The sequence below is a fragment of the Falco cherrug genome, chromosome 6, assembly GCF_023634085.1.
Source record: "Falco cherrug isolate bFalChe1 chromosome 6, bFalChe1.pri, whole genome shotgun sequence".
Classification (NCBI taxonomy): Eukaryota; Metazoa; Chordata; class Aves; order Falconiformes; family Falconidae; genus Falco; species Falco cherrug.
Window position 1 is genome coordinate 10,084,275 of NC_073702.1, and position 242,479 is coordinate 10,326,753.

Genomic DNA, 242,479 nt, shown 5'->3' on the forward strand with positions numbered 1-242,479 from the left:
ACATAGTAACAGAGGAACTTATTGCCATCTAGGAAGAGTAGGCAGAAAGCAATCTTTCTGAGTTCAGTTAAAATAAACAAAGACAAAATTATTCCTATATTAGTGTGCATTTCAAATATATACTGAATTTATAAATAATGTTATATCTTATTAGGTCTTTACCTAATTAATTCATTTTTGGCATAAGATTTAGGGCCAAATTTTGAGAACCAACACCATCCAAACCTTAAGTTTATGTCCAGAAGGATAATTTCTGACATCAAATATGTCTGGCATCACATGTCCTCATCTATCTTATCCCACTAAAAGTCAAAATCCTGTTATTTGTACCCACATCAATTATGTTCCTTAGTAGGTGGTGGCACATAGTCAAAACCTGGTTTTAAGACTTGTTCTAGAACTACTTTACATAAGCTGTTCCGTGAAAAAAGAAAAGAAAAAAAGGGGGTAAACAAACAAAAAGCAAGATACAGTTCAGCTACTTATCACAGTCTAGATAAAATTACCTTCATATATAATTTACTAAATCTCCAGTATTGAATAAGTTAAAGCATCTTTGTTTAATGTGTTTCAGTGCTATGAAAATTCAGATTAATGGTTAAAAATTGAATAATCTTGCATTATTTGTAACTATGGTGGAGATACGTGTTTTTGTTAATGCAGTTACAAAGGAACTTTCCTGAGCCACAAATGTACTTTATTACACAATGTGCTGGGAAATGCTTGTTTTGCCCAGACCATCCTGAGGACACTGCAAATTAGAATGAATGAAACAGCATGGTTCTTTTCAAGCTGCATCTCCATATCTCTCTTCCTGCTAATTCTGAAATCAAGAATATTCAAGACTATCTTCTGTACTATCTACTTCTCCTATTGATAAATTCCTTTCCCATACAAGCTCGTAAATCTATGATTCTGTCTCTTCCAGCAAATTATTTTTCATTTTAATGGCAATTAAAAATCAGGTGGAAAAAATATTTATTTGGCTTGGAAATTTAAATCTTTGTTTTCTTCAACAAAGCAAAAAAAGCAGCGGTTTTTATTATTTCAGGATTAATTACGAGTCTCTCTTCTCCCATTTTTTTAAACACCTAAATATTAACAATCAATGGGATAGACTGAGAAGATATTCACAGAATTGATGGAATAAACCTGGCATTTTCTTTTTTTTTCCAAGCAGCCCAAAAACAGGGCCTTTCAGTCAGAGGTGAGACTCATGTTCATACACATACCTGTTCTTTTTTATGGAATTTGAACCTTTGTATCCCAAGAGTGTGTCTTTACCAAGAGGTTTCAGGATATTTCTCATTAAAATTATTCTCAATCCCTCTTCTTGACAGCAACACTTTTAATAGAAAAGTATGATAGATATTGCCTTAGAAAGGAAGCAAGAACTATTTTACAGCTGATAGATAGCTGACTTGCAAAACTCAGTTTTCAGTCAGTGCCTCGACTAAGATGCATTTTCTGCAAGTGGAGTAACAGGAGAGACCATGAGAGATAGCATGCTTACAATTTGTGGAAAATTTTGACAAAAAGGGCTACAGAAGAATCTTTGGTTAAGAAGTGCTGGAAAGCACTGCCTGCCACTCATTTTTTCCTGATTTTTTTTTTTCCCAACCAATTGGAAAACTCCAAATCAAAAATCACAAACAGTTTTGCATTAAATTAATTTTTAATATCTTAAATAAATAAAATCACCTTAAATTATCTATATCATGGATCAGAAAGCCATCTAGATATGTCTGAAAAAGCACTGTTATTTTGACAGTTGGAGCAAAACACTTGCCAATCTGGATTTTAAGACACATATATTTCACTATCATTAAATAGCAATTTGATGCTATTGATAGCAAATTGAACAAAAATTGGTTCAGTACTGGCTCAGATATCTGAAAATATTATTGGTTTTAGTTAGTTAGCAATTGAGAAAAAAACTTGTAAGGGTTTGCAGATGTCTATCTTAGGCTCAGCTGCAATTTTTGCACTTGCTTGTTTTTCCTAACAGACCCATATTAAACCAAATGAAGACAAACAAGAAGCATTCCCACAGCTTGGTCAATACACTACACTGGCAAAAGACTGCAGTGTGGCTCCAGAGCAATTGTATAACCAACAGAGGCTACAGAAAGAATCACTTCTATTTTTCTGTTGAAGTGTTGAAGGAACCAATATGTTGACCAGCATGAATTTGCAGACAATCTTTTAATTATCAAATTGAACCCTATGTCAATCACATGATAGACTTCAGAAGACAAAATATTTGCAGCTACCAAAGGGGGACTGTGAATGCAGAATAACGCAAGGCAGAGAAGTCCCAAGCCTCCCTGTATGGTAGAATGGCACAGACAGACACATTGAAATTATTTTAGCTACTGGTCCCAAAGGAGTACAGGGGTATCCCAGTGACACTTCGTTAAATGAATAAACTACACTTCACAAGCAAATAAGATGTTTAGCATTAAGTACACCACTGCTGCGAGATAGCTGCGTTGCCTCCAGCTCCTGTTTGGTGGAAAGGTGTCAGGTGAGACTAGTTCTGGGTTACCTCTACTGGGCTCCACTGCACCACGGGCATGCCTTGAAGAGCTGAGGGACACGGCTCCCAGTGACTCTCAGTGGAGTTGCCATAGCCCACCTTTTTTTCTAGGTGGGTGTGACTTAAAGGTAAATATTTCTGCATTTGTGCCATGTTAGGTGGAACACGTGAGATATGTACACACATTTTAATAAAGAAGGCTTCCCAAAGAGCTGAAGCAAGTAGTAAAAAAGGAAAACATAAGCAATACCCATTGAAATTATTTTAGAGAATCATTCAATGTTGCACAAAAAGCAAGGCAACTCCAGACCCTAACAAGACAGCCAGCTGGCAAGCCCGCAGTATTTCCAAAGCAACAGCCAGAGCGGACTGTGGCAGCTGCCAGCTGATCAGATGTTTTAGCTGATGAGATACTATTTCCCATATATTTATATCTAACTCCACTACTATCTAAAACATACTTTCCGTTAAAAAAAATAGACCATACAATAGAAAACTGTTGTGAAGAAGAAATCTAGAGGCAAAATTATGCATTTGATGTTTCAATGGTAAAGTTACACTCCATATTCCAAGAATGTACAGAGATCTGAACCATAGTTCACCACCTCTGCCTCAAAAACTTCAAGGGATATAGTATACAAATACACTTGAACCTTCAAAGAAAAGCCCTTTACTCTACAGAAAGGCCTTACACACTATCCACACAGAGCTCTCCAGAAGTGTTTTCAGCCACTGGTCATGGGAGTCCACTTGTGCAGATCAGATTATAAATTCACAGTTAAACACTAACAGGATCAGCTCTTGGGCTTGAAACCACTTTATGAGACTGCCTGAGAGTGGACGCTTTAAGGTACAAAGTCAGGACTCCTGCAATAAAAGCAGCTCCTACCCTCCTCCCAAGCCAAAGTCCGAACTATTGCTTCCTTTAGCATGGCCAGTCACTGCTTGAAGGCAACAGCATGAATCAAATCTTGTAACTCATGGTCTAAGTATGTCGTTCTAAAATCAGGTCCTTGAGCTCTGCACTGGTTCGTGGCATGAACTTTTACAAAGGCTACAAATAGCAAATATTTTGCACACTTTGTGAACTAGTCTATTTATACCAGCTGTTGGTGTTTGCAGAAATTTAAACACTTCTGTGGCTCACTGAGCATTTATTTCTAAGCTTCCAGGAGGTATACTATGGAAAACAAAACAGAGATACTGTAGAACACCAATCCTGTCTCTCAAGGCTATGAAATTCAAATGGCCACACAAGTCTTTTGATGCTGATTCTGTTTTATGGGCTGTGATCAGGAACCAAGTAATGAAGTTAGCTAAAAGCATGTTGTCTTCAAAAAAGCATTAAATGACAGCTTGACTGGAATGTTAGATGTGAACATCTCTTTTCCAAAGCTTTCATTAAAAATCTCAGTGTTCAAAGACAACAAATTAAAAGTATTACTCAAAGTTTATTTAAAGACAAATCAGCAGATGGGCACTGAACCTCACAAGCACTTGAATGTGCAGCATAGGACAGGATCCAGGACTCTTCAGCACAGTGATCTAAAGAGGTTAAGAATATGAGGGAAAAAGTCTACATAATTGAACCAGAAGATAAATAGAATTTCCTTGAATAGCAGGTATCCCTGACAATATTGCCTTAATTAGGCCCTAAGCAAGCTCTGCCATGGACACTGCTAAGACACTTCCCTCCCAAACTTCCAACAGTCACTGGACCTCCCCTCTCCAATGCAAAGTGCAGCCTGTAAATCACACCAGCACTGTGTTAGCTGTTCCATGATGTAAACGAACAGGGATAGATGTTCAAGATCTTATGTTTTAGACAGAAGGCAGCATCACACTTAAATTGCATCCAGGGTGATTTTAGTGATCTTAATTCAAACCCCAGTTAAATCACAGAGCCACCTAATCCCAAAATCTGTTTGGTTTTTTTTTCTGTTGTACCTAATAGAATTTCTCCTGTTGCTCAGTCTGAAATTTTCACATGCAGATTTGTTTCTCTGAAGTTGAAGTCCTCAAACTTCATCTCTTTGGGGAGGGCAGTCTTCTGGAATGGTTCAAACTCTCAACTTAGTCTTTCGTCATATTTTTAATGATATTTTCAGCTCTTCAATATCTCTATGTCTACAGAATCTAAAAAGGCAAGTTCAAGAGGATTTTCTTTTTTTCAAGGTTAAGTGCAAACCAATCTCCTTATTTCTTCCCTTTCCACACCCAGGGGATGTCACCTTAAAGAAAGAGAGCAAATTACATAAGGAAGATCAAAAGCTTCTGAGATATTCCTACCTGTGTCGATTGTAAGACTCTGATCTATGTTTGCAAAGACGAATATGCTATTCTGGCTATCTGTATTGTCAGAGCCTGCTCTGGAAGAGAGAGAGAATGGGGGAAGGGTGGGGGAATAGTTCCTGCACAGCTGCTTCTCACATCACATATATCTGGAAAGACAGCAATGTATTGGAATGAGGTAAAGAGACAAACAAAATTGTTGGGGCAAATCATACTCCTTACTGGATGAAGATAAAAAAGCCCACCGGATTAATCACAAGCAGGTTCCCATCTTCCTGAAGCAAACTTGTGGCAAATGAAGAGACGGGACCTAGCTTGATGCAAGCAAGATGTCGATTTATTAGTGATTCTTTTACATTTATATACGTTTCTACCTTCTACATGTTAGACACTGATTGGTTAAATCTTAAGCGTGAACTACACAGATTGACTATCTTCTGAGACACATAATTTAAACAATAGGTACTGATTAGTCTATCTTATCTTAGCCTCAATCTTTATTCTAAGATTAGGGGTTTTCTTTCTACTCGACTTTCGTGAATAACAAAGTTCCTTATCAGCACTATCTGTTCCCTTATCTTGCTATATGTCCCTCTTTTGTCCGTAGGGTTGGCATCTCAACTGCTATGGCTCAAGAGTCTGCTGTTAACTTGTTCCTTTGTTCCCATGGCTTATGCCCTACAAGTCCTAACATGTCTCCAATCATCAGGCTAACAGTGCTCAGACTCTCGTCCTTGAGGCCTTGCCCTACACAAACTAAACAAATACATTGTCTCAGACTACAGCTAGACTGCAAAATTGCAAAGTAATGATACACAAAAAAACGATGTTAAAAGAACATTATTAACATTGCCATTCAAATGCCAGAACTCAGACTTAGGCAGTAACAGAACTGTCTGTACAGACATCGTCATTCACCTCATCTGTTCCAGGAATGTATCTTCTACAACACCATTTTGCTGCATAATCATACTCTCAGTGCAGACATACCAGATGTCACAGACAACAGTTAGACAACAGGCTCACATCCCATGCTCTTCCACTGCAAGCTCCATACCTTTCATCACAACATGGGACCTTCCTCTTGCCCTGTGACTTCACATCATGTTTCCCCAAATGCATGGATCTGAGGCAGCCTGTGTGCAGTCCACAGATGAAGTACTACAAGAGGAGTTGTGCCTGGTGGGTAATGTCCACCCAGTGCCTCACCACTGTGGTCTACTTCATGTCAAAGTGACGTGCGGAATTAGACTCTATAACTCGAAAGTTATAAAGTAGGTATGTTTATTGCGTGCAGATGCACGGGGGATTGCTCCACCACAAGCGTGCATGCCCAAAGTGACGAACCATCTCACATTTATACAATAAAACAAATGAATATTCAATTAACACCTATACATATTCGTTACCTAAACCCGCTTACTCTCACTTCATATGTTAATTAGCTTATCAGTCCTTTGCCTGGAATGTGGTGGTCTTGCAGGTTTGTAGGTGATTCATGTTCTTGTGACCATCTGATCTTCTCCAGCAAGGAGACTTAGCACTCCCTCCCTCTAGACAGCATTGGAATATCTCTCATCCTTTTCTCACTCTTTTTTAAATAGCCCCTTTGTTAGAGGAAGAAGGGTAGGTGTCTCCTCAAAACTGTAGTCGTCTCCTCAAAGCTGTGTGCTATGTGACCAGACACCACACCCATGACTAGTCACCATACCCACATTCCTTGAGCAGACATATACAATCACAATCGATGTCCATTGTCCCCATTTCACACTATTTCTCCATATCAATAGTGTCCAGATGTATCTGACTACAATGAGAGGGAAAAAAGTTGAGGCATGCATCATTTCTTCAGCTGTAGAACCTGTCTGATTTGATGTGCAGAACAGACTACACTCAGCTAATGAGCTTGCCTTTTTCCTGCACACTCTTCAAACCTTTTCTTTTTGGTCATTGTAACTATGGAAATTCAAAAATTCTCTGCCAGATTTGCCAATTTCAGTTTTCACAGACACTGCAAAAAGATTCCCCTTGACAGAACGAGAACCTTTCCTCCAAACATCTGGGAAGGCTAGAGAATTTTGAAGATATTATGTCACAATGTCACAGTGATATGGAGAAATAGTGTGAAATGGGGACAATGGACATCGACTGTGATTGTATATGTCTGCTCAAGGAATGTGGGTATGGTGACTGGTCATGGGTGTGGTGTCTGGTCACATAGGCACACAGCTCTGAGGAGACACCTACCCTTCTTCCTCTAACAAAGGGGCTATTTAAAAAGAATGAGAAAAGGATGAGAGATATTCCAATGCTATCTAGAGGGAGGGAGTGCTAAGTCTCCTTGCTGGAGAAGATCAGATGGTCACAAGAACATGAATCACCTACAAACCTGCAAGACCACCACATTCCAGGCAAAGGACTGATAAGCTAATTAACATATGAAGCGAGAATAAGGGGTTTAGGTAACGAATATGTATAGGTGTTAATTGAATATTCATTTGTTTTATTGTATAAATGTGAGATGGTTCGTCACTTTGGGCATGCACGCTTGTGGTGGAGCGATCCCCCGTGCATCTGCACGCAATAAACATACCTACTTTATAACTTTCGAGTTATAGAGTCTAATTCCGCACGTCAACAGCATGGACAAAACAAAACGCCTTTCCTCTGATTGTACAACAGTGTGCCAGGAGCAAAGGAGAGAGAATGATAAAATGAAGTGACTGAAAAAAATGGATAATTATTTAGCTGAAATTAAAAAAAAAAAAAAACAAACAAATTCAAACATACAACATGAAAGTTAGAAAAGCTACATACTCACTAAGGTATCCTGCTCAGACCAGTTTCCAGTTCCTTCTGATTGTAAGGAAATGCTGTAAAAAGTTTTATACAACTCTGCTGATATATCTTTTAACTCCTGTGTTTCTGTGGGAATTATTTATTAGGAAAAAATTGTAACATTTTGAATGTCATGTTTAACTTGGAATATAAAACTGGAAACTCTATGTCTTTCTGTGTTCAACAAATATTGGTCAGGAATGGTTTGCAAGATGTCATTCTTGGCTGTGTACAGAAGGATGGGTTCATGCTTTCCTAAGTTTTCTTTCAAAGTTAACATAACCCTTTTTATAAGTCCTGCACCTCCACACCCTTAAAACTACAAATATGGACATTCACATCATCAGTAGCCTAAAACTATCCCTTTTGCATCAGCAACATATAAAAAGAGGCAGTAAGTGCTTGTGCTAACTACAGCTAGGTTTATCAAACTGTGTCTTTCGCCTCTAGTAGTTTCAGTTACTACAAGTCATACAAAGATATCACAGAAAATAAAAATAAAAAAGTCTGAGGACTGTTGAGGCTACATTTACACTAGCAAGAGGCAGAGGTGCCACCAGAAGCAGATTTATAGGTAAAACAATTAGTGCTGAGGACCTGCTCTTAGCAACAGATACACATTTTGGGTGTTTTACTGTGAACTAGCCCTACACTGGTCCCACTGGCAGTCAGTTAGCTGTTGAAGTAAGGTATGGAGTTCCTGGAGTTCATATTCTGACTTAATTTCACCAGAAAGGAGGTAATTCCTGTCCAGTCTCTCCAGCTGAGAAACACTTCAAAAGAACACTCCTGGCCCAAACCAGGACCCTAATGTAGGCACACTTTGACAATGAGGTCTCTGAAGCTATAGTACAAGCCAAGATTGACCCTAGTAACATTAGTGTTATGAAGTAAGTGAGATCTAAATCAGGGCCCTATAACCATATTGCTGACCTTTACAGATTAATTAGCAACGTTTACATAAAGGTTTATATTTGCCTACAAGGAAAAGGAGGGAAAGCAGGCAGCTTGAGATCCAAGCAAGTAAATTAGAGATTATGCTCATCAACACTGTAAATAATTGCAAGGAATTGTACCTTAGCTGGACAAGGTAGGTAGCCTGTAGATTCATTACTGCCTTAGCTGAACTGTCCGTATATGCTGCAGAAAAAGAAAACCCACTTTACTTTTTGTTTGGGTCATGCAGGGCTAGATGCAGAGAATCTGGGTGGACTGTGTGACATGAAGAATTTACAAAATCTTGCAGGGTAGCCAGAAGCTACCAATTTCTAGATTCCCAGAAGTCCCTATTATAACTGAACTCTAAAAATTTAAAAGGAACCTGTGATGTAAACATATGTATTGTTCTAGTTATAATGCCTGGAGCACAAGTAACTTATCCAAATGAGGCATATAAATTAATTCTTCTGATGAGCAAGGGAGATTCTCCACTTATTTATCCAGTGTGGGTGAACAAACCTGTGCGTGTGTGGAAGGGTTTGGGGAGTTGTTTGTTTGATTTAATGAGTATAATTTCTGTATTGAATTTTCAAGCATACATGAAATTTCAAGCAATTATTTCTACACAGAGCCTCATGGAAGTATATCCTTGCAGGCCTTTAAAAAGAAAAGCACACGATATGATTTAAGATATTCCTTCCTCCTACTTTTCCATAGATTTAAATAAAAAAATAATCCTGTAGCAAAACATGTAACTTTAAAAACAGTATTCAGCAAATATCAAAAAAATTTACAAAGAAGATTCAGGCTCTTTCTCCGTGACCAGCTTTTCTGCCTTCCTGATTTAGCCAGCTAAGGTCAGTCCAGTAAAAAGAAATCAATGCTTGAACCAGATATCAGGCCAGATATTATTCCTTTGACACATTTCTGTCTCTGCTACAAAGGTTTGAAAGATTTTTCATGCTTCTGTTGTACCAGGGCCAGAAGATTCAAATGCAAAAAAAAAAATTACTTCATCATTCATGATAAAAATAATATGCCATCTTATTGATATTGTGTACTCCAATAATAATAAATGGAAAATTTTATGTTCTTTGTTAGGTTAAAAAGTTCCATACTTCCAATATCTGCTCCCTTTTTTCCCTGTAGACTGGCGTCAAATCAATTCTTAGCCTTTCCTTAGGATACAAATAGATGTTTCCTTAAGTCTCATGAGCGTAACCCAGTTTTCCAGATGCCAACTAATTTCTCTGGTTCTTTCCTACATATTACCCAGTTTTTCAACTCATTTTTAAGTGTAAGCTCCAAATCTGTGCTTTAAATCAGAAACTTATAACATAGATTTCAGAAATGCTGAGTATAGGTAAAATGTTGTGCTGTGAAGGCCTGTCTTCTAAGCTGCCAAACTAGAAAAGAAAATCTGTCACCACTGAAGTGAACCTGTTTATGAAAGTCAGCCAAAGCCCAAGTGAAACAGAATGGTACAAACTGTATGGTTTAAAAGCTCTCTGACAAGTTGGTCTCAAAACCACCTGTTATGATTCTAGGTCAGCATGACCCTGGTCTGAAGGATCCTACAAACAATAGGAGATGTTTAGCATGGAGGGCACTCACAGGTACTTTTGCTGTGTGTTCATAATGGTTTAAGGCTGCTTATCTGTCTTGAAACTGGTTATAAGGCACTCCTTTGTGGAAACACAGTAGATGACTGGACTTTACTGTAAGCTTTGTCGTCAATAGTTACCATACCCGTATTAAATCCTGAAACTCCTCAGCCCAGTTTGTGCTTTTATAGACCTAGTCCTTCAGAGGCATTGACAGTAGATCAGCTCAGACTGAGAATGAAGCCACAGCTTGTGACTAAATTCTGAATGGTGTGCAGACTTGGGGGTCCTGCGCTTAACAACTCCTGCCTGTTTTTCCTATCCTTTTTCTAATATTTCCTTTTCTTTGGCATACTTCTGTCTTCATTCAATAATATATTGGCTTAGTAGACCAGGAATATCTCTCTTGAAATGTCTTTTGAGGTCATGATTAGTAAAATCCTAGAAATATTACTCAACAAAACATGTGAATGACACAAATTTTTTCAGCTTTGTAATGGGGCTATTGCAGCTGTCTTCCAGCAATGAGGTTAAGTGTCATTATCATCCTCAAAACTACCTAAATCAAGTCAGTTAGGTTTTTCTTCTAGAAGTACTCACTAGTTGAAGGGAATAGAGAATTTTATCTAAACAAGACTTGTATTTCACAGCTGTTGTTGAAGCTGACGTATACTTCAAGTGCTTTAACATCCATTCTAGCTATATTAACAGGTAATGCTGGTTAACTATTACAAACTAAAAAAGTGTTTTACCACTTTACTGGCAGACTAGTCACTTTTTGTCTTTCCAGCTCAATGTAATGTATTTATATTCCAAAGAACACAGAGAGGAGTGCAGAGTTATGCACATTCCACAGAATGGGACCATTGAGAAGAGAGGTGGAATAGGTTCAAGTACAATGGCATTGGAAGACCCCAATACAACACCACTAGGATCTCACAGAGGGTCTGTGCTTTCTAGGATTACAATAAAAAGGGTTGGGATTTTTTTACTGTTTATAATTCAGATTGTTACATGTTACTAAACCCAACATATTTCCACATAAAAATGGCAGGCAAGTAGAGTCGGGAAGGACTACGTTGAGGCTTTTTGATAATTATCCATTAAACTCTCCAATTTCTCTTCTGTTTTTTCCCTCTTAACAAGAGTTACTAGACAAGTGGCTAAAAGCAAGAACTGTAACAATCAGCAGAAATATCCTTTCTCTTCTCAGTTTCCACATTTTACTCAGAAGTGTTTTCTCTTGTCTTTGGAACAACCTTTCAGCCAAAAAGCTACACAAAATCGATAGGATTATTTTCTTTGTAAGGCACCATTTCTTGTTTCATATTGAAACCTTAATAACTTTAAAGCAACTCAACCTTCCCAGGAGAGGAGAACTTGTCAGTATCTTAAATCTACTACATGAGCTCTGTGCTGTATGAACTAGACAAGAAAACTGTGATACAACATGATGCAGTATAAATCTGTATTACACAAACTTTGTTTAAGTGAAATTCTGTCAGGATACCCTGCGATAGTCAGAAAATTGGGGAAACCTCACCCAATACGAGAAAAAGATGAATGGATTGCAGTACTGTCCAGCTGGAGGCGTCTACCTGAACTTAGGCAATAAGCACAGAAGTTTTAATAATTCTTGTTAAATTAGTCTGCAGGATCTCTTCTCTATCCCAAGGGGAGATCCCATGGCTCCCCTTTTAATTCCATTTTGCTGTAACCACCATAGGCCCCACCTCATTCCAAAATCAGTCTTTTCCTACCCTGTTGCCTGACCCAGAGCTAACCTCCACTCCCCCTCCTCTCCACACCCCTACGTGTTCAGTCTCAGCCGTACGCTTTCAGATAGGGGCCTACAATGATCGCACAATCGTTAGTGCCCTTAAACTGCTTATGCCTTCTTCATGAGGTCACCCCCATGCTACACACCCTCAGCAGGGCCCTGAACCACTGTATCCTCTATTTCCAGCCAGCACAGGGTGCTGCTGCAGTGTTTCTAGCTGCAGAAACATTTCTGCAGAAAACAGAAAATCATGTGCCAGTGAGCGGTAATGGCCTGCGCTGCATGGAGGGGAAGAAACCCACCCTTGTTTAGAAGGTTCCTTTAGCCAGACCATTAAAGTGCAGCTGCACTGGCAAAGCAATGGGGGCTGAGAGTTACAGCACAAGAAGGGTTCGCGGAAGGAAAAAAGGCAAGACCAAAGTTTTGGCAAAAACCGAACAGGTTTTGTTGCCAGAGACAAATGGTGACAGCCGTCTGGTCTGCTCAGATGCTGTCCTGGAGAGCAGAGCAGGCACCAGGGACTGGGCAGGGGTCGGAGAGGCTCACGGCCAGGGCAGCCTGCGCCCCCCCAACCCAGGCCTGACCCTCAGCTCTGCGAGGGGCCATCACAGGGAAGGCGTTTGGCTCTCGGGGCAGCCCTGCCCCTTCCGTTCCGAGGAAAGGGCCTTGCAGAGACATAAGTGTTTCAAAATTTTTGGAAAAGATTGTCCTGAGGCCTGCCAGTTCCTGACACTATGCAGCCTTGGCTTTGACATATCCAAAAAGAAAATCCTGTTGGAAAGATTTGCTCAGGCAGAGGTTGTTTTGTGAGGAAGAACACAGAAGCCCCATGTTCAAGCTCTCTTCCTTCTATTATCTTTGCCTCAGGTACGCTGAGATGACATTAATCTCATCTCAAAGTTTAAAGGACTTAATTCCATATTCTTTTGTGACTGTTAAAAGAAAGAAGCAGGAGACAAATATAACTACAATGTGATGTTCAATTATTTCAATTACCACCTCCTGTCTAAATGAAGTCTGTTCTTTCAAAGACATCTGCAATTTTACACTCATTTACTCTTAAAATAACATTCATTTTAATAGTTTCATTGGAAATAATAAAATATGAACAACTGAAATAATTACTTATATACATTAAAAAGTTGCATACACGTTTAATTTATAAATTAGTTATTTACCTTGCATAATTAATCATGAGCCAAGCACAAGTCTAAACGAGTATCTCATGAATGTAACATGAGATTTTTGTTCCCTTTTTTTACACGGATCGTAAGAGTCATACTAATATAGGATTCCATTCTGGAAGCCACTTCACAAAACAAAACAAGTGGACCTTAAGTAGTTGATACTTACAAAACCCACAGTAAAATGGTATAACTTAAAATGGGAACTACCATGCTATCACTTTGGTGCTTTCTCTGGGATGGGGATGATGAGTGCTGGTGGGACTGTTTCTCTGTATGGGATTTTACTAGAGTGTGGATCAATGAAATGAAAGAACAGAGAGGTGAAAAAAGATAGAAAAACAAAGCAGAGGAGAAGTCAAGAGAGCAGAAGATTGTTGCACAGTCAGAAAAGGAGTGAAGCAACTGTGAAGCTGGCAATTGTGTTTCACGCAGGGTCCCAGGACATCCACTGCAAACAGCCTGCAAAAGAAAATATGGATAAACGCTCACAAAGGAGCAGGTCTTTGTGATGTTTTCTGCAGGAAAACTGTGTTTGTCACTCTCTATGTAAGGATTTTAATTCAGTTATGAGAAATAGTAGTGAATAAAGGCCCTACAGTTGAGAAAATACTTCAGCGTAGCAGGTGTACAGGAGCGAAGTGAGATTTACTTACAGACTACCTTGTTGCATGGTTGTGGTTACTGAACATTGTCAGAACAGAAAATGAGCTGACACAAAGTGGTACCTTTCTGAAAGATCTATTTTAAATTGTAATCATGTTTTGTGTCTCGTCCTGGGAAATTGTTTTTGTACTCAGAAAAAGCAGGTGCTATAATTTTAAGGTGAATAAACGATGAAGTAATTTAATTTCTGCTTAGACTGCCAGATTCCATTCAACCTTACCTATGAAAATCATCCTCTTTGTATCCAGAGACAAATGGAATGAAAGATGTATAATCCCAGCATGAACAATCTGCATATTAAAAATTTCATTCCCAGATTTCAGCCAGAAAAACTGCAGTGGGCATTGACAAGAAAACAGTGCAAAGAACCTTTAATTTTGTTCTTTAATCTGCTCTTTTTACTGTGCTCCACAGCACAGATTGATGCCACTGCTTTGCTGGGATCAGTGTCAAAGACACACTACTTATTTTCAGGATACTTCTGTGCAACATACTTACCGGTTTCCCAAGATATGGACATACCTAGGTACATACTGATTCTACATTATTATCTTGTAAGACTGAGTCAGGAATACAGACAATATACTTCTTTTTTTTTTTTTTTTTTTTTTTTTGCAAAAGCATATTATTTGTCCTGTTTAGGTCTAAGGATGGAGTTTGTCATTATTCTGCAGTGGGTGTGGGTGACCAGGTTTGACAGGATGAATATTAATGGAACCAGACATTGAAATTCTCTGCATAACATTGAAGAATGTTAACATTGTACTGTGTTAACATTGTACAAACACAATGACGTAATTCAGCAAATTATAACAAATCAGATCCCAGACGACTGCTTATCTCTAAATCAAAACCTCATACATTGATTTTATTCCTCATCTGTAGAAAAAAATTGCAAAAATTTGATGGTCTATATGTCCACTTAAAACTCCGTGACCCTCTGTAGGACGTGTGAAAGCAGGGACTGGACCCCTGAATACTGTCAGCATCAGCATGGGCAAAGAAATTGTACACACATAATAAACCTGATTTAAAACAGCTAGTATCTCTTACCTATTATTTCAAGAAGCTTCTGGTAAAGGGGGCAGAAAATCTTAGCCTTGGGGACTCAGTAAAGGCATATTTTCTTATTAGAATCTTGTTGAAGGAGGAGATTTAGTGCACCAGGGCCAGGATATTACCCTTTCTGATTGAGTAGTAATTAATGAATGATATAAAAAGTGGGTGGAAGCACTGCTGAAACTTAGGCTGCTCAGAGATTTTCTATCTGAATAATGAGATTGCTAGATAATAAGAGGTGCTGGCTCTGTGTTCCTCTCCATCTCAAATAATTCCAGAAGTAAATCTTATATACAACAGCTCCCACTATCTGATCCTTCAATCCTTCTCTGCCTCTGTATTTTAATCTTTGTTGTTCCCTGGTGCTCCTCCTTAGCTGTACATATCACAGTTGCTAAAACTCTTCAAGTGTAGTGTGAGAAAAACATATAGACAAATAGGTAGAGTATATGTTTAAACCTCAAACACTGCTATATTAAAAATATAATCCTTTTGTTCATTGGACATGATTTCCCTCTGCTTAATCATACATTGGCAGAAGTAGACAACGGATCCCAGAAACAAGAGAAGAATACTTTGTGTAACAATCTGTCAGATTTTTTTCCATGATTTTTTTTACACAGATATTAAAACAGTGGGAGGGAAACCTCAAATGCTTATCCCAAATCATCTTCATTCATTCTCTATAGTGACACAAAGAGTTCTCTGTATGCCCTCAAAGTCATAGACTAGAACTTAAATAATTTTATTATTTAAAAGAAACTTCCACAAATGGGAAAAGTTTATAGAAACTCATGATAGCTTTATTTTCTGCTTTTCTTTTACTTTTAACTTATAAAATATATGGCATATCCCTTTATTAGCTGCCAGCCTTTAAAATTGCACTTAAAAGCTCTACCAATGATATCTGAGCAACTATCATGCAGAACTTTCCTTTTCCTAAATTGTCCTCATGAATGAACATTAATTCTAGACATGATTATAATCCATTATGAGGTACAGCTCTGAAATCTTGAAGTACTGCAGCCCCAGTTCTGTTGATACTTTTCAACTACCAGTTCTGCTGTCACTGGAAACACTCACCTGGAATTTGCTGGCCAGTGAGGATGGACAGGAGTCATCCTTCCCCTACTGTGACATAACGACCTGGCAGTGAATACAAAGGGTCCCAGGATAAGAGAGACTGGGATATGAAGTGGTTTCCCTGGAAAATGGTCCTGTTACCTCTTTCAGAGGACAGAGCAAATAGGATGTGGGGCCAGAAAAAGGCAAGAGCTAGATAAGATATCTAAAGAGCCCAGCATTCATAGAGAGATCTCCTTTGTCATTTTTCACCCACGATCCAGTGGTGAATTTCCTGATATACCATCTCAGAACAAACCTCTTGGCTACCTACATAAACAGCAGCACAACAGCTACACGAGTAACTAATTCTTACACGAATGCATGTGCTTCCAAGGATACGTACAGTATTTGCCCTTCCCCAGAAGGACATGATGAGGTCAGAAGGCGCGGATATAGTGACAACATGAGGCTGTGACAGTGTGCTCCTGCCCTCCCCACAACCCAAGTCTGATCTTTATTTCCTGTATCCCTGCTCAAGAGATAACCACCAGGGGGTCATAATGGCTGCATCTGGTGGTGATAGCTGCATCTGACTCAAAGTGGGTTTGGGGCAGACAGATAAAAATGCAATAGCCAAGGGATAAAACAAGCAATGCACCCACCTAACCATAGTGCTGGTCAAGGTCCAACTCAAGTCAAGTTTGAAAGAAACTTCTGTACTCAGTATGCAAATAGGACTACAAGTCAATTATCTTACAGCATAAATAGTAGACAGTCCAGGGCCCACTCAGCTCTCCTGCACAGCAGCAGGCTGCATGCCAGGATCTCCCTTTGAGTAGGGATACCTTTCAAGGTTATTTTTTGAGGTTAAGAGTTTCCTTGCCAGAATAGATTCTTGGCAAGTGATTAATAGCATGCTAAACTGAAAATTTAGCTGAGTGACATGAAGGATTGATTGTGCACATTTAAATCTTTAAATATAAATATTGACCAAGTCTGGGACTAAGGCTGGATCCAGCTGCACCTAAACTCCCCTCTGAGGAGTTCAGAATACGAAGGGGTCCTTTCTGAACCTCATGACCCAACAGGAGGGTCTCTTGACAATTTAAATCAGTTAAATTGCTGTTTTATATCAATAAACATAATGCTGCTTCTGTCTTACAAGAGAAGTGCATGACTCCATCTGTGACAAAGGCTGACTATTAACATCATATTTAACAGGATATTTCTCCAGGGGCACAAAAGCTGGCCTAACATACAGCATTCACCAGCAGATGTGGAGCAAAAAGAAACGTTCCTAGGAGCTATTCTTAGAGAATACCACTAACAAAAGAAATGGCAGACAAACTGTTCAGTCCTCCCTGAGAAGAAGACTTCACATGGTCTGAGGCTTAGGCCAGAGGCCAAGAGGACTGAATGTTCATTTAGTGTGTGCATGGAATCTGATGGACTTTAGGGGACAGACAGGAGCTGGAAACATATGGCAATGGTCAGGGTGCTCCTGATGTGCTATATGGAACATCTGAGGTACATTATGAACGGGTGCCTATGGATCATCTAAGTAGAAACCTGACTCAAGATCAGGACATGACTCATGGCAGAGGGAGGCTGAGAGAGAACAAGTAATGTTTTCTGCCTTCCTTTTCACTGTGTCAACCAGGGCACCTCATGATATCCTCAAGAGCGGTGAAAGGACTAGACAATCTGGACAGTTTGGACACAGGCCCTATGACCAGTTCTGGAGCACCTGTCCTGCTGACATGATCACTACTGTCTAAATAACCATACAATGTGGAACGACTAATCACTAGTCTAATGTATTGAGCATATTATGAACATTCATAATACAAATCAAAAAACCTGATGTCATTCAGCACAACCCAAATCAGGAGCAGATAATTTAGTTTAAAAAAAACCCATATGATCTGAACACTGCTGAAAACGGACCAGCCATGTTCTGTGTAATAAATCCATTGTTCAGAGTGCCCATGCAGATTCTAGGCCTTCTGCAAGAAAAGGTAGTACTAAGTCCCACTTTCAGTTGTCTGGAGAAGTCGGAACACTAGTCAGTTCTGTAAAAAGGTAGGCACCACACCTGTGCTCTTAGAGAGCACTGACATAAAGCGTAGTCATAATTTTCATTCAAGCAGCACAGTGGTGGCACTGGCTGTCAATGTTCCCACTCAATTCTTTGGTTTTAAAGAAGAGGAGCCACGAGGTTCAGAGAGAAGGAATTCAAAACCATGTATCTGAGCGGTATTTGCATTCACCTAGCTCACTGTGTGGTTTTTTGAGACTGCCCTAAACCAACCCAAATTTCTTTATTGCTTACATAGGGAATCTAGTCACTTGTTGATGCTTCTGAACTTGAAACTTCTCTCTTAGGCACTGCAATATTTAAGAGTAACATCAGCAGGCAGAAGGGATTTTATGCATAGGTACATCTCCTCCGTACTTTGTCAACAAAGTATCAGCACTTCTTTTAATTCCAGAGGGGATCATTAGCTAAGCAACAACCAAATACTAGGAAAATGAGGCAAAAAGTATACTTCAAAGAAAAATGTACATTTTTTTGTGGCAGCTCCAGGTGCATACACATCTTCAATTCACAGGGTCTCATCTTTATTATTTTATAATCCTGTGTCAAATTGGATTTTATGAAAGTATCCAGGTTTCTGCAAATATCTGTAATGACACTGTTCCTGCCGACCTTTCTGTCAAGAGAAATGTCGACATTTTTTTAAAGATGCAATTTCTCCTCAAAGCAGCATCTCTTATTATGCCAATATAAAGCAAGAAGATTTGTGCTGCAGCTCAGTTTCCATCCCAGTAAAAGGAAAGATTTAAGGTCCTTAATAGCTAGGTGAGAAACCTGGTGAAATATATGGAATATTTCATAGCAGATGCCTCTGGAATGGCCCATCATGGTACGTTACAAGAAAAAGCATTACTTCAATCAAGAAGGGTTTCAGTTGCTTTACTAAAGATTTTTTAGCAGACAATGAAAGTTTCCTTGAGAAAGAAAAAGAAACATAAATAATACACATAAATGTGTATTATGGGCATATATTATTATGTAAATGCAAAGAATACACATAAAGTAGCTGACTTTTGACACAGCTTCATGCCTCCTAACCTAGCCCAGAACAGGAGAACAGGACCTAAGAAAGAAATGTCGTATAGTCAGAAACATCCTCCAGAAGCATTACAGAAGACTCTCCATATGTCTGTCTATTGCTGTGCAAAATAATTACGAGTGGAAGCCTAAGCAACGAAAACTTTCTGGCAATTGTACTTTCTGGTACAATTAGCTTTCTCTGGGTTTCTCTCAGTAGAAAAACGTTTTTCTGTAATGTTTTTCACAGGCACCTTTTATATAACCATCCAGTTTCCTATTTTTCTAATTTCTTTTTGTCTTCACTATTGCAGGTTTTCAGCATCTCCTCAAAGGCAAAGGAAAACTAGACTAAATTATAATTAAAGGACAATACTGAACTACTGTTCGTGGGCAGATTAGAAAAAGAAGAAGAAAACAGGAATATGTTAAAAATATTCTGCCAGTAACTTCTGTTTCCACATGAAATTTCTCAGCTAAATGCAATTGTAGATACACTTCTGAAGAGTATAAGAAAACAATATTAATATTCTACAGTATAACTATTTATAGATATTTTGTCTTTCTACCAATATTTCATTTCAGCCTTCCTTTGTGTTTACAGCAGTGAAGCCTTTGAAAGAAGCAGCTGTACGGATAGATATATGCTTTAAAAAAAATCATGCCAGCCAAGATCTCTGTTAGGTAAAAACCACACATCTGAACACAGCACTAAGTAAAAATGTTGCTTAGCTTAACACACTCTTTCTGCCTGTAAGCCAGGGAACATGCTTAGGGAAAGAATACAAGAAACAAGTGACTAAAGATTCATCTTTTCCCTAGTGGACTCCTCAGCTTCCTGAAAAGAGTATGTTGAAGGACTTCTTCAGTCAGAAGTTGTAGACAGACTATCATGTTTAACAGCTACTTCATAAATTCATCCAACTTTTTTTAAAACCTGTATAGTCTTTTGGCCTATACAGTATCCCAATGCAGTAAATATCAAAATTTAATTGTGTTTGATCAGCAGCTCATCTTTTTATTTGTTTTGAACATGATGCTTGATGGTTTTGCTGGATATCCCTTCCTGCTTATGTGAAATAAAGAGGAAGTATTCCCAGGTATTATTTTTACGAGCTGTGAGATCATAATGTTTAGTATATTCTCATATAGCGGCAATCCTGTACCTCTGACCCTTTTTTTATCCTTCATTGTTCCTTTTTCTTATGTGTCTGGGGTGAGTAGAGCTACATTCAACACATGCAGATGGAAAATACCCTCCCATGGCGAGCTCAAGGTGGCAAAATTGTGGTTTCAGCCACCCTACTAAGCAGCAATTTTCATCATTTTAACCTTCACTACAATTGAGCTTAAGTATGAATTTCACACAAAGTGCTTCAATAAGAGATTTTAAGGCACAGAAATTAACTGTATAATGAAATAATAGACACTGAAATTCAGTTCTCCCCTGACCTGCAAGTTATAGAATCACACTTATGATTTTTAGGGTTCTTGTTTTAACTGTCAATTTAAAAATAAGATTCTTGTGTTTGCTTATTTTTCAGTAAGCTCTTTTTCTAATTAATTCTGCTACGCTTCTAGTCAATCCAAGTTTATCTGAGAAATTACAGTCTGCCATAGTATTAGAATGTAATATCATAAGCACGAGAATTTGCCTTTCAAGCAACAGCAAAAGGAGAAGTTGTGTAAGTTGTATCTGGGAGGAAAGATTTCTCATTCAAATATACATTTCCTCAACAAACACAAGTGGAACACAACACAAAGTGAATTTCTTTTTCTGACAGTTTTTTTCTTGCAGTGAAAGTACTTCTTCTAATGCATAAAGATCAACTGCAAAATTGTTTTTTAATCCTAAATAGTATGTTAAATACTTGGCTTTCAATACAAATGTATAAATTCTCTGTTAAATGTCTGTACCACTTATACTGAATAATAGCTTCACTGATGAACAAATTTAACAGAACTTCAATAGCAAGTCACTGATCTAAACAAAGTAGAAGCTGTCTGATCATTTGTGAGATGAGAGTGGTATGTGCCTCTATGTTTTTCTGGACAAAGATAAACAGATTCAAGAGAGTGCCCTTAAATAATGTCATATTAAATGTGGTGTTGAGCTCCTATTATTTCCGGGCAGGTCCATTTAAGTTCAGAATGCATTAGTATCAAGCAGATAACATCACTGCTTGTACTGTGGACCCTGGCACAGAGCAGTTTACACATAAAAGGCAGAAAACCCTCCAGGTTGATCCTTTTTCATTTAGAGTTCACAATTTGTAAGCTATTCTGAGCATAAGGACTTGAAAATAAAAGTTCGACACAATGCTAGCTTAAGAAACCAGTGAGAACCTCCTCCCTTCTACTACATGTTCACCATCTAGAGAAGATAACAGTGGGATTCTGTCAATTCCCAGGTTGTAATGAGGTTACTGAGATCAATACATTAATTTCTCATTTTCAATAAGCTTCCATGCATATACATATGCCTGAAGTGTGGCTTCAGTCACCTTACTAGATAGAATTTCAATATGAGTGCCTTCTACATGCCCATGATTATCACAGTCAAGTGTATTTTATAGTTGTGTCATTTATTAATCATTTGAAAATCATTCCTTCACATCTAATACAGATTAATTATTACCAAGTAATAAAACATAAGTCCTAATGAGAAATAGGAATTCTATAATATTGTCCTGGAACTGATAATTTGTAAGATACAGCCGCCTGTATGATTTCATTTGAAAGTAGCTATTATCCCAGAAATAATTCCTCAGCAAACAGCTTCTCTGATGGCTTTGCAAAGATGGCCACAGAAAGGCTCAATCAAAAGGCATATGATGACAAATTCAACATCACTGAGAGAAATGAGAGCTAGTACTAACTGGAAGATGGCAGTCAATAGTGCTGAGCAAGTATGAAATAAAAAATAAAGTTTATTCTATGAGAGGAAGCCATAAAATTGTTTCTATAAAAACGCAACCATCACTACTAAACAAAACAGTTACTCTGAATTTAGAAAATAAAATTAAACTGGGTTTGCAGATTTTTTTTGTCTCCCTTAGGTAGTGGTTAGGTCCAGGCCATAGCAAAGTGGGGAACACTTAGTCACCATCACTGTGTGATACTGACTTCAGAAAAGGCCTTTCACTACACAGAGACTTAGCTTCTTTTTGTGCTAGAAAAGGGAAAGGGCAAAATAATTATTACAGTTATGCATATTTTCCAAACCATCTAGGGGCTGATGCAGCTATTTACCTAGGCCGAATGTTAAGTATTTTGTCTTCAGGCAATTAAAAGCATGAAGTGCAGGACCTGTTCAACTCTAGGCTGATGTACTTACCTGTATAGACAAAGGTAAGCTCCATATGCCACTAAATGCATCAAAAGTTCTGTTTGCGTTCAGTACTTGTGCAACCACAGGCAGCATACTGTGTCCAGTTCTGGTCTCCCAGGGTGCAAGAAAAACATTAACACACAAACAAGTCAAATGAGAGCCACCAGGATGGTCAGGAACAAAAGCACAAGTTGTATAAAAATGATGGAAAGAAATGGGTTTGTACAGCCTTAGGAAGAAAAGACAGAGGACAGATGTTATGGATGTCTTCTGCTATGTAATAGCAAGGTAAGAGGAAAAACAGCCAAATGCTTCTCAGAGGTTAACAGTTTTTACTGGGCCACTCCATTCTGATAATGAACACACAGCTTAGTGAAGGCTGATAAACACTCAGAAGTTGGGTGAATTTTCCAAAAGTGTGCTCTGTTCTTATATTGTGGCTACATGTGTAGATGTGGTTTACATCTGGTAAGATAGCGTGGGCCTGCATACAGTCACATGGCAATGACATGAAATGACATTAATACTAAATAAGTTGTCAGGAATTATAAGTGGGGAGGGAAATAAAATACAGCTCAGAGTCATTGTACATATTTTTTCCTACATATTATTACCAAAAACAGAGGGCTTGCTTTCAACCTAATTGTTCTGCTTTATAGATAAAGTATATCCTGTAGTCCAATGGCAAAATTTTTCAGTCCTTTAGTTACAGCTTATATCAGCCTCCTAGATCTTTATTGATTCAGCAGGAGTGCTCAAACTGTTATTTCAGTACTATGAACACAGCATGTTAGCAAAGGTTTCTGAATGCTGGTCATATATTTGGCCTGCAATACAAACACTTTCCCGTATCAGTCAAAGGAATCTGCTTATAAAATATCTACATTTTCCTTCTCTCATAAAAAAAATAAATCTTAATTGACTTTGTAGTAAGAATTATATCACTTTAAAATGTCAGCTGACAGACTTGCAAGAACTGTTATATCTTGCCACTGTTATGTTGGTTTAGCTAAGTGGAGGGAGCAACCTTTCAAACAGTTATTAACATTTCAAGAAACTCCAATCTCTCCCCGATACTTCAGTTTGTGGCAGAAGCCAATGCAGCTGAAACTCTGCAGGCCCTGAGGGATCCTTCACTTTGCCTGATGGAGCTCTTCAGTTGATGATTCGATGCAGTCAGCTTTTCCCCTAGTTTAGTCTGACACTCTGGTTCACGTCTGCTATCTTCCTATTAGGAAGTATAAGGGAAATTTTCTAACACCAAAGAGATTTGTGCTTAGTCTTCAAACACGCTCATCAGTAACAATACAACATTCAGTATTTCCCCAGCAGCTCCTTCAACATTAATAGAGCTATGCTCGGTTTAGACAAGCAAGTGTAACTCTCCTGATAGCTCCACATATACACTAAATTTGCCATTAATGACAGTGTTGCGGCATTGGTTTCTTCCTCACAGCAGCTGAGAAGTATATTAAAAATCATATTTTGAAAATCTTCCTCGAGATGTTCTAGTAAGTATGAAAAAAATTTGGCTCTTGCCATTCTCTACTAGTTCATTTTCATGCTGGAGGATGCAATACATCAGGCAAGTTCTCTGAACTGTCAAGGGCTCTGAAGTTGTAGAGGTATATAAACCTGAACATGTCATCATTTGCATTTTAAAACGTATACTTAGATTTGACTTCACGTTTGCATCCAAACCAAGGTAAAAGGGCTCCCTGCATACTTAAATTTGACATCTTTAAAATAAAGTATTGAATTGATATCATGTGTTAGGAAAAAGTTATCATAGCTCCCTTCTGAAAATACTGCAACGTGTACTGTGCATTCTTCAAACTAGTTTGCACTTTGTATGTGGGAGAAGTAATTACATTCGTATTTCATATTCAGAAAGATGAAAAACTTTTTACTTTGAAAACCATACAAATGACTTCAACATTTATTTAAATGCTGTTCAAGCTCCACAGACATAACAAAGAACTTTTCCACTCCTGCCATTTGAGAATATTATCTAATTCTACAGTTCAACTGCTGGAGCTTTTAATACATATTAATCATGAAACAAATTTATACATTTCTTCAGCAACCTTTAAGGGAAATAATGATCCTGATTCAGCTTTCACTTGCATAAGCACTAATAACTAACAAGTTATTGAATTTTAATAATTTATTTAACAAACATAAGTAAGAACACAAGGTCTGATGTAAGGAGGCAAACCTTATGTGTATATGATCTGCAGTGATAAAACAAAATTGCCTAATATAAATTCTTAGAAAAGTAGAACTACTGCATAGGTTCTGCAGGCATTCTTCAGAGTATATCCTAGCATTGTAACAAAATGGCTTGGGATGAACGAGTTAGTGCCATAAGTGTCCGACAACTCAAGCTCAAACTAAAAACCATTTTGGTGCAAGAATATTCAAATTAGAAATCTAATGATATTGTTTTTCCTTTGAGGAGAAAGGCTTCATGATTTGACTCTTTGGCAGTATATTATAACTTTTGTACTGTCTAGGAGTCACAATTGCATTCCTATGCAAGATTAAGCACATTGTCAGGACTCAATAATTAATATTAATGGTAGAATAAACTTATTAAAACAGTAGCTCAAACAATAAATTAAAGCTAGTGAAAAAGAAGGGTGGGAATGATAGCTGGTATTTTTAAATGCTGGGTCATGCTGAATATTTCTTTCCAATGTTTGTACTACTTCTCATATCTTTTAGCACACAGAGTGACAAGGACCTTGTGAAAAATAAAACACCAGCACCTGACTAGTGAACTAAAAAACTTAGATTAATCTTAAAAGCTTGCTAGGGTTAAGAATGCAGCAGAACTGGCTTTTATAAAGTTCCAGCAAGCCAGTGTTTTATATTCAACTGACCTCTGCCTATTACATCTCTTCTTGCAAATTCTTCAGAGAAAAGGTTATTCTTCACATTTTTTAAACTTAGACTGAAAAGTAGCAAGTTATTAAAAGTATGTTTTAAAAGGTGTGAGCCAACATTCAGAAAACACACCCTGTATCTCTGAAAAAATACTGGAATAGATTTCAGTTCTACAACCTTTCATTTATTTTCCCAGTTTATTAAGTGCTAAGGGGGGGCATGTGTGTTTGAAAATAATTTGTATGTCATCCAAAACTGCAAACCTGTGATCAGGTTCGAACACAGCACAAAATAAGTAGCCATAAAGTTAAATGATCTATTCTTCCAAGACAGCTGCACACTACTAAAATTTTGTCACAGCTAGACATCATAGCCTCTATGTCCCTCTCATCTATTTAATGAATTCAAATTCAGGAAAATAACAATAATTTCCGAATCATCATCTAAACCAATCTGGAATCTCATAACAATAGTCCTTGACACATCCCAGAGAAATGTCTCATCACCTCAATTTCACAACAACCAAACATAAGAAATGGTAAACAGTGACATTTCAGTGTTCGGTTACATAGCTGAGGATTTAAAAGTCTTGGCCCTGAAAAGAAAACTAGAAAAAGAAAGAACACAAGCATGAACTAGACTTGACAAATTTCTTCTTCTATGACACAGGGATATCACATAAACCCCTCAACATAATGTTATCTTTCAAACTAAAAGTTGATTATCTAATCGTGCTATTTTTAGTCATCATAGAAAGTTAGAATTTACTCTCTTAAAAAAAGTGATTTCATTAACCAAAACTCCACTTTCCATAAATAATTGCATAAAGAAATTTTACTCATATAACATTTGCTGAAAAATTATCAAAAAGGTGTTTTTAAAATGTGATTCTAAAAGCACAAAATGTGGATAAGTACTTCACCCAGCTCCCAGTTTTCCCAGACTTGGAGATGTCTTCACTTACCCTTTAATGACTAAGAAATGTATAACACAAGAAAATAAACAGCCTGAAGCCAGGAATTTTGCAAGGGGCTGGAAACAATCTCAAGAAATTATTAAAATCACATCTACTTATGTTAGAATAGAAACATCTGCATAATGAATTTTCCTTCAGTGGCATGAAAATAATAGATAATGTATGTATATAATCTCTATATATGCTATTAAGAAACTTTAATTAAAAGAAAAATATGCAGACATTTTCTAGATCTAACAGATGAGAGGTTTACCACAACATAAATTACTTCCAAGTCATATTATTGCTTAAACAATTCAACAGTTCAGACCAAAGCCTTCTTTAACAGGTAACAGGCAACGCAGGCGAGACCAGCGTCTAAGCAGTTGTTCAAAGGCTTAGCGTTTCCTATAGTTGCTTCCCTGCTACAGTGGACTGTAAAAACAGTAATTTCTTAAAGGGATAGACATCATTCAGGTGAGACATAGCTCCAGTGTGTTACATCTTTGTGAGAAACTCAACTGAAGTCAGAGTGCAGTAGACCCTTAGCTCCCCTCAAGATGTGGCTTATGAAATGTTAGAGATGCAAACATATTTAATTAAATCAACACTAATCCCCACAAAAACAGAAGGAGCTGTGGCATTTATTTCCTAGATATTTTCAGGAGAGGTTATTAACACACCATATCAATCTACAAGATGAATAACAGAAGGGAGACGGCACTGTGTTAGTGCTTCCTTGAGGTAAGGCAACAAGTCAGACCTTGGCTAAGACTATGAGTCTGATTGGCCTGGAGAACTTCAAAGAGATTCACTTTAAAACAGCACCAACAGCGTCAACAAAATCCGATGAACATATTTTACTTTGAACAAAGCTTCACACAATTACTTGTACCTATTAATTCAACAGAAGAGGCTCAAGGGTGATCCTAATGCTGTCTACAAATACCTGCTGGAAGGGTATAGAAAGGACAGAGCCAAACTCATCTCAGAAGTTAACAGTGAAGAATGAGAGACAACAGGCAAAAGCTGCAGCGAGGGAAACTCCAACAAGATATTAGAGGGAAAAAAAAATCACTATGGAGGTGGTTAAGTCCTAGAAGTTGCTCAGAGAGATTGTGGAATCTCCACCCTTGGATATATCCAAAACTTGATTGGTATAGGCCCAGTGCAACCTCCTCAGAAAGGATCTGTTTTGATGGGAACGCTGGACTGCACAACCTTCAAAGACTTCCTACAACCCACACCATTCCACAACTCTGTTCAAACATGTATCAGGGTTATAGTACTAAAGAGTTCCAAATACCACATTAGAGAACCCCATATTAAAGGTGGCACACTTCCACGTAGCAGCAATCACTGCAGGTGTGTAAAGATTTGTAAAACCGTAACAGATACTGCTCATTCGTTAAATCTTTAATTGTAGTGCGAAAAAACCAATTTACTTAAGCATCATGCTAAGTAATTCATAGCTATAGCTACAGCTATATAACATCTTTTAAGAAGTATATTTATTATATTTATACTGATTAATATATTTTAAGATCATAGTCAATCTCTAAAGTGCTACAAATGTCTAAAACAGATATACATTTTTCATTGTAAGTAGCTTAAAAGGAAAATAGTTAAACAGAGCTCCAGTGATGTCTGACAGCTCTTTCATTGCAGCCATCCCAATTAGACCAACTAGGAACATTAATATGGTTTGGACAATGATGAAAAGCTCAAAATTATATTTGCAACGGGTTCCATTTCTTTTAATGAAATTGGATGTGAATTCTACCCATATATTTAAGAAGTATTAAGCCAGTATTTTAATTCCTATCAACTAAATTACATAAACTTTCAACTTCATGATATGTAATAAAATTTCAAAACAATAAATTAAACTCTTATTGAAGCATGAGGACACATACGAAGTCACATTCTATTGAACTTGGGACATGTTACTAACAAAGGAGGTGGCCACATTTCCCAACAGTAACAAAGTAAGATGCAAGAGTTAGATGCACATTCTCAAATGTGCAGTAGTTCAAGAAATTCCTAGGCAGCATCTCCTAATTTGGGTGGTAGCAGAAGCAGAAAATAAATCAGCAATATTTAGACCAAGCTAGCAATATTTAGAAAGAGGGAGCTTTCTTCTTACTCAGTGCCGACTTACCTGTCTCCAAGCTATGGGCCACGAATGAAAGCATGACACAAAAAGAAATTAAATCAGAGTATTCTCTAATTATATTTACAACTGTAAATATAGATGCCTCTAGGCATAAATCCTGTTGAGCCCACAGGAATATTTTTCCCTGAGGTTCCTAGATCTAATTTTAGCTTTTGCTGGATATAGAGCAAGGAACACAGTTCACACACACCTAGAGGTGTCCACCATTTTTACAAAGCTAACGGTCCATCTGCCTACCTCCAGGAACAGTTAGTTATACTCTTAATATTTTTCCATCTAAGGATTGCCTTTGACCTTCCACCTTCTCTGAACTTTGCATTAACTGTTATATGAGCAGTATGGACACCTCTATCCAGATACAATAACTCTAGCCTGCTTTTCAATGAACTCAGTTCATTTAAGGCGCATTCAAGACATGAGACTTGACATTCTGTACATTTTGATCATATGCACAGGATGACCCTGTAATGGCAAGCACAAGTTCTACAATAAGCCTGCACTGCTTTACAGACTGTGTTTGTCCATGTTTCAACCTCATAACCCGTTCAAAGTAGAAGTTATTCCTATTGTCAATAAATTAAGATCATTGGTATTCTATCCGATACACTCACTTTGTCATTGCTGCCAACTGAAACCTGGTTAGCAGTCCCCAGTTCCATTGTATGAGTGCTACAGCCTAGCTCCAGATTCTCAAATGCTTCTGTCTAAACATATTGCAGAAGACCTGGTGCATTTACATCAATATACCCTACATAATTGTTCTCAGGCATATATCCCAACAACACACAGTAGCAAGAAATACACCAAGCCATACCAAAAACTCACTCCTTCCAGCTGATGAAGCTGTGCCCTTGATGAGTTGGCTTATGTAAAATACTGCTGTAGGTTGTGAGGCGCTTATCCACCCCTAAATTCTAAAACCTTCTTAGGAGTCAACCTATTTCACATCTGCCTACTGACAGCCATTTTAGTGCTGACCAAGTTGTGTTGAGCATCATTGTGGCCTCTGAAAAGGTACATAAATGTTACTGTTGGAATTTTCATCTGAAACTGACCTGAGCACCTTCTGCCACTTCATGGTTGGAGGTCTCAGGTCTGAAAGAATCCAGCGTTATGTACATGGCCTCCAGCTGCTGTTCCAGAAGGTCACAGGTCTAGCAGAGGCACTGTGTCAGGTGTGTCAGTCTTGTACAGATGTTTTGGATGCCTTTGGGCACCTCTTATGACACAACATATATATGGGTAAACTGAATCAATCCCTAGGGATTTTCTTAATCATCAGCTGAATATTTCTGACTGTGCTGGCTAGATCTCCACTGACAATGTCTTAGACACTTTACTGTGTAGAATCCTACATTCAGAAACCTCATCGTCTATGTTTTATTCTCAATCTGAATCCTTTGCTTAATTATGAAGATGGTCTTGACTGTTTGTTTAAGAAAAAGTAGAAGCCCATAAGCATAATTTATGAGGTTAAGATAGTTCTGCAGAGAATTACTACTACTTCTACTTTATTTTTATACTTTGTCCCTACATATTTGCCATTCGCTACAGTGGTGAGAGATAGACAAATCAAGAAAAATATTTGGCCTGATCCATTATGTCTATTTAGATCTTGTTTTTGTTTTTTTTTTTAAATGAAGAAAATGTTGAAATATTTAAAAAAGATATCCAAATACTGAGAGTTTTAATTTGAACATGATAATTTTGGAAATTAATTAAATTCATTCTTTTAAAAAGGAATCTTGGACATAAGCTAAAAATTTGATTTAATATACTGAGCTCTCCTTCTGTAATAAGAAATACAAAGAAACATCAAAGTCTAGAGCAGATTTCTCCACTTAAGCAATGCAGTCTGCCTTATATAACACACACACATATATAAAAAAATATATATATTATTTATAAATAGTTGTTATTTATGAGTAGTATTAGAGTAATTACCTGTATTTAAAGGAAAAGAAAGAAAAAAGAAAAAAGAGACTGGAAACTCTCAAACTAGTTCTCAGCATGATTGTCCAGGAGAGGTAAGAATTTCAGAATTCTTTCAAATTTTTCATAGCTCATAGAAATGATAGACGTTATTCAGTCACTTAAAAATTGGCTTGAAAATTAATTTTTATGCCCAGATAAAAGTACTTTCTTGAATTTTATATTCAGCAGGTGCCTCATCAGAGGAACTAGGATTTTATGAATGATTTATCTCATTTGGGGGCTACAATAGGTGCAGGATGAACAGAAAACTTGTTTCACAGGAATTTCAGACTGTGGATTACCATTTTGAATCAATCAGTATTCATGGTGTCTCTTAAGCATTAAAAATCTTTGCCATCTTAAATGTTAATGTAACATAATAATAATACTCTGCACCTATTATATCACCTTCCAGCTAGAGGCCTCAAGATAGTTATCAGGCATCTGTAAATTAAGCCTCAAAAAAATCATTGTTACATCAGATTATTTTTCTGGAAAGGAAACAGGAAAAGAATGGTTCCATGCCTTACTAAAGGTTATATAAAAAATATTATAAAGGAATGATCCCAGAACCGAAAACAGTATTCCAGGTAAGCGGAACACATTAAGCTACATGAAAAGTTGATACAAGTTCAGGATCATTTCTCTTCTACCTGGGGTATTCTCTAGCCTTGTCCTAGTTTTCACTGAGGTGTCAACAGTGATGATTAGGTCTCTGTATATGGGTGGCTCTGTATGCAGACCACAATGAGAGATACGAGAATTTCCAATTTTTTATTCTAACACTAACTACATTGCATTTATCAACCATGAATTCTGTTTACCATCTTCCTACTTGACTTCCTAATTCCCTCAGGAGTTCCCCTAAAGGTTTTTTTATAGATTCATACACAAACTTATTAGATCTGACTAATAATGGTTTCTAGTGGCCAATAGAACTCATATTTTTGTATAAATACATTGGGACAAATTCTGTTCTCATATAAGATGATATGTCTCTTCCGATGACAAAGAAACTGAACATATTTACCACTGTGTGTAACTAAACCTTTAAAATTTTTATCAGGAAAGTAGAACACCATTGTTGCCATCAATTCAACACTTCTCAGCAGAAAATAATATATTGGATAGTTTCCTTTTTTTTTTTTTACATTCATTCTTGTCTTCCAATAATGAACCATGTAGACAAACTGATAGTTCTGAGCCAGATCATAAATGCACTTTCATACTGTTTCTGCTGTCTGTGTCTATAGCTCTGTGTTTGCAAGGCTTCTAATAATTTTAGAGGGATAAGTTTGAAAAAGTGCACAAGTTGGATCAGTGCAGGTAAATTCAAACAATCTCTCTGAACGCAAAAGTAAGGTTCCTATTCCATTCTTATGTAAACAAACTTAAACCAGCCCTTTTCTACAAATAAGCTATCACTCATGCTTCAGGAAGTGCTGAAAAGTTGATAAAGATTACTTCTGAAAATCCATTTTATAAGAGAAAGAAAAACAGAAAAAGTTCAAAGGCAGGAATTTGCTTTCACTCCTCAGGTGAGAAATTTTCAAATAGATTTTTATAAGGAAGGAGAAATAGTATAAAGAAACATTACATAAATGATTTAAAAGCAACAGGAAGACCTATAAAGTATGAGATGTCCCCAGAGTCCACTGACATATTCAACATAGAGAAAATCCGGCAGGGATTTTATTTTATTTATTTTTTTTTGGCCAATGGGAGTTACATAAATCCTAGAAAGATATTAAAGTTAAGCAAGCAATGACAGGTAGTCTCTAATAGTATCAGAGTTCCATGAAATCTTTTATAACAAGTCCCACTAACCGAAGAGTCACCTCCTGATAAAACCAGAACTGATCAGCTAAAAGTTTCTCTACTAGTGCTTTTGTTCAGTTCATCAATTTTGACTTGAAGTTATCTGGTCTGGTATCGAAAAAACATCAAGAAAACTTTTTCTCCTATGCAAGAAAAGAAGTCTATACTATTATGATTCAGTCAAGCATCTGCATGCACCTTTTGAAGCTACAAGTAAGGTCAGTAACTGCACAAGTCAGCCTTCCAGTTTTGAAGTGCCTGTGGTGCTTCTCTTACTATCATAAAAGCACACTTTTTAACATGCTCATCCTCCCAACACTGCCTTGACATGTGAAAGTTTTATGGAAATGAGTTAGACTGATCAACAAATCTCCAGATCATCAAAGGCTATTAAGCCTCTAACCCCCCGGACTGCAGCCTTAGGGATCTGACCCAAGGACTTTGCTGAAGGTCACACAAGTCTGTAGATGAACACAGAATTCAATCCAGCTTTCTAAATTCCCAGAATATTATTCTAATTACAGTTCCTTGAATCCCTATGCCTTAAACAGATTGCTGAGATAATTTTCTTGTATGAGCAATACACTGATGTTTTACATATAGATACTTTCTGTCATCTCAAAACTACATACTGTTCAGTGGCAAAAATATGGGGGATGTGGACTGTTGGTTTTAAGTTGTTTCAATTAGCTTTAATACTGCGTCAGTCAGGATTATCTCAGTTACAGCCTCATTCAGGGTTTGTATCCAGATAACACTCAATTTTTTTTGGATTCTGTAAGGCAATATTTGCATATATGTGAGGTAACTTTCTGAACATCTGCTTTGCCTGCTCCTACCCTAGCCTCTCCTCTGAACACTTATTTCTTGAGTATGCTTAGCTGCAGTCTCTGATTCAGTCATTAGATGTCCCTGTGCACTGTGAAGGATTCTGTGTGAGGTGTAGTCCCTGGTAAACAACTTCGATCTCAACTAGATTGGTTCCGGGAAGTCTGCTTGTTGTAATTGTGCTTGTTACTAATCTGTTAACAGGCCTCTTTAACAAGGCCTGTTATCTACCATTTTACAGAGGTAATCCAGGTGATTACATATCCAGAAATATCAATTGGCTAATCCTAGTTAAATAGCACAGTTCCTTTTATTCAGTAGGACAGGATATTTTCAACTATGCTTTAATTCAGCCCCTTCAGTTTGTCCAGTTTAGATTGATCTTTAGTTCTCATTGGTAAAGCTGTTAGACTGCCTTGCTCATGTGCCGTGAGCACCTTTGTATCCTGCTTTCCCTCCCCACTTGAACCTGTGGGTTTGTACAGCTGGTTTTTAGTCTCTACCTATCCCCCTTGTGCAACATGCAGTCTCCTGAACTATGTAGTAGATTCTGTGGGAATGAAAACTTGCTGATTTGCTCATAAGTTTGAAGTGTCTCATTAGTTGGAATTCTGAACTCAGCAATTTTATAACCATTCTCCCTCATATTCAGTATTAGTTAAGAAGCCTTAAAAAACTAAACAATAAATCATAAAATACAACATGGGTATAAAATACTACTCACTGATTCCCTTGAGACCATAAACAACTTCAACAGGGGCACTGACTGCACAATTAAAGCAGACCAGGCTAGTTTGTATTATGTCAAAAGAATCAATATTATCTGCCGTATCAACAGGAGCAATGCATTTTTGCAGTGCACTCAACAAACAGTGGAATTTTCATTGCTGATGTTCAGTATCAAAGTATCCTCTCTGCATTTGGGGACATGAAACAAGCTTGCAAAAACTGTGGAGAAAAGGAGCTTTTCTGCCTTATCATTTGGCAAACTGAACAAATGCTGCACAATATTTTCATATTTCCCTAGCGCTTCAGTAGCTGTCATGTAAATTTCACGAAGCCCTTTTGTATTATGAAGTGGAAAATACATTCAGAAGCATCAGAATTCGCTGATATTAAATGTTTCCCCCTGTAATGAAGTCTCTGTGAGTGTAACAAAGGCAACAACTGTAGCAACATTTCTAATTATTTTCTTACAGCACTGAAATAAATGATGGCATTTTAATGGAAATTTAATCTCTGCAATTTAAAAAAGATGTGTATTCCTATTATTTCCTGTGTATTGCTTTATGTGTTAAGACATGGGCAGGACTGTGTAGGTTTCCCCACCCTCAAAAAGTGTCAGCAAAACAATTTTTAGTGAACGTTTTACTTGCTGCTCTTTTTACTATTTGTATATTCTGTATAAAATTCCATAAGTGAGCTATATATTTTTAAAGAGGTTCTGACAAAGTGCCTAAGTGCCATGATGCATAACCATTCTAAATTTGTACCAACCTTTGTAAAGGCCAGATGCATTTAAATTCTTGTGTAAAAAATAATATTAAGGTGTCTATGAAACTATAACCTGCTTTCAGAATCCAGTCACAATCCAAAACAAATCCAAATCCAGAACCCAAAACAAATAGCTAGTTTGGTTTGGTGTATTATTTATACCATGCCTTTGCCAATTATTTATCATTCTAAGATCCATCTCTAAATCGTAGCTGACAGTCCAAGACATACATTCATTATGTTGAAGCAGAAAACTATGAACATTAGCTAAGAAAAGTACGTATCCAGGCCTTCAGTCATACAAACACATGCATATGTTGCTGCACTCTGCTCACAAGTGGAATCAGTAGTTTTGGTGAAACTGCATACTTTTAGTCAATTATATACCATTTTGTAGAATTCAAGTCAAAAACATGAGGGGATCAAGTCCTTTAAGAGTACACCTGGGACACTTCGTTACAGGACTCCTCAGATTATAACTCTCCATCTGTTGTGTGTTAATAAGAATTAGAATAAAGCTAATTTAAGAGCTGCAAGGCAATGCACTTTCACTAAAAAAGCACAAATCCAGCCTACTAAGAGGGTTACGAGAAGAATCAGTAATGCAAATATAAGGTACTTATCTGATGTTGCTGGCTCTGTGCAATGTTCTGGAAGGAGAAGCTATCTTCCCACTCTGCAGAAGCCCTGCCTTCCATCTCTGCAAGTTTTCAATAGAACTGTCTGCATTCATAGAAGAAAATTAAGTCCCATTTACAGTTGCTTTTACAAAACACGTAAACTGACAGCTATTCTACAGCACACAATTCTTTGTGGAAAGTAATATAATTTAATCAGTGCAATGAAATTAAGCATGCAGCATAATACATAACAATTTACGTGACAATAACTGCTTTCCTACAGTAAAGCAAAATATAATTTGAAAACATTTCTCTTCAATTGTGAATAAAGACCCAAGTTTGAAGTAACGATGACGTATTACAGAAACCTTTCTGTTCCTTTTGGTAGGCTCTGTAACACCGAACGAGAAGTTACATATCTTTGTTTTATACTTCTCAGCCATCCTAGTGGTGGCAGCCAATAGTTTGTTTTACAGACGAGCGTTGGTTTTGCCAAGTAAATCACTTATACCTCTAGATCCAGGTATATGCAATCAGCACGCTTCCTCACAGTGAATTCCATTTTTACCCAGTCTGTTCCCATGAGACATGCAGCACGTATGGCTTCAATACAGCTTCTACAAATTCAGTAGTGAGATTTTTTTTTTTTCACCAGTTTTGTTCATTTATTTATTTTGCTGTGAAATCTGCTGGGTACGCAGCGTTTCCAAGGTGCAACAGGAAATCAATTCCAAAAGTCTTGTTAGGGGATTTCTAATATATTTAATTTTTTTTAACATGTTACTTAATCTGCAATACCTTTGTTATCAGGAATCTTTATGTTACATATGTGATAAGACTTCGTAACTGCATTAGAAAAATGAATACTGATAAGAGGCTATTACAAATTATGACAATTTGATCAGACTGTCATATTGCAGCAGAAGCTTGTTTCTAGATTCAAAAAATAACATTAAGAATGTGGAATACACTAGATCTCTTTCATAGTTGATATAGGAATATTGACAGTGATCCTATTCACAGATTTGTAAAATATTTGTAAGATTGGATCTCAGTCCATGTCTCACATCCTCTTGCCTGGTTTAGCAAAGTTCTAGGCTATTTTACGTAAAAATTACCTCTGTTTCTTGTATGTTTATACATAGCACCATATTCCATTGCTTTCCATCACTGCTATTTCTCACATTGTCATAAAAAACTGCTTCTACTGGACCTCCTGTTTCTCCCCTCTCTAATTCTTCCTCATGATCCACTTTATTTCATTGTGATATTTGCATTCCATTCTCTTTTTATTGTGTAGTTTTGTTGGGGTTTTTACACTCTCTTTCACATTATGCTTCTGGATGAAAACCTGGTCACCATGAGGGATTTTTGCTAATCACAGTGGGATTTTTTTCTAATCGCTTCTGTAACACCAAGCACTCAGTCTTTTACTCTATGCAAATTAACTTCTCTTTTCTAACCTTCATGTGTCATACTGTCTAACTTCTTTGGAGATTTTACTGACTTAGATAAGTTACACTTTTACAGCACAGAGTTTAAAAACACATGCAATGTTTCTAAAGAAGTGGCCACATATCCTAACACAGTGTTAGGCTTTGAGTGAAAGGGAATATCTCACACTTATAATCCATTCTGTGGTATAAACTTTGTCCCATTTCTGTGTTGCAGGAGTAGAACGGACAGATGTCTGACCCCAAATCCAGACTAATCCTGAAGCTACAGTCCTGAAGATATCAGTGTGAGAAACTGCCTGACTTGACAGTTGGAAAGCCTGACTATCAAGAATGTGTATTGCTCCTTGCCCTATATATCTGACCTGAAATCCTGATCTAAAAGTCAGATCAACCACAGCCATTGCACAAGCTCATTCATGAAAGCTCTTAGCGCACACACACACACAAAAATGTTACTTCTTAATAAGTATTGTTCTGTTTTAAAATCAGCTGTCTGGATTTCATTACTATTAAGAAGACACAACACCACCAGTTCAGGAATTTCAGCTTAGTGAAGTATTAGTTTGCATTGTTCTTAAAAAGGTGTTGGATTTCCCAAAACAGGTAAAAGCTTTCCAGCTAAGAACCGAGGGCCAATTTCAACACTAAGATGTGTAGACATATTTGCCTTGGATGAAAATGAGACTCAGAGAAAAATATACAGAAAGAAAAATGAGGATAAATAGGAATTTGACATTATCTTCAACATGAAAGTAGGACAGAATGTTGCTTTTACCTTGTTCTTGTAGTCTAGATAATCATATGCTTACCATTTTCCTAGGGTAAAGGAAACACCCTATAGACAAAATTCCTACAGACCAGGGCCATTTGACTTATGAACGTTTCAAAAGTATTTGAGCAAATGGCCCTCATGGATAACCCACAAATTATTTTCAGAGAAAACTTAGGTCCCAAGAAAGCAGGAGCTTCTTCACATATAATAAGCACACTTACCCATGTGGAGACTGTAAGAGAAGATGAGACAGCTGTTAAAACCCTGCATGAGCTCCCCATGAGAGATGCTACCACAGACCTTAATCTGGGATTCCGCATATTCTGTGCTTCAAATAAGGATGGCCACATTTGTTTTAAACTAGGTAATTCAGTCCTTGGGGGGGGGGGGGGGGGGGGGGAGGGAAAAAAAGTAACATGGAGCTTTGCACTGCCTGACTGCTTATTTTTTTTCCTTGCCTCACTTTCATGGGCAATGCTGAGTGTGTGCTGCTGTGGTTCCACCACTAGCTGCATGTAAACACAGATGGACTTCGGGTGTTGCTACACAAGTTACAGAAGTTCTAAAAAATGCTCATTCAAACTGAAACCAGAGGCATCTGTGGTAAACAGAAGAAACAGAGCAGTGCCATCCCTCCAAAGACACTATTTTCTTTCCTCCCAAGCTATTAAAGCTGATTGAGGAAGTAATTTGGAGCTGTGACCTGGTGCCACGTGTCCCCATGTCCTCACATGTGAAGATGGGTCAATGAAGCTTGTTTGGTTTAAGTACTAATCTATAAAATGCTCCTGGAACATTTTCATGGAAGTTGGCACCCAGGAAAGCATCTGAGCTCCAAAAAAGCTCCCCACCTGCTGAGAAGGTGGTCAGTTTCACAAGTAAGACCTTTTTGCAGAAGCAGGATCCCAAACAGATCTCAAACAGACAGCAGTAAAATAGCTGTCACTAGCACCCTCAAGGCATGGCAACAACAGCCTCTTGATAACCTTCAAATCAGAGTAGCATTTATTGTATTTGCTACCACAGTGCTTATAAAAGTGGGGCTTGTACAATACACACACAGTATCCCTACTGTACAACAGCTTCTTATCTAAACAGACAAGCAGATAACATCTAGAGCGAAGGATTAAATATACAAACAGAGCAAGAGGAGTAACAGACTGCAAATTTCATGTCAGTTCAGCTACTTTTTTTTACCTGTCCTTTGGGCAGAGTTTAATTAGCAAGGGATTAGTTGACAGAAAGACAGAGAACAGGGGATGTTAAAGCATGAAAGAGACAATGCAATGGCCAGAGGGCAGGAAGAGATGCTCACAGAAAGTGGCTGGAGTGATCTGAGCTCAAAGAGTCTGTAAGAAAGGAAGCTCAGAGGGTTGCAGAAGGTGGCTGCATGGCGCAGGGAAAAGGCATTCATAACCAGAACTGCAAAAAGCAGTTTGGTGTTTGTGGTATTAGAGGTATAGGGACAGACGCACTTTCTTGTCTTGCTTCTAACAAGTTCATTGCAAAGAGGCAGCCATAAATGGGTAATAAGGATACTCATCCAGCCCATAGTACGTCTCGCATACCTGCTACACAGAAAGCTTTGGGGTTTTAACTTCTGTGCCAAAATCTGCCTTGAGCTGGCTCCTCCAAAACCATCTGGCTGGTTGAGAGTTGCTGTGGTGCAAAAAGGTGATGCATCCCAGAGGGTGCCTCTTTTTTGCTGTTCCAGATCAGAGAGCTGAGGACCCCCAGTTCACTGCCCAGTCATTTCAGGGCTGAGGTGGGAGGTCCATGTAGCACATCCTCTGCACTGAGCAGAGCACCAAGTGTAGCTGACAACAGGGCCTGTTTTTTGGAACCTGCTTTGCCTCCAGAAAGGTCCTTGTGTTGTGACATGGGAAACTGAAGATAACAATGAAGAAAGAGGAGCTGGAATGAAAAAGACATCTGAGAAGGAGCTAAATAAACCCTTGTGTTAACACAATCTACTGTAGGGGGTAGAAAGAAGGTACAGTGCTGCTGGGTTTGGGTTGCTTGGTGGTGTTTTTTTCCTGATGAAAACATAAGCTATTCAACCTTTCTAATGATAATTCTCTTGTGAATTTTGAAGGCAGGAGCCATTAGTGGAATTCAGAGGGAAGGAAAGAGGAACTGCCAGCGGAGGGTAGTATTGCTTAAGATAAAATAAGTAGCTTCTCCCTTCTTACCTTGGAGTTGCCAACCAGGGGTAACTATAATAAACACCTTAACAATCCTCCACTCCAAAGTAATCCTCAGCTTCCAAAGTAATGCACCGTAGTGGGCTGGAAAGCAACTTCAGGCCAAGGACATGGAGAAGATGAGAAAACTGTGGAAAGAAGCAGAATGAAATCAGGAGATGGGATAAAATGAGAAGGTCAGAAAGGAGAGAAAGCAGAAATGGAGAGGATGGAAACCTGGGGAGAAGAGACCAGACAAGAGGCCAGATGGTCACCAGGGCAGAGGATTAAAAATGGTGCTTGGGTAAATAACAACTTGGTGAGGAGCGGAGCAAAAGATCAGAGAAATATTGAATATATAGTGTTCATGCTGAACTGAAGGAGAAGGAACAAAACCATTTGTGTACAGCAGATTTTCTGACCCAGTGTCCAGTTGCGTTTTGAGTATTTCCTAGAACAGAGACTTTACAACCTCTCTAGAGATCACTGTCCCAGTGTTTGACCACCCTTACATTAAAAAAAAAAAAAGTCTGTTCAAAATTAATTTCTTGTATTTCAGTTCTTGCTCATTGCCCCCTCTCATTTCACTGGGCAAGACTGAGAAGTCTGGTTCTGCTTCTTTACTCCCTCCCATCTGGTATTTAAAAATGTTAATATTCCCCCAAGCCTTCTCTTCTGAAAGCTAAACAATCCCAGCTCTATTCAGCATGCAAAGTAACACATGTATAATACATTTGGCCTTGTAAATTAGTACACTGAAACTGCAAACACTTCCAGAAATACAAATCTGCAAGGAAGAAAAATAAATGGAAGTGAGAGGCAATTAGCAACTTCATAGAAAAGCAAGGTCACAACCTTACTAAATAATATATGACAACTTCCCAAGTTGCTTAATGCTTCATGAAAGTGAAAAAGGCATTCTTAAATATGAGAACTTTACAGTTACTACTTTTGGAAACAATAAAGATATACCTGTCTTCACAGAAAAGTCAAAACATATTTAAAATTTTTCTGTTTAGAATGGACACTAAGAACTCATCTAATTGATATTACCCTTAAAGCTTATTAATACCATGATATCAAAATGAGAAAAAGCAGCTGAGCAATACAAACAAAAACTGGAACATAGTTTAAAAGAACTAGAGTAAGTATTTCCATACCCTTAGTCTGCATCAGCTGCATTTCCAAAAATGTGGCTATGAGATGCAGAATAATGCCCAATTAGCACAGAGCCATTCAGAAAGGATGTAAATAGTAATAATAAAACTTTATTTAACAGTCTAAGATAAGGTGACTAGTGACACAAGGAACAAAGCAAGATTTGGATAACGGCAACGTCACACTGTTAATGTTATACTGAATAAAACATAAAGGAGTTTACTGGTGGTAACCACAACATTGGAGTTAACTGTGTGAGATTCCATGGAAGGATCCAGCAGCAACAGCACTGGGAAAAGCAGCTTCTGCATATACACAGAATCCACTATGTAAACAATTACAAGTATGATACTGTCAGCTGGATAAAAAAAGAGATAGGAATCTATCAGAAGCATAGAACAAGCTTGTTAGATGAGAGGCCAATACTTGTAAAGTTGACATATAACCTGCTTCTCAAAGCATCTCTGACAGAAGAGGTTTTTCACAGCATTTCTCTGAGTTCAAACACTGTAGCTTTATTACTAAAATTAACTGAAGCAAAAAGACCAATAGTATAGATAACAGCAGTGTTTAAATAACTTTTATATAAGTCTCCAAGCCTTGCCAGGTCTATTTAAATGCAAGTTCCACACTACTACTTCCAATTTTCCTACATTTTGTTAAGAAAATGTTGGAATTAAATTTGGATATTTACTCTTGCTGGAACTACATTGTAGATAACTTGCCACTGTTGTTAACTAAGCCATTAACTTTGTAATGACAGTTATCATCACATACAGATCAGGAAGTTCCAGGGTATGGTCGGGTCCATAAGAGTCCTAACTGTCAGCTGCTCCTTGCTGAAAACAAAAGCAATACCCATCCTTCCTGAAAAAGGAGAGTAAGAAACGGTTAAGATCTGTTTAAAGAAATATATATGTTGTGTACCATAAAGATAATTATTTCCATACATTTGCACACATTTTTATCTTTCTGGGTGGGTTTTTAACTTCTCTCCTTCCAACAGCTTCAGTGTCACAAAACACTGGTGTACTTACTGGGATTTTTTTGCAAGACCTCTTCTTGAGATAAAAACTCTTGCCTGCCAGTCCTGTGCACAGAAAATATTGTAATTTTAAACATCTCTCATGGTAAATCTGGGAAGTAAAATACTGATGAACAAATGCAGCCATGTGCATGACAAGGAGTAATTGAAAGAAAAACTGAGAAAGAGAAAACTGAACAGCATCAGGCTAAGCAATAAAGAGTAACTATTATCTCATGCCAAATCTCTCAAAGAGGGAAAAACTAAACTAGGATAAAGATACAAGCACACCTAACAATTTAGATAGCTTCCTTTTTGCCTGCTCACTCACTACTAAACATCTTCTCCCATTACCATAAAAAGAAACTAAGCTACCAGGTATTCCTGTTTCAACACATTATAAAAGACCACATCTCTGCAGGGTTGGTTCATGTACAGAGACATATCTGATAGCTTGAATTTTTTATTGTTGATAACTACAATGTTCAACTTGATTTGCTACACTGCTGAGGACAGTTTTGTGAATAGTAAATCCATCAGTTAACTCTATCAGCTAACTCCAGAAAGATCCTTTCCGAGCATCAAGAGAAAAACAACCTGGCAAGCATGGGAAGAAACATGTTCCAGCTCATTACAGCTCCCCCTGATAGGAGCCTAAGCAGCTCCACGAATAACAGGAAGTTGTGCATTGGTGTGGAAGCAAGTACTTGATAAGCTGTTTGAGCAGATGTACTTTAGTCTTTATCTCCATTGACTGGAAGCTAATGGTCAGCTTGCTGTATTGCTGCTCACTAGAAAAAAAAAAAAAAAAAAAGTAATTTTAATCCCATTTAGATGTTTGATGAAACCAAAGAAAGATCATACCACTATCAACATGACCATAATTTGTTTATCAGTGATCATTCTGAAGCAACAGCCAGGCTGGGGTATTTTCCTTATAATTACTCAGTTAATACCATGCTTTTTTCATACCCTTATCTCCCTTATTACACTAAACAGCATCTAAATACATTAATCCTTTTACGAGTGTAGAGTATAAAGAGTTTCAGAAGAAAGCATGGATGACAGGGTGGGGTCACACAGTCATCATAGATATATCTGTAACTCATCATGTAAATGAATGTACACAATACTTTTACACATTCTAAATAATAAGGGATTCTAGGACTTCATAACTGTGTTAGTAACAGCAAAACAGCAAAGTTTTTTAAAGACCCCAGGGAACCTTGGAGGTATCTTTCAATTGCAGAAGAGGTTTCAGTTTACATTCATAAAAGGAGGCAAAGAAAGAACTGCAGTAACGTATCACCTGCTTCAATTTTGTATTCAGGCTAAAATTCCACAATGTTTGCTGCAACTGCAGCACAGAGCAGCAGGCTTCTTGTTTTGGAGCAGAGAGGCATCACAGAAAAGGGGCGAGTTTGCTGCACAATTCAGTTTGGGCAGGAGTTGTTATAATTACTGGGTAAGAGTGACTAATGGCAGGTTAGTCTGAGTTAGGGACTACAGCTCAGTGCCTAACACTAGTCATGTTGGGTCAGATCAAAGACCCAGCCAATCTACCTACATCTATAGCCAATAAATAGTTAAGGAAATAGCATAAGGAACAGGAAAGCAAAAATGTTCCAGTTCCTAACTTGCCCTTACAGTGTTTGACAATCAGTGATTAATGGACTTTGTGCAAGAGGTTGCAACTGGAACAGCGTATGTATCCCATCCCTTGATGGGCCTAATGTTCATGAATTTGACAAATTCCTTCTTACTCTCATATAAAGAAAGTAAATTTTATTAAAATGCATATATATTGGAAACTTTATTGTCCCAGCAAGCTGCAGAGACCAGAAGCATAAAAGGCAAGGGAAGAAGGTAGAAAATAGAAAATTAAATAGGGTATTTTCCTGTTCTCACATTACAAAAAAAAAAAAATAAAATAAAAAAATTCCTCAATCTTTCTGTCAGCTCTCTTTCAGGCCAAAGAGTCCTAGCCTGTCTTGTATTTCCTTATATGGAAACCATTCCATTCTTCTGACAGTCTTTGCCACCATCCCATTAACATTTCTAGTTTTAATAGGTATTATTGCTATTGCAGGACCAGAGCGTCATTAAATATGTATGCTATACTATTTTATTTAAAAAAAAAAAAAATGCTTTCCTGTCTCCTTCTTTCTTATAAACCACTAATATTCTATTTCTCCTTTTGATCACTGCTAAAGATTGAGCTATTAATCAGAAAATTATTTTTTCAAATGCTCCTTGCCAAATAGCTATTACTGAGTTAGAGCAAATAATAATCTGTTGATTGATAGCATTATTTTTTACCATGGATATATTTTATCTGCAGCTTTTTTATCCACATTCAGTAGGAGGACACAGCATCTTTTCACTATTAGAGTAAATATCAATGATTCTGAGCAATTCTGTACGATCAGCAAATTTTGTTACCTTATCATTTGCTACTTCTTCCAGCACAAAACCTAACTGTAACACCTAGCCTTTGAAATGCTTTTTTCCCCCACCCTTATTTCTCATCATTTATCAAGCTATTAATACTGAAGATTTTTCTTTTTACCCCATGACAGCTTAGCTTCTTTAAGAGCAGACCTCATGAAAATCTGTTGGCTGTCCAAGGATATTGTATCAGCCAGAACATTTTTGTTATTGTGGTTATTTCTTTTATTATAGTTTCTATCAATTTGCCTAGTACAGAATTTAGACTTGCTAAAATACAATTTTCCAGATTTGTAATGAAACCTTTCTGAAAACTCTTTCCTTTGGTATAGAGGCCCACTTACACACTCAATTGCACATTCAGCAATTCAGAACCTTAATCTCCAGGTTTCTTTTGAACTCCTGGGTCACTGATACCTGTTATTGGCTATTTCTTGCAATTCAAATTGTGCTTATTTTTCTTTTTTATTTGATTTTATTTACAGATTAAATATAAATATTGTACCAGTTCAGTAAGAAAGAGAAAACATGGTGGATGGGCAGCAACAGAGAGCAAAATACAAATACTGCCCAACTGGAAAACCTCAAAGAGCAAAAAGAAAATTTGTGTTCTTCATGACAAACTATTTAAGTCTACTACAGGACTACTGCTGATGTGTAACTTTGATAGTCAAACACAACATCTAAAAATAAAATATTGCTTTAAGATTTAGAATGATAATATGTGCAATATTTATCTACATTTTAATGCATGCGAAAGGAGGAAAAAAAGTCAGTGTTGCTTATATATATTATCTTGTTTGTTCCTACAGAGGCTTTTCTAGCTCATCCCCTCCATTTGCAGATATGGAGGCTGAGAGACAGGCAAGGCTCAATTTGGCCAAACTCAACAGCAAAAAAGGGAGCAGAAGAACCCAGGTTTTCTCACTTTTCACCAGAAGCTTAAAGCTGTGCTGGTGTGTGCTGGCTGCCAGGTACCAATTTGGTCACTATGGAAATAATAAAAACCATAGAAAGATGAGGTTATTCAAAATGTACTACTTAATTATATATTTCTCCTTCCTCAGGGTGAGACAGGTCTCTCAGGTAAACACAGCATGGAAACTGTAAGGAAAAGAGTTGGCTAGACCAGTAGGAGAAACTACTCAGGACAACTAAACCAGAAGTCAAACTTAGATGGTATAGACTATGACTCTGATGGTATAGAATCTGACTTGCCTTTTATGGGTAACACAAGTTGGCTGACACCCTGATTTACGTGGTTATGTAGGGTATCTAAAACTCAGCACTATGGATAGCAGCTTTTACATCGCCTTTATGTGACAATGTCTTCAGCCCCAGACTTGCCAACAATTTAGATCAAAACTCTTCTAAACAGACTCCTTGATGGCCTTAAACTGTCATTTTTCTGCAAGAAAAGGAAACAGCTTTAGTCATATATCAAGAGCACATCAGTGTATCATTCTAGATATGTACACTGATACACTGAGGTGACCATTAAAGGGTCTGATGTAACCCATTTACACGCACTTATCCCCAGTGAATGGGTATTTTAGCATACAGTTCTGCCCTTCCCATGTCTTGGTGGCATATTTGTAATGCACTATTGAATTTCAGTAAGATTTTTTTAATCACCTCTTTAACAATATATAATTATTGTTGACAGCAAACCAACTAGAAGAAACACTTCTAGATTAATTAACAGTGACCTATAATTAAACACCACAGTACTTAGAGATGGAGTGGTCCCTAGATAATATTGCTTTAGCTTTAATTAATGTTTATCATTCTTCTTTGCTTCCCCTGTGGCAGTTATCAAGGTTAGTTACAAAATTCCTTAATTAAATTGAAATACATATAAGGCAATGCCTTAACAGAAATCAGAAATATTAATGATTTAAGAATCATCTCAAGGTATACAGACTCCTGCTCTACAAATTTTTAGTCATAGTTTACCTATGGAGCTCAATATTTTGCTTAAGTCACACTTAGATGCTAAACAATATTGTTGTGTGTTCTAGGACTGTTCCTGTTCCTTTATCTCTGAAAGATAAGAGTATGTTTTATTAAATGTTTGTTTTCTCCACCGTGTGCAGGGCTCAAAAATACATTTTTAAATGAAAGCTTTCATAAAGGATTTCTGATTCCTGCTCAGGCTTTACTGGCAAGTCTATGCATAGTAATTAAGTAAATCTCTTTATTACACATTTTCAAAATGTAGTCTGATGCTTAAATTAGATTCCTAATGGAATTAAAGGATCACATTCCTACCACATTCCATAGGGAGTTTGGTACCTAGAGTGCTCAGAGGAAATAATCTGACTTTCGCCAACCCTGCACTTTCAGATGTAACCAGAAACAGCAGATTCCACCACCCTCAGAAAAATTCCCTACACTTCCAATTGTTGCAGACTGAGAGCTGAAGCAACTAAAAATAATATACAGGGGGGAACTTAATCTTTCAACTATAACATGCTTATAAATGTTTATAAAAGCTAAAGCTTACCTGGTTCAGACGTAGCACTTATCTGAATACGCTATATACCATATGATTATGATAGATAAGATATGTAAAGACAAATATTGGTACTGCTAAAGAACAGTCCTTATGTAATATTCAAATTTTCTCCAGTAGAAATCCTGTTCATCTCCACTGTTGCATTGCACTGTGCTGCTGGCAAGGTATTTTTAATTTTTTCTGTTAGAATAATAAAACAGTGTGCATGAAACTATATATATATATGTATATATAGCATTAAAATGAGCACTGAAAATCAGGAAAAGATTGTGAAAATCAAAAAAAGTAGCTCTTATTTGGTCCCAACTCAGTCTCTCTACTAGCTGGTCTGAGCAGCTAAAATTAGGCAATCTTGGGAAGGGAGAGAGGTTGTGACTGTTTAAATCCTAAGTAAAACTGTTTGGGTTCAGCTGAAGGCTGTTCTTGAAGTAACTTGCACTTACAGATTCTTGCTGCCAGTCTAGATACTTCCTATGTCAAAGCACAATTGCACAAAAAACTCTAAGGGGGACAGACCAAATGCCCACCTGGTAGCTTTTATAGGTGAAATGCAACAGTAAAAAATATCCTGGAAAATAAAAAATAAATATGGAACATTTACATATGCCAAATATGTAACCAGAGTAGTTACTTGGGAAACTGGAACAGAGCTGTTTGAACAGTGTTTTCACTCACTGCCAATTCTTGGCCTCGTTGTAGCTATGTGCTTGAAACAGCATTTCCCACCACTGTTTCTTATTCTCTCTCCATGCAGCACCTTCCCTCCCCCACTCCCAGTTTGGTGTCAAATTGTGCCAGCCCTGAACATGCTGCAGTTTACTGCTGACTCATCATTTCACCACTGTCACAGAACATCATCATCACTGCTCCGATAGGAACATTGCAACAGCAACCTTTCGGTATGAAAAGGGAGAGTTTTCCAAGACATACACGGTGGAAAAGCTGAGTATAATATGTTCTTTCAGAAAAAGCTGTCTTCCTCTTCAAAGGAAGTTCCTGGGGGGTTATGTTCACTGTTTGGGAAATGGCACAATTAGCTCTCCCTGTGATTTTGCCTTTGCTCACATGCTGTGCCTCTGGAATGTCCAAAGAATCAATGTTCGAAGGCAATGGGCACTAGAAGAGACTTCCGTTGTTTATCGTGGTGCTGCTGAAGTCTTCTGGGGTTGACAGATGCTGCTCCAGAAGGTTAATAAGATGAAGAAAGCTCTTCCAGCTGGACCGTAAGAGGGATTATGTCTGAGCAGCAGATAAACAGATTATTCCAGAAACAGACTCTGCTTTTTTTTAAAACTTCGTCACTCTTGTCTTACCACTCCAGTACCCCAGGCTAGAAGTGTGTGTATTTGAGGTTTTTTTCCAGCTCTTGCATTCTGGCACCTGTTGCACTCTTTGCCTAGTTGCAATTCAATGCAGTTCAAAGCTGGAGATACCTGAAAAACAGTAAGAGAGAAGACGTTTGGGGATTTCAGTTAAGAAAACAAAATCCTTCTACTTGACCTAAATATTCTTATTTCCTGCATGATTGATCTTGAAAACTGTGAATGATCAATAGACAGCATGCATTTGAAAACTGGATTAATATTTTTGATCATTTGCCTTGCTCTCCAAGTTCAGGGAAGCAGAGGTAAGTTCATACATTAAAGGTCTATATACATTGCATATGTTAAAAAAAATATTGAAAGATCGGGGTATTTTCACATTACAGAAATCTTTGTTTGCAATTTGGCATTTTGACAATTCAGCTAGAGACAGTAGTTACTAATGCTGCTAGAAAGTTGAAACAGGAAACGCTGGCAAGATTTCTTACACCTGTTTCCCAGGCTTTACAATCCCTATATGATATATGTCATTTGGTTTCTATTTATCAGCATATGTTCTGTTATGAAAAAAACTAATTTCAAGAACAATTATATGAAAGGGGTAAAATAGCTGAAAGAACATCTAATTGCTGACATTGTTAAAGATGGTCTGTCATCCTTGAAATGAAGATAAAGTAGTAAAGTATATCTTTGTATTTACTAGTCTCATTGTCAGAAACAACTTCAAAAACTGTTAGATATGCAAATTCTGGAGGAATAAACCATACTGGCAAATATACAAGAAATGGCAGTATTAGTAAGGATTACTGTAATAATAATTGTAAAATTATTTGCAAGAAAACACAAATACAGAAAACTGTGCTTAGTACAACAACTGACTATTGTTCCTTTTGAAAACATTAAAGTCACAGCAATTTTAAACCTTCATCAACAACAAAAAAGAAAAGGCAGTGACGTGATTTTTTTCCTGCTCAGTCCCACATTTAATACATTTAAAGCTTTTGGGAACATGTTTAATTTCGGGGAAAGTTTCTTGCTAACTTTTCCATCCATGCTTTGATATTTATATAACTGAATTAAAAGCCAATGCTACAACTGCTTAATGCTTTGCCATGTCAATGATATCCTATTTATGTCAGTCTCAGGCATATTAATTAAATGCAAAGAATGTAAAATGATAAAAGTCTCCTCAATGATATTTAAATATTTGTTAAAGAGACTGTATGAAACAGTCTGCTGTTAATGATACTTGGAAAGTTTTATTTACACTTTTTTCCTTTTTTGGTCTTGCTTCTCTGCACAGATTTTCTTTAAAAAAATAAAGAACACATTTTTTATATCTCACTGAAATGATGTAAAACTTCTCTAGTGGACAATTACAGTACTGAAACAACCCTTGGGGGAAAAGTAACATTAGTTACCACTGGATTTATATTCTGTTGCTCTTTGATTTTGCTTTTAATTCCATGAAAACAGTGTAATTTAATCATTAATGATATTTTGGAAATGTGGCAAAAAAAAAGAAAATGAGTGATATTCCACATATGACAAGAAGAAAAGTTATATCGAAATGCAGTGCTTTTGCATTTAAGTTGCATATCCTATGATGAAAAGAAATAGAAAGAATTCCAGGTAATTTGTGCATGCTTGATGCTATCATTACAGTCCACATTTATAATTATGAACCGAGAAAGTGATAATGTAAAAAGTGGGGTCACAGAGTTTCACCCATTGTAAATTGTGATTGTATTTTACATTTCCCATAAAAACCTCCCAGAATTTTGCTGAAGTCTATCTTGACAGAAAGGAATACAGAACTGTATATTATCTCGCTAAGAGATGTAGCAGAAGACTGGGTGTACAGAACATTTATCAACACTCAGGAAACAATGACCAATAATAAACTTCACATAGCATCTTGCTTATGTATCAGTATTGGAATTTTCTCATTGTTGATGGATTTCAGGGGAAAAAACATTTTTTCTATACATGCATGTGAATGATAATTAGAAAAAATCCTTCCCACCAGTTTTATAAACTACATGTTGTACTTGGAAATGCATAACAATATTTTTTTATTGCCATGTAGTCATGCCATATATAATATTTTAAAGCTACATTACCTCAAATATATGAATACATATCTTTAAAAACTTAATGCTTGTGTTAAGAAACTTTTTTAGCAGAGCAGGGGATGCTTCCAGCACTGTTACTTTATGACTTAGCATTAGGGTCAGATACTTACAAAAAATATGTTCAAAAGTATACAGGCTCCTAATAGTCTGAATACTTACATTAATGACTCGTTAGTGATCCTAACATAGATTATTTGAGGCTTTTATGGCTATTCAAGTTTGCAGTACATGTTAACAGTGACAGACTGGGAAATAAGAGACTAAGATAAAAAATACTTCCATCTTAAAAGAAAAAAACATGAAGCTAATTATCTTTAAATATTTGTAGGGTTAATCAGTTGAATTTTTCCCCCTTCAGGAACAAAAACATATTAAATTCAAATGCATGATTTACATCTATATTTAACAAAATGTGAGTTAACAGAAGTGGGGCTTGCTCAGCAATTTCTTTTGGTCCTTCCTCCCCATCCCTGTTTTAGGATGAAAAGAGTCCTTCTCCCAGTCATTTGGAGCCTGTCCAGGAGCACCTCAAATTCCACCTTAAACAAACAGGAAACTGTAGGGAGCAAACCAAACATTTTAAAGTGTTTATCTTTGGCCAGAATCCAGGATATTATCTCAGAACTTGAACTCAGGTCTTTGCCACTGTCCTGGCACAAACTCTCTAACAATGGGAAGGGAAAGTGAGTGGGATAAAAACTTTGTAACAGCAAAAAAAATCTACAAGTAAAATATGATAATAGATTCATTTTTAACTTGAATTGTAAACCACTGGAAACCCAGATGAACTAGCAAAATACAGAGGAGCTTTGAACTCCCAAAATTATACATTGATGCTGGGTACATCACAGTACTTTATACTGAGAATGTAAGGGAGCCAGAGACCATACAAGGCTGTTTAGTGTTATTTTTTATTCAGCAAGCAAATATCTGCTATTTACTTAGCCATTCTTTAGGACACAAAGGCTTTCTGTGTGCTCTATGAAATCATTTTAATTCATTCTGACTTACCCCTTCCCGCTCGGCTGTTCCAATTCAGTAGTAAGTGTTGCAAATCTTCATTACTATAATTGCCCTTGAAAAAAAAGAGTTAAGCAAATTTGTGCCAAAGGGAAAGGGAAGTCAAAGAACATATAGCTTCAAAGAAAGAATGAAAAAAAAAGACACCTGCTTATTGCACTAAAATTATTTTCTACTTTCATCCATAGAATAAGAATTACAAGTTAAAATTAGCCTTCCTGGTTATGCTTCTAAACAAATGAATGCTAAACCTTTCTTTTTTCCCCTTCTCAAACAAAGGTAACACTGGATTAGATTTCCTGGCTAAAAGCCAAACTTGAATGAAAATGCTAGAATATTGTCACTCAATCTTAAAGATTAATTCCAGATATAATCACACCTGTATCATAGCGATTAGTAAACTATATGTGAATGAACAGTTAGATGTGCTGGATATTTTCTCTGAAAACACCTGTGGACAAGATAATAACTATTAATAATAAAAGGTTTTCTCCCTCTACAGGACATTAATTTACAACTTTATTTGGAGTCTTAACCTGCTAGAAATCTCAGCCAATTGTGGTGTCCTAGTAGCTTCAGCAGTGCACTAAGCAACATTCATCGAATGCAGGAAACACACTGTTGTCTTCCCAGAAGGAAAAATGTGTATGCATTTTACTGCATTTTGATGCTTAAAAATATTTTAAATATATGGTTTCCCCTCTGCTTTCTTATCTCTGTTCTATTCCCAGTTCCTTTGGAATTCAAGTGAGTCTTCTGCTCATTCTTTACAATTCTTCCATTTTTATCAGGAGTTAGGTACTCTACTGTGCACATTTCATGAGCTTTGCACACCCAGCTGTGCTTCAAAAAGTTTCTTCTCCTTAGGAATGTGTGATATTGAACATCACACTTCCTAAAAAGAAATATCTATCTGTCTGCTTGTATATACATATATACTGGCATTTAGTCACTATTAACTGCTGTTTACTGGACAGATGCTTCAGAATAGTAACATATCTGGAAAATGTAAGATTAATGATCATCTGGGAGTACCCTGACACCTGCCACAGTGTAGGTGTGTTTATATACCCTTACATAATTGCACCATGCCTTATCATTTTATGCAAGCACACCAGCAGTTTTAACCTTACAATATAGCTGACAGAGTGACACTGTCATCCTCATTTCACAAAAGCACAAGGACCTGAGGTGTAACATAGAAACTGAAGCCCTGACCAGTAAGAAGTATTGCAGTCAAAGCAGGACAACAGCAGAGTTTAGCAGGCTGATTCTCAAAGCAACAGTCTAGTCACACAGACATCTGCAAATCAGTAGAACCCAGACTCACAGCTACGTAGCTAATTGTGCTGAAGCAACCATGCTTATCTTTTCAATGGTGAGGTTCTACTGGCTTTTAATTTTCTGCTTCAGTGCAGAACCAAAACTACCTTCTCATTGGCCACCGAATATTTCAGTACCTCTCTCAGACTTTATCCAATTGTATATTAACAATCTTGGTAATCCTGTTACCTGAAATACTCGTTTGAGTGGGTATGCTCCAAGTGTACCTTTCATACATATGAGTCAACATAGATCATAGAAACCCCAGCAGTTTCAGGTAGGAAGCAGTAATGCACTCATCTTTCATTTTGGGATTTTGTGGTCACAGCACAAAATGAAGACAGTTCTAATCAAGATCTTTTCCATTTCCTCTTCTCTCTCAAAACTAGGTCAATTTCATCTAGCTCAGAAGCTGGACACACTTAGAGCAAGGAATTGAACTAGGTGACCTCCAAATGTCCTCCCAATCTAACTTGGTCTATGCAGCTTGACATACAACTAAGTAAGGTTAAGTCCAAGTCACTCTTTGTCAAAATGAGATGGAGTCAATTAGCCAGAGACCACAGATTGTACTGCAGGATGAGTGCCCCTGAACTGTGAAGTAAAACTGACCACTTCAAATTACATAAGTAAAGAAATGGTACTCTGGCTTCTGTCTCCTGAAAACTTTCTCATATGCCAACCATCCCAATCATTATCATATTTAAATAGTTACCTCAGTAAGCACATTCTGCAGTGAAACTCTTTGACTCATGCTGTCAAAATTGTTGAATTGTTGAAACACATGGCAAAATATTGCTGGGACTTATTCTGTCTCACTGACTTTCTCAGAGGATGGCTGTATGTCTTGAGCGAGACTGATTAGAAAATGAATAGCAGAGGTGCTCAAGTGTTTCATCACTGCAGATCGGATGTATCCCTCCAAGAACTACTCAAACACTTAAAGCATTTTCTTGCATCCTTTGATGCAAACCATATCAAATAACAGAACAGCATTTCAGGTGAAATGCTTCTTGCCTTATTTGAGTATAATGTTAACAGTAACTAAATTCTTCATCTTCCATAAATGTTTAAAGGATCATCATCATGTATTTCTGCCAAGAAGTAGGATTTATGAAAACCCATCACCTTCCTGAATTCTTAAGAAGGAAAATCCCTTGGTACTAAAGGATTCTAATTCAAAACAAGAAAATAGTCTTTAAAAGGTTGAAAATTAAAGAACTTGCCTTTTAAGCAGGACCCTGGAGCTCCTCTCCTGTGTCATAGAGAGCTTGAGCACAGCTTGTAAACATGTGCAGGTGATGTTTTGTCATGCTGAATCCAAGGAAGAGATACAGAGATCAGATTTCTTTTGTCTCCAGTACGAAGTCCCCATTGCACAGGCAGGGCCTAGCACCTCCCTGACACCTCAGGTGATGCAGAGTCTTGCGTAACACAACGTATTAGTATGTATGTGAAAGGCTCTGTAGTGCTGTGTGTACACACCGGCTTTATGGCACTTGTGCAGGAACTTTGCTAGTGGACGTCAGTCAATTGAACACAGGGTCTTCCAAACTGGAGGCCTGGACATGGTCCCCATAGCACCCTGCCCCAGTTAGATACCCAGACCTCATTCCACAGGTAATGTTACTGTTTAGTGACATTTAAGAATGGCATTCACACAAACCAACGTACCAAACAGGAATTACCAAGTACCTCATTGTCAACATCCGTTTTGAGGAATTAAAATTAATCACTTTTAATAGAAATGCCTTAGCCTTCTTCCTCTCTTTTAGGAACACAGGCATACTGACCTGGCCACTGTTAATCATCTTCTGAAGCTGGTCATCAATGTCAGCTCCTTATCTTTCAGCAAAACTTCCCCACAACACTGGATACTAGCCCAGCTGTTCACTGGCTAAGTACACTAAATCTGAAGGAGACTGAAACTGAGTTATCTCCTGTGTCTCAGCTACCCCAATTAGCTTCCAGATAAGACCCACTAACCACCAGGATGAAACAACTGTTGGGGCTCAGTTGCCTCAGTAACTCCTCTCAAAGATCATTCACTGCATACAATGAAAATAGTTAAAGAATATGTTGGACCCAAAGATAAGTACAAGCAAGACATATCATCTTGTGTTTAAGGGCACTGAGCTCTCAGAGACAAGACCTGAGCAGATTAAATGTTAGTATTAATGTTTCTAATATTGGATTCCATACTGCCAAGGTTTTGAAGCTGTGAGCCTTCACAGTTGTGAAAACAAGCTTGGAAACGTAATGCAAACACAGTCAGATATACAGCGTCTGACAAAGCACTGGCAAAGCATCCCCAAGCATCAGCAAGAATACAAGGAAAGGGCCTCTACTTCCACATCTGCATGGGAAGATATAGGTTGTTGCATGCTTCTCTGGGAGAAGGTAGGTGCTGCTCCCAGTAGTCATATGCAAGGTCTAGGCTGCATTTGATGATAAAGCCATGCCATATTTTAATCTGTCCCTGCTCATCTAAGCCACTTCAATCCTGTCAGACCTTTCCCATGCAACTGGAACTGAGGAAATACAGCACAAAAAAGGCTGAAAAAGGACTATGAGGAGAGAACATGTCATGAGCAACCTGTCTGTCACTAGCAAGTGCCCTTAGAATTTGGGGTCCTCACTATTTCCTTGACAGGAGGAAACTGCCTTTAAGCAAAGAGTCTACAATACTGCTTCTCTTTGTACTCTATGCTCCATCTGGTGCTTACACTGATCACCCCTTTCAGAGATCTCAGGATCAACTTTCCATCACTAGTCATCCTTGCTTTTGTTACTGATTGAATTATCAACACAGGGGCGGTTGGCCCCGATGTATATTTAATTGGATCACATCATCAATTTATGTTGAATTAACTCTCTCTGATAAGCATTCCTCGTCCTATTTCAGCAGCGCCCCTTAAAATAAGCCTAGTCTTTTAATTAGTAATTATTTTATTGTGCAGGTAATGTGTCTTATTTATCAAACAAGCAGTCATCTCTATCCTAAGAACAACCACTTACTTTTGAAATTAATCTGCTTTTTCATACATCAAACCTTGTGATGATTTTAATAATGAATTATTCAGACTTCAACAGTTTTGTCCTGATGTGCCCTTGAATTTTCCTGCCTAAACCTTTAGTTACCGTATTTTAAGTTCTTTTCTTTGTATATGATGACATCTTAATTTTCTAAGGTCAAATAAAACTAAAAATTTACTTCCAAATTAACACTATAAGCAAAAGTTCCTACACAGAGATTGCCTGTACTGCTGAAAAAAACCCTAAACAATCCACACCAAAACTGGAGGCCTCCCAGAAGTAATACTATTAATATATTGATAAAGCTGTATAGAAAACATCCACTACAGTTATACAAAAAAGTTATGAATACAAGCTTCTTGCTCTTGTGTCCATAAAAGCAAATTAAAAAAAACAACTGCTGACCAATTATCTGAATGGCTTTTAACTCTTTTATTTAGAATCCAGTTAAGTAATGATGTACTTTTCCTTTTTCATCATGCAGATTACATGTTTTTACCTCTGACCTTTGAAATCTATTTCTCCTGCTTGTTTTTTTTAGTGAGGGTATAAATCTGATAATGCAGGTCTCAAGAGACACAGGGCAGAGGCCTGCCCTAATTCCGAGGATTTCAGATTTTTAATTTCAGACATGAATACCATTTATCTGCCTGAAAACAAAACCTGAAGATCAGTGGTATGTGCTTGAGACACCTGTATGGATGTCAAAGCACTTTGATTAGGTCCCGTATGAATATTATTGCTGTACCATACTTTGAAAATTGCTTTATCATATTTTGAAAATCTTTTGTTCTATTTGCCTAAGTTCAGGACTAGAGGTCAGGAACTCCACATTTTAATAATGGCTGACAGTGACTCTGTAGATCACCTTGGTAAAACTATCTCAACTTTTTTCCTCAACTATGCCACCTGGAAAATGGGGACAACAATGCAGATTCTTTCATGTGAGAATAAAGAAGAGTTAAATCTTGTTTTAAGGCACCTTGGAGATTAAGCTAAAGTACAATAAAATTTTACCAGACTTTGCACTTATCTGCCCTTCTTCCCTAGAACTGTCAAAGAAAACAAAAAATCTTAGACATACCTATTAAAGCCAAAACTGAAACAATCACCTTTGTAAAAAAATAGAGTTAAATTTAAAAAAAAAGTCAAATTGGGCAAACAATCTATTACGCTAAATCTATTAGTTGCATATGCTTGTTTCAGAAAAGAGAACAAGAACAAAAAAAATTACAAGAATTGCTTATTTTAAGAAAAGTAAAACAGCCTAATATTATTGGGGAATTTTTTTTTCATGATCAAACAATTCGTTTTTTTTTTTTTACACCTGTAAATTTTGCACCACTCCAGTTTACTCAATTACTATGTTGCATGGTAAAAAAAAAAAAGGGATCAGCTAATATACATGAGTTCAATGTCATAATAGTACAGGTCTTTTTAGATAATTTTTTCAACCCAGGACACTGAAAACAAAGCACCTAAAAAGCTGTAGATGAAGGCATATTATAGTAAAGTATATGGCTGAACCATTTGGGAGACACAGGGGAAATCATAGGTCTGAAGAATTACAAACAAATAATGTTTGTACCAGAAGACAGGTTTTCTCCCACTCACATTCAGTAAATATTAGGAAATAAGTATTGCACAATCATGTGGAGAGAGGGGCTGATACTTTCTCCAACTCAAATTTTGCTTAAGTTCAGTAAAAAAGTGATTTCAAGAACTGATGATAATAGAAGTTACTCTAGTAAGGGAAATTTACTAACCAGAAGGTATAAATGAAATTAAACCTATTACAGTAAGCATACTTAAGAACAAATCCCTCCCACAAAAAAGTGGAAATTGAAGGCAAGGGATGAAAAGAGAAAACCTGGCCTGAACAGGCTAGCAGAACAGTAATAACTGGAAGTAGATCATGTATGGTCACTTTCTCCGACCAAAAAGTCCAAACAGTGACCCTAACACAGAAAGTTTGAAATCATTACAACAATCATTTGATAAGAATCTCCTTTGTCATTCTTATGAATAGTGTAATTCTTAATTCAAGTTAATGACTTGGGGTAAATCCTGGTGAAGAAGCAAATCCTTGAAGAAAAGCCTCTGCTCTATACAAAAGCTATCAAAGAGCTTACTGACAAAATCCTTTGCCCCAGTTGGTCAGTCTGCCTGGGCAGCTGGTCTATTATAGTTAATATACCTTGTAAAAGGTAATAGATTTTTAACTGGCTATTTTCCATGTAGATTTTTGGTGTTTTCTTCTAGAGGATTTCAGGAGTCTGTTTTGAGATGTCAATAGCATTGGATCTTCTGCTCTCACCCCATACGTATATCATTCAAATAATCCAGTGTCTCTGCTGACTCAGTGTTTGGCCACTTGTGGTTTCTGATGGACCCAGAGCCATGTTTTCACAGGGGAAATTCCTTTTATGCAGTTTATGGCTCACGATCTAACATTATATGTGGGAAAATTACTTCCATTTAATTTAATTTAACATTATATGACTGCATAATCATTTTAAATTGCCTTGCAACTATTAGTTACAGGTCTACAGGCTGCTGCCTCTGGCTTGCTTTGCACAGAAATAACAATCACCTTAGTGTTTTTGTACAACACAAACTGTTGCCTTCATTGTATAACTTCCTGTCTTTCATAAAATATTCACCATAATCAAACAGTTGACTTTTCTCCGTATCAGAGTACTAGCTAACTCATAATATGTATGTCATTAGTATGATATCTACACAGTAAGCCTTGGATGTTCATTCTGAAGTTAAGAACTGAGACATACACATAGATACACAGAAATATATGTATACTGACATATATGGTAGAACTTTTCCCACTCTTTACTTCAAATACTATTCTTTTTGTAACAGCATGCTTTTCAATTACTTTTCTCTTATCATTTATCTGCCCACTGTTCTTCAAACATTTAATTAACACAGTTCAAAACTGTTGAGATAATGTGGTTTTACCTTCCTTATTTTCTCTTGATTTGCCTAAGAACATGATAGTGTTTCCTATATGCAGCATGACATTTCTTCTTTCTCCAGCAAAATGATACTTTTTTACTCTTACTTTTTTGATAGCATTACTCTCATTGAACTTGATCCTTTTGAACGCTATTTTTTCCTTTTACTCTTCTTTTACAAGTTTTTTAACCATTCTTCAAAGTAATTTTTTCAGTTGATTCATCAGCATTCAGGTATGCATATGCCATGTCTTTCCTACATTTTCTTCCTTTAGGTTGTCCAATTATCTACAAATTTTACACTTTTCTTTGAAAATGTCTTGTATTGTTTACATTTTTCTTTATTTTTCATCTGTAAAAACTGTATCAAAAGTATGAAAATGCAACCCAAAAAAAGATATTTCCAGATTAACATTAACATCTTTATTAATATGTATGTAAAATTTTGGAAGATAATATAAAAGATACTAATTGCTCCTGTCACATGATCCTGCAAAATGCTGTATTTCAGCTCATTTAAATGTGTATCTTATATGCTATTTTTATCATTAATATTTTTACGTTAAATTTAGCTGCTATGTCACATAATACTGTATCACAAATACTTAGAAAGTGGAACCGGATGTGTCCTGAATTTTTGCGTGCCTTTTAAGATGGGGGTTCCTATGCTTAAGGGTATTTTGACACCCTAGAAGCATTTCCACTTTTCATAACTGAATAGCTCCATAAGTAAAACTTAAGCCTAGACCTTCAACTCCCACTCACTGATTTCACTTTTTCCTACTGTAGCTGTTCCACTTTGCCAGGAATAGTTAAAGATCTATTGAGATACAATGCCAGAGCATTCACAACACCTATCATCCAGTGGCAAAGAAACATAATTGCAGTCTGTTCTGAATAGTTCTTCAGTTTATGAGGGAAGGATACAGAAGTGCACTGTGGAGTAAAAGAGGGAGACTGGAAACAGCTCTTTCTTTCCCCAAAGACAATCAACCTCCTGTTCAGCTTTTGAAAGAAAGTATTTCAAGGTCCAGTTCTTGGGATGGGTTCAAGACTATGAACCTGATGTGAAGGAGGATGTGCCTTAACATTCAAAGGAAAGATAAGAATGTCTTCAAAGAGCGCAGGTTCAAGGTACAACTATTTCTCATTTTACTTATCTACTAGCATAGACACCTTTTTACACTGTAAGCTGATACAGATATGCTTCACCTTCCCCAAGCTCCAGACCATTACTTATCACTGTACTGTAAATTTCCCTGCAGGGTGATATGCTTACAAATGAGATGCTGCAGCACAAAGTCAAGCACTTAAGTGTCCTTTGCAAATCTAACCCAAAGTCACTTTTGAAAACAAGATTTAGGGCTTCTGAAACTTTTACCCTGTGTGTCCTGGGATCATGTGTTGAGATGTAAGGAAATTACTTACCGCGTCTCTTGAGTTCCAGTTCCCCCAGGTGACCACAGGACATTTTTTCTCAGCACATTAATTCAGTCAGGGCATTGACACCAATATAATGTAACACAAAGAATTCTCAGGTTTATGCCCATTTTTCCATGGGCATAAATTGCTTATGCAATGTATGTTTACGTACACGCTTACTTTTTATCTTTTCCAGAAATCCCTAATAAAATAAACCGTGGTGAAGCCAAACATCTTGCAGATGCCTCAGGGACAGACAAAACAGAAAGGACAACAAAGAGGTCCAGGATATCAACTATAAGGCGAATATTTGACATGGCAAAGCACCGAACAAAGAGGTCATCCTTTTTCTCAACTGGTGTGAAAGTTTGTCCACAAGAATCAGTGAAGCAAATTTTAGCCAGTCACCAAGCTTACTATAGATTAAGAGGTAAGATGATGACTGTAGCATGTACTTCCTCCTTGAAAGTATTTCTTTAGATTGAGAAAACACAGTAATTTTCCAGAATCTTGTTCTTTAGTTCTGGGCTATTTGCTTTATGCTTTATTTTTACGTAGATAATCAAATGTTACATGTACATCAGCATGGTTCAAGACAGAGTTACCAGAACAGAATCAAACAATGGATTCAAAGGACTAATGAACTCTGTGTGATTGCATAGTGTTCCAGCATGGCAGAACGTGAAGACCAAATCATTGTTGCGCTACTGTGTAAAAATGTACCATCTTTCTCAAAAGTGCAGCAAGTACCATCATCGCTACTCAGAATTAATCCCACAAGCTCAAGACAAGTAATGGAACTACTCATTGGTCATTGCACATGTTGGTGTATCTATTTATATGAAGTCTGTGGCAGAAGTGGAACATTACAAACGGCCCTTTTGGTGTTTTTCCATGCCAGCAGCTTATGCAAAGACCTTAGTCTTATTTTTAAAAACTTTAAAATGGTTTTTCTGCCCTTTCCCAATTAACTCCTCCCCCCCTCGCCATTTCTTTACCTCCCTTGGCTTTAGAGAGCCTGGAGTTTTACCACTCTAATTTTAGGTCCCTACAGAGCACGGTGCAAATAACCCCCTGGATTTTGTATTTCCCCTCTCCCTCCTTCTGCTTCTCCCAGTGTTTTATTCTATGTTTGTTCCAATTTGTATTAGAAAAATGCATTTTATTGTGGTCTACAGCTAATTCTAAAACCTAGTCAGCACTTCTGGGATGCAAGTATCTAAGGCAACTTCTACTTTTAAAATCAACTTTGCTTATCTATTTGTCCTCTATACTGGTTTCCAACCATTACGTAACTTGGCTGCTCCTCAGCTTTCTTTCAGGGAATCATCAACTTCTTTCTGTCATGAAACCTGGAGTAGAGCTGCAAAAATTTTACTTCAGCAGCCACTTGCTATAGGCAACATGGGCAAACTACACCAATGTCTGTAGCCATTCCTATACATATATACATATTTCGTATCCATTGTGGGACTCAATTCCAACCCAATGGGTATTAGACATAATTCTGAAATATGTTAAAGAGGCTGATCCAAAAAGCCTTTCTTAAATGCTCATTAATCCTGAAAATCCCTAAAACTCACAGGTCATGTCCCAGATTAGGCTGAAAACAAGATATCCTGGGACAGTCTTGTATCATTGACTGGAACTCAAAGAATGGCAATGATGACATTTTCATTTAAAAACTGATGATGCCAATACTAGAACCTTTTTGGAGATCAGCACATCAGCTGGGATATTGGGCTCTGCGAGTCTTGTAGTACAAGCAGGTTTACACTTGCATCTCTTTCCCAGCAGAGTGTCCTACACTCACAAAACTCCCTGAGTAGGTGTCATCCTGTTCTTCAATTGAAGCTGGAGCACTTCTCAAAAAGTAAGCAAGAAAACAACTGCAGCTGAATAATTTGTACACTCATTCAGAAAAAGGTACTTCTGCTCCCTTGAATAGTTGCACATTTTCCATTACTATGTCCTTCATTAAAACCAAAATAACCTTTCTTTCTAGGAAAGATCAGAACCCAACACTTCTGCCTTCCCACCTCAGCATGCTAATTTACCTGCTGAAAGTGATAAATGAAAAAAAAAAAAAAGTTAGAAGTGAAAACGTGTGGATGCAAACATTATCCTTGAAGTTGTAGCCATAGTATAAACCTCCATGAAAAGATAATTTGGTAGTCATACTGGAGTCTTACAGCCTGTGCCTACCTGTGGGACGATCTTGCCTTCATTTTGTTTTGTAGGCGTACCTTTAGGTCCATTCTTTTCCATATCTACAGTCTAGATCACTTCCAACTCTCCATTTTCCATGACACATTTAGCATTGTAGCAACACTGTGAATCATATCTGTCCTCTAGAGAATTTTACTGCTTCGTAAGAAAAATTACACAATTTTTATTATTTTTTTTTACAGATATATACAGACATATACATGTATATATTCTGTAATTTCAGGAACGAGCACACAGCACAAAGCAGCTCAGATACAGGAGCTCAGTCAGTTGCTATTGGATAACCTGAGCCTACTATGACTCCATACCAACTCTGAAATAACACACCATAGTTTAAGTCACCTCATGTGGGGCAAACTGGGAGCATGCATGGAATCAGCTATGCTGCTTCCTCAACTGGCCATGTGTCATGTTTATCTAAACCCTGGTAAACGGACTATTTTTCATCAGATAATAAGTCTTTATTCAGTCATTACTGCTCAGAAAAACATGCTAGAGAATTGTGAAAGATGATAGAAAGTAGCCTTAACTGCTAGCTCATAAAGATTAAACCTCTTCAAAAGACAGCCTGTTCCTTTTTATTAATCTGACCACATCTGTTCCACATGCAGTTGCTCTATTGGGAGGACAGGTTGTTCCCGAGGTATTACTAAGGTGCTCTTACACAGCTAGGTGAGTGCATACCTACAGCAAGTTTAGAGCATACCCAGAGAGACAGATTGCACCAATATTTTATATAAATGCAGATAATTATCTCCCTCTAAGTCAAAGCAGGTATCAAGTACTGAAAATACACGTCCCATCTCACAGTAATGAACTTTGCAAAGTAAAATGCTAAAGGCAACAGCTTTTAAATTGCTAGCAAGTTTTTGTTAAAAATGTTTTTTCTAGTTTGTTTGAAAATCCCCTTCTCTAAAAGCATTTAACTTTATACAACATTTTGAAGTGTGTGCCTTTATTTTGAATGAGTGTACTTTATATTTTCAGAAAGACAAACCTACAGTTGGCTTTGTTGACTCCAACAATACCAGCGGAATCAACAAGTAGTGACAGAGACAGTCACCAATGAATGGGAAGGTATAGCGACAGACGAGATAAACAGAACTGGCTTTGTTGAAAACACATTAGTTCTAGCAGCCACCGAGCCATGTTGGTTATCCTACACAACTGAGTTCAAAGACTCTGCAGAGGACAACCTGTGTGGTGGGTTGACCCTGGCTGGATGCCAGGTGCCCACAAAAGCTGCTCTGTCACTCCCCCTGCTCAGCCAGACAGGGGAGAGAATTTATAACAAAAGGCTCATGGGTTGAGATGAGGACAAGGAAATCACTCACTAGTTAACATCACAGGCAAAGCAGACTTGACTGGGGGGGGGGGGGGGGGGGGGGGGGGGGGGAGAATAATTTATTACCAATCAAATCAGAGTAGGGTAATGAGAAATAAAACCAAATCTTAAAACACCTTCCCCCCACCTCTTCCTTCTTCCCAGGCTTAAATTTACTCAGGATTTTCTCTGCCTCCTCCCCCACAGAGACACAGGGGTACAGGGAATGGGTGTTGCGGTCAGTTCATCACATTGTCTCTGCCTCTCCTTCCCCCTCAGGGGCAGGGTCCTCACACTCTGCCCCAGCTCTAGCGTGGGGTCCCTCCCATGGGGACAGTCCTTCATGAACTGCTCCAGTGCGAGTCCTTCCCACAGGCTGCAGTTCTTCACAAACTGCTCCAGCATGAGTCCCTACCATGGGGTGCCATCCTTCAGGACAGAGTGCTCCAGCCTGGGTCCCCCATGGGGTCACAAGCCCTGCCAGCAACCCTGCTCCAGCCTGGGCTCCACTCTCCATGCGGCCACAGGTCCTGCCAGGACCCTGCTCCAGCACAGGCTTCCCACAGGGTCACAGCCTCCTTTGGGCACAGCTGTTCTGGCACAGGGTCCTCCATGGGCTGCAGGTGGATACCTGCTCCACTGTGGGCATCCATGGGCTACAGGGGGACAGCCTGCATCACTGTGATCTTCACCACAGGCTGGAGGGGAATATCTGCTCTGGCACTTGGAACACCTTCTCCCCCTTCCTCTTCACTGACCTTGGTATTTACATAGTTGTTTCTCGCACACAGTCTTACTCCTCTCTCTTCTCCAGCTGCAGTTGCTGCTGCACAGGGGGTTTTTTTTGTCCCCTTCTTAAATATGTTATCACAAAAGTGCTACCACCATCAATGATGGGCTCAGCCTTGGCCACCAGTGGGTCCATCTTGGAACCAACTGGCATTGGCTCTATGGGATGTGGGGGAAGTTCTCATCAACTTATCACAGAAGCTACCCCTGTAGCACCACTGTTACCAAAACTTTGCCACACAAACCCAAAGCACTAAGTGGACATTTCTGCAGTTAAGCAGGAATGTACATACAGAACAGCACTTCCCGGCTGGCTCTGTGCTAGCTCGAGGATCTCTTTGGACCACTCAGTCATTTTAAACGTGACTCAGGTGCAGCCAGAATTCATTCCATGTTTAGTGTGAGGCTGTGCAAAGCAGGTTAAGTGAAACCCAAGTGTTTTGGGTGTGGGGAAAGGCTGCTATCTTAACAGAAATCCAAAGGCATGTTAGTATACTTAGGCAGTCAGTAGCTGTTTGGAGGAGGACATAGTTTATCCTCCAAAGTCTCTTAGAAATGGTTTCAACCTCAAAAAAAAAAAGAGGACACGTCAGCAAGATGTTGGTAAAAATGCACTCAGAAGTGTAGCCCCACCTGGCCATCTGCAATTCTCAAAAATGCACATCTGCAGACATATTTAAGACCTGTGTTATCAGGATCATAAAGAGAAATTAAACTCTATAAAGTATTTCTGAGCAGTTACTTTATAACCTAGCTGCTGCTGCTCCTTTTTCCCCTCCCTCACATACTCGTACATGTCCTGATCCTCACTCACAGTGCTAGAGAGAAACATCCTTGCAGCAAGAACTTCTACAAGTTTTCCCAGAAATGGCTGACAGAGTTCTGACTGCTAGAAAACAGATCAAAAAGCTGGACACCACACCCAAATATGCATTCTAATGTATTTCGTAACATACTAAAGCTGAACTTCACATATTTCCTGCATAAAGAGCAAACAGAATATGTAAAAGTATTAGTCTCCATTATTATATTATGCATTTTACATAATCTCATGTAAAGTCAGTTTGCATCCAGTAAGTGAAGCTTCCTTAGAGCCACTCCTGAATACTGCCTTTTCAAAATCTCCCTCACTGTCTTATTCTCTTTTTGTTCACTTTAATTCCCCTAAATGATGCAGAACACTACAGTTCTCTCTGCAGCCACAGTACCTGTTAATCTTGTCTGATGTAGCCTGGCATTTAACTGGGTGATTCATCACCATGGAAGAGGTATTTAACATTGAACAAATGATTGTATACAGTTGTGCAGAGAGGAAGGAAATCATGTTCTTTCTAAAGGAATTTTGCCTATACTAAGTAATTCAATTATTCCAGTGGTGCTTAAAGAAACCCAAAAGCAGGTACCTGCTGCAGAATATCCTTAAGATTTTAAAAAGACTGATTTCATTGAAAATTTGAAATATAATCAAACCAGTCTGCTGCATTTAAAAAGTATTTTTCCATTAAAATATTTTTGTATATATGTGGGCAACATCAAAATTTTGAATATGTTCTGTTTATCTTGCTTTATGCATAGTGAACCATACTAATGTACAAAACCTTTGTATACAGTTAAAATTATCATTATGCAAATATGACTGCTAGATATTTTTTTTCTCTGCCTCCCTGTTTGCTCTTACTATAACATCCAGTATGTATCTTTGTCTGTATGTGCTTTTGAGGTGAAGGAAGTGTGCTTTGTGTTTTCTCCTTATTCATGATGATGTTGATGTCAGGACAAATTAATCTCTCTTTTAAAATGAGAGAAATTAGCAGTCCTTAAAGACAGTTAATCCTTTAGCACAAAGATAAATGACTGTCAACTCAAAAATACCTAAAAGATGTAAGAATCTAAAAACACCTAGAAGCTGGATTTGTTTATTAAGGCCAGTAAAATGTTGAAATCCCAAGTCACTTTAAAAAGGCTTTCAAGTTTACTTGTTGGTACAAAGCATCCATCCCCAGCCCCCTTCTTCTTACTCAGTCTGCCAGGAAGCTGTGTGGGAAGCCTTTCGTATTTTTCTGGATCGGATTCCTGATACTTCTGAATATCAGAACTGGGTAACTGCCTGCCAGAGGGAAACCTTCTGCATATTCGACATTGGCAAAAATTTCAGCAATTCTCAAGAGCACCTGGAAATAATCCAACGGGTAAGGATTACTGACATTTGCTTAGAAAAACTGAGGGAGACTTCCAAGTCCCTCCCCATCTGCTTATGTAAGGGCAAAGTATTGCTCAGGAAGAGGAGGGGGCATGTGTTAGAAGGAAAACATAAAAGCACAGTAAATGAAAGAGCTAACAGGCTTCTGCTCAATGGTTGGATACACCCACTAGTAAAATGCTGTTTTTCTTAATCTTTTCGCAGCGAGTAAAACATAGAACCTTCCAGGAAAGGTAAGTAGCACAAGTAGATCCTTGCCACTTGATGTTACTGCCTTTTTTTCAGAAAGATATGTGTAGATGTGCATGTATGTGAACAGATAAACAGATAGAACTGTGGTGTATTTGGTGTGTGCTGTGAGAGTTGTGTATACTGTAGGTCATGGTACACAGTAATTGAATCACAAATAATGAAGGTGGCCAGATTTTGCCCATTCACTTTGAGGCACCACAGAATGCCTTCTTAGATTAATGTGAGCATAAAACCCTGACAGAGCCACGGCTTTGTGTTATACTGGTGTTGACTGGAACTGTGACACAAGATCACCCACAATTACTATAATTCTCAACAGACAAGTGAGAGAGCTTAACAAAAGTTGATCTGGGAGGCTACATTAGGCAAAAATATGAAAACTCTTTGCCTTCACTTTAGCTTTCCCCTGTATTTTTAGTTAACACTATCATGATATGTAATGTGATGGTTTATTCCATAAACTCTTGGGGAAAAAATATGCTCCTGGCAATGCTCAGAAGTCTGAGAATGGCAGGACTAAATTACAATACTGAACTCTGTCTCTCTGCACATAAATAATACAGTACAGCCAGACAAATCACCATCCACAGTTTCTCTGATTGATGTATTATTTTTTTCCTTCGATTTTTTTTAGATTTTCATCTGTAGCAAATAATCTTTTCCATTCCTAAAGTATACTGTCTCATGATCACAGAGGGCGTACGTATCTGTGTTCATTATGACATGGGAACTTTGAGTGTTCTTCTTTCTCAGAAATGTATTTAATAATGTAGGGCCTAATTAAACTCCCCTGGAAGTCCAAAGTGAAGTCTTTTTACTCAGTCTAGTGCAAACAGCAGCAGCAAGGCAGTAAGTCAAGTGACTGATCTCAGAGTTCTTATGCTCTTTGTGAACAGTACAGTTCTCCCTAATCACAATTCAGAAGGTGAAGTAAATTCTATGAAATTACTTGTATTTTAGCTGGAAATACAAGCAGTCACGATTATGCATTGCTGGGCTTCATCTTTACTACTGTGTGGTTTGGGAAACATTTTGTATCTTCTGTAGATGCCATGTAGAGAGATCAGGCTGCAGTTTAAGACACAACACATAATTAGTTAACATTGTGAAAACTTCTCAAATATACTTTAGTTCTCACCACACAAGACATGCAGAGGATGTGGTAAATCAGAGGTTGTTCATGTTCTATATTTATGTTATTAAATATTTAGGTTGGTCCTGTATAGAAATGCCACCCAGTCATCTTTTCTGTCTATGCTATAAGTTTCATGTTGTCTCACTTAACACCACACTGCAAATGTGCAGTGCTCTTACTTCTTTCACTCATATCAGTTTTCACAAGCACTTCACCTGCATGCACTGCCTTTAATAATAGAATTCCTCAGATTTTCTGTTGAAATACCTATCCTCATTTATTTCCACAGTTGGGCTTTCTATTTTATACTGTTTGTCTCCACACTCTACTCGGAATCTGAAAGAACTGAAATTATTCATCCCAGTTTCAGAAAAGAAAATTTTCAAGTTGTCACTTAGAAGAGTCTTACCTAAGAATCTAAATGTTTCCAAAAGCTACAAATGAATAAGAATTTGGTTTCAGAGCAGAAATTATTCTGTAGATTTAACTGCAGGAATCTGTAACATATTTATTATAAAATGTACCTATAGATACATACGACTTCTGTTTTTTGGGCAAGCTAACAGTTGCAGTTACAAAATTTATTCATCAGCACATGACTGTAAAACAACAGAAAATAATATCGACAATACAAAAACAAATCCTGTGAGGCAAGGCAGACAATCTGTACATCACACCCACAATATTTTTATTTGAGTTTTCAGCTGTCTGCCACAGGCCCCATGGTTGGCATTAACCCATGAATATTACATCCAGATCCAAACATAAACATTGCTATAATTCATAATAATCTTGATCCAGGAACCTGATTTGAAACTTTCATTTGTTGGAAGTGCCCTTACAACATTATAATGCAGGCTGACAACTGAAAAATAAGCCTACCCATCCTCTCCTCACAGCAGACTATATGAAATACCCTTGGAACCATAAAACATTCATTGGGTCTAAAATCAGAAGCAGCCTAAAGCCCTCATCTTAACAGGATAGGCTATAGCAAAGGAGACAATAGTTGGTTTAACAACGTACAAGAAGTCTTGCTTCCATTTTAGTCAGTGGTCAACCATTCATAGACTTTGAAATGAGAAAAAGCAGACCTGCGCACCGATTAAATTGCTGTGACTCCATCACTTTGATTGCTTGGAGAAAATCAGTAATAAAACCTCATGAGCAGACACTTGACAGGATTGGTAGTCCTTGGTAGAAGAATGTATCAAATCAGTATTTTTGTTCATTGTAAGAGCAAATACCATATTGAAGGAGAGGAAGGGAAATACATAAACTGTTGAATATAAAATACCATCTACTGTTCCATTGCCTGCTTAACTAGCTTATCAAATATTCCATTAGATGTAAATTCTCTCATTTAAAGTACACTTAATATAGGGGACATTTCTACTTTTTTTTTTTTTTTTTTAACACCTTTGACATTGCCGGTACAACATGCTGATCCTTAAATCACTCATTTCTATTTGATTGATAGGAAAGATGAAATATCGACAGAGAAAACAGGTGGAAAAAAGCTGGAAGATGTTCCTTCCGTTTCTGCAGGTAACCAAATCTGCTTGCTGTGCACCTACCCGTTAAATAGAATTGCTAAAACCATAGATCTTAGAAGGCTGTAATTTAATGAATGCAGTAGAAGCATGACAAGTTTAGTGAAGTACAATGAAAATGCTTTAGCAAAATAACCTAAGAAGTATTTTTTTATTTCTTTACAGCATGTCTGCTACTCAAGTATAGTATTCTAGTTTGTTTTGGTCTTTAAATACATTTTCCTAATTTCACCTGTAGATAGTAGCACTAATCTTGCTTCAGTTATGAAACATTCAGTGTCAGCTGCTGCATTGTGTTAGCCAAAATAAGCAGATGGATTAAAATAATTACTTTAGCCATAAATTCACAGCAATGCTAGACATTTGAGAAGATTATTTTGTTTAGACCTTCTAACACTGTTGTGTACTACAGTTCTTTAAAATTATGCTAGAAATTTATGCAGTAATAAAAATCTTTAAAAATGAGCTTTTTTGTTCAAGGAGGAAACACCTTGCACACATACCTTTATGAGGGCCAAATATGACAGAACCTTATTGATAGCGACTTCCAGCATGGTAATTTTACCTCTAGCTAGAAAACTCTGTCAAAGCCTCTTGTTACTTTACACTGAGCCCTAAAGGTGGCTACCATTGAGACAAAGATCTGAATTAGCAACATCAAGCTTAGACATTTGATGATATATAATGCAATATGACAGGAAATTATCTAATATTCTTATTTAATTCACCCAGTTTCATTGATGCATAGTCAGTGCCATCTTTGCCTTCAGTCACACACATGGATGCTACTGATGTTTTGAGCTGGAAAGGCCATCTATTGCATATAAAAGCAGCAGCTTTACCCATGCCATAAATTGTTGGTGTGCAAACCTGTTCTTGCCTGATTTTACTTTAAACCCTCGCAGGTTCCCCTGGCACATCCCTCTCTCCATATGCACCAGTACCTAATGGCACGCTGCTCAACGAAATTGTTAACGACACGAAGACTCCTGTAAAGGTGAGGGCCACCTGTTTTGCTATCCCATTTTTTTCACCCACATGTTCTTTTGGAGCTCAGCCAGCAGAAAAGAAGGGGAAACCTTATAAACACTTAGTGGTTATAAACCACAAGCTGTCCACTCTGTTACTGCTAGCAGGACTGAAGTTTCATTAGCATCTGTCCTGTACTGGAATAGTGCGTGATGTTTCTTGCAAACATGTTAGAAAGTATAAAACCATGCCAACCAGCTTTTAGGCAAAGCCTTCACTCCTCTGAGAGGTCCATTGCCTGTTTTGCACTACTTTGTAACCTTGTTCTTCATTAAATAATGTAAAAACGCATACCTTCTGAGCTTTCCACACAGGTGATAGGACCAGACCTTCTTGCCAGCAGCCAGACAGGGGAACCCCACAGATGTCCCCTCAGAGCAGCCGTGCAGCATGGCAGCAGGGGCAGCCCCTCCCCTGCAGGTTCACAGCAGCTGCTGCAGGTTGCCCCTGAGGTGGGGGCAGGAGGGAGGAGGGTCTGTTACGTTCCCTGCCCGGGCTTGTTGTGCCTGGGGGTGGCAAGGTGGGAGTTCTCATCTTGATCCAGCTGTGTGGCTTCAGGGAACCTTCTGGAACCTCCCTTTGGAGGGAGACCAAGGCCTCACAAGGGCCCAGGGTGAACCCGACTGCTGAGGAGCCCCAGGTGGGAGCTGGTGCCTTGCATTTCCCCTCTACTTTACTCTGAGATTTTTTTTTTTCAGTTTCTGAAAAGTTTGCCCTTCTAGAGCAGCTCCTGAAAAAGCCAGTCTGGCTGATTTTTTTGTTGTTTGTGCATGCTGGCTGTAGGAAGAGGCTTATGCAGTGTCCTCCCCACTTCAGTGAACTTAAGGTCTCGGTGCCGCTGCTGCCAAGAATTTGAGGGCAGAAATGCCAGCTGAAGCCTCGGCCATCACACCCCTGGCAAACCACTACTGTTCTCTGCAAGCTTCTCAGCTCCAGCCCAGGAATTGCACCTGAGGGATCCCAGATGAATGCTATTTTTACTATTATGTAATGTAATTATTACATCCTCAGGATTTGAGAAAGCAAAATAATCTGAATAGTCTTAACAGTGTATTTCCTATCTGTATCATAGCTGCTGGAGTGAAAAAGCAGATAAAATATGAGGTAAAAAGTGGTTTGGAAATCACTTATTTGTGATGTTGGAGATGTACCAGGAGACTGGCATTAACCACTTCCTCTGTTATAGGTCTCCTCGTTCCTTCTCGACCCAGTCCTTAGTGACCAGCTCCCTAAGGGCTGGCTCCTCAAAAGTCGTAGGGCAGCTATGCATAAAGTGCGTATTCCTTAATCTTCTGTTTATGGGTTAGAGCATTACAGAATGCTCTTTCTCTAGCTGATGAGCCATATTTTTATATACAACACAAAACATATGTTCCTCTAAAAGTGAGGCATCCTAAGTAATGACTTAGCAGAGCTGAGTTATGCAGAATCAATGGGTGCAGAAAGTGTTCCCTGAGTTTGCTCATTCTTTATTATATTAAAGTATTTTCTGTATTACTGACACACCGTAATTGCACATATTTCTTGTTCTGCTTTTTCTTGGAAGTTAGCAAACCTAGGTGTTATGTATGTGATAGATGCCTCTAGCAGCCTCGTGACAACCCACCTGGCAGCAGAAGTGGAAATCCCAGGCTGATGAGGTTGCTGCTCTTTTAGGACAGTCTTTTCTTGATCATTACCTTGTTCTTCTGTTTGTTTATCAAAGATAGAAAAATCCTGGCTGACAGTAGAATCATCTTTGAGCGAATAAAAATATTAAAAACTGTTTAAAGAATACAGAATATGTAAGTATTGCTAATAAGTATAAACATGCAATGTATGTGCAGTACTTGCAGTAAAGAAAAACTTGTTCTGTGTTCCAAAATCTTTGTATTTTTAACAGACAAACTTTACAGAACCCTGAAAAGTTTTATTCAGAAAAAAAACAAAGCCTTTTTTGTGTAATAAAACACATTGGCAGTGGAATGTAGGCATTGTATGTGTTAACGTTAGTAACAAGATTTTTGAAGAAGGACTGAGAGATTGGCAGAAGGCAGGAGTTTCCTGGGTGTCTTCTATGCATCACCTCTTCAGGTACTTGTGTTCCAAGACTTGAAATTTGAAGTCTAGGTCTGCTTGTGAATAAGGGACGAGAGATACATTCTGATCTTAAAATTAGCAAATGTGTAATTTTGTATCTAGGATGAATTAGGAAATCTTTCTGAATGCACCCATACTGGCTATCCTGCTCGTGGCCAGCACGCTGTACCCTACAAATGAATTGGCTTTTGGAGTTTAGTATTATTAAAGGAAAAAATTATTAAGCATAGACCAAAACTGCAAATAGTGTTAGGAAACAGCAAACGAAAAGTGCTTTTAATAGCAGTGAAGTCCACTGTACAGGAAAGGTGTTACACAGGTAGGGCTAATCCTACTTTATTATCAGGAAAAACCAAATGTGAATGTCTGAACACAAAACAGTAACAGAGCATCTGGCACTCTGCTCTGGTTGACCATGGGTTTATTGAGGGTAGAATACCAATTAGCCTTTACCATTTACCTGCCACTCTGCTTCATGTCACACACTTTCCTCCAAAATGGCAACTAAAGCTATAAGACTTTAATGATAATGGAAATAAGAAGACTTGGTATCACTCTGTGCAAGAAATGGTTTGATTCTCTTCATTTATATCAAAGGCAATTCTCAAGTCACAGTAATAGAAACTTGTTTGCAAGGCAGAAGAATTAAGTCAACAGATGTGGCTAGGAACCCTTGACTTATGTAGGGCATGGTTCAGAATGGTATTTTGGGGGTGAGTTTAAAAGGCAACCGTTCTACCTACTAAATATTGAAATGTGGGGGGGAAATCACTTAGTTTTGGTTCTCCCCTTTTTTCACTCTCCTTTTCTTTTCCAGGAGCTGGGAACAAACACAGTCCCAGAATTGCCTGTGGAGCAAATGGTAGAATTCAGTGTCACTCTCACTGATCAGGAGTACACACCTGAACTTAGTGATCCCAACTCCCCACAGTACCAACAACTAGCTGCCAAATTTCAGCTACAGGTAAGGAGGCTGAGTGAATATTGGCTTTGTACCTTGGGTGAGATTCATACTATGAAAATACCTTCACCATGAAACAGAAAGAGATAATTCTGATTGTCTCAAGACCTTCAGTTTTCCTTCATGTATAGTCAGCTTTTCCCTTCATTTAGGCCACGTCAGCAGTAGAGCCTCAGACAACTGATGAGCAGAATAACTTTGGGAATATAATTCGGGCTTAATCAGGAATTCAGGGACAGTACTTTGTCGTAATTTAATTTCTGTAATAAATCTAATGAGAAATGTAATATAAATGTTAATAGTCATTAGCTACTGTTGTCTGAACTATTCTTGAAAGGACTTACAGTCATTTTTTTGTGCATTACCATAGTCTCTGTAAGAACTGGAACATCTGCAGTGTTTTCATATAATCAATAATATTAACTGAATGTTCAGCTATCAATTTAATAGATAGCTGTTAATGACTTGAGGTTCCCAAAAGATTCTCTTAGCAATAAAGCTTCTCATCAGTTTCATGATCATTCCTTAGTGCAAGCTGTTTCACTATCCTGGTTCAGTTTCGGATATGCACAGAAAAATGGTGAAGGATGTGTTGGCAGAGCTAATAAAAAGTGGCTTCTCTGGAGAATTCCAGTATTATTCTTAAACTGAACTGCCTGCAGACTTTGTTTATTACACATGTAATGATGTAATTCAGCGATCTGACTTCTAAGTTATTTCATCAGTTGGATGGGGAGAAATGCAAAGTTTCTTGATTGCTATTTTCCATTTTCACCAAGTTTTATCTGTTGCTTTAATGAATCCGAAGCTGTTCTTGACATGCAGTGTTGAATAGAAAATTATTTGTAGTGCAGTACCATGAAAAAAAGCTGATGTGCTTTCCTCCAAAGACAGATGATGGAGGAGGCAGAGGGTAATCTTGATACAAGACAGTTTAACAAGTGCACTCAGAAGGTGAGAGTGAGGAGGTTAGATTCAGAATTAAACCTCTGTCCAGATACAGGAGCTCCTGTACAAATTCCAGAGAAGCCTTTGCAAAGGTTAAGGCTGTGGAGTTCCAAGTTCAGTTTGTAATTCATTCCAGGACATGGTAAGAGAGCAGTTACAGCAGGCATTACACTGCAAATATTCAGAAGTACATCTGTATACCACAACATACATTTAAAATCACATGAGAAATGGAATGCAGATTCAGATGCTCACACTACTCAGTAAATTGAGATTCATTTGGTGAAAGTAGGAAACAGAAAGCTACATACATGCATACAGTGAAAAGAAAGCATCAGCTTCGTTATGATATAAAGCAAACCAAGAAAAGACTGAACAGAGCCCATGCCAACAGTCAGCTGGCATAGCATGGCTAAAGGGGGATTCAGTTACCTAAACTTGGATATCTGGTGCCATTTTAGGTGTCCCAGGTTATCCAAAAATCTGCAAGGGCCTCTCAAATATGAGAGTTGTACTCTTCAGAAGCAGCAACTGAGCAGATGACAACCATAAGGCATCTAAAATTACAGTGTTTGCCCAAGTTTAGGAAAATAAATTGCATCCTCATGATTTAGGCCCTTAGTGTCTGTTACTTCCAGTGAGCATTAGTCACATGGATGACATTTAGAATCTCCCCACAGTCTAATTGCTACTTCTGCACTACTTTTGCTAAGTTAGACCAAGCTTAAAATGATTTAGTTCAGTTCCTTTCCTACTGTCCTCCTGTGAGAAATGAGCAAGAGGAGTGTAGATGGCAGGCCATTTCCTGCTCTAGACATTATCTTCTTTTGTGCTTGCTCTGATGGAAAAGACATCTAGGCTTATACAGTGTGTCTGATACCTGATATTGTGATAACATGCTGATCTTCTGCTACTCTTCTTCACTTGACCTACATTAGAGATGCAGAGAAAGCTGTGAGTCTGATCACCCATTCCCTGCCGGTTCTGACAAACTCTCATACACGAATGAATCAGTTTCAAATTTATGCTGTATTTGTACAGAATGATATAGCTAAGGAAGAGGAAAGATTGCCACATTAGTTTATATACTTTTTCAGTGATATGCTGAATTAAAAGGACCTGATTCCTCAAAAGGCTCTTTCACTTCTTTTCATGTGCTAAAATCCCTCAACTCCACAGGCTGTGCTTGCAGATGAAAGATGATGTGTTGCCTGGTACTTAACAGGACCAGGAAGTGAATCAGAAAGGAACTATGGAACTGTGTGCCTAAAAAAAAAATCCCTTTCCTCTGACATAGTAGATGTACAGAAAATATTTTATTTCACATAGCTATATAAATGTTGCTAATTGTGAAAGACTAAAATATCAGTCAGCTGGATCTCAAAACACTCTTAATTCTTGAGTTAATGGTAAAACCACTTATCCTAAAGTCTATACAGAGGCTTCACCTTTTCTGTTCATTTTTAATTCTTCATACTGTCTCTTCTTTTCAAAACCATGAAATTCTACATTTGTTTACATTAGAATTAAAAATATATGAAGTTGTTTTATTTGTACAAGATAGTTAAAACTGTTTATAAATTATTTGTCAAATAATCTAACTCCATCTGCATCTGATTAATATTTCTAAAAAACTAGCGATTTACAGTTAAGGTGACTTGTATCAAAAAATTATTCATGGACCAAAACTGCTGAAAGTGAGAAAATCATTTAATTTGTGTTGTTTGATTCACTCATGAACTAGATTATCACTGATTTACATAATTACATTACTAAAAAAAGCTGTACTTTGTACTTCATTTTCCCTATTAACAGGTAATAAAGACAGCATATGCAAACCAAATATTGTGTTTAAGTTGAGCAATGATGATACCACAAAGAGGACTGTTTTCTAAAGCTGTTTCTGAAATATGAAAAGTATTGTTTAGGTAGTCAACCTGTGCTTTCCTTTTAGCTGTAGAACTTGCACTGAATTAATGATTTTATGGTTTTCTATAGATGCAAAAAATATTTGAGAAACTTCCAGGATTCAAAGAAATCCACGTATTAGGATTTAAGTAAGTAAGAAAATGGGGCTAATTTTTCTGCTGGCTACTAGAATTCTCCTTTCTTTCCCTCCAACACGAAGAGACCTATAGAATAGTGGGGTGTTTATCACTATATACAGGAAATAGTTTTCTGGGAGCAACAGAGACAGTATGGAGAGAAGTGCAAACACACCCCACGTGAGACTATGAGGTTTTGAATTACTAAGCAGAAGTAGCTTTGATTCCCTGAGGGGTCAAGTAATCAATAAATCCTTTGAAATTGTTTGCTAGCAACATTGTATTAAGGACTTACTTAAATGACAAGGTGAAGAGAGTTAGGAGTATGATTATTTAGGTGGCTACTTTTCTGTGTGTGGATCCTGTGCCCTTCATTGATCTATGAATTAGATCTAAGTGAAGGTGCCTTGGCAAGAGAAGGTTGCAGGAGGCTACATGTTCACATATATAAAATTTAGCCAGTAGGTGTTTCCCAGGTGTTCCAAACAATTAAAAATATTTCATTTTTTTCTACAAATTTGTGTTCTGTCTTGCCATTTTTTTTCAGTTTAGCTTCTTTGTATGCTTACTACTAATGCAAGCTACTGCGTGTCTTTTCAATGGAGAATCTGCAGGGGAAGGAGAGGGATCAAAATCTGAGTATTTGATATGTTTTTTCTTCTGTAGATAAGAGCACATTATGTAAAGAATCAAGGGGAAAGCTAATTATTAATAGTAAGAAATAATATAAATTTGAAAGGGAATAAAGAGCAGGAAAAAAGACATAAATTCATGTGGGTGTTCATTGCCACCATAAAGATACAGATTAGCAATGACAGTGCTCAGATTGCACCATTTGTAGTGGGAAATAGGAAAGCAAATATTTCAAACTATCAAGGTAAAGTAAAATTTCTGTTTCCCCGCTCAGATCATGGAGATTCCCATTGTTTGGAAGGGAAAAAGTGAAATGATGGAGAGTAGGCTGTCATTTCCACACAGAGATAAAAATTATACATTACACACGGAAGATAAGATAAATTGGTAAAAGGTGTTTTTGATGTATAACTGACTGATTTACTAGTATTCATGAATCTTTGTTTTTCTTTCTTTTGCAATCCTTTATCACACCCTTTCTTCTGTGATGAAATGAAGACAGAAGAAGGAGAAAGATGGGTAATTTGTAATTTATAATTAAGATTAATCATTTTATAGACTATTAGGTGTAGATAGATACATCAATAAATGTTCTTTATCTTGATGTGACAAAGTGAATTGATTTGTGTTCTGCCTAAGTGTAAAATCTGAGATATAAAGCAACAGGGACAGCTTTTACCTTATCCTGAAAGGTTCATGTAATCAACTATTGTCAGGATCTCTCTGAAGAAAAGAAAATTGTTTGACCTAAGAAAATTCACATCCAGACGACTAAAGTTCTCTATTAGTCATAAACTGAAAGTGAAGAAAGAATAGGGGAACTTCATATTTAAAGTTTCATTTTTGATCTGCTGTTTCCTAACTGTATTCCCGTATACACATTATCTTCAATTATTATGTATTTGTTTTGTTTTGTTATCTCCATTATCAGGCCAGATAGAGCGGCAAAGAGACCAGTTACTAGCCTGATTAAATGCAGGGAGCTTTTGACTGGTAATACAAACAGCTACAGAGTCTGTTGTTGCTTAAAAGTGTTGCTGGGGAATAATTTGTCTAGCATTTCCCAGAATTTCTCTTTTACTTGTAGTTTAAAAGGAAGAACTGTCTAACGCTTTTCCTGAATTCTTGCAATGTCATATAAATGTAAATCTGTAGCACACACCAGATAAAGTGAAATTCCTCTCTCTCCAGTTATTTGATGTTATAAAAAGCAACATAGAGGAGTACAAATATTTTACAATGTACTCTATTTTTCATTTTAACTAGGTGAATTTAGCATCTATGAAAAATATTGTATTCATAATGGTGAAAATTCGAGATTTCTCTTAAACGAGTACATCTAGGGAGAACCTATACACATTCATTTGGACTTGGAAAAGATACCCATTATGAAAAGTTATTTGCTTGCCATATTAACTAACTTTCATGCTATTCTTCAAAAAAGAGCAAAAAATTGCACCAGATGTGATATAATTTTTGTTTATCCTTAGTTTTATGAAATGTCTAATCCTTTTTCATTGGTTTCTGCATAATTAATAGGTGGTTATGGCTTCTAGTAACACTCCTGAAGGACTATTTGAACGAATAGTCAACAACTTCAAACTATATTACCAGTTCTACAGGTCTCTGAGTAGTCAGATTAAACTGAATTATTTTAGACCATTTTAATAATTTTCTTCAATATTAGAATTTTTATTAAAAATTTTGCATAGAGAAAAAAAGGTTTAGGTATAGCAAAAGTGACAGTCTCATTAGAAAGAAGTATATCTGCATTATTTTTACAGAAGTTAATAAGTTGTGGTTGCATATATTTTTGTTTGTTTGTAAAATCAGTCCTCAGCCAGTAACTAATTTTGCTGCACGGGGCATTTTTGCATCTTCCCTTTGCAGATCAAGCAGCACTATAGCACGATATGTGGTAAACTTTGAGAGAGATGGCTCAGAAACCAAAAGCACACCAGATGACATTTCAACTATTGGATCTAATAAGGTTGAAAATGAGAAAATTCCACTTTCTCCAAAGGAAGAGAGGGAAATATCAGGAACTAAACTCACAGTAACAGACCTTCAGCAACTTGTTGCCATAGCACTCCATGAAGACCAGTCTCTGCCAATGGACCTCGGAACACTTCAGTTTACTGATGGTCAGTGGGCAGGCCAGTGCCAGGCACAGGTCTGAACCTTGCCCTTTCAAACTGATGCAATTTCAGTAAGGTCTCCTTTGCCTCTCTAACAGATCGTTTTCATTTGATGTGTCCCATTCTCCAAAGTGTTGCATAGCACCCAAAGGATGCGCAGATCTGAGTTAAATTTTATAGCTATACAGCCTAACTGCCAGTCATGTTGGAGGATCTATTTTCCTTGGTTCTTTGTTTAGAAAAGCTGGATATTTTGCACGTTAAGACAAATAAGGGGGGTGGGGAGAAGACTATGAATATTCACTGTATCTTTTTAATTCCCCAGTATGGACAGTCTCATTTCTCTAATATGACAAAAAGTGAGGGCTTCCTTTAACATAAATTTAGCTTTCTGAAAGCTGTGTCGATTGTAAGCAAGCCATCTAAGCTCATAGTGATATCAGAGAGTGGACACCTTAAAAAGCATTTGATCCCATCTAAAATTGGTGGTGTGAAACACACTGTAGAGGTGCATTTTGCTCTCTGAAACACAGAGGGAGTGTAGATGACAAGCTAGGTGTGAAGACCTCCAGCAGAAGGCTGAAGGGCTGCAGCCTGTTCAGTAAACCACCTGATAAATATCCCCTTCTAGTCCATCAATGATCTTTTCAAAGCTAGAATAGCCCTGGTTTTGGGGAAGTAAGTTAAAAAGGGGGAAAATAACTTAGAATATTTTTTCTTTTATATATTTACCAAAACAATCTTAAAACACACAAAGTACTTTAGCTGCAGTGTTTCATTTTCGAATAGCAACATTTTGTTTCAAAAAAAATACATTTAGATGAACTAATACTCTCTGTAAGAATAAAAGGACATATTTTAATGTAGATTAAAGTCCCAAGAAAAAGTTTCATTGATATAGAATAGAATAACAATAATTGTTGTAATCAACTTTTTCCAACTATTTATTTTTAATAACCAGTTTTAGAAAAACAGTTTGCATGCAGATATATTTAAAAAGCTCCTCTGAGGGGCTGAAGGGAGCATCTGGGCACCAAAGTCAAAATTCTCAAAAGTAACAATGGTGTGGACTCTGGGTAAACACAATATAATGAGTCATCACAGCCCATGCAAATTTAACTGAGTGGTTCATACTTCAGCTGGTTATAAGCGTTCATCCATTGTTCAGCTGTCTGCAGACCTATCCCATTTATACTAAATAAAAGGGACAAAGAATAATGCATATAAAATTCCTGTTTTCCTCACAATTGCTGGTTTAGATAGAAATGTATGCCTTTCTTCTTAACATGGTTTTTTTTTAAAGTTGGGGTTTTTTGGTGGAGAATAGCTTTAATACTGGTTTTTACTGAGTTTATGAGCTTTGAGCAGTTTTCAGTGTGCCACTGCTGAAATATTGTGTGCTCTCTCTTTTTTCTTTTTTTCCCTACCAGAATCTATTATACCACCTAGTGATTTTGATAATGATATCCAGGCCATGGTAACTATTCCTCTGGAAGGCCCTGATTTGGTAAGTCTGTACTGGTTGTTACATTTATTTATTTATTTCTCCATAAGAAATAAAATTAAGCAGTGTTAAGGTGTACATAGATATACAGACAAAGGCTCTTACGCTAAAATACATAACTGCCTTTTATAAATGCTGTAAGGATTAATTTTGTACTGTTATACGGCAACAGAGATACTGTTCAGAGCATTTACAGGTTAATGCTGCTGCTTGATTACCTTTTCCAGTTTTAATTACAAAGTAAACAATGCCTTACCAATTCAGTAGTACTTTTCAATGTCAGAAGGAGAGCTATTGACAGGGATAGTTAAATTCATCTTTCTTTGACCATTTTTAAAATTACAGGCAATATGATTAGGATCACATGCACATGCCAAACATTTTATATGTCCCATGACTTCATGCTGAGTAAGCTGTTTGCAAGCTCCCGTGACTAAGGATTATTGGCCTTTTTAGCAATGACAGTTAAACATAATAATGAAAGCTGCTTTTAAAAAACTTTTTCAGGACTCCGTGAGTGTGGAACTCCCATTAGGTTACCCCAGCGCAGCAACAGTGGACCAAACCAGAGACATTTTGATCAATGAATTTACAACTGGAATTCCTGTGCTAAGTGGAGAGGTCAGTGCCCCTGAAGAGTTTAATAATTTTGTTTCATCTGAACCTGTGTTCCCTACCAAACCCTCCAGAGAACAATTTCAGGTCAAATCTCCTCCAGACGCAGAAGATATCACAACTGACCACCAAAGTTTCACAGTGCCTTTCAGTGCTCTGGGTAGCACTAGCAGTCCTCCAGAATCAGAGGATTCCTATTTGCCTCCTCCAGCAGATGATTCTGCTAGCAATGACTTAATCACCGATGGCTATGAGTCTCCAGTGGAGCAGGCTACCACATCAGCAGCTGATACCACAGGTAGCTTTACTCCACCTAATCTCCTGCAAGCCAGAGATGAGAACAGTGAAGCTGAAGAGAAGAAAGAACTGCCTGATATAACAGAAACACCTTTCAAGGAAGCTGACCAAGATAGTCTGTCTGGACAAGGTAAGACACAAAAGATTTTTCCGTAGGAGAATAGGAAAGATCCAGTTGTTATTACACACACATACAGCCATGTGTACAGTAAGCATTCCTTTCAGTTGTGACAGAAATTTTTCTGGACCATCAAAGGTGCAAAATTTACATTTCTAATGCCCAATTCAGGAAAATCCTGATGCACCTGACTTCAAGGTCGTCAAAGAAAAAAAAAATCCTACCCAACAACAAATGCCTAAGGATAAGGCATGCTTTGTACAGGGTATTACAGTAAAAATTCAAAGGGGCAAGCAAAAAAAAAAAGGAAATCCCAAGTAAACACAAAAAAAAATCAGTATTTAAAACATGGAAGGTAAATTACTTTGGGTTCTACAGATAGATATGGGTGATAGCAGCAAGAGTATCATGAAATAATTTATTGCAAGCAAAAAATACCATGGCTAAAGAATTTTACATATCTACAGGTCTGATGAATGTAAAAAAGTTTTTTTAAATTCCTGTTTCCTATTTTGTTTATTCAGTTTTATCCATACAGTAGGGTTTTTTAGAGGCATCCAGATAAATAAGAAAAAACACTTATATCAAAAATGTATGTACATACATATGTCTGGGTGTAGAAAAGTCTGTATAATTTAACCTTTAAAATGAAAAATACATGATAGTCATGTTTCCCACGGTTATCAGGAAAGTGTTGACTCTGCAGATGAAAAAACTTCAGACAAAGATAAGGTTAGCTTTGAGGCACAGGCAAATTACGCTTTCCCCTAGAACAGCAAAATGCCTCCATCACCTCCATCGGGGGCTTGGAAAGCCATTCTAGATGCTGTGGAGAACTATAATGCACAGGTAACTGGATTCTCTGGGGCAGCAGCCTCCACTGGCAAAGCAGCAAGAGTCATGGTTCCAGCTATTGCTCTTCATCTGTCCCAGTTTGTCTGCTCCCTCTCCTGATCCCTGGCTTGGCCTCACCATCTCAACATTAGGTCAGTAAACTTTAATTTTACTTACATTTCTAAGAGGCCTGTGCTAGCTGTGTAAGATGCTAGGGTTGCTACAAACACATGCAAGGAATTGGTTCTTGAATGAATCTTCAGATGTGCTTTGTCTCAGATTTTTGACTGACCATCTCAACAGAAATGTAGAGGGCAGGTAAGGACTTCATCGAAGTTGGCAGGATTCTCTGAAGTCCCCACATAGTCTCTAAGCAATACTAAAAAATCTGCAGAGAAAAACAAATTCAGGGCAAAATTCCCACAGTATGCACTAGCTTGCACAAGCATACTCAGTGTTTCTGGATCCCCAAGAACATCATCCTCAAAGCTCATAAGTTTGCTCCCTGCTGCAGGAAAGTCCCCTGCTCCTGTAGGAGGCTCTATTCTGTCCCTGTTCTGCCAGCTCCCTCCTTGCTCAGTCCTTGGCCTTTCATGTCCCACCCTGCACTCCAGAAACCTCTTGGAGTGATCGTAACAAACCCTCCTCCCCCTTTCAGGATGTTCTTCCTGACCGAGCATGCCCAGAAACAGCGAGGCGGCAGGGCCCATTCATCCCTCCTGCCCAGCCACATCCCGTAAGGCAAACAGGCAACGTTCACATAGCTGATCGGAAACACCCCGCTACATGGGGATACACCCTTCATAATGAGCCCACAGAGCAAAAATGTGAGAGGGGGGAAGTGCCTATGTACTGTGTATAGTCTATAGCATTCTTCTTTCTGAATCCAGTAAATAACAAGATAATTTTCAAGAATAAAGAACGTAAAAGCGGCCACTTGGGATCATGCACTAATCTGCTCCAGACAGACAGCAAAGAGCATAACATGGTCAAGTTGTTGCACCTGGTAGTTTATGTACTGAATAAGAACTTCCCATCCTGTAGTCTGGCCTTTATACGCAGGGTTCTGAAGTGAAAGACAAATACCTTATGACTTAGATTAGAAAATCACTTCTCATAAGAATCAATTTTCAAATGTTCCTGAAAAGAAAGTTTATGTTGAAAAGTGTTAAACACAACTATTTTCAAATGCATGCTGAGAGGTCTTATAGTGCTACTGATAAAAGCACAGCATACCTTTAAATAACAGTACAGCATACCTTTAAATAACATTCATTATAACTGTGGTAAAGTATTACATTTGCAGGGGAAAAAACGAGTCATATGCATTTTTCATTCTCATTGGGTTAGAGATTTGGTGTCATTAAAACCGCATAAAGCCACATATTTTGCAGCTTGCTAAATAGCTGAAAAACTTTGTAGCCTAACAGCTTCAAATGATTGAAGAGAAGCAGCAGAGGGTATTTGGCTCACCAGAAATGCAGAGCAACTTAGGCTGAAAATACTAGTTTCATTCTAAAATTGTAAAGAATTTGTTTATTACAATTTATTACAGTTAGTGCTTGACTTTTTCACTGGGTGGGAGAGATACAGGAGATGGACCTCTCTGGCTCCAGGGTTCAAGCTTGCTTGATTGTTCCACAGTGACAGTGTAGGACCACAGTTCATTTGACTCGCACACAGACTTCAATACCTCAGTTCAAAATGGGGATTAGATTCTGTGTTTCTAAGTGATCCTCAGAGACAATATATTGCATATTTAAATGAATTTCAATGTCATCAGGACCAAGGGAAACTTTAGGAAGGATAATACAAACGGAAAGTTCACCACCTACTGACACAGATTTCTTCAACAATTTTTTCTCGTATAATTTGAGATTTGGTCAAAAAATACATAAAGGTTTTTCATCTTCCTAAAGCCATTATTGCCTGTGCTCACAGAGCATGGAATAGTTTGCTTAAAGAGATGAAGACCTTCTGTAAATGCAGTTTTGATCCTGTAAGCATGTGATACTGACCCTTTAAACACTACTTTAAGAAATTATTTGTTGCATGTTTGGGTTGGAACCTGTCAATCTGTAAAACAGAATTAAATATATAGAGCTGTAAAAAAGAACTTCCACCCAAATAAGGACCACTATCTTGTTCCTCCTTGTTGAACACAAGCTATGTTTAAAATAAGCACTACAATATAAGAATTCCATCATTATCTCTGCAGCTGAGTAGCAGAAGAAAAATAATTGTTCCCTGCCCAAAAAGAAGGGATGCTGTAGTTATTATATTTGCTTAAAATCTTATGGTACACAAAACATACTGCATGGATAACAGAAAAGAGATGTTAAAAATCTATTTACTGAGTTCTTAAATGAGTAAATAGTATATACTCTTTAACGCTTTTTCTATTTCTATAGGTTTTTTTCAGTTCTGGCAGTACTGTGTATAGCATCCCCTGTATTATTTTCTTTCCCTAGATTTTGCATATTTCATAGGAACTTACAGAATTTGATCTGGAAATTCAGGACTTAACAGCATTTACAACAGAGATTTTATTAAAGTCAACAGTGTTGGTAATATTAATTTTAATGCAGCAAGTAGAATTCCTCACTAACAGGTACAGAATTATTCACGCTTTGTGCCTGGCTGCATTTCATAGCTGCATTTCTTAGCAAGATTTAAAAAACAACAACAAACCTTTGAACTGTTGCTGGTGTGAAACAGCAGAAACTACTTGGTGTTGTGTAATGTTGGACAGAGGGTTAGGGTCTAAACAGCTGCCTGCAGTTCTGCTACATAAATTTCCATCCATTTCCTCACCCTACAGTTCAGAAGATGAAGCTAATTTTTCTTCACTGCATGTTTAGGACCTTAAATTTACTCTTTTTTACCACAAAAGGAAGAGCTGGCTACCAGAAATAAAATAGTACGAGATTCTTTTCGGTATCCCCGTCAGCTATATGCTTCACAGATGGACTTTATTGCATTGATTATCAAATGTGTGCAACTGCAGGCTGAACATTACTACAGACTTCTGAACATTGAACACCAGTAACCTACACCGACTACTTTAATTGCGCCTACCTGAGGTCACTAAGAAAAGCAATAAAAAAATTCTTTCACAGCTCCCAAAAAGATAATCAGACTCAGCCTCACACATACAAACGTACACAAACATCTGCATACAACATCTAGGGAAAGCAGAATGAAAACAGGTGATGGGCAAAGAATCAAACTAGTGAGAGGTGTCGTTTTAGGCTGTGTGGGATGGGATTTGTCAGGCTTGAGCAGCCAGTGGGAGGAATGAGCCAGGACCAGGTGTGAAGCTTCTTTCAGACAGTATTGTGCTTATTGCGGACAGTAATGTTGTGCATGGGCAGTAAAGAGCAGGGCAGTGATGATTAGGCAGTTGTGCTTGCCAAATGGTGATAGTAGTTACTCCACCCCCTGAAGTAGCCCAAAACTACTAGGAAGATGCTAAGTACTGTCTTTAAAGTAAGCTTAACATTTGAATTTCAAATTCTGTTTTGAGATTTTGCAATAGAATTAAGAAAAAAAAAAAAAAAAAAAGAAAAAAAAATCCTGGTATAAATGTCCAGACCTCTCACTGAAAAGTTCTGAAATGGCTGGATCACATGTTGTGGTTTAAACATTTGACTGCTCAAAAAGGTTTTGCTGTGGCACTCTCAAATTTTAGGCTGTTTTGATTTCCCATTTTCAACCAGTGCAAAAACCTTGCTTTTTTTTCTGTTGTCTGAGATTATACCTGTTCACACACCTGTTCACAAAGCATTCCTCTTTCTTCTTGGTATTTTTTTCCCCCTCCGGAGTTAATTCATCAATATATCTTCTGTATGGTTAAATTTCTTCTGCCGTTCATTGCAGTCTTCCTGTGGCTCTATCTAAAACAATATGACCATTCAGAAAGGAAGCCTCTTGTGCAACAAATTAGACAGATTGTTATTTCAAAAAATGAGAAAATTTCAGTAATAAACCAAATACAAATGTATAAGCAGATAAAAGAGTTCACGAAGGATGTAACAATAATGCTATGTCTTTACTTCCTAAACAGTAAGAATTTAAATTTGTATTTGTTTTAATTGTAGCTACTAGCAAGTTATGCAATCTAGGTAAATGCTTATCCCAAAATCTTGACCATCATGGAGGAAGCATTATTTCTGGAGAAGTTATTCCAGAAGCACAGAACAAAACCTAGCAATAGAATACTTCAGCTATTGTTGTACTACCTCTGAGCCTCACCAGCCTGGATCTCAAGAAAAGCTCTGAGAGAAGGCAACTCTGTAGGGTGTATCACGGGTTTTTTTCTGCAAGAAAAAAACACTGATGAAGAGTAGATGGTGGTCACATCTCTGTGTGGGTAACTGATAAAATCCTCATTAATTTCCATAATTGCTTTCATGTTCACACAGCCTTGTTGTGAATGGTACCCTGTAATATCTTCCTCCTGCCCAACAAGGTTGTTGTGCACTCTCAATCACTAAGATTTCTAAACAATATCTAGAAAACCTTGGTTTTCTGCATGTTTGGGGATTCTTTCTGCCTCTGGTTCATCCCCAGCTGCCTAAGCACAATCTATGTTTAGCATAGCTTTCTATTTGGCATAACTGGCATCGCCATGGAAAAGAAAACCGTTATGTCTTGCAAGAATCGCTGTGGAAGTTCCCAGGATCGGAATTCACCCATTCTCTGTGCCACAAATGCTCACCAGTTTTTTCACGTCAACAGTTATACAGGGTAAGCACTCTCCTATTTCCTTGCATGTTTTTATGTTTTTATGTTTTCTTTGACCATAAACTGACAGGATTTTCTCAACTTTCTCCCCCATCAGCTTCTATCTGTGCCCTTTCATTTGTTGCTTGCTGCTTCAGATGTACAACGAATGCTTTTCATGGACATGCTACTCCAGACTGATGTTTGGAGAAATGAACAGGTAAGTCTAGCTATGTCCTTTTCTCAAGAATTATGCAATATTGATTGGCCTAAAATTTATCTGTTCACTGATGAGGCTGAATGCAGAAGTTTCAGCAGGCCCGTATTAGGACACGTCAGATTTAAGAAAAAGTTCATACGATGTTCACTGTGATAAAATTAGTTCTGCATACACAGAGTACTACAGGTATCGTGAAGAGTTCTAAATGTATTAGAGTAAGTGATTAGCATATGGCCAAAATTTGATAGCCTGCTCTGCTCAGTGCTGGGAACAGCAGGAGCAATCTGGGTAGAAAAAACCCTGCATCGCTTCTTCAAAACATACTTAAAAATGCTAAAATGAAATTACTAATACAAGCAAAAAGTATGAGAGAGAGTACTCTCTATCATCCCAATTTAACACGTCACTTGTTTAAATTATTAAGCTATCCAATCAGTTCAGTTCAGTTTTATTTTAAGGTTAAGCTTTGCTTCCTTCAAATATGATTTCTTATTCACACATCCTCAAATATGCAATATAAATGCACATTAACCAAAACAAGCGAAACTTTACTTTATATCCAATTGGTAGTTCCAATGACCCATTGAAATTACTGTGTGAGGTACAGAAAACAATTTATATTTCTGCTAAGAAAATTTGCTTATCCAGAGGCAAATCATCTGGGCCACTTGTATAATGAAAAAATGTAACACCTCATTCTCTAGCTATACAGCTAGTAGGACGATATACCTCAGTGTTCTGCCACTTGTTCACTCATACTTTTTACTCTTAAGTCTCTCCCCCAGACACAATTGCTGTCCCATTGTTTACACCTATTGTGTGCACACCTATTATATGTTCATAGTCTACATACACACATGGGGTTTCTTTTTCACACAGTCACCACTGTACATTGCTAGTCACCTCCATTGCTCCTGCAGCTAATTCTCATGTACCTCACATGTGCCATTTTAGACTCTCAAAGCTAAATATACTTCAGTACCTGTTTCCTAAATGCTATAACTTCTCTTATTATTAATGTTCCCCTGATGACTGACCCCTTCTATGTTCAGTGCTATTTCACTCCAAAGTAATCCTCTCCCTCCCTCCAAATTCACAATAATACTGCTGACTTAAAATCACTCCGCTAGTCAAAACTTAATATTTTAATTGGTTGCCGGTAACCCTCTACTACGAGTGAGATGTAACATGTAATACACACTTTCATACATTTCAGTCTCAGATCCCATCTTGTCTTGAAACCAAATCTTCCTGCCTGTGTGCAGAGACAAGATCTAAAGCTGAAAAATGGGGAAGTTTTCTTACCTGCTGCCCAGGAAGACAGCAGCAGCCACAAGGGCTATAGACACTCAGGGGAGAGAAGTGAAGGAGTACTTGTCATATGATAACATTCAAAACCTGACAAGCCTACAACCCGCCCATAATTCTTCATCTTTCTTACTGTGCATGAAGGAGCTCTCCCTCTAGGAGGGACACATAGCTGTTGCTGCATGTGGTCTAACTGCACTTTGCTCCAGAAAATTAATTTTCTTTGAAAAACTTCTTCCAGGAAGCTTACAGTCTTCAGATAGAAATACAGTAGTTCAAATCCTCTAATAAAACCGGAATATAAAAAGGCAGAAATAAGTTCAGAATTTGAAGAGCCAGTATCACAAATAACTTTAATATGTTAATGCCCTGAATAAAAGCTTTTAAAATCATGTGACCAATGCAGTAGTAAAATAAGAAAAATACTTTAAGACAAATAATACAGCCTTCTAGGCTGGGGGTGTAAGAATACCCTTTGCCAGGTCATAAATGAATGAAACTAATGAAGTTTACATGTCAGGTAGTCCAGTTGGAACAAATGTCAGGTAAAGTGGCACCCCTGAGACTGACATACCCTAAAAAATGCATTTCCCTCACTTGTTAAAATCCTTGATCTTGCTAGAAATGCTGGCTTCAAGAAGTAATGTGTTATGATCAAATGGTACTAAAATTTTGATTTTCTAAAATTACAGTCCTCTCTTTGGAAGATTCAGTATCCTTCCAGTGTAAGAAAGTCCATCTCAGCTCAGCCTGGAATTTTTAATATCCCCTTATTCTCTGCATTAGACTATTACAAGCAAATTGTAACTTGAGTGCTGTGAATTGCATCTCTGGATGGAGTTTTATATATTTACCTACAGGGAGAGCTTGATCTTCCAACTTTGATTCTTTCGGCCATACCTGAGATGCCTTCCATGGATGGCACTGATGCCAATACCAATTTAAGCTTCAGTTTGAAAGATGTCATAGTAATTAAAACTAGCAAACATAAATACATGAAAATCGTAAATGGAGACAAATTTTCAAGAATGTTTATACTAAATTTAATGTGTTTGTGAAAATCTAGAATAAGCAAAACTCCTGCCAGGATAGATCTCATATATATGCACATAGCAATTTACAAAAAAAGAAAGAAAAAAAATACGTTCTGACTTCTGTTTGAAGATAACATGCATTTTTTTCCAATAAGTTCTTAACATCGCTTTCTAAATGCAACTTTATAGAAAGGTATGTAGAAGAAAGTACTAAACACAATTTCAAGCAATGATACCTTGGTGTAAATCAGGAGGCAGAAGTTTTAATTTTGTTCTATAGAATGGTACAATCATTATGTGCACCAGTAAGAACATGATTAAACTAAACCTCAGTGCAAAATAATTTGTTTCTCCTTCATTTTATTGTGTTTACATGTTTAGGTTTCTTTTTCATTCTTCCTCAGTTGGTGGAGGTTTTGTTGGCTTTTTTTTTTTTTTAATTGAAGTATTGTAGTGTACAATACTTGTAGAATAGTGGTGTCAATAACAGATAACTGAGTTTACAGTCAAAATTTTATATATGACCAAACATTTATTTAATAATCATCTTTATTGCTGTGCAATTTGGAATGATGTGCTTTCAGGCAGAGTGGGAGGAGGAAGGTATTGTTGGCATAACAAAACCCATCAAGGGTTGTCTGAGAAAACATCTTCATACCTGAAGATTTCAGTTCCTAAGCTGTACCTTTCAATGAAACTTGCCATTGTTTTATTTTTCTAGAAGTCAGAAGGGCTGAAGTTGGAAAAATACTGCAGCAATAATATATTTCAGTCCTTTCCCCTGAACATATATGTAGTCCAAAGCAGTGGCAAAACCTGACTAAACTTGTCTTAGGTTAAGATAAGCCCAAATTTCCATTTTTATTCCTATTAAATAACTTATTCCCCATTTCAGAATGAGACGCTGACACTCTACAGTGAAACAATAAAAATCAAAATTATGCTGAGCAGTTCTTGAAAGCATCAGGCCCAAAATCATTATTAATATCACTAAAACTGAGATGTATTCTTCCAGTGCAATATGGTTTAAAAAAAAAAAAATGGAGTGATTTGCTCCATTTCAAAGCTGTGAGAAAAAACAGATTACCTACATTCAAAGCACAACAGTTAGAGTAACAAAACACTCCTCATTCTGTGACTTCCATTCCATTAATTTCATGGTTTTCATATACAAGTAACTATATAGTATGAAAAAAAAATTATATTCAATGTTTTCATTTTTATTGTTAAAGTGCTTAACTAATGACAAGATTTTAAGAGTGTCATGGATTTTAACTTTCTAATTCCATGTTTTTCTTTCTGTTTTTAGGTCCTTGGGTCAACACATTACTTGAATTTATATCACGTGACCTCTCTTTTGTTTTTACCATTTTGCAAACTAATAAACTTCAATACCACGAAACTGTCTGATGGTCCTATCACCAACGAAAATTTGATCTTTTTTTTTTTCTATCACACAGTTGATAAAAATAGAGGAAGTGGGCAGGGAATGGGGAGTACTTTCAATTCTGAAAGATAGGTGTTGTAACCTGACACATTTTGGTCCTAATAATTCTGAAGAATAAATCAAAAGTAGTATTCCAGGTTCTCCATCTGGGGTGCTACAAAACTGTTACAGTGGCATGCAAGAGTATTTGCAACATTTAGATGGATGCTTCTTTATGTTTCTAGGTGTTTGTAAAGCTTTAGGTTATTTTCACACAGATTTCATTATTTTAAACTCATTAAATATTTTTTTCCAATTTAATTGTAGAACAGTTAACAACAGCAATAAGAACGGCTAATCCTCCTGAAGCTATGGTTTTAAGTGAGACGTTTCTTATTCAGCTTTGATTCCATTCCTTTGCAGACTTTATTCATGTTTGTAAATTCACTGCTGCTCAGTTTTGCTTCTTTTATTTAATTCACTGAATGGAATACCAATCAAGTCCAGACTTCTCAGGTTAGCATGGTTATTTGTTTAAGATCTGTTTTAATATGACTTTACTATGGTAGCAAATAGTGCAGAACTTTAATACAAAATAGCTTACAATAAATGATAGTCACAGCAGCCTCTGGCATTTTTAACACATTTTCATTGTAAATGTACTTACTAATTCCATTACTTCACAAAAGTATTCTAATCTCAGTTGAATCATTTCTTTAGCAAGGACTTTAATTAGAAAACTGACTTTTAGAGCGCTTGAGCACTAGCATGTTATTTTATCTAGCAATCTGAGTAGCAGAAGAGTTAAAGGTCCTGTAAATGGTAAAAGTGACTTGTCAAGTTAGAGAAATAACCTACCACTGACCTACTGTCTATACAAGGTATCTAATTATACACCTCTTTGTATAGTATTCTTATGAAATGGAGGAATACTGCCTCAACATCCAACTTTGTAATCCCTTAATTATGAGTGTGAATACTCTTAACTGCCTAAAGCAATTATTATGGAAATACTGCCTTTTCTTCTGCTGTAGTCAGAAGAGGGCTGAGGCAAATGGATGTTTCTGCATCTTTTCTGAGTCTTAACTTAGGCAGAACAAACACCATAACCAGGTGCAGCAGATGTTGAAGTCAGCGGAGGGATTGTAGCGGCGTGATGGTTCAGACCCAAGTTTAACGGATTGTCATGGACTGCTCTCCAGTCTCTTCCACAGATACTTCCACTGCAGTTTCAGTGCAAAATGAAGTCAAGCACTGCTACACAGAGCTTTGGGGATGCTTTAAACACTATCTGTTTCTGTGCTGTTCAAAGTACTTTTGTGTTTCTAAAATGCTTAATCCTCTAGAACTGCTGAAAAATGAGAATGTCAAAGACAGTCATTAAACAGTGAAGTCTCTCGGTATATGAATTTGACACAGGTCTATAAAGTAAGCTTGCCCAATTAATTTTATATCTATAGCTGTATTTCTACCTGCTGTACTTAAATGACTACTTTGAAGCTGGAAAAGTTTTTTTTTAAATCGTTAAATGTATTTATTGCATTATTTCAAAGTTTTAAAGATATAGTCTTATTCAAAAACTATGCCAAAAGCTTTAACGAGAGACCCATTAGCAGAGAGCTAACTGAATTCCTTAATAAAACAGAAAATGGTTATCTAAATTACTGTTTTTCAGCCATGCCTTGGCCAATGCATGTGAAAATTATAATCAAAGAACAAATTAATTTCTAATTGCACAAGAAACTGGTATGTCAGTGGACTCTTACAGGTACAGTGACTAAACATGAAATTGCTCAAGGCAGATGTGACTCCTTTTTGCTACTGACTGATTTCCATGAAGACTAAGGGAGCTTGCATTTCCCAAAGAGCATCAGATCAATGAAAATATTAACCCTCAGACATCCCATAAAGGAAATTCCTTCTCTGTATTGAAAACTTTGTGTGAGTTGAGTAAGACCAGCTAATTTACATCAGTGAAAAGTTTATGGGCAGAGAGACTGTTGTGAGCTGCACCATTCTGCTTCTCCCGCACAGAAGTAGCTGCATCGAGGGAAAAGTTGCAGGGAGCAAAAGTAGTCAGGTCTTGGCTTTATTCTTAATGATTTACTCTTAATCTTTATGCATCTTTGAGGAAAAGTGAAGAATTCTTTGCTTTTTACATCTTCATTCATTGCAGAAGTATATAGTTCTACTGACCTCCAAAAAAAGGAATCATGGTACAGATCCCAAAGTGAGATGGGGGCCATGTCATAACTCTGGGAGCAAACATCCCAAATCAAACACACAATCTGTTGCCCCAGTCAAAGTACTCAGCTAAGGATGAGAGACAGTAAAACAGAGTTGTCCAGGTTGTCTAGTTACCAAGTAGAAGGCAGGCTTTATTGCTAGTGTGCCGAGCCAACTAAAGAAGTAAATGGAAGATTCTTTCATAATGAACATAGGCAAGATTAGGAAGCTGTAGTTGCTCAACACCCTGAATTCTGCAGTGTTTTAGCTTTTCAGATCTTGATTTTGCAAATTTTATGTTTTCCTCTTAGCTTTCCATATCAGGTAGATCTGGATTTTTCTGAGAATAATGAGAGAAGATTATAATTACTAAGTAGTATTTTATTAGGATAGAAAATACTCCTCTTGTGACACCATGTCAGAATGACATTTATATGCATCTTTGGTGGAGACAACATGACGATGAGGCACAGTTGCAAGGTATGAAAATTTTGAGAATAAACTGAAGGCTTCTTCTATAAGTTACACAGAGTACTACATAGTAGTGGAGCTAGAGCTGCAGCTATCAGGCTGTTCTGTGAAAAATGTTTCAGTGAGGATGCTAAGGAAAAAAGGTCAAGAGATACAAGAATTTTTAGGACTGGAGTTGGAGAAGAGATGGGGTTCAACTGAGGTTCACTGGAGAAGGAGTTCTGTTGGTTTCACTGGACACAGAACCCGACTTCTGGAGAATTCATATACACAGACAGAATGACATAGATTGTGCTGGCTCTTCTGGCTTAGCCTTACAGTTAAAAAGACAAACTTAATCAGTAATTATGTGCTGCAAGACATTTGTTGTGACACGTTAGGTTAATGATCCTCTTCTCTTAATTCTTTTAATCCTCATCTTACTTGTGCCCTAGTTAAAATGAAAGATCTCGAACGCAAATTTGGCACTTTATCTATTTGTTTATATACAATAGTCCTGCATCCAGGGATTTTGTTGTATTTCAGGCACCAACAAAATGTGTAAATTTGAATCCAGCTACTTGCTGTACCAGTCTGGTATTTATATCAGCAAAGCTGCCCATAAGGAGATTCTGACCCTGCATTATGGACCACTCTCTTAATTGCACACTTTTTCCTTCATTAGTTACTTTCTTCAGTCAGCATGCATGCAAATATATTCATAAACATTGTAATACTGTAACTTCTGTATACAGAACAATACCCATCAGTGGACTTGGAAAGTTTGTCTGTTGTCAATAGGAAATGTCAGTGCTTATTAAGCTCATGAATGCAATGAAATGCTGGGACCTCTTAATGCATAACCTTCTGGGCCTGCTTATTAATGCAAACCCACTAGAAAAATGTCTCATGAGAATTTGACCTTTCCCAAACAATAAATCCTTATTCATGGTCAATTAGGAGGGTTTCCCTCACTTAAAAAAAATATAAGAGGACCAACTAATTATATACCTAAAATAAAGTTGTTGAAATGGCAGTTGATTTTTTTCTGATAAGTCAAACCTTTCTATTTCACTCCCTCAGCTGGGAATAAATGCCTGCATGCAGCACACTTATTACAAAGATTTAATATAGCAATGTGCCCAGGAAATTGCCTCTTAATTTCGTGTTTACACATCTTTGCCAACAGCAGTTTAATTTTAGATATAAAACTCTCCTCAGTACAATATTTTCCTGCCTTATCCATGTAATACAAAAAAACATCTGCAGAGTTCAGTGAACATCTTTGTGGGAGGGTAAGTGGTAGCTGAGTTAGAGCTGAGTTTTTTATTGCTTTCAACATTTTTTAATTCCATGCCATTGTTTAACCTTCAATATGGTTACTCTGGGGGTATATTTGCATTCAGCGTCTTATTTTGTGCTCTGTGGATTTCCTACACCTGAATGATAGTGTTGTAGACCAAACTGTATGCTGAAACTAAATATGCTGAGATTAAGAATGTCTAAACTGTTGGTGTTTGTAGCATTAGAGGTTTCATAAAGTAATTGTCTATGTTTCTTCTAGTATTCTGCTCTAAAATTCTCATCTACAAGGCAAACTGTGTGAATTTTTACAAAATTGCTTTATGATGAACCAGTTTAAGCATATTTTATGTTCCATTTCAAAATTGTATGTGTGTATATATATATATATATATATATATGCACATATAGAATCATAGAACAGTTTGGGCTGGAAGGGACTTTTAAAGGTCATCAAGTCCAACCCCCCAGCAATAAGCAGGGACATCTTCAACTAGATCAAGTTGCTCAGAGCTCCATTCAGCCTGACCTTGAATGTTTCCGGGGACTGGGCTTCTACAACCTCTCTGGGCAACCTACTCCAGTGTTTTATTACCCTCATCATTTCTTCTTTATATCTAGTCTGAAAACCAATATATATTGGGCTTATATACAAACCCAATGTTTTAAATGCAGAGGGGTTGGGTTTTTTTCATTCCATTGATCAGCAGGTTGAGGGAAGTGATTCTCCCCCTCTACTCTGCTCTCCTGAGACCCCACCTGGAGTACTGCATCCAGCTTTGGAGCCCTCAACATAAGAAGGACATGGACCTGTTGGAGCGAGTCTAGAGGAGGGCCATGAAGATGATCAGAGGGCCAAAGCAGCTCTCCTATGAAGACAGGCTGAGAGAGTTGGCATTGTTCTGCCTGGAGAAAGAAGGCTCCAGGGAGACCTAATAGCAGCCTTCCAGTACCTCACGGGGGCCTACAAGGAAGCTGGAGAGGGACTTTTTACGAGGGCATGTAGTGACAGGACAAGGGGGAATGGCTTTAAACTGAAAAGGGTAGATGTAGGTTTAGATTTGATATGAGGAAGAAATTCTTTACTATGAGGGTGGTGAGGCACTGGCGCAGGCTGCCCAGAGAAGCTGTGGATGCCCCATCCCTGGGAGTGCTCAGGGCCAGGCTGGATGGGGCTTGGAGCAACCTGGCCTAGTGGAAGGTGTCCCTGCCCATGATGGGGAAGTTGGAACTAGATGATCTTTAAAGGTCCCTTCCAACCCAAACCATTCTATGATTCTATGAAATGTCTAGGTCTTCTTTGCTTCATCCATAGTTTTTAACTCCTTAGGATTGTTTTTATCAAATTCTCACATAAACAGTGGGAAAGCTTGGCAAAACAAGTTGCAAATCATTTTGCTGCTGATTTCAACATGTCACTCGTGTAGGCAAGTCTTGCAGCAGTAACGTGACATGTGTTAGTGCAACCAACAGAAGGAGTCAGTAACCCCTGGTTTTGGGACTGGTGCTGTGCTTCGCAAGCACTCGGCAGCCTTGAGGTGAGCCCATTTACTTCCACCTTGCAGGGGACTAACACCACCTCTGCAGTCAGTCACTGTCTGCCTAAGCTGGAGAGACAGTGGCTGGTAAGAACTGGCAGCTTATGAAAATAGATGTTACGTGCACAGAGACCATCTTGGTATGCCCTCAAGGCATTTTAAGTGACTGCTTGTAATAAGAGAATGCCAGAAGACCTTTGTAGTGCACGTATAGACTATATATACAGACACAGCTATATGCCAAATGCATAAAGTATATGGTTATTCTGCTTCGAACTTGCTGCAATTTCAAAGTCATTTCAGTGCTTCTTTCTCCTGTAGTTATCTCTTTCTAAAATCTAATCTGCCTAACAAATACCATCACGATCATATGCTAGAGTGTATGTCGTCATGCTGAGAGAAGGTTGGTTTGTGGAGCTGCAGGTTCATCCCATGAGTAGATCATCCTGCATTAATGCCTCAGGCACTAATGCTAAGAAATCTGTTCTGAGTTCCCTTAACTAATAAGTGACTCTCACTCCTTATCAGCGTAACAAGTAACAGCAAGAGCTTTGTAAACAGAGAACGTCACCAGGCTCTTTTTTTATAATCTCTCCATATCCTTGATTACACAAGAAACACAAGGACATGACAAGAGAAAAGCATCTCAAGTTCTCAACAAAGTATTAGGGCATCAAGCTGTGGTGCAGCATTTGGTGTGACGAGCGGTGTGCACAACCCCAGGTTCCATAGCAGCAGTCTGCTATTCTTTTTTGGCTGCACTCTAGGACTGGAGGGACTAGGACTGTAGCCCTTGTATAATACTGCCAGCAGTGCAAATTACATACCAACACATAAATACCAACAAATAAAAGGACAACTGTGCTACTTTAAATAGGAATTTGCTGCACCCACTTTGTGGTCCTGTTCTGCTTCCAGACCACCCCAGTTTGGCCTTGCAGTAAAGGATAATGCAGCAGCACTTGGTCTTTTCCTGCATCCCATCCAACACAGATGCTTCATATTAGCAGTGTACTTCAGTCTTTTCCAGAATTACCAGCGCTCTAAGCTCACTTGTTATTTTGTACACTTTGGTTATGGACAGCCACCAGGGAGAGTGGGAGGGAGGTGGGAGGAGCTCAGCATGTGAAAGGCAAGGAACTATTTTATAATCTGGCAGAAAGCTTTTCCCCTAAGGGCCATAGGACTGGGCAATCCCGATCCTCAGAGTAAAGCTAAATATCCTGATCTCTGTTGCTCAGGTTTTATGCTACACAGTTCAATTGATTTCAATGAGTTCACTAATAAATATTAGATTAGATCTCAACCCTAAACATCAAACCTCAAATAGGTGAAATACAGTCTCTTACCAAGTGGGAATTTTTGTCATGTAAATAATTCTGGTTTCCAAATATTCTGCCAGTTAAAATGAGGCACTCGGGGAAGACATTTTCATGCATGCAGATGAAGGCAACAAAATTGACTATAAAAATCTGCCTTATCCAATACAGGAAAGGGATACTAAATATTGACAGAGATGAGTGATCTTCAATAACATACCGTCAGCCAGCTAGAGTTAAGGGCAAAACAGGCACGTGCTGTGGCATGTCCCTGCTCTGCAGTTGCCTCCCCTAAAACGTGGTCTCTGGAAAACCTTGGCAGCACCCAGCCCCTAGTGATTTGTTCCAATATGTCAAAGTATTACAAAATGTCCATAATCATCAGCTGTCCAAGACAATTTAGGAACTGTCTTTGATGGCTGTTCTACTTAAAACTGCAAGATAACAGAGGAATCCTGCAAGAACATGTAACAGTAACTAATAACCTGGTCTTCAAAAGAGGGGGAGCATCCTGCAAGGTAATTGCCTTACAAACTTGCAGTATTTTGTCCATCCAGAAAGTAGCAAATGTGGAAGGTGCCCTTTCCCTGATTACCCTTGTCAGAGTAGTCCATACCTTGTTTCTCGAATGCTTTTTCGTGCATAGCTATGAGAACATGCACTGCTGCTGTGATAAACTCTGCTCTAGCAAGAATTTGCCTGACATTTCTCAGCACCTTGCTGAAATACAATTTAACATGTTACTCAATACCTGTTAAAAAAAGTCTTAAAATGCATTGTGCTTTCAGACGGCTTTATTTGTAACAGAATAACATGCACTAGGGATTGATGTAGTGACTGCATAAATAAGCAGATGCAGTAATGATCTTTCAGCATATCCAGGTTATGTTTGGAAATTATTTCTAGAAGTTCACTTCCCTGAAGAACAGACCAAAAAAAAAAAATCTAGTGCTTCCCTTAGCCAAGGCATGCAAAACACTTGTAAGGAACGAAAAACCTTTGAACCGAGAATGAGAGGGATGCTCCAGTAACACCATGTTACTGGTATCCCAGAGTAAAATTCACTGATCCTTCTTCACCAGAGCCAGAACCACACCGCCCTTCTGGCAGTGTCAAACCATGACACAATGGAAAGTGTTTCCCTTTTTCAGAAAACTTTAATAGTCCTTAGTCCAATACTTGAGCACCTCAGAGAAATCACAGAAATCACTGGACCTCAATAATGCTACAAAGAACTAAGAGGTTGATTTAAGTAGCAGAAATTATGACAGGAGGAAACCAGGCATCTTACATAAATTTGCTATGTTCTGAAGTCAACAGAATGATAATAGGTACTTCAAAAGATCCAGCATATGTTTGGATGGTTTTCTTCAAGTGAGATAAATGTCTCTCTTGACTAAAAAGGGAACAAAGATGGCTGGCTTAAAGGATGCATCTCGCTTTTAAATGCCTCCTAGAAGTGAGAGCAATACTACCCAAAGGCATATTCCTAAGGCTTCTAAGAAGATTGAAGCAGAACCAAAAAGTAAAACTAGCTCTCTCACAGCCTGCTCCAATAATTTAAACACTGCTTGGTCTATTATGTGTTTTATTACTCTTGATACTATTTAGTATTTTATATCTTATTTTTTAATATTATAATATTCATTATTTTTATATTATTAACTTATTTTATTAGCATGCATTTTATTTATCTCTTTACACTACTATCACTGAATCATCATATCTGTACTACAACATACATAATTAAACAAATACTAAAGGGGGGGAGGAATATATGTAGCAGCTCTTAACATAAGTCTATGCAAAGTGGTAACCAGATGGAAGAAGATTTTTTTCAAGCATCTAATTCTAGTAAAACCACATACGTGCCTTAGAAGAATTCTTCGCTAGTTTAAGAAGTGTGGCCCCAAGAATGGGGCTATATAGAAAATAATCCACATTAGATCAAGGCATTGTATCTGCAGAGGGGAAGCACACAGCTAGTACATGCCGTTAAATTAACAGTGTCAAGAAAATAGCTATCTCTTATTAAGATTGTCCTTGTTGAAAAATGTACATTTGTTCCACAAACCAGCAATACAATAAGCAGAAGATTGGGCTGCATACATTTAGAAGCAAGGAAACAGAAAGGGACGCAAAGACCATTCACGGGCAACTCCTATGCCATGGACAGAATAGTTGCCACCTTCTTCAGTCCATGTTACGCCCAATGCAAAACTGCGCTCTGCTTTAGGACTTTCCTTGGCCACTGGGAGGAAATTAGTGCGTAGGGAATAGAAGAGTTCATTAGTTGGAGAAAAACTTCTTTCCTATCGGCTGATAAGTGGTTTTGCTTGCAGGGGGCATGTCCCACATGAAGGACCCACATATGTATATCACTGGAAAAGGACAAAGTTGTCAGTTTGGGTAGATGTCTGTTCCTTGGAGGCCATCACTTGCTGTGAAGGCATGGTGCTCAGGTAGCTGCAAGCCAAATTCAGAGTCTCATTCATCATGCTTTAGATTTGGATTTCAGTTACAGCTATCACACAGCCTAGACATGTGCCAAGCCCCAGTGGGGACCTCATAAAAGTTCAGCATCTGGATCGAATGGCTGCTTCAGGTGCAACAGATGATTTCTTAAGGCTTGAATTTGCTTTCACTTGGTGCAGTTATCTTTGGAGTAAATTGACGGTTTGCATCTGAAGAGGCTGTACTGTTTTTTGTAACCACATTTTAGGATTACCAGCAAATAATAGCTGTAACCTCTCACAAAGGGGAACAGAATGACTCTAGCTTACAACTGATCTGAACAGACAGCTTAAAGCTGCAATCTACTCTTTCAGTCAATACAAACTGACATTGTGATTATGTGCCTTCAAAACGAGAATGCACTTTGGAATGGCTCAGGAAATATTTACCAAGTGTAACTCTTATATAAACACAGCACCCACAGAAATCTCGTCACTCAAACATGTGGATGAGGTGGTTGATTCCAGTACTTCTTTGGTGATGGAAATAATATTTTCAAGTTTAGATAGTGTTAAATCTTGTTTTTAAAGATGTTTCAGTGGAAATACAACAAGAATATTGTTTCCATGCTTGATGTTTGTTATGCTTGCTTTTCAAAATAGCTATTTGTTTTACCCCTGTTTTTCTGCAGCAATTAAGATCATGGATGAACCAGAATCATCAGGCGATGACATTTTGGTTACAGAAAGCACTTACGAAACATTGCCTTTCTTTATTGGTTCGAGCAATCTCTCTACCACACCGCCTGAAGATGTTATTACAGATATGCTACCGTCAGCACCAATGCCTGCAGCAACCAGCCCATCCTACAGCCACACTGAGATCATCAAGCAGTCCCTTGAGGTACTGGATTCCTCAGTGCCTGCATCTGAGAGCGTTCCTCCCGATGGCGCTGAGACAGGAGTGCAGGACATTGCTGCCGAGTTAGACCACGTTGTGATGAGCACAGCAGCGCTAGATGAAGTGGAGCACGGCAGCGGTTATATCTCTGAGCCTGCAGAAGCCACCCCAGCTCCTACGCCGAAGTATGTAACTACCAGCTCCATGACAACCGCGGCCAAAGGCAAAGAGCTAGTGGTTTTCTTCAGCCTGAGGGTAACCAACATGCACTTTTCAGATGACCTCTTCAACAGGAGCTCGCTGGAATACAAAGCACTAGAACAACAGTTCATGCAATTGGTGGGTGAAAAATCAACATGAACACCACATGCAATAATCAGGCACAGTTTAAAGAAATACACTGAAGAGCGCGGTATTTTAACAATATCAGACCCTACTACAATTCAGTCTAATAAGTTGTATTTTTAAAGGATCCATAAGCCTGGCATGCTCTCGGGGTACGAAGAAAGAGTTTATGAAGCCAGTGATGGGAGTTTTTACTTATTCAAGAGACTCCAGATATACACCTGGCATGTAGTTTATTTGCCTTTTTCTTAGATTCACGTCAACAGTATAGCAGTGCTGAATACATCCGAGGCTTGTGTCTACATGCTAGATTTAAAATTAGGCCTTTTAAACTATATAATAGCTTAGCAAGGGGAATGTGATTAGATATGGATTTTCTCTACGGGTACAATAGGGCAGCAGGTCAGCTCAGTAACATGCCGATTATGCTATGCTCTAACCTGCCTGGATTGAACATTTGAAAATAATTAAAGTTGGCTCTTGAGTAAGGTGATTTTTTTCTCTTCCAGATGAATAAACTCCCCAGCTGCTGTGCATTTCATTACAGGGAAAATTGCTGCCCATCCATCTCAATACATTATACAGAAATATGCAAGAGTCCAGAAGAAGATAGTGCTAAACAGAAAAATGAATTTGGTGGTGGAGTTTAACAATTGTATTAAATTCAAAGACATAAGTGTGTGGTGTGTGTACTTGATAATGAAAAGTGACTATAAGAGAAATCAATAGCAGGTAGACATTGACAGTAAGTTAAAATAAAGGCAAATTTGTGTTTTTCAGCTACTTCCATACCTCCAGTCCAACCTTACAGGTTTTAAGCACCTGGAAATACTTAACTTCAGGAACGGAAGTGTGATTGTGAATAGCAAAATGAAATTTGCCAGGACAGTGCCATACAATATCACAGAAGCAGTACACTGCGTTTTGGAAGATTTTTGTGATGCTGCAGCTCAACGCCTCAATTTAGAGATTGACAGCTATTCCCTGGATATTGAGCCAGGTAAGATTGCATTACTAGTGTATGTGCAAAATCAAAACCAAGCAGATAATCTTTTCCAGATTGCTACAGCTTCAGAAGTATTGCTGTTTTGGAAATAACTATATTAGCAATAGCCTCCCAATGAGCAGAAGTAATAAGAAAAAAAAAGATCATAGAATCATAGAATTGTTTAGGTTAGAAAAGACCTTTAAGATCATCAAGTCCAACTGTTAACCCAGCACTGCTAAGTCCACCACTAAACCATGTCACTAAGCACCACATCTACACGTCTTTCAAATACCTCCAGGGATGGTGACTCAACCACCTCCCTGGGCAGCCTGTCCCAATGTTTGAGAACCCTTTCAGGGCAGAAATTTTTCCTAATGTCCAATGTTGCAAATTACGTTGCAGACATATTTTCACACTATAATGAAATGCTGGGTGGAAGTGTTGGTCTGTGCATGTACACCTACTGCTTTTCAGAGACGAATATAGTGAACTTAAAACTCATTCTAGAATAAGGGCTGAACAAAGACAGGTGTAAAGAATGCTCATGTGCCGTTTACAGGAGTGACTTAGGCAAATTGTGCACCCAAGTACGTAAATATAGTTTCTGATAATTTTTGCAATGCTGTAAGCAAACCATAGTTTAGAGCTTCATTAAATCTTTTTTTAAAGGGCTACAGATTTCAGGACTGAAGGAGGCAATTTCTAGGAATAATTTGATTCTACAGCTACTCACTGACCACAGCATGGCTATATGTAGCACTCCATAGATTTGTAATTACAGAATCCTTTCTGGATTAATACCTTTCAAATAAACCTTTGTCTGTTAAACAGTAAAAAGACAGTAATACATCTGGATGGTATTGTAACATCAGAAGCTTAGAGTTTTCAAAATCTACACTGTTTTATAAAATTGAAGCCTAGATCTATTTTCAGGTTCTGGTAACTGTTTCAGAGCCAAATTTAATTTCATTGGCATGGAGAAGAACAATACTGATTTGGTTCAGCTGCCTTTTTATGTACATAACTGACAATTCCAGAACAAAAATCCATTTGCAATTTATGCAGGCAGTTCCTATTCTGTTCTCATTTCACATACCTTCTCGTGGCCACTAAAAGCAGAGATAGTGGGTGGTCAAGAAAGTTAACAAAATCGCAGTGTTCAAACTATCAAATACTGACATGAAATACTGATATTTTGCTGAATAAAGTATTAAATGAGTTCCCTGGAAAGAGTGAACTTTGGACCACTATACCTTGTCTGCTTTGCTAGTAAATTTTTGATAAATAAAAATTAAAATGGTAAAGTTGCTAAAACGCAAACACAGAAAAATTTAAAAATCTTTCATTGTCATCCATATCAGCTGCTTTACTGATGTGGTATTTCAACATTAATTCAAGAAAACAGTGTCACAATGAGTTTGTTAATGGGGCTGTTCTTTCAAGGCTTATGAGCAGTAATAAAATGTCAAAATAGAAGAAATTATGTTTAGAAAGCCAGTGTATTCCCAAGCAGTTGTTTCAAAGCCCGACGGTCTTTTCACTTGAGGGAAAAAAACCACAACAATAAAAAACCACAACAAACCAAAAAAAACCAAAAAAAAAAACCCCACAACAAACCAAAAAACAACAAAAGAACCCCAATCTGTTTAGAAAATTAAGATAATTAAGCAAATTTCTATTCGTTGTGAAAGTAAGAGCCATCTAGTGGTAATGATGTTATACCAAATTGAAACACTGATGGGAACTGACAGTCCAAAATATATACCAAGGTTCAGCAGCTGCAAAGGGTTGACTGCATTGATCATAAGTAATACCATAAAGAATAACATGGCAGGCTTTTAAAAATACCTGCTTGCATTATTTTTGTAATCTAAACAAAGTGAAAATACAGCAAAGATGACAAAGTATGGCAGGTAATTAGCCCAACACTTTAAGGAAAGTGAGACCACATTGTGCAAACTTACAAAAAATGACACTAACACAGCAAAATATTCATGCCAAGCTCTGCTTGTCAAACAGAAATGTGCCAAGACCTTCTAGCTTCTGAAAACTGCACACAACCCTGGGTAATGCTTAGACGGAGCCTGTCTCTCCTAACTAGTGACGTACGGAATTAAACTCTCTAACTCAAAAGTTATAAAGTAGGTATGTTTATTGCGCGCAGATGCACGGAGGATCCCTCCACCACAAGCGCGCATGTCCGAAGTGACGAACCATCTCATATTTATACAATAAAACAAATGAATGTTCAACTGACGCCTATACATATTCGTTACCTAAACCGCTTACTCTCGCTTCTTATGTTAATTAGCTTATCAGTCCTTTGCCTGGAATGTGGTGGTCTTGCAGGTTTGCAGCTAATTCATGTCCTTGTCGACCATCCGGTTTTCTTTAGCGAGGAGATTTAGTGCTCCCTCTAGATAACACTGGAATGTTTCTCATCCTTTTTTATAAATAGCCCCTTTGTTAGAGGAAGAAGAGTAGGTATTTCCTTAAAGCTGTATGGTTACGTGACCAGACACCACACCCATGACCAGTCACCATACCTACATTCCTTGAGCAGACACATACAATCACAATCGATGTTTATTCTCCCTATTTCACACTATTTCTTCATATCACTAGCAGTATCAGTCTTTCTTTCCACGGATAGAAAGGTAAACTGTGACCATCAAAACTGGGGAGAGACTTGCAGGAGAACATGCAGTTAATGCAGCTGTTACTGTTTTAATCAAGTACTCAATCATACAAACTCCTTTATTAACGGTTTTTCCTTTGGAAGCGTTCTGGTTTTGCTTGGAGTGCAATTCTGTGTGGGGTAAGAAAAGAATCAGTAAGAATCCCCTTTTGATTTGCCAGCTCATTTTGTTTCGTTAGAGACTAAACTTTGTAATTCCTAATCAGTCGTATCAATGACTAGGGCAAAGTACTTGGAATATATATATATATATAATTTTACAGATAACCAAAGGTTTGCCTGACAATAAAGTTACTTGTATTTTATTGTATTACTTTGATGCCCAGTTGTTAGAGTTTACATGTACATATATTTGCAGCCCAGGAGCAAAGTATATCCCAACATCTTTATGCTGGGCTTTACCACGCAGTGCGCAGGAAAATGACAAGGTCGGTGGTGCAGCCCTCCCCCTCCTCATCCCATCAGCCCAAGCTGGGCTGAGCACCACGTTAAAATGACTCCTGGGTCTTTTTTTCACATTTCTAGTAAGAAGCAGAGAATGGGAAAAGAGTGGACTTGTGTGACAGCTGAACTCAGGACTTCAAGCTCTCTCTGATTTGAGCCTTCCTGCCAACATCAGCGGGCTTATTTCCCCTTAATCTCAGAGGCATCCCTTATGAATATCTAAAAAAAAAAAAAAAAAAATTAAAAAAAAACCCCAGCAAGTTTTCCCAAGGCTAACACATCACCTAAAAAAAAAAAAAAAAAAAAAGACCTGCAAGCACATATTTTCTCTAGATCATGCCAGTATTTCTGGGCTGCAGTCTTCATAGTACTGTGCAATATTCAATAATCTAACTCCCTACCCTTGTCATGTCCTCAATTATGTGTTTAAGATCATTACAGCTGAAACGATTTCTTACACATACATAAGACTGTAACAGTATCCATGAGTATAAAACTAGCACTTACAGTAAAAAAAGGGACAACAATATCCAAATGTGAAAATTCTTGTCAGTGAGATGAAAGTAAAATCACAACTTAATAGTGATGAGGCAGACAAATGTAGAAGTAAATATAAGCTCGCATGCTTGCTGTGTTATCTCCAGAAAGAAGGACCCGTGTCTTTTCATGCTAGATGACATCCTCCTATTAAACGCACAAATAGCAGGCTAGTAAATGTGAATTGTTTTCTCTAGCTGACACAAAGCCTGCCAAGTTACTTTCGGTAATGCATGAATTAACGATTTACGCATCGTTTACAGCCGATCAGGCAGACCAATGCAAATTCATGGCATGTGATGAGTTTTCCGAGTGCATAATGAACGAGTGGACAAAAGAGGCTGACTGCCTTTGTAAACCTGGTTATGCAAGCCGAGACGGATCACCCTGTCGGAGCCTGTGTGAGTCTGAACCACATCTTTGCGTCAATGGTGGGAAATGCGAGTTAGTTCCAGGAAGAGGAGCTGTCTGCAGGTAAATAAATGGTGCTTAAGATGAATGCTGCTAACAGACCCCTGATATGCCTATTGCATGAACAAGTAGGGCTGAGTATATTCTTTTCAACAGCATAAACTATGCTAACAAGCCAAGACCTCAATATTCAGACACTTTAATCTACATTGCAATACCCTTCTTTAGTATAAATAGTCTCACTGTGGATAAATCCATTTCTGCCTGTTAGTACACACAGAGCATCATGATCTATTTATTTTTTAGAGACGCTTTAGAAATTTATTAGAAATTCAGCATCATTGGCAGAGATGACACGTACAAAACCATGCGCTCTTTTCAGATTTCCAAATACATTTTGGAGAAATGAAAAAACACATTCACAGTTTTACCGTGGGTTACATAGTAGTATTTTAAGAAATTGCATTTTTCTAAGATTATTAAAAAGGAAATCTATATTCTTATAAACATACCTATGAGCACTATTCTGATTCTCGACCACCCAACAAAGCACATGAAGGCTGAAGCTGCTTTCAGGGCTTTCTGGGAAAGACTTGAAGATTAGCAGCTCCTCCTAACTGCAAACACACTCCGTAAGGATTTTTACATGAAATTATGTTAAGCACATATTCAGAACTACCACAGTACTGGAACATATTAATTCGCTTTTAAAAGTATCAAATTTCACCTCATGGTAAGACTTGACTACCCAGAGCACTGTGAAACTGTATACTAGACTGGCACATGGTACTTGACCAGCCACGTGTACAAGCAGCAGACAAGTTATAATTTTTGCTCTTAGTATTACTTGCTCTTAGTTTATTCACCCCTAATACTGACATTACAACGTTAACAATATGTCCTTTAGTGTACTTCGGACTGATGTCAAAAAATAAGACTACTGAGGAAAATTACTCATATGATAATTTCACTGTAACAACATAACTGCTGTTACTCATTTTCTGCAGCGGGCATCGCAGAAATGATAACGCAAGATTATATTGAATTCACCACAGGTACTGCTAAATTTCTGACTTGCAAAGCCATAGCAGTGCAGCTGCGGTATTTTGTATTGGAAATCAGCCTGCGAGCTAAGGAGGTCGGTCCTCTTCGAAACTTTACTGAAGTAGAAAAGGGTATAGCCTACTCGAAGACCAAAGCATGAGGGAAAAAAACACCTCTCTCTTTCAGAAAAGCTCTGAGTTGATGTACAGTTACCACCAAACCATAATTTGGAATGATAAAAGTATTAAAAATAATAAATGAAACTCTGAATTATAGCAAGGTACGAACAAGCTTACCACAAGTCTCAGACTGACAGTGTGTGCAAACTTGCAGAGTCTGCAGAGAGAAAATGATGCCCTATTATTTGCTTCAGTCAAGCGCTCCTTTTGCTTGTGAATTTACTCAGAACCACGCTAGTTTTTCCACTGACTGGAACCCTGGTGTTCTTATGTAGAATAGGGCCATCTTCTCCTTTGTTTAAACTGAGCTATTTGTAGTAGAATTCTTATTTCAAACCTCACTACTCAGACTGAAATCACCAATGAACAGAACATCGGCTTCAAAGAAGTATTTAGATATTTCTCTAAAACACACCTGAACTTGTAAGGTTCTAAGCCATAAATATTATTTCGTCTTCACCCGTGGGGCTAGAAATTTGCCAGACATGTTCCAAATGCATCATGTCCTTAAAATCTGGAGGTTGGCAAAGAAAATATCGGTGTCTTTTTATATAACATTCACTCTCACGAATCTAAGAATATTATCTTTCCTCTATTATCAATCACGTTTTTTCATACATAACAATTAATTGTATTGGGAGTACTGTCCTTATATTTAATTGCAGATTTTCCTTTGAGGTACTCTATATTTTCTGCCTTCAAGTTCTGTACATTATCCTCTTCTTCTCCCTATTTTAGATGCCCGGTACGTAGACACGAGCTTTACCAAGGACAGCGCTGTGCAAAATTTGCTCCAGAACCCATACAACCCTTCATTTTTAAACCTCTCCTACTTGGCTTACTAAGCCTTGTTTTTCTTTTCATCATTTTAATTTTTAAGTTAAGAAGAAAAAGCAAAAGAAACTCTAATCTGCAGTAAGCTGCTCACAATCTTTTTCTTCACATTTCAAAATATTCCTTTTTTTCTTTTGCAATTTAAAAACTTACCTAAACAAAAATGTTCTGCATTGTAGAAGTGCTACTCTCAACAGCTGCAGTTCAGAAAATGCTGTAAGGATTAACCCTGTTTTTGAACATGATGAACCGATAACTAGCTTTTGTCAAACGGCTTGCAGTGTAAGTGCTTGTGTCAGTTCCACAGAGATCATTGATCACGAAGCATTACACGAACTTGAAAACACAATTCAGCATGGAGGTAAAATGCATGGAAATCCTTTTTTTACCCCTCAACATACAGCCCCACCTCACATAACAGGTCCATCTTCATGTATTAATCCTACAACTAAATCACATTTGATTCCAACCACTTGCTTGGCTATTTCAGAACTAAAAATACTAATTAATTTATTTGCTTTCCACATTTACTGCTGTGTAGGTTTCATAAACAGGACTGTTAGAACTGCTTTTCTTACAGCTCTCTTGCATGGCTTTGGTGGTCCCTCCTATCCGAGTGCCTTTTGTGCTTTAGTGAAATAATTAATCTGGTGTTTTGATTTCTTTTTTAAATGTTGTAGGTCACCAGACCAGTTCACAAAGCCAAGACTGACAAGTTAGTCTCCGAAATTAATTTCCAGCATCAGCCAGACAAAACCAAGGTTTGTGACTACTTTCGAGAACTTTAAATGATGTTTGCAATTAGTATTTTACACCCATCTTAAAGAAATGTGTCTGTGGGTAATTGTAGAGCAATAAACAATAACTTCCATTGCAGCTGATCTACTTAAAATTACTACTTACAAAAACACTAAATATTTTATGAACGGAATAAAATGGCACATCTGTGGGAGAAAACCAGGCCTGCATCATCTAGACTCTACTTGAATTGTCAAAAGTATATTGTCAGAGCTTTTCTCAAAATCTAGTCAAGGGAATAAATTTAGTGAGAAGTGAGGCAACCACAAATGGGTTTAAGAAAAGCTAGGTGGTTTGGGCCACTTTTAACCATTCCTTAAGTTTAAAATGAGCCCTAGTGTTGAACACATTTTTAATCATTTGGAAAAAGTCGACAGAGGAAGAAAAACGTACGTAGAACAAACACAGCTTTTGTTAGCTGAAACTAAGAGCACCACTTCCATAACACAAGGTGGAAAACACCTTACAGGCTAGGATTTTTAACACAGAATATGGCATCTGAACTGAATTTTCAGAAGGGGGTGGATACTGAGGATTCTTATGCCAAATTGAAAATTCCAGTCTTTCAATTCCGATTTGCAATGTGTAATGGCAGCAGTGACAGCTTTTTAGGACATATTATCTCCAGTAGTTACAGGTCTTATTTCTAAAGGCATATATGAAAATAAGCATAAAATTCCAGTAGAAGCCAAAATAACCTTTGGTTTCCTTGGAAGCATGAAAAATGTCTCCAGTTTAGTTTAGGGTCACTACACGGAAAATGATTGCAAAATCAGAAGGGTTTCCTTTGGTTGGGGTTTTACCCAATTAGTCATCCAGGTACTAACAAACAACATTTCATGTTCAGGAGAAGAACTTGCTCTTCCTTCTGAGTTCAGTAGAAAACACAAGTTATTGCAGGCAGCTGAAAACCCCAGCTGCCTCTCTACATGGTCAGGTCTCTGGGAACTTGGTGTGCCTTGGTCCACAAGTAGTGCAATACGAGTGACAAAATGACTGGGGCAGTCACCTTTCTGTGGGCTACGGCAGAATGCAACAATGAGCTGGAGTTTACGCATTCAAGCCCATCAGCTCATTCAGACTGAGGCACAAGGCCAACAAGTCCACATTCAGTTGGCCTACCGCGCTTGACAGTCAAACATGCCCGAGTTTCCAAAATGATGCGACGCTCTGCTGCCCACCTCCCCCACACAGGTGCTCTCTGTGGCTTTGAGATGAAAGCTGAAGACACAACCTCATTCAAAACGCAACTTTTGTAACACCTGCTGCCCCTGTTAGTGACCGCGCTGACTGTTCCCTCTTCTGTGAAAAAGGTGCTGAGAAATAAAGCACACAGCTTGACGTAAGACCCTCACAGCTGAAAAGCAACCTGTGAAATCCGTTATTTTTCAGTTGATCTAATGGATGCTAACCTATAAACATCATTTATTTGTGCTAGTACATGGCATGGCTGAGTGGGCTTCTTTTTCAAGATGTTATCTGGCAAAATTCAGTAATGGATCTAACCCTTGGGTGGGGGTGGGGTGGGGTGGGGGTGCAGGGAACGGATCTCCTCTAAAGATTCTTCACAAACTTTTCTAATCTTTCAAAAGAACTGTACTGCAACAAATACCACAGAAAATTGGTTTTAACAAATTTAGATAAAACAGTACAGCAGGGGTCTTCAAACTTTTTAACCAGAGGGCCGGCACGGATGAAGTGGCAGCAGGCCATCTGCGGCTGCTTGGTTTCCCCCCCAACCCCCCACGGGGGGGGTCTGTAAATACCGGGGGCCGGACTGAGGACCCTGGGGGGCCATACCCGGCCCATGTGCCGTAGTTTGAGGACCCCTGCCTTACAGAATCCAGAAATATTTGACACAAAATAGCCCAGAAACATTGGAAACGTAGCACTGGGTAAGAGGATGGTAGAATAATTTGTTTCATAAAGCTGAATGTAATTGGTATGGACAAAGACTGCTACATTTGATGTAATTCGAATGAAGCCTAAAAGTCATTATCAAATATTCCCAAGATATATGTAAAATGCATCATTCTTTGCTCATCAAAACCAGTAACTAACACACAGCATGATCCTCTGAAAAACTGACTCTCAACCACCAAGCAAGATAACTGACATTAAATCTGAAGCAAAAAACGAAACTGCCATTTGTTTCATCCTCACGTCAGTCACTCGGATCATCAAGCAAACAGTATTTTGGATTAAACCAACAGAACAATACAAGCTAGCCTGTTAGATCTCCTCCACCAATATCAGAGATTTAGTGCTTCATTACCAGGATCACAGAGGAAAGAACACCTAAAATACCACACAGAGATGGAAGTGGTGTGCTCTTAGTTTGAGAATGCCAGGCGTCGGGTTTTATACGTTCACAAGTTCGCATGGCACAGCTGCCACGCTTAGACTTAAAACTATGCATAGAAGCTGAACATCCCAAAGATCATTTTATCCCAGGTCTGCTGTGTGACGCTTGTAGATACTTTAGATATGACTTCTTTTCTAGCACACCGCACTGTAATTATTTTAGTCAAAAACATGGTCTTCAGATTATGATGGTATCAGCGGTACTTGCTTGTTATTTCACACGGAAGCACAGCACTGTTACACCACGAAGGAAAAATAATAACTTTACTCTGAACTCAGTAACTTAGTATGTAAAAAATAACTTCAGGATTAACTCAGTTCTTCTTACAATGACCTGGACATTATCTCAACAGATTTTAGTGAGGCCTTGCCTATTAGCAGTAGATAAATAATGCATTTTCAAATTCACAAAAGCTATTCAAATGTCTTATGAGAGTTTCTCTTACAGGTACTCAAAAAAGGAGGTCTTCATTATCCAAGACTGGACTTCAGGTTGATGATGCATATGGAAAATATTCAAGGATTTCTAAGGATATAACATTTCAGCTTTAAAAACAGTACACATTAAAAAAAAAATGTTTTATTAAATAAGAACAAGCTGACCATATCTAAAGTTTGCCTAGTAAGAAGTCACCAGTGTTAAGATGCTTGCATTAAGCATCCAGTGCTTACACACCTGAACTGTATTTTTATTTAAGGGCTGAGTGCTAGAAATAGATTTTGCTGACAAGTGACTTTTTTCCAATATTGTATGTCACAACCATTCCGATAAAAATGTCAGGGAAACTTTATCACATTCCTCTACCTTTTTATGAACCTTCCTTACACACACTCCTGTGACTGGCAGACACGGAAATAAGACCTGTCATTGACCAAAGGCCACATTAAAAGCATTTGGGAACGTTTTCATTCTCTCCCTGCAATGCTCACATTGCAAACCACACAGAAGCTGGGATTATTTTTTTTTAACCGTTTCTATGAACATCAGATTCCTATTTTTCTGCTAGCAAACACATTATGTACACATATGTACACATACACTTCACTGCTTAACTTCTGGTTAAACTGCCAGGTTATCCCAAAACTTCAGACCTTTTGCTGAGGCACAATACCTGCAGTTTCATCTTTTTAGAACATGAGATTTAGGTTCACGAGCACCCCCCGAGGCAAGCAGGTTACAGTCTTGCCCGTAAGTGCGTACACTTTAAACTCAACATACACACAAACAATTTTTAGAGGTTATTATTAGTGTTTGTAGAAGAAATCTAAGCAGACAATGGGTGGCCATTAAGTATTTAATAGGCTTAAGAGTTCATGCCCTATGGATCCACAATCCTGATTCAGGTATGAGCATTACTTTACCTTGAACATCTTTTTCTTGAGTATATCTCCATCTATATGCTGCACCTGTGTATCATATCCAGGCACTGTTTGTTGCTCGGTGCATATCGCAAGTTGTACTTACAGCTCAAACTGAGCTTCTGCAACATTCACGACTACGCTGGACGACAGCTCCTCATTCAGATGTGAAACTCTCATGTATTCAGGACAGTAGCTGGTTTTAGTGACAATTCTTTTTACTTTGTACCACACAGTTACCACAGCGAAGACCGAACTTTAGTTTACCTTATTACGTACACTCAAAAGAACTGTTTATGAATTCCAAACAATTAACTGCACAGATTTGCCTGCAGAACCACCAAAACTGGTGATTGTGTACAAATGAAGGCAATGCACCAAGAATACAAGGTTGAGTTTTTACAGCTGAAAAAGTATTTTTACTTAATTTAACTAGGAAAAAAAAATATAAAAAAGAAACCTAAGATGTGGTTTTATAACACTTCAGAATAAAACTCTACTTTAAAAGTACTTCTTGCAGGGCACCAGAAGTCACCCCTGCCAACAAATGTTAGCTTTTCACTATTGCTCATGTAAGTTAAGAATGCATTAAGAATGCTGACAGCATTCATTTTTTCCATTACAAATGTATTTTTGTATGTGTTTAGTACATTTCAATTCATGCTAGTTATCAATAATCAGATTAAAAAATAAGTGATTTTAAAATGTGTATTTTAATAATGATTATTCATTATTGTATTTATCACTCTCAACTATTAATTACCAAATATATTTGCTGGACGTAAGCCTTTTGTATTTCAATAAAATATAATAAAAATATTTACTTGAAAATTTCACAGAGAATTGAGCTGGTATTTAATCTCACACTAAAACACATCATGTTATCTTAAAACTGATGTAAAGCTACAGCTGGAGATGAAAGCCATAAGGAAAGTGAAACAAAATTGCATCTCCTAGATATCAAAGTCTGAATTATTTCACTCTTCTTAAATTAAAAAAAAACAACAAACAAAACCACCAACCCAACAGTCTGATTTGTCCCTTAAGACAGGAAAGTTTGATAACACTTTTTATAAAAAAACAAAACAAACAAACAAAAACCCCATAACTAAAAGTGACACCACATCTCCACCCCAAACAAAGCTTTTCCTGCAGCCCACAAACCTGAAGCATCAGGAGTGGTTTCACTAGTCACCAAGTGTTATATCTAAAATGGAAAAGATGCAAACAGTACACAGCACAGCAAACGATAAATACATTGGAAGTGATAGCACTATAGGTTAAAAAATAGTAATAAAAAGATACTTGTTTCAACAAATACTGAGAAATGACGTATGAGACATAAATGGTAACAAAATCAGGATTTTTTTAATATCAGGATGTTATTTTAGAGGAACACTTACCTTAGAAAATAAAGACCAAGCCTCTACTAAAGTAGCTTTAAGCACCATAAACATCTGATAGAAAAGCACCAGACAGTTGCAGCACAGAACTCCTTTTATCCTTCTCATAACTTAATTTACCCTTACTTATTATGCTTTAAATCTTTAAAGACAAAATGGTAATGAGATACAACTGAGATTTCAACATGGAATGTATTTATTTTTTAAAATTTTCAGTACAGTATTAGGAGGTAATTTAAATACTTTAAATAAAGAATGTAGAGAAAAACCCAAAGGATGCAACTAAGTAAAGAAAAACAATCTTATCAGTGGATGAAAGACAAGTATTTAATGACTTTGTTATATTCGAAGTAGCATTCTCTAGAAAATTCATATTCCTGGGTCACCTAGTCAGGAATGTAGCCTAGCACGGTGATTCTCTTCCTCTCCTTTGTTTTGTGGAGTGTTTCATGCAGAAGAATTCAACTATAACGGACAGCTTCACTGAGAGGCAGGAACATTTTTTTTTTTTTTAAATCAAACACACAGAACCAAGCCAACATGCTTACCTCATCATTTTGCTTCCAAAAACAATTGAAATTTTCCTCTATAACCATAGATCAGAAGGGCATTAAGCAATACCGCAATCCTACAGATCAATCCCCTCTTCTCCTTTTTTATTTTATCTCCAAATCCACCAACAGTATAATTATCTGACACGGTAGATGGGACTACAGAAACAATTGGCAAGCAGCTGAACATTGTCTGACATGTCAAAAAAAAAAAAAAATCTGAAATGACTTGAGAATTAATTTTGTGCACAAAAAGATCAGTAAAAGTAAAAGCAGATGCTGCTTTTGCTGAAAAGAATTTTTAAAAAGACAAAAAAGCAAGCCTGCTACTGTGCAAACGGACATATCCTGATGTTTTGAATGCATCTTCTGCTTGCCTCAGGCATACCACTGGAGCAACGCAGAGAGGTGGGAACATCTCATTTGAGAACATCCAGCCACCAGTTCCTCTTCCACTATTTCAAAGTCAATTTTATTTTCCCGACAGGTCATATTTTTCAGTAATTTAGTTAACAAGCATTCTCATACACCCCATTCTGAAAAATAAATTTTCTTTCTGATGCCAGGCCAGGACATCCTGGCATAATCAAAGGGACAGACTGGAAAAAAATCAGTTAATTTTTAGTTCCCCACAAGTACGTTTACACATACATACACAAAAAAAGTTAAGCATGTATATGTGTATATACATATACACATACACTTAAGTATTGAGGTTCTTTGCTTACCATGTTCAGTCTCAGATGACCTCTTTTATATTACCCCCCCCTCTCTCTCTCTCTCTAAACTGAGACAGAATGTGTTAAGTCAAGAAGCTAAATCCAGATAGTAATAAATACAGGGTAGGGCGTCTCAGCCCTATCAGTTCAGTGATTTTTGTTCCTTGTATTGCATGAATGACCATAGCTTCTTGCAGTGCCAAGTTTCTAGAGGCTGGAAGTTCTGAAACTTTGGTTCCAATTCATTCACCACTGTACAGGTTTGCACCAAACTTGCTAGCCAGCAGTCTGATCCACCGCTTTTGCCTTCCAGCCAAAAATTACTGCTTCAGTGAAGGATTTGGGTAAAAAGAAAACATTTTCTCATTCGCAATCACATGATGAAAAAGTAAGAGTAGGTACACAGTGGAAGCTGAGATTCCCTGATGCAGTGGACTCATATGGAGTTAATGTGTTAACCAAATATCTCCACATGTATTACAGTAAGGAGTGCATTTATAAGAAGCAAACTGTGGCATGCAGCCGCAACCCAAGGTCAGCAAAGGTGTATGCATCAGGAGCTCTCTCTTTCTGTAGCCTTCTTGCTACAGAGCCGTATCCCTTGAAAGTTCAATTAAGTGTATCTATGCATTTAAAAAAATAAAGCTTCCGAGAGGTTTCAAACTGAGTAAACAGTGAAGAAATTATTTTATAGCTTAAGCAAACTTTATCAATTCATAGAGCAAGGCTTCACTTTGAAATCAGGTTCAGTAAGTAGTTAGATATCAAGCTACTTGTATTTCAAAATCCTATTAGAGAGATAATAAATAATCAAGTTTACTTTGTTGATATAATGGCCAGCACAGTGAAACTGTGTTCACATAAGTGAACAAGATGCATCCTAAAACTGCGAGAATTTAATAGTTCCCACCCACAAAACCTCCCAAAAGAAACTGCTTAATATGGGAACAGTTATAAGCTATGAAACTTGATAGAGGTGATTAAGGTAAAGCTCAGTGTCTGAATCACTACCATATTCCAGTATACTAAAAATTGTAGCTATTTCATCAGCACATAGTATTAGGATGATGCATTATATTACTGGACCAAGTTTTTACACGGTCTAACAAAAGGTACAGAACTTATGCATCTTTTTACAATTAAAATAAACAGGATATCTGAGGCTCAAGCCTCAATATTCAGTGAAGTTATACCACCACCAAAAAGCTGAACACATTTCCCTTATGCTATCCTTAATCTTACATGCCTCCAGATACAAGTCTTGGACAATTTTGCATAATATACTGAAATTACACTAGCTGGATAAACAAATTGTCCAAACATTCCTAATGGAAACCTGGTCAGAACAATAAAGGTCTAAAGGAAATTTATACTTAAAGAGAAAAAGAAACTAAGGGAGAAGTGGTATAAGCCCTAATGAGCAGTACATTCTTTGAGTACCTCCAGTATTACACGGTATTGACATACATGAATGCTCTTCTCTGAATGTACAGAAAACCCCTTCTCTTAAACCAAGACAGAGAATGCATTAAATAGGACTTTATGGGTCTCAAGTTTAGGAGGATTTCCCATCAGTTTCTGAAAAAGTCAGTACAGACACTAACCAGCCTTCAAATCAGGACATAAAAATGTCTCAGATTATATAAAAGTATACTCCAACTTCTCCGAAACAGAAGTCAAAGCTAAGGCCTCACAATTCCAGTTATTAGTAACAGCATACCCTCTTTACTAGGGTCACCACTAGAAGCCAACTATTCAGTGTTTTAAAGAGGGGACATTATAAAAAGGTGGTTGCAATACAGTTCTTTGTAATATGTACCCAAGTACAGACAAATTGCTTAGAAGAGTTATAACAGAAACTGATAAGGAAAACGCAACATATAAACAAAATGCAACAAACTACACTGAAGTTTCTTCAAGGTCCTCATACCTAGTGAAGGCCACTACACAAATTAAACATCATAAAGTACAAATTAACAAACCACATGATTAATAAAATCTGTTCACTTTATATTAAACATCTCTAATACGATTCTAGAATGTGTACGTCCTCTGTTGCGCAGAGGAACTCTTCCCTTTGTATCATGGGCAAGGGTTCTCATCTCAAACGCTACGGTGCAAAATGACCATTTATTTCAACAGGTTCTGCAGCATGGCTGTAGCGTACGTAGGACGAGCCTGTCTGCTTTCAATTGCATTTTGAAGATACTGGATACCTCCACAGCGCTCCCAAATTTCTTCAAACTGTCTCGGCAAAATTTCAGCACCTCGCTTTCGAGTTAAACCAGTCTCTTCAAGATTAAGCTCACACATATCCATATCATCCTTACCTGGAACGGCAAAGGGAAAAAGAAAAAGCTCTTACATCATCAAAGGTCCCATTAACAAAGATTAGATCTTTGTTAATTATATTTCCTCTGTCAAGCTCTAGTTTGTTAATACACCAGAGTTTACTGGGAAATCAGTCCTCAGACACAGATTATTTTTGGGTTTGGGTTTTTTTTTTTTTTTTTGTGTTACATACAGAGCAGAAAAGCACTATCAGAATAAAGTAGTATCAGATGTTGCAACTGACAAAATTGTCCTTAAAAATGGAGCAAAAAGGAACAGAAAGGATCCGCATCTTGATACAGTCTCCTTAAATCCACTACGGGATGACAACCTGCATTTGTTTTACACACACTTTCAGTTTTACAGTGAACTGCTGTTATTATTTAATTTGTTTAAATGTAGCAAAGCAACTAAGAACTCAAGACTTGATCAAGTAGCCAGTATTCTTAATCTCTCGACCTCCCATGCTAAACAATGTTTCCCAAATGGGACTGACACAGAGAATCTAATGAAACGATGAGTGCAGCTCACACACTGTATTTTAATCATATTTTTTAAACGCAATCCACTGAATGTGGTATACATGGTAGCAATGCTATTTTTAGCTATGGGCTTTGACACCGAACAGGCAAGCTGTATAAGGAATTCTATTAAAAATAATCAGCAGAACACAAATGAACTTTTGATGCTAGTAAAGCATCACTACGAAGCTAAACAAATTGGTTATGGCCTTTTCTGCAGTCCCCAAGCTAAAAATAAAAACTTGAAACACAGAACTGTAAACAGCATTTCTCCAGTGTTTTCTCCCCCTTTTGTTATACTCCAGTAAAGGACACATCTCATTACCAGATAAATCTCTACCTATCCATTGCCACGTTTAGTTTTTATTTTAAATGTTTAAGATTAAAAAGCTATTCTCCCATACTAGGCAGCATAAACATGGTAAAAGCATCAGTTTGCTATTAGCACTTTACTATGGAACGACAGTATATTGTGTGTGCAAATTGTTTTGATACAAACTGCTGTAATTTTTCAAAGCTAACTAAAACCTAATACAATGACGACTAGAACTATTCCAGATAAATTGTGACTTTTTATCTTCACGCTGTTTTGAGTTCGGTGAATCATCTGAGGACACTCAGTGATAAAACTATTTACATTTGGATTCCCACTCTGTCTATTATTTCCTACATTAAAGTACATGTACAAGTAAAACACGCGACCAGTTATATTTCCAACTGATATTCTGTAACATTTGGCCACCATCAACAGCCGTCCCAAATCCTCAAATTCTGCCCAGACAAGAACTGCTGGTGAAAACAAGACAATGCAACTTGGGAAATTTGTATCATTACCCTCTTTTTCTGAAGTTAGTTATCAACTCTGACCCTTTTCAACACTTGAATTTTGCTGTCAATACCAACCTGCTACAAGGAGAATGGGTGCCTTGTCAGGATGAAGTTCCATTTGTCGAGCAATCCATGGCCCATCAAAATGCGCATACCACCAACCCTTCTTCTTGTTCTGGGGATCTTTGTACTGGTCCGCAGGACGGATGAAGGGAATGCGGAAGTAGCGCTGCTGCCTGTTCATTTCAATCTCTTGTTGCCTGGCTGGTAGCTGGGCTGTCGAATTCTGTTGAGCTAACACACAGGGAAAAAAAAAAGCAAACAAAACAAGTAGAAAACAAGAAAGATGTATTACGACTTGCTTGATAGTAGCGAAGGAAAAAAAAAAAAGGAAAAAACCAAACCAACCAAACACCGCCCCCCAAAAAAACCCAAACCAGACCCCCCAAAACCAGAGATTCTCTCTGAATACAAGGTCATCTGAAGTCCAAAAAACCTGAAAAGTACTCCCATCTCATAAAATATGCATTCTTTTAATCACTACAGCTACAACACTGGTGAGGAAAGGCTCACATTAACTATTGTATCTATAGGTTACTCTATAGGTTGCTCAGTGGCATCAGGTACATTTAGACAAAACAGAGTAAGTAAAATAACACATTCTGCTTTAAAATCAGTATTTAGGTAAAACTTCCCCATATAAAATTGCTTATCAACAGAAACATTAATCAGCAACTGCCCTAGTTCAGTCCATCTCTTTGTAAAACAAGGTCACAGTGTCACAGCACAAAGAAGCATTTTCAGTTACAAAAATGCAAAGCACCACTTGAAGATTTTTGATAGTCAACACAGAAGTGTGTATAATACTGTTAGAAATGAATAATTTGTTAATAGAAACATTGACAACAAATTGCTTATTACAAACTGCCACCACACATAACTTTCTGCCTAGATTTGTGTGTACTGAACTCCAGCATTAGAACTAGTCTCTGGCTGCTTTCTTTTTAAAAACAATTTTTCAAAGAAATTTTTTATGTCAGACCATCAAGATCAACAGACCGAACTCTAGAGGAGACAAGAGTTATACGAAATCTTAAAGCTTCCTATATATATATATTAGTATACATTTCTTGTGCAGTTCTGGAGTCCCTCAGAGTCCCACACATTTCAGACTTGGGAGAGAAACTTTCTTTTGAATAAAAGCATATACTCTCTATGTTAACTCGTCAACTGACCAGCCTTCTTAATTTTATGTATACACTGTAATAATCAGTTTAGAATAGTAAATACTCTTATAAGCAAGATCTTTTCCTTTAATAACTGCCTCCTGTAAAATTACAGATCCTATTTTAGTGGTTTACAATATCACTGTTACATATATCCTGTTTAAGAAATTCTGATTGTGAATCTATGTCACCTCTACAAAAGAAAATCAGTATTAACAGTTCCATGTTTCAGCATAAATGGAATAAACAAAAATGTATTCCTTTTTCTTTTCCCATTGTCTATTAAGCAGCAAAGCTAATTTAGAGCTAAAATTTGATTAAATAAAAAATTACAATCTCTTCTAATTATGTATTTGTTATGAACAAGACTAATAGACTAGCAACTGCACCTTGAAACTCATTTCACTTAGATTCAAGCAAAAATAATTTTTCTAAATGTGAAGAGCAGAACCTTAAAAAAAAAAAAACATACTATACAAATCATATCCCCTATTTTATTTCCATGTCTACATAAACAAAGAGGAGAAAAACAAGAGATTTTAATAGGTGAATGCCACTTTTATACACCAACTCTGATAAAGCATGTATTTTACAAGGAGATATAGTTCACAGTTTATAAGAGATTAATTCTATTTTCTGCAAATTGTTTGAACATCTATCACAGCAGACCAGTGCTTTAGCATCATCTAACACTTTTTTTGCACAGAGTGGTAACTGCTAAGGCTTATGTCTACACCTATGCATAGCTCAATCCAAGAGGAAATCTACAGGACAGAAATGCTAAGCAGCCAGTATAGCCTCTACTTTTCAGTGCTATAGAATTGTAGTTCTTTATTCAAAAGAAACCATCACCTGAATGTTAGTCTGTGTGCTAGGAAAATAGTTGTTATATTAAGTTGATTCCAGAGTTTTGCTACAACAAAAAGCCATGTGCAGACAGTAAAAAATATCAGAGCAAGCACAGTATTTCTTGGGGGCCTGGGGAGGGGAGGGGGGGGGGGGGGGAAATAGGGATTATACCTTCAAATAACCTACATAAAAAGGTTATTTCATTCTCCCTTCCCATGACTGCTCAAATGGATAAGAAGGATCTCATGAAGATCAGCAGTAAAGTACGTTCATATATTACTAGAGTAACATATAATTACCATCAGCTGAATAACGTTGCCAAATTGTAAAATAGAATTTTTTTGAACAATTAAATTATATGTACAGGTGTAGCAAAACACTGGATTAATTAATGTTAGTACAGATCTCTCAAGTGTTCCTATTCTTCAAAGTTAGCTTAAATAATCATCTCCCCACTTACTTGAGTTGCTCAAAAATGGTGCAAAATCTGTGAACAAATATTACATGTTGAACAAAACATAAAATTGCTGATCCTTTATAAGTTATAGTTTCATTACCTCAACATTTTTCATCAATGCTGAAGACAGACAAATGGAAATTCTAGTTAAAAAATAAACACAGATGTTGAGCTAAATATTTCTATTCATTTTCTGCTCACTGACATATATAAAATGTCTCCTCAAGTTTCATAAATCTCCAAATACTTCTATCTTCAGGATTTAATTTTGAAATCGATTACTTCAATGATTTGTGATACCTGTTATAAAGCCTTGGTTGCACACATGCTAAGCACAGACTGCCATAACAAATCTCCTATCTAATTAACATAGTACTTTTTAATTTTTGACATTTCTGTTAAGGAAAATTTTTCCAGACCTCTATTAATACCGAATCTGCCTATTCCAATAATAATACACAAACCAGTGGTTGGCTTCTATACTGAATGTATAAATTTAATTAAAGGATGCCTGTAAAATTACACTACATCAGTGAAAAGGTGGAAAGATAAAACTACATAATTTGAAGCACACATCCACTGACATCTGAAAGACTTTTAGCTTAAACATCTAAGAAATCAGAGTTCCTTCTTACTGCCTTCTCAGATCATAGTAATATATAGATGTGAAATGCCCATATAGCATAATTATTTGCAATAGGAAGAACTACTTCCCGCATTCATGAGAGTTCCTGACGGTCACTATCAGTGACTTTCTCTGAACAGCAACATTCTAACTTCTCTTCGGAAACATGAAGCCATGTTTCAAGAAAAAATAAAAAATGCAATGAAAAACACTGAAAGGAATGCTGTAAACGTCTATCTAAATGTGAGGAGAACATGAATATTCCAAGCTTTATTTGCACAAATCCAAATATTTCTCTGCTCTTTGATACTTTCCATCAGCAATGCTATGCATGAATATTTATTTTACCCATTTAGCTTCAGACAGAACTTGCAAGCTCAAGTTCAAAGCAAAATACCACTTTGCAGAAGTGCTTCAAATGCCTTTTCCTGCTATTTCAGTCATAAGCTTTCTTAGAGCACTTAAAACTGCATTACTAGGTATGGACACAAGGACCCCTTCTTTGATAACATCTCTTCCAGGGGCTGAGATTTCACCTACCATATACCTGTACCAAACGTCCCTGAAAAACTCACAATTCTCAGGTAATGCTATAAGCAACACATAACTCAGGAAATGAACCAAGGGGAAGGAGACACCTTTGTATAAGGACTAACACTGAGAATAAGAAGGGCATCCATATCCCCCATTGCTCAGGACAGTGCTCCAATCCCAGGCTAATGGGACTTTGGGGAGAGCACCTTCTTGACATCTTCTCTTTCCTTTGCCTCTCCCATTACCTGTGTGCCCAGGAACACAAAAATCACAGAACCAGAAGACTGCACGAAAGATCTGACTTTATTGTACCATTTGCTGTGATCCTGTTAATTTCGTAGATTCCTTTTATAACAGATGATCACTGGACTTTTGGGGTGGAGTGGCACGAAAATAGTAATAACAAACTCTGCAAGTATCACTCCAGAAACTGGGCACCTGATTTTCAGGTCTGCCGGTGATAAACATGTGGTAACTCCTACACCTTCCTGTTGAATTTAAAAGGCAGTCACTTTCATTAGTGCGCTGTTTGATGATAAACATCCATGTGTGAAATCAGAATGACACTCTAGAAAGAAAGCAGGGACTATGCAAAGTTTATCATCCCATAATAAAAAACTGCAGTATCAAGACCCATAAATTTTTTATAAAAAGAATGTAACCTGAAGTCTACAAGGCTTACAGTGATGTAAATGGGAAAATTATTAGCACATTTCAAAAGGATCTAAATCTATGTCTATATATCTATATCTTACAAAAGAATAAACCCTTATCACCAACGCTTTTTGTTTTGTCTGGCCCCAAATGTAACAGGGAATTATGTAACAGAGCATAATTCCTTCCAATCTTGTTTTTCATAGTACCAAAAAAAAATCACAGGCAATTCCTCATAGCTGGACTATTTGAAAATGGCCACAAGTGGTGTTCCCCTGGGCCCAGGATTGGGGCCAGTTCTGTTTAATCTCTTTTATCAATGGTATGGACGAGGAGACTGAGTGTATCTTCAGTAAGTTTGCAGATGACAGCAAATTGGGGGGGAGTGTTGATCTGCTTGAGGGCAGGAAGGCTCTGCAGGGGGGTCTGGACGGGCTGGATCAATGGGCCAAGGCCAGTTGCATGAGGTTCAGCAAGGCTCAGGGCCGGGTCCTGCACCTGGGTCACCACAACCCCACACAGCGCTACAGGCTTGGGGAAGAGCGGCTGGAAAGCTGCCTGGTGGGAAAGGACCTGGGGGTGCTGGTCAACAGCCGGCTGAACATGAGCCATCGGTGTGCCCAGGTGGCCAGGAGGGCAACAGCATCCTGGCTTGTATCAGCAACAGTGTGGCCAGCAGGACCAGGGCAGTGACTGTCCCCCTGTACTGGGCACTGGTGGGGCCCCACCTCGAATCCTGGGTTCAGGTTTGGGCCCCTCACTGCAAGACAGACACTGAGGTGCTGGAGCGTGTCCAGAGAAGGGCAGCGGAGCTGGGGAAGGGTCTGGAGCACAAGTTCTATGGGGAGCAGCTGAGGGAACTGGGGGTGTTTAGTCTCGAGAAAAGGAGGCTCAGGGGGGACCTTTATCGCTCTCTACAGCTGCCTGAGAGGAGGCTGTGGGCAGGTGGGGGTTGGTCTCTTCTCCCAGATAACAAGTGACAGGACAAGAGGAAACAGCCTCCAGTTGCACCAGGAGAAGTTTAGATTGGATATTAGGAAAAAATTCTGCCCAGCAAGGGTGGTCAAGCATTGGGACAGGCTGCCCAGGGAGGTGGTGGAATCACCATCCCTGGAGGTATTTGAAAGACGTGTGGATGTGGTGCTTAGTGACATGGTTTAGTGATGGCCTTGTCAGTGCTAAGGTAACGGTTGGACTCGATGATCTTAAAGGTCTTTTCCAACCTAAATGATTCTATGATTCTTACTATTTTTAGAATTTCTATGCTAACCTTACATATAACTCTCTGTTCTGAATTTTCACGATCTCAGAAAGCAACATTTGTAATTATGAGGTCAGAACTGGTATGAACAACCTCAAAAATGAAGTCTCAAAAGTCTCAAAATGCAAACCACGGTTTCTAAAATGAAAAATTAAATTCCTTATTCTTAAGTAGCACAGCAATGAATACTTAGCAAAAATGCCAGCAACTGCATCAGCAAATCGAGAACTACTTTTAACAGATGTGAGCTGGTATGAGAAAAAGTTTCAGGGAAAGCTATTCAGCTGTAGAAGTATTCTACTTTCTCAAAGTATTTGCCAGTTCCAATCCTTTCAAAATATTTACCTTAAATCAATATAAAAATACTCTAGAAACCCAAGAATTTCTTTCAACCTAGCAATGCCAACATTCATTCTAGAAATGTTTTCTTTAGAATACTGTCACCAAAATTATTAGAAACACAAAATTATCTCTCCTCACCATAGTCTGTGACTGATTTGGGAGCACGCTGTTCTGTTTCTGCATTGCGTTTCTTGTTCTTGGATTTCCAAGCATGATATACCTTTAGCCTCCTGTGAAACTCTTCTCTGCAAGCTGCCAACAGTTCGATATCTGTCACAAAAAGAAGGAAGACATGAACAAAAAGTCAGAAGAAGTATTTATGCAATGCTTTTCTATATTGACAGGTAAATAACTGTAGATCACATTGTAATACTAATATGTTATAACAAACCCTCGTTCTTTGCAGCAACAGGACCTGTATTTTATGGCCCAGAAAGACTCTCAGAGTGCTATATATCCTTTTCTCCCTTAGTGAGAGTAGTCCCCAAAGCAGCTGTTCTACTGTGAGATTTGGATCAGTGAAATGTTACAAACAAAACATTCAATTCACTAAATTTGGCTGTTAACAGTATCACAAGCCAAGCAGTAAAGAAACAGATCAAGTTTCACTGCTGAACTTTATTTCTGCAATTTAAAAAAGGAAAATCAGCAATTTGACTGCTCAGACCTGGGGTCTTTTTTCCACTTTCATAAATATATTTTAATTTTGCTGAATTTCATGATACTAAGAGACTGAATGATTGCATGGCTTCTTCATTAGCCACCTAAGAGAATCCAAACTGGTTTCACTAGGAACGAACACATATTATCACCATGTATTACTGCAACACCTATTCAGCTGAAAACATTGCTCCAGTCTTGCATATATAAAAACAAAAGAGGAGCTAACTTTGGGTTTTAAATACAAATAGAGAGAATGGGTTTATTTCTAATTCCTACATCCAGGGAGACATTTTGAGTTATCTTAAATCAGAAATTAACCAACTGCTTTCAATCAGAAGCAGGAAGAAACAGTAAAATTTAATAAAGGAATAATTCTTATCTATCTTCATAATATTGGGGAAGAGTAATTCATGTCCCATCTGTGAGCTTGCCAGTGAAATGACACATTTTGAAATTAAAGAATAATCTGAACATCTAAGACAGAAAATATTTCACACTGTGCTTTACATGACATATTTGTTTTTTTGTGATTTTTGTGGTAACAAGAAGTGATAACAAAATAGTTCTTAGAACAAGCAAATTCTAGGTAAAGCATTATAACTATTATTCGCTTTGTGGAAATTCATAATTCTGAGACATTAAATTCATGTAAAATAAAAATATGTATTTAATGGCACAAGCAGTTTAACATCATAAATATATAATCAGTAAAGCAGGTAATAAAGGAAATTCTGTTTCCTCAGTAGGGAAATAGCTTAGTTTGCTGTTCTTTTGGGGGTAATAGAACTTTTAAAAATTTATTTGACATTCATTCAAACCTGAATATATGAATGAGCAGGGTTTTATCTTTGTCAGAGAAAGAAAGGAACACCTTTCATACAACAACAACTTGACTGCTTTCTCAAATCAGAACCCCCCCACCCCAAAAAAAAACCCCAAACAACTTACCACAGGATGTATTGATTGTATCACGAAGCTCTGCATATTTCCACTTACTGAGATCATGCTTCTTAGTACCAGCAGCAGCTTTTGTGGCTTGAACTGAAGGACCCCTACAATTATTAAAAAAACCAGATGTATTTTTTCAAGTATGAAACAGGAATTGCTAAAACAGGAGGAACAGACCACGTGATCCACACTGCAGTACGTTTATTACAATGAAAAGCAGCAGCAGAGGGACTGAATTCAAAGATAAAGTGCCATATTATTTTCCACATGTTCAAATGATTAAGAGAAAACGGAAGTATCATTTATGTTCAAAATCATATAATAATCTGATTGCTTGCCTAGAGAGTAAAAGGAATTGTCATTAATTATTAGCACTTATTTGTGAAAAGACACATATTCCATTTATGTGTACATCACCCCACAATGATGTACATTTTTCTTAGTACTAGTCAAGATGCAGAATACAGGCAACAACGAGTGGCCACACACATTTTTAGTTCCATTAGAAAAACAGGTGTAGAAAAATATTTCTGAAGTAGACAAGTAGAAGGAAGAAAAGGTGTTTCCTGCGCTGTTTAAAACTGGATTAGGACAAAAACCTCGCACCAAGATTAGAAAAAATATTCCATGTCTTTGACAAAAGTCTAATATAAGAGAAATCAAACTAATTCTCTACTATTTCTATAGTAGCTGTCTGAGAACAGCCATACTTATTTTTGGGGGGTGAGGTTGGAACCATCAAAAGATGCCAAGGATAAAAGGACCACTCTCAGAAGAAAGGCTGACCAGTATAAAAACACTTATCCAGAAACAGTGTTTTTCAAAGGCAAAAGGTATTTGTCGTGTAGGTAGTGTATGCAATAAGGTCAACAGTAAATGCAGTTGATATATTATTACTAAAATCTCCATCGTCTTTAACCATATGTGTAAGGTTACCCATGAAACAAACATTAAATATGTATGTATAATGATAAACCTGAAAAAAATTTTTTTTTTTCTTAACAGTGGTATGGATAAGAAGTGGAAGAACTCTCCCCATGGAACAGTAAACTTCCCATGGATTATTTGGATATAAACGAAGTTCAAAACAGTCCAACATTTAGTGACAAACAGAATACCTTTTAAACACTAAGGAAATCAAGACCACACACATGCTTCTAACCAACCTCTGCTAAAGCTGAGGACTAAGAACATGAGGCAAACTGAATTATCTTTCAGGATCTGAGAGGATTTGTTCAGAAGAAACTAGATCTTTAACGGGGTAGCAAAATACTTGATACAATATGTGATACTGAAAATCAACAAGAAAAAAAACCAGAAGAGACCAGGCCTTTTCATTTAAAGCCCGTTTGTGCAGCAATATCTTTGTGGAACTGTTACATTATTACAGTATTTATAATCCAGTTAATATTATTTTAAAGTTTGTTTTTCCATAAAGGTCTCATGTGGTACTATAAAGTTTGATATTGTTTATTCTCCCTTTTTATTTAATAGGTTATAAATAAATTTTCTGTGAAAAATCTCTCTATGTAGATATAGCAGTTTTAAAACCAAGGTAACAAATGCCATTTAAATTTCATAGAATAAAACAATCTGTTTAACCAAATGTTCTTAATAGCAACTGAATCATCTCTTCAAATGTAATTAAAACTACAGAATCTTACTGTTTATTGCACCATCGTCTTAATTATGCCTATGTATGCTACTAATCTGAGTCAACACACAGCTTCCAGTTATGGTATGTGAGAACTCTGACATAAAAAATTACCTCTTTGACTTTTAATCAGTACATAGCTGAAGGACAAGAACCCTTCTGCACCCTCACCACTACTCACTAAGTGTAAAACAAATTATTAGACAGTCTCCTTCAAAATATGTATTTTAATATTTTGTTATCACTGGCATACCTGTAGGTCATTAAAGGATTGCTGCTAAATGTAATTTCCGCTGCCTGGTGTCTAACCTTTTTGAACCTAATTTGACAAATCCTAAGGATTTTCCTTATTTAGCAACGCTGCCCACCACTCTAAGAGTTTGCTCCATAATTTAGAGCAGCAGAACTAGGCTGTAAGATCTCTGGTTAAACTAGTAATCTTTAAGAATGCTAATCCAATTGAACGGCTTAGTCTTTCCATTACAGTACTACTCTGCACTCTGCAGATCACTCTTGTTTTCTACATGACTTTAAGCATAACAGTCTGGCAGTGAGAAGAGCATGATACATGACAGTCAGTCTTCAACACTCAATCTGACAAAATTATGTGTCATAAACAGTATTTTCAGACCTAAAAAAAAAATAAAAATCAGTCTTCAGTGAAGTTTCCAGTACATGGAAAGTTAAAAAAAATAAATAAATAGTTAAACAAGCATACAGTAAGTACTGCATTTTGAATTCAACCAAAACACAAACCCTCTGATTTTGCCCCAAAGTTTTGTGACTTTTTTTCACATTAAGTATTGGCCGTTGTCACTGGAACTGTGTCAATATATGCAATACAATCTAGCCATCGAAATTCACATGCTAACTTCACTACACACAACATTGTTTATTCCTAGTCTTAAAATACCACTGCAAGAAATACATTTAGTTAACAGCTGTACTCCCAATTATCAATGCTACAACTACAAAACTCATCAATCATGAGAGACCAATCATCTTCAGACTATATATACACAGTATAGCAGCTTATGTAACAACAGATTCACTTTTAAAAGCTCTCTAAACAATTTTGCTTCTTAGTAGGCTTCAGAAAATGAATGTCAAAAGGTTATTTCTGTCCTAAGTTGCACAATACACTTTCTAATTACTCACTGATATGTAGGACATTGTTACAATTTCTTTCCACAGAGTATTAGTATTCTAACACAAGTTAGTATGAGACTGTTCCAGCAGAACTGTATTCAGATCTAGACCTGCATTCACCTTTTCTCCTGCATTGTGCATAAAAATTTGCATTAGCATTCAAGAAATCTCAGAAGGGGATGTTGTTTAGTTGTCTTAAGAGGGGGTTTAATATGCTTTTAACATGGTAATTTTCAAAATTGCTTTTATTTGAACTAGAATATCTTCTTACTATAAGTGCTAACAGTTATCATTAAATAACATCATTAACTTTGTGTTGAATCTATAGAAGTACTCCTACAAAAGATGTGGAGCCTAGTTTTCTATTATCATTTTAAGAAAGGTGAAAAGAGAAGAGCACTGGAGGAACATTACCAAAATTACATAAAACACCAGGGTACATGAACTATTTAATTTTTTTAGAACCAATTAAAATAGCAGAAAAATAATTGCTGACAAAAGATGTTGATTAAGGAAATTTATCTGAAAGAAATAATTTACTTGTTTGCTTAGCACTTAAAAAACCCACCAAACTTGATTCTATGATTTTTTATTCCGTAACACTTCAATCCATTTAATGTGCGATTTTATAAAATAATTAGTTTGGTGTTGTCTTCTCACCTACCTAGACAATATTTCTGACATTTCTGTGGCCATTTGTTCCCTATAAGAAAATTGATAAATAAGCATAAACCAAACATATGAATATAAAAACAACCTTTACAACTCTGAAAGTCTCTTGCCAACCAAACAGAAGCTAATTAAAAGTGCACCAAAAAGTGGCTACTTATTTAAATATTTTCCATTCTAATATATATATATACACAAACAGAGCTTTGATTCTTTTAAGAGCAATAAATCACACAGGGCAGTGAAAAACAGATGATGATATGTGAAAAAATTTACACTATATAATCATCTCTAAATAGATCTTATTAGGTATATTAGATTATTAACTTTTTTATTAGAAGCAAAGTAGTGGATATAAGGTATTGCAAACTGATTTAAATTTTACAGATGCACACTAATAAAATTATTATGGGGTATTAGTAAATATCAGGACTATCAATCTCCTTTGAATTAATTAGTATTGCTTTTTTTTCTATTAGAGCATTCAAATAGAAAAAAAATGCCATACGCAGTCATTTGCAGCTTTGTTCCATTGGCTCTGCAAATAGAAGACATTTATGTTAGACAGACTACTTCCTAGTTACCTTTCACAATGTGAAGTGGGAAAAGGTGGGTCATAGTATTTACATCTTATTTACTATCTTATGATTATTTTTTTTATTAACAGAGAAAGAGGATTATATTGACCTTTTTTCCTCACCTTTCTCATTCAATCATGACTGTTAAATTATTTTTTTAAAAATAAGTTAAATTAAGATAATCTGGAAAATATGTACAAGCTAAAACTTCCCCCACCCCTTCTACCCTCCCACCCCACCTTTCAAAATCAAAGATTTTGAGACATGCTACTGATAATTTAATGTCTGGATAAGCATATCAGAAGAAATAACAGCAATCCTTATGTAGCTACTCTGGGAACAGAACAGATAGCTTCTTCTTGCAAGTTCTGAAAAGACACTAACTGCCATAATGAAAATCCACATAATACACACCATAGCATTAAATACGCTACAAATTAGAACTTACTTGGATTGTTCCAGCACAATGCACAGAAGAGAGATACAACAACTTCACTGAAGCTAGCTTATTTTGTTGCTATATGCTATACTATATTTCAATAAGCCACATAAATAAAAACCAGCTACCTATTATTTAACTATTTTTTAACTTAAGCACTAAGCCCTTCTGTTAAGGGATTCACTGCACCTAGGAGTAAATTATTACACATGATTTCACATGGGTGAGTAATAAAATTGCATGAAGCTAGGAGAAGTCCAGCATACTCAGCCCAGAATAAGCACCAATTAAAATGCTGGATCTACTGGCAGAACAAACAACTTCTCTTTTTCAAAAGGAGTCAATGAGTATATTTTTCAAAGAAACTACTAATACTTACGAACCTTTAAATATCTATGAAAACTAATGGTGGATGCAGCAAGGTATTGAGAAGGAAAGAAATAAAGTATTTTCAACATACAACACTACACAAGGAACCAATGAGCAAAATACAAGAGTTCCTTCAAAGCAGCACATAAAAATCACCTTCTTCTTACTATTCTCACTGCACAGGTAGTACAGCACAATGGAAAATACCCTTTTATTCATGCCAACATATAAGCATGAAATGATTCTTTACAAAATTGTGTGAACATACTGTAGATCCAGTATACTCCATGAATTCAGCATGGAGTGATACATGCTTTATCTTACTACAGCAGAATTTAATAGAAAATGGAAAGACACATATGTAAGTCATAGTGATTTCAGTGCATCATACGGTAATACGCAAGTCTCTAATCCAGAAGACGGAAGAACTTAAGTTCCTTAGACTCTAGCAAAATTTTAATTGCTATCAGTTAAAATAACTCTTGAGAATTTAGGTTTAAACCATTAAATTACATGTTTTGTTCAAACCAATAAATATTTTTCATTTCAGAAAATTCCCACAGTTTCTACCTTTAAGCCTATTCCCGCAGTTATGTGGAAATCTACCCTTGGATTTCAGTAGAAGATACTGGGGTCTGGGAAACGTTTTGGTTTGTTTTTAAACAAACCAAAACAAAATCAAATCAAAGAGGCAATTAAAAGCATTTTCTTCAATTTTTGGACATACTTAAAACTCTTTGAAGTAACTGCAGAAACGGAATGAAAAAGATCTGCTAATGAGCTGAAAAGAGATCTCACAGAAGCAGAAAAAACCATTGCTTTTTTCTAGATTTATACATTATCTTGTTGAAGAAAGTATTTACATTGTGAACTTAACTTGTTCAGACCATTCTGCACTTTCCAATCACTCAGAAAAGAGTCTTCATTCTCCTACTGCTAACTACACAGCAGAGAGAAACCGGCAGCCGGTTAGTTCATCATCCATTCTGGGACTAGACAAGAAATACAAATACCAGGGTCACCCATGAGCAGTAGGAAACACTGTGGGAATTAGAGCTTCACTGTCAGAAAAGCTGAATCCTCTGAGTCTTTCTTGTCTATTGCCTCAATTCTTTCATAATTAAGAGAAGTCTGCCAGGTTGCAACAGTAGAGTGACTTTGTGTTTACCTTCAAAGTACTGCACTAAAATCCAAACAAGGGAAGCATGAAAATCTCCAGAATGATGTCTGTGACGTACTTGGACATTCAACTAAGCGTGTTAAAGTCTTACCTAAGACAATATGACAGCTATTGTGTACTGAGAACCAAACCACAATAATTTTACTGGAAGTGTCTAAAAATCAGTATTGTACATGAAAAGTAAATCACCCAGCTATCTCACATAGGCATAGAGTTATTAAAAAAAAAAAAAAAAAAGAGTATACATCTATATAACATTTGAGTAGCAAAGAGCACAGCTGGGGAGCTTGAAATTTCATGGAAACACTTGGGATGTTTTACACCCCTTCTTTCAACAAGAACAAACTGAGTAGACTAGCACTAATGATGTGATCATGTTCATAGGTCCCTTTACACAATTTGACCAATAAGTACCATTTTTACTGGAACTTCTAAGTTGCTTCTAAGGTGTCATCCTTCACACACAAAGAATTCTTGTTTTGCATGCAGTGTGGATCTGTATACCAAAAGCCACGCACTTCTTGAGACACATCAAAAAATTAACATAGAACAAAACACTTAGACAACATACAAACTTCAAACCCATTTATGTTAAATATATTCATTCCACTTTAAAAAACTTGCCAGTCAGGACACAGAAATAACTACTATTTCTGCATTCAAAGAGGGCTTCTTGTTAAAAAAAACCCAAAACATATACAAATTCACACTATACTACTGGAACCATCAAGTACCTGAAAGGATATATTTCATTACTACCTACCAGTGAAGAAATTCCATTCACTACTCCAAATGAGTCATAAAAATAATAATTTGCATTGGTTGTCATCCTTGCCAGAGCTCAAAAAAAGAAAAAGAACCGTAGCTGTATTCACAGGCACCTATTAAACTACTGACGTAGCAAGATGCAAAATGGAGAAAGTCTTTAAGCAAAAGTAGTCTATTTCTAAACAAATTTCATGAGTTAATTTGAAAAATTTTACTTATAAGATCATTTAATTAATACAAAAATACATTAAAAAAATCAACAAATGCATAGTCTTCTCAAAGGGATAAGTACAGTATGACGGGGGTGGGGGGGTAGCAGGGGTGGTAAGGAGCAGGGGAGGCAGGGAGCAGGGGAAGAGATATGTAATTATTTAGCCCCATACCTGCGCAATCCTAAATCAAGTTGAGCCTCATCACTGATGAGTTCTGCCTCACTCTGGGCAATTCTCATTGCAAGTTCATGATCACGACGTTCCTGTTCAAGCACTGCCTGGTGCTGGGTTTCCTCTTCTCGTTCTCTAGCTAGCTGAGCCTCAATTTCAGCCTGTTTTATAAAAACACACCTTTAACCTTATCCAATCAAACCCAAAACGCTATGTAAGGTAATTATTAGAAAGATATGCCAAGTAGTATATTTATAGCTTTCAAAACATGCAAAATTTACAGAACTGAAAAAGTTAACAGCCTTAGTATTTAGGTTGACCCACGAAAAGCAAAAAAGCTACAGACTGCATCTTGGTTTTCATATAGTCATCAAATCATTATTGTCCACCACTTGTATTACTTTTTCAAATTGAAGCACCAATCAATTATTCCTTATTTAAACAGCACATGAAGCTTTTTGTAGCTATTAAGAAAATTAAGACTTCAAAAGTTTTTAGAATTACTAAAAAAACTCAAGATGATACAGAGCGATATGTTTACTACTCCATAGCACTAACAATACTCCCTTGATATTCTGCACTTGGCATTATAGGACTTTGCAACAGGCATTGTTTGCATCTAGGTCCATGGTTCATTTCAAAAAGGGATCAAGACAAACAGTGAAATCCTCTGTGTACTTGACCTGGCTTTGAATTTAAGCAAATGGTAAAATTCTGACTTACTGAAATGCAGAAGCAATCCAGATATACTGCCTCTGCAGAGCAAAACTGTAATTCCGGTTTACCATCATTATTTAACACAGGGTTACTTCTACACAGAGTAAGCAAAACACAACCATCCAATTCATACTCTGTAAGTCATACATGCCAAGTCTTAGCACCTTTCTTGGTGCCCAAACGTCAACAAAGGAGACAAAGTCATTCCCACTCATCATTGTGAATTTGCACCACTAAAGCAATGCAGTAACACCAGAGATTTTATCATACGAATCCCATTGTAGATTAGCTGATAGTAGCAACCACCAGCAGGAGAGATAATGAGTAATTAACTGTATGTAGAAGAAAGCAATACCCTACTGGATTACGTATCTTCTTTGTATCCAAACACAGTGTTTTAAAGTGTAAATTACATTCTGCATTGCAGATATTCACATCTCAGAAACAAAGAAACATAAAGACAGACAATCCCTAGAGATGCTCATAGTGCTGGCAGACGGTGTTGTTAAACCTTCTGGCAACAGGCCATCTTGCTTCCTCAGTGGACAAAGCTGAATTCATTTAAACTGTCCCTGAATGGAAACTTATTCTACAAATTTCTCACAAAACTAGGCACATCTGCAACGGTCTCCAAGCAATGATTTAGAGCCTAATCAAACAGCAGCTTACTCTTTTTACGTTTAACTTCTACAAGCTGGTAGTGCTTATTATTCTGATACAGGTGACAGACTCAGTAACACAGGAAAGATCCATTTTTTCATCAAAGTTAGGCTATAATTTCTCTGTTCATTTCAATGACTTGTTTATCAAGAATGAGGATGAGGTAGATAGAAAGAGTATGCAGATGCAAGGAGGATAAGCAGTGCTAGGCTAACGCCAGGGATAACAAGATACAGCAGAAAAATACTGCTTCTGCTTAGTCATGGAGAGGGCTTAAAATAGTCTTTAAACAACAATGACCACAGCCCTACGCTTGCTACAACTGCCGTACAGAGAAGCTTTTTCTCTCTGAAACTGCTCCCCCAGGTCACACACGTAATCTCCAAGACAAGAGAAAAACAAGGGTGCAGGGGCCAAACACAACTCAGAGTGAGAGTTCATGATGGGATCAGTAAGAAGTGTCAGAAATCAAGGGGGAGGGGTGGAGGAGAAGTGTTTACACTGCATGTATTTATTCTACATGAATGTAGCCGAATGAGCTACTAGAGACAGTCCTGTACCCTCTCATTATTACCAATATTCTGAAAGTGTTTACAGTTAAATGGTACGTAACACAGCCAGATGTCCAGATGTGACTGCTAGTAAACGTGTACCAAACTTGACTGACATAGAACATCTGCAAAAATTTCAAAGGCTAAACTAGGATCCTCCACTGTTGTGTGTTTTTAAATTTAAAATAACTTTTAAAAACAAATGCACCTCTACTCGTAAGACCTGAACTTGCATGTGTACTAGAAATGATGATCTGCCTTGGGAAGCCCTAATCATGATTTTCACCTTTACATTTACTACTAAAGCAACACTACTGAATGACTCTGAGACACAATTTTTAAAATAAAGCCATTAGACTCAGTAAAGAACCTAAGCTGTGAAAACAATTTAAAAAAATAAAACCAAAACAAAACAAGCTAAAACACTGACCTGAATATGCTTTTCTTCCTCTTCCCTCCTTTTCCTCTCTTCCTCTTCCTGTTTTCTTTTTGCCTCAATCTCAGATTTCCTATTAGAAAAGAGGAAGAGGGAATGAAAGCACGTTATTACGATGCGAACGAACAAGAGATAGGAAAGCATCTTCCATAAAACTGAACGGTAATCCAGAAGTCAGTACAGTCCTGATGACAGGACACTACATGTAAAGTCAAGAAACTTTGCAAGTTAATCTCTATTTCCAGCTGCATCACGTCATTTCTTCCATACTCTATTCTGACTACACTTACCTTAAACCACTGGGAAAGGGAATGTTTTAACACTGCATAGCACACCAGGAGTACGATCCAAGTGACCCTCTTTAAGCACAGGAGTATTAAAAATGACCTCACTAAAGCACCATTCCTATTTTCTTCTCATTCTATAACCAGCAACTTATTCAAGACTCACAGACGTCTTTCCTTTTCTTCCTTCCTTCGTTGTTTTTCCTCCTCTTCACGTCTCTTTCTTTCTTTTTCCATTTCCTCCTGGATGCGTCGCAGCCTCTCTGCTTCCTCCTCTTGTTGTTTCTTCTTTTGCAGTGCACTCAGAAGCTGCTCTGAGCTTCTAACTAGAGCATCATACTCTTTCTGTATCTGCTCCCTAGTCATTACAGTGGTCTGCAAAATGAATAATAACAGAGGATTATACTCCTTTACATTTGTACTTCATTTTTTAAAAATGTATATTGAAAAATATTAAGTGAAATGAGAGTGTCGAGCAGTATAATTAAAATATATATACACTTCAGGGTAGGGGAGCTTAAGCACATCTTTCCCTTTCTTCCTAAAGTCCTGGGGATCCACTACTCTCTTATAAAACCATACAAAGTAATCTCCACTTTACCACTGAAATGAAACACGACTTCTCTTTAAAACATGCCTTCATTTTTTAAACCTTGCAGTTTTAAGCAACAGAAAGTAATTGTTACCACACTAAGATAAAAACTAAAGGTCTCCTATGTGCATTTTGTGTGGTGTTCCCAGCTGCTACAGTGGTTATTTACAGCTCTGCCTTTTATGCCATAGCACAGAGTAGTTTTTCTTACTACGTGTGCTAGCACTCAGAAAAATTATTGAACTGTGCCGTGACTTTTTTTGGAAAAGATAGTAGTAGCAAATAACAGTTTGAAAATATTTCAAACACTACCCTTTGATACATATGATTTCAAACCTCGTTGATAGCTACAATTTAATTTCACTTCACAATTCACACTGATGTATAACTAATAAAATTGTGATATGGGGAGCTTGCTGATCTTTTCTGAGGGTGTATCATGATGATAATCAAATTATCTTTTTTTTATTAGAAAAGAACTGTAAGTTGATAGGTTAACTCTAGCATCTTTTCAGCTGTGATTTTAAAAAGAAAAATCTTAATGAAGTACACTAAGAAAGTTATAATATAGCATGAAAGAAAAATTCAATACAATGATTTTTTTCTAACATTAATAAATCCCAGAGTGTTTTCATTTTGTCTGTGTAGTTTTGTGGTAAGAAAACTGAGAACTGTAGACCTTGAGGCATAATGAGCAATCTGAATTATCTTTCCTACCAAGTCTGAAAAAAACTTGTAATTAAAATATAAATCTCTTCACTTTGTGATAAATGCTTGTATGTTTCAGCCCTGATTAATTTAAAACATTGCTAACATGCATTATTCCAATAATAAAAGCAACAAGCAAATTATTGACATTTGTCTCAAAATATCAACATGCATTTTTGCTTTAAATTATCCAGTGCTGATTTTGAAACACATATATTATTTTGAAAATAATACCAAAGTCTAGACATATGCAACCCAGTTTCAAGGTTCACTTTAGTTACATTACCAAATAATTTTAAACAGGATTTACCCAGTGCCTCTGAAAATTAAGACCTCTGTATCAAAATGTCTTTTATAGAGAGAAAAATAAGTTTTTTAAATGTAATGAAAAACTATTATCTCTGGTTATTATTATACCTTAATTTTGGTCATTGATGCATCAATAGAATACTCCAGCTCCTTGACCTGCTTGCTTGTCTCTGCCTTCCCCTCCTTCAGAGCACTTACTACTTCATTAAATTTATCAAGTCTCTTCTTCAGTGTACGCACTTTTATCAGGCCATCAATGCTGTGAAGGTAAGACAGTTTATTTGTATAGTGAGATGTTTTTACAAGGCGATATTTTTAAAACCACCGCTAACCACACACATTAAAGAGGTAGATAGGGGAGACAAGTTATGCCTTCTGGTAGAACTCATCCTCTTTTCTTGTAATTCAAACATTATCACATGAAGTGCCTAAGCAATAGAGCCTTTTGCAAACAATAATTAAAACTGTTTAGCAGACACTGACTCAAAATAGAAAAATATGGTTTTATTTTGAGGATTAACATGGGGTGGTGGTTTTTTCTTTTCAGTAACAAAACATGCTGACGTTGCACCGGTAATGTAAAAATCTACTAGATTACTGTAATGTAAAATGTACTGGAGGATTCTGACTGGAGTAGATAAAGGTTGAGTTGTGCCGCTTACTCAAAGAGCAATAATGGGACTGAATCAGATAAAGCTCAACTATACAGCAGGGAATCCAGTCATTAAGCCCCGTAGGGGAAAAAAAAGTCTGGGGAAAAGAAGAGTTTAGGAAAACCTGGGACAGTCTTCCTAGAAAGAAACTCAACTGAGATTCAGGAAAACAACATACAAAAGGCAGAAACTAAATCCAATCATTACAGATGAGTACAGAACAGCTTAAAAATACAGGGACATTGTCAGAAATGCCAAGGTACAAAATGAAACATAACTATCAAAGGATGTAAAAGAAAACATTTTATAAGAACCCCACTATTAAAGAACAGAGAGTTGGATCTCTAACAAAGAGCAAAAAGGTGTCAGCAGAGCTTCATGACTGAAGAGTTTTTTCCATCAGTATTCCATGTAGTCAGATTAAAGCTAATGGAATGACATAATTTCATGAGGAGACAAGATAGACAGAACACACAATTATTTTTAAGATAAAAAAGAAAGGGGGCCTATAAGGGAAGGTGTGAATGGGTAAAGGACAAAATTAATGAGCTTAAATTTCATATAGAGGGACTTAACTAAGGATTTCTAATAACTAGATGATCACTGAAGGATTTTATGAACAAAGAGCTAAACAAACATATCTTAGGAAAGGCTCAGATTTAGTCTATTCATCCTTGGGAAAGAGAGGAAGAACGTGGCAACTATTAAGTCTCTTTCAGTCATACTTAGCATCATTCTATGACTTCAGATACATTTAGTTAAGTGTAGTAAATCTCTTTACATTCACAAGAAAATAATATTAAAAATCCATTTTCTTCACCCAAGGAATATCCCCTTACCGTGGTTTGTGCTTTCTCTTGCAAAGCCACATACGAACAGTCTTTTGTATTTTAATGCAGGCACTGGCTCGATATTTTATCTTATTTTTCACTGTAAATAGACAGAAGATACTGAGTCTCAATGGTTTATACCATTTAACGCAACTCATACTACTCACACACTTGATGGCTCAAAACTCTATGTAGACTACATGTGCCTAACAGCAAGGTCTACACTAGGACCGTAACACTTAACACACGGCAGACAACAGAATTCACAGTCCTGAGCCAAGCACAGAGGTTTCCACCCGAAACAAACAGGAAGGATTAAGCATGTGCACACTGGCACACATGCACACCCCCCCTCCAGATCCGCAGACATCAGTAAGCTCAGTGAAAAGCCACTGGACCTAGCAAGCAGGAAACGCTCAACCTCTAAGTCCTGTGCTGAAGGGTAATCAAGTATCCAGTATCTGCTAAAGATAATAAAGTAGCTGCAACTTTGCTGAGCATTTCTTTGCAATGTTGAAATGAAAGAACAGAAAACAAAACCTCCAGCTGCGGCTGTTCTAACAGTCTTCATCTAGATTGGGACCCAGAGGCAAATTAAACAGAGAATAATGTCAAGGCACAGGCACAAGGATGTGTGCCAAGTTGCTCAGAATGCAAGAATGTATTTTTATCTGTCAACTAGAGAAAGCATAGATACCTAAGGCTCCACGCTAGTTTTAGTCATCAGCCGAGCACGTGGCTCGTGAACATAGTGATACTTAACTACAGGACGGAGGTGATCACAAAGACGTACTCTACTTTTTGTGTATCTATTTCAGCGTTATTCTGGGGATAAAATGAGCTTCCAATTTTCCATAAAACACTAAAAAAAAAGTAAGGCACATCAAACCAGCATATTATTTTCCTGGGTTTCTACTTTTTGAACACAGGACTTTCTGTCCTATCTTTCCGAAAAAACAGACCGACCAGCACAAATTTCTAGGTCAAACCCATTATTTTACTTTTACAATTTCCAATATCCGAAACCTATATAAGAATTCACAACTTGCATTTGCCCCAGTGCAAACAGCAACAAATAGTATCCAATCAGTGGCAGATGTCACGACTGTGCTGGCCCAAATGCACAGCCATAAGGCATGAAGCCTTTGTGATCTTCTTTCCCATCTTAATGTATACTTTCCACCCTCTGTGTTATTATTAGATCCCTGACATCCTGCATCAGATCTTTCCCAATCTCCCAGACATCTTTACTGAAGCAGCCCACAAGCACCAATGTCTATTCCACACGACCACATTCCTACTTTGCACAGTAAACTGGACAGGCCAAGCAATTAGAAACTGCCTATCAATAGTGATAGGCACTTCTTTGCTGATCAGCAGTAATTGCTGAGGCGGAGATGTTTGCCCTGTAATTCACGTTAGTGCTTTCAAAAATGCAGTTTCTGCCCAGAGATGACAACCACTTGCAGGGACTTTCCAGAACTAAATGACTCCACGTTGTCAGCTAGAAGTTGAACTACTGTTCCTTCCTACTGATGTAGAAGTGTCTCCCATGCAAGATCTGTGATAGCTAATTATTTTTGTACAAGTGTTTACCCAGGCTTCAGCAAGCACCCAAGTAGACAGGACGCAGGAGACATACAACTGGTGGGTGGTGGCCTTATATCCCACTTTGAAAAACCTCTGCTTTAAGTGCCTCTCTTGCCAATCTTGAAATCAATTACTCAGACTTTAGTATGTAACCGTGTGCTATACATCTTCTTGGCTACATTTCAAGGCGATAATAATTGCTTTACTATATTTTTAACAAATATTTTGATTTAATAAAACATAAAATACATACATTTAATCACAGAGAGAGAACACCATTGAACTTTTTTCCAGCGACTGCAGATAAGCCAGCGATTCACTCGTTTAACTAGCTCTGCTAAGTGATCCGGATCAGACTTCATTATCTGATCAAACTCTGCAAACTAAACAATAATGAAAAAAAGTTTTACAAGAAAGGAGAACGGGGAGGGTTAAACATTATTATTATTCAAGAGCATGTTGAGTTAAAAGGTAAAATATTTTTGATGTAAACTGTGTCATCATATCAGCTTTCAATTAATTCAAGTGAGCAAGTATGTCTGGCATCACTTTATTCTTTAATAACAGCAGTGACTACTAGGTTTTTCTGTTTGTTTAACTGCTGTGCAACACTTATCATTTACAATAATTTAACTATTTGTTAATTACTAAAAGTATTTATTGCCAAAATTAAAAAAAAATTGTTTCTCTATATCTTGAACACTTACTCTAGCCTTCCACAACTTCAAGACACTTCTAATTCTGTATCTGGGAAAAAATAAAGCCCTGAAAGCACTTCTCAATTTCTAAACTTTGTACAAGTGTACAACTAAGGCAACTTTTTCTGAAAATCCTGCACTTCTACTTTTCAGTAATTGTTACAGTTAAGAACATATTTCTGGGACTACAGTAATTCCCCTTTCTAGTCACAACAGCTCCCTACTTCATCTCCTTTCTCTGCACAGCAGCAGCAATACTCAGAATCGCAGAAAGAGATTTCAGCTATAAACAGATTTCATTAGAAAAGTTTTTTTTTCTTTACCCTGACTCGCTCTTTTTAATAGTCAACATAAGTCATAACTGACTGGTAGAACATCTTGGAATACAAACACTACATCAGGAATATATTAGCAACAAGCATATACAGCTTGCATTAGCAACAAGACTGTGAAGTCAATTATATCAGTATTAAAACTGATTTTTTTTCATAGAAAAGGAACAGCATTTACAAAAAGCCCTGAGCAATAAGTTGGCCACGCTTTTAGCAATGTGTTGAACAACGTTACCTTTGGAGGTCCCTTCCAACTGAAATTATTCTAAGATTCACATTCATAAACTCCAAAAGAAACATTACCTTGCCAGGTCTAAAAAACACCTTGGTTAGCCCAAATTTGTAATCATTTTCATTCAGTCCCAAAGCTTTAAATAGTGCCTGAAACACAGAAAACAGTTAAGATTACATTCTGTCTTGTTAAAAAAAAAAAAAGTTCAGAAAGTCCCCACAGCACATTTTATGTCCAGGACGATATAGCATAAGAATTTATTTCTTACCTTGCAAAAGAGCCTAGGATCCAGTCGAGCCAGTTTTTCAGGCAAGTATTTCTTGTACATATTATATAGTTCATGAAATGAAGCTCGTGAAGGGAAACCACCTTGCATCAAATCCAGAACTGACACCATTCCTAAATTCATAGGAACACAAGGACAAAAGCTGGTATCAGTAAAATGCAAATGAAGCAGTGATTTTTATGAGACATTGTTCAGAGACTAAACCATAAAGTTCAGCTGGGTCTTGATCCAGCCTGTAACGTTTCTTGATCATGGGGTCATTCACAAAAAGTTAATACTAAACAGGTGAGAAGACCCCACACAATTCTGTCCCTATTTCAGAGACAAGGAACATCCAATTGTGCAGCGGATTTTTTCCCTAATACTTCTTCTAAGTGTTTTCTTCTTTTTAGCAGACTTGGCATTTTCCTTTTTAATGAAAAAAAAAAGCCAGTAATGCCTAACCAGGCTTTTATTTTTCTCATGTCAGTATTTGTGAGGTGAGATGCAGATGCAACATCAGATTCATACACGGTGCCAGAACATTTTGTGTATACATTTTCAATACAAGGCATCAGATGCTAAGATGAAATTTGATGTCCCAAACAGTGTTACTACATTTTGGCTGCAACTAGAACATGAGTAAAGCACAGACACAAAGTCAGTAAAAGGTATGAATCACTTCAAGCAGCCCAGGCCATGCCAGTTTTTGCCTGCTGCTTTACATAACCCTATCAACAGATTTTTTTATGTTTTTAAGTTAGCCCTTAACTTGTGGTTACTGTCTTTAAACTTCACCTTTTCCATATTTGCTTTCAATGACAATTTTTTTTTGTTTACATTAAGTCTTTCTTTTTGAAAAAAAGATTTTATAGCATTACATCTTGCTCTTTTATCATTAAATGCTGTAACTTTGTTCTACTACATTAAGCTTCATTTACTGTTGTTAAAGTAAACACACGGAAAAGTGAGCTTGTAAGACTACTGTAAAACAGCAATTGTTGAAGCTTGGAAATTAATTTGCTATTTTTTTCCTCTCTGACACATCAAATGCTGTTAAACTGAAGAAATCTGCTGATAATGCTGTTAATGGCAGAAAAGGACCTGAGAGTGTTGGTTGATGGCTGGCTGAACATGAGCCATCGGTGTGCCCAGGTGGCCAGGAGGGCAACAGCATCCTGGCTTGTATCAGCAACAGTGTGGCCAGCAGGACCAGGGCAGTGACTGTCCCCCTGTACTGGGCACTGGTGGGGCCCCACCTCGAATCCTGGGTTCAGGTTTGGGCCCCTCACTGCCAGACAGACACTGAGGTGCTGGAGCGTGTCCAGAGAAGGGCAACGGAGCTGGGGAAGGGTCTGGAGCACAAGTTCTATGGGGAGCAGCTGAGGGAGCTGGGGGTGTTTAGTCTCGAGAAAAGGAGGCTCAGGGGGGACCTTTATCGCTCTCTACAGCTGCCTGAGAGGAGGCTGTGGGCAGGTGGGGGTTGGTCTCTTCTCCCAGATAACAAGTGACAGGACAAGAGGAAACAGCCTCCAGTTGCACCAGGAGAAGTTTAGATTGGATATTAGGAAAAAATTCTGCCCAGCAAGGGTGGTCAAGCGTTGGGACAGGCTGCCCAGGGAGGTGGTGGAATCACCATCCCTGGAGGTATTTAAAAAAACACACACAGATGTGGTGCTTGGTGACATGGTTTAGTGATGGACTTGGTAGTCCTGGGTTAACGGTTGGACTGGATGGTCTCAAAGGCCTTCTCCAATCTAAATGGTGCTATGCTTCTAATCGCTGAAAACTGGTAAGCTTTTGTGACAGTAACAGGAGATGCTAAACACATGGGCTTGTCAAAACATCAACTGCAGAACATGGAAATATCTTTGACTTAAAAAGAGGAAAAAAATCAAGCACAAGCTACTGAAAGTACAAAAATACAGAAGAGGGAAAAAAATACTGAAGTACTTTGATGAACAAATGCCCTATGAAGAACGACAATACCAGCAGTGATTCCCAGACAAGCAGATCCCTCTGCTCTTCAGTGAGGCATAAGCAGAACTGCAAATATTTACTCTTTAAAAATAAAGCTGTAAAATTGGAAAGTGCCTAGTATTTCAAGAATAATGAAAATGCAGCATTGCAATCTGTAGTATACAAAGCAACAGGAAAGACTACACTGAAGTGTCCCTGTTCAAAGTCCTGCTGCAAATCAAATTAACAGCGGTATAAAGAAATCTAAAAAAGTAAACCAATATGATTCAATTCTTATTATAGTATCTATAAAATTAAATAAAACAGGTGCGTTTCAATTATTAGATATCTCAGCTAATACTGACTGCCTCTAAGTGCACACAGGCGTTTCTAACGCTTCAACTGCCACAGTAATCTAAAAGCATTCTATTGTTCTGACCTGAACTGCTGCCCCTTATTAACACTGTGGGCAATGCAAAGAGATGGGATTCAGCTCCAGGTCAGGAAATATAAATCTATGTGCCAATTTATGGCTATATATGCTCCTGGTCTCTGAACTTTCATAATCAATTGGAAAAACAGTTGATGGAAATTACACCAACTCTTCCTGCAAGGAAGAGACCTTACGGCTGTTCAGATGAATTATTTCTAGGGTTCTATGGACTAAAATGAGACCTAAGTTACTAAGAATCTAAATAATTGTTCACACGGCATAAATAAGGTACCTTCTAGAAAGCAACCATTCAAGTAAGGAAATATTGCTTGCATCACACATATTTCAAACTTAAATCAATCTATAATGCCCAAAGTGATAAACAGAGAGAAAAATATCAGAGGTATACATTACCTGAACACTGGAGCTGAGAGAGGATCTGTCCTCCTTCAAAATGGTGATTTGTCATCTTTAAATTAGGCTTGATACAGCGAATAAAGCTAGACCCCTATTACCAAAACAAGAAGTTAGCAGAATCTACACATTTCTAAACCTCCTGAAGCAACAGTTAATAATTTAAGTATTATGGGGTAGGTAGGGTGGGGGAGGGGAAGATACAAAGTAACACTATTCTAAAAGAGAAATGCCAATGTTCTTTTTCTCTCATGCATCAGTTCTGCACTCTAGCCTTGATGTAACAGATCTCAGTGCTCAAGCTATTAATTGGATGGTCAATTTTTGAGTTTTCACTCAACTGTTCTTAACATTACTATGACCTAATTATGATTTAGCAATCTAGATTCTACTACCCTCATTATCTTCTACAGTCAAATCACCTAAATGCCTCAGTCCTCCAGAGTTCACATCAGTGGACATGCTACCAGCCTCCTGACATTGGAATCATCCCAGATGAACCTGACTTTCCTTTCTTCTCATTTTTACTTTTTACAGTTTCTTTCGGCTCACTGCTTCATTCTCCCTTCCTCCATGTTATTCCGGTCTGCTCCTCTCTCATCACCATGTGTACTATCTCTACAATTTTCACCACTGCTTTCTCTGATCATTTCACATTCATCAAGGATGACGTTTTTGCAAAACAGCATCCAATTATTCAGATTTTCCTACGACAGGTGGCTGCTAATGATAGCCTACCTTATAAACTAAAACAAACTGAGCCTGAGAAAACATAGTATTACTCCTTGTTTGCAGTGTTTTCTCTCTTTTTCTATCTCTCAGCTCAGAGTCAGAGAGCACTTGCCAAGTGAGCTCTATATTAACAACACATCCTCAGTTGTGGCTTAGCTAAACTCAGTACAGCAAGCCTGGCCACATACTTTTTCCTTGGACTGGATCTCTGTTCCTGAGTGTTCTGTGTGAAAGCGATCATCTTTCTTTCAGACCAGCCTCATGAGTACAGTAAAATCTTAATGTTGGATATACCCCAGCAGCTGTCCCATTTGTTTCCCATGTTTTTCCCCCTTTTTCTTTTTTGGACAGAGAATAACCTCACATCTAGAACTGGTTAGAACATGTGGTCAGGAGAAACAAGAATGTGCTCTTACAAGTCCAAGTTCTAAAACATGGGTATGTTAAACCACACAGAGCATTCCACAAACTATCAAATTACATCAGCTACATTAGCAAATACCCATTAGGGGAATCATTCTTTGACCATCTGTGCGTTTACAGCCTATCACAAAAATGAAATGAAACATTTAATTTCTAACGGCATTACAGAATCTGAAAACAGTAACCAATAATAAATTATCATTTGCAGAAGACCTAGAGATGTTATTTAGAAGTAAGGCAGATGATAAATGATAAACAGTGAATGGAAGGAAGTAAAAGTGACAAAAAATGAGATCACAGCCCAGACAAATTTCATATTGTTTACTCAAATTATGTAAATTTCATTCTACAACTTTTTTAAAGGTGGTGGTTTTGTAGTGCAATAATCGTCACCTGCACAGCAAGACATCTCAAAAGTGCCATGTAACTGCAAACTCTAAAGCAATTACTTATCACAGTTATTGTAAGCCATATTGTTGAGATAATTGATTATGACTTACGTCAGAAAATTATGAACCTGCATCTGTATATATACTTACAGTACTGTGAAGCTTCTCAAGAAGCAAATTTAACTGAGTCTGTAAAAGAAAACAGGTATTTCAAGAGTCTTACCATGACAACTACAGAAATACACACACAGAATAGTGTACAGCATCACTGCATGCATGTTTGTTGTTAGTAAATCAGATGAATTGATAAATCAAACGTTCACGACTTTTAATAGACAAAAATCATGCAATTGTGCATGAATGGTCCTGAGGAAATTACTTGTGTTTAATTGCACAACCATACTGTATAGACTAGTTAGTTACTACAACATAGTTATAAAAAAAAAGTGCAAGCCTATTGGGAAAATACAGGAAATAATGGCTATGTGGTAAAATTATAAAGAAAACGAGACTGATCAGCAGTAATTAAAAAAAAAAATACACTGCAAATTTGCAAAAGCCCAAATTTAATTTAGAACAAGCATATATTTGTACATCAAATAATTAACACAGAACACACATATGCTCAGGGTTTTCTTGTTTTTTTAAAGCTAAGTCAGTGTTTAGGTGAATGAACCTACACGAACTATTTTTAATTCCAAACTTCCAAATTTTTAATTCTCTGTTGATGACAATTGACTATAATTTTAAAATCACATTTACTGAGGCTGCATTTAAACATACTGTGATGAGAAAAGACCACAGTCCTATGATTATCTTGGGCAAGTCTACAGGATCACCAGAGACTTAAGGCTATCAGGGAAAACAAGTCACCGTTGCTACTGAATGTAATTGGTAGGGACTTCAAAATATTTCAGAACCACATCAGGAAAACAGCTATACTTCTACTTTATAGATGCATCTGTTTTACCACATAGATTACTGCTGTGCCAGCCCTTCTAGCATACTAGCAAGCTTTAAGTATACAGACTGACGACAAAATTCTGTATGTCTAGCATATTCTTCCTTTTCTGTACTAGAACCAAAATTGAAAATTTCTGACTTCTGACTAATGTTTGTTTGTTTGTTTGTTTTTAACCAGATCTTTCAATTACCTAGAATCTAAGAAATGAGATTTGTACGGGTGATGTGCGTCACCTACAGCCACCAGTCATCCTTCCGGTGAATAAAACTGGTTTGTTTTTTTTTAACTTATCATGGACATGGTTAGAAAGAGAGAAGGAGTGCCACAAGAGGCATGACAAACACTAATAACCTCCTGCTCGGTTCTCACTTACACATACTCTTCATATCTCTACTTGAATATAATCATCATGGTTTTTTAAGTTAGGAATACTTAATTTTGGAAGGGACAGCGTAATTTCCATCAACAAAATACATTTCTGCTAGAGGGAAAATACCCCTTCCTTATACTCTGTGATTTGACAAGAAATAAGCCAGAGCCATTCTCAGGTAAATTTTGCTAATGAAATGACCATATGAATAGAACATAATGCTAAAACTACTGCTCTTTGAATTATGACAATTGAATCCATCATTACCACAGTAAGGTAAAATCATCCCAGAGATTCTGCATAGATCTGATGACCTAATTAATCATTATTTCCTCAACTGATTTACGTGAATTAGTTTTAATTAGTTATAAGGAAGGGAATTGTGAAAGATTTCATAAAGAGAAGTCCTGCGACATCATCTAATAAATTGATGTAATTACAAGAATTTGAGACTGACATACTGACACACTAAGAATTCTTACTCTTAAAGAGATGAATTTCTACTAAGATAACAGAACTTATTTTGATGTCATCTGAAGTGAAATTTTCAAGGCTATTAGTGTTCATCAGCAGCACATGTTGTGTCTGGGAAGGTAACACTAAATGAATTACTGGAAGTAACACATACATTCAAAATGCCATGAAACTCAAAAACATTGAAAGAATTATAGATTGATGGGCCAGATCCAAAGAGGATGTTAGTCATGTTCTAGGTGCAGAGGTGAACACCAAAGTCCAAAAGGCAATCCAAAAAGTTCCCTTTCAATTGCTGCTTAACTTAAAAAAATGCCTCCTTTTTTACTTCAGCCCTCCTTGAACAATGGTATCATTCACATGTCCGTATCTACTGGATGTGGGGTGCTAAATCCAAGAGGAATTGAAAACCCAGATGTAAGAATGTGGAAACTATCTCAAAGATCCCACAGACGCTTTCATTTTGAAAATGTAGCTATAAAAAACAATGGATCATTGCTTCACCTACAACAGACTCATGGTTGCAGGGTTTGCTCAGGAGATGGCTTATCTGTATGCATTTCCATTTTTCAGTCTGCCTTCTGATCATGCATTTTATATTAAACCAATTGCTACAGTTTAATTCTACAAATACTATACAATAAGGAAGAGGAGGAAATAAACATCACAGTAAAACTCAGAGCAGGCTGCCCAATTCCCAGTAAAACACCAAAGCCACTACCTTACAAGTCAGGCTCTGTCTCCTGCTTTTCCTGGCCCTGTGAAAATTTTGATTCTGGCTACATAACAAACCATCTCCAGAAGGGTGTAAGAGGAATTCCCTTTGTCAGACTGAACAATAACTTCACACTACAGGAAATACAGTAGATATAAACCACTGAATACTCTATAGACCTAAAGCAGAATACTGTTGCTACACAAAAAAGCAAGTGCTGCTACCATATCCTTCCCATTCTTCAGCCCCTGCATTTTTAGAGAACTGTTCTAAACACTAGCCACAAGACAGAATTACGCAAGAAGGAATTTATCTTGCAATCACAATTCAGCACTTAACCTTGACATGGAGCAGAAATGGTCTTCTGCTACTGGAAGTGCTCCACTCTACAAGAACGTTTTTGGATTGTTTAAAATACCTGCTTTTCCCAGGGACTGTGTAAGGAGTGTAGCCAGGAACATGATGTGGGGTTTTAGGTGCGCTAGGTAAGGCAGCGTACCAAAAATGTTGCAGCACTTGACTTGAAGGCATGCAAATCCTTCATTGGATCTGGCCCAGATGTGTAGAGAAGAGCTCTTGCTGAAATTGCAGCAGCTCTACCAACAATAAATCCATGAGATTGAAAAATTTACCTGCAGCCCACGGTTGTGTCTGCTTTTCATCTCTTAATTCCCCTACAGTTCTCTTTCTAGCCATCCTGAGCTGGAATAGTCCAGCTCAAATAAAACTGCTGAATGAGAAAAGGATGCAGAAAACATTTGGAGAAGACAAGGTTTGAAGGTCAGCTTTACAACAAGCAGAAGAAAGGAGAAAATGAGGAGAAGCATCAGATTCCGGTATTGAGAAAGGAAACATTCAGCACATTGAACATCTTTCTGTGAAAGCCATGACTCTATATTTTAGAAGAGGAAAGCCAGTGGTTAGGTTAGGTTTTGAATTTTGAGAATGTCAAACTGTAGCCAACTGATACATCTTCTAGAATGCACAATAAAGATAGGAGGGAGGAACACCTTTGTTACATTTAGAACCCCTTAAAGTCCACAGAATCCAAATTTAGATCTCAAGACTTTAAAACTTTTGAATAAAGTCTTCCATGTGGCTTTGCAAAATTCTGACTTAAAAATTACTCCATAATCTCTGTAAGGACTATTATGAAACATCTTTTTGACAGAAACACATAGCATGTAGCTTGAATATAGTGGTTTCTTATAATTCAACAGAAAAAAATGTCTATTTAACATTTTCTTTGTCTGAATCTCAAGTTACCACTAATTCTCCCAACCTTTAGGTTCTGCTTATTTCAGGTAACTTGAAAGTGGCTCATACTACAACAAGATACGATACTTTGCTATATTATGTTACCTTGAATTTGTTTCCCACACTGATGAAGCTAAGTTTCCCAGCTTTTTGTTTGGGATCCTTGTTGTTGTTACTGTTGGATTCAAACAGCTGTCGAACAAACTTGTCCTTGGATTCACATATAAGAGACTCAAGGGACATGTGCAAAGCATCATTGTTTTTTTCCACAAATTGCATCTGAAAAGACAACCCAAGAAATAGCAGCACATTTATTTCACTACCCCACTTACTTAAGTCTTAAAGAAAATTAAAGAAAACAAAGTTACATACTTAATTCAAAAAACAGCAAGAACATGTGGGGTAAATATTCATACATTATTCCAAGCAATTTTTCAATTGGACACATGAAACACTAATGACAGAGAGAAAAGATACTCTCAGATTTGAAGGATGTTGTTGGAATCATGAAACCCAAGGTAAGGGTTAGCGCCTTTTAAAAGATAGCTGTGTTTTTGTCAATCATTTCTTTCCATTTCCAGTACTCAGCACATCATCACTTGTTTGTTCTGAGAAGCTTAATACTTTCATGGCTCGTAATATCAGTTAAGATCTGTTGTGAAATAGGAATTAACATGCACACGAACTGGTGCATCTACAGAGTTTGGAAAATTAAATGAAAAAGTTATTTCAGTAGCACTATGACTATTCAAGGACAGTTGATTTAATAAAGATACTGTCCTGCTTTCTATAAACTTACCTCTCTGTTTTATTTAAATTTGCTCGTTAACTTCTAGAAGTTACGAACAATACATTACACTGGAATTCAGAGATCAAGACACCAGTATCCAATTTCACACTAAAAAAATTCTCAATGGCTGTTGGTGCAACTATAATAGTGAGTTTGATATTTATGAGGACAGTAGGCCAAGACTAATTGGAAGAAAATACAAATTTTCAAGATATCCCACAAAAGGATTTAACGGTGATGACAATCAAAGGACAAACACAGGCCTGCAAAATTCCCTTGGGCTTATGAAAACAAAAGACTGGAATATGAATGCAGTCGGATGAGCATCCTCACCACAAACCAGATTGTGAGAAGTGCCACAAGTGGCAGTGAGAAAGAGAAACAAGTAACAGGTGAGGTACAAGGCAGCTATAGTCTAAAAATTCTAAGGCCCAAGTAAGTCCCTCCCTGAAGGAGCGAATAAATCAAGTGAAGCATATTAGGATAGCACCTGGACCAAAGGCACCTCATATTTGACCTAGCTCTGACAGCAGAGCTTATGTGCTCATATCTGGCTCCTCTGGTCCTGCAGACACTCTAAATTATTATTAACATACCACGATGAGGTACACAGTTAAATATAAGAGCACTTGGAACAAATGTGTTCCGCTTTTATTTGTTATTTTCATATTGACTCACTGAGTGACCTCAGAAAATCAGGTAGGCAACACACACTTCAGTTTTCTTATTTGTAAAATGACCTACAGCGTGTGCTTACTTCAAAACAGCACAACAATCATTATCATTCTTGGAGTATTTTAAAGTAAGAACGAACAAGCCTTTGAAGTACACATTTTCAAATTACAAAAAAACATCTTTGGCAATAGCTTCCCTCTTACACACAGGAGTTACAGACCAGAAAAGCAAAGCATTATGGATCTTCTGTTTATCCTATACTCTTTTTTTTACTAAAAAATTAGGTTTTAGATATTGGCTTCAGGTGTTTCAATGGTTTTGTATGTTGAACGTCAAAAAAGCAGAAGAATCTGGAATGTATTTTGACGGTACAAATTTCAGGTATTTTATATTCTTGCATGAGTGATTCTATTTCCAGTAGAAATAGAAAACAAGAAGTATAAACTGTGATTTTTATTATACCATAAACAGTGATTGCATACAAAGATAAGCATGCTTCCAAAAAGCTACCCTTTACAATACTTTTACAACACGTAGTGTATTCCTCTCCCCAAGACACAAACGTCTGTTGATGCAAGATTTGCAGTAGATCATGAATCAATATATTTAATATTGACACCGTTACCTATAGATTTATAACAAAGTCTTACACAAAATACATCACCAAAACAGTCTGTAATCTGAGAAGTTAAAAGAAACCGTCAATTCTGTCAAACACTCACAAAATCAGTTTTAAAGCTAAGACATACCAACTTTTGAATTTCTCTTTTGATGAAAGGAAATTTTGTTATTTAACCTATATGCACTGAAAAATACAAAAGTACTACAAAGCATAACATAAATAGTTGCGTAAGTAAAATTACCGTCTCATAGCACACTGCTCCTGCAAAGTGTCGGATAATAAAGCCTTCATCATCTCTGATATTTCTGTGAACAGCCAATTTAGATTTTCTAGGAATCTGGAATTAAAAAGTTGAATTACAAACAAGGATTACACTGGAGAGTGAGAAAAAGTTTACTCTTACATCACTACCATGATTCTGCCAGGAGCACTAAGTTTTGAAAATGACATTTCCTGCAGTACAATTGTGATGACCACTACCATTTCCATTCAAATTCGGATATTCCAAAAACTTAATTTCAATCTCATTTGCACTCTTAAGTACCTCACATTCAAAATAAATGTCACCAGGACTGCTAACACCAGCTAGCTGATTTTCTTTTTGCCTTTAATCAGTAATTTCTATACCATTCATTCCACAGCTGATAAATAGCCTTGTCATATAAGTAGGATTAGACAGTAGGATTAGACATTAAAATATGGTTTTAGAAGGTCTATTTTAAAAGGCAACTACCCAGTTGGTGGTACACATACTGGCAAAAATGTTTCACTGCACAGCAGTCCAGTTAAACAATATTAAGTGGAAATGTAATGAAAGGTAAATTAATGACAATGTTATTTGGCTCCCTTTGCTTGTGTTTTTTCAGCAAGTAATTTTTTTTTTTTTTTTGCATTTCAACAGAAGTCATGTACATAAATTGCAATAATTTGCATTAATCTTCCAGAGAGTGCTGTACGTTAAAGAATTAACAACAAGAAGATCTTCCTTGTGCATTCCCTATTTTCATCTCTGAAGTGCTAGCTAGACACTCCATGAGTCAAATATTCTCCAAAGCAAGCAGCGTTTGGAAGGAATAACAAAATAACTCATCTGATACGAAATAGTCTAAATTAAAATGTGGTTTTATTTCCTTTTCGTGCATTACATGTTAACAAACTTCAAAAGTAAGTGAAGAATATGGCTTTAGTTTCAGCAGGATATTAGAATTCCTAGAAGACTTAAGCCTTCAGTGAACTTTTCAACAAACCTAATAACCAAACTTGTCCTTAACAAAAGAATATGGATTGTGCAGACTGGTGTGGTATGTGATTTCTTAGGAAAGGTTTTCATTAAACTGAAGTGTTACTATCAACTGTTCCAAGAACTGTTTTATTAAAACAAGACAGACAGCAGAAATAAACCTACAGACAGCCTGAAATGGTCCTTGTGTTTTTGGTGCACAACTGAAGTAAAATGCTGATCACTTGGTTGGGGAAGACGATTTTCTTCATCCAAAATATCCAGTACACCTATTAATTTTGCTTCAATCAGATCTGTTAATAAAACAAAATATATGTACAAAAATTGAATACCTAAACTCTTATCAGAACTGAACATTACAAGTTTAAAATGCTACTGATCCGATTCTGTACAAATGTTATGTTAGGGAAAGCTGTTAACACAAAATTTAAAAAGTCATTGCAAATTAACTCTACATGTCCGAATTGTTGATTTAATCAATATCCTACACATACCAAGTTCTAACTGTAACACAATGAACACAGGGGAAAAAAGATCAGACAGAGTTTGTTTGATTTTCACTCTGGGTCTTATGTTGGATTTAGTCATCTAATTCCCAAAAGGTGCCTAAATGTTTCGGTGGTATGACCATCAGTCTTTACAGGATAACCGCTTATACTGTTGCGGGGTTTTTTAAGCTTCTCATCTGTGCTTCACCACATGTCAAAACTAAAAACATGAAAAGGTAAATACTTCAATTTACAACAGGATCCAGGGAGAAAAATGAAATGCATTTGTTTTAAGAAAGGCAGATCAGACTTGAGCGTACAGAGGTGGTTTCACAACATTTTACAAGCGTATTGCCTTGACCTTCCACATACATATACAAAAGCCCTTGTAAGCTGACACAGAAATGCATGCTCTTGAAACTATTAGACGCAAGAATTATGCGGCTTTTAAAAGTTTTTTATATTATCTACACAACTGTTCTTATAAGAGGAATTTTTACTACCCACTTTCTTACTGTGGAAAGGCAGAAGAAATTACTATTGCTTGTACTACAGCCATGTCTATGAACTTACCATACCTTGTACAGTATGAGGCTACATCTAAAGCATAAAGACAGCCCCAATGCAAAGAATTTACGCTTATAAAATCTGAACAAGCTATTTAGCTACAGAGATGACTACCATTCCATCAAAACATTCTAACATACTAATGACTGCTTCTAAGATTCTTCCACAGTGTTTAAAAATTGTCCACGTCAACATAATATCCTTCTCTTTTGTGACAGTTAATATTTCTGCATGTTCACTGCTGTCACAGGACTGGCTCAACACCTTAAACAAAATCGTATTTTGACAGAAACCAACATTATTTTTCTCATTCACTTCAAAAGGCAGCAGAAAATCCCCCTTTCCTCTGACTATGCAATAATAGGAAAAAAAAGGTTTAACTAAGCTAGAATTGATTAACTTATATAAGAATAACTCGTCCAATGAAGACATATGTCAAATCTGTGGTGGGGTGTGATATGTTGGTTGGAATAGTAAACGGGGACTGCTACTAACAGTCTTAGGTAAGCTGCCCAAACCTTTCCTATGGCAGGAAAAGGCAACAACTTGGCAATCTCTACAACTCGACCCATTTTCCCACTATCAGACAGACAGAGACCTTTTCCATGAAACCCTTTTTGATTCTGATGTATGTTTCAAACAAAATTAAAAAAAACACCCCCCCCCCCCCCCCATGCATTAGGAGGGAAGCAACCCTTTTTATATAAACATGGCAGTCCCTAAACTACAACAACATTTTTGGGAACAGACTCGGGCTCACATACGCATTTTAAACCACCATTAAAGAGAGAAGGTTTGTATTCATAGAAGTCACTTATTTCTTGTTTCTGTGCTTTTGCTCTCTCCTCCAAATACCTTCCTGCTGCTTTTTCACAAGTAGCCAAAGGCTTGCTTGTAAAAAGTTGTCTTTAATTAAGTCAGTTAGTGACTGTACAGTCTTCTCTGACAAAGTGAACACTTCTTCAGCAGAGCGACAGAAACTCAGAAGAACCAGACGTTTTGCAACAGATGTTGAATTTTGATGTCACTCTGGATCCTCTGCTCAGTCAGGACTGACTAGTTACCACAAGTAAATTACTGTAACTGCAAAAGCAAGATGAACTTTGGTTCACAACACACCAGTCTGGAGAATACAAGCTGAATGCAGAGGCGGGGGGGGGGGGAAAACACAAACAAAACCCCCCCAAACCAAACAACACCTTAATCCTCTGGTCTGTGGAAATCTTAAAGCAGCATTAATATCTACGGCCTGCTGCCTATAGGTCATTTTGTTTCTTTGCTCGCTGGCTCAAAAAAGGTGGGGGAATGGGATGGGATTCTTTTTTAATTCATGGAATACTGATCCGCAGACAACTTCACACCTTTCTTCACTTTATTTACCCTATTTAGATGTTCTAATCAGTTTTCTAGGAAAGTGCACAAGAAATTCACAAGTCCCAGCTGCTGTTATCACACACTGTAGGACAATGTGGCTCTATTACCAACCAGAACTGGAATGTTACACAAAGCTAGAAGAATTCACAAGGTTGCAGTCATTAAACGCATAATTAGAGCATTACTAGTTTACTAGTAATTTACTAGCATTATTAGTACTAGGGATATTTTGTCTCTTCTGCTTGAAGCTTTCTTCCTCCAGGATACTAATAAATAGCTTGACATTGCAGGACGTACATACCTATACAATCCTGATTATCTACATAGCGCACTTCATTAACTCCCAGGCCTTCTTTTTGGTAAAGTTCTTGTTCCTAAAAAAAACCAAAAAACACAACCAAATACCACTCACTGTATTTTTTTTACCCACCAATATTATTTCTTTTTAAATAAGCATGGAGACATTTTTAAATACAGCATGAATCAACACACATTTTGGAATTTCCTTCCACGGCATAAAATATTCCAACTTCACCTTCTTAATGACAAGGCCATGCAATCAGATATTCACATTAGATATGGCCTATTGTCCAGTATCTGGATGCCTTATTTTAATGAATGTTAAAAAAGAAGAAAAAAAGATTGTTGGTGTTCAAAAAGCCATATTCTTTTCTGGCACAATGAGATGTCACACAGTAGGAAAAGTTTGTCAACTTAATTTTTTTTTTAATTTAAGCATAATGTGCAATCTCATGGAAAGCAGTGCTACTGTAAGTATCTCTCTACTAAAAAAATAAATCCTCAAATATAACATTAAATATAACATACCTCTTTCAGAATCCTTTCATTAAAAAACTGTTGCAGCTTTTCATTACAGTAGTTAATACAGAATTGTTCAAAACTGTTGTGTTCAAAGTATTCTGAAAAACAGAAATCAAACTTCTATGATAAACCAGTGTTCCAAGAACTTTTATTAAACAGTAAATAAGAGAAGCTTCACAGTGCTAATATTTAACGATGTGTTCAGATGCATATCTGTTTCTTTCAGTAAAATAAAAGCTTTGACAGATTTTTCAAGTTGGACATAAGACAGATAAAAATATGCAAGCAGATTGTATTCCTAAGACAAATAAGAGACAGTTATGTCTGGCAGCAAACCAAAGCAAGATGCTACCATACAGTCAAACTGTACGAACACATACATCACCATGCATCCACACTGGAACAGGCTGGCACAGGATAACATAGCTCTGAAGACCTGAACACTAAAGGTTCCTTTTTTCGCTGTTCTTGGACCACCTTAGCAGGGCTAAGACCAGAAAACATGCCCTATTCTGAAGCTCAGTGAGCCAAACCAGACAAAAGCTTTATGGGAACCATCAACACCCATCACTTCCCAAGTGCAAGCAGGAGCCCAAAGTCCAACTCCAACAGAACTATTCATCCTCCAGGAAACAGTATCATAATTCAAAGACTTCCTTTGCCTGTCCGTCAGTATGCAGTGACCTTCTCAGGACTGAATGGGAAAAGAGCACGCACATAAGATAGCCTTCCTAATTTTACTGGGTGGCCACAGTAAGATGCAATTCTAAATTTTTAGACCTTCAGAAGGTGTGCCTATGTGAACATTACAGGAATCTGAAACCGTTACAAAGATGCTCAGTTTCACACTAACAAGTGTTAGCGTACCAGGTCATCAGGAGAAGCTCTAGACCTCCTTTACACTCTTGTATCTCAGGAAAGCAAGGCTTTATCTGCTTTCTTGTCATCTTCTTAAGCCCATGTAACCATCTCACCCACCACAACCAAAAAGAAAATCCTCCCACTCTCCGTTACAGAATTTATCACTGAATCTTTGGTGGCAATAATAGAAAACTAGATTTATTTTTTTTTTAAAGTATACTTACCAAAACCAGCTATATCTAGAACTCCAATGAAGAAAGAAGAAGTCTCAAATGGAAAACACTGGTTTACCCTGTTCACTACGTGGTCAAACAGATGACTATAAACTGTTTTAGCCAAGGCATCACGAGCATTGTTTGCTTGTTCCACTTTCAAGGGTACTCTAAAAACCAAAAGACACAGATATTATTTTTCAGAATTCCTTACTCTGAAATACTGAAATTCGATGCTAAACTTACAAAGAGCCGTTCCAATTATTGTAAATTAAGGTACAAAAGAAACCTGAGCTCTAGGCCCAGGTAAGAAACAATCTTGCCAGGTTAGACTAACCTGGAAAAACAAATAACGTTCCACTATCCTCAGCAGAAGTGAGATGCAGATGTATTCACACTCTTTTATTAGGTAATTAGAAACTATATTGGCAACTGCCAGAGAGATATTTAAAATATATACATAACCACTCCAAAAAATATTTCAACTACTAATTTATGAGCAGTCCCATTACAATAGTAAGAATCATTTAGGCTGGAAAAGGCCTTTGAGATCATCAAGTCCAACCCTTAACCCAGGGCTACCAAGTCCATCACTAAACCATGTCACCAAGCACCACATCTGTGCGTGTTTTTTTAAATACCTCCAGGGATGGTGATTCCACCACCTCCTTGGGCAGCCTGTCCAAATGCTTGACCACCCTTTCAGGGCAGAAATTTTTCCTAATACCCAATCTAAACTTCTCCTGGTGCAACTGGAGGCTGTTTCCTCTTGTCCCGTCACTTGTTATCTGGGAGAAGAGACCAACCCCCACCTGCCCACAGCCTCTTCTCAGGCAGCTGTAGAGAGCGATAAAGGTCCCCCCTGAGCCTCCTTTTCTCGAGACTAAACACCCCCAGTTCCCTCAGCTGCTCCCCATAGAACTTGTGCTCCAGACCCTTCCCCAGCTCCGTTGCCCTTCTCTGGACACGCTCCAGCACCTCAGTGTCTGTCTGGCAGTGAGGGGCCCAAACCTGAACCCAGGATTCGAGGTGGGGCCCCACCAGTGCCCAGTACAGGGGGACAGTCACTGCCCTGGTCCTGCTGGCCACACTGTTGCTGATACAAGCCAGGATGCTGTTGCCCTCCTGGCCACACCGATGGCTCATGTTCAGCCGGCTGTTGACCAGCACCCCCAGGCCCTTTCCCACCAGGCAGCTTTCCAGCCGCTCTTCCCCAAGCCTGTAGCGCTGTGTGGGGTTGTGGTGACCCAGGTGCAGGACCCGGCTCTTCTCCTTGTTGAACCTCATGCAGCTGGCCTTGGACCATCAATCCATCCTACCCAGATCCCTCTGCAGAGCCTTCCTGCCCTCAAGCAAATTAACACTCTGCCCTGACTTGCTGTCATCTGCAAACTTACTGAGGGTGCACCTAATCCCCTCATCCAGATCATCGACAAAAATATTAAAACTGGGGGGAACACCACTTGTGACTGGCCACCATCTGGATGTAACTCCGTTCACCACCACTCTTTGGGCTTGGCCAGCCAGCCAGCTTTTAACCCAGCACAGAGTACACCCATCCAAGCCATGAGCAGCCAGTTTCTCCAGGAGATTGCTGTGGAAGACTCTCTTAAATGCTTTGCTAAGGTCCAGATAGATAACATCCACAGCCAAAATTAAAGCCTATAGTTCAGTTTTGCTCTGATGTCTTTGTCCTTATGCTTTCATACATGCTGTAACTAAGGCTGTAAGTTAATTGTTTACAGAAGTAAAAAAAACTTAGATAAGGGATTGTGTTCTCATTAAAGTTAGATGCAATCCCAAAATAATGATTCTTTTTAAACACTGGAAGAAGGGCCTTTTAAACGTTGATAATTTATTCTTTCCCTCTTATTTATAAGCCTTTATTCCGCATTGTGACTACTTTATTACAAGTTTATATCCCAGTTTAGCAGTTAAGTAAAAATAACAAAAAAAAACCTATGAGTCACAACTTCAAAGCCTATTAAATGCATGACAAAACTGGGAATATCAGACAAATAAACTGCATCTTTAGCTACATATATAATAATATATATCTAGCTATTTCATAAATTCAGTAGAACAGTGACATGCTTATCATGGCTATATCTCAAAGCACATTTAACCACCTCATTTCCTGGATAAATACATTCTTCAACACCATTGTTGGTTTTTTTAATAGGTTTCGGATCAACAGATGAGAGTACCAAAATAAAGAACAGTTATACTGTACACAGCTGAGGAAGCACACCTGTAGAATTCTCCAGAATAAGACAATTCATACAAAAATAAAGCTTTAAGAAAGTGTTTTAAGAAACAATGAGGGAGAACTACAAAAAATGAAATTTTGGCTTTACGGTATGTTTGCAATTTGCACTTAGATCCTAACCATGTTGCCAAAGAATTCAAAAGCAAAAGTCCCACCAGCCTGGAGAGAATCAGATCAGAGCAGAATCAGACTGTCAAGGATCAAAACTCCAAAGGATTTTTACATGTCAATAAAAAAAATATAAGGAGAAAAAAATTAAACTGAAATACTGATAACCTCTTGACCAATCAGTATCAAAATTTCATACATAGAAAGACAGCCTGTAATTTAGAACAATTACAGGTACACAAAAGCTTTGCATAACACTGTACCATGACATACAGATACTTCAGATATTAAAGTAAATAAAAAGAAGAGACTTTCAGGGAAAGCATCTTTGCTAATCAAACTGATAAAATTTGCAGAGAGGAACAGGGAGAAGTAATGTCAAGATTTCTATCACACCAAGCCCTTTTCATGAAGAATACAGGATGACAGCTGTATGCCAAAAGCTCTTATGCTTTTTCCAAATATCTCAATCAGTTGGCTTATAAAATAAATCACTTCTCCCCATATAATTCCCTGTATTACTGCTTTCCATATACCTTGCCTCTCACATCCTTGGACCACCAGTGCTACAATAATAAATAACAATAATCAAGGGTTAGACTCTCCAGTAAAGGTGGTGGATAACCAATTATGAAACTTCTCAAGCACACAGCAAATCTCTGTTTAAAAAAATCCCTCTCATCTGAACTGTTTAGTAAACCCAATGTACAAAGTTCAAGATGTCCCCACTGCAGAACTGCCCTGTTACCCCCTCCAGATAGTCTTCTGTTCACCGGACTGCAAAGAACTGGCAGGTCAGGAAAGGAAAACTTAACACTACACAGCTCTGCTGGTTTGGGCAGGGATAGAGTTAATTTTCTTCATAGCAGCTAGTAGGGAGCTATGTTTTGGATTTGTGAAAAAAAAACGGTGTTGATAACACACGGATGTTTTAGTTACTGCTGAGCAGTGCTTGCACAGTCAAGGCCTTCTCTGCTTCTCACACCACCCCGTAAGTGAGTAGGCTGGGGGTGCACACTAAGCTGGGAGGGGACACAGCTGGGACAGCTGACCTCGACTGGCCAAAGGGATATTCCATGCCATAGGATGTCATGCTGAGTATATAAAGCTGGGGGAAAAGAAGGAAGGGGGGACATTCGGAGCAATGGTGTTTTATCAGCCCAAGTAACCATTGCACATGATGGAGCCCGGCTTTCCTGGAGATGGCTGAACATCTGCCTGCCGATGGAGAGTAGCGAACAAATTCCTTGTTTTGCTTTACCCATTAAACTGTCTTTATTTCAGCCCATGAGTTTCCTCACTTTTACTCTTCCGATTCTCTCCCGCATCCCACTGGGGCAGGGGGGTGAGCAAGTGGCTGTGTGGAGCTTAGTTGCCGGCTGGGGTTAAACCATGACAACAGTTACCCATATTGCATCATTTCCTTCATTTCCCAGAATTCACAAGCACCAAACTAACTCATTATTATTTTTATTTCTGTATTTTTTTCAAGGATGATACTTCTGATGCAGAAACGTAAAACTGATGGAGATCACTTTCTATTGTGACCGGTAAGTCAGGGAACCAGAGACTCTGTTCATTAAGGACAGCTGCAGCTACATTACATTAGATAGTAATTAGCTTTAACACACAATCTTGTCTTCCACTAAGTATCTGCTGACTTATCTTAAGGTAATGAGTACTGACAGAAATCCTATGTTATAAATAGAAGGAAGATACCTTTACATTCCATTCTGATACGTTTAAGAGATCAGAATACTAATTCGCACATGTCAGCTGCAGGCCCATTACATAATACAATAGTCTAAAATTATTTATGCATTCAAGTTCTTTTTTTTTTAAACAACATAGCAAACAGTCATACTTCTAGACCACATATTTATAAAATGGCCCTGTTCTTCAAAAATAACAAATTCTGCCATCATTACGTAGAATTCCAGAGGCTGTACAAAACCCTATTGTTAAATTTCAAAGCATGCAGCAGAAACACATGGAAAGAAAATGTAACCCTGAAATGCATTTTGCACAGCAAAAGTACAGAATAACAAAATAATGCTGAAATTGCACTGATCCAGTAGATACAAAAAAGCCCTATTACAGAACAAGTAACTTCTCATAGATTTGCTTTCCCTCAGGTCCTCCTTTCCTCTGGTCTGCATGCTGACAAAGGAATCTCCTTCCTCCTCCTGTTTCTTGTCTGAACAGGCAAAGAAATGTTTTCCTGCCTCCTTTTAATCATCTCCTCTCCTCCTCCATCCGCCAGCTACTTGTAAGGAACAGGGAAGAAAGGGAATAAGTTTTTCCAAATTCTAAACTATTCAGTAAGGCTAAAAAAAAAAATAAAAAAAACCCCAAAACCAAAATACACACAACAAAAAAAAAACCCCAACCTTGTTTGGTCTTCATACTGATTTCTTCAGCAAGGTTTCCAGATATCTACAGAGTCTAAGACCTAGGGGAAAGTGCTCTCATGGGCTGGACTTATCCTGTAGACAATGCCATGCAGCCCCCAGACAGTTTCCAGAACAAATAAACCACAATTAACATATGTATAATTTGCCCATGGTTGACAATAATTAAGGGAGAGAGCAGGTGAAGAATACTCATCAGTTACTGTCATCCAATACAGTTTATTTGCTTCACAAATAAAATGGCCTGGATGAAATAATCTACCTAGTGAAAAAACTATGTAATTAAAGAATATAAGCGGTACCTCTGTAATTTGAGAAAAGATGGAAGTTCCAAAAACTGTAGGAAAATATTTTTTTTAAAATACCACGGTGTTTTTCCAACAGACATTTTAGTACCGCCACCAAAAAAAACCCACACACACATTTTGGTAGAATACATACTCCAAAAGAATCTGAAGCTGAAGCTGGACTGATGTAAGATATTTTTTTCACACTGTAAAATCATTTACTTTGTGATGACAGAGTCCTCTTTGAAAGTCTTCTTGGAAAGGCAAAAACTGATTAAGAAAGTAGTACAGTGCATTTACAGTCTAAGAGTTGTACCAGATTTTGAATACTAACACATTATTTCTATCTGTAAACACACTTAACACGGATGGCAAAAACATCAGCCAACTAGGTGATCATTATGCTCTTTTTAGGAGACTAACAAGGGCAGATAAATGTAGTGCAGGTGTCAAGTCTCCCTGGCAGTCCTCTGCACATTAGTGTTTCATAAAATTCACAGAGATAGCGCTTAGCATCACCCTCCTACTGTTCCTTGTTGGCTCCATTGCACCCAGCAGAACAAAGCCTTTGTTATACTCTAAGCACAGTGATTTCAGCTGAGCTATTTATTCCCTGTGACCTATTAGGACTCACATGATCTACTTGCACACAAAGGGACACTAAGAAAGAGAAATGAGTAGCTCTTTGGGTTGCTGGAACAAAATAAAACGCTGTACTTGTCAAAACTCTGATATTAATATCAATCAAACAGTTTCTAAACTATGCTACCACAGAAAAACCTGGTTGCTATTTAGTAAGTATCTAAAGCAGTCCAGTCCATTTTCCTTCTACACCCAGTAAGTCACACAAGAAGATACTGGTGTATTTATTAATGTGTGTTTGGTTTTAGCTGCACAAGTTTAGAGAAGGCTAGAAAAGGAGGCTTAATGCATTAATTCCTTGAGATGGTGGAAGGAGTCCTCCGAATTAGTTTTTGCCATCCACCAAATAAAACACTGGGGAAAAATAAGATCTGCTGGCACAAAAACATAGCTCCTTGTGTTTGCAGGCTGTTGAAACAGTACACTGCTAACACCACCCCATGCTTATCAGGATAAATAGGCTGAACAGAAAATCTTTACAGCCTTAATCCAAAATGAATTTGAAGCTGTAACAAAAATTGTATTTGTTCTAAGAAACCTTCCTTGGCAAGGTCACCTCAGGTGTGCTGAAAGAGAAGCAGTATATTACAACACACCTTTGCTTTAGTGCTTGATATGTCCCACCAAACGTTCTCAAAAGAAAACTATACAGACACACTTCATGTGTACAACAGCCAAAACTGATCTGTTCTCAGGGGCTGAGTCAATAGTTCCCTGAGAGCATTTCCAGTGGGGTGCCATCTGAATCTGACATTGATGCTGTTTGTTCAAACCTCTTCTACCTCTAGTTAACACTTTCACTTAAAAGGAATGCAAAAGTAAGGATCTTTTCAAAAAATGGTCTGATCATACTGAACTAAGAAAGCAGAAAATCTTGGTAATGAGATTAGCATACAAAACTATTTTCACAAATTGAAGATAGAATTGAAAAATACACAAGATAGATCTCGGTAAAGTGTGTGGTGGTAATACTTGAGAATTCAAAAACACAAAGGCAAGATGGTGAATAACCAGGTAAGCAGTGAGTCAACAGAGAAAGATCATCAGTTATAGTGGATCACAACCTGAATTAAGTAAAAAAAAATGTGACTAACTTTCAAAACCTGCAATTCTTATACTGCCATGTGTTAATATGAGTACCATCTGTACTACACAATATATAATTTTCTACTCTAATGTTATTCATAACACGGATGAAGGTTCTCCAGGATGACTATATCAAAGATCTTGCTGTCAATTTAGACATGGTCTGGAAGAGAGCAAATAGTAAAACTTGGAAAATACTGGCCACGGGAGGCACTTTGTCCTGCAAGACCCACATCTTCCTACATGTAAAGGTTATTATAAAGAGAACAATTCTTTTTAACTTTTCATATCAGCTGATAAGGCAGCAAGATGATAGTGACTAAGAGTCCCCAAGTTTCCAATGACTGGGGGAGGAGGCGGCAGGAAGGAAGAATTTATAATCACTTTCCACAAATGCACCATTGCACATACTACAAAGAGACCCAGATCTTGAGCTTTTAACTCAAGGCAGAATAACCCCTCCCAAGCCATTACTTACCATTTGTCACTGTACTGTAACTTTTTCCATGGTAGTCACTATGAAGTTCTAACTCTTGAACGTCCTTTCTTTCAAATTACAGAAATAAGCAGGCCACCAAGAAGTCTACTTGTTTGCTCGATCTAGTACACCTCAAAAGATCAGCTATTTGGCAATAATGTATTACAGCCCACACTCATGCTAAACTTAAGACTCCTGAATAGGAGTTAATTCAGAAGAGCTTCTGCATTCCCCTAAAAACCCACAATGTTCAAGCAGCAAAGCCTGTCACTGATGGTTTATTACACTCAATTTTTTGCCAGGAAGATCAGTTTCACCCTGGAGATCAGGAAGCGAGCACTAGAAAGTATTTCCCTAGCTATTCTCTTTTAATTTATCATTATTGGTTAGAATTAGGTAGAGATCAAGATTACTTCTCCTGCACAGAATGAACTCTTGGCCACTGGAAACCTTCATTACTCAAATCCATTACCTCCCTTGGGGACTAAAAAAGCCAATGCTCTCAAGTGCTCAAAGATCAACTTTTCACCTCATAAGTCTGACATAACCTAAGCATGCATTAACTAACACCTGCCACCTTTACTGGCCACAGTGACATACCAAGGTTAAATCAATCAGCTGTTACTTTGTTTCAGTCCACAAGTTTATGAAACATTAACAAACACTTCATACTGTAAGATACAAATATAAATAATAGTAATAAATTTCAAAATAAATTTATCTGTCCGAAAGAAATTTCAAAAGACATAAAATAGACAAGCAACTGATAAAAACCACATTAACAGAGATAATTATGGCTTTCGTATATTAAACTTATGGTGTAATGTGCATAACGTTGTATTTCTGATTCACAAGAACAACTTGATTGTTTCTGTAAGTCAGTGAGAAGCACCCATGCATTCTTCCAATGAGTGAAGTGAAGATTCATTAGTTTCCTAATTAAAAGATTGATGCATTCAGCTAATTACTTTCAGTGTGCTCAGAATGGTTTAACCCAAGTTCAGTTTTCAATGTGATGTTTTCTCTAACTCCAGAAAATACAAAACACAGAAAACCAAACTTTAAAACACACAATTTAGCTGCATGCAGCTTAGCTAACTTCCCTGACAGCTTGCATGCTAGAAGGATCCGTCTCAACAGGAGAAAACTTGTGGTGGAAGCTAGAGGTTTTTCACAAAGAAAAAGCAACTGTAGTGAAATCATCTTCATAAAACCCCGTTTCACAAGAGTCATAACTTCCACAGTATTGAGATGTTATCATTGGTACCATGTTTAGACATTTTCTTTGCAATTATTCCTTCTCCATGTGTGTACAGAAAGAAATCAGTACCCTACTTCTGTGCCTAGGAAGTTACCTTGATAATAGCTTCTTCTCAAAATAAAAGGAACAATCTCTTTATTTTTTTTTTTATATTAAGGTCACTGTTTACTTCAACAGTGATGTGTTCTGTTCCTAATAGCTACTGGGGGGGGGGCAGGGGGAAAGGATGGGACAGGATGACATGACCCAAAACCCACACCTTTCTCAAATTCATCCTGTTCCACTATTTTTCATGTTTCTGTGAAACAGTATTAACTTTGCAGTTATGAGTAAATGTTGACCAGCAACAGCAAGCAGCAGCACATTTCTGGATTACCATTTGCAGTGGTGTTTTTAAAGCTGAAACTTTATTTCAGAAGAATTAGATGTGGCAAACACAGGGATGCTGGTCACCCAGACACTGAGAAGGGTGGATATACTACCCCCTCATTAGAGCACCCCAGACCTAATTATCACAGGGCCGCAGTCTTGGGAGTACCGTGCAGCACCCATGACGAGAAAGACGAAGTATCTTCTGAAATATGTCAGGCACAGTGTTATCATTCCTTGATACAGTGTATCTGTTAAATCTATTAGGGTATGTAAATTTCTGTGTAGGTTATGGATTTAACAAGCCAACTGCTCTAGTTTCTTTGGCCACACATCATACCCACTGGCATGCAACAGGTCTTATAAAATGTGATAGTGACTTATTGAAAGCTGTTCTTTTCCTGGAAAAAAGGCCATTTTAGCCAGACATTGTACAACCACCACTCTTCCAAATAAAAGTAAGAAAACTCCAGTGACCTCACAACAACGAAACAAAGACAAAGCATCTAAAAATGTGCGTTTGGATCAACTGGTTTAGAATAAAAAAGTGAAACAATAAAAACGCAAAGCCCTGTTAAAAAGCTGTAATCTCAAAATTATCACTTGCATGACGGAAAAGCATAGCACGTTTTTTCTGTTTGGAAGGGACTAACAGTGTCAGCGCGGTAGCCTTCTGCACTCAGGTCTACTTGTAGCACTGTGGGTTTGTACTTTGTAAAGCATTAAGTAGGCACTTCAAACAGCTGCACTCACGCCAACTGCGACTCAGTTCCCACTTGCAAATGGCCAAGTGGGGGGGTCTGAGGCCGGTTTTCCCCTTCCCCCCGTGGGTAAGAAGGCAAAGCCGGCGGCAGAGCCCCTGGGCAGAGGGGCTCCCCCCGGCAGCAGCTCGCCGTGCCGTGCCGTGCCGTGCCGGGCGCCGCACTCGCTGCGGGCCCCTCCGCGAACACACCGCACCGCCCCCCCGCGGCCGCCCGCGGCACTCACTTGATGACCGTTCCTTTGGCGCCCCCTGCCGTGGTGAGCATGACGCGCGTGGTGAGGCTGCCGCGCAGGTCCTCCGTGTCCAGCCCCAGCAGCGCGGCGCAGCGCTCCAGCGCCGGCTCGCTCCGCGCCCGCAGCGCGCAGCCCCCTGCGAGCAACGCCACAGCCGTTACCGCCACGCCACAGCCGTTACCGCCCGCCCGCCCGCCCGCGCTACAGCGCTAACGGCAGCGCCGCGGCTGCCGGCTGGCGCTTCCAAGGAGAACTCCAGGTAGGAGAGCAAGCTGGTAACGATCGTGCCATGACGACTGGAAGCAACTCAACTTTAAAGGAACTAAAGTTTGCCTCCGGAAATTACTTCTATATTAAATGTGAAAAGTCAGTTCTCCAAAACAAGAACACCCCCCCCCCCAAAAAAAAAAAAACCACCCCAAAACAAAAAACCAAACCAAAAAAACAAACCACAAACAACCCCCCCCAATAAAACCCTAAACCCCCCCAAACAGAACCCCAACCCCCCCCAAACAAAACCCAAAAAACAAACCCCCAAAAACCAAACCAAACAAAAACCCCAAGAAAACACCCCCCCACCACAAAAAAAACCCCACACCAAACCCTATGGAATTACGCGTGCAATTCTGCACTTCTAGAACACTGTTCTAAATGTGGGCTGTTCGAAAGCTAACCTGCTTGTCAGTGAAAGCACTATCTCACAATGCAGAAGTGCTAATACATAAAAAACTATCTGTATTGATTTAAAATCTTTCAAATTTAGATTTTCCTGTAATCCTTCAGACTTCCTTGCTATGCAACAGAAGTGCCTGGCACAGCGGATTCCTGGCACTTACATTTTCAGATAATTGTGGTACCTTTGCACAGGTAAACAGCTGAGAGGCGTGTCCCCTGCTGCTCTGCACCAGGGCCTTAGTGCCGGAGCCTGTCCAGCCACAACAGGTTCATAAATCCCTAACTGAAATGCTCAAACACTTCAGCAAAATCTAAAACTTAATTACTTATGTCAGGATTTATTTCCTGTTCTCAGTAAAATTTATTTCTACAGGCAAGTGAAGGGACCAAAAGGGGTAACTAACTAGTCAAACTTTGCTTGAATTCCTTAACCCTACAATGGCACTAAGCAAACAAAACAAAGAAAAAAACAAATGGAGAAAGGAGTCCTTAAAAGAGAAAGGTTTTCATGACTTGATTTTGGAAGCTCTGAAACACCATCTGACCTGTAATAAAGAGCTTTTGTTTGGCATTTCCCATGTTTTTGAGGCAGCAACAGAACTTTCCAGGGTCTCCGGTAAGAGACATACTGCCTGAGGCAGTGCAAATGCACACCCTGTGCGTACACATACAGGTGAGCGCAGAATAAAACCTGTATTTGCAAAGCACACTTTAGAAGTATAATAATTTATTCCATAAAAAACCATGGGTTTGAATTTCAACGTTCAAGAGAAAGTAAGTTTCCTGTTGTCCTCCTTCCCTTCTCTAAACCCTGACGTTCCTCAGCATCTGTGGTTCCCCCTCTCCTTGTTCGTTTGCCTCCTGAAATTGCCTCTCCACTCACATTTGCACCTTTTTCACTCTGTCCCACCTTGTCAAGTCCAAAGGCCCAAAGAGGGCAGCTCCCTGCAGCGTGCGGCCGAGCCCCACGAACCCCCTGCCCGCCTCTGCCCTCGTGTCTTCCTAGATTCAGTCACGTTAATCACGGTCATTTCACTCATCTTCATGAAGACAGCAGCATCATGAACTGATACTGGGGAGGTTCTGATTTGATCTGAGGGGGTGTGAGGGGGGCAACACTGGGAGGATGGACAAAAGAAGAGAGAAACCCCCACCTTCTCTGTGACAACCCTAAGCTGCCCCGACTGAATTCAGTGTTGACCGTGCTTTGACACAGGACACATCCAGAGAGATGGGTGGGAGGTCTCCAAACAGAATGTTTGTGTGGTTCTGTGGTAATTCTGTGCTTGGGGTCAGGAGCTACTGAACCTGTAAGCCTAGTACTCATTTAATCATTCTTCAAAACACCTTTTAAAAAGTTCTTTGGTATTCCCTTCCTAACAACTTTACCAAGTTTGGCAACAGCTACGCATACCTGAGTATGACTAAGAGGAACCAGTTTCACTGTATCTTGCAACTCAAGGTAAGGTTCTAAGGAAATAGCCTTTCTACTATAGTTACATTTGTAGTACATCCTGATCAAGAGTTTCTTCAGTCCTTCAGGAATATATGAACAGCAGTTCTCAACTTAAGAGAGGCTGATTTCGGTAGTAAGGCAAGAACAACTGTTCCCAAAATACTCATTCCCCTTCCTCAGCCTTCCTGCACATTCTGCTATATAGTCCCAGCCACGCTCATACCAACTCATCCTGTGAGTGACATCTTGAAATTAGGAAGTTTACAATTACCTGTGGTTTTGCTGTAACTTTTTCCCCCCCTCGCCTCTCAAAATACTAACATGATGGTGGTTTTGGAAGCCAAAGGACATAACACCTTTCCCTACAGATGGAGTTGCTGATTTCAAGATGTTTTCATGACATTAGCAAGAAGTTGGACTTTTAAAAAACATTATTAAAATACAAGTAAAATTTTGAGTCACAAAATGTCTCTTTTCTTTATATCAAACCTTGCACTGGACAATTCCTTGAACAATTTCAGTGAGAGCCTATTTGCTTTCAGAGCCTATAAGGAAGTACAACTTTAAAAGAAATAGGCAAACCTGACTTCAAAAATGCGGTGAATTAAGACTGAATTACCCTTGAACACAAGGCAGCTTTCTAAAGCACTAATCCACATGGAAAGGAATCATTTACAATCAAGAGGCATTTTCAGTATTTTTACAGAAAACGATTTATGTTTCATCTAACCTGAACTGCTCCCAGCTTCCTCAAAATCAATATTTCCAAGGTGAAGGACACCAGCCACTACTCTAAAAAGATCGAGTTTTTCTGCATCATCCAGTCCAATCTTTTTCATTGCTGTGCACATTCTGTTGAAATCTCCATGATCATCTAAGAGTGGATCCTTCAAGGAGCCTGCTTTGAGATACTATAAAACAACAAGAGAAACACAAAATTCAGAAGATTATTTTAAAGTAAATGTAAGCTATTATTTCCAGTCAAGAATAAACCATAACAAAAAGCGTAAAAAAGCATGCCAAACTAAGCAGAAAGAGATGAGAGCTCTTCATACAATACAGGCTTTGCAAAACCCCTAATTTAGTTTAATTTCTTGATACTTCGAAGCATGATCTTCAACTTCAAAGCAAACTTCAAACTGTCTTCAGAAAGCAGAAGTTGGAGGATGTGACAGCTAAGGACAGGGGAATATAGAGGAGTGAGCAGTGGAAAGGAAGAATATGGCTAAGGGAGCTGTCGAAGCAGTTACACACGAGGAGTGCTTCTAGCCCCCAGCAGCTGATGGAAGATTGAGGTACTTGCAACAGCGTGGCAGAAAGTCTGAGAGGCCACGGGAAAGGAATATCGGACAAATCAGAACTGGAAGAGTAACTGCTGTCCTAAGCAGACTTATTTAGAGAAATATACTTGCTAACGTTTGCTGGTGATTAAGAAACAGCAAAGTTGTTTGCAGTGTTCTATGGGTTAGAAGAATAGCAGTTATGTTTTAAAATACCAGTTTAACATTTAAATACATCAAAGGCCATTTTAACTATTAATGGGTTTAAATAGTAGATAGTAACACACTGCATGCAATCAAGAGACTAACTGAACATGCACAGACTGAGCTACATTTTTAGTTACTTTGTTTTCAGCTAAGAACAATGAAAGAAATAGAAGCCTTGTTAATGTCAAATAAGCTAAAGTGATTTTTATCAAAACAAAACACCACATGCATCTGAAAAATTCACTTCACACAACATTTAGACACATCAGTAAAATTAAACTACATCTTAATGATGTAAAATGATCACCTCATCTTCCTGATAAGGAAAACACAAAAATAGTTTAAGTATTAATTGACTATTCCAGCTACTTTTATTCAAATAAACAATCTTAATATCTTTCATAAAATGACAGAGCAAATACTAACATTTCTTTTAAAAAACCTGAACAATGCAATACATTTCCTGTTTAAGTGGCTAGGCTAGGTTTAAATATCATTGAAATTTGATCTTTTATTCAGCCTTTAAATTGACATGGCTGTAACATGCAGGTATTGTGGCACCAAATGTTCCACTACTTAATGTCTAATACACATTTTCAGAATTATTCTCTCAGTATGTTTTAGTTTAGACAAACACTTATTTCAAATTAAGTCCTGTAGAGGACATGTTTTATGACAGAACACCTGCCTGCAAATAACATCAATAACAAGATTGCTCAGGTTCATCTTCCAATAGCAAGAATAAGTGAACGTTGATACTTCCTACCTACATAAAACACCAATTTCACCACAAGTCTTCATTTAAGGCAGATCAGGTAAACTGAGGCAAAATGTCCCAACCATCTATCTCCTAGCCTGTTATGTTTGGCAAGAATTAAGTATCTACCAGCTCTCTGCCTCCTAGTAATATCAAATCAGCATTTGTGCATCACACTCTACACCACCCCTGATTATAGAAAACAGCCTACATTCAAGCAAAAGAAATTGGAATTACGTGCTCAAGTGTTTACAATGTACAAACACTAGAAATCCAGGAGCAGCCTTTACAATGTTGACCTGAGCAAGGGAAGTACCTGTATTGTCTCTCACAGCTAGGCATGAGCTACGTAACAAGCTCAAGCACAAGCTCTTAAAGGCAAAAGATATGGCATGGTCACTGGGGGAGAGAAGCTCTTGAGTAAAGATACCTTTGTACTTTTCCCATGTGCACGCAGCCTGCTCTGCTACTGAATCCCAAGTACGGATTTGATTAAGATTTGAAACATCTTCCAGCTATGCAAGTAAGAAGTTCATACTTTGGGTACAAATAGATGAAAATTGTACTAGTTTAGAAGTTTAATGAAGTGTTTAAACAACTTCCTATTCACATATATTATTAATTGGGACCAAATTCTTTAGTGTCCTCATGTGAACAAGCTCAAAGGCTTAAATGCTACAAATTCTAGTAATTCTAGTTTTAAAAAATATAAATGGAGATGGAGCAAGAGGAAAAAAATGTTTTGAAGTTCCACGCTTTCTTTCAGGAATCGCCATGCTCTGCCATAAGAGTTCATAGCAAGGGGACAACAAAAAACAATAGAAAACACAGTGTACTGGGGAGGGGGATATACTTGTGCTGGAAGTGAGGTTGCACTAATGTTTTATAGAACAGTTTGGAGCATCCCTTCAAAAATCCAGACAGTAAAAATGGTTCTGGAAAAAACTACTGCTCCTGACCTGTTCCTAGCACTAGTAAGATTAAAAAAAAAATAAATCAAAAATATCTTGGATAGATTTTTGTTTTCCACAGAAGAAAAGCTGCATCATTAAGTGTTATATTATTAAAAGAATGAAAAGGAAACAATTTTATATACTGTTCTACTTGGGATTTTAAAATTTATGTTAAAATGTCTTTCTAAGACTGTACTCCGAAACCAGAGTTCCGAATACACCAGCTTTGACAGAACCCATTCAGACCTATGAAGATGTGTAAAATGAACATTTCATTCCACACTGTAAAACTGCATCAACATTCAACTCCATCTGCATTAATTAATAATATAAAGGAACCAACAATACCAACATACCTCAGGACTCTTGCGGTTTTGCAAAATCTGCTTGTCTGTTTCTTTGTTAGCAAAGTACCTGGTACAGCCTCGATTTAAATACTGTAACAATAAAAAAGTGGAAATTCATACTTAAAGACAGAACGAAGGAAAACTTATGTTTTTATTTAAGGCTTCCTCTACATAGATTTATTTAATCGTATGATACCAGCAACATGGCAGGTATTCAGAATCAATGTCTTGAAAACATACTTATCTACAGAATTACAGAAGTGCAACAGTAACAAACTTCTATTGAAAGCTACTCAATTTTGACAACTAAAATACTTTTTGACACAGTGGGATATTCATTTTGTTAAGTTCCACGAAGTTTTCTTAATGTTTGACTCTCCTAAACTTACTAATGGAGTTTGGAATTACAAAAAAGACAATCATAATTAGGAATCAAGAAAATAAGTTTTCTGTCCTATGCATAATACTGAACTTTACTCTTTTTTCCTCACCAGCGAAATATTTCTATAGCTAATAAGACACATAGTGTATTAAAAAGCTTGAAGAGTATTAAAAGCTTATAAACATGGTACAAGCAGAAGCCCAAGACAGAATCTGGCTTCTGATATCCATCTCGTGTTGTATGGTAAAAGGAATAGACCAGGCATTCAGATAATGACTGACACTTCCAGCAAAATGGGATCGCCAGCTTCTTCTTCCCGATTTGTTTAGCTGAAAATAAGAACTCTGTCCAAAAAGCTTGGACAGAGCCCTTTGTCTAAAGGAAGTGAACTGATTCTTCGCCCTAGCCCATGCACAAAGAAGATGTTTTCAACTAGGTGAACACAGATAATTCTACACTTTGATCAAAATTTATATACAAAATTCTAAAAAATAAAATACTCTTCGAAGCATTTTTAACAACAGAAGAAAACTAGATGACAAATTTGCTATTAAAAGTGACAAGATACACTGTTCAAAGTTAGCTTGCTGTTTAACAAAATATTGAAGAGTCTTCTCTATCAGCCAGTAAGAATGCAATGCACAGCACATTTTAAACACAATATATCCCTGTATTACAGTATTAGTAACACAACCCCAGCAACTGGGGCTGGAAAGTGAAAAAGGTCATACTTTTCAAGAAGGGAGTGTGGAAATTGATGTGACAGGCTGAGAATGTGAACCAGCACGGTATTCAATAATAACCTATGTATGAGACATTTAATCACAAGATAATTTCTTTCATTCAAAAGCTAAAAACTCAAATAAATGTACATACTAAGTCTAGGAGAAATTGTATTTTTAAAAGCAGAGAAATACAGAACTTGAGGCTATCATATATAACGTACAAATACCACTAGATTTTGGGTTTTTAAACTCTGAAGTGTAACACCCCATTATAACACCAGTGACCCAAACATAAGGCAATCTGATTTGTCTTCCAGAAATTAAGATCTGAAAAAAATTCAGGTTCTCATCTCCATCAGCTATACTCCAGGTACAGATTTACCGTGCAGCTTTACTTTCAAAGCTATGTGGTACAGCCCAAGGCACTTAGACCTACAATGTTTGGCACTGACTTTGAATTTCTCAAAACTTAAAACATGAGCATCCATGACTGCATGTTTTTATGTGGGTGTGCTCAGAGTAGGAGTGTGTAAGAAACCTGCAACTGTTCAAACTCCTTTGCCAAGCAAATTCACGCTTCCCCCGGGGAACTGCAGGGGAAGGATGAACTAACAGAGCGGTAACCCCCATCAGTGCTGCTGAAATCCAGACAACAGGTCCGGCGGGTGCAGCCAGTGCCGTTGTCTTGGATCCCATGCCTACAGCAACTGCGCGCCTATGCCAAGATGGCCAAATGCACGGGGAGAAGACTCCAAGGGATCACTTAAGTCAAAGGGCAGGGGCGCATTAAGTTACTCTTTGTCTTTTAGTACTGTTTCACTTCTGTGAAAAATGAGAATTGCCTTAGATTTGAGATGGTCCTATTTTCAAGTGAGTGTAGTTAAGAGAAACCAGGCATGGAGCAAAACATGTCTGAGTCTTAGAATCCAAGCTGGCCCTAATTTGGACTTTGACTTGATTAGGCTAAAAGGCACGTGACAAGTGGCACAACAGAGCCAATGCAAAACTGTGAATTTAGGGGTGGGTTTTTCTAAATAATCAGTTTAAAAGTATTATTTGTTCTTGTCAAAAAAATTAGCATTAATATCAAAACACTGATCAATCACCAAACCTTGCCTCATATAATATCACCATCTATTATTAGAAGCTTAAAAGACAGTATTTTCCTTGAAATTTGAACCAGACAGACACACAGTCAACAAAACGTGGTAAAAAAGTGTGATTATTCAGAACCTTTTTATAATAAAACCTGAACGAAGAGCACAGAAAAAAAAATCTTGACAAAAATAATACGGATTTAGGAAGAACATTAACCTTTTACAACTTTTGTTCCTAAAAATCTCCTATAAAGTGATAATACATGAAAATTTAGTGCAATACAACTAATAAACTTCAAGTACACTTCTTTTAATTTACGTACATACAAAGATGAAAATTATTCTAAGGTATTTGTTGGGGTTTTTTCTTTATACATAATCTACTTCATCTTCAGAAAGGAAAAGAACTGTTAAAACTTAACTCACAGAGTAGACCTTTCACACGCAGCAAGGAACTCAGGATTCAAATACTAACAGGGTAGTAAAGCAATAAAAATTCTTAATGGAAATGAAAGTACCTGCTGCAAACTTAGTAGAAGTCAAGTTATGTCACAGTGTGGTAAGGCTGGTGTGACTGTAAACTCTTTATAAATTAAACAGGCAAGTGAGTGCCTTCTGTAAAGGTACTCCAGCTGTTCAGTACTGTACTGCACCAACCTGATTTTAAGCAGGTTATAATTCTGACCATGAAATCTACCTTCATTAGCAGAGGTTTTGATTAAAAAAATCCCCAAGAGTGGGCACACAGCATATTCAACTCCAAAATTAAAAGTCTATTAATGACAAGAAATAAGTTTTAATGGAAAAGTGGCTGCACAATAAAAATACTTGTATTCAAAATTTTGTTCAAGATTTTAGCTTTAAAACATACAAGAGACTATTGCATAGAATAACTGCACAGTAAAGAAGAAAGTTTTGAAAACTAGGTCCATATTACATGAAAATAAATGGTGTTGGAGTTTTTTAAGTATTGTTTGTTGGGTGTTTCAAAAAAAAAAAAATTCCTTCTAGAGAACAGAAGTAGTTCTTTCTTAATAAGCATCAGATCAAGTTTCCATCACACAACTAAGTACAAATAGATGACCTATAAGAAGATACAAACCAAGTATTTGGTGAAATATATATATAAGGCCCCTAAGAATGCCTTTGAGGAAGTAAGAAAACTTGTCCTAAAATACTGCCAGGGCTTTTACGGAGCAAGATCATCTAGATACCACAGTACAGATGTATGACATGGACCAGATGTAACTGTAGTTCTGTGTATTTTAGAAATACAGAAAATTCTGCTTCCATGAGATTCCAAGCCAAGCATAAGCCAAGAAACAGTGAGAGATGCAGACAAATGACAGAACACAAGCAAACAACTGACCAGTATTTACCAGTAGGATTTGATTTGCAAATATTTTTCTTTTCAATGCAACTCAACAAAGCACATAGCGATATTTGTAGATACTTACAGTTCAAATGGGATTGTCAAAACAAAAAGAAAAACAAAACTAAACAAAAATATAACAATATATTTATAAGTAATTAAATAGCAGGAATGAGTGATTGAAGGCAAGAGTCTTCACTTTACTAGTAAAATTGGTGATGACAGTATAAGATGTGAATAGGCTGTAGAAGGACCCTGAAAGGGATGGTAGAAGCTTGCTTTGAAGAGAAAGAGAAGGGACAATCAGGAAAACAACAAGAAACAGCTGTACCAGCAAAGCTGCACTGGTAGGATAAGAGTTCAATAATATTCTTTTCTCGAGGAAAAAAAATACTGCAATAATTGAGATGTAACACACTGAGAAATTAAAAGAGACTTTAAAAATAAGGGCAGTGGGGGCTGGAGTCACTCAGACAAATAGAAAAAAAAAAAAGAGAAAAAATTTTGACTGCCAAGAAGGGAAAGAAAGCAAAAGGAATCACCATGTTGTTTGTCAATCATTTCTGAAAACCAATTCAATGAAAACTAAACAGAGTAGGGGAGGAGAAAGAAGGAACGCTCGAGGAAAAAGTTAAAAGTTAAACTGAAGTAGTTAAAAAAAAAAAGGATAACAAGAATGCAAGAACTTAGTGGTGGGACAAAAAGTCTGCCTGTTTGCAAGTTTGCTACTAGAAACATAACAGAGAATCAGGGTTAATCAGGAGAAACCACATCTGTCACATAAGAATAAAGCATAGGGAGAAGGGAAGACAGTAAACAAATCAGAAGTGGTAAGAACAGGCACGCTGTATTGAATGAAAGGGACCATACTATCCAAAAGGCTATTTTCAACCATGGCCTCTGCTTCACCCAAAGATTTTACTGTTCCTTTCTGAGATGGGGTGACAAAACTGTGTATGCTATTTACAAATATGGATGTACATTGGCAGCATAACTCACTATTTTTTCTCCCTTCCTTTCCTAAGAACTCCTGAGATCCGACTCTGCTTTTTCCCTGCACTGAACATTAACCTAACATTTTTAAAGAAGTATGCACAACAATTCAAGTCTTATTTCCCTAGTGTTTACTTGAAGTTCACTTTCATTTAGGTATAGTTAGGAGTATTACATTCAGCACTGATTTTATTTGTATTTTATTAACTTCTCCATTATTTGAGTGACTGGACCAGTAACAGGTTGTGGAAAGACAGCCAAAACTCAGAAATAGTAAGTGGTCCTCAGGAAGGACTACATTAGGTGAAGAAAAACCTAAGAGGGAGGATCATGCTTAATGAATATAAGTAATCTTGGCAGAAAGAGCTGAGCATGGGCTTTGGGTCAATTGGAGACAAAAGGGTAAGCTTTCAGCTGAAAGGGACTAGTGAGTCTTATCACGTAACCTGGAGTGACCAAGAATGACACAGACATATGACGACAGGAATGGGAGAGACTGGAACAATACAAATGACAACCTAGAGTGTACAGTATTATAGGAACAAGGTGCAACAGAGTAGAAAAGACAGGTGATGTGAAAGCACATGGACTGGAACAGAGAAGCAACAACCTTTTTACCGTGTCTGATATTTGGTAGGAAGTATGAGGAAAAAATTATTTGAGAGAGAATTGTGGGACAACTACATCTTCCTAAAGGCATGGTTGGACTAAGTTTTCAGGACTTAAAAGATGGGTTACCCATAGAACAGTTAGGTCACAATCAAGAAATTCACACTTTGCAACTCTAGAAGAACCCGTATCAACATTACTAGCAGCTGGGTATGCAAAAGTTCATCTCTGGAAAGCAAAGATTCCTCAGTTTTAAGACACAGAGAAAACACATAGGAAATCTTCCAATAAGGAAGAATGGCAGGCGGCTTTATTTCAGGATCAAACAGATTTAACAAAAAAAATATAAATTCTGATTCTTGTAACAAGAATGTCTGTCAAAGCTAGTGAACAGCAATTTTAATAATATCTGTATGAAAAATCCATGTATAGCAACATGAGAAACTTTATCAGCAGTGACTCTGATACTCACCCTAAAGTTGTCAGGAGAGCTTAGATGTAGTTTTTCCCTAATGTCTTCTGGAGCACCAGCACAAAGCCTGTAAAAGATATGATAATTCCTCTCTTCTTTGCCTTGCACACAGATCCTAGATTTCTCCAGCAGATAATGTGATACAAATCCACCAACCACCAAGTTCTAGGAGGAAGAAATATTTTTCTGATTAACCGAGTACTTTTTTGATTGTTTAAGATTCAGCAGTTTTCAATTTGCATTTGTCTAACAACATGTAATTCAATGGACACTGCTTCAAAGATTAAAATATACCTACACCTAATACATATTAAGCTTAGAAAAGAAACCATTTACTAACTTCTCCCCCCAGCTCCTGTATTGCATATACATACATTCCTCTTAAAAGGGTGTGCTTTACCCCAACAAGCAGAATCCTTTGTATAATTCCCGTAGTTCCGGCAAAAAGCATTGCTACAGCCACCCTTATACTTTTTGGATGGCAGTAAGTACCATCCTCTAGTGACATTTCACCGAGACTCTTGCAAAGTAGAGGAAGGGTTACAATGACCGAACACATACTTGGACAACATCTTAGGCAGACTCATTATGAGCAAACGTTTTATTTCAAACACTTGCAACTCTTTTCCGAGACAGAAGTCTGACACAGATTTCAAAAGCCATTTATTATCTGGCCTATAATGAAATTCCCTATGCCTAGACAAATCTTAACAGCAAGGAAATTCCTGAGCATATGGCCATTACAGCAACTAAGAACTTGCTGACTGACAAGTTTGACCATGGTTATGCAGTCATTCACTCATTCAAGAGGCCCCAGTCTGTACTCACACTGCTTTGAGAAACCAGAACTGATAAGGTCACCACAAAATGAAGTCTTGTGAATTATGAAGTCTTGTAAAAAGGGGACTCAAGTGAACAGGCCAATCTTGCAGTGGTAAGCTAAAACAGGCTTTTAAGCAGTTTCTGAAGATACTCTGAGTGCTATTTGCTTCAACCAAAGCAATTAACATGAAACACACTTAAGTGTTGACAGGTCACGAATGCATCATTCCAAGCAGAAATTTGGGTCTTTTCCATAAATTTATTAACATGAACTGGACCAAAGATAAAGTCCTTCTGCTCTTAAAGGAACGTAGTTATTTAGTGTCTAAAATATTAACCAAAGATCTGAAGTTTAGTTTCAGAACCAAGTGATGAAAGGTTCAGAAAAGACCACAAGCTCAAGAGCAGATGATGAGCTTAAACTCTGCAGGAAGGAACTGCAGCAATTTGTTTCTTTATGTCCTCAGTCAGAAAGATGAGGAGGCACGTATGTAATCTCTACAGGGATCATCAACAAAAGCCTGTGACTTGAACATGCTAGACAGACATACAGTCATCCTTAATAATGGAATGTGTTATACATATGCTATCCAAACAGAACTACATGCAAAGGAAACCATACGCTACACAAAAGCTGACAAAAGCCAGTTCCATTACTTGTGTCACATGCATAATACTAATCTGAGGTCCATAGATTTCCTATAAATACATAAAACCATCAATAATTGAAGTATTAAAGCATTAAAATACATTTGTATGTTTATATCCAATATGCAACTCACACTTATTTGTATATTAAAGGAATGCTTAAACACTTAAGAGCAAGTAAGTTATTCTTCAGATATGCCTTTTTGCAATGAAGGGAACCATTTTTATTCTTTTGTGGATGGAAGCAATTGCCTCCTACTGACTTGGCCTGCTGTTTTCCAGTAGTAACACAGTACTGCGTGGCTTTGGTTTTCCTTTCAAGACGACAGAATACAAATCAAATCTGTAAAGTAGGACAGTAGCTATTTGGTGCAAGATTAATAAGTCTCTTCAGCCTGCTGTTAGTCTAACATTTCCATTTTATGGCAAAAAATCATTACTGGTTAACTGTAACAAAATTCTAGTACCTTTTCATTGAAATGAATTTCAACAAATTTTCCAAAACGACTGCTGTTGTTGTTGCGAACAGTCTTTGCATTTCCAAAAGCTTCCAATAGGGGATTTGCTGTTTAAAAGATTGAAATTAACATTTTGGAAGTGTTAATACTGGATCAGTAGACTACCAAAAAGAAAGAGAGAACAAAACATGGTAACTATTCAGTGTACTTACTGGGAATAAAGTTTGAAAATTAAAGGAAAAGTATTACCCATTAGGAATAATCAATATTGCAAATTGTACCGGATATACTGTGGTGGAATTTACAATGAAGTACTTAAATACCACGTAACACTGCAAAGTATTTGAAGCGAAACACCAAAAATTATTCAGTGATGTTCTTCTACAGCAAGTAGATAAATAACCGATACATAAACTATTATGACACAACACACAATTTGACACTTCCCAATGAGTTGTTATTCATAAAATCTGAACGACCCATTTACCCCACAGACAAAAATGCCACTTAAATGTCATGTACACAACATGTTAGATTGATTAGGGAATTAAACAAAAAAAAGTATTAGAAGAGTGTGTTGATTTCAAAAACAACTTAAAAATGCCCTTTAAAATTATAATTAGGTCGATTAAGTGATTGAGTGATTTTATTTTTTACTGGCTGCTATTTTCAAGCACCTTAAAGCCCATACAGAAAGAGTGGCAGCAATGTAATATGCATATATATACACACACACGAACATCATGCACAGTTTGAAAATGCATAGTAGTTATGAAACACAGGGCCTCTGAAAGACTGCATTTTACCAGCTCTGAAGATCAGAGAAAACCGATTTACTGAATCGCGCTAACAATAAACCACTGAAAACATCTGCAAGATTTTTTTAAGGCTTCTAGCCAAAAATACGCACTGGAAACTAAGTGAGCAGAAACTCAAATTCAAAACTCCACCAACCACCATTAACAAATCTGCTCCTACAAAAAATAAAGAATGAAGGAGAAACTACAATGGTTGGATAAAGTATGGATGATAATGCATCATTTAGCAGCATTCATTCTTTTGTTTTGGTGAGATTTTCATTTATTTAATGAAAATTAAATCTTAATCTTATGAAAGTGCAAACGTGACTTTCAAAATTGACTTCTTAAAGAGTTTTTAGGTAACTATTCAGTTATTTTACATTATATTAAGAATTCCAAAGAAAAGTTTATGAATAAGAACAAATTGTAAGAGATCTTCTGGATAGGTTAAATGTTCCTCTAGCAACACATATGCTGTAAGCATGCTTGTTAAAATTGTGCCTAAAAACCTTCAAAACTCATGCATCAGGTGCTGTTTTAGACTAAACAAAACAAACTCTTCTAAGAATACCTACAAGTACCAATTAATTTTATGGCATACAGCATCAGGCATTATCCAACACTTGGCCACTTCATGAGTTCCTTTAGCACACAGTGGATTTCACTAAGGAATTGGTTTAAGCAAACCTACAGCAACAAGAGATTAAAGCCTGCAGTACTTTTGTATAATCCAGTGGCTTGAATTTGAAAGCAAAAAAATTTAAAGCAAAAGTAAAAATTTTTGGTTTAAGAAAAAGACAGAGAGTAACAAAATTCCAAAGTAAGTCTACTACATGCTATAGAAGACTAAAACTGATGTATGAGGCATTATTAGATTGGCTGAGAGTTCTTTGTTTTTGAGATATGTCTACTTTCACAAAAAGTTATTTTCTGTTCAATTAGGAAGTGCACGCAACATTCAAGAGGCCCAACTGGATGATAATCAGGCTCTTCTGACCTTGTTTGAGAGTCTATTATAAAGACAGACACAATGAAAGTATTAGTTCAAATTATGTGCTTTCTGACAAAAAAGTAGTAAGAGAAAAATTACTCAGAATAATAATTTAAAAGAACTTCCCTGCTTTATCTGACTTTTTGAGACCATTTGAGAACTTTATGGTGAGGAGGAGGAATTACTCTTTCCTGGTACTAACAGATAGTAATGATAACACAATCTTGTCCTTACAGGTTTCAGGCAGCTTAAAATCCAATCTTGGGTACACATGTGTGTGAAGTTCAACTCAAACACACACTTCAACATTTTCTAGATCAAGGACTGCATGACACTATACTAAATAAAGTGAATCACAAATAAAAAAATATGTTTTCAGAATTCAGGATCAAGGTAAACAACCAGTAAATTATTCCCTAGGAAATCTGATAGTATTTCCATGCTAGCTTTTATTTAGTTGCTGTTGATTGACACTTCAAATTTGAAAAAAAAATTAAAACATTGGAACCTTTATTTCAATGGAAGAAAATTCAATACCTTCTACAATTCTGTCATCAATATCTTGGCCAGTACCATAGGATTCTGTCAAATACCTGTAAAGCAAGACAAAAATATCATTATTTTCATGAGACAGGTTACCGCAATTCAACAGGGTTTAGCATGGCTCTGCATCATACTTCCTAACCATTTACTAACGCGAAAGCATGTTGATTTTAAGTTCCAAATACCTGTATCTTTTAAAATAAATGCAGCTGGACTTTTCTTTTTTGTTAAAACAAAGGTATTCTTGCAGACTTTCAATTTTTTTTCAATACTTCAAGACACATTAGAAATTTCTTTCAGACACACATAGGGAAATTACACTTTTTTATCAGTATAATGAAACCGTTACTGTACTATCTATTTATTAATAATCATAGTAAATGCATAGGGCTTCATGTGTATTTCCTGACTTAAAGACTGTTTCCATGCCTACCTTTTTTGGATTCATAACTATTACTGTTAATAAAAATTCCACATGGAGATGGTGAAATAGGAAATTGCAGGTGCATAATTAAGGTAAGATTCAATTTAGCAACTGAAGAAAGAATTTGAAAATAAATACTCAACATACTTGCTCCAAAGTTGCAGCTTTTTTAATATATTTTTTTCCTGTGCACACAATACGGAAATTTACAAGGAAATCTGGAACAAACTAAAAACAGTTCTTGAAAATGGGGCCTTCCAAAACAAAACAAAAACAACCCTTTAGGAGCACTAACAGGGATGTACCTCTTGCTTTCTCATCACACAAGGAAAACACCCTCCTGCTTTTAAAAGTCAATAATGTTTTATACGCTGACTCTATGGGGGTGGGTCGTGGGGAGAGGAACAGCAATGGTATTTGCCTGCTGTGTAATCAGAACTTCCCTTGCTGAGAAGCGGAAGAATAACCTCCTTTGAGAGCACTCCTCAGAAGTTATCCTCCCAGTGCCTGCTGTCTTTTTTTACTCTTAGCAGGACCAACTCCTGTAAAATCATTACCAGCACCTTGCAGTAATTCTTAAGAGCTATCTCCTAAAGGTTGCACAGGGGCAGAGAAGAGCAGTATGAAGGACAGACAGTCACGACAATTCAAGAGATAATACTGGTACTGTACATAAATACTAGAGAACACATGATGTCAGGGAAAAGGGAACTAAAGATTTATACAGGGAAACGAGGGCAAGGTGAGGAAGGGAGCATATTCACACTGCCTGCACTGTGCTTCCCTGGATAATTAGGCCACCTTAATGGAGCAGTGTTCTCCAGTTAGTGTTGCAAAGTGACATAAAGCCGTTAAGGTATAATGCAAATATGGTCAAAAACATTAAAAATCATAGAAGAGGAAGCAAGGCCGATATATATCAGCAATATGGCCTCCATGTGGTTTAATATGCTTGACTTAGTATTGGTCATACATGAACATCAATAAATAAATAAATCCCATTATTCAATCTTATTCAGTAAACCAGGATAAAGTATATTACAGAATCCCTGCAGTCATCTAAAATCAAGAGTTAAAAACCTTGGATACTCAAGCAAAATAAAAACACTGAAGATAGGGAAAACAGAAATGTACATTCATGGCGAAACCTACAGTGTCTGGCAGGATACAGTTAAAATGCCTAGTTACGTTTTTATCTACCACAATACCAGATGTGCAATACCAAAATGACTGCATCATAAACCATAACTACACAGTGTCACTGCAACTGAGTTAAGGTTTTTGTGAGTATGTAGCCATCTCCCTGTATCATCATCAGCACTTAAGTTTAACCCAATGAATTTCTTATATTAAAGTGCACATAGAAGCACGTATGTATCTTAATGAATTGTCTCTCAAACCTACCGACTACCTTGTAATTTGCTCCATCTGTATGTCAACTAAATGCATCAGCACAAGCAATTCACAGAATAACTTTGGTCCAAAAGCACAAACCTCAAAACAAATTTAGTGTTTTCTGTCTTGCCAGCTCCCGATTCTCCAGAGACTATGATGGACTGACTCATCTTGAGCACTTTCATGTCACGGAATGCTTTATCAGCTTAAAAAGAATACGTTAAACATGACAAGAATTAATATTAATGAGAACTGCAAGCATAAAGTTAAGCTACAATGCAAATATTAAAATGTAAGAACATTAATTAAAATTTTCAGGAATGAGAGGTAAATATTCACAATTAAGTGCATTACAATTTATTAAAGTCTGTCTCCTTTTAATTTATATGATAGCTGCTCACTCCCCAACATGGATATGTAAGAGCTTAGTCTTCAAAAATAAAAACCTACTCAATTATATCCAGGACAAAATAAACCAAAAACCACCACCCTGAACTAAATCTCTTGAATTAAATGTAATCACAAAACAGTAACTGATCTTAGTTTAATACATTTTTTAAAGGGAAAATTTCAGTTGTGCTTCATAACAAGTAACATCTGAGACAAGGAAACTTGGAAAAACGTAGGTTTCTTGTTTGCAACAGGTACTAAAACCCCAGCTATTTATACTTTTGATTACAAAACAAAAATGCAGCATTGTGAGAAGTCTTTTAACAAGTCAAATGCTGATTTGTTTTGGAAACTCCAATTTTTTTTTCTTAAGAAAAGTGACAGAAATCAGGTTTATCACATTAATAACATTTAAATACACTTTCTGCCTGTAACACAAGCACATAAAAAGAAACAGTGCCTGTCCTCTGGCAACATAAAAAAAGGCAAAGGAAATGACTGCACTGAAAGACAGTGCCAATCATAATTATGTTATTCTTCACTTGTAAATTGTGGATTTCTTTTTTTTTTTTTAACGGTTATATAATATATTTAAACTGCTTAGACAAAAAACACTGGAGGTGCAGAATAATCACAACAGGGCTGCTAAGGTTGCTGATTTCCAAGTTCTGCAAACTGATTATCAAGGACAACAAGATTTGCAATTTTAGTAATCAGTGGGTTTATTTTATAATACTTTAAAATTATTTAATTACTATTACAGGTGGAAATTTATAGATTACTGCAAAGTATTTAATGTTTGTTTTTTAAAAGACAAATACAGGTTAAATACATACCAATAGCAAAAACATGTGGTGGCAATGTTCCAAGCGATCTACCCTGGTACTTTTTAACAGTATCTGAAGAGTAAAACTTGGGTATATCAAAATACGGATTCACTGCAATAAGAATGTTGGCTACATAGGTCTGTGAAGAAAACAGTTAAGAGCAAACTATTAGCTAGTATCCAACCAAGTGGTTAACATCAATTTTCTATTACTATTGAAGGCTATAGCCGAAGTATTAACAATTACATTTACAATTCTCCCCAGCTAATGCAGATACAAAAAGAGATATATTTTCAGAGTTCCTCTAATTATCTTCTCAGGACTTCTATGAAACTCTCTCAGGAGCATTTCCTAACCACTGAGCTGTGCAGTATGTCCTGAATTTGACCTCTCTTCCAATCTCCTTTTAAATAATTTCCTATTGCCCAAGTTATTGGATCAAGGATAGGACACCACAACCTCCTTCACAGAAGTGAATAAACTAAGCTCCTGGCTAGCATAACACACTCTCCTCCAGTAAGGAGGATAACTTTTCATTATCTGCTGGAAGCAACTCAGCAGGAAGAACTGACAGGATCCTGCCTGGGAACACACTCAAGCCAGGCAATAAAAGCATTCAGCCGAGAGAAAATTAGCTATGGCTGTTTCTACGGTGAGAAATACAGCATGCAAATGTTCTCTCATGGAGAAAAAAATGGCAAAGAATCTTAAACCCAGACTTTTTTACCTTTTTTTTTACCTTTCCATAGGATAAGGAAAATTGAAGATAAGGTTTTTTAAGATTTCTGTACAAAATTTTCATAGCTTGGCTATAATGGCCAGATTACATACGAGGAAGAACAGATGTCTGAATCACAGAAAAAAGCAGATTCGCAGGAAAAGGTCTGAAGAAAATCAGATAAGCCTTCAGCTTGAATAACTTATTTGGTTTGTCGTTACTGAGCGTATCCTTAGACAAGTGAAATTTGGACACTACTATAATATGTTGATAGAAGGCTGGATCACACACAATGTATGAATTTTCTTAGTTTCTATTTTAAGCACTTATTTCACTGACTGAAAACATTTCAAGAGCTGCAAGTACTAATATTAGTTTTCCTTTTAGTAACAAGACAAATACTATTAACCAGCATTAAACAAAAAGCAAAAAAATTTACTGATTCAATCTGTATTTTAATGTTACAGGGCAAATATAGTTAAAATATAAATTGAATTTTTTTCCCCTCCAGAAAATACACCCACTGAGGACAACATATTAGTAGTACTTGTTTACAATGAAGAAAGGCTTTATGAACCTAAACACTATCCTACCTCATAACCAGTTCAGATGTAGAATTTTACTTCCTTGGATTTGTTTCTTTCTTAATTATTATTTTTCTAGAACAGCATTCAAATGAGCATTTTTATTTATTTATTTTAAAGCTAGTGCCTGATCTTAAGCCATAAAGAATTTATAGCTATGTGAAGTTCACTGCAACAAAGACAACTATAATTTCTTTTTATGTTTATATTTACATAAAAGGGTTTACCTCCAATTCATTTTGTCACAGCATGCTAACACAAAAGTTGATTATTTTAACACTTTAAAAAAATGCATAGAACTGTTTTGTGTTATCACTAGCCAGCATTCTATTAGGAAAAAAAAAGTAAGAAAGAAAACTCTTATCTTTCTTCTATTTCACAGCTGTCAGTGTCCAGGCAGATGGCAAGGACAAAATGTAATTTAGTCAGAATTCATTAAGTACAATTAGGCAATCTGATAGCAATATAAAAGATTAAGATGGACATCTGAGCTAGGAGGTGTCAAAGACAGCACCTGTTTGCTTCGTTCAAAAATAATGAAGAAAGAAAACCATCTTTGTTAACAGCTACTCTACTGGCGAAGTAAGCTATCTTTGTGTTACAACACTGTGCTATGGTTGCACATGAACAGTTATGTAGAGAAAAATCTACTGCTCTGCCTGGTAAAAATTAGCTACCGTTAATGCAATTAATGTGATTCAGATCTCAAACAAGGTATAATGAAGACAAAAACCACCAAAACCGGACCTAAAAAACAAACAAACAAACAAAAAAAGGCAAGAAAACCCCCCAAACCTAAAGCCTCCTAACCTTCCAACGTTACCATTTCTGTTTAGTTTCTGTTACAGGAAAAAACAGAACTGGAAACAATTGTATTGTTGATTTTCTGAAAAGACATCTATATGTATCATTAGTCTGCTTGTCATGACATGTAATACTTACGTAAATTCTGTCCTTATTGTACCGAACTTTGATGTTGTGAAGGAGAGTGGCCTCATTTAAATACATAAGGGAACCTACAAGTAAAAAAAATCATATACTATTAAGAGCTCAGGACTACTTTCATGTACAGCTGAAAAACTAAGTCTTAGGATAAAGAAAATTTTACTTCCCCTCTCTTTTGTTACAGTTTAATCCTGTCATTTCTTCACATGCCTTCGCCGGCCTCTGAGGTGAGCATGGCCCGTCTCCCACCCCGCCGCCCCACAGCGCCAGAGCCTGCGCCTACCAACATCCCAGCGCCCGCTGTCTCCTTCCTTCCCACTCCCCTCTCCCATCTTGGCCACAGTGTCCCCAGGGTAATGCCACCTAACTGACATTTAGAATAACTGCTGGCTCCTGGCAATTTTTAGATGTTTATATTCACTGATTCGATCGGGAAATACTGCCTAGAGGCGGCAGCAGGCATCACTGCAACGCCAGGCACCAACACACCCTTTTGTGTTTCAATTCTGAATTTTGTTGCTACTAGGCAGTCTCAAAGAAACCAAACCGACACCGCTGCAATGTTACAAGGTGGCGGCTCAAGGCAGCGGGTACCCACAGAAAGCTTCAGACCATACAGGTTCACATTCTGGCAAAGTTCGTCCTTGTTTTCAGCTATAGAGCACTGGAAAGCATTAGCACCCTTAATTACAGAGGTCATTACCAGTTCCCATTGTAACAATATTAAAAACATTATCCCTAAACCAGCTGAGGGCCCTACTCACTACACAGCCTCCATTTTCAAATATGCTCAGTCCTCTTTTTCTCACCACTTGAATTTTAAGTGCACAACGCTATTTTGTCTAGGTGCAACTGACTGACTACCATACTGGTAAACTTTACAGTATTAGGGCCGCTTAAAAAGCTGTACATATCTGACTACTGTTCATGGAGTACGCACTGTGCCTGTAATAGTAACAGCTACACTGCACCTCACACATGGGCCACATATGCACCTCTCGTGTAATGACTGAAGTTGCTTCCCAAGTTGGATCGATGCCCTTTCTCTAGGGCTCCAGCAGAGAAAAAACATATTGCAGCTTATTTACACAAATGTGCAAGAAAGGCTGATGGTTCTTAGGACCTAGGCAACCTGCCCAGCCACCCTGCCCTGCAAGGATGCCTGAAACTCAGTAAGCAGCTCTTAACACCTCCTTCAATGCTCCTCCTGCTGAACTAAAAGATACTGGCAAAGGATAATGGCAGCTTCTCAAAAGAATGTGGTTTTGTTTTCAATCTTTTACCATTCTTCCTGCAGTGGACTGAGAAGCGGCTGTGGCTCTGCATCGCACTACTTACACCTGATCAGCCTGAAGCAAAGGCAAGTGCAGCAGCCAGTCGCTGCCTCCCTTTGGCTTGCGTAGCTCCGCTGAATAACAGCCCTTCCTTCCCTTATGTGACCACATACAACTTTGCTTCAAATGGCTGGAATCGTTCAGGCTTCTCAAAGGACCCTGCAACTTCTGGGTTGTTTAGAAGAAGCCATCCTTCTTCCCAAAATCCCTTGCACACACATCCCTGCGTTGCCAGAGGCATAAGACACACTTTGTCTTTACACTACGAAAAACCTCCCCTTGGATCACAACAGCCTTGAAACCAGGCCTGTGCATGATACCTCCATGAAGCAGCAGGGCTGGCCCACATCACCGTGGCTTTTCCCCCACTGCTCCAGCAGACCTACATCCCCCCACCCGCATGGTCACTGGTCCATGCAGCGACCGAGTGCAGCACAGCACACTTCTCCTTCTCCCCTCCCCAGGCACACACAGTCCACATGGCTGAGAAAACAATGCTGGGACCACAGATTGCAGGTCTGTCCATAGACCTCCATCAGCCTTCACCTCTTTTAATGAGGTCATCTCAACAGAAAGAGAAATTAAAAGGAAATGGACCAGAAACCGAAATGCCTGCTTGCTCTAATGAAAGTTAACATCTTCGCTCCTTGTGTATGCCTTGGGGAGGACAGACTTTTGAAGTTTGCTGTTTTTTTTTCTCAGCATCAAGTTCAGAAACTACCATATAGTAACGGTCTACATACACTCAAAGAAACGATGGTCTCACCTGACTGCATTTCATGTCAAGAGTTTGCAGTATGTTTTAAAGGAAACAATCCAGTTAGGCATCCTAATAAAAACTTGATAATTATCTAAACAACAAATGACTCTAAATTTCAGTGCCTCCCCAGTACTCTCTTTGCAAGTCCTTGTTCAAGCAGTTATACCTGCAGACTCCATGCATAATGGGAGCTTGCTCACCGAGGGAATGTTACCGCCTTCACTCAAGACATGCAGACTAAGGCTTATGTCAGCAACTTTGAAATGCATCTTCATTAGAATAAATCCTTTAAAAGAGGCATCCATATCCAGAGGCAAAGGAAGTCACCAGAGAGAATTCTGAATACTCACATGGTTCATGCCTAAATATAACCAGTGTATGTGCATGCATTTAGTAGTCCATATATTTACATATCCACACACACAAAGTTCACAGAAGTGAAGTCAGGCACTAAAAGCTAAGAAATATCAGCATCAAATTTGCTCACACCAGTTGTCCTGTGCACGCAACAAAGCAGGTTTTGTATGGAAAGTAATTTTATCTAGTAATTGCAAGGCTCTGCACCTGTAGAATTGGGTTTTTTTTAAGATTCTTATCTGATACCCTGCCCCCTCTTCATTTTTTTTTAAATGTTTCCCCCCAGAAATAAAAAATAAATAAAACCATCCTTTTCTTGGCCACAAAAAAAAAAATAAAATAGCACATATGCTGATAACCCCCCAAAACCAAGTGGCATCTAGGGGGGGAGGGGGGCACAAGAGGAGTGTGAATCATAAAAAAATATCCAATGGTAAATGCTTTGTCTCTGTACCGCTTGCAGTATTTACTGAGAATTCACATCTGAGGAAGAGCTAGATTCTCAAAAGTTGTCTCTTGCAGCTACTGCATTTGGGATATGGAAGACTAAGCATGCAAAAAAGCAATACTTCAGCAAATCACTTCCTAGAAGGGAGTTAATCACCAAACCATAGGTTGGAAGTGTATTATTAAGAAGTTTTTCAGGATTTTTCAGAACATTATTGTAAGGAGAGACTGAAAGCATTCAGTATTTCATAAAGTTTTTTACTTAAAGATCAATGATATTCGGCACAAATGCCCTCTGACAGAGAAGGAAAATGAACTTGGGTTTCACACATCCTGGAAATAAACTTCAACTAGTGAACACAAAGTAAGAATACATTAGAAAAGTCTCAAAATAATGTTTGATACAGAAAGGATTACAAAGTTTTATAATTTACTCAGTAAGCTAAAGATTACATTTCTTTGATAGGAAGACTGTTTTAACTGAATTGGATAGTATTTTGATGGAATCTTAAGTTATTGCCATAACCTCATTCCAAAGTTCAGTTCCCTGACTAGCACACTGAGATGCCAAGACTTCTCAGTAAAATCACTGTGGCAGATGCACAGATTAACTGCGTTTCCCTAACAATCATCATGTTCAGAGAAAACAGATACCAGCTTTGAAGAGTTTCAACCTGCGCAATGGTTGCAAAAATATGAGCAACTGGAAACAAGGCTACCAGCTTGGTTCCATCTCTAACGACTCTGCACCACATAAAATAAATCATAAGCCTCAGGTCTCATCTTCTTGTTCCTCATGGAACAGCTGAAACAGCTGTATTTCCTGTCACGGGATATGAATAGTAATCCCTATTCCAAAACACAAATTGTGGTTAAATCAACTAAACAACTTTCAAAGTCCTAGCCTGTGTTTTAAATGAAGAACAGCAGAAGATACATTTGCCCACCATTTACAAAGTTACCGGGATTTTCAACAACCAGTAAACACCATAGGAAACCTTTAGAAGAAATACCTCCCTAAGGTTTTCAAGACAGGAGAGTCTCTGTGATTTGCTCACGCTGAGCAACAGCAGAAAAATATTTATTTAACAGTTCTCTACAAGCTGATGCTAGTACTTACTCATTCTTCTTGGTATTCTCTCCCCTCTACCCAGATCTGAATACTGTATTTTTTTCTACACATCCAACTATAAAATGTCTAACAAAATAAAAGCCCTGTAGATCAACACTTCAGTTTATTACACAAGTTCACCTCAAAACTCCTTCTTCAGAAGCACTCCTGTATCTGATTCACTATAATCCATTTCCTTTTCCAGCAGCCTCTACAAGTCCAGATTCCTGTCTCCAGTTTTGGGAAGGTTATCTTAAAATTTATTTTCAATTACCTGCACTTCCACAGCAATGCTATCTGAGAAATAGGTTACATGCAGGAAAATGCTGTACAATACAGCTGCTGATAAAGCAACTAATGCTTTTGCTGCACTATAAAAGATACAGTTAACCCCTGTAATGCTGAATTAAGTTGATCCTGATGCAGTTAGGTAACATCTGATACACATCTGAAGTCAAGTAACAGTTGTATGTGAGAATAATGTAACTACGAGTTCCTCTAAAGTATTCAACTGAAAACTAAAAACCACACTAAATGGTATCTAAAATGGGCTTACTTTAAGAAGTTTAAAAGACTAGTAAAGGTCATAAATTCATATAAGCAAAACAAAGACTACAAGGAAGAAAGAAGCTTGTAAGGAAAGAATATTCTCTTCTATCCAGTTGTTTTTTTCAAATGCATCATTTATTTTTAAATTCATAACTTACAATTATCTTCTACATCCTTTTTGCTGTCCTCTTCCGCAGGAAACACTTGATTGATAGCAGCCTGGAAAGTCTGTTAGATGAAAATATTAACATTGTCAGAATTCTGTAAAAATATATTTCAAAGATGCCTGATGCAACGATACAAGTGAGTGCACTGTAATGGTGCGTTGTTCAAAATTAAGTTGCTAGCTTTCTACATCATCATGGGAAATGTTACTGTTACTGGATGCACATAGGAGCTGCTGCATTTACATTACTACAGTACAATATAAAAATGCAGCCACTGTAACATTTTTTATTGCAATATTTGATGCTCATTTCCAAAATGGCATGTAATATTGTACAATATAAGAAATAAGGATTAAAAAAAAAATGAAGTACTGCAAAGGGAACAGCACTGTAAAGGACAAAACTTCCTCAGTTTTGCAAAGAAGCACAAAGATTCAAAAACAAATCATTAATTCAGTCGAAGGACTGTGCTGTCATTATCATATGCTGTTTAAACATTCCTACTTGAAATATAAACGCTCAAAACATAATATCCTCTGTATCCTCCAATACTGTAGCTTTGGTTGTCGCCTTTTTTTTTTCTTCAATAAATCAATACTGAAGTGAAACAAGACCTTTCTTCCTTTCTTCAACCCTTGTATTTCAGTTACACAAAACAGGCATTTATCAAGTGTGCATGTCCAACTGGAGAAATCTGTAACAAAAGCAACTTTGTTTCTTCTTTATTCTCCAGAAATCATAACTTACATTGTTGTAAAAAGGAAGGGAAAACATCCTAGCACACAGACATTGCAGCCTCTGCACAAAAATACCTATTGTAAAAGGTAAGGTTTTAATTATACTATTTTATTTACCGTAGTAACAGCTTGTTTAAGCTACCTATGAATGAATAAAAACCCTGTTGTACCAATTATGCACGATAGCTGCCATGCTGCTGCAGGCCCACTCTCCTTTTACCCACGGAAATGGAGACAAGAAGTCTAGCCTCATATTTGAAAAGGCAACCAACAGGATATAAAGAACAACCTTAATAAACAAACATGTTTGCTCATTTAATTTTGTACTCAGCAAGACATCCCCATGAGGAACACCTCACATGAAAGTTTAGGAGAAAGACAGCCACTTGCTTCATCTTTGCTTCAGTAGAATAGACACAGTATGTGAACCCTTTCAGTTTATACCATCACAAACAGCCACAAATTCCAACTCCCTTTGAACTGGGACGGCTTAAAAATGTCTCAGAACAGATCTAATTGCTGCCAGTTGGAAAACAGTAAGACAATGATAACCCTTCCCTACGCAGTTATCATAAAGAATGAAATCTATAGCCATAACAAATATATTTTGTCATCCCCCTATCAGGATCTAATGCAGAAAACATGCAAAAGAAACTTTCCTGAGGGAACCGGAGCTGCTCAATGATGTTGGAACATCTGAACATCCATCAGGGCACCTTCCTCCAAAATATCATTTATCAGAGCTTGGCAGAGCCATGGAGGACCTGAATGTCTTTACCTACGTCAGAAAGCTGCCAGCTGCTAATCCAGAGTTTAGCAGGGCAGATATTCCACCCCATCTTTCCTCCCTCTGCCAATACGGCAGTTAATACCACCATCATAATTTTCTCTGCAAGTTTGTCAACAATAAGGGTGTATCTCATTGGGCAAAGACATATTTCAACACAAGTTTCCCAAATAATCAGTTCCCTGTACATGAAAGAGTGGAAAAGTTTAAAAAGAGTATTGAACAGCTTCATGAAAAATCTAACTTCACTTCTTGTTCTCGTCTGCTGATGTGTAACCCAAGTTTAACCACGAACAAAGATTATTTTTTTCCACAGGAGAGAATGAACATGATACTCAGTATATTCTGTAAGACTCTTCACAAATCGCTGATACTTTTTACATTTCATGGGTCTAAAGCCAGCCATACCAGATCTATTTCAGAAGATGAAGGAAGAGCTTTTTCAATGTCTCACCACTCAGACTTGTGATTCAAGATAAATGTCAACAAAAAAAATAATGAGAATGCATGCTGTATTATCTCCTATTTTTTTCACTCAATGTGAATTCTGAATTTATTTCTAGAACATTTCAGAAGTGGTAAAACAAAAAAGCAATATAAAGAAGACTTACCTGAAAGCTGATGTTTTTCTGTTGGACTTTTTTAGATCAGAACATGAAGCCTAGCTGCAACTACATCAACAAAGAATTTCAAACCTGTACGTCATAGTCTGACTACTGCTTTATGTAAAGTGATTATTTGTTATGTAGGTAAGTCCACTAGCTAGATATGCAGAGCTCTGAGTATTGCCAATTACTATTAAAACGTAATATATTAAAATAGGAAAATGGGCAAGGTATCCCAGGTTTATCAATAAAAAATTATCCAAAGTTATTCTGTCCCATGTTGTCCTTTTTTTTTTTTTTTCATTTATTTTAAACTTCAGACATTTGGTGGAAGACTTGCATTAAGGTACACCTTAGAACAAGTTTGCCCTATGAAAATGGAGAGGTTATTAATCTTATGAGACAATAAAGTGGTCTCAGGAGATAAAACAGAGTGTTTCAGGGTTCTTGTAGAGGTTTTTTTTCCCCCCTCTTGGTAATGAAGCAGCCCTTGAAATCCAATGGCGATCTTAAGTATTATCCCAGAAACTAGAAGAGTGAAAAAAGATATCTTTCCATTCAAACAGGATCTTCTTTCTACCGTGTAATGCAATATGTGTAACCATGCCTCCCTTTATACCTTCCAGATACAGTCAGGAGACATCCCTACTCTCAACTCACAAACCAACCTAACGTACAGTGCGTAAGACAAACAAGAATATGTCTCATCTGTGCAAACAAGCTCTACTAACTGAAAAAAACCCAAAAAAACCAAAAAACCAAACAACCAAACAACTCTTAGCTTGAAACACTGAACTTCGGCCATTTTGATTCTTAGTTGCAAAGTACATTTATTCATTTATACTTAGCCCAGAAAAAAAAAGCCACCAGACTGCTTGTGCAGCCCCCTGCCCCCCGCCAAATCCAGAGCCCATTCTCAGGGCAGCGCTCCAGCCCTAGATGGGACCATGCTTATTAGCAAACCACTCTCCAGTTTCTGTTTCCTTTCTAGTCCTGGCATTTATCAGCCTTGCAAGCCAACGATCTAGTTTTCCAGAAGCAGCTCCCAACGCATGCATCCTCAGTTCTGATAACACACTCCTGCAGCTTGGATGACTCTTCTCTGTACAGCGTAGGCTGAGTGAGATTCCCACCTCTCTCTGGACACCCAGCCTCTGCACAGAAATGTATATGCTGCTGTTAACTCTGTATGGGCTGTGGTACCCAAAACTGCTACTGCTGGTTTGTAAGTACATCAGTGTGCTGGCCAACTACCTTCACCCAGTTTGGACTGGGTAGCTGGGTTTCAAAATACAAAGCAATCCACGTGGCCTCGGGTCCTGCCTCCTCCTGCCACTGCTTGCTGCTGTCCTGAAAACTTTCCACTTCTCCATTTTTAAGCTGGATCCGTTCTCTGACCTCATTTGCTGTGTCATGCACAGCTTGGCAGGCAGAGCTGAGAGGGTGCCACTCTGAAACACCAGAGCTAGCTATGGGTGGGGAAGGGAGGGAAGATTTTAAAGACAACATGAAACTGCTTCCTTGCAGCATTTATTGCAGTTATTAACAACATATTTTAATTAACGTTTAAGTCATCTAAAAGGCAATAATCAAACGTATGTATACACATTTCCTTTCCAGCCTGTGATCTCTGGTGAGCCACCAGCACCTACAGAAAATACATATGACATGTTAATGACCCAGATTAAATAATAATAATAAATTACACTGCCCAGATATGTTTACAAGATCAGGTTACTCTTCTCCTACCTGTAATTATCATGGGCAACTCTGGAGCTGCTAGATCACTCCTTACTGAAGAGCACTTTTGAACTATCATTTCAATAAACAAAGTTGATGATAATGGGTACTAATCCTGACTTCTTCAAATTAAGTACTAAATTAAAAACTAAGCACACAAGAACTGAGTCTTCTTAAAAAGACAAAAAGCAATGAGAAACTTTTCACTATAAAAGGAAACCAATGACACCTTGAAAAGACTGAGAAGGTAATCAAGAAAATGGCTTACTCTACCTCTATTAATATAAAGAAGTTTGATAATTAGAAATATAGGACCATAATCTCCACAGCACTTAAACTGTTAAATGTTTGTTCCCTTAGATAAGTGAACATTAGGCCCTTAATTGTTCTGCATAATATAAGAAAACAGCCAACAGCAGAATAACAAACTTTCTAGACAAAAGAGATTGTTATGAAGCAAAGTATTTGTATTTTAGGATCATTTTTTGTTTTCACAAAAAGAAAATAAAAAATTACATATGCTCCCTGAAAGGAACATATGTTAGAAATAAATAGCAACTCTGGCATCTCCTTATTGTCTGCTTCTGTTTCAATATATAGACTTTTGCTCTTTATCTCACCAGAAACCTTTGGAGATATAAACAGGGAAAAAAATCATTTCAGTCAATAAAAGACTACTTAGCCATAGCTTTGGAATATTTAATATTCTTGTCCGAATAATTATGCTCTCCCTCAAACTGAGGAATGCATACTACTCCTACTAAACCTACAGACTGTATCTCTCACACACAAAAATCAGATGTTACACTTGCTTTATATTTCTAATGAAAGCGGAATCAATTTCCTCTCCAAGATGTAGAAAAAAGAAAGCCTATAAACATTCCCCCAAAAGGAAGGGCTGCTGCATAACCTTTTGACCTGTGACAAAGCATTCTCTACTACTGCTGATGTGAAAAAAGTTACAAAAAACATTTTGTCTTTTCCATACCTGAAGACAGAGAAAGGACAAAATTGTTAGGAAGAGTACATATCACATAGTCACTTTTAAAACAGCTAGCAAAAACCAGGATGCTGACCATCTAAATTAGAATAATTGGTAGACACAAGGTGCTGCCCATAAAACCTGACATTTAATTACAACATACTGAATCTGAAGGTGTGTCATGATAAATGAAGCACTTGGAACACACTAACTAGGATAAATGTAACTTTGAAGTCCTAATTCATTTTGCCCTTAAGTTGATGTAGTAATTCCATAGGACATTTGTTTGACATCCTGTTACTTCTCCAGATACTTGAGGTAAAAGGATTCATCTCTCAGCCTTCAACAATCTCACAGTAAGGTGGTCTAATCTACGCCAGAGCCTAGCACACCCCTGTAGGACAACTCTCTATGCGTGTAAGGGAAAAGAGAGAAACTAATCTCAACAGTGTATTCTTAATCAGTCTCTAATTTAGAAAAAGAAAATATACAGTACTGAATCAAACTGCTACAGAGATTCAATCCTCCTCTTTCACAAGCAGGTACTCAAGACACATGCAGGTAACTGACAGAAATCATGCACTTCTTATCAACGGGACGTTTCATTTGCAATGTAAGCTAAAGTTAAACAAAGATTCTTAGCCAAACTTCAATAGAAAATTGATTTTCTACTCCTTCAAACTGCATGTAATTGTAGATATTGGCAAAGAAATGACCTACAGGTAAAACGCGTTTTGTAAGGTTTTTCTCTGTCCCTTTGTAAGACACTCACCTTGCCTTTTTGATTCAAAGGTTCAATAGTTAAGTTGTCAGTTCCAATGTCCACAATCATCCCCATCTGAAACCCATCAGTTGGGTGTGGAGCCCAAACAGGCTTCCCGTCCTCCATTGTGGGACCTATCCAGTATTTCCTGTAAGAAAAAAAAATAAACAAAAACAATCTGTATATAAATTTAGTAAGCTATCAGGATTCACTATACAGGCTTTAGTTTGTTATGTTTATTCCTATTATTTGGTGTGGAAGGAGCCAGTCTGCAGACAGGAGCCAGCCTGTCAGGACAAGATTTTTCCAGCCTTTTTTTTAATCTGCAGTGCTTTGGTTACAGAGGACACCCTCAGACTTGAGTATGGAGAAGATTCAAGAACAGATCAGTTTGGGCAGGGGGTGTCCACAGACTGGTCCCTATAGCTCTTTGCCCTATTTCCCTTACAAACCAAGACGGGTCTCTTTCACAATCAAATTAGAAGTACAAGACAGATTCAAAGTTAAGACTATAGTATGAGTGCATATATACACATCTGTATACACACATATGGACACATACACACGTATATATACTTGCATGCAGTGGATCATATGACTAATGGATACCTGTCTGTACCTGATTTGGTGTGCAAATACTTGAATTTCTGTCATGGGCATATGTCAAGGCATGCAAGCAGAAATCCAGTCTCTTGCCATTTGAGATGAATGAACGTGCTCACTCTTTCCACATGGCTGGGCATATGGCTTTTAAATAATCTGTAAATATATTCAGTCACAATTGATTTACCATACTATAACCCTTTGAGAGACTGACTTCTGATACTGTAAACATTACAACTCTGCCTCTTAAGGAACACCAACCTTACTTTCTATAAAAATACAACACAAAAATTGTTTCAGAAGAATCTACAGTGTACAAGTGAAATAGATGCAAAGGCCAAGGCACTCAAACCTTGGGCTCCTCAAGTTATGCAGCTAAACAGACTCCCAATTAAAAGGAGCATTTGATTGTATGCAATGCTTATTGAGTTAACCAGGAAAGTTGCCAGGACTGGCACACTCTGAATGGCTAATGGTGCCATTTTAAACACAGTGAACTAGGTGGGCTTTCTAAAAAAAAAAAAAAAAAAAAAAAAGCCAAAAAAAAAAACCCCACCCAAAAACCCCAACCAAAATGAAAACAAAAACAAACAAAAAAACCCCTACAACTTTATAGTCCTTACCCTGACGAGAATAGTCTCCACGCTGCCTGAAAGGCTCACTTCTCCTGGCTGTTTCTTACTCCGCTCCAAAACTCATTCACATACTAAACAGACATATTTTAGTGATTCCAAAATTTCTAAAAGTTATCTCATAACACCAAGGCGTAACTTGCCTCTCTCAGCATGAACAAAATGAGCATGCCAAGCAGCAAAGAAAACACAGGCAGCAAACTCCACAAGTCTGTAAAGAAACTTGTCCCACATTTTTCTTTTCCCACATCTGAAGGATGCAGAAGGAGCTCCAAAATATCTCACAACCAGTGAAGGCTGCAGACCCCTTTGCCATAAGCAGTGGAAAAGAAATAGCATCATCAGTCCACTAAGTTGTACAACCACAAGTGGAAAAGGACACTCTTGTCCCACAGAGGATCTGTCACAACATGCTGCACATAACCTGCTTTCTGCTGCCTCCAAGGACTTCAAAAAGGTTTGAAGAGAAGAAAAAGGCTTGCCATGACTGTTTTGAGAATGCTGCTGGTCTTAGCATCTTACTTGTCAAGGAAGAAAACAATTTGCTTTTAACTTTGATGAGAAATAATAGAAGATATAAAGTAATTCTAAAGTAAAGAATCAGAATGCAAAAGTCAAATATTTTTTAAATGAAGCACTGTTCTGAAGCCACTTTGAAAAAACTAGTCAGAGTATTTAATTCAGTGTTAATGTGTCGTTTTGTGTTTAAATTTACTCAGTTAATGAGATTTTTTCCCCCTGAATGCAGTTCAGTATGCAAGAAGCTCAGTATGATTTCAACAAAGTTTTCTAATGTATTCTACTCGAGCAATTAATGCTATTTAAAACATTATATTCAATATGGGAAAACTTGTTTTATCTTTCCCCCATGAGGCATACTAACTTCTTTTAACTACTCATAGAAAGTTTATGTTCTAAAACCTCAAGTGATACATTCACTTTTATTGACTTAAAATCTTTTGCCACTTCCCATGAACTCTACAGAACACTACCATCTTCATTACGTGTTGCCATCATCATATGATAAATCCTGTGAAGCAACGTCTGTGTTCACTCACAATTGGCTGTTGGCCATTTTTTCTTTGCTTTGGGAGACTGTAAATCAGATCTAGTATACAACAGTTTTATGGATTATTTTTTATTATTATTCTTTTTTTCAGCCAGATCTGACCTCTGAGTACAACTGCCACCATGGGCATAGTTGCTGAACAGCTGAGTTTATTTCTGGATATAACCAGCCTTTTGTTTCTTCACAAGCCTATCATTTGCTTTTAAAATGCTAGTTCAAATTAGCACTTGAGTGGTAAGCCACACAACCACTAAAAACAGGGCACTTTTTTACATCCCGAGTAGCATGGCCAGGGCTCCAGATTGTAGCCATGCCGCACAAGAAATAAACCCTGAAATTACTGCCAAAATTTCTGCCAAAAGTTAGGATCCAACCTCCCCAATTAGCACCTGGAGGCTTCTGCTTTGCTTACTTACATGGGCTTTTGCATTCTTGCATATTCTTAAGCCAACTTCATGATTTATTAATAAATTATGGTATTGGAGTGTTACAAGCTAAAAAAATCCTCTTGCAGGACAGAGCAGTGACTGAATTCAGCCAGCACCAGGAAATGCATAATTAAGAAAGATACCTGGGACTTTGCAAGCATCAAAGAAGCCACTGGGTGAAAGCATCTAAATACGAGTGTAGTAGTTATTCACAGGAAAATTACTTTTAATAAATACAGTCTTCTGCCTGAGAAGTGATACAAAACTAGTTGTAACATTTTGGTTTTGCCATCTCTGTCAGCTGGGACTCTGACAGGCAGCACATTAAAATTGGATGCCAAAACCCGTCAGGTCATACCTGCTCTATTATCTACCCCTCCATCTGATGTATATGCCATTGCCCTTGAGACAAATTCATAAAGTCTACTCCTGAACAAGCCCTTGAATAGCCAGTTTCCAGTCCAGCATTTTAAGGTGAACAGAAAAGAAAACAAGAAAAGAAAACAAGAAAAGAAAACAAGAAAAGAAAACAAGAAAAGAAAACAAGAAAAGAAAACAAGAAAAGAAAACAAGAAAAGAAAACAAGAAAAGAAAACAAGAAAAGAAAACAAGAAAAGAAAACAAGAAAAGAAAACAAGAAAAGAAAACAAGAAAAGAAAACAAGAAAAGAAAACAAGAAAAGAAAACAAGAAAAGAAAACAAGAAAAGAAAACAAGAAAAGAAAACAAGAAAAGAAAACAAGAAAAGAAAACAAGAAAAGAAAACAAGAAAAGAAAACAAGAAAAGAAAACAAGAAAAGAAAACAAGAAAAGAAAACAAGAAAAGAAAACAAGAAAAGAAAACAAGAAAAGAAAACAAGAAAAGAAAACAAGAAAAGAAAACAAGAAAAGAAAACAAGAAAAGAAAACAAGAAAAGAAAACAAGAAAAGAAAACAAGAAAAGAAAACAAGAAAAGAAAACAAGAAAAGAAAACAAGAAAAGAAAACAAGAAAAGAAAACAAGAAAAGAAAACAAGAAAAGAAAACAAGAAAAGAAAACAAGAAAAGAAAACAAGAAAAGAAAACAAGAAAAGAAAACAAGAAAAGAAAACAAGAAAAGAAAACAAGAAAAGAAAACAAGAGTTAAAAGTTCAACTACCTGATATAAGTCCTTTAGAAAAAGAAAACAGCACTTCTTTCAAACATGAAACTATGCTTTACTGATTAAAATGCACATATCACAGAATACAAACTGGGAAAAAATATAGATTTGGATGGAGACTTTCAAATCATATTTTCCCCATAAAAATACAGCCCCAGTCTGGTTACAGACCATTCATTAATAGCTATCAGTAGGAACAAACTTTTTTTTCCCATGTGCATCCATCTAAATCAAATCTACATGAAATCAACTTCACTATGCTGTTGAAAGAACACCATTTCTGGAAACTAAGAAAGCAAAAAGACTCATATCTAAGCTAAAAGCACTAAGGCAACAAATTTGAGAGCAACACCACCAAACACAAGAAGTCACATGAACGGCACTTCCAAACAAAGGAAGCCAGAATGAGCAATCTTCCACATTTGTATTTGTACATATGTACACAACATATATTAAAGATTCTAAGTTGCTAGGTCATTTCAGTCTCCAAAACTAAGACTTTTTTGCAACATGAAAGGGAGAATTAACAAAAGTTACGCTTATAACCAGGAAGCCAGCAGGCCTTTCTCTTTCTACAGTCAGTAAAAAAAAAAGAGACCAGGAACCCTGTACTGGAGTTTGTCTTTCAGTTGAACAGGACAGGGACAGTAATAAAACAAGCGTCTGAAATGGGTAAACTTAATAGCTATTCCCTCAAATGTCAGATTTTATATATTCATAATTTGCAAGCAGTAATAGACCTTGCCTGAATTACCAGTAACAGCATTCAGCGCTAGCTAAACACTAGTAGCCAGCAGCTCAAACAATTGCAAGGCAAAACTACACTGCACTCCCCTAACAACAGCAAGAAAAATACCAGCCAGTTCTTCTTTAACTTTTTCTGCACTATTATTCCCTTTTTAGAGAATGTTAATGATACTGTTTCTCAAAAAAATTATCTACATAACATACTGACCATATGAAACAACTAAGAATCCCTCAGTTGAAAGCTGGCACATTATCATCCCACTTATGTTTACCTAAAGATTACTGATTTTAAAATAATGTAATACAAGTACATTCTGATCCTGTGGAGTATTCACAAGGAAATCAAACACTATCGTCTGATGAAAGAATTCCAGGAAGGCAAAATACAGTAATGCAATTTTAAACTTGTTTCCAGAGTCCAGAGGTAGGCGTTTGCATGATCTGATCCTATTTACTATCCTATGAACAGTTTACTATACCAGGGCACTGTACCGATTGCTGAATTAACTAGTTCAAACAAGTGAAAAATTAAACTTCACTAAACAACTGACAATACCTCATTAGGTTGGTTAAATCCAAGGAAAACAGACTAGTCAGAATAGACATAGTAGAAAATTATCACAGTAAAAGTAGAATTACTTAGGTTATTTTATATTTAAAAAAAAAACACCACCACTAGTACTTGTGTGCTTAAGAGCTGCTCAAAATTCTGCAAATTGCACCAGGCACATAAGAATGCTTTGGGAAAGGTCCTGTGAACACACAGACCAGAGGAAAACATTGATACATAGTGGTTACTTTACTGTCAGTCAAGTTATTTTTTCAACCCTATTTCACTGTTAATTGCAACTTCCACAAATGAAAGCTTAGGCAGCAGTCCGCACTCTACTGCAGGTGACGATATTTCAAAGGAACTGCAGATAAAGTACCAAGTTGGTGGGGAGGTGGTGTGGGGGGGGATGTGGTGTTGAACTAAATGCAACACAGTCATAAGTGCATTGTTTCCCTGAAATCAAACCCATTCAATTTTTATTCCTTATTTACTTTTTCAATTTACTATAAAACTTCTCCGCATTAACACATTCTATTTTAGCCATACCAAACTGTAGGTTTTTTCATACCTACTTAACATCAGCAAGGCAACTGTGTCAAGCAGAGACTTCTGCCAAACCAGGACAGAAGAAAACAGGCTGGAATACAGCACAGTACAAAGGCATATTCAAAAACAATTTGCCTTGAAAATGTTAATGCTGACTTGTTAATTGCCAATACACTTTGTAAATATATGCAAGTAAAGCAAAGAGTAATAGATCACACATCTGAGAATTACTAGATAGAAAAATCTTTTTAAGCTACACGCTCTGACTGCTGGAGACAATTTGAGCCCAACAGCTGATGAAATTATTGTCACGGCATGCTCATTTTCTTGCATATTTGCATGTATCAACATGTTTTTGATAGTGAGCAGCCAGAAACTGATTTCTATAGTACTTCTGTAAGAATCACTCTTTGTATTTGGATTCACTTTATATTTAGCATTCACATAAGAAATACCTACTTTGCTGTTGTGTTTACTACTAAAAACGTTTGAGAAGACAAGCCAATCCCTCATGCTTAAAGCAGGGGAAAAGTCTTGTTTTATTTTCTCCGTATTAAATGTGGAAATTGCCAAATAAAAAAAAAAAAAAAACCAAACCAAAACCAAAAAACCAATGTTCTGGATCTTGGTAAGGCAAGCCTGCAATGCTTCACATCATTTCTCAAACACCTTCACCTGGAACATCCATGCTCCTGGAAGACCAAATTTTAAGGAGCAGAAGAGGAGCTGTGGTAGAGACAGGATCAGCAGAAGACCTGTATAGCTTACTCTAAACCATCCCACCTTCCTGTGTCTTAATTAGTCAAGCTAATTCACCCCAGCTACACTCCTGGCTTTGCTCCCTGCTCCTGCCTCTTCTCCTCCAGGCCACCTTGAAAAATACTGATGCAGGGCAGATGGTCTGAGTAAGAACAAGTACTTTGAAAAAAACACGCAACTACTTTGGAAATATTTAAATGGCTGTCCCATTCACATAAACTCCTAAAAAGAATCAATTTTTTTAATCAATTAATGGTAAGAAATTGCCTTCACAGCAATTGAATGTTTATCACCATTCTGAAAATGGGGTGTTACATGCATTGTGCTGCATGCAAGAACTCTTTCTGTTTTGAAATGTTTGTTTCATGCCTTTTCAAATGCATCATGTTTAATCAATTATAACTTCTGTATCTACATGCATTTCTCACGTAACAAAAATTTAGCCCATTAAGAAAGCATGAGATCGTAAGATCATGTTTGGGAACCATATAAAAATGTTAACAGTAGTTCCAGCTTCAAGAATTTCAAATCTACCAAAAAGCAACATCTCACGTTTACTAAGACAAACCAAAACCACTAGCTGCAAAAACCGCAATGGAAAGTTTTTCCAGCTGCCAACAACACGGGTTGCAGGAGCAAGTGCTTCTGGGCGAACCTTTCCAAAGGACTGTGCCCAGCTGGGGTTTCTGGAAATGCATCTGCCTAACCAGACCCCAGGAGCACCGAAGATCTTTGTGGCACCTGATGTAAGACGTGAACTGTGCCCTCTGTCAAATTGTGACTTAAGCAGTAACACCCCACTGCAGCAACAGTTCAAAATAAGAGCAAAAGAAACAAACAAAACCCCTCAGCATCATGAAAGCTAGGCTGAAAAAGCTCTTATTCGCAGCAATGTAGTTCTAGTTAACTTCGCAACAACATTCTAGCTAGTTTTAAAATTCTGTTGAACTTTACTGGCCCATATTTGTCCAATTCCAACTGCCATTATACAAGACTGAGATGAATTTTGTACAACTTGTAGCTTGTAAAACTAACCACAGAGGTTGTGGTCTTTGGACTACGACATTGGGAAGTTAAACTCGATTCATATTAAGATCAATGAGGTCTGATGGTTTCCTCTGTGATTCCTGCTCTTCTGCCAGCTTTTTAAGCTACTGCTCTCCCAAGAACATTGTGCCTACTAACAAAATAGAGATGTTTTCTGTCCCAGTTCTTGTTAATTAAAATACCCTGAGTGGGGCTTCCTGACAAACAAAGGAATACATTTGCCAAGGGGATCTGCACAAGCATTTTCAACCAACAGCAATACCTAAGCCAGTAAGAGCAACAAGCAGAAAAAGTAGCAAAACCCAATACACGTCAAATTCAGCAAGACAAAAAAAAAAAAAAACAAACCACCCACAAACCAACCAACCAACCGAAGTTAAAATTAAAGAACAAACTCCTCAGATATGGTCTGGACACTACTTCAGAAGCATTACAAAACAGAAATGAGGACCAGAGAAAACAGAAGAAAACCAATATGGCTAAGAGAGAGAGCTTGAAAGAGGTTGTTCAAAGCAACTTAACTCTTTCAGACTGTGCAACTCAGCCCTAGTGAAACCAGCAGGCTGTGAGAGGGGAAGAAAGGAAGCACAAGGCAGAACTTGGCAAGCAGATAAAGGCATCAAAGCAAAATCAAAGGCATCTCATGATAAAGAACACATAGGAGCCGACAGACATGCTCTCTTGCAGATTTAGCTGGAGTAGATCAAGCTAAGAAGCTGAACTCTGGAGTTAACTACCCCTATAGCTGAGAGACCGCGCCGTGTGACCACCGGTCAAGCACACTAGTTTAAACCATATTCAGTGAACAGCCTCAACAAGGGCAGGTAACTTCAAACTCCTTCAGCTAGCACTTTAACAGTGTATTTGTTTACACCCTCGCGTGCCACCTTTTCCAAGTATAAACATCAGAAAGAACAAATACTTCCTGAAGGCTGAGGATGACTCTCTCTAAGCTAACGAAGTTTAAATTCTCCTCCAGTTATGTCATTTCCCAGTCTTCCCCACCCATTCATCTTCTGCATCTCATACTCTCCTACTGTCAAATTAAGTGCCCTGTATCCCCACCCAATGCACCCTGCTGCCAAGCTATTGCTCATCTTCAGGTGACCTATTATAAGAACTGATGTGTTTATTCTCTTTTAAGACTATTCACCTATCGGTTTCTCTTTGAGCTCTGTGCAGAAGATAAAACAAAAGCTACTAATCGGCCTCGAGTCTGCCAAACAGAAGGGATCTCAGCTCCAGTACAAAAAGTAGAAAATCAGATTACATAAGTGAAAAAAACATAGTAAGCTAAGAAAGCCCTTCCTTTCATTCTCAAATATTTAAAGGAAATGCTATCACTCACCATAAATACTGGTTTGGTATGCAGATATCTGGTCGCTAGCTTCCAGTGACCTGAATTGCAGATTTGAATCAGAATGATCTGAACTGCAGAAGCTGCACATTACGGTAAGTAATCAGGACCCTAGAATTTTAATCCTCTGTAGACCATCACAAATGTTGGCTAGAAGGACATCCTGGTATAACCAGCCCGTACCAGTTAAAGCAAGCATATATTGTATTTTACATCAGCTCTTTCCAAGCTGATTCAGGAACAGGCTAAGGTAGACTGAATCCCAGTAATTTATTCTAACTTATATGAATGCAGATAAACCCAAGAAAGTTCATCCACTCACAAGAAAATAAGAGGCATATTCCTGAGCACCAATTTAAGAAAAGGAAAAAATGAAAAACACAAACAAACAAACCCTGCTTGTGAGTGCTTTTGAATTTTTTGGAATTCACCAGCAATTCAAGAACTCTCCATAACTTAATCAATTTTTCAGAAAAACAGTGGAAGAAGAAAGCCTACACTAACTAGCGACAATACCATTAATTTTGTACTTTTAGATGAGTCATGCTTAGCCCCTGAATTTCAGGCAACCCTGCAATTCCAACAGATAAAATCCAGAGCTGAATTGTAACCTTAAGCCTATCTGTAACTTCTTCTCACCAGCTGCACTTGTGAATGATTTAGAAATACTCTGGGAACTCCCAGGGGCGACCAACACACAACTCTGGCCACTATCCCTGAACCCATTTGTCTTGTTGAGTTGTGAACTTCAGCTATGTAACCCTCACTGCAGGGTAATAAAGCAAAACTAAATACGTGAGTAAATACAGAGGTAAGCAAGAAAGCTACCTGCACTGACTTTTATCAATTTGATAAATACGTATGTGTATAAATAACAGAACAGAGACATGCATTTGCCTGATAATTTGTTTTTAAAGTCCAGCAATATGAAAGCATCAGCCAGCATCACTTCCAAGTACATATCAGAGTGAAAATGGAACTGGTATTTTAGAAAAGAAAGAATACATACTCGGCCAGGATCCAAGTCAAATCAAATAAACTAAGCACTGCAGATGGCAGCATCAAAGGCTGCTGGAGGGTCTGCAGGAAACCTCAGATGCCTGACCTCAGACAACTGCAGAGAGGCTATACTGGAAAAAAATACAGTTCTATTTTCTGTCTTACTACCAGAAAAACAAACAGCAAGTAAATCAGAGGTTTCCAAACAGTACCAGCTTTGATTTGGCCACTTTATTAAAGGAGAAAATACTAGAAAGTAATGACAATCAGCATCCGTAGATTAACCAGTATAATCCAGGAACTGTTTATTCCCATCCTTCTCTGTACAGAAACCATAATTCTTTCAGAGACAGAATTAGTTCCTAAAAACGCTTATATTATCAGTTTCAATCTCCTTTTTCATCTCTTCATATCTGCTTGTAGTTCTTAGGAAAAGTACAGGTGTAATTTATAGGCAATAGGCTGAAACACAGATGATCCTCTATAGATCAGTGAACTCAGGAGAAACTCCCCCCTTCAGAAACAAGTAACTAAAAAAGGAAGATTCTTGTCCAAGTCTACTCAATCTTGTAATCTAAAAAAAAAAAAGGGACAAAAATCAAAAAATCTATTGCCAAGTTCACAGATATCATTGATAAAGTAATTCTGAGGGAGGAGACTGAAAGCTTTCTCTTAATATAAAAGCTATTTAAGATAGTCTTAACAGCAAAGGACAAAAAAGCTACCCACAGAAAGTGACACAGAACATGTTTTGTCAGCAGATCCATCAGTTTTCTTGGAAAGACGAATTTGTTGAGCCCATTACTACGATGCAAGAAAATAGTAATTACACAGAAAAACAGTAATTGCAAAGAGATCATTTACACTATGTCAGTCTCAAAAAAAAGATCTGGAATGTATGCTTTAAGAATAAAATCCACCTGAAATCCAGAAAAATGACCAGAGGGCTGGCACACCTCCGCTGTAAAGAAAGGCTGAGAGAGCTGGAGTCCATTCAGCCTAAAGAAGAGAAGGCTCTGGGGAGACCTTATTTCAGCCTTTCCATATATAAAGGGGGCTTATAAGAAAGATGGAGACTTTCTACCAAGGCCTGTAGTAACAGGACAAGGGACAACAGTTTCAAACTGAAAAGGTAGATTTCGACAGGACATAAGAAATTCTTTATGAGGGTGGTGGGATACTGGCACAGGTTGCCCAGAGAGGTGGTAGATGCCCCATCCCTAGAAACATTCAAGGTCAGGTTGGATGGGGCTTTGAGCAACCTGATCTAGTGACAGTTGTCTCTGCCTATGGCAGCCCAGTTGGAGTAGATGATATTTTAAAGGTCTCTTCCAAGCCAAACCATTCTGTGATTCTAAAATAACCTTTAATGCTTGTACTATTCCAGAAGTTTGTATTTTCATAGAAGGCAAAGTGCTTAGAGGCCAGGCATCTGAAAGGCAACAAATCAAGACAAAATCTGTTATTAGGACTGACAGGATCCCAGCAGCAGGGAAAACTGCAGACCATAGCATCATCCATGTTAGCCCCATCCTGACCACAGCTCAGCTCTCCCATTCTTTGGTAAGACACTAGCTTGCTCCAAGGTCTGAGAAAGTCTTGGGCTTCCCTAAACCTTGGGACAGGGTCATGCAGATTATGGGCTCTGGACCACAGCTAACCTTTGCTCAGATTTTGCCACAGTCTAAGACAAACATACTCCTGCCAGACGGGCTGTTCTTCCCACTGACTCGGTGTCTCAGGGAGCCACAATGTGACTGATGCAGCTCCCATAGCTCCGTACTTTTACGGACCATGAGTTATAAGAAATCTGGCTCAAGAACATCACGCTCACTTCTTGTTCAGAAAAGTTAGATCTAAAGCAGAAGACTGAGATTAAAGTCCAATTTTAAAACCTCAAATACATCAGCTGAACATTACTTCCCATTCCTGCCATGTATAAAATATTATTTATTAATTAAACAGGAATGCTGCAAGAAAGCACATCCCTGCTCAGAAGGTTCTGTTAATGTCAACAGTTAATAAAAATTGCCAACCTGCATTACCAGAAAAATCATTATTAATTTTCTGTCCAAGTGTTACAAGACATATACAAGAGACCAAGCTTGGCCAAACCCATCTTTCAGAAGAAATCTGGGGTAGCTTTAAGGCTTTCAGTAGCAAGTTTCATGGTGCAGGCACAGTCAAAGTGCTGTCTCTTCACATGCAAAAGAGCCATTCCTGAGGCTGGGAATTGTACCAAAGCCCAGCAAGCACAGGCACACGTGGTCTCAACAAATCTGACATGAAAGTAAACTGAAAATAACTCATGCAGAATCACGGCTACCAAGACCAACCCTTAAAGCATAATTACAAATCCTCTACAGAAGCTCATGCAGCGGACAAACCACCACAGTCACATGCTAAGAACTGCCTATTTATTTTGGCAAGGAGGCCAGAAGTGGAATCAAGGGAAGCTTTTAGTCAGGTTGTAAATTCAGCCACAAAATGTGGGTCAGGTGTTTTTAAATTCAAAACTTCCTGAGCAATTACAACTGGAAAAAAAAATTTCTGGGAGCACGAGTACTGTCATGCTGCCACTGCTACTTCCCGATTGGACTCAGCAGCTCAAAGATGAGAGCATTTAACCATGGCACTTGAGCCTTCATTTCAGACTATGCAAAATATTTTATACAAAGAGTGTACCTCTTGCCACCAAGGCCTGCACCCACTGGGATTTAGATCAACTGGAATAGTGTCAATCAATAGTGTCTAAGACCCATCCATCTGATGATAAACTGATGGCTAGACACTTTTAAGGGGGGGGATCTAAGACCAGAAGACAAAGTGAAGCTGGCTCTCTGCTAAATAAAAAGATACTGCAATTATCATGATGACTTTTTCATTTTCCTCCTTCAACTACATGAATATTTAGTTTCCATTTCAGTTTCCTTTCTTTAAGAAATACCCCAGAATTTAACACTGCAGTGAGGCTAGTATTACATATTTCCATCTCTGGAACAAACAAAACAAAACACCAATATTTTCAACTCTAAGTAACACACTGCTTCCATTCTGTTGCTTTTTAACCCTTCTTACAATGTTCTGAATTAAACTGCACACATTGTAAGGCAAAAGAAATTAAAGTATTACACTTTCAAAACCAAATATGTCTTACAGAAGTCCTGTATGGTCAATTTTAGATATTTCTGGTTTTGATCTTTTGTTTGGTGTGGGTTTTTTTACTAATTATAAATATTTGAATATCTATTATCTCAATAAAAGGCTAATTTCAGAAATGGAGAGCATATTACTTACAGACATTTTTTCAAGTCATTAGTTATCCTGACATAAATCTGGAAGGCAAGTTTTAAACTCAGTGGATACATCTATGTTAGCAAGTAACACAGTACAATTGAAGCAAATTTGTACAGTGAAACAGCAGTGCTGAGGGGCCAGTGCCCATACTACACACACTTTAAGGATTTTGCTAATTCCAGTCTGTACCAAGCATCGCTACTCTAATTCCCCCAGACTAACTATGAGTTCACTGCTGGAGAATATCAGGTATTTTTCTAAGGAGCATCTTCCGCTCTGGTTTCATCCAAATGGGATCCTGTTTGGTGCCTGGACCTGCAGTGCGGTAAGTGCAGACAACCAGGAGGTTCACCACAAGAGCAAGCTCCTGCGATGAACTAAAAGACACAACTCTACTCATTCTTCATCCAGCTGCTGATGGTTCCTGGCACATGAAAAGACAGAAATTGTAGACTGCTGCTCTAACACAGTCATAGGCCAGGTTAGGGCATTTTTTCCCCTTTTTTATCTGCACTTGATCTTCAACTTCATCACCATTTTAATCTAAGCTTCATTCCTTAATACTCAGCATTACTGATCATATAATATATAGCTACCAATCACACAGCATTACTTAACCAGCAAAAAAAAGGCCTTAAAACAATGCAAAGACGGTTTCTCATAATTTTTTATTTTTTGAATAAACAAACTAAATTATTCTTTTCTCTTTCTTCCCCAAGGACAGACTATTGCTATTACAACATAAAAATCTTACCTTAGAGCTCCAAATTTCAATACTTTGAATACATGCTTCTTTTAAAAAAAGAGAGTTCAAACATCAGCCAAACCTAGTTTCTCCCTTCAGAGCTTATATAATTATAGTGATCTTGCTCTCTAAAAACAAAGCATGATTAAAATTATCTTTCGTTCCCTCTAAATTGTCCCAAGATGATCCAGCAGCCCCCCGCCTGTGAGCCACCGCGGGCAGCTCTCCCCAACACAGCCACGGGCACTGCACTCCAACCAGCACCCGCCAAGCAGCCCTTGTCCCTGCTGCGAGAGGACACCAAAAGATACTGTTGTCTAACCAAGTAACAGCTCTCAAAGTAAAATACCGCTTAGACACTCAGCTGGTAGTTTACCACGGCCTCCCCATCAGATGATGCTGCGGGACTGGAAACATGGAAGCAGCAGGAACAGGAATGCGAGTGAGTCCTGTTCCTGCATGTTTTGACATAACCCTGTTCAGCAGTCCCAAACAAAGGCTTGTGCTTATTCAGCCTACAAATAACTTTAATCATTGTGTTTTGTCTAAAACTGGAGTATGGATTCCTCTCACCAGAGGAGATTAATCTTCCCGCTGCTTGTCAGACGGGAGATTTGAATTAGGGCTTTAAGCCAAAAGCACAGCTAACATTTGCAGTTGTGCAGATCTAATCACATATCAAAATTTCTGCTCCTGCTCCAGCATCACACTATAAAATGTCACCATTTCTTTCATTTATGGGCAATATATGAAATGCAAATCCAAATCATTTCAAAACCACACTGGAAGTCACCACTAAAAATACCTTTGAGGAAACTGTACAAGACTCACACAGAAATGTTTAAAGTTCCCAAATACAGGATCAGTGCAATGTTAGTCTTCCCTGCAAACCAGACAGCTCCACCAAACAAAACCCAAGTAAAGTCTTCTAAACCTTCCTTCCCCTCTGCCAGCACAACTCATCCCCCCTACTCAGTACGCAGTGCTCCACTCACAATCAGCTAGGAAACTATTAAGAAGTATGAAGGCCACTCTGCAACTTAGGGAAGAGCTTCTCAGGAAAGAAGAAAAATTAAAAAGCAGGTGAGGTAATTTAACAGCTCACTGCCCTAGGACAAAAGTTTCACCTTTCTCGGTCCCCTGCTCCTCAGCTCAGGCAGTACCAGCCCCAGCATCTGCAAACCAGCTCACTGCACTGCAACAGCAGAAAAATATCCCTGCTGAAGTGCATGGTTTAATCTACTTATTCCTCCCAGTTCAAAAAGAAAATGGATGAGCTCCACTGCCATCATAAGATAGAGGTAGAAAATGTATCCACAAGAAGGCAGAGGTAACAGCAGAAACTCCTCCTTGAGCCAACAGCAAGTTGTTACCTTGGCTCTCCACATCTCTGAAAATATGTGCAAATGATGCAGTCTAAGAAAACCAATAGAGATCAGACAGTTCAAGCAGACTTGTATTCAATTTGTAACATACAATATTCATTTGTAACATACAATAATTTCTTAGACATAAAGGTTTCCCTCTACTAAAACCAAAATATTTGGTGCAGAAATATGAATATCTGAAACATTAATTAAGGACATTTTCTTAATGCCTCAGGTTTAAAAACTCAGACCTTCCAAAACCTAATGGTTTTGAGATAGCTTTGAAGATTTTGTTCAATATTTCTCAAAAGTCAGCAGGTTTTCTCATGTCTCCCAGCTGATATTACCTGTACGATTTTGCAAAAAAAAACCTCAAAACACATACAAGCATGGCCTCAAATGCCTGGACACAATCTGAATCCAGATGCTCAAAACCAATCTAGAAAATTGTAGCTTTTAACTTCAAAGAATAAGGATACATTTTTAAACATTTCAAAAAGAAGCAAATGCATACAGTGTTCATCAAACAATAGTATTTTTTGTTGTCATGTTTGTGCAAAACAAATGAGAAAAAGGGAAAAACACAACAGAACCTCCATCAGCATAGCTTCTGGAATTGATTACCAGCATTTGTTTGAGCTATTTGATGTCAAGGATGGTTGAGAGCACATTTCCCAGCTGTAAAAATAGGGCACTTCATGTGGATCACGAGATTTGACCAGTATGACCTTAATGATTTAGGTAACACTCTTCTAGAACAATGACTTTTAACTGCTGTTTTGGCAGCCCCCAGAAGGGGATTAAGAAAAAAATACTCCAAAGATCACAGAGATATGAAATTTCTGACAGAATCCAGGTGCGGCAGAATCATAGCATCATAGAATCATTTAGGCTGGAAAAGACCTTTAAGATCATTAAGTCCAACAGTTAACCCAGGACTGCCAAGTTCACCTCTAAACCATGTCACTAAGCACCACATCCACACATCTTTCAAATACCTCCAGGGGTGGTGACTCAACCACCTCCTTGGGCAGCCTGTCCCAATGCTTGACCACCCTTTCAGGGAGGATTTTTTTCCTAATACCCAATCTAAACCTCCCTGGTGCAACTGGAGGCTGTTTCCTCTTGTCCCGTCACTTGTTACCTGGCAGAAGAGACCAACCCCCACCTGCCCACAGCCTCCTCTCAGGCAGCTGTAGAGAGCGATAAAGGTCCCCCCTGAGCCTCCTTTTCTCGAGACTAAACACCCCCAGTTCCCTCAGCTGCTCCCCATAGAACTTGTGCTCCAGACCCTTCCCCAGCTCCGTTGCCCTGCTCTGGACACGCTCCAGCACCTCAGTGTCTGTCTTGCAGTGAGGGGCCCAAACCTGAACCCAGGATTCGAGGTGGGGCCCCACCAGTGCCCAGTACAGGGGGACAGTCACTGCCCTGGTCCTGCTGGCCACACTGTTGCTGATACAAGCCAGGATGCTGTTGGCCTCCTGGCCACCTGGGCACACCGATGGCTCATGTTCAGCCGGCTGTTGACCAGCACCCCCAGGTCCTTTCCCACCAGGCAGCTTTCCAGCCGCTCTTCCCCAAGCCTGTAGCGCTGTGTGGGGTTGTGGTGACCCAGGTGCAGGACCCAGCACTGAGCCTTGTTGAACCTCATGCAGTTGGCCTTGGCCCATCAATCCAGCCTGTCCAGATCCCCCTGCAGAGCCTTCCCACCCTCAGGCAGATCAGCACTTTCCCCCGACTTGGTGTTGTCTGCAAACTCACTGAGGGTGCACCTAATCCCCTTGTCCAGGTTGTTGGTAAGGATACTAAACAAGAACTGAGCCCGATCCTGGCCCTGGAGAACATCGTTTGTGACCAGCCACAAACAGGATTTAACTCCGTGCACCACAACTCTTTGGACCAGGCCATTCAGCTAGTTTTCATCCAGCAAACAGTACACCTGTCCAAGACATGAACAGCCATTTTCTCCAGGAGAATGCTGTGGAAAGGGTCTAAAAGGCTTTACTGAAGTCCAGGTAGACGAAATCCACAGCCTTTCCCTCATCCACTAAAAGCCTCACTAGAAGCTTCAGAGGATCCAGAAATCAAAACGACGAAATGATTTTTACAAGGTAATGAGTGAAACTGACCTCACAGCTGACATCACAGGTTCAAACCATGTATGACGTACCTGTTTGTAGTCAAAGTGCAGTCAAGACACTCCATATCAAGACCATCAAGAAAGGCAACCAAATGGAATTGCCTGAATGAGTGAGAAGGACCAGATACAGCTGGAGAAGAAATGCACTGAGCAGTCATTTCCACTTAGTGCTTTTATTTAATTAACTTTCTTGAAGAAATTTCTTATTTTCTCAACAACATTCCCAAGAAACAGGCACAACCGAATTTAATGCAACCTGCTATAGATCATTAGGATTCATCCAGGTAATAAAAGAAAAAAAACACCCCAAACTTAATTAGATCAATTTAGATCAGTTGCTATAAAATCCATGGGTTTTGTTATTTGGCACATTTAAACCTATTAACCAGTTAATCAATTAGAGAAGAGGATAACATGAAATAGTTCTTAAGCGTGCTTCAAAGATACTTAAATCTTCTTATATTTTTTTCTTCTAATTCAAACACCTTCTGTGATCAAGAGCAGCACCTTTAAAGCCTTCCTCCAACTCTAGCCAAAATCCATCATCATTATTATTATTATTAATCTGTAACCTTGAAGATACATCTCCTTGTTCTTCCAAGGCCAAGGAAAAACATTTTCTTCTTGTACATCTTTACAGCTTTCCTCTATATGCTCATAGTACCAGCCACACAGAAATTCCGTGAAGCTTTAAACAAACCCTTTGCCAAACAAAAACCAGTAAGGATCATGTAATCACAAATGAAATATACACAATATTTACATGGAAAACAGACTACAGAATTCTTCAAGCTAGCAGAAAAAGCTGTAATACACAGTCACTGGAAACAGAGGTCACACAGACTAGAAACAAGCACTATTTTAAACAAAGACCATCAATCATTTTAAAATCTTATGTAGAATTACTTTTAACCAATAACATGGATTTCAAATTAGGACTAGATTATTTTTTTTCTTCTTAGTTCAGTATTTCTCAGTCTGATTTCCAAGACATCACACCCAGTCTGCAAAGCAGCTACCTTTTTTATTTACTTGTAGTACATACACAGACACAGCCAAAGGTAAGTGCTAGTGCCCTCTGCCAGAAATACTTCAAGGTCAATTCCTGGGCTGGTTTCAGCATTTGCAGATATTGCAGTACTCAGAAATGTCAATCATGTCAATCAAAAGGTCTAGGACACAGTTCAAAAAGCCACATGCAAAGTCTTGGGATAAAAACATTTAATTAATGCATTTCTGATTACAAGCAAGACCCTCACAGTTGACTGCCAAACAGTGAACCATAAAACTGTCCCTGATTACTTTTTTTTTTTTTATGGAAAACTACACGTTACTAGTTTTAAAAGGATGGAAAATACAATTCTAAACCAAAGGGACTGATTAAAGCTGCAGAAAAGACTGCGCCGCTATTGAAGGAAAAATTGTGGGAACACGTGGAACTTATCACCAGCGGATCCACAAGAAGACAACCTGAGGACTCCCTTGCTCAGGGCTTTACAAAGCATCCTCTTCAGCTTTCTGGACTTCTGGTCTACAAAGTTCAAACTCAAATTCACTCAAGCACTCTATCTGGAACTCCAGTCTAGAGATCTTCAGCACCTCCTATATTCCAGCAAATATATTCTTTATTGCAGATGCACACAGTCCATATATCCCCTTGTAAATTCATCCAAAATTTGAGCTCCATAGAAGCTTAATTAGAGTGATCAGGAAATTCTACTCAGAAGTCTGATATGACCAATTCAAACTCCTCCTTGATATTGAAAACACAGAAATATTTCAAAACTGCTTTCAGGATGAGTATTTCTTCACACTGTCAAAGGATCTAAGCACTCTCTTGGAGGGCAGAGGGTTAATACTAAATTCCTCATAGATTTCCTGTATTTCCTCTCCGGAGTAAAAATCTTCCTCAGGGAAGAGTTTTTGGTTTTGAATTATTCATGGGAACTAGAAAACTACAAGCTTATGGGTGCCCAACATCATATGATTAGAGACCTTCTAAGGTCATCTTAGAAAAAATTCAAAACAGTGTAACAGAAAAAATTACGTGTAGAATCTGACTACAATGAAGAACTCAGAGGGTTAATTCAAGTCTGGCACTTCCTCAGGAACCAGAAAAGCCCAGTTCCTTTGCCTGGTGCTGAAACAGAGTGAGCAATAAACACATGGGGTTCACTTGGTGCTGAAACAGACCGAGGAATAAACACATGGGGCTCAGTCACCTTCCAGAGACCTGTATGAAGTCTTGAGGCAAGAACTCAAGAATAACTGAGTTCAAAAAGGAAAAGATAGTAAAAAGCAGCCCAAGTGACATAACTCACTGAACTAAAAAAAAGCCAAAACAAAACAAGAAAAAACACAATCAACACACAGACCCATTTTGCAAAATGCATCAACAGATGAATCAGTACCCTCGTCACACAACGTTAATGGAGACGCCACCTCTCTTTACAAAGACGCATATTCCACCCTTCACAATAGCATACTTGCCTTCAATTACAGGGATGTACACATTTCCTTTTATTGATTGAAGGACACAAGGTCTGAAAAATTATCTTATTATTTCTATTAATAAATAGAGGATATTTAAAAGAAGCACTCAACCATAGTTTAGAAGGCTGAACTATAAACGCAGAGTACATTTTTTGCCACAGTATCCCCCCAAAAACAAAAGCAGATGATCTTTCTTTCTTTGTACACAGAAAGAAAATTAGTAATATTAACCATCAACCTAACATTGCATTTTGGTACTGATGCTCTGTTAAAAGGAAGTTCCAGTTTCTGCTTTATTTAGGTAACTAGTAAAAAGAACTTTCTAGCTATAATGGTTTACTCTGACAAACTTTAAAAAAAAATATAAATGCTTTTTGAATAACTCCATTAACTTGGAAACAACAAGGAAAACAAGAAATTAATCAAATGTCTTCTCAAATGCCTGCACAACCAGCAACAGCCATTTCCTATACTCCCTTCCCAGCCAAGGGTGAGACGTGCTGGCTAACCTCCCAGTGTTATGACCTGTGAAAGATACAGATCTAATTTTGCTAAAAGAAAAACACCACTGCATCTGGTCTGTTAAGAGATAATAAATATTTAATATTGTTTTTAGAAGTGACAATTTACCAAAATTTGCTGATGTTCAAGTTTAAGCGCACAAAAGAGAAGCATAGATATATTTCAAAGGTTATCAAACAAGTATTTGGTTTTCCAGCTTCCACTCTGTAAGAGTCATTCAAGTTTTACTGGATGCTGTAATTTAACTCATTTCTTCATGCGTCCAGCAACCTGCACTGTGTGATGATCCTCCTCTGATATGGAACCTTTTGACATAATTCTAGAAATACAGAGTGTGCCCTGCAGTAGCAGCCTAGGAAGCCCTAATGCACCAGGTGTGGCTCCAGAGGCAGATCCTGAGCCACCCTGGAAGTGCCCTCAGAGTGACGCAGCCTCCCTGCAGAGCCTTTGCTGCTGTGGGTCTCGACTACTTTTACACTGAAAAACACAAGGGAAGGGAGGGACTCATTTTCCGCTTGGCCTGCCCTTCTGTTATAGCAGTGCAATAAAAGATAGGCCTTGACTGTAGCGAATGACTTTCATCTTTGATAACCGGCTTCTTCCCTTTCTCTTGACATCCTATAATTTCTGTCTTCTCCCAGCCTCAAATTGCTTTTTTTCTTCTCTCTAGAGAAAACTTTTTTTTTTTTGCTCTCTAGACAGAAACACGTTTATTGTGAAAACTGTCAGCTATCAGCAAGTCAAAGAACACAGAAACGGCAGGATCACTGAAGCTACCGAGGAAAAAACATAGCAGCAGAAAGCGCCAATCCTAGAAAATCACCGCTGGTGCTATTCCATGTAAGAAAAACTCCTTGAAATGCTCTTGACAGCTTTTGTTTTTGAGGAACTCCTGGAGGCCAGGAGCCTTCCATCCTGCCAGGGGAGCAGTGCTGGTCCTGCACCGTGCCATGCCTCTGAGCCCAGCTAGCCAGCGAGGCTCTGCCTGGAAGGTGAACCACATCTCCTCAGCCTCCTCCATGCAGCATGACCAGAGCTCGGCAGCCACTGTTCCAGATCATGCTTTCCCTACATCACATGGCTGCTTCTGCTTACACCACCCTGGTCATCATCAGCATTAATAATTTTGTACCACTGGTTGTTACTCTCCTTCTCAAGTCCTTCTACTCTAAACTTCCTCCCTCTTACACATTAAGCTGCACCTAAAATTACCTTGTAAAGCAGATCTTCATCTCAATGCAACAGTATTCCCCTCACTTCCATTTTTCCCCAAAACAGGAAAACAGATTGCTGCTTTGGTCTAGGAATCTAGTGAACCCACATGCATTTTTTGGTGGCAAATGGCATAGGGCTTTCTTTGCTAGGGTGCTCCTGAAACGGTGACATGGTGCTTCTGCTGACCCAGAACAAGATCAGTGCGACGCCATCCGGTGCAAAGACCCCTGTGAGTAGTCAAAGCTAGGAGCAGAACAGCAACCCACAACAGCCTGCAACAACAACAACAAAACTCCTTCCTTCCTGCTGATTTGCATGGGGAGCGAGCACACTCGACTGCAGGGCTTCCCAGGCTCTGCTGTGCACACATAAGCAAAGTTTGCTGCGAGAGGAGTGTCCCCCACAGCAAATGCGTCCTCCACTTCACTCTCCCAACCTCTGGTTGACGAGCAAGGTTAATTGTAGGTTGACAGCTTCCAAGTAATTACAGCCATTCCCAATCCAGTGCTTAGTGGTATGACATTGGTCATGCTCAACAAGGGAAGGCAGAGTAGAGAAAAATATGAATTTTTATTAAAACTCTTTCCAGTTTTCAAATTCTGCTTGTACCAGATGTTCTGCCCTATATCTCTCCACTGCCTTTCTCACTAGACACCAAAACTGGCTGCCAAGTAAATAAAAAACCAGCATCTCTTTCATCCTCAGAAAACCGTACTGAAGGAGCCAGTTTTACTTGCTCTATTGTACAAACTCCATTTGCAATCTGTCTTGGTATATGCAGTCCACAAAGAGCATGCGAAGCTGCATGCTCATTTGTAGGACTGACGCCATGCAAATCCTTCTCATTTCCAGCAAGTTGTGAAACACAAAAGGCAGGATATCCTGCAAGTAACAAAGTAAAAGAAAAAAGAAAAAATGAAAAAAAAAAAAAGGGGGGGGGGGGGGCGGGGAAGAAGGCGGCAGGTGTCCTGACTTACGCAGGGCTTCTTCAAGGGCAGCAGCTGATTCTGAAAAATGAAGTCTGATTCAGAGGAAGCCACCCACAAATACCTGCACTGGAAGCACCAAGGACCCAGATCACAACTCCACTGCAGCCTGGATCCCAGAGTGATCCGGGAGACAAACAATGGACAAGACACAATGCAACCCAGGAAGCCAATCCAGGTGACACGCTAACAGCATACACTGGAGTATTCATTACATTTTACACTTCAGTGAACTCAAAATGCTATCACATGCATCTGGGTCAAAATTTGACTGCCATTCCATCCAACAGTACAAAGAGGTACTATCAGCTATCACCAAACCAAGGTCTACATCTCACCTATGACTCGCTACAGCCTGAAGCACCCAAGCTCCACACCAAGCCATTCCTGTCCCAGCTGGGTCAGGGGCCTTGGAGAGGAGAGCCCTGATACCTGAAAAAAGAGGAAATCCTCCCTCAGCTACAGGAAGATCTTTAAAAAAACCCTTTGCTCTTCTCCCACATTTTCTTCTTGTTGGGATGGGAATATATGTAAAGACCTTGACAAAGGTACAATAATAGAGAAGGCACTTTAGTTTTTCTAACTTACCTAAGTACTAGTACAAGCTTGTAGCTTATATTAAAAGTTCAGCATAGCCCAAACACTTGCAGGAGATGCTTAAGGGAAGTGGTGATGTGGCAGAAAAAAAAGGAAAAAACCACCCTCCTTTTTTCAACAGCAGTAACCTGAAGACTGCTAAGACATGCGCTTCAAAAACTAACAGCCCCACACAAACATAAAACTTTGTTTAAATGCTTGCTAACATCACTACGCCAATTCCTCACAACATAAAATTGTTTTTCCTACAAACGTGGCTACTATTTCATATTTGACTTGGTTCTCCTGTATCTTCAGGTGTATGGTAGTTAGACGGCTTTTCAAACTGAAGCAAAGGCCTGAAAAAAGTAAAATTAAATACTCGGAAAAAATCCTGTATTTATCACACAGATGTGCTTACCATATTGTCAGACCGGAGACTACCTGTTAAGAGTTTTGTTGGTTTGCCTGCCTATAAGATGTTCATCAAAAAAATTAGGCCATGAATTTAAAATGGAGTAGCTGATCACAATAAAAACAAAGCCACACAAGTCTCATGGACAGCTGTGTCTTGCCCATTCAAATTTCTCCATAAAGCAGCTGCAGTGGAGGAAGTAACAGATCCTTTTGAGAAGGCTGCTATCTTACCTGGATCCCCTCAAAACTCCCTGGCCATTTCCAAAAAGACAACTGATGGAAATAAAGAGAAGCTGCTAGAGAGAACACACAGAGTCCTAGGAAAACATGAGCCAATTAGCTTTCATTAATTATAACTAACCACAGTTCAGCACACCTTCTGTTGTTGCTCCTAAACCTTTATCTGTCTTGGGGTGAAATACTTTGCCAAAATTGTGAGGCCTCATGCTCTTCTTACACCCACGGCAGGCACACCCAGGGTCAGTGCCTAGGCATGTATAGGGATCAGGCAGCATCTTCCAGCTGAGGATAAAAATATGGCTTTGAAGTCCAGCCCGGGCATGGTAGGAAGAGCAACCCTGATGCTACCCTGTTTTGCCTCCAAGCAGCCAAGCCAGCATTTTTCTTCCACTACAGGTGTTCCCTCTTGAATCTGCTGGGGTCCCTTTGGTCCTCTCAGCTCCCCAGCCTTTCCCACCTTGGCGTCATCCTTCAGCCTTCTTCTGTTCCTGAAGGAGCTCACATCATACTCCTCCTCCTCCTCCTCCTGGTAGTTTCTGTCTCCCCTGCTTCTAACTCCTCCCTAGGGCTAAAGCAGCAGAGTCACTAAGCAAACACGCCAGCAACATAAAGTGGCCTTTGTCCGCCCTCTTCCCTCCCACAGGGGTTTGTAAAGAAACCAGGATTAACACAGAAAACAACTCATCTCAAACTGCCAGTTTCTTTGAAACTATGCAAATTTCCACTTCCATCTGATGCACTCAAGCAGTCAGTACTTATTACTTAGATGAATTCCTATTTTTTTAGTAAAAAACAAAAATTAAAAAAAAAATCAGGAATAGAGCTGCATTTTTTTAATGAGATAAAGAAAAATAAAATTCTCCTGCTACAGAGCTCAGTAACTGATCCAGGACCGTAACAGAAGGGTTTGCAACAGAAGCTGCAAAGAGAAATTTAAAATAAAGTTTATGAACCAGCCTAATATCTCAAATATCTGCCTACTACCATGAATAAACACACAACTCAACAGATGCAAAGAAGCTGAACCCCAACGCTCATTAAAAAAAGTACTTTCCATTCCAAGCTAAAAGAAATCTGATATAATATTTTAAAAAATACATACAGGTATGAAAAATTTTGAAAGGTTGCAAGGATTTAGAATGAAATAAAATAATACGTAAGAGTATAAGGTCAACATATTATTTATATTTATCATTGCTGCTTTGGTGTTGAATATCTATAATTATAATTTAGCACGTAACACAGAAATACCCATAGTATTAGATGCCGCGTCATCAAAAGACGGCATTTTCATTTACAATAGGAAAGACTGTTACAGATCCAAGAAAAGCAGCTACTTGGTCCACAGCACTGCAAAAGCCATGTTCTGTGGGTGTTGACCTTTTGAGCAAGACATGACTTGTAAGCATGATAACAGGCTAAGAGACTTTATGGCTAAGATTCCTCTCCCTAGGTTAGTAAGAAATAATGTTTTTCTTTGGAGGAATGTAGAACTCCAAAGCAAAACATAAAATCTAAGATTTGTTTCAGATTACCATCAGAATATGATACAAAACATATTTTAACAAGCATCCTTCCCCTATGCAAAGCTTAAAATTTTTTCTTCTATAAATGATCTAGAAGAATACTAAGGTGTTACACCACTTTTTCAAAAGCCCATAATGTATCTCCAAACACCTAAATAAAAAAAATATTTTAATATATGACATCCATGCAGTGAACCAAAAACTATCTCAAGGTCCATATAATCTGACATTGAGTGTCTGACCACGACTAATTTCAGCTGCTTGAGAAGATGCCAGAGTACTGTAATAGGATTACAGTTGAAGATGAAGATCACCACACCGCCTCTGGAACTTCTGTGTCTTCTGTACACTTGCAGTTAAATGCTTTGTTCCCAACAGTTCCAATTCAAGACAACTATGACAGACAAGCCCATTTCTCTTCTGTTTCCCATGAACTTTGAAATTTGAAACAATGTTCTTAAACAGTTCAGTTACTGAAATCTGTAAAAAACATTAAAGTCTCCAAGAAACTTTTTCTGCAGCAAAGAGCATACAAGGACAATGAAGCGATGATACAACATGCACATATATTCCCACAAATGAATACATAGCTGTCAAGTCTATTTTAAAAGAAAAAATTAAAAGAGGAAGAGAAAACAGGCCTGGCAGCATGCTCACCAAAAGGCAACCCAAAAAGTACGACGAAAGGAGAAACAGCATCCTCATAACACTCCTTGCAGCACAGCAGAGATACAACATGCTTCAGATTGCCATTTGTGTACCAGGCACCTGCCAAAAAGGCTTGCTTCATGAACACCGCGAAGCCTTTAAAGCAATCAGCAAACACTGCAAAAATAACAACTTATTAGGAGCCCATAAAACGAGACAAAGATTTATCTCATTAGTTTTCCTATTTTTGTAAAGGATCACAGGTAAGAAAAAAAAACAAACACAAAAAAACCCCAAAAAACATAAAAGAGATTCTTCCCCACTCCCAAAACTACCACATGTACTAAATCCAAGTATTATCTTTACGCAGTAATAACAGCCCATGTCTTCTTAGGGCCCTCTGAAGTCCGTGATCTTTTACAGTCCTTTCCAGTCCTACTGTTATTACTCTGACATTCCCTACATACACTCTTTATGTCCACATTTCTCTCTGCAACAGGGCTATTGGAGGTGTTTGTGTACCTTTTGGTAGAGGCAACAAAGGGTTACACAGGTTTAAGAGACTGCAAAAAATGCTGTAGTTTTCTAAGAGAGGGTGGGCTGAAAGGGTAACAGCTTACCACCCCGAGAAGGGTAAACCTTTCACCTGCCTCCCCTTCATTTTTGCTCCTCGCTACATGTTCCTGCTGCCCCACTGCATAAGCTCGGACATGCGTGATGTCCCTCTGCAGCAAGGATAGGGAGAAAGGTGATGGGCAGCGGCACTGCCGGGAAGGGAGCAGAGGGGAAGGTGCAGCCGTGAAAAGATTTCCTCTTTTCAGGGGACCAGCTGGTAATTACCTCAGTCCAACTACTCACAAAACTGCAAACCTAGAAAATAATTGAAATTGAAGTTCCTAAAAATATTTGTCAGATTGTTCATTCCTGAATGCTTTGAGTGCTGTCCTGGAAACTCTGCGGTACGTAAAAGCAGGGCCCAAAGCACAGGAGGTTACCGCACACCATTAAACATCAAACCAGCAGAGCAGCTACAGGGCATCCCCCTCCCAAAACTCTTCAGTGCCCCCGCTGAAACGCAGAGTGCCACTGTGGGCAGATTCACAGGTTCATGCTATGCCTGAACACAGAGACACCCAGCCAAGAAAAAGGATGATGGAGCAAAACAGCCAGCCTTTACCACGGAGGATTTCAGGAAAGACTTTGCTATCACCTCCGCAACTATACAGCGGGTGCGATGGGCTGCACTTGAATAAATCAGGGAAGAACAAAGCACAGATGGGAACTCAGAAGGGGTGTCATCACCCCACTGCAGACACGGCCTCCCTCACAGTCGTGCCAGAGGACTGGAGAAGTACGCGTTTCCCTCCCATGGGCAGCTTCTTCTGGAACAGGGCTGTTGCACTATCACCTTTCAGTCAGGTTGCTTTGGATCTGGGTCACTAAGAACTAACCTGAGATGACCAAAACCGGCTGGGTGTCACAGCAACAAAGAGGGCAGAGCACATGAGAGGGACAGACTTCCGGACCATATAAATCACAAGCTGGACTAGCTCAAAATACAAAACGTAACGATACTTACACAATTTCAGATCAGGCCTGAAGGATCCACAGAAACACTTAGATACAATTCCCAAAGTTTCTGCTACCGATATAGCCAGAGATCTTGCTGATATTCAAGAGATTTTGTGAACCACTGACTTTGTTACATTCCCTGCTTCGATTTCCCTGCCCCCCCCCAAATTTCAAATGAGTCTGCTAAATCTTGTTAATGACAAAGAAAACAAGTTTGTTCACAAATCATTATCCACTACATAAATAATACTCTTAATTTGTCTGTTCACAAAATAAATTCAGCAAGCTCTTTCAAAGCATACTGCTTGGGAAAAAAAAAAAAAAAAAAAACCACGAAAGAAAAGTTTTATGTTAAAAAAGGCCTTTTGTTGAGCATTTGCAAATCCAGGGTTCACGCAGACTTCCAGCTGAAAACTCTTGGAATTTCTCCATTGATTTTTCTGAGAGCAGACCAAAGCCCAGAAGGTGCACATACAGACACAGCCACCGCAGCTCCAGCAGGGCTCACGACACCTCCGTTCAGCACTGCCAGGGCTGGATCCCAGTTTGAAGACTGGCCCCATTCTGCCTTTACCACTCGGAGATCAGGTGAGCACAGCAGCAGGAGCACTGTGAGCGGCACATACGAAAAGTTGAGTTTTAACTCCAGATGTCTCATCCATCTGTCATTCCCTGGAGCAAGCAGAAACTACCCGTCATCCACCCACTTGCAGAATGAGAAGCATTCAGCTGACCAGGAAAGACCCCTGGCTTGACAGAACTGCTTTGGGAGTGGTGTAAACCCTGGGTACGGCCTGCAGCACAGCCACAGCAGCACCCGGCTAACCCAGCGTTCGCGCATGCTGTGCTGCTGACAGCAGCTGCAATACAGCTCACAGAGCTCCAGCATGCCTACAGGAGCGGCAGCCAGCACCGTGCCCGCAGGGTAAATGCCACCTGGCCACAACTCGCTCCCTTTTCACCAGAAAATCTTAGTCTGCTCCCAAACCACCACACCAAGCAGTCCACAGGTGGCAACAGGCTTTGCCTTTGAGCTGCGGCACGCAGCACAGTGGCAGGACCGAACCAAACCCGCCGTTCCTGGCCAAATCACCCTCTGCTCTCTTCTTGCATGCTGTTCACAACAGAAAAAGCATAAACTAGCTTTGGCTAAATCAATTTTTTTAACTGGTGTTCTAAGATAGTCGCTTACTGAAAGACAGAATCAGCATGCTCTTTCCAACAGAACATATACTATTAACTATGTATGGTCATTACTTACAGAAATCATACTACCAGAGATTAAAGAGCCCAGGGATTTCTTCTTCTTGCCATCAGAACCTTAGCAAAAACCATGAAGGGTGCTGATACTTCACATTTAGCTTCACAAAACTGACAACTCTAGGGGAAAAAAAAAAGTTTCATCCCCAGGATCTTCCTGAGTGTTCTTTGTATTATTATAGTGTCTACCAATACTTAAAGAATGTAAGTCTCAGTCACCAGTATTTACTACAAACATCACAGTTATTCCAAGAAACAGCAAAGCAAAACACTAAATAGATGGCATACTATGTTAAAATGTTGTCATTTTTCTCTTCCCCTGAGTACTTTAAAAAACGGATTAAAAATGAGGGTATCTAAAGAAACATACACCACTTAACAAGTCTGACTTCTTTTTTCTTTTTTTTTAATAGACTGACAGTTCTTTAAAAGCGTTTCAGAACAGAAGATGCTGTAACATTTGGACAGAGGTTATGAAGCCACATACAGTATATACTAAAATAGATGATGAATACCTCAGGTGTCCCTCTCATTTTCCTGGTTTAAATCACAATACGATCCTACACCTACACTTCCTAAGGGATTACAGGCTGCGCTCCTAAACCACAACATTTTGCTGTCAAACGCAATAGTTTGCTGCAACACTATTTTAAAACCAAATGCATTAAGCTGTGACATCAGATGACCAACAATAATTGAAAGATTCTAGGTCTTTATCACGGAAACTGCATTTCTTTTGAGTACTAAAATTACTCTTTCCACATCAACTCAGGCCAGAATACAGACAGCACCTGACAAAATCATCACGTTCAACCCCCTGCACGAGAACAAGTAAAATAGTCATGAGGAAAGTCTTTAATATATCCTTAACACAAGTCCTATTATGACTTTCAAAAACCTTTGCAAAAAGAAGATTGTGCAACCTCAGCTTGCTCCATTTTTCCCCAAAGCATATCAGACTAAGAACTACATCAAAATTCTGACACAAATTAGTTTTACCTTTTTCAGTATAGTCACTGGCAGGACACAAAGCACTAATTTTAAGACTATAGCATCTTCTTGTCCCCTCATCTCATCCTCTTTCTGCTGGAAGTGAACTTGTCCAGCCTTTGTAGAACACACTTCCCAAACACACATGGTCTCTGTAGACGATACTTTCCAAACCCTTCCTAAACCTTGACGACCATTTCTGCCGGATTGTGACATTTGCATTTATCTTTTTAAGGGCTGTGGCCAAAACTGAACGCATTATTCTGTTAACTTAGGTTTCACTAGTAAGAAAAGTTAAATGATAAACTTCAACAGCACTGCATCTCACTGTTTACCACGATCCCCCATAACCCTCAGATCTGCTTCCACGGTGCTGCTGCCAAGCTGACTTTACCTATCTGCATTATGGGACCTCCTTCCTGGAAACAGTATAAGATATACTTATTAAATTATTATATTATTACAATGAATACAGTCATTGAATACATCACAGATCTCTTGCCTTCCAAAACAGAGCTTCAAAAATAAGGCCTGAAACGCCTCCTTGGTCTCCTTCAGACTCTGTGCTAATTCTGTTGATCAAAGACATCAATGAAAACACAAAGGTGCCTGAACTGGCCCCAGCACCACTTAAGCTGACTTTCCAGTTTGATGGCAACTCATAAGCACTTAGTGAGAATAATCACCCAGAGCTGCTATCTCTAGACTTGGTCTCTTTGGCTCCGCTGTTCTCAAACACTTCAGATGAATAAACAATTTTCCTAAGAGCAGCCCTACTGGGTCACACGGCTGGTCTGTTGTCTCCGATATGCTGCCTGAAGTAGTCAATGCCTAAAATTAATAAAAAAACCTGGTAATTACTTGACGGTACTTTCCCAGTATATTCTCCCAGGCTTAACGTGACCCCCTGAACCACAAGAGGTACTCTGTAAAAGTCAGCCTTAGTGGATTTTTCTTCCATCAATTTGTCCAGCTGCTTTTCGAGCCCCTGTAAACTTTCAACATCCACACGCTTCAGAAAGGATTTCCAGGGCTTAACTAACTAAGCACTGGGTCAAAACCCAAACACACTCCTTCTGTTCATTTTGAACGTGCCAGCTTAAACTGATGCTTCCACATTTTGTACTGAAGTGACAATAAATAGTCCCTACGCAATTTTGCCACACCACTCATGAGACTGTCAACATTTCTAAAACTTCAAAACTTTCCTCAGACCAGAATTATCAAATACCAAGAGAATATGAAGGTTAGATTAGGTCACAAAGCCTTCGCCACCCCTGCAGACCAGGCACAAGGAAGCACAGCTTCACCTTGCTTACAGGAACATTATGGTTAATGGGCCAAAATACCATCCCAGTATCAAAACAAAGGCGAATGCAATCCGGATCCAAAGGATGCAGTACTTAGTGCAGATTATACATGAATGCCCACTCGGGCTAGAAATGTGGGGGTGGGGAAATTACTTCAACTTACAATTTCTGCAAGCTAACACTGACGCGGTTTTAACTCAGAAAGCTATTGAGCCTTGCAGCAAATTTTACTGCCTTTATGTTCATGCCGCTGGCTTTATAGTTTCACAGTCAAGGGCATAACTGTACCATCACTGAATAGTTTATTAACTTACACGCATTAAAAGCGCATCCACTAAAAATACAGTCAAGCTAAATCCTAATTTCTGTTAGATAAAACTGCATTGCAAAGTTTCTAACTTGTGCTCTGACAATTTTTAGATTTACTCTCCCACCCCAACAATACTCAGATCTTTCTTTAGCAGTTATTTTATAAATAGCATGCTTTAAAACTGTGCTAACTTACAAGTCAGCTATATGGTATTTAAACAAATATCAGAAGAAGACATTTGCTTGTATTTTTAAATCTGCACAGAGATAATTTTAATCGTTAAATCATTTCTACTGTCATCAAGCTTTTTTCCCCAAGTACTCCCCTCCGTCTTGAAGAAAAAAGTACTGATGACACTTAACTCATGAGTTCACCTCTACCCTGTTAATTAGTCACATTTGCAACAGAAGGACTCAGCCCCACGGCCAACCTTTGTACTCCGATGGCTGTGAACCCAGTTCAGAGGCCGCTCCGCAGCCCAGCGATGCTCACTGAACTGTAAGAAACTGGATCGCCTCAAAGTTCCTTCCCTTCCGACAGCAAGACAGGACACGAGTCACGACGCACTGCTTCCCTCCACCTTTGTAAAAAAGGGCTGACAAGCAGCAATATTTAGGTGAAATACCATCCTTTTATACAATCTGTAATCAACTAAATTAGCCATCTCAAGCTTACAGGCCTCTGTGGGCATCAAGATTTACTAGGTTAGGAACCTGAGGGCCAAGTAGCAGGCAAGCATCAACAACAAATGCGCTGCACCGCAAGCTGTAGCCGAGCGATGGCCCATTCCCATTCAGGTGAGGAACCTTTTGGAGTTTCCCTGCTCGGTGAGGAACGCAGGTTACAGGAACCGGGTACCGCTTTTTGGTTGTACAGGCCATTCACATATGCTGCTCTCCAAAAACGCAGCCCGCATAAGCATTTACGCAAGAAATACTCCAAGAGAAAACACTTTCCAATCGCACTACTGGTCATACTGCGTTCAGCCAGTCCAGGCTGTAAAAAAATTATTTGCCGTGACAAGGATAATACTACAAGCACAGAGATGTTAATGAAACACGGAGAGGAGCGCAGCATAACTCATCATCCTCTGTAAAACACCATCCCTGCTAATGGGAAAAAAAATGAAAGAGGGGAAAAAAAACCCAACAACCAAACCACAGGAAAGGAATTCCCATGACAGTTCAGGGAAGGAAGTAAAGAAAAGCCACTGCAGACCGCTGCGCGCCCGGCTGGGAGGGCCCGGGGCCGCGCACCCACCACGGGCCGGGCTGGGGGATCCCCGCCCCAGCCGGGCGCTGCCCCGGGGCCGCCGGCGCTGCCCGAACCCGCAGACCCCGGCGCCGGGACACGCCTTGCGCCGCGCCGTCGGCGCCGGTACGTTTCCTTCGTTACCGCCGCCTGTAAGGTGAGAGTTACCGGGCGCAACAGCCGCCTCGCTCCCTCCCTCCCCGGCGCCCCCGCCCCGAGCAGCCCTTGAAGAAGCACCGGCCGCTGCAGCTCGCGTCTGCTGCCGGAGGCCGCCTGCCCCGCAGAGCCCCGCTCCCCTCCACGAAGCCTCCGGAGAACGCCCCGCCGGGGAGCCGATCGCACCTGCCGCCGGGCCGGGCCGCGCCGCCCCGCGGTCGGGCGGGAGGCGACGGGGCAGCGCGTCGCGGCCGGGCCGGGCGGGAGGGGTTGCGGAGGGGCGGCGAGGGCAGCCCAGGGCCCGCCGCGCCGCGTCCTTACCTGCTGCGGCCGCCCTCGGCGCCCGGCTGCCAGCCCTGCCGCCGCCGCCGCTGCTGCGCTGCTCTGCGCCGCCGCCCGGCACGGCACGGCACGGCCCGCCCGGGACGTCACCGCCACAGGGGCAGGCCGGGGGCGGGGGCTGCGCCGGCGAGCGCGGCGGGAGGGGGAGGCCCTGGGAGCTGGGAAGCCGGGGCCCGTCCCGCCGCCCTTCGCTCCGCACCGGCGTTGCCTGACGGGGAGGCCCAGCCTGCCGCCTGCCCCGGGGCTCCCCGCGGCCGCCCCGGCCGGTGCGGGCAGGGCCGGGCCCGGTGCCCCCCGGGCGGCCCGACCCCGCGGCCTGCGCCCTGCCGGCCCGGCGGTGTTGTTCACGGGCGGGCTCCGGGCTGCTCTGGGAGACGCTGGATTTTTTCCTTCATTTTTTCACCCACCCGGTCACGTCAAGGGTCAGGTTTGGGGTGATCTTTGTCTTTATAAACCACGGCCCCCTAAGGAAAGGTGCAGCGCAGGTGGCAGCTGCGGCCGCGGGCAGAGCTGGGAGGGCAGGGGCGGTGTGACCCCGCGGGGGCCCGGGCCCGGGGCCCTGCCCGGGCGGATCTCACACGGGCGGGAGCGGCCACGGTCACGGCCCCGCTCCCTGGAGGAGCAGCACCTGCCAGCCCAGCCCTCTCCCCGCGGCTCGCAGGAGGCCGCGCAGTGCCGGGCCGCCTCCCCGCCGGCCTCCGTGGCAGCTCCGCGGGGTTCCCCTGGCACCTGCCCACGAACCAGCCGCTCATCTGGTGGCTGGCGCACTGGTGTGGCTCGGGAAAGCGGCCCAACTGGACAGCATTGCATCATGCTCGGCACCCACAACCACCTTCCCCTGGGCAGCCACACTGGAATTCTGTCACCTCCGCGTCCCTCGGCTTTACGAGCGTTCATTCCTAGCATTGCCAGCAGGTTCCTCAGCTTTCCTGTAAACACTTTGTTTCTCTTCACACAGTACCTCATGAGCGGCACAGTGACCCTAACTGCATGTGCAAAGCCGCTTTGCTCTCCACCCGACAGCCATAAAATTCTTGCGCATTTTGCTGACAGAGGGAAACAAACCAGTTCATACTTCAAAATCTCTCACATTTGCCTTAATCTTGCAGCCCTAACTGCCTTTCTTTAGTCACGGTGTGCTTCACTGCATCCTTTTTGGGTGTTCGGACAACACCAGGAACATTGTACAGCCACTAGCTAATAAATAATTGAAACAAAATGTTTTCTTCCAGCCGTATCAACCCCTGTAGATACAACAGTTATAATAAGGCCTTGGCCTCTTTTAGGGGTTAAAGAGAAAACCCAGGGGATTCTCTCGGGAAGGGATTCAGTCAAGGATCAGTGTGGATATACACATGGGAAGGAAAATGGGAGTACGAAAAGCACCTGAGTAATCCTTCATCCTGGGCAAGGCATGGGTGGAGTTAAATCCTATGTCCAGATTAACATTCCTACAACTCCTGAAACGCGCTATGAGGTTGTTTTGGTTTGTAAAACGTTCCACACACCTGCAAAGCAGCAGAGTGAATTTGACAGTTGCGTCTTTGCTTGATATAATTTAGGAATCTTTAAGAATTTGGACAAATCAAAATACTGTATAACTTCTAGCAAATGGGAGTTTGCCTTTGGCTTTACCTTTCAGGGCAGTACTTTGTATGTTCAGCCTTACTTCTGTTTATGTAAAAGAGAGATAAGGATAATTATCTGGGAGGAAAACTGAATGGAGTTTTATGTGGGAGGATGAAACTGACTGGACCACTCGATTAAATGTAAATTTGCTGACTGGATAATCCCCTCTCTGTTAGCAAAACAGGCTACAATGTCAAGAAACAGTCAACAAAATATTTTCAGTGTAAACAAGCTGGTCAGTTCCATGGTGCAGTGGAAGCCAGGCAGTGCTGAGCACTCCCACCATCCGACATGCCGCTCCCCCATCAGGAGAGGCGTGTCTCCACTCTCTCCCCTCTTTTCTCCCAGGGAAACCTAAAAATAAGCCAAGACACAGCAGCGTCCATTCTGTAAATCCTCTGGGAAAATGCAGGAAAACTCACAAGTAAAATCTGAGGGCAAGAACTTCATCGTAAGCCGAAGGGCGGGATGGGGTGTGGAGGGAAACAAGGCAAAATGTGTTTTACTGTACCCCTTGCCTGTATATGAGGAGGGAGGCAAGATGCCTTTCCAGTTTCATTCCTGGGAAAGTTGGATCAGCCTCTAGTTTAGTCAAACTGAGACTTTCTTGAACACCAGCAATAGCAGGGCTGGGTTGGAGATGCCAACCAATTTTTGTTTAGTAGCTGTATAAGGGACAGACACAGTTCAAGGCTGTGAGGGAGAGCAGAGTGCCTTTAGCATCACCCTGTTCGTCCCGCACTTCAGCGCGTCAAGCCGGGGAAGCTGCAGCGGAGGAGCATCCGTTCACAGCTGCAAAGCACAGGTGGGGTCTGTTGGCATAGCTTTCGCTCGGGGTGGGTTCATGCTGTACCCATCAGACCGTGAGGGTCTGTTCTGATGAATGAGAAATATCACGAGTGAAAAATGTATATAAGTGCTATCTTAAATTTGCAAACGCAGTATTCTGGACAGCCAACCAGGAATCCCACCAGCATGCCAAAGGCAGAAGGATCACCGAGACAAGGCAGCGTGACATATTAAAATGTCTATTGACATGTGCACGTGCCTCTTCACTGCAGCCCTGCTGCAAAGAACTGATGATATTACAGATGTTTAAGGTGTCTTCATTCAACCAGATATTAAAATCAAATATTTTACTGTGAATTCACGTTGTTACAGATTACAGTAAGCAGTTTCTGCCATTAAAGTTGCCACATATTTTTTAAAAAATGTGTAAATCGTTTAAGCCACCATATTTTGTCAGTGCTGATGAATGGTAGTTTGGAAGGATGAGCAGGTAAAGGACCCCAGATGACTTCTCAGAAAACCCTGGGAGAATATTATGTGTGTTTTCATTTCAAAAAACATCATACCATGTCTTGGCTGTTTAAATTCCTGTGAAAGTGATTCCTATTCATATGTACAATTAAGCCAATCAAAATGTAGACAATTCAATATAAACACAAAAATGTAACGGCTCTCACACTTGCATGGCTGGAAATTTCATTCCAGAGGTGGTTAGTATTGTGAGTGCCAAGTTTCTCTCCCCACACTTTATTATGAAAAATTAAATGCAAAAATCAGGTTCGACATCGACTACAAGCCTTTACCAACTCCTCAGGTGGAAAGCCTGTGTTTAAATCATGTTGGTATTAGCTGGGTTTCCCCATGGATTACACATAGCTACAACTGTTTTACACTTCGCATATAATGGGCAAAGTTCTGCTTGTAAAAATGTCCATGGGCACTGATATAAGTCACAGCCAATAACTTAATGAGGCCAGAACTTCATTTACTTTACGCTGCTTTGTTGGCATACTCTAAATATATAGGAACATGATGTAATTACACTGTATCTGTGTAGTGTGGTTGTGTTAAAATACCTCACAGCTTGTCAGCATCAACTCACAGAGTTTCCTGATTGCTGAGTATTTCATTTTAGTGGCTTGATACTCCCTAAAATGATTTTATAGTTTTGCAATTAATTTCTGAAAAAAAACCCAACCTAAACCAAACCTCATTGGTTTTAAAACCATTTTGGAATTACCCATGCGGAGTTTCCAAATACAGGCACTGTAGCTGCCAACATAGCCCTGCCAGCACAATTTATCTGCTACTTGGCTGGATAAAGAATAGCTTGCTCATATGTTTGCAAAGAACATTTCTAACTGGCTCAAAGTCTAGCAGCTTATGTTCAGAGACAGAGATAGACCAAGAAAATTTGCTGGGTTTTTAGCAGTAGTGTGCTTACCAATTGCAAGATGACGTTCCTTTCGGGATCAACCTTTGGTTTCTTTCGGAGGAGGCTTAGTCTAGATAAGCACCATTCATTTCCTTATCATGTAAATTATTTACTGGAAATTGGTGTGTAAGTCTTATTTTACCCGGTCCCTTTCACTTAGTGTTATGTGCACATACATAATTTTCTAATTTTGACAGCTGTGAAATGATCCTTTTTTTTCCCCTTCCTCTTTCTTTCCAGTAGACTTTACATGAACACCTATTTTGCCCACACCTAATTTTTTTAATATTCTGACTTTTCCACATGCCTTCTGTATTCCAACAGCTTCGTTCAAGTTACAAAATTTTAGACAAGTTTTAAGGCAAGAGCTCCTCCGTAAAGTCTTCCTGTTTCCTTTCAACTGGTAAGTAGTTCCTTTTGCATTATCAGACAATGTATTAGTTAAGGAAGGTTCATGGTTTTGCATTTCCACCCCTAACAGCATGTAACCAGTTCCTGAAGCTGGTTTTTTTGACTGGGAGTAAGTCTCTTGGACTGGCCCCGTTTTTCTATTTCCTCTCCTTAAAGGATAATTCAATTAAGGAAATAGATTATTTTGAATTGTGGGTAGCTCCAGAGAAACAGGCTTGCATAAATTATAGCATGAAAGGAGGTAAGAGGAATCCCTAACTCATCAACTCATAATCCTTCTGAAGTCTATTGCTTTTTGTTTTACTTTTGTGAGCAGGTTCATTCTACAGGACCCAAATGGTGAGGAAAGGAAAATGAGATTACAGTACCTCAGAGCAGCTGGAAAATATTCCTGGAGTCATCCCAATATTTGAGGACAGATGGATTCCATTCCTGGTACAACACACCCCGTGTTTCTGCAGAGATTTGCTTTTGTTTCTGCTGAAGCTTCTCTCTGGCAAAGGTATCATGGGCCCACTCTCACCCGTATCAAAAGTAGAATGGGCCCCACCAGTTTAGATATTTCACCTGGAGGACAGGGAGGAGCTGCAGTGTAGGAACGAGAACCCAGTAAAAGCCACACAGATAACACACAATAGCAATTACCATAGCGTAGCTTTTTTTTTTTTTTTTTTTTTTTTTACATTTTTGCTTCTTGCTCCCGCCCCCTGCCACACACTGTGATCGCCGACGTAGATTTCCTTTTTAGAGCTGAACAGCTATTGTTGATAAAATAACTGCAGGCTATCTGAAATGCAGAACTAGCCTGCAGTAAATAAGTAACCTACAGATAGATGTCAGGCCTAGGGCTGCCTTCCCGGAGCAGAAGCTACTCACCTGCAGTTAAATGAACTTCAGTATGGATATGGTAGATCATGGTACTGATAGCTTCTCAGTGCAGACTTTTTTTTGTTGTTAATTCTGTGAGGATAGTAACTAACCTTTAAATCTTTCTGTAAAGGCCACTGCTCATCTAGCATGTTCCCAAATTATTGTATCCTGTTAAACATACTGTGAGGACTTTTCTTCCATTCCATTTCAGACATTTCATTTTAGGCATTTTTAGCTTTGGCTTTTGAGCCAGTCTTGGGCAAGAAAAGTTAAAGAGAGCAATGAGTGATCCCCTTGAAATTCTACCACACCTTTGGGCAGGGACCAGAGGTGGTCTGGCAGTAATCTAATTCACAAAATACAAGGGTCCAGCTGTGGCTCTCCTACACTTTGTTGATATAAGAAGGAAGAAATAAAAAATAGTTTCAATGCAAAAGGCAGCGTGAGGAACGTACTCCGAGGCCGAAAAGGAAGATTGCTAATGCTGCTAAGAATCAAATTCTGCAAAGTTCTTGCAGGCACACCTCTGCTGTCTAGCCCTCACGTATCACTGTGAGGTTATTATACAGAACAAAGACAGCTTAATTTACATTGCTCATTGAATAAATCCATTCTCAAAGATGTAGATTCTGTCACTGATATCCATCGGGGCAAACCACTCAACAAACTTGCCTTGGGACCATTGCTGCACGAAGGAAGAACAATACTTTGGCAGAAAAGTAGGGTGTCAAAGTGGCACGTTGTGTCAGCACGTCTCTGTTCCTTTGCAGTGCAGTTACATGTGCGCTTGAACACTAGCGAAAGCGCAGACTAAACTTGCCTCCCCACACCCTTCCCGTATGTGTGCTAGCTAGATTACCTTAAACCTCACCCGAGTGCTCTCCTGCTAGTGAGCAGCCTTTGAGTTGGGTTTCACGCCCACACTTAAATTCCACACCAGCTCTTTAACACCTTGTGGTATGAATTTTAGTACAGCATAAGGCAATCCTCACCGAGAAGTTAAACGCACGCTACAGCATGACATTCTCTTCTGGCGTGCTTATTTGGCTCAGGGAGTGCCAAATTGTCCAGTTCTGACTCAATTTACTAAATCTGCATCACTTATCTGTTCACAGACAGTTCTAATAATGGGAACCAGGTGGGAAAGACTTAAGATAGTCCCTTAGTTAATTCCTTGTGAAACTACATATCTGAAACAGATGCAGAATGACACCTCAAGCGTGGACACTCAGTGAAAATACTAGTAAATGGGGGCTTTTTGGCATAAACAATCACACCTCCTGGATTCAGAATACTACAGCAGGTCGTCTTAGCGTGGTCAGCTTTTCAGACAAATGAAGATAACTCTGGGGGTAAAAGTAAGTTTGAAATCAAACGAGATTTCCTCCCCTAAGGTCAGGGGATTTCTGACTATATGGACAGGCTGATGATCACAGTCATTTAGTGTCACGTTGGCTGAAAAATGGGAGGAGCTTGGTATAGCAGCTGACTATGCAGGATGCAAACTGAAGCTCATCATATAAGGAAAAAACAGAAAAAATTAATCACAGAATTAATATATTTGATAAGTTCTACTTGAAAGCACATCTAGCTTCTGACAATCTCAGGTCAACGAAATTCCAGTCTAGGCAAACAGTCCTCCTAACCACAAAATCGGTCTCTCTCTTCAAGTAGCTAAGTAAACAGCAAGCACCTTTTTTTAAGCTTTCTTTTCAACAGTCACAAGTGAGAGTAGCTGGACCATCAATTTCAGCAGTTTAGTTAGGGTAGCTTAGCCTAGTTAAACTAAAATGCTTTTAACCTCTTTCCCTGAACTTCAGCACTCAATTTGCAAAACGGAGTTAATGACATCGAGCAACACTGACTGCAGACAAGATACAGAGTGAAGCCAAGTTTACCCTGTCTAGCTCCTAACTGGCCAGAATAATTAAGTGTCTAAATAAAAGCATTGGAATTAGACAATGTCCCTATGAAAAAGGGAACCTCATTTGACTTGGAGAACTTACTTGCTTTACACAGATGACCGAGATACTGAGATACACAGATGCAAGTTAGATACTGAAATCAGGCTGACTATACTGCATCTGACTTAATTCACTTATATATGAAAGACCGAGAATAACTGAGAGTAGAATGAAAAGTTCACACAAATGACTGTACAGTAAAGTATAGAGCAAAAAAAACCCCTAATAAATTCAGTCAGGGAACACTGCCTTTGCAAAACAAAGGCTCGGTTTCCCTGGGCTAAGCAGCTGTATCACTTTCCAATTAAATATCGTATCATAAGCTGTCCATACAAACACATTCAACACATTAATCCAGATGTTTGTTACAAATTTCTTCTTGATCCTGGAACCTAAACATTCATTTGCCATGGAAGGAGTCAGTGCAAATTTTGTTTGAATTCTAGAAGGATGGGAGTCTAGAGTTTTGTAGTCTAGAAGTCCTGTAGGATGGGAGGAAGCTGTGCAACTTCTCATGGCCTTTTATTGCCCTTTTGTAACACGGACAGATCTTATTACAATATTGTTTACAAAGCAGTTTAGGTTTCAGAACCAAGGAACATTTAAGTAAGAAACATATTCCATTTGTTTGCATTCCAGTGTATTTAGTGTAATTTTCTGTGAGAAACTTGTCATGCTTTTAATAGTCCTCTTTTGGGGTTAGCCTGCCTGATTTGCTTGTATTACAGAACCGAGCCACCGTCTGGTATATTACTGATCTATAGTATGAAATACACTTCGAGGCCTGAAGCTATAGAATATGAAGTTTTCTAGACCTACAATAATCACTGTTTTCAGCCTGCCGCGTAAATAGTGCACACATCCTAGAGCTTTAAATTCCCAACCATTTCCTGATTATTATTATTACAACCAATTAATATTGTAGGTTCGGTCCAATATATACTGAAGTCCCTATCCAGGCTACCACCGTACTCCTCCTTACATACGTACAAAAAGAAGGGAAACACATTATTTTTACGAAATCTGAGTTAGGAAGGAGAACCTGATGTAAACAAGCACTGTCACAGAGCTCGATTTAAAAACTGTTATATTTGGAAGACAACAGGGGTAGAGGTTTGTGTTAACAGTTTGCAAACTACTGCTGGGAGTTGGCATCAGTCTGCTTTGTTATATTCAGTGTATATATATCTTTTATCTGGCATCAGTCTATGTGCTAAAGTAAACTGAGTTCTCAAACTTAGAAATATGGTTAAGCAGATACAGGTTTGTGTAAACAGTTGGTAAATTTCACTAAGTTAAACCACTGTGGAAATCTAACATGCTTTAATTTCTGGGTTAAAGACCAGAATCCAAACAGACTCAGCCCAGCAGAAGCTCAGGCTGGCTGGAGCAGTGTGCTTTTCTCTTATGCGGACTCCTCACAGCTTACAGGGGAACCAATGCTGAGCTGAAAGAAACTAGTCTGTCTCCCGCTAACCTTGTATTTATTCAGTATTCAGTCAGCTTACAGTAAAAGAGAATCTGGTCCTGATGATGGAATTTGTAAATACAACCTAAATCTATGATATTGCGCAAAGGGCCACATACACTATGTGGATTTGACTATCTACTTATAAGTACATCCAGCTTTTTTGCTGCTGCTGTTTTTCTCATATACAGGAATCTTTTAATTACTTAAAAGAAGAGTAATAGTAATCCTTCTTCCCTCTCCTGAATTACTTACCATGACATACTGATGATT

General features: G+C 38.3%; 2 protein-coding genes across 6 annotated transcripts; one reads left to right on the plus strand and one right to left on the minus strand.

The window, feature by feature from the left end:
• The first annotated feature begins 47,588 nt into the window (after nucleotides 1-47,588).
• Nucleotides 47,589-114,385, plus strand: IMPG1 (interphotoreceptor matrix proteoglycan 1). Of its 2 annotated transcripts, XM_027799291.2 has the most exons (19): nucleotides 47,589-48,353; nucleotides 60,153-60,386; nucleotides 66,321-66,487; nucleotides 66,703-66,731; nucleotides 69,366-69,433; nucleotides 70,344-70,435; nucleotides 73,364-73,510; nucleotides 76,454-76,512; nucleotides 77,632-77,652; nucleotides 79,024-79,277; nucleotides 80,702-80,778; nucleotides 81,283-81,817; nucleotides 101,333-101,880; nucleotides 102,667-102,886; nucleotides 106,817-107,027; nucleotides 108,926-109,102; nucleotides 109,201-109,382; nucleotides 109,702-109,782; nucleotides 112,632-114,385. In XM_027799291.2, the coding sequence occupies exons 1-18, from the start codon at nucleotides 48,287-48,289 to the stop codon at nucleotides 109,731-109,733; spliced, it is 3,120 nt and encodes a 1,039-aa protein (XP_027655092.2). In that variant the 5' UTR covers nucleotides 47,589-48,286; the 3' UTR covers nucleotides 109,734-109,782; nucleotides 112,632-114,385. The 2 variants fall into 2 exon arrangements, with proteins under 2 accessions (XP_027655092.2, XP_005435035.2); XM_005434978.3 differs by lacking the exons at nucleotides 108,926-109,102; nucleotides 109,201-109,382 and having other exon boundaries at nucleotides 47,592-48,353; nucleotides 112,632-114,379.
• Nucleotides 114,386-115,118: 733 nt separating this feature from the next.
• Nucleotides 115,119-233,706, minus strand: MYO6 (myosin VI). 4 transcript variants are annotated; one of them, XM_055714036.1, is made up of 35 exons: nucleotides 233,620-233,706; nucleotides 200,407-200,545; nucleotides 194,775-194,844; nucleotides 190,056-190,129; nucleotides 187,821-187,950; nucleotides 186,694-186,799; nucleotides 184,770-184,825; nucleotides 182,451-182,548; nucleotides 180,514-180,678; nucleotides 174,873-174,953; nucleotides 172,050-172,230; nucleotides 169,180-169,324; nucleotides 159,294-159,451; nucleotides 158,215-158,306; nucleotides 157,688-157,760; nucleotides 155,123-155,250; nucleotides 153,959-154,054; nucleotides 151,736-151,909; nucleotides 148,001-148,039; nucleotides 146,307-146,400; nucleotides 143,504-143,634; nucleotides 143,307-143,384; nucleotides 142,227-142,356; nucleotides 140,393-140,483; nucleotides 139,009-139,159; nucleotides 137,458-137,666; nucleotides 137,002-137,080; nucleotides 134,644-134,804; nucleotides 131,435-131,464; nucleotides 130,922-130,960; nucleotides 127,455-127,558; nucleotides 125,982-126,113; nucleotides 122,431-122,457; nucleotides 119,971-120,189; nucleotides 115,119-118,545 (listed from the first exon to the last, which is right to left on the minus strand). In XM_055714036.1, exons 2-35 carry the CDS (start codon nucleotides 200,521-200,523, stop codon nucleotides 118,346-118,348), a joined length of 3,858 nt encoding a protein of 1,285 aa, XP_055570011.1. In that variant the 5' UTR covers nucleotides 200,524-200,545; nucleotides 233,620-233,706; the 3' UTR covers nucleotides 115,119-118,345. The 4 variants fall into 4 exon arrangements, with proteins under 4 accessions (XP_055570011.1, XP_055570012.1, XP_055570013.1 ...); XM_055714037.1 differs by lacking the exon at nucleotides 122,431-122,457; XM_055714038.1 differs by lacking the exons at nucleotides 130,922-130,960; nucleotides 131,435-131,464.
• Between the last annotated feature and the right edge of the window lie 8,773 nt (nucleotides 233,707-242,479).

Bases quoted from the DNA above. Each gene is read 5' to 3' on its own strand.
- IMPG1 (XM_027799291.2), top strand. From the start codon at position 48,287: ATGCATTTGAAAACTGGATTAATATTTTTGATCATTTGCCTTGCTCTC. The intron at 81,818-101,332 runs GTAAGACACAAA...GTTTTTCTGCAG, and splicing joins AGATAGTCTGTCTGGACAAG to CAATTAAGATCATGGATGAA. The intron at 109,103-109,200 runs GTAAGCTGCTCA...TCTGCATTGTAG, and splicing joins AAAAGAAACTCTAATCTGCA to AAGTGCTACTCTCAACAGCT.
- MYO6 (XM_055714036.1), bottom strand. From the start codon at position 200,523: ATGGAGGACGGGAAGCCTGTTTGGGCTCCACACCCAACTGATGGGTTT. The intron at 151,910-153,958 runs GTAATTTTACTT...TTGTCTTTTCAG, and splicing joins GAGCAGTGTGCTATGAGACG to ATGCAATTTGTGGAAAAAAA. The intron at 134,805-137,001 runs GTCAGTGTTTTA...TTTATAAAACAG, and splicing joins AGGAAGAAAAGCATATTCAG to GCTGAAATTGAGGCTCAGCT.